This window comes from Emys orbicularis, chromosome 22 (genome assembly GCF_028017835.1).
Source record: "Emys orbicularis isolate rEmyOrb1 chromosome 22, rEmyOrb1.hap1, whole genome shotgun sequence".
In the NCBI taxonomy this organism is placed as follows: domain Eukaryota; kingdom Metazoa; phylum Chordata; order Testudines; family Emydidae; genus Emys; species Emys orbicularis.
The window spans coordinates 18952618-19201262 of NC_088704.1; the positions used below are offsets into that span (position 1 = coordinate 18952618).

The 248645-nt window shown below is 46.2% G+C and overlaps 9 protein-coding genes across 11 annotated transcripts; 5 read left to right on the forward strand and 4 right to left on the reverse strand.

Annotated features, from left to right (window-relative positions):
* The first annotated feature begins 4985 nt into the window (after nt 1-4985).
* Nucleotides 4986-19069, forward strand: LOC135893573 (probable glutamate receptor). Its single transcript, XM_065421421.1, has 10 exons — nt 4986-5058; nt 8231-8262; nt 11561-11623; nt 12392-12568; nt 14426-14652; nt 15270-15367; nt 16113-16330; nt 16734-16959; nt 17782-18029; nt 18977-19069. The coding sequence occupies exons 1-10, from the start codon at nt 4986-4988 to the stop codon at nt 19067-19069; spliced, it is 1455 nt and encodes a 484-aa protein (XP_065277493.1).
* Nucleotides 19070-22747: 3678 nt separating this feature from the next.
* On the reverse strand, nt 22748-54196 carry PANK4 (pantothenate kinase 4 (inactive)). Its single transcript, XM_065421318.1, has 19 exons — nt 54070-54196; nt 46987-47069; nt 45073-45281; nt 43998-44181; nt 42087-42179; nt 39944-40097; nt 39234-39415; nt 37563-37644; nt 36147-36247; nt 34457-34612; nt 33441-33553; nt 31646-31733; nt 30748-30899; nt 29002-29057; nt 28299-28348; nt 27300-27407; nt 26196-26296; nt 25166-25234; nt 22748-23329 (listed from the first exon to the last, which is right to left on the reverse strand). Exons 1-19 carry the CDS (start codon nt 54194-54196, stop codon nt 23116-23118), a joined length of 2322 nt encoding a protein of 773 aa, XP_065277390.1. The 3' UTR covers nt 22748-23115.
* Nucleotides 54197-58951: 4755 nt separating this feature from the next.
* Nucleotides 58952-59684, reverse strand: HES5 (hes family bHLH transcription factor 5). The gene is made up of 3 exons (XM_065421342.1): nt 59631-59684; nt 59323-59488; nt 58952-59205 (listed from the first exon to the last, which is right to left on the reverse strand). Exons 1-3 carry the CDS (start codon nt 59682-59684, stop codon nt 58952-58954), a joined length of 474 nt encoding a protein of 157 aa, XP_065277414.1.
* On the forward strand, nt 59475-90924 carry LOC135893507 (transcription factor HES-5-like). The gene is made up of 4 exons (XM_065421341.1): nt 59475-59512; nt 89641-90144; nt 90368-90548; nt 90683-90924. Exons 2-4 carry the CDS (start codon nt 90082-90084, stop codon nt 90922-90924), a joined length of 486 nt encoding a protein of 161 aa, XP_065277413.1. The 5' UTR covers nt 59475-59512; nt 89641-90081.
* On the reverse strand, nt 72765-73936 carry LOC135893572 (transcription factor HES-5-like). Its single transcript, XM_065421420.1, has 3 exons — nt 73871-73936; nt 73282-73462; nt 72765-73030 (listed from the first exon to the last, which is right to left on the reverse strand). Exons 1-3 carry the CDS (start codon nt 73934-73936, stop codon nt 72765-72767), a joined length of 513 nt encoding a protein of 170 aa, XP_065277492.1.
* Nucleotides 90925-114132: 23208 nt separating the features above from the next.
* On the forward strand, nt 114133-138914 carry LOC135893440 (tumor necrosis factor receptor superfamily member 14-like). Its single transcript, XM_065421259.1, has 8 exons — nt 114133-114449; nt 121983-122088; nt 123683-123808; nt 124936-125091; nt 133223-133313; nt 134985-135172; nt 136297-136313; nt 137644-138914. The coding sequence occupies exons 1-8, from the start codon at nt 114441-114443 to the stop codon at nt 137842-137844; spliced, it is 894 nt and encodes a 297-aa protein (XP_065277331.1). The 5' UTR covers nt 114133-114440; the 3' UTR covers nt 137845-138914.
* Nucleotides 138915-142218: 3304 nt separating this feature from the next.
* LOC135893392 (tumor necrosis factor receptor superfamily member 14-like) lies at nt 142219-159366 on the forward strand. Of its 2 annotated transcripts, none has more exons than XM_065421193.1 (8): nt 142219-142530; nt 144213-144318; nt 145215-145340; nt 146676-146831; nt 149590-149680; nt 150590-150777; nt 151993-152009; nt 157885-159366. In XM_065421193.1, exons 1-8 carry the CDS (start codon nt 142471-142473, stop codon nt 158116-158118), a joined length of 978 nt encoding a protein of 325 aa, XP_065277265.1. In that variant the 5' UTR covers nt 142219-142470; the 3' UTR covers nt 158119-159366. The 2 variants fall into 2 exon arrangements, with proteins under 2 accessions (XP_065277265.1, XP_065277264.1); XM_065421192.1 differs by lacking the exon at nt 157885-159366 and adding an exon at nt 153791-155932.
* Nucleotides 159367-163189: 3823 nt separating this feature from the next.
* Nucleotides 163190-173844, forward strand: PRXL2B (peroxiredoxin like 2B). Its single transcript, XM_065421379.1, has 7 exons — nt 163190-163341; nt 164943-165147; nt 166496-166547; nt 167332-167395; nt 167994-168069; nt 169818-169936; nt 173654-173844. The coding sequence occupies exons 1-7, from the start codon at nt 163279-163281 to the stop codon at nt 173678-173680; spliced, it is 606 nt and encodes a 201-aa protein (XP_065277451.1). The 5' UTR covers nt 163190-163278; the 3' UTR covers nt 173681-173844.
* A 5151-nt stretch (nt 173845-178995) lies between these two features.
* On the reverse strand, nt 178996-226398 carry MMEL1 (membrane metalloendopeptidase like 1). Of its 2 annotated transcripts, XM_065421362.1 has the most exons (23): nt 226349-226398; nt 226051-226214; nt 213727-213786; nt 212030-212191; nt 210624-210704; nt 208659-208754; nt 207108-207226; nt 206284-206349; nt 202746-202880; nt 200444-200533; nt 196251-196387; nt 195567-195660; nt 194759-194887; nt 193666-193764; nt 192364-192447; nt 191930-192033; nt 188915-188973; nt 186520-186639; nt 185238-185371; nt 183712-183777; nt 180952-181047; nt 180179-180255; nt 178996-179095 (listed from the first exon to the last, which is right to left on the reverse strand). In XM_065421362.1, the coding sequence occupies exons 1-23, from the start codon at nt 226396-226398 to the stop codon at nt 178996-178998; spliced, it is 2322 nt and encodes a 773-aa protein (XP_065277434.1). The 2 variants fall into 2 exon arrangements, with proteins under 2 accessions (XP_065277434.1, XP_065277435.1); XM_065421363.1 differs by lacking the exon at nt 226349-226398 and having other exon boundaries at nt 213727-213762; nt 226051-226204.
* Between the last annotated feature and the right edge of the window lie 22247 nt (nt 226399-248645).

Sequence of the window (248645 nt, forward strand, 5' to 3'; positions counted from 1 at the left end):
CTCATACCGGGCCTCTGATACAAGGGTTTGTGTTTCCGGGCCTCATCTTACCACAAGGGGTTGCCCTGTCCGCTCTCTGACCATCTCATTTCAGGGCTGCTGTATGTGTGTAACTAAAGCCAGGTAAATGTAACGTACACTCAGCCTCCACAGCACTGATTTATCGTCCTCTGGGAAGCCACCCTGCAAGGCCATGGACATCCGGTACTACCCAAGAGAGGGGCGACAGTGGCGTCCGAACAGGTGTCAGAAGAAGGGGCAGCAGCTCCCTGGAGCAGGAATTGTGCCTTCTAATCCAGGTCTGGAGCCTTCAAACGTCAACTGCCTTGCAAGGTGAGTTGCACCAGATTACATTGCGTTCCCTATGAAAGGGAGGCTCTGTTCCTGCAAGTGGGTAGCAATTTAAACTTCCAGGGGTCATGTATCTACATTACCGGGCCAGCAGAGTTTCTGCATGGCTAGCAGTGTGCTCCAGGCGGGCTCTTTCTGAAGTGGAAATTGGTAAAGGAGACATGGCAGGGGCAGGATTTCACACACATCTGTGTGTGATCAGATATTTTATAGCGTGTTTCAAAACGCTTTGGTGAGTACGCCTACAGACTCTCAATCATTTTGCCAGTTTTTATATATCATTATAATAAAATCTTTAAGAAAAACAATTTCATTCCTCACTAAAACAGTTGGTTAATGAGGGGTACCAAGGCTTCAGATAGTATTGAGGGCCTCCCGGTAGCCTGAGGCGTAGCAAGGAGCGCCCAGCAAACCATACCTTGCTTTATCAGCTCGTTATTTTATAGTTTTCCTATGGTGGCTGTCACCTTGGTGTCTGGGCGCTTTACGTGGCTGAACTTTGGGCTGTTAACATGTGAAGCTAGAGGCAAGACCCGCCAGCTGCAAGTCAGTTTTTTCCCTTGCAAAGACACTGAACTCTCTAGTGGTCACTGCTCAGAGCAGGCCCTGGCTTGTCTGTAAACGCTGTGAGCCCTTTGGCCTGGGACTGCTTGCCTGTTTCCTGGCGCATGATTGCAGCGAGGGGGGTTGATCCCGGGAAGTATGTTCTACGCATCTGATTGTCTCCCCCAGTCTTTGTAGGCCACATGTTGTAGCCTTACGCTGGAAGCCCTTCAGCACAGGGACTGTGTCTGTGTTTGCACCTAGCATAACAGGGTCCTGATGCTGTGGGGAGGCCTGGGCACTATGGCAAATAACAGACTTGTCAGACGGCCCAGCCCATAGCCTTAGTGGCTTCGATGTGCCCCGATGAACGTGTGTAAGGAGACAAGCCAGCCAAAGAGCGGGAGGGAAAACTGAGGCACAGAGTGGGGGAAGCGCCTTGCCCAGACTCGCTCAGCAGGCCAGTGGCAGAGCCCAGCATCCTGCCTGCTGGAGCATGCTGCTTCTCAGCCTCCGCTTTGTTGGTATGACACTGCGTGGGGGACGGGGGCGAGCCCCCTCTCTCCCTCCCAGCAGCAAGGGGCTCTTGCTGCCAATAGCCAGCACTCTCCCTGCTGGAGTCCCCTTCGCCTGGCTCCTCCTACCTGAGTCCGACCCTTTATCTAGGGGAAGGGGCGAGCCAGCCTGCGCGTTCGATTTATCCCAGCTCAGAGTCCTTTCTGCTGAGGTCCCCCGGCAGACAAACCAGCCTAGGAGAGGCAAAGGCAATCGCTGTAAGTGAGACGCTACCTTGAATTGCTCCTCTTCTTGTTTAGCTGAAAGGGCACGTGTGCAGCTGGCTGTTTGCTAACCACTGTCTGTTCAGCTCCATCCGCCGGGCTCCTCTGTCCTGCTAGCTGGACTTGGCAGTGAACGTGGCAATTTGCAAGAACTCTGCAAACGGTGGAGCTGGTAATACTGGCAGCGTTGGTGTTTGTTAACTTTTTGTAGGCGAGAGCGTTCCAGCTCTGCTTGTCTCCCCTCCTGCTTCTGGTGAAGTGCCTAGCCCTCTCCCTGTGAAGAACAGTAATGCTGACTGCAAGCCACAGTTCCCCTAGAGCTGCGTTGCTCTAGCCCCCTCTCTAGCTTTCTGTAGACTGGGATGCCCTGAAACCCTTTGGGGCTTTCTTCCCCTTGTGCCTGAGCTTACTGGGACCAAGTCACGCACTGTTTCCTAGTGGAGCATGACATGTTTGCCTGGCCTTCCCGGGTTTTATTCCGGAGTGTAAGCATCTGAATCTGTTCCTGCTAACCAGCGTTTCACCAGGCTGTTTGCCTTATGGCTGGCACAGGCAATTCACTGTCAGCGCAAATCCAGTTTATTCCTTGAGGTGAGGTGTGGGTGGAAATATAGAAATAAATCCAGGACTTTGCTGTATGTGCTGTGTTGTAAAGGGCTGAGAGCTCAGTTTGCAGTGTAACCCGGGGGGGCTGTTTCCCTTTCTGTGCAGTGGTGGCTGGTTTACCTGGTGTTCGGGCAACAGCGAACTTTAGCTGCTAATCCGTCTCCACCCTGCAGTGGTTTTCCAGAAACTCAGGTGTGAACCCCCGACTGAATTCTGGCCCCTTCCTTTGGGATTTTAACAATAAAACCCCACTTTTGCAGTCTCTTTATGAAGAAGGGAGGGCAGCTGTAATGTTTATCCCGAAAGGCTGCTTTTGCATCAGCTTTGGTTTCTTTCAGCTCCTCTTTGGAGGGGAGGAGGAAAACCTAGAGAGAATCCGCTAGGGAAACAACCGTGTCTTTGTGTTGTCGAGAGAGTGTGCAGATCCCGGGCTGGGGGTGAGCTCCACTAGAGCTGTGAGGAAGAAGTAAAAAATAAATGGAAGCATTTAAGAGGCAGTTGGGAAGCACAGGTGCTGAATGAGCCATTGTGGGAGCTCTCCAGCTGCTAGCACTTGAGGACTGGATTTGTTGTTTTAGCCCTGGGTCCCTTCCCCTGCTCAGTTCCCACACTAGAGGAATAGCTGCGGGAGCTTTGTGAGTCTGCCCAGCACCAAGACTTGCTGCGACCCTCTTGGCTGTCAAGCTGACAGTCTCTCTGGACCGGATCCTGAGTGGTGCTAAGTGCCTCTGTTAATGGGAACTGAAGCCACTCAGCACCTCCCTGGATCCAGCCCTCTCTCAAGATCTGACCTGTGTGAACTGGACCATGAATCCTGAGCCCAGCATTCAAAGATGAGAAGCTGCTGCCTGTTTGTCCAGTTGAAAAAGGAGGTGAGCTGTTTGGAGCAAGGTTTCAGAGTAGCAGCCGTGTTAGTCTGTATCCACCAAAAGAATAGGAGTACTTGTGGCACCTTAAATTTGTTAGTCTCTAAGGTGCCACAAATACTCCTATTCTTTTTGTTTGGAGCAAGGCAAATTTGAGACACGGGTCCCTTCCCTGGGCTAAGGGTTGAACTAGGGATAGGGGGCAGGAGCTGCTCTGGGAGGCTGTGCAGACCCAGTTCATTCAGCCAGTGAGGTGGGGGTTTGAGAGCGAATCAGCTTTGGGGAAAAACCTATTTTTCTCCGCAGAGAGGAGGCCAGAGAATTCCATCTACCCTCTCCAGCAAGATCTGAGGCGATGGCGGTGGGAACCCCAGAGGCTGCTGATGCTACCAAACTGTGCCCTGGTAACTCAGCAGTGTGGGCAGGGCCTTGGAAAAGTGTGTTCGGATTTTTAAGTGGCTAGTCATTTTGGGTGCTTGGCTACTGAGCGCCCTGCGTGAGGCACCGCCAGGGGTCCTGAGCTCCAGAGGGCAGGTGCTTCATTATCTGCAGATCACATCCTTTTAAATGAACCAAATTGAGCACCCAAAATAACAAGTTGCTTCTGAAAATCTTGGCCTTAGCCAGCTGCTCTGCCCTATTTTCTATGGCCGGGGACCAGAGATCCCTCTCCTTGTCGTGTCTCTTAACCAGCTATTTCTGCTCAAACCACTAAGGGAGCGAGTCATTTCCAAGATTACAGCACCTCGCCCTCTCTCCTGTATAGTCTGGAGTGTGAGCTCTCTGGGGCAGGCACTGGCTTCGTGGTTTCGTGCTGAGGGAATAAAGCCTGTTGCAATGGTCTGTGTGACTTGGCATAATACAGCACCATTGCATCTGTCATTGCAGTTACAGCTGGTTGCAAATTTTTCATCAAAGTTTTTCAATGACAAACGGCTTTTCAGGAAAACTTCTGTAAAAAAAAAAAAAAAAATCATTTCATCACGTTCTAACGTTTCCCGTTTTGTGAGGCAACCATTCCAAATGAAATTTGTTCATTGTTGTTTGGTGCAGAATGAAAATGTTTCACTGCAAAGCATCCTGGTGAAAAAATCCCTGAAAAGTTTTGCATGAAGCTGACACTTGTAATTCTGACTCTTTTCCCAGAAAACAAATCCCCCGTTTTTGTTGTTTATCCTGCCCTAATTGCAACTCGGGCTGCAGCACAAACCAGCAAGATTTCAGTGCTTGGCCTGTGTCCAGTTGCTCTGCGCCCACTCTTTCTTCTCCCTGCCAGCCCAAGCAGGCTAATGAGGAGCACTGCTTCCCCATTAGCACCTCATTACCACACACATCTGCAGCCACTTCCCTTCTGCCCCTGGCACACTGATTTCCAGAGGAGGAAATGTAGGCCCTCCGTTTCCCCTCTCCCACTGATGCAAGAACTAGGGTGACCAGACAGCAAGTGTGGAAAAATCGGGACGGGGGTGGGGAGTAATAGGAGCCTATATAAGAAAAAGACCCCAAAATCGGGACTGTCCCTATAAAATCGGGACATCTGGTCACCCTAGCAAGAACTGATTGGAGAAAGCCCTGCTGTGGCATGGCATGGCCCTTTTGCTGCAGTGAAATGCACTGGTGACCCATCACTGAGGTGCCTAGACAAGTGTATTGGTTATGTCTAGGTCCCGTAAACTGTCGTACTTTCACCTGGAGACCTGGAGATTTTTAAAAATATGATGCAGAAAATCTGAGATGCCATGACATTTACCCAACCCTAGTGAACTGTGAAACTGACTTTACCCCACCTGCCTTTTGTCTCTAGCAGGGCTCCCTCTGAGTACCAGCTGTTTCCGCCCTAATGGAGGAAGCTTTTCGCTTGGCTTTGTGTGTGATGATGGGTCTGCTGCTCCTGCGGGGATCGCGCCTGGCAGGTGAGAGCAAAGTCTGCCCCAGAAGTGGTAGGGACCATGCAGACATATTCTCGCTCTACATTGGGATGCGGTCACCTGTGCAGCTCCCTCATTGAGGGGAGCATAAGGGACTGTCCCTTGTGTAGTCTGCTCTGTCCAAGGCTTTAGCTTGGCTACAGAGACACAGCCAGGTCTCTTCTACGCTGCAGCTTGTAACCATGCTGTCTCCACGTCAGACGTGGCTGAGTCTCCTGTCTCCGTTTTGGTTGTAGAGGGGATAAGTGGGGCCAGGAGGCAAACTATGGCTGGAGAGAACTGGGAAGGGAGGCTGGGTTTTGCCAAACTCCATCAGTGAGGTGTCTGTAGCTAAAATCTCCCCAGCATCCCCCACTCTAACCTGCCCCTTGCCAGTGGTATTTTCATGTAACTTCTTAGCATCTTGGAAGGGAAGTGTGAAACCAGTCGCTCTGACAGGCCTCCCTGGCATGGTGTGTCCCTGAGGGAACAAGGGGGCTCCAGGGAGGTGTTTGAGGGAGAGAGAACCTGCTTGGTTTGTGGATAATTGATGCTGCGTCCCCCAGTGCTACCCACAGACAGCAACGGGAGCTTGGCAGGGGCTTGGCCCAGTGAGGAACGGGGAGGTTCACCCCTCCCTCAGCCCTCCGCACAAGGAGCCAGTTTGCTCTCCTCTGCTCAGGGGGCTCGTGTAGCCGAGGGAGCTGATGGCTCAGCCCCGCTGTTCAGCTGCTCAGGTTCCTTCCGCTTCCTAGGTTCTCCCAAGTCTTCTGCTTCAGGAACCAGCTCTAGGGCAAGCAGGGAGGGGGCAGGAAATTGGGTCAAGCCCCCTTCTCTGAACAGTGGTGCAGGGTCTCTCGCTGCCCGTGCAGAACGGAGAAGCCCTGGGCTAAGGTCTCCTCTGGCAGGCCCCTTGTGCCATGTGGCATGTCGACTGGACGGGGGAAGGGCTGAGAATATGAGACCTGCAGTTCTCAGGTCTGTGGCTGAGGAAGCTGAGGTGGCCTCTTGCCGCTGGGAAAGGCTCGAGTTCAGGGGCACGGAGGGGGGGCGGACGAAGGCGCTGCTGGCTGTGCTGTTCCCTAAATGCACAGTCAGTGCCCATCACAGCCCCCCTCCAGTGGTGCACAAGGCCCAGACCGCTCCGGGGGGCTGAACGTGTCCCCTCTGCAGCGCAGTCCCTTCATCCTGCTCCTTCCCCCACTCCCTGCCTCTCCTAGGTACCCTGGAGATGGGCTTGGCCCCAAGAGCCTCCCACCCTTTGCAGCCTGCAAAATCTGAGCCCACATCTCGTTCCGTGGCTTGCGCCCTCGTCGCAGGTGCGGGAAATGGCTGTGGTGGTTTGGCCCTGGAGCAGAGCCTGTTGCTGTCGAAGGGGCAGGGAGCAAGCGCCTACGTGGTCTAGACGTAGCACTTCAGCCCTCCCCAGCACAGGTTGCTCTGTGTCTGGGTGGCTCACAGCTCCCGTCTGTCTCCCCCCTTCATTTTGTGCTGTGTCCTTGGAGTCTCACCAAGGGCCAGCTGTGGATTTGGGTGCAAATGGCGCTGTCGGGGCTTGGAGCGAGTGCTATCCCGCTCGGTTATTTACGGTCCTTGCATACCGTGAGAGCTGGATGCGGCTCCGACAGTGAGGCTTTGGTCGGCCCCAGGCAGCGCCGCTGCAGGGGGCTGAATACTTCAATACAGACGCTTGTTTTCTTCCAAGAGTTCCAAGAAACTCTTCAAAAAGGAGCCCAAGGGAACTCGCGCTGGCTCTAACTTCTGAAACAACAAGCGAGCTCCTTTGAGGAGGTTCAGCTCCCCGGAGAAAGCCGCGTTTGTTCTACAATAAGCCAGAGTTCAGCCTGAGAACAGAAGAGGCAAAACTGATGAACCTTTGTTAAATGAAAGAGCCCAGCAGCTTCCATTTGACAGTGCTCTGAATTCTGCTCGGGGTTTGGCTTTGCAGGCTAGTAGGTCAGTATCTCTCTCATCCCAAAACACGGGCCTGCGTTTTCCTGTGGAAAACTGAGTCTGTGCAGCTAGTAAACGATGCTCTGGACTGTTCGCTCTTTTAGTCCAGCACCTCCAAGCACTTCCAGTTACCCCTGCAATCCACGGCGGGAGATGAGTATTAGCTGGACTTTTGCAGATGCAGAAGCTGAGGCTCAAAGGGACTTATTCAAGGTCATGTGGTAGAGCTGGGAATAGAACCCAGGAGTCCTGATCTCACCACTAATAATAGCGTCCAGCTTTAATACAGCACTTTTCAGCCGCAGCTCTCAAAGCACTTTACCAAGGAGGGCAGGGTCCTTGTCTCCATTTCACAGATGGGAAAACTGAGGCACAGGGCAGGGAAATGACTTGCCCAATATCACCCAGCAGGCTAGTTGCAGAGCCAAGAATAGAGCCCAGGTGTCCTGAGTCCCTGCCCACTAGGCCGTGCTGTCACGCACCAGACACAACTCCTGCAGCAGTAATTGGCATTTTGTTCTGTGTGCTCCCGAGGGTGGCACAGCGAGGCGGCAGCTCAGGCTGGAGTCTGTTCTCTCTCCTCAGTGGGGTGCCTGTCTTCATTTCACTCTCTTTCCAAAAACACTTCATCTTCCCAGCGCCCCGCATGCTACGCCAGGGCCAGTGGGCTCTCCACAATGGGGTGTGGCAGGGAATGATTCCTGTCTGCCACCCCGGTGGCTGCACGGCTGGGTGCCTTCTGCTGCCATGGCCCTATACAACTGGAGAGCATGGGAGCCTGGCTCTGATGTCTGGGTGGGGGGTTTTAATAACTCCCTCCCTCCCCCTACAGAATTTCATAGGGAAGATGGTCCAAAAACACTAGGGAACGTGTCTCCATCACTATCAGCTGCGACAGGGCTTTCCCGTAGGGATGCAGGTGAGGTCCCTGGGCACCCTTTCCTGGAGCGAACATTTTGGGCTTTCTGTACCGGTGGCAGCTGGGATTGTGGCATTTGGCCACATGTATCTGTAGGTATTTGCTGCCCACTAACCGTGTGATGGGAACAAGGGAGCACCCAGAATAAACCCATCAAGTGTCATGAAGCCAAACTCAGCCTGATACAGAGCCCTCTGAAGTCAAGGAGAGTCATTCTCTGGATCGAATGCCCCCCCTAGGAAACGTGATCATTTCCCTTTAAAAGCAGAGTAACCCTCACCAAAAACATCTTGTTTGTATTTACAGGAGCTATCGAGACTGGAAACGCTGTCAGTAAGGTACGTCAAAGTTTGTTAGTACTCCGCTGCAAATGTTCATGTGAAAAGGCCTGTTCACTCCAGAGTGGGTTGTTGGTATTAGTGTTTTCAGTGCATAAAGTTCGCTCAGGAAGGATTAATTTTTGTAATGAATGTTCATGGTTAATGACATCTGTTTGTGTGTGGTTTTTAAATGGATTTAAATTTTTTGCTCTATCAAAATAAGCCAAATAAGCCTCAAGGAAAAACCCATCATCAGCTATTATTATTTCAGGACGATAGAAATAAACTCCTCACTGAGGGTCATAACAAACGCTGGATAGTCTGTTTTTTCAGCATGATGGAATGCTGCTTTTTTAGCCAGACACGCACAAAATCCTTGTTCTTAGCCCTCAAGTTGTGTTTTAACTGCCAATAATTTCAATTAACAATAACTCAGGGGAAAGGGGAGACAGTGTCTCAGGTTTTTGCATGAAGGAAGAAATAGGCAATTAAAGGACGTTTACTAATTAAATCTAATCCTACCAAGCCTGCTTGGAAGTAAACTGCAGGTCTGATAGCAGCTCCGATAGGCATCCCCACGCTAGCTGTGATCTGGCTCACGCAGCTCAGGTTGGCAATGAAGACGTGACGGCATGTGCTGCATGAACCTGCCTAGAACCCGGGTACACGCTTGCATTCCTGGTCTGAGCCAGGTCCACACTGTCATGCCTTCAGTGCTGTGTGAGTCGCGCCAGCTAGATTCAAGCTAGCACCGGTGTATCTACCTGACTCCAGCTGCTGGGTACACAAACCCTATATTATATTGATATTAAGTAGTGGCTAGAGGCCCAAGCCAAGCTAGGGATTCCGTTGTGCATGGTGCTGTACGCACAAAGGGAGGGAGGGGAAACAGTGGCACAGAGAGGGGAAGTGATTTATCCAAGGTTACACAGCAGGGCAGAGTGGGGAACAGAACCCAGCTCTCCTGGATTACGGCTACACTCCAAAAAACCACCCCCTTGTGTCAGTCAGTCTGCGCCTGGGGCAGCTGGCTCCGGCTGGCGCTCTGCAGCTAAACGTAGCAGCGTGGTTGCTCCCATTCTGGCTGGAGGCGGCTCTGGAATCCGGCGAAGGGGGTGGGTTTTGGAGCTCAGGCACCAGCTCCAGCAGGAATATCTACACTGCTATTTTTAGCCTTGTAGCATAAGCCTTGCAAGCCTGTGGCGGTTGCAGTGGGGTTTGGGGGGACTTCTTTGCAGTAAAGACGTACCCCAAATTCCCATGCTGGTGCTCTATCCACCAGATTGTGCTGCTTCTGAGAGGGAGGCAGGTAGATAAACAGATTGATTCATTCACTGGATTGCTGATAAAAAAAAAAAAATACTTCAGCTTCTTGTAAGGTCACTTATTTCCTCCCCTATCAACGCGACTCTTCCCGTCGGGGAAGTTTTTGTCTCTTCCTCTCATTCAGTTCTTGAAATGGAACTGAAATGAATGCAGCTCGTTGGACGTTTACCGCGCTTCGTGCTCGAGTGGCAGTGGCAGCATTGCTTCTAGAACAGCATCTTAGTTAACTGCTGACAGATGGCCCCCATCTCAGGACCTGATTCTGGGAGGTGCCCAGCTCCTTCCATTCCAGGGGCACTCAATACCCTGGGAGATCAGACCCCCTTTTGCTGTTGTACCTCCTGCAAAAATAATAGCGCTTGGTTTTTCTTGAGGCAGCAAAACAGATGTAATAGGTCAGGTTCTGGCCCTAACACCTTGACACGGTGGCTGTGCGAGGGCTGTGAAGGTAGGAAAACACTGTTCAGTGCTCCATGCAGAACTGAATCTGTGCTTTCCTTGCCTCCCCCTTATCGAATGCTCCCTGCCGTTCTGTGCCTCCTGGAAGTGAGCTCTAATGAGGCCTTAATTGGCTTCCAGCTGTTTTGTCTGCAGCGTAAATTGATCGTTTTTGAAAGAATGTGTATGTGCTGTGTATCCCAAGAAGCGAGACAACATTGAAAGTGATTTTTGTTGGGGTAAAATACGTTGGCAACACGAGATAAAGTAAATGGTTGTGATTTATTAATTACCGTTGGGGAGCGAGTGACAGGTGACGGAGTCAAGGGGGAGGGGGAGACATATCAGTGGGCCCGCGCCGCAGTGGGTGAAAAGCGGTGTGGCTTCGTTGACTGCAGTGGGGTTGTGCCAACTTACACCAGCTGAGAATCTGGCCCTTTAAGTCTAGATATTCAGTGCTGGCTGCCCTGAACGTGGCCCCCTGGTGCTCGGACTTCCGGGGGACTGCACTGGAGGAACGGGGCCTGTGCTCCTGCAGAACCATGTGGCAAGTGGATTGCTGCAAAACCTAATACTTTGGAGGTGTGGCACTCTGATGCTGCGAGTGCCCGCCTGCCCTGGCAGGGAGGGTCAGAGGACCTTGGGGGCATTGCCAGGTGTTTAGCGTGTGAATCGGGTAAACCCCAGCGGTGGGTCTGCCATTATTAGAGCCATTTAACACATGCCTGTGAGCTGCGTTTGCCCCAGAGTCCCGGTGCAGAAAGCATCAGTGAGCCTGCTTTGCTAGATCGAGCCCTTTCTCCCATCTCCATGCCGAGCGCCTTGAAAGGAGACACTTAGCTTTTCTGCTGGCCTTGGCATCGCCATGTGCCTCGGTTTCCCCATCTGTCACTTGGGGATAATGATATTAAACGGTCACCTTTTGTGGGGGTAGAGGGTATTTATCCAGCACTTTGCAGGGCCATGTTGTTAAGTGTCTGGCTTTGATGCAGCACTTTTTATCGGTGGATCTCAAAGCGCTTTATGAAGGAGGTCAGTATCACTATCCCCGTTTTACAGGTGGGGAAACTGAGGCACAGAGAGGTCACCGAGCAGGCCAGTGGCAGAGCTGAAAATAGAATGCAGGTCTTCTAAGTCCAGTCTAGGTCTCTATCCACTACACTGTGCTGCCCCCGTTACAACTTGTGAAGGGGCAGAGAGAGGGCGTCAAGCTCTGTGGGATTAACTCGTTGCTGTCAGGAACGTGCCAGCGTCCAACCCCCAATGCATGGGTGGAAGGTGGAATTTGCAGCTGTCCCTTCACTCCTGATGGCACGTGCCATTTGCTTTCCCACAGCTTGAAAGCAGACTTGCTAATTCTGTGGCACCATTTAGATGGTAAGGCCTTTGGGACAGGGACCATCTGTGTACTGTGTTTGTACAGCGCCTTGCACTATGGGGTCTTATCCATGACCGGGCCCCAAGGTACAATACAAATAACAATGGGTCGGGCTGAGCGGACGCCCTTCATGGCTGAGCTCCAGCTGCTCACCTTGAATGCTTTGCACTGCAGGGCGGCGATGAGGAAGGACAAGGGGCAACAGATCCTCAGACGCTGACTGTCACAACAATCCTGGTAAGGCCGAGGAGGGCGTTGCTGTTAGCGGCTGGGGTAACGGAGTGTCTTCATCCCATCCCGAGGCTTGCACGTGGCTTTGTCTGTTTCTGAGTCCAAACTCCCTTCCTCTGTCTGTCTTCAGTGAGCCTTCCTAGGGCGCTCAGGTACAGCTAGCCAGGCTAGAGGTCAGGATGACCGGCGGCTTCCAGGACAGAACAGGCCCAATCCAGCAGGAGGGTTGGGTGGATGCTTCTTTCAAACATGTATTATCTTGAGAGCCAGGCCTGTTCTCAGCTAGACACGGCCAACGCCTGTTGAGCACAGCAGGAGTTGCTCGTGTCCCGCAGCGGAAGTCGGTAGTGCCCAGACTTGTTGCTCAGCACTGCTGGGAAACTCAAAAGCAAGAAACAGATCATGTGAAAAGCAAATAAAAGCCTAAGTGGTCAAAAATGAGGCCGCCCTGCTTTACGAGTGGGGGAGTCCCATACAGGGGCTGGTGACGAATTCAACGTTTCACGTGAATGAGTGACTGTTAGCATCTCTTACCAGGGAGGAGGTGTGTGGGGAGGCTCCCAGGGGAGCAAATTTCCAGATCCTGGAAGCACTACAGCTAATTCCTGGGCTCTACCGCCAGGTCTTGCATCTGCAGGGTGCCATCTTTGGGGGTTTGGCAGGCCGAGGGGGTGGAGGCTGCTGAAACCGGGAGGGATCTCAGAACCGGGCTCCGGTTCGTGCTGGTGGAACTGTCTGGTTTCAAACATCCTCCCCCTCCCCCGTTGGGTGCAGCAAGACCCCTATGCGATGGCAAGAAGCACAGAGCTGGAGGGCTACTGCCTGGATCTGCTGGACAAGCTTGCCAAGATGCTGCACTTCAACTACAAGGTGACGATAGTGAAAGATGGCCGCTACGGGGCGGTCTCCGGCGGGAACTGGACCGGGATGGTCGGCGAGATCATCAGACAGGTGACTTTTCTCGGGAGGGCTGAACTTCCCCAGGTGTGGGGGTGGAAACAACCAGGTTAGCAGTTCATTTATTTGCTGGCTGTGACAGCTCCCCCTGCCCCCCCCCCCCGGCTGGGGATTGTCGTTTCCCTGACAACCCCAGGGAGCTGTCACCCTGCCCACTTCACCTCGGCACTAACAATCCAAGTGCCTAGCACATCTCTTCACGCAGCACTTGGCAAGCGTTTGGTATGGAGGCCTCCCTGTGAGGAAGGCCAGTAGCATTCTCCCCATTCATCAGATAGGGAAACTGAGGCACAGAGCTGGGAAGTGACTGTGCACAAGACCACAGAGGAAAGTGGGAGTTCCTGGCTTGCTGTGTTTGTGCTCAGACCACTAGGCTGTGCTGCCTCTCGGACTGCTGAGGGGTACTGGATTGCAACTGAGTGGCCATAATGTTCCATTCACTCTAATGTGCCAAAGATAAAGGCTTTAAAGGAAACTGTCTTAAAACCAAACAGTTGGCTGAAATACATCTGAGGTGCAGCCCTTGCTAGTTGGTATCGGGAGGTCAGAATGAAACTGATGCAAACACCTTGGAGGCTGGGACAAATTCACTTGCCAACTTTCAAAGAGACAAGGTGGGTGAGGTCATAGTTTTCATTGGACCAGCTTCTGTTGGGGAAGGAGACATGCTTTCTCGACCTGAAGAAGAGCTCCGTGTAGCTCGAAGGCTTGTCTCTTTCACCACCCAAAGTTGGGCCAGTAAAAGATATGACCTCACCTGCCTCGTCTCTCTCATTTCCTGGGACCGACATGGGTAACTTTTAAAACTCTTGGTCATAGCAGGTTTCAGAGTAGCAGCCGTGTTAGTCTGTATCCGCAAAAAGAACAGGAGTACTTGTGGCACCTTAGAGACTAACAAATTTATTAGAGCATAAGCTTTGAAGAAGTGGGCTGTAGCCCACGAAAGCTTATGCTCTAATAAATTTGTTAGTCTCTAAGGTGCCACAAGTACTCCTGTTCTTTTTTTGGTCATAGCAGTGGCTCAACAAGGGTGCATTTACTGTACGCGTCCTGTTCTTCACATTCCATGGATCTATCTGGATACATGGCAGGGCTGGTCCAGAAATAAAGGGCCAGCCCAAGCGTATGTAGCTCCCGGTAGATTTCGGAGGAGGAGGGAGGGAGAAAGCGGCTTCTTTGGGTGAATCCAGCTAAGGGTACGTCTTCACTTACATCCGGGTCCGGATGTAAGCAATCGATTTTCTGAGTTCGATTTATCGCGTCTGGTTAAGACGCGATAAATCGATCCCGGATCGATCCCGGAAGTGCCCCGGATCGATCCCGGAAGTGCTCGCCTTCGACGCTGGTACTCCAGCTCGGCGAGCGGAGTACGCAGCATCGACGGGGGAGCCTTCCTGCCGCGTCTGGACCGCGGTAACTTCGGACTAAGGTACTTCGAACGTAGCTGAATTTGCGTACCTTAGTCCGAAGTGGGGGGGTTAGTGTAGACCAGCCCTTAGTTAATTACAATAAACTAGCTAAGGACACGTTTTTATGGGCTCCTTGTCCTGTGTTGCCACCTGGTGGCAAGTTGCAAGTTAGCGCCTATGCTGCCCTGAGTCCGGCCCAGCTCTCCAAATCCTGGCTCTGGCTCATGCCTGTAAATGCTGCAGCCTGGAGAAGTGAGGCAGAGCTCGCGTCTCAGCCCTGGCTCTTCCCGAAATGGGGCTGGTTTGCCAGAATGGCAACTAGGAGGCTGCTAAGGAGGACGGAGTGGGGGTTGTCCGGTGGCCACCTATCCACTGGGAACTGAGACGCCCCCAGCTCGTGTCCTAAAGATTGCTGAGACCGACGTCCCGGCTTGCCCTGCAGGAAGCAGACCTCGCTGTGGCTCCCTTGACGATCACGTCCGCGAGGGACGAGGTGATTTCCTTCACCATGCCATTCCTGGCCACGGGGATTGGGATCCTGCTCAGGAAGGACGCTGCCTCCCAGGGTGCCTCTCTCTTCGGCTTCCTCGCTCCCTTCAGTAAGGAGACCTGGACTGGCGTGATGGTTGCTTACCTGCTGACCTGCCTCTGCCTGTTTCTTGCAGCCAGGTAAAAATACATCTGCTGCTCCGTACAGTGTGTTTGGCTTTCTCTGGGACCCATTGCTTTCCCCAGCCACCAAACAGATCCTTACTCCTAGCCAAAGCACTGGGCAGCATTTGCTCCTGCACACCTCAGAACAGCTCACTGGGCTAAAAGTGCAGATAAAGTGTCTCTTTTAAGGCCCACGGTACTTGAGAGATCACAGCAAAATCAGGGTCTCTTCCCCTCTAGATAGTCACAGTTAGGGTGACCAGACAGCAAAAGTGGGGCTGAAAGAAAAAGACCCCAAAATCGGGATTGTCCCTATAAAATCGGGACATCTGGTCACCCTAGTCACAGTGCACCATGTCTCTAACATTGTAAGAAGCTTTGGATGCTCCATTTAAACACATGAATTTCATCCCTGTGCTTTCACCTTCATCACGGTTAATTTCTCTCCCCTTAAACCTGACCATGTTTGTGTCTAAGGCGCAACTCCCCTGCTGCGTTTCACCTCCGGTCCTCCAAACAGGAACACAGTCACTCTGAATCCTAGACTGGAGCTGTGTGGGGCACGGAACAACCCCGGCCCCTCTGCGGTTGATGCTGGCAGGGCTGTTGTGACACCTGGTTTCTTTCCATAGGCTGAGCCCCTGTGAATGGAAGGACCCCAAGAGTGAGGAGAACCACTTCACCTTTCTGAACAGCCTCTGGTTTGGAGCGGGAGCTCTTACCCTGCAAGGTAGGACCCTAGTGTGGCTATGGGTGTGACCAGCTAAATTTAAGGTCAGGCTTGAGAAAGCCCTGGCTGGGATGATTTAGTTGGGGATTGGTCCTGCTTTGAGCAGGGGGTTGGACTAGATACCTCCTGAGGTCCCTTCCAACCCTGATACTCTATGATTCTATGATCTACAGCTGTCAGGAGCCGATGTACCATTTCGGCCCACCTCCATCGCGGTGTAAAGACCTTGCCTGCGGCTGTGGGGGCGGCCTGCTGTGCTCTATGGACTGCCCTGCCCGTTTGATTTTGGTTGAGAATGGCGTCTCAGCAGGACGTCAAGCAGCACTAACTGTGCCCTCTGGCCCTGCCTCTACAGGGTATTGTCCGCAGACAGCACCTTACTCATCGCTCTGCTTGAGTACCGGAGGGGCGGGGGAGGTGGTTTGAAGGGACGTTAACTTCACACCGGTGTTTCTGAGGTCAGAGGGTGCCAACCTCTCCTTTGCTTTTGGCCGTTGGTGGGGTTTCCATGCAGCGGGTGGGTGAATCGGGCTGAGGCAGTGTTGCTTTCCAGGGCTCCTGCACTAGCACAAGACTGCTGTGCGCTGGTCTCTAGCGCTGCAGGGGAAGTTCCTGTCGTTAAATAAAGAGAAACGCACTTTTTAAACACACGTGTGCACGGCTACGCTACCAGCTGCCCTCGCTGTCCCTTTTGTGCGCGTGTCAAGCTGTTAACCCTGCGGCTGCCTCCTTCTCTCCTCTGCAGGTGCCGCGCCTTATCCCAAAGCACTGTCCGGGCGAATCATCGCTGCCATCTGGTGGCTGTTCACCATCTCTCTGCTGGCGGCCTACATTGCCAATTTCACCGCCTTGCTGCGCTCTGGGAACGAGCCGCTCCCGATCCAGACTTTTGAAGATCTCGTGAAGCAGAGAGAGATCGAGTTTGGGACAATAGAAAGTTCCTCCACGTTTCGGTTCTTTAAGGTGCCTGACCCTCTAGTAGATTCCCTACGAGCCCAGGAGCTGCGATTGTGCTTAGAGTCAGACTCCGCACATAGACCGCTTATGCCAGCCAAGCTTTGATGAGCTTCTTTTGCTTAGCTAGTGAGCTTCCTGGATAGGTTGAATGGGTTCCCGCTTCAGTTCTTGCTGACTTCTAAAGCTGTGTATCCCTGGTCTGCCTGGTGACGCTTTACCTTTTATCTGTGTACTTCCCTGAGAGACTGGTTAACTTCCCCGCATTGGCAGCTCTCAGACAGAGGCTCAGAGGGAGAGAGAGTTTAAACTATCTTCTCCAGATGGCTATTTTGCAGTTGGTGCACACTGGTCTAGTACGGCAGCTCCCTTGATCACTGCGAGGTTTGATGCTTTACTTTGTGGGCTGCAGAACTCCAGGAATCCCATCCATCAGATGATCTACGAGTACATGGACAAGAGGAGAGACTATGTGTTAGTCAAAAACTACCACGAGGCGGTTCAGCGTGTGCTGGAATCGAATTACGCCTTCATCGGGGAATCCATATCCCAAGACTTTCTGGCAGCCAGGCACTGCAATTTGATCAGGGCCCCCGAGGTCGTTGGAGCGAGGGGACTCGGCATTGCTACAGCAAAGGGTGAGACACGTCTGCTGCTTTGTTTCCACCCCGCCAGTTCCTTTCAACTCACTTGCAGCAACTGTGCCACAGAGCTAAGAACCCCTGATTTCTAGATCCACTTCAGTGCTCTTCTGCCGGCACATGGGGCATAGGACAACTTCAATGGGCCAGGTCCAAACAGCCTCTCCTGCCATGAGACTGAGGGGAGCTCAGTGACCCGAAGCAACGTCAATATCCAACGTATTAATTCTGCTGATGACTTTGGGCTCCCAAAGTTTTGCTCTCTGACACGGACCCTTCATTCTTTAGAGCTAAAGAATCCCCCGCCAGTCAGTGATTGGTTAATTTTTTTCTGTAGCCCCAACGTCCCAGAATAGCAGCCAGTGCAGTCTGAGGACTAAAAAAAAAAAAATTAAAAGTTTGCTGCCACCTCCTGGGAAGGCTTTGATGGTTGTTCTCTTTCATGGCTGTTCTGCCTGTACTTTTTACATTGCCTTTCCCTGAATCTCTTTAATGATTTGTTTAGGCGGACTGGCATGAGGATAGCGTAGCTGTTCAACAGCTCAGCCGCTCCCACTGCTTGGCTGTTTTGAGAGATGACTGTTAGTTTTTAAAATGCAAAGATCTAACATTGTCTGTCATGGTTATCCCATCTTTCCTCTCAAAGAGCTTCAACAGTTACACACTCACAACATCCCTGGACTGTAGCCATCCCAGAGGTGGTAAGCAGCAGCCAACTGACTGCACGCTGCGTATTTATGGGTTGTGCCTAAGCGGCTATCATTAAATTGTGCAAGTGTCGTATAATGCTCCAGTTCATTTCTCTCTGCTACCCTCCAGGATCACCATGGGCCAATAAACTCTCCCTTGCTGTCCTGAAACTGGGCGAATCAGGCGACCTGGACTACCTGCGTAACAAGTGGTGGGAGACCACCTGTTTCCATAAGGGCTCGGACACATGGAGTCCTCTGAAACCCCAAGCCATGGGTGGACTTTTCCTGGTTCTTGCGATCGGCCTCGCCCTGGGAGTGATTGTGGCTTTGGTGGAGTTGTCAAACAAGAGCCGACATGCTGCTGAACGGGAGAAGGTAAGTGGCTCTGTGACGCCTCCTTACCTTTGCACAGCATTACTCTCATGCGATGGACCTAGATCCCCGCCCCCAGCACACTGTAACTAGCGAGTCAGAGAGGTGTCTGGGACCCCGCCTGGTGGAAAACATTTGACACAGGGTATATCTGCACTGCAACTGGAGATGTCACAAAGCTAGTGTCTGAGTATGTACCTAGGATCTCAGACAGGATTGTACATGAGCTGTTAGCCCATGACACCATTGCTACGCTGCTATCTCTATCAAAGCCAGTGTGGCTACATCTACCCAAGCTGGAAATTACATCTCTAGCTGCAGCATAGATGTATCCTTAGAAACAGTCCTTCTGTATTACTACAGATCTTTGCACAAAAGTAAGATCTCCATTATGGAAAGAACTCTGTTTATTCCTCACTTAAAGTGATGATCTATAACATTTCCACAGCCTGTGATTCGTGATGCTATCATTGAGGGTTATGAATTCATTTAGGGAATAAACTGGAGGAGATAAGAAAAATACTTGATTTTTTTTGTTTTAACTCTAGTTATCAGTTAGTATTCGTGTGCCTTCTAACTTGCTGGGTGTGGACAGACAGAGGACGAGTGTGTGTCAGAATTAACGTCAACTGCATTGCTTAAGTTATGCTGCTGTAAAACTGGTGCAAGTGGAAAGTCTTGGCAGTACACCCACTTGATTTGCTACTTCTCTCCTGTTTCCTTGGCAATGATAAATTTGTTCTAAAGTACCAGTAGTTCCAAGGAATGCTTCGACAAGTAAGGGAACGAATGCAAAGAAAAGACCGCTCTTGCAGTTCCTGTGCTTGGATCTCAGCCTTCTTGTGCTCAGCTGATTCCTTAGTACAACCGAGACACTATGTACATTAAAGGGGACTTTTCTGGGTCACATGGAACACCTTCTCCTCCCCCACCCCCTTCGTATCTTTCAGAAATCTTGCTGCTCTGTTCTCATGGAGGAGATGAGTCATCGGTTCAGAATAAAAGAAGGTGCAAGAGAGAATCCAGAAAAGGTTAAACCATAAGAAGCTCTTTGGGGAGTGGAGTCTCAGTATTAATCAATTTCTTTCCTACTGTGTGTATTCAATAGTAGCTGTTTCTCTGCACTGGCTCTATATCTCTGTAGCTTCCCTAGCACTAGGAAAGGTCAATCTCTATAACGATTGAACCGCATACAGAGAACTAAATAGCTCAGAGGACTGATTCCAGATCCTAGCCGCTCTAGAGCGCTACATTCAGCCTAGCAATGATGACTGAAGATGTCAGCATCTGATGGCTATTGGGTGGCCTACGTAAAACCGTCCCAGCGCAAAGGTTGAGGACTGAGCCAACGTGGCGAATGAGCACCTCATTCATACGAGGTTCTGTCTACACTAGACTTGTCGGTGTGGCTGCAGCACCTAACAGTAGCAGTGAAGCTTTAGCAGCATGGGCTGGATAGTCCGCCCCCCGCTGCTGGGTATGTTTTGAAGCAATGAGCCCATGTTGCCACAGCTTCACTTCTTTTGTTATTTGAAGCTTGGGTACATCTGTGTGCGCCACAATCACACCTGACTGCAGTGTAGACGTACTCTTAGCATATGGTGACACTACAGCTGGGGATGTGACTAGCAGCTTGGGTAGAGTAAGCTCGCTCGAGTACCAGCTAGCGCAGGTCTGTCTACAGGCTGGGCCAGTCCCACCCTCGCCTGCAGTGTAGACGTATCTTTAGAAGTGGACCGTGCAAGCTCAGAGTTGAGGCACATAAGCAACAGCCGCTGATGTGTCTCTGCACTGTCCCCTGGGCTGTACCTGCTCTGTGACAAAGCAGAGGATTGTGGCTGTCAAGCCAGCAACTTCTGTCAGTGGTAATTGTTTTTTTAAATGCTCAAAACTGGAGCTGTGAGTGAAGGGGGATCAGTGGGAATAGTCTAGACCCCAGCGTAGGAGACTAGAATGAGACTTCAGGAGCAGCGTAAAATAGAATGAGCAGTATTTTCCATGGTGCTGCCTAGGTTACTGCCTGCCATTTTTCAGGATGACAAAGATCGTGTCTGTACAGAGCTTTGAATACTGAAAATGCAACAAGTATCAAAGAAAAGCTTTGCTGGACAAAATACACTTATTCAGATCCAGAGCATGGGAACAACTGTATTAAAAGGCAAACTGTGATCTTTAGCTTTTAAGTTAATGCTTCTGCTTGGCACCTGCCAATGTTCATCAGTAGAACTTCCTCCAAGTGAGATTTCAAAACAAGTCTGCTAGCCAGGAGCATGTTGAAGGGCACAGTGGTTGAGATTCACTCCCATGCAAAACTTCCAGGCTCGGGTTCCTAGGTCTCTCACTCACCTACCACACAAAGGTGAGTTTTTCCTAGTGAAAATGTATTGGCATCAGACTATTAAAAAAAAAAAAAAAAAAAAAAAAAGGGCGGGCGATGCAAATCTTGTTGCCTGCAGTTTTTGAATTGAATGACTCACTTAGTATCAGCCACCCGTGGAAAGAGTGACTTCAATGGAATATTAACAGCTTCAGTTATGCTGAGCTTGAACTAGATAAAATGAGGTAAATCAACTAAAATAACCTGGCTCTTAAATCAGCAGGGCCAATTTAAAGGGTCACAGCTTAACTAATGTGTGATCAAACATTGCAATGCATCGTTATTACACTTGGTTTGAGAGTTTTCGTTGCCTTTCAGCATATCAAAAGCTCTGGGCTTGGTGGCAGAGCATGTTACACAGCATATGCATTGCCCTCCTCTATATACTGCCTTATATCTGCTGCTAGTTTTGCTTGGATGTAGTGGGAAAGGGTAAAGAGGCAGAGTCAGTTTCAGTAACATATTGAATATTGGCAACTGCAAAGCTTGAGAAACATGCATTGCCTTGTGCTAGCAGAAACACCTGGAGAGAGTATCTTTGCACCTGGCAACTAACAGTTCTTTCAGAGCATAAGGGATGCTAAAAATGTTAGCGGTACAGTCTGATCACTTGGTTGAAGTTACTTAAGGACATGTTTAATGCTGGCTATTACAGAGTAGGAATTTTCAAATTAAACATTCAATGTTACTGTCCATCTGGTTTGTTTCGGTTGAATGATATAAGGGATCTAACCTAAGGGAGAATAAAGTATGTGGTGATCTCCATCTACCCCCAGAAAGGTAAGAGACCTTCACCTCCTGTTTGGCTGGGTGGTGAGGGAAGAATAAGGATGTTGACTATGGTTCATATTCCCCTTCTGGCTTACTGTGCAAATACATGGTGCTTCAGGGGGAGAGCAGACTTCTGTGCCGAGACTCTCTCTCCTCTTGTAAGAAATAAGCTAGTGCTTTAATACAAGGCTGAGAGCCACATAGCAAATGCTATTTAAAACAAAACTATGAAAGCCTGTCACCACTGCAAAGGTAACCAGTCCGCCCACTTAAAAAAAAAAGTTGTTTGAAAAAGAGCATGCGACTTACTTAAAACTAAATTCAATTAGTTCATGACAAGTTGACTCTGTTCTTTCATCCCTCTTGACAACACTTGTTGGGACCTGTTAAGTAGAAGTATCAGGGTTGTACTTAGTCCCTTCTGAATGCAATATTCATGTAGCCTGTAGCAGAAGGATGGCCTTGGGGTCCAGGCACTGGACTGGCATTTCTGTCTCAGCGGTCTACCAGTAAAATGAAGAGGTACGTCCCCACTCATGCAGTTGGTTGGTTTAAAAAAAACAACAACACTTTTTTGAGCTGCTCAGATGCAACACAGGGGTGGGTGTGTAAGTACCCTAGAGAGACTTACGTGGAGTTGGAGTTGAGATGCAATAGGATACTGCTGCTATATTTAAAGTTTTACAGTGAAAGTCAGTGAAGGATATGGAGTATCTTTCTTTGCAAGCTAATGGAGACTTCACCAGCTAGCAGGTGTATGTTACTACAGATTTTCCACTATTTAGAATATCAGTAGAGGAGAAACAGGTATCTTCTCCCAGGTAGCCTTGGAGAATGGCCTAGTGGGAGTCATTACCACTCACTCTGAAGGGCTATTTGATGCTGAAGATCTGGCCATAACACTCCAATTACTTGTCTTTATTTAAGGGAAACTGGAGCAGAGCTGAAATGAATGTGAGCATGACTTGAAGTCACTTGTTAGTTGTATAGGTACAGTGCTTTGAGCTGATCAATAAAAGCCAAGTAGTTTAGCATGGATGTGTGTACGTTTGGCCAACACCTTATTGCAAGGGAGGGTTTAACAAGCTGATTCTGTCTTTAGGGTACAGGAACATCAAATGGAAGAAGAGAGTACGTGGGAATTCTTGAAGGCCTTATTCCAGATTAATTCCCGGTGTAATTTAAATAGCTGTATAGGTGAGGAATTTAGCTTGCTTTGGTTCAGTCCTAAAAATTTAGACAATTTAGCTGAAGAGACTGGTTTTCCTTAACACATTTAGATGGGATCCAGAAGGCTATAAGAACCAAGAATGGAAGTGGGTAAGCTTCAGGAATTTAACTTCACCCTGTAACAGTTGGATAAATCTTAGCAGCAATAACTCTCCCCTCTGCTATTCTCATTGACGATCAGGTCAGTTACTGTTCTAGGTTCCTATGTGTCTGAAATAACACTGCTCAGAGCTTGCAAGGGAGTAAGTCTCTTCCTAGCTTAACTAGAGAGAATTTAGAAAGGTCTGAAGTATTTCATGAACTAAAATATTAAAATGCAAAGTCAAACGTTTTCAGCACTTTAAAAACTCTATTTGGTATGTGCCAAGTCACTGCTGGCATAGTAAGCAGAGATATATAAAAAGATTTCATAGACATTTAAATATATTTCTATATGAATGTCTCACAGAACAAAAAAATAAAGTCTTTCCATCACAAATACTGCAGCATTAAAATAAACACTTACCAAAATAAACAGTGAGTGATATACATATATATTTTGGGTGTATATTTTTTTATATAATGAATATTGTTGCTTTAAGTCAAAGCACAATATAAATATGGAATTTCATGTGAACTCATTTTCCCTGTCGTAATAAAAATACATTCTTTACAATTAAAGTAAAACTAGTGCAAGTCCATTGCTGCCACGCGTCAGGCCTCCAGCCCCAGTCACTTGTGTGGCACTTCATACTTAAAGATGACACTGAAGATTTTCCCGCCCAGCCGATCAGCCAACCATGAGTTTTTGATGACGGCAAGTTTGAGGCTCTCGCACTGCAGAGCTGCATAGTAATTCGTATGGATCGCGCGGCCCATCCCTTCAATTATAACCAAGTCAGTCTTCCGCTCCCTGACCAGCAGGGCCAGGCCTTTGTCCAGCCGGCTGTAATGAGATGCAGATAGAAAATGTAATTGTCCAGTTATGTAAGTAATGTAGTACAGTCTGACTACACCTAAAACGTAGATTGACCTAACTATGTTGCTCAGAGCTGTGAACAATGTGTCACCCTGTGTGACATAGTAAAGTAGACATAACCCCCACTGACAATGCAGCTAGGTCAACTGAGGAATTTTTCCACTCACCAGCTACCATCAGTCAGAGGTGGATTACCTACGTCGATGGAAAAACTCGTTCCATGGGTGCATGAAGTATCTACGCTACACCAACATAGCTGCTATACCGGTGTTGTATAGATGCACCCAGAGATTACCTGATAATCCATGGCTCTAAAGTCCATTTGGCTTGCAGGGAGCACCTTCAGGTGCTCCAGAGACTTTATCCTGCAGGCAGGCAGATTTAAGGTCTACATTGCAATCACAGGCTGTAGTTGCAGCTTGTGGTAGACATATCCTAGCTAACTGTGTGCTGGTGTCAGGGAAGGATATAGAAGCCGTCCCAGACCGTCAGGTAATTATTCAGGTTGCTAGCCCATGCTACCATGGCTTTACTGCTCCAGTACCTGAGCTAGCGCCATTGAAGCTAGCTCAGGTATGTCTACACAAGCTGCACTCACTCCATGATTTCAGTGTAGATATACGCTTAGCCAGACCATATAGGTGGTAATGCTAAGAGCATCTACAGCTAGTTCTCTCCTTCCATCAGGGAAGGTTAGGAATGGTTGATTATTTGGTTATTCTTTCAAGAGGGCTACCTTGCTTTCCCCATGCATTGTTTCCTCTTTTAAAGCAATTAGTTCAACAACTAGGGAAAGAGAAGGGAGCAGGAGAGTCATTGTAGCCCATTTGGAAATACCAATTGAGAGAAACCAAGAGCCACAAAGTTACATAGAGCAGGGCTTACGAGATGTCCTCAAGCTCCCCTCTCCCCTTGCAATTTTCTCAAGTCAGGCCTACAGCGCTCTAGCTGCCTTCTCCAAAGACAGGTAGAATGCAAGCAAAGGGTTCCAGTTAACTACTTTAGAGAGACTGAAGTGTGCCAAGGCAACAACACGAGGGCTAGGAAATAAAGCATTACAGCGAGCTCTGCAAGTGCCAAAGCTGTAAGATGTTTGATTGGGCCGAGTACAGCTGGGGTCAGGATGTTAGAAAGAAACCAAGCACTAGTGGCATTCAGTTTTAGGATCACTTTCTTTCTGCATCGAGTTAAAGATCTTACTGCAGCTTTGATTTAAGCACTAGACAATAGGAATCTGCAAAGAGACTGAATCTTGGGGTTAAGTCCCCTTTTCTCTGTGCTGGGGCAAGGACTCAAGTTAACCTCATGTATGGCAGAGAGCAGATTGTGCTTGCTACCACATCCTGTACATAAGGCACTTGTGACTGAGAAAACAACTACTTTAAGACAAAGAGCCGATCCAGGCAGAACTGCCTACAATGACGGCAGGATTAGGCCTATTACCCTTAAGAACCAATTTTTCATTTCCTGCAATAACTACCTGATGTAGTTACTTAAAAAATTCAGAATAGCTGAATATTCTGAGCCAAAGCTTTTAAGGTTTAATCCACTTGTGAGGATGAAAGTAGATGTGTTTGCTGCAGCAGGAGAGAATTAAGATCTCAGACAGACAGCAGGGACTGATTATCATCATCATCATACATGCTTGTTTGCCGGTTTCAGCAAGTATAATGGATTTTACAGAAATGCTTTCTATTGAAAGAAAGAGGTTGGGTGGTTACTGTACTAAAGTGCAGAATCTACCTCACTACATGGTAAAGGCAGAGAATTTACAATACACATTTCATCCACTGGTAAACATACCTCAGATCTAAACATGGGGAACTGGAACCTGTTTGTACCAACAGCAGCCTCTCTTCCGTCAGCGCAGATCTTTGGGGGGGGGAAAAATTCAAATCAAATCAAACAAACCACATGATTTCTTACGCTACCATCTAAACAAGGAAGTCCTGAAGGCAAGACCCTAGTGAAAGCCAGGCCCACAATGCAGCCAGACTGGAATTAGTCTGAAACAATGCAAGATTTAACTCCCTCCTGCAGACTAGAGCCAAGCTCTAGCTTACTCCATGGAGACAGATGGGGCAACCTAGGCACTAAGGCTGAATTGTGAGTATCCAGACACATGGCTGCAGGCTGCAACATACCCTGCCACCAAGATGCTCTGTGCCTGTTGCTGATGATTGTTTCTCAATCTTATGTACCTAGTCAGGCTGTGTAGAAAGGGGGGCAACTCAGTCAGCCTTTTCCAGAATTTCACTCTAAACTTATTAAAAGGTTATGAAGCAGTTGCGTAGACAGTGGGGGTGTATCTCACTCATGCAGCCCTAGAAGGGATGCTTTGTACACCACATTAATATGCATTTCTCTCCTTTCATAATTCAAAAAAGTTACCATCTGTAAGGATTTGAGTGGCATCATGTAAGGGATCCCCAAGAACACTTAAAATATTTCTTTGGCGTTTTATCATCTTATATCATGAAAGCTGACAGTGTTTGAATTCTAGCTTATTGTTGCAGAATAGTCAGTTTTGAATTTCCCCTCAGTTTTCATTAAGTCTTACTTTAGTGTTTCCCCATTTATTTCAGGTTCTGGTTCTCATGCGTTAGCCAAATGGGGTTGAGTATGAGCTACAATCATTACAGGGGCTCTCTCTTTTCACTGACATTTAAGATGTAGTGGATCTTGTGTTGATCACGTATTCTACACCTTCAGCACGGACAGTATTTCCTTTTACGGGCAGGTCAAAGTGCAGAATCTAGTGTAAGTATTTATAGATGCGGTCAGGTAGCCTTTTCTCTTCACACAATTCAAAAAAGGGAAAAAAGAGACTTACTGGATAATGGGATCCATTGCTGCTATCCGCTCAGCGACAATCAAGGATTCGCTGTAGGTAACATCGTTTAGTGCAGGGCCAGAGTTACAAGCCAGTATAACCTGCAGCAAAGAGATCAGAAGATTTCCCTGCTTATCTAAGATACTCACACATTGATCAAAACGGGTGGAGGTGGAAGAGTGTCTAGCTGAAATCTCCATTTCAAAAGATGATCAAGGTTGTTTCATGTTCTCTGGCTGCCCTCAATGGCTCCTGCCAAATTGTGGCTTTACAGTGACATTTTTCTATTTTTGTTTTCCCTCCCCAATTACCGCATGGGAGATCAACACAACCAGCAACAGCCTGCACGCATGCATGCACGTATTCTCACCTAATTTTAGAGATTAAATATTTTATACAAATAGATAGAAGCATGATTTTTAATTGGCTAAAGCCAGTGGTTGTATCAGACTTATAAGAATACACAAAGTTTATTCCACTACTGTCTAATACAACAACATTTTGGATTGGAGTTGCTAATTTCACAAAGTTATTACTTTTACCAAGACTTCCTAAACTTTTTCTCAGATACCCCTAGCTTTACTTAAAAGGATTGAGGACCTCAAACTTAACAGCCATTTATTACTCAGTTTACCCGTCACCCTTTCTTAAGGTCCCTGTCACCACACCCACAACTCCCTTATCAGTAGTCAAACACACAGTCAGACTAAACCCAACATCGTCAGATTTTACTGCCATTTAGTAACTCCTTAAACTGCTCTAGCACATTTCAACTAAAGAGATCATAGCACTTTTAATTTACCCCCCCCCTCCTGCAGTAGGATATTATTAGACCCATTTAACAGCTCAGGAGCTAGAGGTGGTGATTTTCTTAAGTCAGAGCAGAGATGGAGCAAGAAGCCAGGAGTCCTGACTCCTAAATTCCCTTACCCATATCACTTGGCCACATTCCTCCCATTTGGGTATATTATTAGTATTTCTGGTGCACAGAAGTGCTTTAGCAGATGTTAGCGGGAAGTAGTGTTAAGTCTTTCACTATTAGTGAACACTTCAGACAGTTATAAGGACCATGAAGCATCCATAATCCACAGTACTCAAACTCACCTCTGTACCTCTAGAGAGTAGCTCTCTGACAAAGGGGAAGACTCCTAAAATGATGTCTATTCCACTGTTATCTGCGAAAATTAAGGCACATTTATGAGGGGGACCTTCCTGAAAGAGAAAACCAGTGCATTCAGGGTTGAGTTGCCAGTTCTCGTAAGTTCAATGACTAATTTGTGTTAACTATTTACAAAGATTCAGATCAAACCCCCAGACTCTTAGTATCCAGAAAGTAATGACCTCATTGGCAAATGTCTGCATGGGTCACCATTACTTGGAAGCAGCTCAGCTCTCCTGCTGGTGAAGAGGGCTATGCTGACAGCCCTGGAAACAGAAGCCCTATCCACAGTACAAGTAGAGCAAGATTTCCACAACATAGTCCTGCCAACAAGGTTTAAAGCAGCCCTGAACTACCCTAGTCCCTTAGGGGTAGCATCTTCAAACTCTGATCAATTAATCCTAGGCCTGTCAACTAAAGTGAAATGGGGCAGTTTGTCACATCAATACCAACTGAGGCTACGGAACAGCCAAAGATGTGACTACTCCATTGCCACCCCTGATCTGGGCTGGCTTAGTACTAGGCAACTAAAATGAAAGGCTTATTGCCTAGTCCCACTTCCCTTCAATTTATTCCAATTCTGATGCTGTGAAACTTTAAAACCAGTCTTCTGGCACTGCAATTCGTGCTGCTTAAAGTATTTTCGTTAAACCCTGATGGAGGTTTTGATGAGGAGTTACAAACCACCTTTGCTTTGGGGTTTTTAAGTTGTACAAGGCAAGTAATATGTTTTCCACTTTAATAACCATGATCACAAAATGCAAATTTGATCAGTAATTACAGAGGTTGAGGATTTTTTTTTTTTTTTTTTTTTAAGGTTGAACTTTACGCCTGAGACATTGGTTGCATTAGGCAACTCAAAAGGTGATTAGAGTAATTTTTATGACTATTGCATAAATCTAAGTAAATTACTCATAGTTAAAGTCACAATGGACCAAGCATACCTTTAGTCGTTGTATCCACTCACTGTAAGAATCTTCTAGCCATGGGCGCTCTGTAGAGTTGACAAAATCAGCAGGTTAGCACTTTTCTCATGGCAATCTTTGTAAGCATTGTTAGAACAAGTACTTATGAAAAGGCAGATCAGGTTTATACATATTTCTATCTACTTTAACATTAAAACATATTAAATTTGTATGTTCAAACAATTCTTGGGCTCGTAACTGTGAAAGCAGATCAGTTAATTTTCCTGAAATAGCACTTTATAAATAATACAGGACAAGTCATAAGAGATTAGAGTCAGTGTCCCCAGCAGCACACTATTACCCCTCGTAGGATAACCATCATGACCACTTTCTATTTGGTGTTGCTAAGCAGGAGGTATATTTAGAATAGCAAGCAGGAAAAGACGGTTGACATTCAGGGGAAGTGTTCATTGGAGCCTTTTTGCTCACTGGGGAAAAAAAAAAAATCTTACGTGCTCTGGACTAAGAGGAAATGGGGCCCTGACATCTTTGGAATTCAGATAGCAGCAATTCAGTGAAGTACTGTAGCATAGTCATCTGGAATAAAGACTAGACACCACTGATTTCATGTGACCTTCCTTGGTAGCAGAACTCTCTCCTACTTGACACTTTCTTGTCTACCTCCATTCTTATTCTTGTATCAACACACAAAGGCAAGATGCCACAGAATGATTCTCTATACCTTGCAATTTTTCCTTGGCTTCTTCAAATCCAAATTGTGGCTCAGATTCCAGAACTCTGCATCAGAAGACAGACAAAGAGGACAGCATTAAACAAGTTTATCCCACATAGATGCCCTGTCCAAACAGCTCTGCAGCTGAACAAACAAATATCAGATGGGGATTTTATAGCATCAGTTTTAGTGGGGGTGTGCAGAGACCCACTGGCTGAACAATAGGTGCTTTATATTATTTTTAAAAACAAAAGATTCAGAGGTTTTAAACAATAAGAGCTCTTATGCTCCAAGGAAAAAGCTGCCAGCACCATACAAAAACGTGCAGTCATTAACAAATTCCAGGAAAAGCATCAAATGGTATCATCTACAGTCTCATGTAAACATAGTTATGATTTATATATAATCATGACAAACTGCAAGACCAACTTTGGAAATCTTTGTACAGTAAGCAGTAATTTGCCATGTTTAGTTTGAAGATAGCAGTAGAATTGGTATTGAGCATTTTGTCAAACTTTTAAACAAAGCCATTTTAAAGTTAGAAAACTGGTTGACAATATATTACAGACTTCCCCATCAGCTAGACATTTTAAGCAAAAAACCCAACCACAGTTAAATGGTGGTGTCAAGATGCAATGGCGATTCAGGAATATGTGATGGCCTGGTTTAATTTCAAGTGATCAGCAGTGAAATGTTTTAGGGCTCTGCTGGGTTTCTCCACCATCCTTGACCCCTTCCCCATTCCCATTAGAGGTGTAGATATTGCCTGTGAATCAATTCCCACCAAGATAAAAGTTCTTGAGCCAATTGTGAATAACATTAACTTGGACAACTTCCCTTAATCCTCTCCTCTGAGGGAAGAGAACATGCACTGATGAATAGGTGGGTGACCAGATCTATATTAGTAATTACAGTTGGTCATTTTAGAAACTGAAATTCTGTGAAATACTAGGCTAAATCAGATTGGCCATGGAAGCATTCACAGAATACAAGTCTGTTTAAAGTGCTTCCCAAAGAGTGTTTTCTGGAAGGGGTCTATACCAACATATCAAGCTTATACAGAAAGCCAAAGAGCCAAATCATTCTGGCAGGTGCCCAAGGTTACCTCCTGTTGGGTTTAAAGGGGAGTTTCGTATGCGCATCTTCCAGAAGTCAGACTCCCTGAGTTTAAGGCAGCCAACTGTGAGATACCTAAATACCTGCATTCTCACAGTATCTAGTGCTGACAGGAATGAGGAATTCATTTGTGTGGGAGAATTTAATAAAAGTTTTCCAGATAAAGATTTAGTCTGAGCAAAGTATTGGTTGATTCCCATTCTATCCAAACCCCTTCAGCCATCCCTAATTACAAACCACTGAGTGAACATGTAATATAAGGTACTAGGACAGCCCAGAATAGCAGTGGGAAGTACACATTCATCTTACAGGAACATAATGTCAAGCTAAGTGGAACACATACCCAAAGCAGTGCTAAAGATGTCCACTACAAGCAAAGTGGGCAAACTTTCAAATGTGAACTTCTGTATTATTATTACTGCATTCAAACATTCATAGTGACACATCTGCCCATTTTAAGGGTTGGTAATGGTGAATTTCCTGCACCACAACAAGTCTTGCAAATAAACAACCAGCATTTGAAGAAGGTGAAATACAAGTTATTTCATTAATATTGGATTGGTGCACTTGAATTTGTTAAAAGAAAGATGGGATATTTAGTGTCTTAAAAATGGTGTTTTTAAAATATTTAGCACCTACTCTGAGACTGCTTTTGCTCCCCAGTCAAAGACATTCCCCGCAAGAAGTCCTTTCACCAGAGCAAACTGCCTCTCCTCCCAGCCTAATGAATCCAAAGATTCGATTACGCTTGGAAAACATTTTAACGCTATGCCATTTTCTTTCTGCTTTACCTGTAAGAAAGATATGAGACATTGGATTTATAGATGAAAAATTCTTACCCATCATTGGTTGCCTCAGTGCCAAGACCACCTCCAAGCATTCTCCTCTAGGTTCATGGCCTCTAATGGACCAACAAGTTACTGTTATCAGCATGCTTAGTATGAACAAGTAAAAATAAAATATACCCTCGGCTGCTAATAACCGCATTAATGCTAGAAAAGGAGCAGAAATTGCTATTGTTTCTTTTCAAGACAGTGACAGGACAATGGATCTTGGCCAGCAGGAAGAAGTAGTGTCAAGAGAGCCATCAAGAACAAAAAACCAACAAAAACAGCCCTAAGCAAAGGCATCCCCATGATAATCAGCCTTGCAAAATGCATGCATCCCCCCGGTTATATTTACTATAAATGTAACAGTGAAAAAACCCCCAATTATAATAATTAGCCTATATAATTTGTGTGTTTTGAGAGGTTAACAGAATATCAGACTTAAAAGGGTAAAGGTGTGCCGGGAATAGGGGAACAAGTTTTTTCTTTGGTTTAGATTGTAACAAAAATATTCAATGCCTTGCAATCACCCTGATTGCCTTTCACGTCCCCCTAGGGATAGCGACCCACCAGCTGAGAAATTCTGCCTTAAGCTATCCAGTCCCCTACTCCTCACCATGAGCAACTACCTACCTACATCAAGTTTGAGAGGATGCAAAAATATCTTGAACTTACATTTTTGTCCACCCTGTAAAGCAAGAAGGACTTACCTTTGAATAGGGGTCTGGAAAGTTGAATTCATTTAGACAATGTTCCCTTGTATCCAATAAACTTCTAACTGTTAAGGTGCCATAGGAACTGAAAGAAAGAGTGAGAAAGGAGGATCAGCTGCTTCAGAGAGTGGAGGAAGAATTGTTTCTCTCCCCCTGCCCACCATCTTCATCTGGCCATTAAACCATTGTAATTACTACTTCTAGGATAGTTGCAGCGTCTAGTCCGGGGTCGGCAACGTTCGGCACGCAGCTCGCCAGGGTAAGCACCCTGGCGGGCCGGGCCAGTTTATTTACCTGCTGACGCGGCAGGTTCGGCCGATCGCGGCCCCCACTGGCCGCGGTTTGCCGTCCCGGGCCAATGGGGGTGGCGAGAAGCCGCGGCCAGCACATCGCTTGCCCGCACTGCTTCTCGCCGCCCCCATTGGCCCGGGACGGCGAACCGCGGCCAGTGGGGCCCGCGATCGGCCGAACCTGCCGCGTCAGCAGGTAAATAAAACTGGCCCGGCCGCGTGCCGAACGTTGCCGACCCCTGGTCTAGTCCATCAAGTTTTACTGTGCTATAAATATTAAATATCTTCGTTAAGTTCTAGTAATTGTGGTCAAATCAATATGGTTAACTAGGAGCACAGGCGCCTCTGATGCTAGGAAGGCACTACAGTATAAAAGGCTACCATATATAAGATTGTCCATTGCGGTTTGTGCACGCACAATTAGCTAGAACGAGACACAGTACTGATTAGCTGGACATCTGAATCTAGAGAGGTCCTTACCCTTATTTTTCATACATTACTCTTAATATGGGCCAAGATGATCAATAATGGGGGCCTACAGCAAGCTTTACTTATAGCCATACAATGTTCATTCCTACCCTAGGAGACAGTTGTCATTTGGATTTCTTGGGATGTAGAAATATTTTGTTTCCTACTAATGAGTCTGAGCACCCTATATATAAAAAAACCCAATTTCTTCCAATATGCATCTGTAACAGGATGGCCTGCCCCTTTAAGGGTAAGGAACCCCCGGGCTAGCCAATCTGTTCAGATAGCCCCACCTCACCACACCTGTGCAGGATGTAGGACTTAAAAAGGGAGGAAGCCCAGCCATCAGGGGGATGGCAGTTGCATTGCAGCTGGAGCGCTAACTCCTGTGCTGGGTCACTGGAAAAAGGGGCCAAGCTCCAGGGACGCAATCCGTGGGCTCTGGAGGAACTGGAGAGGCTCAAGCCTGGAGAGGGGTTAAAGCTGCTTAATTTAGCTTTGTTTGTTGTTTGGAGTTCTACTGAGGGGTCCCCAGAGATTGACAGAAGAGTGTCAATCTGTTTGAGTTGGAAGGACTTTGCTGCTGGCTCACGGAGGTGCCAGGTGAAGGGATGTTGAAGAAGCCAGCCAAGAGAAGCCAAATGGGGGCCTGACTAGTTACAGCTGGATTTGGATTCCCCGGAAAGGGACTGAACTCTTAAGTGTGAGCTGGCCAGAGGGCCGAGTCACTCAGCCAGACCAACACAGGGTCTGAACAGCATCAGGAGGAGGGAACCAAGCAGAAGGCCCAGCAACGCTGCACCCAACCATGAGAGGGCGCCAGCTGGTGAGTCACCTCTATACGCATGGGGCTCACTCTGGGGTAGGAACCTATAAAATCAGTAGTTTTAACTTTTTCTTATGCACATGACATAAATGTAACATGTAGGGAACAAAATTACAAAACAGTGAGCTACTCGCTAACAAATGCATATTAAACATTTACTACATCCCATCTACATTAACTGTGCTCACTGGAAAAAGCCCACACTTACAAAGGCTGCTGTCTGAGTGTCTGAAGCTTATTCCAATACTTCTGTCGGAACTTTTCTGCTCGCTCAGCTGCATCCAGAGAGTCTGGCTGACTGGCCATAGCACGTTTCACTACCTGACAGAAACAAGGAGGCTGGATTGGAGTTGCCAAATGCATTTTCCATCATATGAGGGTAGAAGGCAACAGTCTCAATGACTGAAGTTCAGGCTTGGAAATATTTGTTCTGTCTTCTGTAATGTTCAGTGCCTCCATGCCAACCCCAAAGAAGTTTAGACTTGAGGTTTTTCCCCCAGATTCAAGTCGTAGGTTGAAGGATATGCACTCAGAGAGGAAAGAGTCATCTAAAAATAAGGGCTTACTGTTTTTGAATAATATAGGTAGAAGGGGGCATTCCAGATAATCCCAAAAGCTAGAAGCATCTGATAAAACATTCTACCAGTCTGCTACTATAAGTTCAAATCATCTGCTCTTTAGTTAACATGCAGTTTAGCTAACTCTTTTTATATCTAATAAATTCTGTGGATGGGTTTGCTTACTATGGATACAGGCATTCAGGAGTGATTTATAAACACAATCAGTTAAGAGCACAACAATCATGTGATCATTTAAGTTAGGCCAAACCGTATTCATCTGACTCACACCAGTAGTTCCACTGCAGTCAGCAGGACTGCTTAAAAGAATAAGGACAGCAGGATTTGGCCCTTTAGGCATTATCGTGTGTGTGTGTTTTAAACGGGGAGCATACAGTGGAATTTAAATAATAAAATGCTTTGAAAACTGTTCAAAAAAGGTCACAAGAAAAAAAAAGGTAATTCCAACTATGCTGAGGTAAGAGTGTCCAGAGGACTTCCACCAATTCACCTATTAGATTTGCAAAAGGGGAAGGCTCCATTCATCCCTAAGTTTAACTGTGTGCTCAAGTTAGCAGTCTGAGCTCATCCATGTCAGCCCACAGAAAAATCTATTTGCCAAATCATGAAACTGTTTAGACACACGTTACTGCATTGTGATCCTTACCCCATCCAAAGCCTCCTCAAAGCAAGTGAGCCAATATTTCCTGGCCATGGCATCTTCAGTGAGGTCAACGGTGTCAGGGATGTACGTGGATGGGTCCTCTAGCAAGGGCAGGTTAACAAGCGGTCGCTCCAACCGATCCATTTCGAACATGTCAAACTGGGAAGTGATGGGGAAAAATAAAGGTATTAGACTTCACAATTAAACTAACTCAAACAGGCTGGTCCAGTAAGATTGATTTGTACTGGGACTAGCCAACAGTAGTTACTCCATGTGGACAGCTGCATTAGAGTGTGCATACAGTATAGTAAAGAATGTTTCCACAATTGTCAAAGCTTTGCCTTGACATCTTAGGAGTTTTCATTTTAAAAAAAAGCTTCTAGTAATCCCCCTATTTCTTTCCCCTTCCCACAAGTTTCCTGGTAAAATGAGAGGTGGGATCATTCTGAAGGAGTATTCGAGCACACATTTCCCCTCCATTTCAGTTCACACATTCCTGTTTGCTGCCCTTCCCCCAGAGCCCTTAAACTTATAGAAAACATTTGACCCTAAAGGTTGTTTTAAGAACACACACACACACACAGTTAATACCACATGTACAAATATTTTGTTGCATATTTTAAAATAAAACCTAGTAAAGTGCATAGATTTATTTTTGCAAATGAAACTGCATATTTTGCACACAGTTACCTGTTCTCACCTACATATATGTACAACTTAGACACCTATTTAAAATTTTTGCCCTGTCAGGTAAGAGCTAGGAAGCTTAGAAACTGAGCACTCAAGTATTTCAGTGGTTTTACATACAGCCTCTGAGCACTATTCCTAGTGTATATGCTACTCCTTATCTAGGTACAGCAATAATGAACAAGAAGTTGACATTGATAAACCTTGGACAGCATCTCAATGTCACACAAACATCTTGTGTATGTGAATTCCCAGATTTTTTTATTTAAATATTCTCCTAAAATGTTATCCAAGATTGAGTGTAAATCATACAAGTCAAAAGTGTTTTTTTCTTCAAAATTAACATTGACTGCGACTTCTTTACTAAAGAATCCTATCCCCATTCCCTGGAGTGACAGGAAGAGTACACCACATACAGACAGGTTTTCCACCTGTTGAGACTCAAGATCAAGCGTATGGGTCATACTAAGGACATTACTAGCATCTGAAATAGTTCAGTGTACTCCTTATACTGCTTTAGGCATTAGCTGTGGCAATGGCTATAGAAGAAACAAACGCTGGCTTTTGCATGTCGAATTGAGCATCTGATTTTCACTTAGTTGGTTTTAAAAAGTTGACTTGCAAATGTTGGGCTCAGTTTTCAAGATACAGATTACCAACTGCACATGCAACACTGTGTGCACAACTGTTGGACAAATTTGCAACTCAAACAGCTCTGGGTCTAAGTGGCCATCTTTGTACACAACTGATTTGCATGTGCAGTCTTATTAACTGTGATGACAAGATTGATAGCCATTCAACTGGGTGTCAAACTTTCTGGGGGGAGGAAATCAGGCTACAAATTACTTACTTGGGGTTCTTGAACTATTATTTAAGATGGGGAGGAGTGTGTGCAGGGAAGGTAGTTAGGAGTTTGATAGTTTTATTAAAGTCCTGAAGCGCCATGAGGGTTCTAAATGATCTCTCAGGGACAACAGCTTCTGGTCCTAGAAAGACAGTAACTTACCGTGCTACTCCTTGCACGTTGCATGGGGCAGAGATCGGGTGAAGTGCTCATAAGGCCAGAACTCCCAGCATAATTCTCTCCCCAACTGTACTCGTTGGGATCTGGAGGAACAAAGATGGAGGCCATAAACTGAAAGTAAGACTGTCTATCCCACGAGTGATTTTAATGTCTATATGCCTTTGTGTAGGTTTTAAATAAAGACAAATGCAAGGGAAAATAGCCATGGAAATAATGTTTTATTTAAAAAAAAAAAAGTGCAGAGTTGCTCAACCATCTGGTTAATTAGTAATTTGGGGCTTCTTCTTTACTGAATTTGGGAAGGGGCAAGAAACCCTAAGTTTCAGAAATGATCACTACCTCACTTTTTAATATAGTAAACTTTAAAAAAAAAAAAGGGGGGGGGTGGAGATTGTCAAGAGAATATAATTTTTGGGGGAGGGGGGGGAATTATCTCCAAGCCCCTATTTTTATTTCCAAACCTAGTACATCATCTTTAAAGATATTAAAGCTCTTATTAAGAATGCATTGCAACCAATTAGTTTAATAAACTCTTTAAAGTTATTTCTAGGCAGAATTGGCTCTTTTAATAAATAGAAAAAATGCACTAGTCAGAGTGTGGGATATACAGCTACAGAAGAAGCATGCCTTGTGTAGCAGGGGGTTCCTAGTTACTCTTCCCAGATCCACAGAACCTCTACCAATTTACATAGCTTCTTAGTACCTTAGTTTTCCCTCTCTGTAAAATGGGTATGAAAATTTCCTGCTTTACAGGAGTATTATGAGGCTTAATAATCTTTGTAAATGCAGAGATCGCTGGATAAGTAAGGAGACGTTCTATTAACCCCAATCTGTCTGGTTCTGTTCCCACCCTAACATACAAACTGAGTGGCTTGTCCATACAGCAACCACAAATAGTGATAACTAATCAGAGAGAGTGCAGCGCCACAGCTCTATACTCAGCAAAAGCAACCTGTAACAGAAGAATGCTAGGAGCAGACATGTGCTCTTCAACTATTGAGGTGTTTTTATGGGCAGAAGAATGCAATTTCATAATTACATTATTTCTACACTAGCACATTGGCCATATTCAGAAAGTGTCCTCTCTGGAGAGGAGATAAATCAGAAGCCTGGATTTCCCTCTGCCTTTAGAGAGGAGGTTGCTCTTGGCACAGTCACCGGGGGGAGGGGAGAGAGAATAAGCAAATCCTCCAGGCCCCTCAAAGTGGAGCAAGGAAATGGAGTAAACAGAGATCTCTTTGCCAGAAGAAAATAAGTGTTTACAAAATAAATCTGTGCTGTTAATGGCAAATGTATTTGATTAACCAATGATTTACATGCAGCCTTTTGAAAGAAGCTTGGACTGACACTGACATTTCAGAACACTGCATATACAGAACATAGTGATGCTGTACTTACTGTCTTGTTCAGCTCCTTTTAAAAATGCCCCAATGGCTCCCAGGTAGCCTTCATGTCTCAGGAACAATGCCTGAACCTCTCCCTGCCACAATATGAAACATTGCATTTGGATGGCCCCTGATTGCTAACATGCACTTTGTCACTAATTTACACTTAAGTATAACACAGATAAACCAGCTAGAATATTTTATTGTATCCATGCTACATTCCAACACACTTCAATAATTTCAATGGTGCTGCAGGAGGCATATTTGAAACATCTCTTTTCAGCATGTGCTACTTACACCTACCAGCCCAGGATTATGAGGCAGCCAGGGAAGATGCAAGGAATTTGTTCTAAGACTGAATAGTCATGGAAGTGTAATTAGCCATTGCTGCAGTACAGAAAGCTACTGCAACTTCACATGGAAAAGTGCTGTTAATGTCAGGGCACTTGGCACATTCATTCATGTTTGGCAGTGCATCTTTCCAACATTCTAAACCATGACACTCGTTTCCTTCCTCTACTTCACTCCCTCTCACGTCACTGGCTCAAGACCCAAGAACACACTGGAATGTCCATGCAAATGGAGAGAGCCAATACACCTGCACACGCACCCACTCTTTGTTAAACCAGTCAAGGAGATATTCATTGTCAACACCAGAAAGCAAGACCATCCTCAACACAATGCAGGAATCTTAAAGTGCTAATGAGGTGTACCCATAATCCACCAAATCCCCTCACCTTCATAGGCAATGAGAAATTTTGTGGAAACTGGGAGGGGGAGAGGGGGCAAAATCAGCTCCCCCATAGAGGAGCTCACAAAAGAATGTTAACATTTGCTTGGGGTACAGCAAAAGACCAGCAATGACTTCACAACTCACTTACACTAGTTAAGGAGGAAACTAGCAGTTTCCTAAAGCTTGCAGCTAGTCTATAAAAAGGCATTGTAGGGGTATGACAGAGGGAGATCAGAGAGAAATTGAAAAAAGATCCAGAGACCCAACCCTGGAGGGTTGAGTTGAGAGTGAAAAATCTAAGCATTGATGCCTAGGGGGTCCAAATACCATTAAGTTTATAAAGCCACCACACATATGTAGACTAGTCCCCACTCTGGCAAACCAACAGAACTAAAACCAGCTCCTGGCTTTGGATTTCACCCACACTCTCAGGTCACAAAACTTTGGACTAGGGAAAGCTTCTGTAAAGGGGAAAATTACACTTTGAAATTATTTCAGATAGCTATTTGAGAAGGAATGGCAGTTGGTATTTTTTAAAGCGGATATCAGTTGCAGGTTTTATCCTAGAAGAACAATCCCACACTGAATTTGACAAGGGAATGTGAAATTAACAAGAGGAATTGAATAATCATGGTAGCATGCGAGGAAGATGGAAAGGATCAATGCTGAGCAGCTACAGGACAACAACTGAGACGGTTAGAAAACCCACAGACAACTACTCTGCATAACTGTTTGCAATTGATCTTTATAGCAGTACTTGACCTTTAGTAAAGGATGGCCCCAGTCAGTGGCCATTCATTATTAATAACCATGTGTTACAGATTCACTGCATTACTTTGATCATGCTGCCAACTTCATACATTTGAAAACAACTATGTTAAGGTCTTGCAGCAAATTGGGAAAGATACCAAAGACTTGTTCTTGGGTTCCTGAGAGTTTAGTTTTTATTACCTTGGAGAAGAAGTTAATACTGTACGTGATTGTGCGCATAGTGACTGGGTGACCCCGAATAAAGAATCCTCCGAAGTAAATTTTGTGTAGGTTATGGAGTTTAGCATAGAGACAGGCAAGCTGTCCAATGTCATTACTGATCATGTGCAGTAAACTCTTTGCCATATCATCTTTAGAAAATTCTAAAGGAAAGAAATAAAAAAACACATTAAAATGGTTGAATCATGCCCAAGTGGACATTATTTTTAGGCAGACTATGAGCAAAGTTCACCCCCAGGGTAGCTCCACTGGCTTCTTTAGACTAGAAGAAGGATGAATCTGGCTTCAAGGAAGGAAGTTCAGCCCTATCATACACTGCTCGTTTCCTGCTTGCATGGGGATTAACACGGCTAGTGGAACTGGTCAGGAATTCTTCAGCAAAACATTTTTTCATTAGAAAATACTGACCAGTTGAAACAAATTTGAACTCTGAAGAAGCAGGCCAGTACAGACACTGATACTTATAAAGTCCCCACAAAAGCCCATGACATGGGGAAATGGGTACTGAAGAAGTTGGTAACTACATTCTCATACTTTCAAATACTGAAAGGGTCACAAATATTCACACAATCAGCATATTAAAGTAAAAAGGGCACTAGGCAAAATATAGTATTATCTGTACAGTAAATCTTGGGTAGACTCCCTCCACCCCCCTCGCCCTGTGTTGGTACCTTTATCTGCTGTGGCAGATTTACCAAAGCTGCTAGCTATTAGATTTCCACTTAGCCCCAGTGTCTGGTAGGCCCCACCATACACATCTTTCACCAGCATGTCAACATTTGTATGCTGTCCCTTTGAAGCAAGATGCAGCAATTCATCAAATTTCTGCAGAAGAAAAGCAAAGTGTTACTGCAGGTTTTCTGGATGGCCAGATAATCTTGTCTGAATCTCAAACTTCTGCAGAACGCTTAGTAAGAGAAGTCATTCAAAAAAACCAGCCCCCACCAAACAGGCATTCCTTGTATTTCAGATCACAGGGACTGACTCCCCAGCCTAATCTTAGAGCAGAGCTTCACAATCTCTTATTGTAACCACTCCTCTCCGAATCAGACCTCAGATGACCATATGCAAGTAACCTGTTGAAAGATGTTCCTTCCCCCCCCCCCCCCCCCAAGACTGGAAATGAGGAATGTGTGAGTGTCCTCCAAGTTTATTGCTTGCAACCCTTTAGGGTATTGCTACTCTCTGGCCGAGAACTCTGTCCTAGACTAGCATGGTGCGAAACAAGACAAATATGCCACCTTTCACCCAAACAACTCCCATGAATGGCTCAGAATTCAAATAGGGTTGCATAGACATATATAAATAGAATGTGACCCAGTATCCCTAGATACTTTGGATTCTATAATGTTTCAAGAAGCAGATTAGCAAAAAGCCTTAGCTCAGTATCCGTCACCTCACCCTGATTACAGGGATAACATGTTCCTAAGTAAATTGTAGTGAAGCTCATAAGAGCTACTCTGGATCAACTTCTTAATACTCAGACATCTTTTCCATTCCTTCCCTTGTTACTAGGGCTGTTGGTGTAGCCTAGCAACCTTTCAGGTATCAACATGAATGGAATTCCAGCCAGAGCCTGCCACATAGGCAGCGCACCTATCCCCTACTCCGGAGGGGAGGCCAAGTGGGCTTAGTTATAGGATGAAGTGGGATTATGTCTCAGGTATTTTAGTTCAAAAAGTAAAACTAAAAGAGAGGCTGTCTGTCCAGCTAGCGAGTTCTTAAAGGAAGCACCAAAATAAAATAAACCTAGCAGCAGACTAGTCCTGCCTTTTTGGGCTCCCCCACTGCTTATAGTTCAGCTATAAACTCTCTGTTAGAAGTCTAGACATGTTGCTCCTCCAAGTCCAGTAAAGGAGGACTTGTTGAAAAGGCTCCGAGACTAATAAATGTATCCGACAAAACACTGCTAATATGGACTCTTCCCTTTGACCTTCTCCTGACAAGTTCATGATGTGTAACTATCCCCTATATAAGCTAACATTTACAGTCACATGGATCTTTGGACACAGAAAAACCACCTGCTTTAAGTGGTGTTGAGTTAAAACACAGCAGCACCAGATTAGGCTGTGGATTGGCAATTAGCCTTCAGTTCTCTGAACATACAAATCCCCTGAAATGCAACAGGAACTGAGCTACCCCTCTTGCCTCTGATATACTGCAATACTCAGGCTCTCTCTACTTCGCTGCTCTTCAGGATTTTAGACTGAAACTGAACCTGGAGATCAGATCTCAAGGCATGAGCCGCTCATTCATGTTGGAACATAGGGCACAGAAAATCAACAGGTACCATGGAGCAGACTGTACTCAAACTGTACACAGTGAGGGAAAAGACTATTAAAGAATAAAAGGGAATTGTACACCCTCCCCCCCGCGCAATCCTAGAAGCTGGAAAAAAAATCCTCTATCCCAGGCAGTGTCAGCTTTTTGCCCACTTGACAGGTATTTCTTTATTGCTTTGTCCCCTGTTTCTAATGGGGCTCTTTTGGTTTGTTGCCTGGATTTATGCACTAGTATCACAGAGGATGTTATCACAGCTCAAGGGCCCAGGTTGGTTGTTTAATAACAGCAGCAGACACAACAGGGAACAAAAGAGCATTTAATAGAGAATATAAAAAAACTGCATAGTGCATTAATGGCAATTTTAAAAAACTTTCTGTGGCGGAATAGTGGTTCATAATGTGCAAGGTTAGAAATCATAATTCTCCACCAGATTGGTTTTTCCTCTCTTCTAAAGAGGAACACCACAACTGAAGGCCTCTTACTAGCACCCCTGTATTTCCCCATTCTACTTTAAGTGCAACTGTCAAATACCTTTGTTTTTGTGAGTAAAGCTCCGAGACCCCAGAAGGTTCCCCCTCCGATTGAACTCCCTCCAATCCATTCAAATTTGTCCTCTGTTTCCACCTATGAGTCAAACACAAGTTTATCAAACAAACAATCCTGGATATAAGTATGAATTTATACACAACACACTTATAAACAGATTAACATATGGACTCCAAGCAATGGAACGGATGCACACAGTATGAATAAATGCTGTCAACAGAGCAGCTTAATGACCTAAATATCAGGTGTGAAACATATGGACTCCATGGAATTACATGATCCAATCTCAGTAGGATCCATTTAGCCCTTTATCTTTAGATACAGACTTGCTGCATGAAATTCAGTTTATGGTCTTCAGGATGACTCCTTGGAAGTCAGAAGTCCTTTCTGCTCTATGAACAAACCAACATCTCTCAGTATCTGACATAAGAGTAGGGGTTTGCTTAAGAGCCCTGGCCAAAATTCCCTCCCCTTTTCTCCCCACATGTTCAGTGTGCCAGCTGTCCACTTGGCTGCCACACTCCAACAGAGGTGGGGGCATTTCAATGGCAAAATTCTCCTATGTAAAGAATTTGTAGCATCCTTGTCTTTCGATTGTAAGAACTGGGTATGTCTGCACTGCAATACGGTACCTGCAGCTGGCCCAAGTCAGCTGACTCAGGCTCCTGGGACTCAGGCTGCGAGGCTATAGAATTGCAGTGTAGATGTCTGGGCTCCAGCCCGATGACATGGGCCAGCCACTAGTATTGTATTGCAATGTAGACCTACCCACTGTGTCTAACATGTTCGTACAGATCACAGCACAATCTTAATTGAGGCCTTTGGGGACTTCTACCACAATAGTTACAAAAATATAATAAGTTATCTGTAAGCAGAGATTCCTTGTCTTTGTTACATATCCAAGTTAGACTTTGAAATCCTACATTGCTCCTATAATCTCTCACTCTGTATCTGGCCCACTGGTTACCATATAGCTTTTTATTTAACCCAGAACGCTTTTCTACAGAACTAGACGTGCTTTTACAGAGAGTCGCTTTAATGGACTGACCATGATTTTAACCACTACAGATGTGCATGGGATGGTTACTAGATTTAATTTAGAGGATATTAACTATGACAACACAACCCTTGTCACATGCCGAGAGTTGGAAACTGTTAGTCACTAACACAATGTACAGTGCTTTTGATCATAACCAATCGTCTAAAACTTCTGAAGCAGGCAAGCATTGCCACCCCGCATACCCACTTTCTATACTGAGAAGTTCAGGCAAAGAAGTTAGAAGCAGGCGTTCTTATTCTGCTCAGAGCATCCATCTCAAGGCTGAAGGCTTGTCTACACTAGAAATGCTACAGCAGTGCAGCTGCGCTGCTGTAGTGCTTCAGTAAACACTACCTACGCTGACAGGAGGGGGTACTCTCATCAGCAAAGGTAATCCACCTCACCCCAGAGACATCATGATGATGGTGTGATTTTCCCAGTGTGGACCAGCCCTAAGCTTTTATTCACACGTGGCTGCCAAAATTGGGTTGTTGTGGGGGGGTTTTGTATTATGTATTTGTCATTTGCAGCTATTACACTAGCCTCTTTAAGCACAGCATTATCCAATTAAAAGGGGACAGATGGTAATCCAGTGGAAAAGCAGGTAAAACGTACATTAAGAAATGGAAGTCAACATGTGTGGCTTTGGTTTTTTTGTTTAAAATTTGATATCAACCCAGAAAGGAAACAAATGTCAATCGGACAGCCTTACATGTAGATCTAGATGACTACTGTTCACCAGTCTGAGGACACATCTCTCTCTCTCTCTCTCTCTCTCTCACACACACACACACACACACACACACACACACACACTTATTTACTTACTTAATGAAATAGTCTAATGGCTTACTCACCTTCACTATAGAAACCCCAGAGCCAATATTGACTAGCAAATAAGGGAAAATATTTGGATGATTTGTCTGAAATCGGAATTCAGTATCTGAATCTTTCTGGTATGCAAACACCTCATGGGGTATATTTTTTAACACAAAGTTACACCCTTTAATTAGGCAAGTCATTACATCTTCTTTATCCACCCTGAAGAGAAAACACACACACACTTATAAACAGAATAATCCTAAAGACAATATGCCCTTTAAAAATTACCTTTTTCCACACAAATCCAATAACAAGTAAAAAGCAACACTTGGCAGGAAAACAGAAATCAACAATCACTTATGATTTTGGACACCGACTAAGTAGATTTGTTATGTACAGAAAAATATTGACATGAGAAAATACAATAGTTACCGGCTAAAGATTCCAGAGCTTTGCAATTCTTGTTATTAAAGAACTGATAGCATTTATATAGTGCTTCAAATTTTTAATCCACTGTGATAGGTATTCCAGAGATAGGAATGATAGCTTCTATAGGAACTCTCCTCAAAATGAATCCAAAGCACTTTAGAAACTGATAGAGAATCACTTGCCCACCACTGAAATGCAGCCACCTCTGAGATCAGAGTCATGCTACATAGTGTTTAAGACACAAAGGTATGATTACCATATGCAGCTGAAACTGCAGGGAGAGTTTTAGGGAAGCAGAATATATTAACTATGCTGGAGTTTAGCCAGGACCCTGAGGTTTAGACCCCAATTGTGTCAAACGGTCAGATCTTTAGTGACCTTAGTTACTTGTCAACTGAAAGATAGCACGTATGGCAGCACAGTACACCCTACCAACATGCTGGGGAAATTCAGTACCAATACAGAGGGAGAAGTATCTCCTACTGAATTACAATCACATCATCTAGCACTTACTTGTTCCTTAATGTCACCCATTCAAGCCCAACCTTGCTAAGCTTATAAGGTCCTAGAAGATTACAGTACAAGCACGTAAGGCTGCAGTCTAACATTTACTAGTGACGGTATTTTATCTTTCAAAAAGAGGAGTTATTCCCTAATGAGTTTCAACCAGTTTCCACTTACTTTAGTCCCAGCTTCTTCTCAATAAGGTCTTTGAATTTGTAGGCACCACCTCCTGTGGCTTTGAGCACTTTAGTTTCTGTGTTGACAAGATGATCTTTAATGAAATCTAAGCAGGTTTCAATGTAAGTGTTCTCAAATTTAATGAAGTGCAGTCGAGCTGTGATCTCCTCTTGAACTGTGATTTCATATGGAGATTCGTGTTCTATATCCTAAAAAATTCAGAGTGAGTATTTCTCTTCCCTCCCTCCCCCCCCCCGAGAAGTAGAGTTAGTTACTCGGTAAGCTAGTGAATATTTCCATTTGTATTTTCTATGCATGCAACATTATGGCTACCAAAGCCTCCCCACGAACACCTTCAATTTTCTTCACATAATATAATTTTAATACACACTAATCCATCGAGAATGCCCATTCCTTTCTCTTTGCACAGGCATACACAGAAAGCACCAGTGTACCAGACGTGTTTAGGACTGACTCCCCTCCCACACGTCAACAGTCTTATATTTTGTATATAAGATGGTGACCTTGATGTTGCATACATCAACTGCATCGAGTCAAGCATTCCTTAATACCCAAGCCCATGAAGAGTGTGTATGAATATTGGTTCGATACATGAGAGCCAACACCAAAAGATCAGTTCAGAAGACTCCTAGCTTTTTATTCTAAGAACCAAGTAACTAGCCTTAGCCATCCAACAGTATTTATTATTCACACAGCATGTCAAGTAAGGTGTCAAACTATACCATGGTCAAAGAGCCAACAGTTGGGGGAAAACTTCCTCCCACCCCACAAATGCTGCAGTAAGAAAAACTCCCCCCTCCCCCAACTTTGAAACAGGGACTTGTAATTTGTGTCAGGAATGTGTCTTTTCCCATCCTTGTGAAAATATGTCCAAATTATCAGCCGGGCGGGGGGGAGACATCAAACGAGGCAGGAGTCATGTGGAAAAAATAGTCTTTGATTATGTGATCACATACTACCATAATGCACATCTACAAGGTGGCCAATTAAAGTTGCCTGTGCAACCTCAAATCTGGCATTTCTTAACTTTTGAGTGCTTGACTTCGCAACCTTAACGTCCTTTTAACAAGTTTGTTGTGTTTGCATAAAGTGTGTTCTTCATGCAAGCTTGGAACTAGAACTGTAATAAGCTTCCACAATGAAATCCAAGCATCAGCTGGCAAACCTGGGCCAAATGGTGGTTTCACCTGAAATACTGAATCAAACTCTATAGGTGTGAACAAAAACAAGGGTCTCTCACACACTTTTAACCTGACATGTACGTATCTACAAGCAGTTAGGAGCACACTCAAAACTTCCTGCATTACAAGCTATAAAACAGGACAACAGTAATTGATGATTTAGGATCTCAGATAGGGCAATTGCCCTGGAATTCCTTTTTTTGACCCCCAGCTGCCTGACTTCCACCTGTCCTCCAAATCTCTTCTCAAAATCCACTTCAAGGTGGCTTATAAACTTAGACGTGTTAGGTTTGTTTTTCATTTCAGATACTGTACGTGCAATACTCACCCAAGTGGGCACACAACCTTATTGTCATTACCTACAATTCTTCTTGTGCTAAGCCTCCCATTTGTTTTTAATGCCTCTTAATTTAGGGTCCAAACTTGTAAGCCCTTACTACGGTGCTTCAGGTCAATAGGACTCCTCACAGTAGCAACCATTAAGGGTTTGCAGGATTGGACTCTAATACTATGAGCAACTCATGGCAAGAGCTGTGCTCTGAAGTACCGTGCACATTTATAGTGCTATATAATTAATAGATATTCCTGGTGCCATCTGAAAATTATTATGGAAAACTGCCCTGTGTTTCAAATTTCCTTTTTTTTTTTTTTTTCCCTTTCTCGTGCCTGCACACATTAGAGGTTCTGGTTTGCTATATAATGCAATTCTTACCTTTCCAGAATGATCAAAAGATCTCACTCTTGCTACTTTATGCTGCACAGTTGAATAATAAGCCAACTTGGTTAACGACCCACCTGTTATCAAAAACAAGACATCATGCATCTCAGATTCAGGGTCAGACAGAATTTAGATACTTCTGCGTCTTAGTTACCTAGCACAGTTTTAAGAATGGCTTGGCTTCAAGCAGAGCTAATTAGGCGAAGCTCTTTATTCAGTGAACCAAAGGACAGTCATTTGGGGACTGTCTTAGCATAGCTAGATCCAGATGCATTGCTTGAAGTGGAGGCTCCACAGGAGGCACTCAAGCCCAACTGATGCTGGGGTGGCTGAAGATGAACAGAGGTCATGAGTTCACTTCCTAGTTACCTCACAGTATGCATGTAAACAGACTACTTGCTTGAGTAAGGGCTATTCAGGTGATTACGGGTTTGCAGGATTGGAATCTTAACCTCCAGCCCCTCCAAGATAGCTAAACTAGGCAGGGAAGGTGCTCAAGGCCATGAGGTGAGAGCATATCAGGGCAGGATTATAACTCGGTCCTGTCTGTGCTCAGACTATGCCTGGGCTTCAAAGCTCTCAGGAGGGGTAGGGTTGGGAGGGAAAAGTCACACATCCACTGCAAAAAGTCTCTGCTTCTATTAAAATAAAGGAATTTAAATGCTGAATAACAACATCGCTGAGGGATTATTCTTGGCTTCAAAACTGAACAACATCCTAAAAGGAACAAGCTGCATGAAGCACCAAAGGCAATGAAAAATAGACCCTTTTCCATGCAGCTGGATAGTCTTAGGGGGCCAAAACTTGAAGTCCTTACACAGGCAAAAAACTCACTAATTTTCAGTGAGTCACTAAGAATTTTGCTCAAGTAGAAGCTGAATAAAAACTTCAGCATTTGGCCCAGAGGCTTCCCTCAAGTCTGCCAGGCACTGGAGGTCACAAACTTCAGGTGACCACAACATCAGTGTACATCCCAGTCTTTCCTCCAAAGCATCAGCTTGCATGCCTAAAGATCCTAAGCGCCTGATTCTCCTCTCAGCTATACCAGTGCACATCATGTCACTCCACTGAAGTCAATAGAGTTAGTGCTAGTGTATGCGGAGAATCAGTCTTCGAAGCTCAGATTTCTAAAGGGATTTAGGCATTGCTCTGCACAGCATTGCAAAGCTTAAGTCACTCGTGAAAATGGGACTTAGGCCTTTCAACACTGAGTGATTCAACCCCTTAAACATCTGGGCCCGAGTGATTCGCTGACAGACTCATTAGGGATATATTAGATGTTGAAACAATTACACGTAATGCACGAGCAGTAAATGTTCAAGAAACTTGTCTTACCCAAGGATTCCCCACCCAGAGCTCATCTCACTCTAGCCCTTATCTATGAAACTGCATATTTTAAATAGTGAGTTCCTTCTATATAGATTATCATGCAGCGCTCATCATTCTACTGACTTAGTTAGGGTTACCATATTTCAGCAAGCAAAAAAGAGGACGGGAGGAGCCCCGCCCTAGCCCCGCCCCTGTCCTGCCCTAGCCCCGCCCCTGCCCCTCCCACTTCCCGCCCCCCTCAGAACTCCCAACCCTCCCCCCGCTCCTTGTCCCCTGACTGACCCCTCCTGGGACCCCTGCCCCTAACTGCCCCCCAGGACTCCACCCCCTACCTAAGCTTCCCTGCCTCTTGTCCCCTCCTCTTGTCCCCTCCCCCCATCCTAACTGGCCCCCTAGGACCTTACCCCCTACCTGTCCCTTGACTCCCCCAACCCTTATCCACCCCCCCAGAAAGCCCCCCCCCCCGCTCCCTGTCTCTTGACTGCTCCCTCCAGAACCTCCCTGCCCCTTCTCCGACCCCCTGGCCCCCTTACTCTGCCGCTCAGACCAGCGTGCTGGGGAGGAGGAGCAGGGGGAGGAGCTCCAGACTGCCGGTGCGAACGGCCGGCTGGTGATCTGCGAATGCGAGGAGGGTGGGAGGGAGGGAGTGCTCTCAGCTGCAGGGGAGAGGAGGGGGAAGCGGAGGAGGGGCTGTCTCTGGCTGTCGGAGCCCCATGTAAGTGGCACCATCCGGCCGGCTGCCCTGTCAGCCGCGCGCGCTCTGCATGGGGGGGAAGTCCGGACATTTACAAATTCCCCCCGGACGCTATTTTTAACTCTAAAAGCCGGACATGTCCGGGGGAATCCAGACGGATGGTAACCCTAACTTAGTGCCTTCCAGTAGTGCAGTAAGCAACATGACTAGCTAATACATTTAAATCTGCTTTCAACAAAAACTGCTACCAAACATACACACAACCTTTAGAAGGCTGACGTTCATTTTTCTAGCCCAGGATGCACAACTCCTTGATGAATAGTGGCCTGACAATCCAGGATGTCTTCTCTACTTAGCCACAGAACAAGTACAGCATGGACAGTGACTGTACCACCTTCCCCTGAGATGCCTTGCCAGGGGAACTATGTATACGTATCCATGCAGCCCTTGGCCTCTGTTCTGAAAGTGCACCACCACAAACTCATTTCACTTAGGCAAAAAACAGTTCTGCTGATGCTAACTGTTGGTTTTCCTCAGTCAAGTTTAGATTTGACCCTAGAAGCAGAAAGCTTCTTTCCCCCATGAAATAAAACCCCTTAGCACAGCCAGGCTCTCTACCTGAGGTAATGAAATCAAGCTTTCAAACTGAATGTGATCATTTTTAAGGTTGTACATCAAGAATTATGACTTCGCTAGACAGAGAGTAGAAAACGACTAAAATAACAAAGCTTTTAAACTAACAAATATCCAAGCCATTTTTGCCATCAGTTTATAGAAGTGCATTAAAGGCCAATATAATTACAAAGAGATGTTCTTAGGAAAGTACTTTTTTCAATCTAACTATTTTATAACTGCCAAAATAATTTAAGACTACTTATTTTACAATAATGACAATTTCTTAAGGCTGTTGATCAGAATGTCATAAGTGCATGTTGCTTTGCATTACACAGGCACATTAAAAATGCTTTCAAATGAAACCTGTTTCTCTTGCTTTAGTTGATTACGTTTCCAGTATTTAGTGCAGTTGTCATCCAGAATATGGGAAACACTTTACTTCATACAAGTAAAAGTGGTGCTTTCAAAAGTGTTTGCTTCAAACCCATTGGTAAACGTGAAATAAACAATGTGTAGACTTCAGTTCACCTTTAAGGCTTCTTGGTTATCTAACACACATTCTTGCACTGAGCAAAGACAACCTTCTTGCTATTCTATTTCTCCAGTCCCATCCCATACAGGGATTACCCACTCTGACAACCCCACCCAAATCACACACACAAAAACCCACATCAGAAAGCTACTAGACCTGCCAAAAGGTTACAAATGTATCTAGAATAAGCTACTACTGAAACAGGTCAAGAGCTCACTCTTCCTACCATCATGTAAAAACAAACCCTTACCAAGTCTTGTTTTAAGCTCTGTAACTGGAATTCATATTTCTGAATTCCTTTTCTCAACAGCCTGATCACTAAGAGGATTTTGGTAAGCTGATTGATTGTCTTCAAAATGGATCAGCATTGCCTATGCCCCAAGAAACCCAGCATCACCAAGAACACACAGAGAACCAAAATCTGAGCAGTGACTGGAAATGAGTTTTTAAAACCTTTTAGCCACCACTGTACTAGCACATCTGTTTCCTTCATAATTTTCTTTTACCTTCTGACTTTTGGACAGATGTTAATTTACAGGAGCCAATGCCCAAAAGCCTCTGGGCAATTTGAGAGGAAAATAAACCCCTATATTAACCACAAGTAGAAAATATGATTTAAAAGGTATTATGGGCTACACATCGCATAACTCCCTCCCACCACCCCCCACACCTACATACAAAGAAACACATCTTGAACCTTGCACTGAAAGATGCCAGGGATATGCTGTAGCCAACACAGGGGAAAGCATCCAGAATCACAGATCCTGAAGGAAGATAGTGCCTCCTTTCCTCTTAGAACAGAGCCTAGGAGGATTCTAGGTCTCGTGCTGCTGTTTTGCAAATAACTATACAATTAATTCTCCACCTATTCTCCAAATAGTTGGATGGGTGTCCCCTTATTAAGATCTGCATTTCTCTTAGAAAACATACAATGCACTCTTATGGTCCACAGCAGCGTTCCGGATGCTGAACTGCCAAATCTCTCAGACACAGCCTGTGATTTTCCAAACTCCAAGTGAAAATCTGTATGCACTAAGCCATATCATACTGCTTCACTAACTGATTCCTGGACTGTACACATTCCATTGGTAAATTCAGTGTCATGCTTCTGCAAACTAAAATTTGCAGCACTAAACATTTGTAATCTAGACAAATGAGGAAAGGTGTTTTTGTTGTTGTTTTGAAAGAAGTGGTACAGAGGAGAGACTGAGTTCCAGATAGATTAAGCAGCATATGATGGTCAATTCCATAAGACCAATGATGACCATCTATGGTAACAAAAGCAGTGAAACTTAATAACCCTCAGACCTTCCAAGATCCCATTCTGATGCATCAGCTGAAACTGTCACTTCCAGTTGATAAGAAAATAATTTTACCCTTCTACTAGTTTTGAACTTCAAAATAGAAATTCAGAGATCAGCACAAACTTGATGGATCTCTGATGAGAAGGTACACTTCCCAACCTCTAAAAATAGGGAAATACAAGAAATAGGGATGCTCTGAAATTAAAGTGGTGTTCGTAAAGCACTTTGTACTTCTGTAGTTCCTTTCATCTAGGGATCTCAGAGTTATTTCTTGATATCTACCTTGCACTGCAATTCCCTATCTAGCTAAATTGCTTTTAGCTTTATTCTCCCAGTTTGTAAAGACTTAAAAACCTGTGTTGGACACCCACTGTGCCTGGGATTTATAGCTAATCCACTGCTTTAATTCTATTCTGACCCACTGAAAGGTAACCCTATTCAGTAAACATAATAAATTAGTGACTAAAATTAAAGAATAAATCACTGTCCCTTTCAGAGGACTTACAAAGGGTGATCAGATGCTAATACACCCCTGTCCCTCTTCCCTTCCATCCCGACACTGACACACACACGTACATCATGTGATTAGTCTGCAGTTCTAGACCATGTCAAATGCAGACCCTGAATTGAAACTAACTGCAAATCTAATGGGGGGGAAAGTGTTGCTTAATAAAGAACTCAAAACAACTTCACTGACTTGTAACAGTTGGAGCAATAAGAGGAAAAATGCAAATAGTCCAATTCCACTCCCCTAGACTTCTATGAAAACAGCAGGAGTGGTCCCTACTACAAGCAGGATTTTGACCCTGAGCTGCTTCACTTGCACCTAGAGGAGTATCTTGCCTCCCTTTGTGCCATTCTTGCAGTGATCAAATGCTGGCAAGGAATATGAAAAGCTGGGGAAAATCTATCCGTTCAGCCTCTCTGTTCCCTGCCATAAAGGTTCAACAGTGTTCCAACATGGAACATAGTTGTTTCATCTTCCCATTTGTTTAAGTTTTCATTTTTTCATTATATCGTGACATGTTATACACTTTGGTCCAAGATGTCAAGACCTTTGTGTATATGCCCATTAGGGTTTCACCAGTGCATATTGGTACTTTCACAGAGAAAAATCCCATCTCCCTGGGTGGCTGTGGGAAATGCACACACATCCAGCAGTCAGTTGTCAATATAGATAGGCTATTGGCACCCTATAAATTCAGAAATTAGCCCTCCCTCCACCATCACCCCCATAGTCCTTACATTCTCCCTAAAGCAAGGGGGCGGGAGGGGGAAAGCAGGAGGAAAATCATGAAAAACACACATAGCTAACAATACTATGGCTTTCTCCTGAATGTGGTTGATGTTTTTTGTTTGTTTGTTTGTTTGTTTTTTGTGGGGGTGGGTGGAAGACAACAGCCTCAGAGTTTGTCTACAATGTAAGCTCAGGGTTAGTACAAAACACATTAGCAGACCCTGGGGTTGTTAGCCTAGGTTTTGAGTAGCTCTACACTCACTTATAACCTGAGGTTAGGAATAGTTGAACCCTGAGCTCAACCTGGGGCTCCAGCATCTACACTGCCTTATGCGGCCCAGAGTTCAACCAGGCGTATCCCAGACTTCCTAGCACCCTCTCAAAATGTGACTGTTCTAGCCCTTTGTTTGTGGTGAGCATGGGAAAACTTGACTGTCCAGAGGACAAAAAGTCAGCCCATGGGATTGTCAAATACTTTTGAAGGACTCCCAGAGCACAAGTCTGGAGGGGCTGCATCTACATTGAAAACCAACAGGGCTTGAACCCTAGGTCCCAGTGTGGGAGCCTGGGGCCGAGCCCTGGGTTAGCGTGATGTGTGTAGATGGGGCGGGGGGAGAGGGGATTAGGCTTGAGCCTAAATTTGAGCCCTGGGTTTACGCTGTAGTATAGACCTAGTCAGAGAGTCTTGCTGCGGCAAGCTACTCCACTGGGCTAAGGTTTGAACAGACCCCACAACTAAGCAGGGGACTGAATGCACCTCCATGTAATGGGGGTCTCATACCCTCCCATCCGCTGCTGGGTGGCATCCCTCCCCCACACCCCAAATTTTGCCTGCCTAATCGTGAATGCTGAGGCAACCCTGCCCCACCTCAGTGGGGCTAACCCCTTTCAGTCCCCTCCCTTGGCGATGCTGAGGCTTCCCGCAAAGGGGTCCATCCCCTAGTCCCCTCCCCAGGGTCACCCCCTCCTAGGCTGCTGTCCTCCTGCCCCCTTTCATCGCCTCCTCAATGGGGCCCACCCCCCTCTCCTAGGCTGGCCCCTCCAGCCTGTTTACACCCCGGCCGGCCCGTTAGCAGCCTCCGGCGGCATGCTGGGACTCGTAGTTCTACTGCCCGCCCTCCGCCTCGCCCCGGGAGAGCCTCTGGACCACAACTCCCGTCATGTCCCGCTCCGCCAGCCCGCCGCGGCGCACGCCGGGAGCCGTAGTCCGTCTCCCGCTCCAGGTAGTGTGCGCCGCGCCCAGCGGGACTGCATTTCCCAGCGTGCCCTGCGCGCCACTAGCTGCCCGTCCCGGCGGTTTCCCTGAGCGGACAGAGCCGCCACCCGTCCTCGACCGCTGCCGCCCCCGAGGCGCCCGTCCGGTTACCGATGTCTATGGCGAAGCACTTGGCGTTCTCCAGGTTGCGGAAGATCTCGTCAGGCGGGAGAGTGATGCTCTTGTCCAGGCTGCTGTCACCGCCGCTGCTGGTACCTCGCCCGCCCCGCTCCGCCATTTTGAACGCCACCCACCCCCTTGCCTGGCCTCATCGGCATGCAAATATATGCGCATATATTTACATATTAATATACTATAGTGTATATATTATGTAAATGAGGTCCGGCTGGGGCTCCCTTAAGCTTTGCCAGCATTCATCCTTTTTGCCCAGGGTGTGTGTGAGAGGGTGGATCGTGGCCCCATTTTATCTGCAACCGACAAAGTTATGGGGGAGAGGGTGTGGAACTGAGCTTTATATTTTTTACCTTACAAAGTTATTGGTAGGTTAGATCTTGATCCCAAATAATCTGCCCCCCCCCCAAATTACAGGGATCTAGATCTATGGTATACAACGTTATAGGTGTGTGAGGGTCTGGATTCATTTTTATTTGCACCTCCTAGTTGCTGAGGGGCTTGCCCCTGGCCCCATTTCATCCTCAGCCACAGGGTTACTGAATAGATGGTGTAGGGTGTTTTGGGGATTTGTGTTCCATTCATCTGAAGTCCCAACGTTATTGAGGGGAAAAGGCACATTGATACAAATAATCTCAGTTTGCCTCGTCTCTAATATAGCATCATCATTTATTTTTATTAGCAATGATACTTTCTATGGGATCTCATCTCAAAGTACCTTATGATCATAAATTGTTGTTAATAATACTAGTACACTATAATATCCTGCATTTACAGTAGATCATCCCAAATAAATACTCGTAGTTTGCAGGTCCTCCCTGCTCTTGAGTGAGTTCGTACCCCTGCTCCTATTGGTGAGAGAAAAGGAGATTTTTTCCAGGTATTGCACAAAAAATTGAGGACAAATGATTGTTAATGGATTCAGTAACACATTATTTTTTTATATCTCATCTAAAGACCCCAAACTCACCCAAATGAGCAAGGTGTTGCAACTTTCAGTAGTATTGCTGTTTCATAGAATCATAGAATCATAGAATATCAGGGTTGGAAGGGACCTCAGGAGGTCATCTAGTCCAACCCCCTGCTCAAAGCAGGACCAATTCCCAACTAAATCATCCCAGCCAGGGCTTTGTCAAGCCGGGCCTTAAAAACCTCCAAGGAAGGAGATTCCACCACCTCCCTAGGTAACGCATTCCAGTGCTTCACCACCCTCCTAGTGAAACAGTGTTTCCTAATACCCAGCCTAGACCTCCCCCACTGCAACTTGAGACCATTGCTCCTTGTTCTGTCATCTGCCACCATTGAGAACAGCCGAGTTCCATCCTCTTTGGAACCCCCCTTCAGGTAGTTGAAGGCTGCTATCAAATCCCCCCTCATTCTTCTCTTCTGGAGACTAAACAATCCCAGTTCCCTCAGCATCTCCTCATAAGTCATGCGCTCCAGACCCCTAATCATTTTTGTTGCCCTCCGCTGGACTCTTTCCAATTTTTCCACATCCTTCTTGTAGTGTGGGGCCCAAAACTGGACACAGTACTCCAGATGAGGCCTCACCAATGTCGAATAAAGGGGAACGATCACGTCCCTCGATCTGCTGGCACAGTGCTTGAACTGGGCCACACGGTGGCATAGCACAGTTGGAGATTACAGTGCTGCCTGTGTGGCAAACATCACATGATCCCTCCCTGAAAACGTATAAGTCAAAACTGGAGTGATGGTTCGATGTGGGTAAAGAAGATGGGAGTTGTTGGAATGTAACGTCAGAGTCAAACAAAAGTCTCTCCCTGTCATAAACTAGCAATAGGGCAAACAGCAAGAGAAGTGGCAATACATAGAGCTTACAGCTGGAAACTCCAACAATTGAGATATTTATACAGGACTAGACAAAATACTAGCAAATGTGCTGTAGGAGACACATTAGATGAGACCTGACAGACCTCTAATTTCAGTGATTCTAGGTGCGATACATTCCCTTATTGCAAACACCATTTTCTAGCTCCTTGCATATATGCTTCTGCATTCTCAGGTAAAACATTTGCACTAACAAATATGAGGTAAACGTAGGTTGGTGCGGAATGGAGATACATTTGGGTTTAACTGAAGTGAGGGAGAGTTAAGGGTTATCATCCGCTTAATAGCTCCCAGTATTCCTTTTTTTCTGAATAAAGGGATACCTTGTTGGCCTAACATATAGTTTGAGTTTTGTAGCCTCTAATTTTCCCACTCTGTGGCCGTAATACTGCTCCCATTCACATCAGTGTTGCGGGTTCAAGCCCCATATATACTGGCTTTTCCCCACAAGGATGAATTAAATAGCTACAAATATTTCTGCTTTATTTGGAAAACCAATTGGATCTAAATTTCGCTGCATCTCTTACTAGTAACTGTTGCTGCCCCACATATATTTAATATATAAAAAGAAGGGAATTAAACATCAAGTACCTAACAAGGTTTATTTTCACTTAGGAAGTTATTTCTTCCTTACTTGAAGTGGATTATCTGCTTCTAAAATGACGGCCCTCATTTTTCTCATTCATAGATACATCCGAGCCACCCCGGACCTATCAGTCTGAATATGGGACCGAGACCCAAGAACTCCTGAGTTAAATCTAGCTGTGACACTCACCTTTTCTGTGATGTTGGGTAAGTCACTTGGGTTTAAGTGTCTACTGATGTTTGGTTGCCTTCATTTTTTGGGAGTGATTTCTGAAGGTGCTGAGCGCTCACAACTCCAGTTGAAGTCAGTGAAGCTGTATATATTTATCACCTTGGAAAATCAGGTCTTAGACGTCTGAAGTTGGGCATCTGAAGATTAGAGGCTTGTTTAGAATATTTTTACTTTAATCTCTGTCTCAGTTCTTCTATATCTAAAGTGGGAATCATAATATGTAAGGGCTTAATATTATTGTTGGATGTCTGCAAGGTATTTGATTTTGTTTGTTAAAGGGGTATATCTTGAGTGTGAATAAGAAGCCACAAAAGGATCAGTTAAAAGTACAGTACTAAAGTTAAGTGTCTCAGTCTTTGAAGTAATTTGTGAGCAGCCTTGTTAAATAAATGAGATCTATGAGAAGTCTGCTATAGAATCATATTTATTGGACTCTTTAGCGAGGGCTTTGCTTTCCCCTCACTGTCTCCTGGCACCGTCTCAACAACACAGGGATACCAGCCATGAGTACAGTGGATTTGCCTTACTAAACCCAAAGGCAGACACCTCTGAATTAAAGAAATCCTCTGACTCTGGATAGTGAGTGCTTGGTCCTGCAAACCCTTAATCACACGAGTAATCCCTATTCATGCTTGCTTCACAGCTGAGGAAGGCTGACCTATGGGTATGTCTACACTACCCGCCGGATCGGCGGGTAGTGATCGATCTATCGGGGATCGATGTATCGCGTCTCATCTAGACGCGATACATCGATCCCCGAACGCGCTTCCCATCGACTCCGGAACTCCACCAGGGCGAGAGGCGGAAGCGGAGTTGACGGGGGAGCGGTGGCCGTCGATCCCGCGCCGCGAGGACGCGAAGTAAGTCAATCTAAGTCGATCTAAGATATGTCGACACTATTGTCGTAGCTGAAGTTGCGTATCTTAGATCGATTCCCCCTCCTAGTGTAGACCAGGCCTATGGCTCCTTCTGGATCTTGTCAGTGCCATTCTGTATGTTAATAGGAGTCATTCAAATTACAGTGCCTCAGACCAAACTTGGCAAACCTGGGTTGCTCCACAGCTGAACTGTGATCTTTGTGTATCTATTGTGAGGTCTCTTATGTCAGTTCTTTAAACAGCACTATCCCTGTGAAGCCTCTGTCAAAGGGGCATCAATTAGGGATTTCTACACAGGAGAGAATGACTTGCTGCATATAGATTCAGTAATCAGATTTTATTTTAACAGTGTGCAAAGTTTCTGCAACTTTTGAAATTCAAAATGGTTTCAAACACAGATCATACAATCAGTGCACCTGACACATACACATCACAGCATCCTCTGAGGATTATAGTGAATAGACTATCTCCCATAACATTATGGTACCAAAAATGTAAATATAACTTGTACGGTTGCCTTTCATGAAAGACTTTTGCTAAATATTTCTCGTAAAACCGACAACACAAGCCGATACTTTCCTTCCTATGAGGATACAAAACAAGTTACTGCCTTTATAAAAGGCACTGCATATCCTGAACATAAGAAACAATACTTTGCTCCTGAAGAATCTCCTCTACATAGCTTGAGTTATGGTGTAACATTTTTCCAAGTACACTCAATAAACTCTATAAACATTATAGAACCCCTTACAACAACAACAATATGAGAGCCAGATTTTCAACGGTGCCCACTAAGATTGGATGCTCACCTTGTGATTCGTAGGACATTGATTTTTCACAAGTGTTGAACTCCCACAATTCCAGTTGAAATCAAGTGGAGTGGGATGCTGCACGCTTCGAAAATCAATGTTCTATGAGTCTCAGGTTGGGCTGCTAAAAACAGAGGCACTCCAGTTGAGTGGACACTTTTGAAAACTGTAGTCTAAACTTCCTAGAAGTTACTTCTTTCTAAACAAACACACTCAAAAACCTCAGCAAGGTATAAAAAAAAATTAAACGTTCCCTTTTGAACAACTGCTCAGTCATCCTACTATGAGGATTACTTTGCACATTCTTTTAGAATAGCTACCTCTCCACGTGGTGGGAACATTTAGATCCTTCTAGGAGAAGGGAAACTGACATCCAAGCATAAGTATGCTCTGTAAAAGGAAAGTATTCTTCCCTACTCATTAGAGGAGTGAGAGGACTTGTACAGCAAGTCACAGTCTCCTCTGGAATATGAGTGAATGTCCAGAAACCATACAAAAGTCCTTCTAATCTACCAGGGCCTCCAAAGGCTGCTGGTGGGTTTCAGTGCTGCTTGTTTTGCAGACATTTGGTGGGCTGCAGAGGATGAAGCTGGAGAATTTGAGTCCTTGGCTGTAACTTGAGGCCTCTGGAAGTGGCACAGCAGTTTCATCTGGGTTTCCGTGTTCGCAGAATGGAGAGACAAGAACTGCAGAGCCTCTTTGAGGCACCAGGAATAGCCTTCACTGTAATCCTGCTGCAGGCTTGTAGAAGAGGATGCAAAAGCTGGGAAGAGAGAAAAGACAGAGATGGGTTTTAGATAGGGACATCTAGGCTGGAGTTTGGACCAGGGATAAATGCAGCACAGGGGAGTTATTCAGAGGCAAAGGGGAAGGCACTTACTTTGACTGTATTTCAGGTAGCTGACAGTCATCTCCAGGATGTCGGCTTTCTCCAGCTTGGAGTTGGGCTGGTGTCTCTGGAACTCCTTCTCCAGCAGGAGTTTCAGCTGCTCGATGCTGCTGTTAATCCGGTCCCGGCGCAGCTTCTCTACAATCGGCTTCCTCAGCTGTAACACAAGAGGGGAGAGAAAGTTAGTGACACATTTCTCTTTTCCATCCATTTCCCATCTTCTCTGTGTAAGCAGCTCAGCCTGTATCAGCCACTTGCCCTTTAGTCAGTGCATGTTGCAATATGCTGTGGATACTTACTCTGTTTTTCTCTTTGGATGTTAGGATTTCCAGTGAGAAAGTATTGGGTGCCATTATCCCAAACGTTCAAGTGCAGGTTTCACTTCCAATCTTGCTGTTTAGCCAGTGCAGAAAGGAGCTGGAAAGCTTTTCTATTTATACCCATAAGCTGCATACAAATGTCTGGGTCCTAAGCTTCTTTGAGTTTCCCACACTCACTAGCCAATCCATGCATTTATCAGGACAATAGAGAAAGCATCTATTACAGCATGGTAAATTGACTGTGAATTGCCTGGGGATAATACTCTGCTCCCAACGGAGCAGGTGGACTGGGGAGCGTGTTACACAATAGGGACTGGCCTTGGAAGGACAGGATAAGAACGTGGGAAAGCGTTCGCCGTCATTATAATCAAACTTGTGCCTGATGTTGAGAACGTCAACATCTCAATATGCTGCCTTTTCCCAGGCTGTGGTGAAATTAAGCACAGAAGACAGCTCCCAGGAAGGGAAAATGTCCCCTACTTTCCTGTGCCCAAAAGAAGCTGTAAAGGGAAAAGTCCAGAATTCGAGAGACTAAACATTTTCATTGACATTAAACCGTGCTTAGATGAATACAGTGCTTGTCAATTTTCAGGCAACTGAGATCAAAATCAAAAGGGAAAACACATGTTTTTGGGGAGGGGATCTTTTTAAGGAAGATACAGTTCAAAATGCTTTTCTCTCCATCTTTTATAGACATTTTGTTTCCTCTGTCATTCTTTAAAAGTCTTAATTTTTTTTTTTTTTTTTTTTTTTTTGCTTTTTTTCTGGGCAATCTCAATTCCTCCTATGATGGTCTGGCAAATCTGTCCAACAACAACAATAATAATAAAGAGTCGTTTTGCCCTTCCCTGGCATCTTCCATTTGATATCTCAGAGCTTTAGAAAAACAATCGTGAACTAAGCCTCACAACACTCTGCTGTGCCTCAGCCCCCATGTGCAATAGGGGAATATCCTCCTTAACACATGGGGAAACTGAGGCACCAAGGAACTCATTCCCTCACCCACACTTGGCCTCAATTATCCTATCTGCAAAATGGCTATAATACTGCAAGATTTCCTGACTCCTAATCCAATCTCTCTCTGTCTCTCTCACATACAAGCACCATTTTTTTCAATATGTTTGACTGTTATATACCCCATATGCATTAGATATATTTGGCACAGTCAAATCTGCCACAGGGAAGCGTGAGAATAGCACTGGGGTGGGCAGTCATCTGACCATGAGAAGATTTTCTAAAGAAATAAGTAATATTTGTTTTTTTTATCATCTGACCTGATGCCAGAAATCTTGGATCCTGTTCCAAAGACGCTGGCTCAGTGATTAAACTGACTTAGAGCAATGCTTTTCTGGTCACTTTTTCCCTTACCACAGGCCCTGCACTCATGAGTATTTTGACTATTAATAAAACATAGACCCAGATTCATGTTTCTTTCTTAATTTATATCATCAATGTAATCATAATCCTCACTGTTTAATGCTTAAAGCATTGCTTAACAGCCTTCAAGTCGTAAAATGACATAAAAGGTTGTTATAAAGAGGTGGGTGATAAATTGTTCTTCTTAACCAACGAGGCCAGGAGAAGAAGCAATGGGTTTAAATTACAGCAAGGGAGGTTTAGGTTGGAAATTAGGGAAAACTTCCTCATTGTCAGGGTAGTTAAGCACTGGAACAAACTGCCTTGGGAGTTTGTGGAATCTGCGTCAGTGGAGGTTTTTAAAAGCAGGCCAGAGGTGGTCCAGATAATACGTAGTCCTGCCTCAGCGTAGGGGACTGTCCAGTCCTACATCAGACACACACACCGCTACACACATAGGTTCAGAGGGTGGACTGCAATTGAATAGTATAATCCTAAAGTACAACCACCCCCAAAGTCACACAACATGCACACAGGAAATATGGGGGATCGTAACAGAAAGAAACCACTTTTCGGGGGGAAAGGTTTAAGATGCCATTTAAAGTGGAGTGGGACGGTCTGAGATGTCAGTAAGCTCCATTCTCTAGTTGTCTACCACGCCAGAGGCACAGTCACCTGCTGACATGAGCCAGGATGTTGGAATCTAGAATCATGTGGTGTCAGAGCAAGTATGTGAGATCTTGTATTAACAGAGGTGCCAATTCTTTCTATCATGCCTGGTCAAACTGCCATGTTTGCTTGGAGCACCTAAAATGGGGTTTGGTGCATTGGAGCATTTCAGTGGGGTTTGGTGTGTGCAAATTTGTCCTCTCAGGCACTACACATTCCAGAATTGGAAGCTGGGGCCTGAGAGAGTACCCAGAGACAGAAATAATAACATCTAGCACTTATATAGTGCTCTTCAGCAGTAGCGCTCACAGTATCACTATCCCCATTTTACAGATGGGGAAACTGAGGTGCAGAGGGGGGAAGTGACTTTGCCTTCGTCTGTGGTGTGGGGCATGGGTCACTTGTGGGTTGTTGGGGTTTTTTTTTTTTCCCCCCTCAACTAGAGTAAATGGGGGATTCTCTGTAACATGAAACCCTTAGATCAAGATTTGAGGACTTCAGTAACTTAGACAGAGGTGATGGGCCTACTACAGGGCAGATGAGATTCTGTGGCCTATGATGTGGTCAGACTAGATGATCAGGATGGTCCCTCCTGGCCTTAAAGTCTGAGTCTAAGATCATCCAGTGTGTCAGTGGCCAAGACAGGAATAGAATACAGATCTCCTGAGTCGCAGTCCAGTACTCTATTCCTTAAGCCAGGCTTCCTCTCACAGAACCCAGCTCTTCAGCTCTGCTGTTCACAGATTAGGGACCTGATTTTCTACATGCCTCAGTTTCCCCATTGTTACAAAGATGTTAATGAAAGCCTCATCTAACACTTTGTCAACTTTTAAAATGCAGAGAAAAATTAAATAAACCTTTTTCTCTAAGCTCACTGTATGACCTCTCCATACCTCAGTTTCCCCATATGAAAAATGGGGCTAACAATGGTATCACGTATGGCTGCATGTAAATAATAACACACACAGAGTTGTTGAAAGGGCGAATCTTGTTAAATTTTGAAATCCTGAAAAGTTTATTTTACTGGTCATAAAATTTTGTCATAATGTTATCTAGCTGTTTTTATGATTCAGTTGCTGTAGTAGTTAACTCTATGACTTCATGTGACAATGAGTTCCATAGTTCAGCTACACCAGGGCATGTTATATGTTAATAGCTTATTCATTATTATTTTTTTATTGTTTTTCAAAGCACGTGGGTGACTCGGCAACACAAGTCCCATTAAAAGTCCGATTAAAAGTCTGCCTCTAGGTCACTTTGAATTCATTTTGAATTATTATTATTATTATTATTTAATTTTATATTAGCAATACAAGACCACAACACTTTGATCATTGTTGTAGCTCACAGTGAAAATATTATGCAAAGCTCTGTGTCCAGATGCATTGGACAGTAAGTCATGCCACACGCTGGATGAGAGGGGATGTGTTTTCAGCAACAGAAGGACACCGTGAGGTGGGAGGTTTCCTTCGGCCAGGGAGGCTTTTGATCCAATTTTCAGTTCTGGAAATATGAAATGAGTGGTTTTAAATAATGCCATCCTCTCCCTAGCACAATGCCCGGGAACGCAAAGGGCTGTACCAGCCCTCATTGATTAAAGCATTATCCCTTTCTCCGAGTGCTGGCCAGATGGTATAGAAGGCATTAGCTTTCCGCTCAGGACCCGCAGAGGCACACTTCTATTGTTGACAGTTTAACACTGTGAATGGAGCGATGTGTGGGAAACTCTCAAAATTCCAGACTCACACCATCTGAGGTGAATGGTGAACCAGGCAGGCTGCCTTGCATTGCACGCACAAAACAGCAAGCCTCTGGGGTTACAAACTCCAGCTTCCCTCTCTCTCTCTGTCATCAGTTGGAAAAGACCAGAGCTCTAGCACCAACCCCCCTGCTTCCCGCCTCCCCCCCACACCTATTCACAAATCAAAGAAATGAGCCATTCCTTTCGTGTTTACTTTGAATGTATTATGCAGGTCTAAATACTTTATGGTAAGTGAATATTTGTGAATTAATATTTCCTCACATGGTAATCTGAGATTAATAAAATCCCTAATTTAAGGCTGCCATATAAGTAGATTCGTATGTAATGTATATTGCATTTATTTCCACAAGGAAGACAAACATTGACTATATAATCATTTTCACCTCCGAATATGGTGGAAATCAGAGCATCAAGTGATTAGAATGGGATGCTACTGTACTTTAGCTGGAGTCAGCCTCTCCTCTCCTCCCAAATATTCACTGTTACATTTGAGCACCTGCAAAGCATCTTTGTGCATCAACATATCTTTATGTAAGTAGTCTATTCACTAGGTCAAATTCTTCCCTGTGGTATTGCCATCAATGAAGTTACCCCAGGGATAAATTTGTCTGCCTCTATCTATCTTATCTATCTAATGTCCTTTACACCACTTTTTTTAGTTTATCCAATGTAACGTCATTGTCTCATTTTCTTTAACTCTGCAACACATTTTAGGAGTCCATTTGAATGAAGAACACCTGGTCTATTGGTTTCAGAGTGGTAGCCCTGTTAGTCTGTATCAGCAAAAACAATGAGGAGTCCTTGTGGCACCTTAGAGACTAACAAATTTATTTGGGCATAAGCTTTCATGGACATCTAAAATATTTGCCCTTCTGGAAGAAAATAATTTCTATTGTCAACAATCTATTTATCTTTAATAAAAGGTTAGTAACTAAAATGTTTGTCTTGTTTCCATCTGACAAACATGGCTATTTTTTGTTTAGTTTTGCTTTTTAAAGGGAAGCTGAAAGTTCAGTTTCTGTAGCAGTTTGTCCTGTTAAAAACAAGCTCGTGCTCCAATCTCCAACCCATTGTGGGAGGGGTTTGTGGCTTTCAACTAGCAGTAACTGCAGGGGAAGCAGAGAATGTTGTTTTGTGTGAGACTCACAAAAATGGTTATAAGTCCCCCCCTCCCCCCCGCTCTCCCTCCCCCATTGTTAATGGAATGATAGATTGAAAGAAACAAATCACAACATGCACAAAAGACACTTGAATCTAGATTGTACTGATCAGGTAATTCCAATTTTTATAGATCTGCTAACTGCAGTGGTCTAATAATTACCCTCTTCTTTGTATGAAGCGGTGGTGTAGCCGTGTTGATCCCAAGATATTAGATAGACAAGGTGGGTGAGGTAATATGTTTTATTGGACCAGCTTTTGAGCTTACACAGAGCTCTTCCTCAGGTCTGGGAAAGGTACTCAGAGTGTCATAGCTAAATACAAGGTAGAACAGATTGTTTAGCATAAGTGGTTAACACACATTTCAAGGGACCAATTCTAGGTGAAGTGGCCATTAATACCTCTCCAGTCACAGGGAGGAGAGAAGGAGGAGGGAAAAAGCTGGGAGGGGTGGTTAGTGAGTTATGGATTGTTGTAATAAACCGTAAATCCAGTATCTCTAAACAGTCCGTGATTTTAATGTCTAGCAAAGTTATTAATTTAAGCTCCCAGGCTCATCTTTTGAAGGTGTTGTGCAAGTTTCCTTTGAGGATGAGGACTGAAGTCAGATACAGAGTGATCACTGAGAAGGGTTCACCCACAGGTGATACGGTGTTTTTGTCTTCTTTTTTTTTTTTTATCATTTTTTCTGAGAGTTCATTCAAGAGCGTAGTGATTGTCTTGTTTCAGCCATATAGTTGCTATTGGGGGCATGTAATGCACTCTCTTCATTATAATGCTGCCTGTAATATTTCATTGCTGTGAAATATGGACCAGATCTTGAGAGATGGACTGCAGCTGAGCCCTTAAGCCATTGCACCTGAGACGTTCATTTTCTCAGTGGCCTTGTTCAATCATGAATCACGTTAACAGTCAATAGCAGCACTGTGAATATAGGACAGCTTCAAAACTGTTATAAGAATCACCTAGGAGAATAGAGGGGCTGATCTATCTAGTTACGTTCATTATTTTGTATTGATTAAAAATTGGCACCAGAAATCAGTGACGTCACAAAGCCTGAGTCTCCTGTACACTATGGCCATGTGACCCCCCACCTGCTGTAAGGCCAGGCCTTAGTGTAGATGAGAATCAGGCCCACAACATTTGATCAATCATAACGATCAAATGCATACAGGGGTGGGGTTTTTGTGTTTGTTTTTTTTTAAACTCCCATCTCATCCTGGGTGACTGTCCCCTTTCTCAGCACTCTCCTGCCCTTGGGGAGCAGGATGTTTATTATGCTGATCCTAAAGCCCAGGGATACTCTTCCGACAAAGACCCTATTAACCTCAGAGTGTGGGCCTGAGTTTCTCAGAGTTTCCCACACTTTCTTCCCTATTTATGACATTCAAGGGGATCACAAAAGAAGCGTGCCTCACAACAGCCCCCATTAGTGACGCTCTTTGACTCCGCATTGTGATTACTAGCAATTCCTGTCCCAATAGACCATCTGGAGAGCTATTTTCCCAAGGAGCACATTGATCGATCAGTATTATCCAGGCCCTTTTAAAACTTGGGAATGTTATGCTCTTTGACACTAAATAGGAGGCTTGAGGATGGATTGTCAGCTCGATTTTAAGATATCTAAGGTACAGAAAAAGATAATTGTTCTTTTAAAACACACGCAATATCGATACCTTTCATGAAACAGGGTGACATGAAGTCAGGAAGTAGCATAAAATGCAAAAGAGGGTTATGTGAGTGTGATGCTGGATGCACAGCCCAGAAGAATGAACTTCTCTCTTTATCCACAGAGCAGGTACAACCCCGGCAGTGGAAATGCAGGCGGCGCTCTTCCTGATTTATACCAGGATGAGTGGAAGGAGATGCCTGTCTTACGGGCTTGATTCTGATCTCACACCAGTTTTTCACAGGTGTAATTTTTCTGACTTGTTCCTGATTTAAACCAGCGCAAGCGAGGTCAGACCCAGCGGTCCCTAAACTCTTGTTGTTTTCAGAGTTTTTCTTTTCTGTTTTTCTGTCTGACTTCATCAGTTTAAACTCAATCAATGTGTGATGTTGCTCGGTGTGATTTTTAGCAAGGTTCTGTGGCGCAGTTTACTCCAAGTAGATGTATGTTAGCTGTATAAGATAGTTATACACATAATAGCAGTTTACTCTAAGGGCTTGTCTACACTACCGCACGGGGTCGATCTAAGATACGCAACTTCAGCTACGTGAATAGCGTAGCTGAAGTTGACGTAATTAGATCTACTTACCACAGTGTCTTCACTGCGGTAAGTTGACCGCTGATGCTCTCCCATCGACTCCGCTTGCGCTTCTCGTTCTGGTGGAGTACCAGAGTTGACAGGAGAGCAATCAATGGTCCATTTATTGGGTCTACCCCTGCTGGATCGATCGCTGCCTGCCGATCCTGCGGGTAGTATAGACAAGCCCTAAGTAAATGTATAATAGCTAAGAGAAATGTAGGTGATTCTAGTCCTTGTCTGTATTGAGTACAGTTTGGATGGAAGTTGGCATGGGTAATTCTGATCTAACTAGAAGGAATATATGTCCCTAGTCTTCATTTGTAATTTTCATTCATTAGAGTTGGTTGACTGATTTAAAAAAAAAAAAAAAAGAGAGAGCACATACATGAATCTGATTGTCTGATATTTGGGAAAGGGGGTCACCCTACTTGTCATATATGTGACTTCCAGCAATTATAAAAATGTTTGCAACATTTTCATATTTTCCCTGAAACGTGGCATTCATTAGTCACCATTCTCATGTTAAAAAAGTTTCATTCAGCCAATCTGGAAGCAGAAAATATGCCTTATGAACAATCAAATACTACAAACAGTGAATAGCCACAGGGAATAGTTTGCAATCAACTAGCTAAATAATGATAATCTCTAGCTCTTATATAGCAGTTTTTTTATCGTAGATTTGGAGTGGGTATGTATAATTATCTCCATTGTCCAAGTCTGGGGCTCCGAGGTGCTACTGCAGTCCAAATAAATAATAATAATAATTTTACAGATGGGGTAACTGAGGCACAGAGAGTGACTTTCTCATTCTCACATAGCAGGCCAGTGGATGAGCCAGGAACAGAACTCAGGTCTTCCAAGTGCTCACTCAGTGATCTCTCTGCGTCATTACAGTTTGAAGAGTCTTCAATTTGAATTGTTTGGTGAATACTTATGAATAATTAATCTAGTCACACAAATCCGGATCAGCCTTCAATGAATCACAAAACCAGGGGGGAAAAGCTGAAATGTATTGAATTACTGCAGCCAGCTCCTGTGTTCATAGTAAAAGAATAACATGAAGGGTTCATGTAAGCACACTGAGGAAATGCAAAAGATTCTTCTATTGGCTGGTTACATTTATGGAAAGGAACAAAAAAAGTAACAACCTTATTGCGGATTCCTTGCCAAAGCTAGGTGGTGACTGGCCAATCAGCGTTGTTTTTGGCAGGATTGATTCTGGCTAGTGCTTGGCTGGGAGACCATCTGAGAAAACCAGGTGTGCTCAGTTAGCCCTGGGTTTTTTAAAGACAAACAATTTCAGTAGAAATTAAGCTTTTCAAGTACATCTCTTTCATGGAATTACAGGGGAGCTCAGCCAGTGGTGGGTCATCTAATCATCCATTCTCAATGCAAGATGATTCCCTACCATAGACCCTCATAAATGTACCACAGGACAGGAGCCAACAGTAACTTTTAGAAATAATATTGTAAACTAGCATTTTTGACAGTTATGTGCAGATTTAATTTCCTTGGGAATTGTAGACAGGGAAAGTAAAACCTCAACATCCCCTGCTGAGCTTGCTAGGGAGTGGAATTTCTCTGGAGGAGTGGCAAGTCTTACATGTGAGGGGTAAGGGATGGGGTTTGAAAGTGACTGTAGAAAATGCTGTTTAGCTGTGTCACTGGGTGGCTGGCTCTAGAGAAACAAAGATAAGAAGGCCTAGAGAAGCAGAGGGACTCTCTCTGCAGGGAAGAAGGAAGAGTGCAGGAAGGAAGTGCTGGGAGTTGCTGCCAGTGCTTAGTAAAAGTGTAGAAGACAGACCAGATCCTCAGGACAGGCGGACTGGTGGGTCCATCTTCAGGCCGGGATGTAGATGCTGTGGGTTTTTGTGTTTGTTGGTTTGGCATTGGCAGGTATATCCTAGATGGGGAGGACTTCTGTTAAATGACTTAGCCAGAGGGCCAAGTCACTGCAGCAGCCAAACCAGGCTGCAGGGTTCTTTGAGATGCCCTGAGAAGGGGGAACTGATACTGTATTGTTCTAGAGACACCCTACGCCATAAGGGGATGCTCAGTGGGTGATGACCTCTAACGCTGGTTCAATCAGCAGGATTTGTCCTGTGAATCCCCTTTACTTAGAGCGGAGGATGGAGGAGAGGAAGCCAAAGAGCAGCAGTGGTTAAAATGGGTGTATGTGGTGTCAGCAGTAACTACTGCGGTTCCTGTTCCCGTTTTTAGAAGTGGACAGATGGCACAAGCCAATCCAGGAAGTTCTCCTGGGGAATTTAGAGGCAGCAGGAGGCACTGTTGTATCTGCAAAGACGTCTGGCAGTCTTGGAGGAGTAGCAACAGCAGCAGCACCTACTGGGGATCCTGCAAAAGAAAACATCCGTAGCCACAGATACGGAGCCTAGAGATGGTATACTATGCCTGTGGGCAGCAGGGACACCTGAAGAGGGTTTGCCCCTATGTCACCATCCTTGAGATTGACTTTGGGAGGTGGAACACAAAGTTGCAGGCTGCAAGAGAGTGGCAGAGAGGCTCCTGCAGGGAAAAGACCCCAGGCTGGAAGGCCTGGGAGTGGGTTAACGACTAGCCCAAGTGGGGTGGAAGAACTCTTGTTTGTTTGGACTTTTGTTACATCAAAACCCAGGTGAGGGGAAAACTGAGGCAGGGTGCTACAGTGCCATCCTGCCCACAAGGTGGCTGGACCCATGAGAAATTCTATAAAACATTTTTGTGAGAGAGTGAGTGTGGAAGGTGCTCAAGGCTGGCTTTGTGTTACCCAATAAAGTCATGCTTAGGGCGGCTTCTCCCTCCCATCCTCAAATCTCCTCCATCTGTCTTCCTTCATTTTCCCTAGCCTTCCCTAATCTCTGTCCCTGATGGCTGAGTGGAGGATGGACATAAAAGTTCTTCTAAGGTACCTATCTTCCCCCCTCCCCGCCCCGCCACTGCTGCACTATTTGAGCACCTCACGATTTATAATGTATCTTATCCTCCGCACACCCAGGGGAGTCAGGTAGGTGCTATTAACTGATTTTATAGATGGAACTGAGACAGAGACTAAGTGACTTGCCCAAGGTCATTCGGGAAGTCTGTGGCAAATCAGAATTCACCCCCCCCCCCCACCCCATGTCTCTCAAAGCCAGGGTAGTGCCTATGACTGTGGTGGACAACGCTGCTTCTGCTCAGGCACAGCAGAACTTTCTAACACAAGGGTTAGAAAGATGGAGCTTTCTCAGGGGCTGCTCTGAGACTCTGGCACAAACTCCTGCAGGCACAAAAGACCATCACAAGCCTCCCCACCTTTCACTTCTCTGACCTGTCATCTCTAAGAAAGACACAGAGCAGCATGGGGATCCTCAAACCTTCAACCCCCCCCCCCCCCGCCCAAACAAAACACCTCACTACAGACCCATTTCCACCCCATCCAGCGCTTTAGAGCGCAGATGAGAGAGAAAACAGGTAGCAGATGTTAGCCATGTCACTTAATACACAGCCACATATGCTACAGTGATGAGGTGGTACAGGAACCTCTAGAGACTAGTACAGAATAGAATGCTGCCTTCGTGCTTCTTTTCCAACTCCCAGGGAGTGAAATTGACAAGCCTTCTCTTCTAAAGCAAAGCACCTGTCAATTTTAATCCTCTGCCTGCTCTCGGGAACAGACATGGCTGGGGCAGCACCTAGGTAATGTGGCTACTGCACCCACATCTGTGGTTCACAAGAATCCTAGAACCCTGGATTTGTTTAGCTTGGGTCACCCAATTGGTGTGGTGGGGTTTTCAGGCTTTTGTAACCCCTCATTTAGGAGGGCACACAGGATTTGTTTTCTATGTTGGGTGGGGGGAGGGATCAAAGGGGACATGTTGTCACTGTCATATTTTTGGATCTCAACTAATAGGGTTTGTGTTAAATATTTTAAAGCTTGCTGGAGTGTGGCACTATTTCCTTGAGGCAAACAAGCCCAAGTTAAAAGTGTATGGTTAATACCTAATAACATCTAGCATTCATATAGCAATTGTCATTCAGAGATCGCAAAGTGCTTTAGAAAGGGTGGGACAACATTATCATCCCAGGTCTACAGATAGGGAAACTGAGGCACAGAGGTGAAGTGACTCGCCTGAGGTCACTCAGCAAATCAGTGGTAAAGCAGGGAGTAGTACCAAAATCTCTTGATTCCCAGCACTGTGCTTGATCTTCCTGGACTAACAACGCTGAATTTCTGAGCCTTACTTGGATTCCTTAAAGAGGAGAGTGAAGTGCTTTTAGAAAACAAGAGAAAATAATCTGGAAAAGGAAATCCTTACCAGATTATATAGACTTGCAATTTTCCTTTTAAAGGAGGAAGGAGAAGCTTTGTGTTACCTGTGAGGACCAGCGTTCCACTAATCAGGTTTCTGTGAACAGGAGTTGCTAACATCAAAACACCAAGTGACCCCGGAATTTTCTCCTATTAAAGGAAATGGGAATTTTGCCAGTGACTTTAATGGGAGCAGGTTTAGACCCTAAAGCAGGGCAAGGAGCTGAATTCTTCATAGTTTATAAGGTGTTTTCCTTGTGCTGCAGGGGTGGGTAGCATGGAAGCATAGCACTCTGAACTCAGGGCTTGACAGATAAATTAACAGGGTTGGTGGGGGAGGGCAGCAAAATTTTTCATGATGTTTTATTTTTGAAGTCTATGCGTGGTTTGTTAAGGAATCTTACACATCTGTCTATAGCATTTCTGTTCACCTTTAATACACATTAGGCCTTTGTGACTTTTATTTTTGGAGGCTTTTTCGTTTATCTTTTTCGGCCAAATCCTGATTCTCTTCCAACTGAAATCTATGTAGCTGCTTGCATGAGTGTTCACACTAGAGTTAGGGTTTGCAGCATTTACAAACAGCAACATCCCCACATAGCTTAATTCTGTATATAGACTTAAAAAGGGGGGTGGTCCGTTGTAATCTGAGAGCAGCCGTGTTCATAAAGAGCACCCCGGCCCTAAGCAATCTGGCTTGATTCTGAAAAAATGTGTTTGCTCGATCTCCCAGGATCCCTTGCGACTCTCCTCCCACCCCACACACTTCAAGTCCTGATGTTCCCCACACATTGTCCAATAAAATTCTATGTTTTAATGACTTCAAACAAAAGATCAATGAATAAAAAAAACATTTTATTGACATTTACAGGGATGGAACCAATGTCACTTTCAACATCACATATGATGAACACGTGGCAACTTTATAAAAGCATGTTAAGCTCATCAGCACATTCAGTCAATGACTGTAGAGTACACATTTCCCACCTCCCATCCCACTATTTAAGATACACAGCAGGTACTTCCTTTACAAAAGGCATCAATTATCCCTCAACTGAGATTAACCCATGCTGCATTTTAAGAGAATTTCTCCTACAGTCATTCGTTATCATAATAACTTTGCACAAGAGGTTATACTAAAATAGTATAGGAACTTCAGAAGCATCAGTATTTCTGAATCAAATCTTTCACTCAAAAAGTAAAGGCTAGACTCTCTTTATGATACAAATTACATCCTCAAATGCCTCTCCTGTCTGAAGGGCAATGCCTAATATAGGGCCAACGCAGCTCCTGAATCAATGCCCATAGAAATCCATGAAGAGTCCCATTGACTTCAGAGGGCATTGGAGAGAGGACCTTATTGAGCTAAACTCTGATGGAAGCCAATGGGAGCTTTGCTCTGTAAAGTGCCAAAGGGCTTGGCCCTCTATTCAGCTAGGAGCCACCCATAAGGGCAGCATGTTTGCTGCAAGATACAGACACCATCCTTCACTACTGCAGAGACCATTTCTCATGACAAATAATAAACCCCCCTCCTGGAAATCAAAGTTTCCTACTTTAAAGAGGGACCTTAAATCAAAGATCCCTTTGGTTTTGCAGCACACACACACACACACACACAAATGTCCAGTCTACCATGGTCTCCAGATGGCAGCAACAGCCACAGGGATGTTCTGGGAAGGATGCTTCCTGGGTACCAGACATGGCAATGAAGGTGGGCTATGCATGGGCGGTGAGCACAGGTTGTCTGGGATTGTCTGAGCTTTGCAGAAATGCTTGATCAGCTGGGTCTGAGCTTCCTTCTTAGGCTCACAGTAGGAGAGGAAATGCAGAGCTTCCTTCAGGCACTGCAGGTAACCAGTGTTAAAATCCTGTTCTGGGCTCTTCTGACTGACCACTGGAAAATAAATGGGAGAAAATCAACCTGTTAATGGTCTGTCCAAACTCTGAGTAGTGTAAATACATCTGAAGGGATCAACACGAGGGGCCACCTCCCACAAATCCTTGCTCATGTGGATAGTCCTTATGCAAATGGTCCCATTGACTCCTGCAGGAGTAAGATCTACTTGTGTGAGCAAAGACTTGTAGGAGTGGGCCTTCAGGGAAGCAGCATCTGTGAGTGAGTGATAAAGCATGCTGCATACTCACTTTGTGCCTGCAGCTGGCTCTGCTGTTTCAGGTAGCCGACGGCCACTTCCAGGATGTCGGCTTTCTCCAGCTTGGAGTTGGGCTGGTGTCTCTGGAACTCCTTCTCCAGCAGGAGTTTCAGCTGCTCGATGCTGCTGTTAATCCGGTCCCGGCGCATTTTCTCCACCACCGGCTTCCTCAGCTGTACAAGAGAAGGGCCAGGTTGTTAGGGATATGGGTGGATCCAATTTATTTACATAATCTCCATTGATTTCCATCCGCGTACATTAGGACAAATTTCTACTCAGTAGGAAGTCTATGGTCCTGCCGTGTTTGTCTGTCCGTCCATCTATCTTCCTCTTTTACCTCTATATGTCCATCTGCTATCTTTACACCAATCTTTGTTCTCGTTCTTTAAATCTTTTTTTTTACTCCATCACTAATCTATCTCTTTATTCTTATTTTCACTGATCTATTATCTCTCTCCGATGTTCCTGTATAAAATCAGTTAGGTAAACACCCAACTGACTCTGAAGTTTCAGATGCATTAGGAGTCCCACTGAATATAACCTAACACACACTTTCGAGCCCTGTCCATTGTTTAACTTACTTTATTCTTCTCTTTTGGCAGCAGTTTCTCCTCCACATGGGCCATGAAGCTGTTGCTGGGAGCCATTCTTATCCTTGCCAGTTAGGGCCACAGATCTGTGGATCAGGGATTCCTGTGCTGAGCACAAGGCTGTGTGACAGCCTCTATTTATACCCAGAATGGCCAAGCTGATATGTGAGTCTCAGGCTTGTTGATGTTTCCCACACTCGTTCAGCCAATCCGGGCACATGGTCAAACAATAGAGGAGGCATCTATTAGTGCATGGTACATTGATTATAAATGCCCCGGAGAGAATAACCTTCTGCCCAAACCAACTGGTGGAGTGTGCAGTGTGGCGCTGCAGGGCTGCACGAGGATCTGGGAAAGCACTGACCCTCCAGCTGGTTGTCTGGGATCAATTGCATTCCAGAGTCACAGCATGTGCCAGTCACATTCATACCGGGGATGGAGGCACACGTTTCAGGGAAGGCGGGAAAAGGAGGGGGCAGTGCCTTAGGGGTTAAGATAAAGAGTTCTGCGTCCATCTCTCTGCTCTTTCTGGAGAGAGCATTGAACACCCAGCCCCGTTATCACAGAGTTTACCTGCTGAGGGTGCTTGTTTGTAGAGTACTTGGGGTTTCTGCAGACGCAGTACTGACCGAATGGCAAAGTAAAATACCGTCTTAGTGTAAAATGACAGGCCCATTAGAAAAGCAGGTCTTAAGTGCTGAGGAGATTCTAAGTGATGACTGCTGGATGGCTAGGTGGGGGTGTGTACGGGGGTGGATAGAGCTCATGGGGGTGGCTGGGTAAGGGGGTGTATGAGGATGGATAGAGCTCATGGGAATGACTAGGCGGGGGGGTGTATGGGGATGGATGGAGCCTGTGGGGATGGCTAGCACTATCGCCCTTTTTCACTGTAGAGGGATAACTCAGGTAGGCCGTCTGGGCCAGAGGATTAGGTTCCAGAGTAGAATCCAGTAGACTCTGCCACTGACTTACTGTGTGACCTTTGGCAAGTCACTTCACCTCTATTTCGTGGTCTGGAATAATAGTGCTTAGCTATCTTTGTAGAAGGGCATGGAGACAAATGGATGAAGAGTGTGTTCTCTTTTCTTTTCTTTTTTCTTTTTTTTTGGCTGAAATCAGCAAGTGCAGAGGCACCTAAGAATTTTTTTAATTAAAATTTTAATTAATGTTTTTGAGCCTCAGAACTCTCTCTTTAGGTTCAGTTCACATTGGGGCAAATGTTCAGGTCAGTTCTGATTTTTATCCAATTGGATAAATTTAATCCCTGGGCATAATCTTAAAGGCAGCAGTGAAAATAGCATAGGGCCAGATCCTCAGCTGGCATAAACTGGGATAGCCCCATTGACATATGGTAGAGGGGTATATATGGAGATGGATTAAAGAGGGTTACACATGGAGCTGATCTCAGTAGAGCTATGCTGATTTACACCAGCGGAGGATCTGCTCCATACTGTCTAAAGGATAGGAGCTCTTCTTTCTCTGCAAACGATGGGCATGGAACATGGAGGCAAGGCCGATGAATAGAGAAACAGACCTGTTTCTAGTTGTGGGAACTCAGCAATGGTTAAAGAAAGCCGGGGACTGTTGCCTATGTGGAAAACCCTGAAGTAAAGCCTGAATTTAATAGGCATTTGTCAGGAAGGGAAGTCAGGGAAATAGCCAGCTTCATGGTTTTCATTGTATAGACCTGAATGGGCTTAGTTCTTTGTTAGGGACAGATGCTGTCCTCAGAGCCTTTTATTCCCTGTGTTCTGGGAAAGCCAGGAGATAGGTCATCTCATGAACATTTTGATCCAGCCAAAGGATTAAAACATTAGATAAGATGCAGCCCAGCACCACTGGCTTTTGCCAGCTCTAATAAGATGCTGCCCTTTTCCTTGCATCATTTCACCGCCCTGTCTCCAAAAGGCCAGGTCTCATGTCATCTTTCCCAAAGCGCTGGAGTGATGGCAAGGGACCTTGAAGCTAGAGTCTGACAGGTAGTCGTTGTACCAAGCTGGTTAAAGAGACTCTTCAGTGTCAAAGAGCATCTTTTTCCCAACTTCTGAGAGGCAGCCCTGACCTTTATTGCTGTATTATAACTGCTAGCCAGATGGTCTTTTGGGAGTTGGATTTTTTCCCTTGAATTCATTCAGGCTCAGGCACCGTCACTAATGTTGCAAGTAGTCGCAAGGCACACGTCTATTGTCCAAACAAGAAATGTTATCAATAGGGGGAAAGTGTGGGAAACTCCGAGAAATTCAAACCCACACAGCTTGGTGCTAATAACTCCTTTGTGGAGCCTGCGCTTCTGTCAATGCACCGTGAATTCACGTGATTTTTCTCTGGGCGTCACTAAAGTGCTTGGATGGCCATGTGGGTCGGAGCGTCTCGGAGATCCTTGTTTACCAAGGAAAGGGACAATATGGGGGGCAAGGTGCAGAGTTATGCCAGTCTCTGGTTTACGCACAGGGCTGGGATTCAGAAAATCTAGGCTTTGCCACTGACTCCTCTATGACCTTGGCCTAGTCCATAGATGCCGTTCTGCCTTGGTTTACCCTCCATGAAATGGGGATATGGTACTGACTTTCCTCGGAGGGGTCCTGTGCTTCTACCCGCAAGCCTCAGTGTTGAGCCCATCTTTGCAGTGCCTCCAGTGTGCCTTTCCTGCCTCTAGGGCAGATGCAGCAGGTGAGGGGGCAGGTGAGACAAGCTGAATATAGGACCCAAAGGAGGATGACCGTGTGAGCAGAGTCTGTAGGGAAAGCACTTCTCTGGAGATAGAAATGCCATGAGTGGCGGCTTCCTCCTACCCATGAGGGTTACAGCTGGCAAATTCTCTTCTCCCCCCATAGGGGAGTCTGGCAGAGACCTCTCCTGCCTAATACCCGTGCCATGCTCACCTTGGCACTGCAGCTGGATGGGTGGTAAAAACCTTGCAGAACCTGCTTAGACTGCACTCCTGAAAGGGCATTTGCTTATACTTTAGGCCAGCCCTGTGTTAGCATCATTGTAGCAAACTCACTTAACTGACTAATGCTCTAAGCTTCCTAGATTTTTAGAACGACAGGGTCAAATCTCAGCAGGTTCAACTCAGCTCTTCATCTTCCTGGGTAGATAAACTGAGTTCCATGCTCTACTCTGCGTGAGGGTCTCTTGGATGAGACCTGCGGGGGGAAAATCATTCCTGTGTACCGTGCATGACCATTAACGATCCTGTGGCACTTTCTATATGAATAGCAGTTTAAACTGGTGTTGTTGGACAAAATCCACTCTGCTTCAGTGTGCTGCTGCCCCCCACTCCAGAGATGGTGTTATTTTAGTGGTCGTGTACTGTGTATGGCAGATAGATTCTGAAGTTCTGTAGGGTGAAAGATGCTATACAAGACCTGCTCCTGTGGTCCTTAGGTAAAACTCCTCATTCTGGGCCAGATTCTGCCACTTTCATTCATGTTGAGTAGTGCTTCACCCCACAAATAGACCAATGGAGCCACGTAGTATAAGTGTGGCCAAATCTGCCCTTTTCCGAGAAAAGGACATGCTAATCGGGCCCATTATGTATAATTAATTATTACTATGCCATTATCTGGATGACTTCTCCTCTCACCTTCCCAGTGCAGGACGCAGGTGCAGGCTTTTTTAATGCTGACCAAAAAAAAAAAATGAGGAAGACCTTTTGTAATGCAGCTATAAACCATTCTCCCTGTAAGTTTAACCTTCAGTTTCTTATTGGATCCAGCATTCTGAAACACTCATTCTTAGGTGCTTAAGGGAAGGCAAGCAGGTTTTGATCACTGGGGAACACAAAACGCATGATCCAACCTGATCTGCATTTCCAAGGTAGTTAGAGGTGAAATCAATTTCCCCAACTGCTTAAGCGAGTGACCCTGAAATATTCATGGGTCAATGACATATTCTCCTTACAGCAAGTATTAAAAATAATTAAAAATTAAGCAGTTATTCTTTTTCTGCCCAGTGGAAATTCCCACAAGTCACCTCTCAGTATATTCAAGGGTGCACAAGAAGGATTTATTATTTCCTGGTATATTGACTCTGAAAGGCCTGGGGATTACAGCTGCTTTGCACATGAATAGATGGAGTGTGTTGTACAAAAGGCAGGGTCTGTAGGATAATGTGTTTGGATGTGGGAAAGCGCTGACCCTCCGGGAGAGCAGGCTGGTGCCTGATGGCAGGAATCAGTTACATCTCAAAGGAACGCATTGCCCTGGGAGCAGGGGTTTATCAAAGCAGCCGTGTTACGTATTTATTCCCCCGCACCCCCATTCCCCTCCAAAATCAGAGAGATCTAGTTTCAAACCTCTTTCCGTGCATTTTTAAAATGGCCTCAGTGAAAGGTGCTAGGTTGAAGTCCTTTAGTGATCCGTAGAAACATGGGCACCAGCAGGGCAAACTTCTCTCCGAGCCCCAAGCTGGCAAAGATGAAAGAGACATGCATGGGTAAGGATTGGTTCTTCAGGGGTTAATACAAGAATTGTGCCCAGCCGAGGCCACTCCTGCATGTTCTGTGCCTGGCACTTACCCTTCCACATGGGCTGCCAGTGGTCCTTAGCCCTGCCCTGCTGCAGGGCTGCCAGGCAGTGTCATGCTAGTGGTAGTTTAAGTGAAGTGGCAACCAAGAAGCTGAACTGACACCCCTTCCACACAGGCCACTGAACAGCCCTGGGATGGTAAACCCTTGTTGACATTACTGACCTGTGTTGGATTCGAACAGGCGACCACGCGTTAAACACTCTACGAACCTATTGCTGCTCCCATTGACTTAAATGGAAGGAGAAATGAGCCCTGTATCCCCAAGTAAGTAATTGGCAGAGGGTTTCCTTGGGCCCTTAACTTGGCCCGGTGAGAAAAAGAGAGGGAGCAGCCCTCAGATCCTGAATAGAAATGATCTCTGGAACATAGGAAGCAAGCGGATCAGGCCAGTGGTCCAGCTAGCTCAGTGTCCTCCTGGCACAGGCAGTATCTGGTACCAGATTCCTCAGAGGGGGATGTCAGAAACCCTCCGGACAATCACGGGATAACCTGCCTAGAGGGGAAGTTTCTTTTTAACCCCATCAGTCAGTGGTTGGCTAACTGCCCTGAATCATGAGGGCTTCTGTAGCTTTTTCAATATTTCATTCTGTTTAATGTAACTGTGGATGTTCGCATTATCCATATCAATTACTTGTCCTTTTTTAACTATGCCAGGGGAGGTGCCCAAAATATTGTAGTCCTTTTTAGGCCTGAGTAATTCGTCAATATTCAGGCCTTGCTGGGTTGGTTCCATTAGGAAAAGAAGTTGATGACGGAGTCAGGTCCAGGCAACCCTATTTGTTTTCAAAGTCCTGTTTCCCCAAATACAGTGGAAGCAAAAAACAGCAGGCAGTTTCCATACTCGAAAATCCAGGTCTGTTACTCCAGCGAGTACTGTGTCTAAAAGCAGCTCTGTCTCACAGCTTCCTCTCAGAGGCACACTCACTACTGCTTTTCTTGCTTTCTGCCGGCTTTCTGCATACACACTTACAACCAATCAGTCCCCTAAACCCTGCATTTGCAATCAGTGCCAGGGAAACCCTTCAGTTTACTGTACACAGCTTACTTGCCTTGCCATGTGAACCATGGCCTTGGGCGGTGGCTTCCAGCTATCAAGAGACATTCAATTGTTCCTTCCATATAGCATGAAAGAAAGGTGCTTAGCACACCCATCAACTTTAATGAGATCTGTGATTGTCTCTAGATCAAAGACCCACTGATGGCAGTCATTAATTAACAATACACACACATACATTCTGGTTACAGACCTGGCTACACAGTTGAAACTTTGGCTATGTCTACATGGCGCACCTTACAGCAGCACAGGTGTGGCACTACAACAGTGCCACTGTAAGCTATGCAGGTTAGCCGCTCTTTGTCGGCAGGAGAGAGTGCTCCTGCAAACAAAATAAAACCACCCCCAGCGAGGGGCGGTAGCTTTGTCGGCGGGAGACAAAGCGCTGTCCACACTGGCTCTTTTCATCGGTAAAACTTTTGTTAGTCGGGGTGGGTTTTTTTGTTGTTTTCTTTTTTTGCACACCCCTGACCAACAAAAGTTTTACCGACGAAAGTTCAGTGTAGACATAGCCTTCGGTTTGTGAAGGCTATGTCTCATTTAATTAGTTCTATATGCTTGCATAATGGGAACATCATGATGATGATGATATGCTTGAAAATATTAGTAGCTTTGAATCCTCACCAGGCCAGCTTCATTGCTACAACAATCCTTAAAATGATCTTTTAAACCCAGCTACTTATAGCAGGGCCTGGGTATCTCAGGGGACAGATGGCTGTGGAGCCTTTCACCTCCTGAACTCTGTCCACACTAGGAGAATAGCCTATGGCTGATGCTGAGGCAAACCCTAAGAGGTACGGAGCACATGCTGGGCATCTCGTGGTGAAGTTGATGGGGCTAGTCAACAGGTGTTCGGCATCTGTTGGGATCTGGCCATATTTCCAGCTCCAGATTTTCAAATATCATGAGTCAGGTGCCCAATAATCATGAGATTGGCTTAAAAATCATGTGAGCTATTTTGGTGTTTAAATAATTATTTTGGTGTTCTTTTTATTTGCTTTTTGGTTTCTGAGTCTTTTTGACTGCATTTGGATCACACTTCCAAGTTTTTCTCTGAAACTGTGCAGGTTAGAAACTCTCTCTCTCTGTCTCTCTTTTTCATTTTTTTTTTTTAAGTGAGAGAGCAAGCTGAAATTCTCATATGTTCCCACATAAGGGGGTATATGATAGAGGTCTATAAAATCATGAGTCGTGTGGAAAACGTGTATAAGGAAATGTTATTTATGCCTTCTCATGACACAAGAACTGGGGGGGGGGGGGGGGGTACCCAATGAAATTAATAGGCAGCAGGTTTAAAACAAACATAAGGAAGTTCTTCTTCTTAGAACGCACAGTCAACCTGTGGAACTCATTGCCAGGGGATGTTGTGAAAGCCAAAAGTGTAACTGGGTTCAAAAAAGAATGAGATAAATTCATGGTGGATAGGTCCATCAATGGCTATTAGCCAAGATGGTCAGGGATGCAACCCTATGCTCTGGATGTCCCTAAGCCCCAGACTGCCAGATGCTGGGAGTGGGCGACAGGGAATGGGGTCACTCATTGATTGCTCTGTTCTGTTCATTCCCTCTGAAGCACCCGGCATTGTGCTTCTGTCGGGAGACGGGATACTGGGCTAGATGGACATTGATCTGACCCAGTATGGCTGTTCTTATGAGAGATTATTACAGAGCAGTGGACTTAATGTCAGGACTCCTGGGTTCTATCCCCAATTACCACATACAAATATTGAAGTCAGTGATGGAAAAGGGTATATTAATGGTAGATAATCAAGTCCATTCCCCTGAAAGAGCAGGATTTATCCCCCAGATATCCAATAGTGAATGAGTCAGATATTAAACTGCTCAGCCTTAGCAGGGTTATGAGGCTGGATCAGTTAATGTTCCTGCAGTACTTTGAGCCTTGGATGGAAGGTGCTAGTTCTGTGGAGAATATTGGTATGAGGCAATGCCTCCGGAACGGGCACCCACCTCTGGGACAGGTTCGTTTGTAATCCAAACCGGTCCCTTTTTTGTGTTACAGCGCAATCCTCCTTGGCCCTAACCCGCCAGTATCCCAGCCTGGATCTCAGCATGTGAGCTCCTCCATGGCTGCACTTTCGCAAGCTCAGCGGCTGTCAGTCACAGTGCTGGAGAGAACAATGGAAGTGTGTCTTGTGAAACTGTCTTTTTCACCCTGCTGGGCAGGTGGGTTTTGTGGGACCCAGGAACATGTGCTCCGCCGGCAATAAAGTGAGGAGATTATGCCTGTTAAGAGCAGACGGCTGCCTTGCAGGAAGAGCTTTCAAAAGCCAGAAAACAGGCCTGTGAGCCTGCCAGAGCCCCAGCACTCTCTCTAATACATGGGAGCGTGCAGTAGTTCCCGCTGAAAGAGTTTGTGCCGTCTAAGAGCTCAGCCCTGAGTGGGAGTGCAAGGGGGTGCTGTGTGCTAAAAGACTGCCTCACCAATCCTCCGTGTACTGCAGGGGAGTCCAGAGCCAGACTCCCGTAAAGAAGTGGGACAGGATGGGGTGAAGGTGGGGGCCAAGATCCTGACTTGCTTCCTTCAGCATCGATGACACGGTTGTGAGCAAGCCCTGCTCCCCGGAATAAGCTGCAGCAGTTGGTGCTGTTTGTACGCACCCCCAAAGGGAGTCAAGCATAATGCCTCCAGGAGCTGCCACCTCTGCAGGACTCCCCAGTATAAAGCCACAATCCACTCCGAGCGCAGTAGCTGCGTCTGGTACTGATCACTTGATGGCTCCAGAGACTGGTAATGGGCTATGGAGCCTTTCAGCTCTAAGGGCTGATCTGCACTAGTAAGTCAGGTCAACCTAGCTACATTGCTCAGGGGTGTAAAAAATGTGCACCCCTCAGAGATGTAGCTAAGCCGACCTAAGACTTAAGTGTAGACAGAACTGGGTCCAGGGAAGAATTCTTCCATTGACTTAGTTACCACCACCTGGATTTACTGCATCGACAGAAGAACCCTTCCTGTCGCTGTAGGAAATCTACAATATAGTGCTACAGCTCTGCCGCTGTAGTGTTCCTAGTGCAGACATACCGTAAGTCACTGGTTCCAATCCCGGCCATATCCCTAGTAGCAGAAATTCATCACCATCTGCGGGCTGTTCAGTACCCTGGGCTAGTGCTCTAAGGCCAGTTCCTAGCCGAAACATATTTCATGAAACTACCCAAAAGTCTGGCATAATTTAATATAAATTGCAGTCTTTACTCACAAGAGCTTCAGGTCTAGGGATTAAAAATGAGGTGTTACTGACAGATCCATGTGAGCGTGTATTAGCAGAGCGAATGAGATCAGTGCCATAGGCGCCAACATCTCCTGGCGCCGGCGGGTGCTCGCACCCGCCCCATCCCCGCCCCCATTCCAACCCCTTCCCCAAAGTCCCTGCCCCAACTCCGCCCCCTCCCTGCCCCATTGGACTCCTTCCCCAAATCTCCGCTCCGGCCCTGCCTCTTCCCCGCCACCTCCCCTGAGCGCGCCACATTCCCACTCCTCCCCCCTCCCTCCCACAGCTTGTTACGCCGTGAAACAGCTGTTTCGCAGCGGCAAGCTGGGAGGAGAAGCGGGGAAGGTGCTCTTAGGGGTGGAAGCGGAGGAGAGCTGGAGCTGGGGGGCAGGATGGGGAGCTGCCGGTGGGTGCAGAGCACCCACCAATTTTTCCCCGTGGGTGCTCCAGCCCCGGAGCACCCACGGAGTCGGCGCCTATGATCAGTGCTTACAGAGCAAAACCCATGTTCTTTTCCTATTTAGTCCCTTGTTACCGAATACATTGTGCACTTCAGCGAGAAGTGTCAGCATAGCCCTAGAGGCCAGGAAGTCCTGCCCTGTCACCCCAGCTCTGACACTAACTCCATCTGTGGTCTTGAACTAGTCACTCTAGCTAAAATTTTCAAAAATGGCCACTGATTTTTGGGTGCCTAACTGATGACACCTTGGGGCCTCATTTTCCGAAGCATCAAGTACCCAGTTAAAATGAAAATGGGTGCTTTGCATTTCTGCAAAACAGGCATGTGAAACTGAGCACCTAAAACCACTGGCTGCTTTTGTATCTTTTGGGCTGATCCTCTCTGTGTCTCTGCAAAACGCAGCTACTAAACAACCCTCACTCACAAGGGAGTTCTGAGACTTCATCAACGATTATTTGTAAAGCACTTTGGAAATGCAAAGCACTAGATATTATTCCCAGTCATGTGATCCCTCACCACGTTGTTAGAATCAGAAATTCAGGCTATTGCATACAGACTCTTGACAACATCCAAAAGTTTAAAAGGAAGTGAGATTGTTAAACCACCAACTGCACCCCCCTGCACAGGCCAGATGTTAAGCCCTAAAGAACTGAAGTGGCACAAGGAATTACTTTCCCAAGTTCCTCCAGCTCAGGCTGACAGACCTTGATCAATGTTTTTCTCCACAGTAAGTGCTATGCAGATGGTCTACCCAGAACGGGGCTTCTATGAAGTACAAAGGGAAGTCAAACACCATTTCTAATTCAGCTTGTAGCACGGCACACTTTCATTATCCTCTGGCTGAATGCAGTGAATAGAGAAGCAGTGTGGGAAACTCAGAGGAACTCCAAACTCACACAGTCTGAGGGCCTGTAACATACTCTTGTCCTCGGTCCCACATCTGCCTGTAGTAGACACAAGGAGAGAGAATGACAGAAAGAAAAATCCCATTATAAAAAACTGCAAGGGTGGTGGTTGAGGGGAAAGCCAGTGAAAAAAAATCCAGAAATTGCTGGAAATTCAAACGGGGAGCTCGGAGTAATATATAAACCTTCCTCACTCACAAGCAGCAGCACAGGGAATGACTAGGGGAAAAGGGCAGACCTAGGGTTCGATCCCACACTCATTCAAACCCATAGAAACAGCCCCATTGAGTTCAGTGGAGCTGTACTGCTGGGCCTGTATTAGGTTCTCTGATCCATGCCTGCATACTGCCTAGTGCTTTGTCTGCTCCAGAGTATGCAGTATGGGCTCCTGGGTTTTGCAAACGACTTCCTCGGTGCAGCTCCGTATGTCCGCTCTTAGCGGCGAGAGCGAGAGCTGAGGCCACAGCAACGACAGCATTCCAGGTGTCTGACCCCTTTCATGCAGAGATCTCAAAGCCCTTTCCTAATATTAATAAACCAGGCCACTTGGCCCTCTTGGAAGTGTTATTCTCCCTGTTTGACCGTTGGAGAAACTGAGGCACAGAGGAGTGAAGTGTTTTGCTTAAGGCCACACAGTCCATGACAGAGCCCAGACGTCCAAACTGCCAGTCCATTGCTCTAACCACTCCCAGCTTTGCCAGGACAGCTGCTGTCATCAGGGAACAGTCTGAACAAACGTCACTACCCTCGGCAGATCCGTGTGTTAGCAGTTGTGAATGTTGAGGCACTTGTCCACTGGCTTTGCACCATAGTTGGGGGCTCACTGCGTCCTTACCCAGTGAACTCAAATCCACAAAGTTCTCAAAACCCAGTCAAAGCCGAGTCATCTTTCATGTGGAGGCCATCCCTGCAAAACCACAAACTGAGCCCAGATGCCCTCATGACTGGGCCAAAGTTTGTGAGTTGTAGCAAAACAATTGCCAGATGCGGGCTGAGTCCTGAGTTGGCAGCGGAGGCCAGAGCCTGATATGGGCAGTTTTGCTGTGGAGGTTTTGCAGCTCTCTGATTCACAGAGCCGGAGAGGAAGGATGGCTGTGTGAGCAATGGGCGTCCTCTGGACTCTTGCCACATCTGACATGCTTCCTGCATGAACTTTAAAAAGTCACTGAGGGCCTGATGGGTTGGGGGTTTTTCTTCTTCAGAGTAGATGCCCACTTGTATGTCTGCTTTACATTTGTGCTTACTGTGTGTGACAGGCCAAATACGGATTTGCACATGCAAGCAACTATTTAGCCACCTACATGTGCAAATCATGTGATTTGGACACACACATACACGGTAAGTACACTCAAAAAAGTAGGCCCAGATCTTTATGAAAATCAGGCTCTTAGCCTATTGGCTCCTCAGTTATCCTGTGAAATGGGATATCCTACCCTATTTGTTCATAAATGCTTGAAAAGGGCTCTGAGCTTCTTGGATAAAAAGGCCTGATTCTGATTGCAGCTATGCTGGTGAAAATCAGGGATAATTCCCCGGAAGATGATGAAGTCACTCTGGATTTACATTGGTGTAGCTGAGATCAAAATATGGCTCTGGAAGTGCCAAAGGATATGGCTCAAGTCCATAAGTCTTGCTCAGGATTTACTCAGGCTGAAATTCCCATTGGCTTCAGTGAGGGTTTCTTCCCGGAAAGGGTTTCAGGATTTGGCCCAATAGGAGTTTTCCCTGAGTAAGGTCTCCAGGGTTCAGTGCTAACTTTGTATTTCCAAGTCCGCCAAGATCTTGCCGCCTTTCCCATCTCTCACACAGAGTTCCTTTTCTCCTAAGTACCCTAGCATGGTAAGCGGCTTATTAACATAAGGCTGTGGAAGTTTGTGTACCTCCAAGTTTCCCACACCATTTCTTAACTATATTCATTCCCCACACAAAGGAAGTGTGCCTGGCTACAAACCACATTAGCAATGGTGCTTGACTTTGCATTGTGTTCAGTGGGAAACCCTACTCCCAAAAGGCCATCTGGGTAGCAATCAGAGCAGTGATGATCTCTGAAGACTTGGGAAAGCTGAAGCTCCTTTAAAACGCCTTAAAAGCTAACATCTGGCAGAGATTCAGGAGGTGGGATAGTGTTTACTCCACATTTCAAGTATGGTACCTGTATGTAGGATCTTACGGTCATCATCTGTTTTCTTTCCAATGCCGTGTGCTCCGGTCCCACAGTAGAAAGCAATCATTCTGATGTTGGGACATAAATTAATTCCAAATTCATGATCCCTGGTGTAACTCCATTGACACCTGTAGCTTTACAGTGGAGATGAATCTGGCTCATTGCCCTTCTTTGGGATTTCCAAATCAAACTGGAGTTACAGCAGTTCATTCTCGTGTCATGCCAAAGTGACGGTCTCCTCCAAAGCTAGTTCTTCACTGGTTAGTTAATTTCCCTTGTTGATTGCGAAGCCACAGAGAAAACCATGGAGTCATTTTTTTTAGTTTATTTTTCCTGAGACTAGAACATTTGTTCCAGGAACTACGGTATCCTTGTTGTGTGATTCGGAGGGATGCAGGGAAAAACTGCTGTCAAGTCAGGGAGACTTTGCACTTATGTTACTTTACAGACAATAGATGAACCCCACAAACCAGTGAAACAGACTTACAATCATCCCTATTTTACAACTGAGGCCTATCGCAGTTAAGTGACTCACTCAAGACCACAGAGCTTATATCAGAGTCAAGGATAGAACTTGGGATTCAAGGGCTCCCAGCCCCAACCCTGCCATAATAAAACAGCTCTTGCAAAAAGGTCCATCAAATTTCAAACATACCAAAAAAACAAACAGAACTAGAAAGTATTTCCCCTGCAGGGCTTATTGGCAGAGTCCTTGGGGGAAATCAAGCAGGGATTGTATTCCACCCCGTTAATTTCCTGCAAGTGTTGATCAATTTCCAAAAGCCTTGGGGAGCTGGTGGGGGGCAGATATTTTGTTCTTTTTTCCAATGCGGCAAATTCTGCAGTCCTTAACTGAGTGAAATTACCATTGACTTCCATGGAACTATAGCAATTCAAGGTGGCAAGATTTGGCCCCATGTAATTTTTTGGTTACTCAGGCTACCTTCAGCTGAGAAGTAAAACGTCTGTTTTCAAATTCTATTATTTTGAGAACACTTGTTCTATAAGCAAGGCCAGATCCTCAGCTGGTGCAAATGAGAGTAGCTCCATTGACTTCCGTGGAATTATTTGGATTTATACCAACCGAGGGGGCAAAAGTGACTCTAATTACCCCAGCACAGTCAACTGACAGCTGTGAGGATCTGGCCAGTTCTAACTGAGTCTGACCCCCTAGGTTCTCTGTTTGACAGAGCGTTCGGAGTCATAGCACCAGATCTCAGAAGTGGCCAGAAGCCCAAACTGAGATAAAAAACAGGCACATGCAGCACCGGTCACCTGTGCACCCCCACGTCTGTGCTAACAGGCTTTACCACTGAAAGCTCATTTGTCTTCCACAAAAATAAAAGTCCTGAGATGGGCCAGAAAACTCACAGGGCACAGAAACCTCCCCCTCCCCAGCCCCCCCAAGGAGGGTAAGTGTGAAAATGCTTTGATTGTTCTGTACAACTGGTTATTACAGGGAGGGGCATCTGACACTTAAAATTGCTTTGTTAGATTCAAACGTGGGGCGTGCATGTGTGTGGTTGATGTTGCAGGGAGAATTTATAGCTCTTCCTGTATCTGGTTAGTAGTAAGTTCATCTGCAAAGCAGGAACAATCTCAGGCAAAGCCGTTAGTTGAGTATGCGGGCTGGGAAACTGGCAGGTTTCTCCCTATGTGTCATTGGCTAATCAGCCCTAGAAATGAGTTTGCTGCTTGAGAGTTTCTGTTTCAGAGGCTGTCCCCAAGAGGGGCGCGGGAGAGCAAACGATGGGGTTTCTAGGTGGCCTTACATGGGCTCAGAATTAATCCACGCGCTTTGGAGGAAACATGTGAGATGGTGTCACAAAACTTTCCCACAACTTGACATAAAAGACTCAGAGCTCAACAGCTGCTGTTCTGTACAAAAGAAGTGAGCCTATTCAAGGGCAGTACAATGGGGGAAGGAAAAGCAGATCCTGGAAGAGGTCACTTAAGCCTTACCTGGTTTTAAGAATAACTGAATTAGAAGAGAGGGCTAAGTGTGTGCATGTGTATTCACTTTCATAGACATTACACACAGTTTTATACCACATTCCAGGGCAGGATCCCCAAACTCTTAACAAATATAAACTGAGCTGCATAAGAGTAGTGAGAGAAGGGAATATTATAATCCCCTTGTCACAGATGGGAACACTGAGGCACAGAGAAGTGAAGTGACCTCATTAAGTTCACACAGTGAATCTGGAACATATTTGGGAACAGAACCCCGTGCTTCAGCAGCCTGGCTCCATGCTTTAACCCTACCCTTGTAATGTAACTAATTGGAATGGAAGACGTACTAAACATACAGATGGTGCAGAAATCAATCTGCTTCCATTTGGTACTCAGCTTATCGTTGTGTGAGTTAATTTAATGCTCAGAAAAGTGAGTGAGGACTCTTTGTTATTCAAGTAGACAGAGTGTAGTCAGGTGTAGTGCAATTTATTATTAATTATTATTATTATTTATTATTATATATTTATTTTATTTATTGGAAACACGCAGCTCTAAGAATACATCTTAATATCCTAAACAGCAGCATCTCTTGCTAGTGCAGTCCTGGGTCTCTCTAGAGCAGAGACTGCCAATAACATCAAATCCTAGTATGGATTGTAGCCTAGAGAAGGAGAATGGGAATCAGGACTCCTGGGTTCTATTTCCAGTTGTGTTTCTGACTTGCTGTGTGCCTCAGTTTCCCCATTGGTAAAATGGGGATAATCACACTAAAACCTGCCTCATGGTGGGGATGGAGGGGAGTGGGTTGTGAGGCGAAATTAATGTTCATTATATGTTTCGAGATCCTTGGATGAAGGTAATGCATAAATGCAAAAATATTACAGATATTCAGCACCCACTAAGATTTCCCTCTTTCACCTCTGGATTCTCGCTCATGTTTAAGAACAGATCAATAAAGTATTATTGTGACTGTTTTTCCCATATGGGGAAGTTGAGATGATGGGAAGGGAAGTGCCTAAGGTCACCCAGGACATCTGAGAACAGAACTCAAATCTACTTCCTCCCAGTCCAATGCTTAACCACCAGACTGTCCTCTGTATAAATAAGTAAATAACAACACTCTGTGTAGCTGTGTGTACCACAATGAAGTGCATTGTTTATCCTGAGCCAGACCATGGAGTCCACACTCTGTTTTGAGTCAGGCGACACTCGCATTGTCAGCTGAGGAGGAACTTCAGAATCTGGCTTATTGTTATTAAAACAAACCCACCAAAAACAACAACCCGGGTTTTAAATTAGCCAAATAAAGTCTATAGTTTATTTTCAGCAACTAGTGAACCCAGCGGTCTCCGAGCAAGTGTGCTGCTTGCCTTCATCGGTGTGTCCATGGGTGTGTGCGCACCCGAAGTGTGTGCCTGGGTGTGTATGTTTTCAAAAAATACAATCCCATCTTTTCCTCTGCACAGATTAGCTTCTTTCCCGCCATCAGCAACTGGCCCCCGCATTCACCATTGTATGTGAACTGGATATTGTGTGTGACCGGAAAGCTATTGATCTGCAGCATCAGTCAGCAGCCTTTTCTCACTGAGGGCCATCTCTTTCCCAGCTTCTAACATGTAATTTGGATCCCAATCTTTCACGTACCACACACTCCCCACCTGCTCATCTGGGAGAAGGTCATTATCCCCCAGCTATTCACTGGCAATGGAGCATGCAAGAATAGATGCTTCGTCTATTGTCCTGCTTATCTCTGATTGGCTCTGGAGTGTGGGAAACTCAACCAAGTCAGAGACCCACAGATTCTCAACGAGGTTGTGCAGTATAAATATAGGGCAGAGTCAGCTTCCTGCAGCACACTTCCACAGGACTTCAGCACGACTGAGAGCTGCCTCCTCAGCTCAGGACAGATGGCCCCCAGCACTGTTTTCATGGAGCACAACAACCTGCTGACACCAAAAGAGAAAAACAAAGTAAGTACCAGCACAGTCTGCTTTGCTGACTGCTTTAGTGAACGAGATGGGGCTAGATCCTCAGCTGGTACAAATAAGTGTAGCTCTATTTCTATGCTAATTTACACCAGCTGGGGATCTGGCCCGTACTACTTACATGCACTGAAGCTATGGACCAAACAGTCCAGAGATGTGGCAGAGTGAGGATGTTTTCTAAGCAAATCTTTTGTCCTGCTTTTTGCAGCTGAGGAAGCCAGTGGTGGAGAAAATGCGCCGGGACCGGATTAACAGCAGCATCGAGCAGCTGAAACTCCTGCTGGAGAAGGAGTTCCAGAGACACCAGCCCAACTCCAAGCTGGAGAAAGCCGACATCCTGGAGATGACTGTCAGCTACCTGAAACAGCAGAGCCAGCTGCAGATAAAGAGTGAGTAGCAGACTTGGCTTCAGTCCTGGCTGGGTGCAAAGCAGCGATGTGCTGCATGAAGCTCCAGAGAGTGACATGAAGAATGAGTCTAAATCATGGTCTCTTTTCTCTCCCCTCTCTCTTTCCTTCTCTAGCTGCAGGAACCATCCGTAAAAACTCTCAGTTCGACTTCAAGGAAGGCTACTCCAGGTGCCTGCAGGAGGCTTTCCATTTCCTGTCTCTCCATAAAGTCCAAACAGAAACGCAGAGCAAGCTCTTGAGTCGCTTCCAGAAGAGCCAGTCGGCTGCGCCAGAGGTCATCTGCTCCCCTTCCAGCCAGAACACCCCAAAGCAAGCATCCCTGAAGAACGTTAATGCTCTCTGGAGACCCTGGTAGACTGCGGGGGGGAGGGGGGGGCAGGAAACGCTTGCTCTATGGACCTTTGTCTTTTATATTCCAGAGGATGGGAGTGACTGCATCTGATAGTCACACCCTGATCCTCTCTATGTAGGGAATATTATTTCCCGTTTTATTTATGTGTGGAAAGAATGGGATACTTTTGATTCTTCAGTTTCATGTGGGATCCTCTGGAAAAGGTTCAGGTATTCTGTTGAGTGGTATTTAAGCTGTGCAGACACTGGTGATAGCAATGTACACCAGGGCACCCAGTCTAGGGGCGCGTGTCTTCATAATGAAGGAGGTTTTTGTAGGTGGCTAAATGTTATCAGTGTTACAGTTGTGTTAAGATTGTAACAGATAGCGGTCTCTGTAGGAGAGAATTCTCTAATTTTGCTTGTAAAAGCTGTCAGCTTTGCTCCCACTTTCCTAGCAACCTTTGCTCACTCTTAATTTAGGACGAATGTAGTACCTCACTGTTGGTGGACGGTTTTACAAGTTCTCTTGCCCTCTGTTTGCTTGCAGCGCGTGCATAGCAGCAAAGATAGATTCCTAGCTTCTGTTCACCCATCACACTTTAGGGCTAGCAAGAGGTCACTAGATAAAACTATGTGGAATATTTCTACCATTTTGCTGCTTTTTCTGTTTAGGAAAATAATATTTTAATGCTTTATATTAAAGAAAAAAGAAAGTAGATGCAAGGTTTGGTGGTTCAACGTTATACGTTTTGGCTGTCAGACTAGCTCTTTCCAGCATGTTCATTATGATAATGATTGTTCTCTGTACTGAGCGGTTTCATTCATTGTGGATGGTGAGTTTCTCCCCTGCCTGGGAATGGCCCTGTGGGCTCTGTGCATACTATGTATGCATCTGTATCACGTTTGTAGAGAGAAATAAAAATGCATTTGTGTGCAACGGCTGGCTAGGTTTCCTTCTTGTCAACTATGTGCAGCTGCATGGACCATTGAAACACGCTTTGCTAATTTAACAACACCACAGTAATTGCAAGAGGAGACTTTTCAAACCAAAGGAGCTTGTGTTCCTGCCTATGCTAGGCACTGACGCGGCCCCCATCACTGCGATAGCTGAGCACCTCACTGCCTGTAACACACTTATCTGCATGACACCCCGGGAGGTAGGGCAGTGCTATGATCCCCATTTGTCTCCAAGTCCTTTATTTTACTAACTGTCTTGCCCAAGGTCACGCAGGAAATCTGTGGCAGAGTAGAGAATTCAACTCCCCATTCTCAAGCCCCAGGTTCGAACCTTAACCACTGTCCCATCCTTCCTAGACCATGCATAGTTTCTATAGAGATGAAAGCAAAGGTTAGACACGTCTGGCCCACTCAACCTCCCTTAAGCTCTTTTGCCCCCACACCACTGCCCCAGGAAGCATAGGCATCTGCATTGGCAAGCGGCGCCTGCCATTCTGGTCTCTCTCAAAATCCAGAGACCTGATTCTGATCAATGAGGGCAGTGGATTTACACCAGCATAAAACTGATGTAACAGAGTACGGTAGAGGGAAACTCCTGGGCTCTCCTCCCTCCTGCTTTACACTGTTGAATGACTAAAGGATGCACATTGGGCAGGAACGGATGGTTCCAGGGACACACCAGTTCATTTTCTCCATTGCCCACTATGCTACTTCGACCTGATGTTCGGCAGTAAATCCAGAGTGACACCTCCCAGCCAGGGTAACATCAATGCCATGCAGTACCAAGCCCGCTCCTGGCAAGAAGCTGTGCCAGGTCACCTTGGATTACCCAGTGCTGCTGAGGCCCTTGCTTTAAATGAATGGTTCCAGTACAGTCAAGTGCCAGCAGCCAGAGGCCTGTGAAAAGGGCCCCACGCCTGTGTCACAAAGATCCCATGTACTGGCTAAAATTTAAAAAAAACCAAACCACCTACATTTAAAAAAATACTAGAAAGGCCCAGAAGAGGGGCAGTGCTCATTCACCTCACGTCGCTGCCTGAGGGTCTGGCTGGGCCTCAGCAGAGCTGGGCTCAGTTTCCAGATCTGCAGCAGCTTCCGCGTGAGCTGCTTTAATTCCTTTACAGCCGTCCCAGTTAACAAATCAGGAGACTGTCCGGGGTTTGTACAAACCCCAAGGGCAGCACCTTCTGACCCAGGCAGTGTAAGTGGGTGTGAAGTTGCTGCGAAGCGCAGGGTGTCCTGAGCAGGACTGTATTCCTCGCTAACAAAGCATGGACTCTGCCATACCATTTGCTCCCGCAGGATTGTAATTGGTTTTTGTAATTATAGGGACTGGAGGGTTCCATTCGATTCTGTAGTTGATTTGTAACACACTGTTTGGACTAGTGTTGGTGACTCTGATTCCTTGGCCATGGGGCCCTTGTAAATAAACCAGATAAATAAATACTGCACAGTCTATTACAGTGTGTACAGCACCTGGCCCAAAGGGGCCTTCATCTCAGCTGAGGCTTCTACCGTAACACTCGTAATAACATGTCTTCCAAGCAGTGACTGGGCCTCCCCTGCAGAGATGTTGCTGTACCAACATAGGCGTAGTTTGACTTCTATATTTCAGAGGGGAAGGGGAGGCAGCTCCAGCCAGGCTAGTGTGACCAGATGTCCCAATTTTATAGGGACAGTCCCCATATTAGGGGCTTTTTCTTAGATAGGCCCTTATTACCTCCCACTCTCTCTCCCAATTTTTCACATTTGTTATCTGGTCACCCTAAGCCAGGCCAACTGGGTTACACATGGGGGAAAATCCCATGCCTGCCTGAGGCTTGCGGTTTGGGGGAGCAATGCCCCCTTATACCCCTCCAAACTACGCCCATGTGTACAAACTACACCATCACGCAGCATTGTGGTAGTATTTATAACCCATAAATGCCCTTAAAGGAAAACATTTGACAATGTCTGTACTGCTACTTTTACAGACTGAGTATTTTAACATTGGCTCTAAAATACTACAAGGATTTTAAACCAGATTTCAAGAGAGCACTTCTCCTTTTCCACCACCAGGTGTCTCTCAAACTGTTCTCTTCCTCCAGGCTGCCAACTGTGCAGGAGGAGGTGCCCTGCACTCTCCTAGACTGGGGCCTAGAGCAGGCCTGGTGGGATTTGAGGTTGTTTACCAGCTGTGGTTGGTTTAGTCTCTTGAGAGGCCTTAGAGACACGTAGGAGGTAAACAGCTGCCTTGCAGAGCATGGACAGTACACAGCACACTGGTGATTAGTCTCTGTCATCACCTGTGAGACACTGTTTAATTTTAATGAGCAAATGTCACGGGGAGGAAGGGGGAGGTGGAAACTGGAGATTTTACATAAGCTCCCTGCACCATTTATGGCATTACAGTCATTTCCACAGCAACCAGCTGCAATGCCACACACAGGATAGTTTGGTATTCAGTAAAATACACAGGGGAAAATCTTCCTGAATCAGTACAATGGGGATCCTGTACAAATGCATATGCACCCATTAAACTTTGAGAACTCTAGGTTTGCTCTCCTCTGGGTTTTTATGTGGCACCTATCATGGCAGGCAGGCGGTTGTGGGCACAAGCCATCTCACTGGGCAGCGCATGCCAACACATGCACTCGCTCAGTCACTAAAATGTGGGGCTCTGCAGGTGCATGCCTCACACCTACATTTGCAAATGCTGCCCACAAGGTGCCCCAAATGGTCTGGCACTAGAATGTTTTTCCGTTTCCATGCTTAGTGTCTCCTTAAAGGGAATGCCGTCAACTTAATAACACTTCTCACTTCTGTCTGCACAGCTTTACTTACCCTTAGTCAGAGGCAAGACTTCTGGCTCCCAGAAATGATCATGGTTCAAAGGAGCCTGGTTTCCCAGTACTTGGTGCATTCAACAGCACTTGGGAGCGAATGGGAGAGGTTGGGTGCTCAGCACTTTTGAAAATCTGGCCCCATTATTTAAGCACTTACAAGCGATGCTGAGTGCTGCTGAGAAACGCTGGCCACATTCGTGTAGAGTCAGCGTCACGCTTTTCCCCAGTTACTTGTGCGGGTCTGTCACACAGTGCCAGGAGAGAGGACTGCATTGAAAAGAACAGGGAGGTGTGTAGGCAGGTGTAGTACCTGGACATACTGCTAGCTTGCGTTTTGAAAAGGGATACAACTTCACGTTGGCCCTTTCATCAAACCGAACCCCAGCAGCTTGTGCAACAACATCCTGTTTTGAAAGGAAAAAGTTCATAGCTGTGGCTTTGTTTGAAGAGAAGCTTTAGGCGATGTCTGCACTGCCATTTTCAGCGCAAAAACTTTAGTCATTCAGGGGTGTGAAAAAACACCCCCATGAACGACAAAGTTTTAGCACTGAAAACCAGTATAAATAGCACCTCATTCGGGGTGGTTATTTTTGATCACTGGGAGAGCTCTCCCCCGGAGATAAAGCGTGACTACACTGCCCACGTCACAGTGCTGCCGTGGCCACACTGTAACGTGAGCAGTGTAGACATACTCTTAGTTGTAACCTTACCTGCCTGGGACATATGTATGCATGTCTTAGGGTGTGTCTACACTGGCAAGTTTCTGCACAACAAGTTATACCACATTTATTAGAGCGCTGGAATTAAACCGCTGTTGCATGTCCACACTGTGCTCCTTGTGACGGTGGAGCGCATCCACATTAGCAGCTCTTGCAACGGCAAAGAGAGCAGTGCATTGTGGTAGCTATCCCACTGTGCAACTGGCCTCAGGGCGCTTTGGGAAGGTTTGCAATGCCTCATGGGGCAGGCACAGTGTCACATGATGCAGGTTTCCCAATCCCATTGTTCCAGGGGCATCCTACTACATTGCCAGCTGCTTTTCAACTGAAGTGGGGGTGGGGGGGCAGAGTGTGTGACAGGGTGTGTGTGTGTGTGTGTGGAGGAGAGTGTGTGTTTTGAGGACAGCATGCTGTCTTGTATGTTCATACAGGAGCAGGAAGCAACCAGTCCTGCGGCAGGGAGAGGGGGAAACCACATCAGCCCCCGCCTCCCTCCCCAGCTCTCTACACACACACACACACACACACACACACACACACACACACACACACCTCTGTGTTTAACAGCCTGAACATTCCACATTAATGGTTTGCTTTGTGTCCCAGAGCAGATCAGCACAGCACACAAGGGCTGTCAGAAATGGGATGGGTGCATCTCTCCAGCGCAGTGGAGTTCAAAACAATGAGCAGAGGGACCACTTGCGGGATTATGGGACACTTCCGGAGGCCAGTTGATTGCTTTCTGCACTGTAATGTGTCACTGTCAATACAGTGCTGGAGCCTCTGCACTTTAAGGGTATGTCCTCACTAGCTACATTAAGGTGGCAGCACTTTTACCGTGGCTGTGTAGCCTGGGCCGGCGCAACCCATAAGGTTACCGCTGCGATTTGGGGGGCGGCGACCGTGGCGGTATTTCCGCGGCGGGACCTTCCGCCGCCTCTGTGGGGGGGCGGCATTTCGGGGCGGGACCTTCCACCGCCCAAAGCTGGCGGTGCTCCTGTGTGTAGCCCAGCACCAGCGCTGGGAGAGTAAAAAAACCACCCCCACGAGGGGAGTAGCTCCCAGCGCTGGTGCACTGTCTACACTGTCACTTTACAGCACTGAAACTTGCAGCGCTGGGGGGGTGTTTTTTCACCCCCCTGAGCGAGAAAGTTGCAGCGCTGTAAAATGGCAGTGTAGACAAGGCCTAAGGCTTAGGACTCTTGTCAAGGTGGTTTTTTTGCAACGCTGCAACTGAGGAGTTTCTGCGCACTAAGTGGCTTGGCAGTGCTTACACTGCAGAAAGCTGCTTTACTGCGCAGTAACTTGCCAGTGGAGACAAGGCCTTAGATCATTAGTATCTGTAAAGCACGCTGAGAACCTCCGCTGGGGGCGGGAACGACAGATGACAGGAAATAATTAAAGGACAGAAGGGTCTGTGTTTTAGAAGATCCCAGCAGACTTCTGCCTGCTGCTGTGTTTCTTTCCCATTATTTAACCCTTGCAAATCCCTGTTATTCCAAATAGTCTCTTTGTTATTTAAAAGGGCAGAAATTAGTTTCACAAACCTCCCATGCAGAAAACTTTCACTTATACGTCACTCAGTCCTGTCAGCCTCCTGGAAACCATGGCTGGAAGGGTGGAGAGCAGGACGGGCGTTGGGCCGGAGAGCAGGTAAGCGGCACAGCAGCTGTCAGGGCTCCAGGGCCCCAGCTTTTCAGTTCAGGTTTTGTTTTATCTCCTTCCTCCCAGCCCCTCAATTATGTTAATCCCTGTTTATTAACGGCACGTAGCCCTTTTGGAGTGTTTTTCATCTGCAAAGATAATCAGTGGCAGCCTCTTAGAGCTGGATATTTCCTGCCTTATTTTGAATCAGAGACTTCATACCTGCTGCTGTAAATTGGCTGTGAGTATCAAGTGTCAATTCGAGCATCAGTTTCTCCTGCCCACTTTCAAAGGCCACCAGCTTCTGCTGTGATTGATCCAGACCCTTAGTCCCCCTGATAATTATTATCTGCAGATGGGGAAACTGAGGCAGAAAAGTTAAGTGATTTGCACAAGTCCACGGAGAATGGCAGTCTGAGACACGATTAACGCAATTAGAATAAACGAGTCCCTTCACTAATACTATTTGTGATATGTTTTAACTGAATGTACAACAGTTTCTGACTACTCCCTCCTCACAACAGTGAAACTCATGTGACAATATTGATTTGTGGTTAGAGACAAGAGCTGTGAATCAGGACTCCTGGGTTCTGCTCTTGGTTCTGTCACTGACTTGCTGCATGGCTTTGGCCAAGTCACTTCACCTCATTGTGGCCCAGCATGTACCTAGCAGCGAAAAGGCAGTAACAGCACTTCACTGTCTCACAAGGATGTTGTGAGTATGTGTGTGCTTTGAGAGCCTCAGGCAAGAGATGCCATATGAAGACTAAGAATAACATTTTTATTGGAGCTGGTCAGAAAATGGTTCTTTTCCCCTTAGGAAAAATGTCAAATTTGCAGCAAAAAATCAGTATTTGAAATATTTTAGCCAAAACCTGGTAATTTTCAATTGTTTGCCTCATGGAACACAGCCTGGAAAGAGCTTAAAGGAGAAGTCTGGAAAAATCAACTCCTCTGCTTGCCCACCAAACAGTGGCCTTAGGCAAACAGGGGATTGTGAGTCTGAACTCCTGGTCTCTTCTCTCAGCTTGGGGCAGAGTGGTTAGAGCAGTGAGACTGGGATTCGGGGCTGTTGTATTATACACAATCTCTACTCCTGACTGGCTGTGTAACCCTGGGCAGCTTGTATGATACGCTACTTTGAAAGGACAATGTTCTAGTGAATTCCTATCGATGTTTGAAGAGACGTTTTTCCTCCACAGCCTGTGGGTGTATGTGTGAGAGAGAAGAATGTATGTACATCAGTGTTTGTGAAGCACTTGGCGACCCTTGGCTAGGACAGGGCAGTACTAGGCCAATAAATAATAACAATAAAAGACTGAAGCTTAAGAGATGTCTCCGTTTGAGCAGCGCACAGTGGATTCCAGCAGACCCGTAGCTAGTGATGTGCCACTTGGTATTTAATGTTCAGAGCCTACTTCACCCTGGTATTTCAAAATGCAGCAGTTCTCGGTTTATAAGGTTAGTTCCTTTCCTTCCCCCAGCTCCCCCACGGAACAGGAAACTGACTCATACTTATCCAGATAATCCTTTCCTGCCAGTTTCCAGCAGCCAGACGCTGCTATTAGAGACACAGGATGTAGTGGTTTGTGAGACAGCCTGGCACTCTGGCCATGGAGAGTGGAGAGGCTGCAGGATGGGGGATATTTGGTACTTGTGCCGTTATTTTTTATTCATGAACTCAGCCAGGAGCCACTCCTGGAAGCAAAGCCCTGTAGAAGAAATGCCCTTGGTGGCAGAGCAGGGCAGACCCTGCAGGAAATGCTGTTTGAACAGTCCTGATGTTCCAGGAAGCACATCCACATTTCTTTCCTGAGGAGTGACTTGTTGGAAGGATGGCGATGCTCATCTACTCATCAGAGAATCTGTACAGCCTTGTGTGGCAGCTAGAGCCACGTGCAGGTGAGGGCCTTTTCAGTAGGAATGCTAGGGAGCTGTGCTTTGGCTAAGGTGAATTGCACAGGGTAGGAGGGGTACGTTCAATGCATGCTGTGACGCAATCTTGCTCTGCTTATATCTATGCTGCTGTAAAGATAATTTCCCTAGCTTGTCGCTTTTACCATGTCACTGGCTCCCCTTCTCCATTGCATCAAACACAACTTCTCCCTGCTCAGCCTAGCTCCACGCTGCCCATCATCTCTCATGTACTACCCAGCTGTTGATTCCCACCCATGCACCACGTGTATGTGTGTAGGGGGGAGGGCTAAACCCCTTCCCAGGGCCTGAGGCCCGCTGACTCATCTACTGTCTGCCACCCAGAGTCTCTGGGTCTGCAACTTATCCCAGAGTCAGGGAAAAGGCATGAAACCTTCCCTTCACAAGAGATTAATATTGGTCTGTCAATCACCTGACTTCCCTTCCTGATGGGCTAAATCTATCCTGTTTTTACTGGGCCTTAGCCACTTAGGGAAGAGTTGCTAGGCAGGATAGCAATGTGGGTGGGCCCAGCCTGATTTTTCCCATTGGTGTATTTTTGTGATTGGGTGACCGTCTTGCCAGGTCGACAAACCACTCTTCCTCTGTCGCTGTAATTGGCAGAGGAGGTTGAACAGAATGTGATTTTTCGATTGGCTAGGGGAGACTTGTTGCTAGGCAGAGTAGCCAACCCATTGTTGGGGCACCTTTAAAAGCGGCCCAGATAGGGGTGCTTGGGAGGGTAGTTTTGCCCCCTTTGGGGGGGCCAGGGCTAGGTGTGTGACATCTGGGGGTGCAGTTGCACCCAGCAGCCCGGCTAGAGCCGCCTCTGATTGTCTCATGGCTTCCTTGGCCTGCACCATCTTTCTGTCCATCTCCATGGGTTGGGGCTCAACTGACGTGTCCAGTGGCAGCTCCGTGGGGCAGGGACCATCTGTGTGTTCTGTGTCTGTACAGCACCTAGCACGGGGTTGGGGGCTGGGCCACGACTAGGCTCCAAGGCGCTACGTTAACACACAGCATAATAAACCCCAGAAGAAGGTGTGGGGGGGGGGAGCAAAATGGTGGAGATGTTGCCTTTTTTTGTGCCTCCTCTGGGTGCTATTCCCTGGGCACAACTGGCCTTAGGAATCAGGGGTTATAGTGGGCAGAGCAGAGATGCTGAAATCTACACAGGCTGCCCATTTCCAGATGTCCCCAGCCTTTGCTACAACCAATGCAAATGTCTCTCCTGTGATAATCACCATCCCCGATGGGGAGACTGAGGAGGACTGGCTAAGGGAGTTGCCCAAGGCTGCAGAGGGTGGCAATGTCAGGGCCATTATTAGCACAGTCAGAATGACAGGAGCATGTGGGTGGCTTCATTAATACTAAGAAATTCTAAAAAAAGTTCTGCGTTCTCGCAGTGGGCCAGACGGCAACTTCCTTTGTCAGCCACTCTTCCTCCCCTCCCCAATCATGATCTGGCTGAGGTGGGGAGAGCAGGGGCTACTCACCTGATAAAATGCTGCAAGCTGGTGGATGGGGAGAGGGGAGGGAGTAGGAGTTCGGGCTGCACCCTCCCCATTTGCTAGCTAGAATAGTTGGCTGGATGGGGAATAGGTCCAAGAAAAGGAGTGAAGTGATTTTCTCCTTCCTCCCAGCACAAGGGAGGAAGTGGGTCTTTGAGACACAGTTTGTTCTCTGCTCTGCTCCTGGGGTGGGGTAGCTACATGCTGCCCTTCACGGCAGATTGCAAAGGCACAATCTGCTCCTGAGCAAGAATCAACACGGCACTGCTGTAGGCATTTGACAGGGGCATTGTTACCCGGTCCTTGCTTGTTACATTGCTTTGGGCTGTGTCTGACACTGACACATGGATGCCTACCCAGTTATCTGAGTCTGTGTGGGTGATGGGTGCGTGCACAGGGTTTCAGCTAGCATGCCTCAAGCTGTACACTAGATAAAACGTTCACCTTTCGTTATCTGGTTTTGAGACAGGGTCTCAGGCGCAAATCTGGATTGCAACTTTGAAGAGCAGCTTTGTCTTTGGTTTGACTGCACATCTGTCCGTTGCACTGAAGCGCCTTCTTGCAGTGCTCCTGAAGAACACGTTCTGAAAGCCACCGACCAAGGAAGCCACAAGTACAACATTGGTCTTTGTTGTAGTGTGTGCAGCGTGCTTTGCACTCCCTGTGAAGTATGCAAGTTTCCTGTGCATATGAGGGGTCGGCACGGACTTTTTGAAGTAATTCAAACCCACGGTGCACACATGAGCACCTTTTGCAGCCCTTATGCAGTTTCAGAGCGTGATATCGTGTCTAAGGGGAAATCAGGCTTAGGAGACCAACTTAAATCACTCAAATGAATGTTTAGAAAACCATCTCCAAACCCCAATTCTCTTCTGGGGTAAGGGTTAGCAGTGAGAGTCCGACCTCTGGAAATGTAGGTCTTTATTCAGACCTTTTGAGGTTACTTCCCTTGTATTGTTTATATTGCAGTAGCCCCGAAAGCCCCACTGAGATCAGGAGCCCGCTGTGCTAGGCACTGTACAAACACATACTAAGAGGCTAGTCTAAGGGCATGTCTTCACTAGCAATGTTAAAGCGCTGTGTAGTCGTGGCACCAGTGCTGGGCTAGAGCTCTCCCAGCGCTGTAAAAAAAACAGCCCCAGGAGGGGAGTAGCTACCAGAGTTGGGAGCCGGGCTCCCAGCGCTGGTGCACTGTCTACACTGCCACTTTACGGCACTGAAACTTGCAGCACTCGGGTGTGTTTTTTCACACCGCTGAGCGAGAAAGTGGCAGCGCTGTAAAGTGGCAGTGTAGACAAGGCCTAAATAGAAAAGACAGACAAAATGTAAGAAAACATGATCCAATTGCCAGAGTGAGTGAGAGAGAGAGTATTATCATCCCCGCTTTACAGAAGGCACAGAGAGATTAGGTGACTTGGGCAAGGTCACACACTATCTGTGGCACAGCTGGGGATAGAAGAACCTAGATTCATGGATGCCATGGCCAGAAGGGACCATTCTGAGCATCTAGTCTGACCTCTTGTATAACAAGCCAGAGAACTTCCCAAACTAATTCCGTGCGCCGATCTTTTAGAACAACATCCAATTTTGAGTTAAAAATTGCCAGTGATGGAGAATCCACCATGACCCTCGATAAATTGTTCCAATGGCTAATTACTCTCATTGTTAACAATTTACACCGTTTTTTTCCAGTCTGACTTTGTCTAGCTTCAGCAGGGCAGTCCTTAGACATACGCAGCATATGTGGCTGCATAGGGCACCCGAAAATTTGGGGCACCATTCCCCTCGCTGGCCGCGGCTGGAATCCTCTCTTCTCCGACCCCGGCCCCGCGCTGGGCCGGCGGGTTTCTCCCTGCCCCCAATCCTGCCCCCTCCCTCCCTCACTCCTCAGCCGGCCAGCTGAGAGCTCCAGCGTCCGGCTCTGCTGCCCTGGGGAGCCCAGAGCGGCGCGACCGGTCACTGGCAGCGCAGCGACCCGACCCACCGCCGCCCGGAGCGGAGTCCCTCCCTGGACCCCGCCTTCCTGCGCCGCTCTGTCTCCGGGTCAGGACAGGAGGAGCGAAACTTCCACATGAGTCAGTGGGGCGGGGCGGGGGGGGAATAGAGGGAGGGGGGACTTAAAGTGACAGTGCGCTCACTGTCTCTCACATTTCCCTAACGCACACCCACACACTGTCTCTCACACCCACATACACTCTGCCTTTCACGAGTCTCAGTCCCCCAATACAGATTGTCACACACACACAGAGTCTCACACTCCCCAACACACACTGTCACACAGTCACACACACACACAGTCTCACACACACACACTGGCGCTCTCTCTGTCTCTCTCACATGCACTGGCTCGCTCTCTCACACACATACACACACACACTCTGTCACACAGTCACACACACACACAGTCTCACACACACACACTGGCGCTCTCTCTGTCTCTCTCACATGCACTGGCTCGCTCTCTCACACACATACACACACACACTCTGTCACGCACACACACACACTTGTATTATTGTTGTTGTTAGTACTGCTTGGTACTTCCTGTCAATATGCTCCTGGTGAGCCAGGAATGGTTAGGGGTTGCAGGAGGCCTGTGGGCTCTGGCAAGATGCAGCCCCCATGTGACAGCGCGAAGCCAGCCTTGAGCCACTGCCGCAGTATCTGCTGCGTACAAAGCTCGGGGTGTGTCAGCAATGGCTGGGGTCAGTGGCGCCGGCTGGGGACCATTCAGTGGAGCATAGGGTCACCAGTTTAATAATACTGCGTAGGGCCCCATAAATCCTAAGGACAGCCCTGAGTTTCAGCTTCCAGCCAGTGGCTCATGTTATACCTTTCTCTGCTAGGTTGACGAGCCCATTATTAAATATTTTGTTCCCCAGGCAGGTACGTATAGACTGTAGGCAAGTTACCACTGAATCTCCTTTCTGTTAAGCTGAATAGATAGACTAAAGGAGCTCAATCACTATTAGGCTTGTTTTCTAATCCTTTCATCATTCTCGTGGCCCTTCTCTTAACCTTCTCCAGGTTATCAACATCCCTGAATTGTGGGCACCACAACTGGACACACTATTCCAGCAGCAGTCACACCAGTGCCAGATACAGAGGTAAAATAACCTCTCTACTCCTATTCCAGATTCCCGTTTATACATCCAAGGATCGCATTATCTCTTCTGACCAGAGTATTGTACTAGGAGCTCATGTTCAGCTGATTATCCACCACGACCCCCAAATCTCTCTCCAAGTCACAGCTTTCCAGGAGAGAGGCCCCCACTGTGTAAGTACTGCCTACATCCTTTGTTCCTAGATGTATCCATTCCCATTTAGCCACCCGCCATTCCCTCGGATTCCAATAGGCTCGCACCTCACCAATTAGACACACTGCAGAATAATCCCAGTGACAAATTTCCCCCCAGCCAAGGTTCACTGGCTGTGTGGGTGCCTGTGGTCAGGAGGTGTCAGGAGGATATTTGTAAGTTCCTACACCCTCGTGCTCTCCGCCGTCTCGGTTTTGTCTCAGAACTGGCTGCTGTCCTCTGGGGATTGCAAATTCAAGGCTGATTTATTCACAGCTGTTAAAACCTCTAGTGAAAGTTGGGTTTTTGTCACAATGAATCTATCCATTCTGAGTGCACTTTTCAGGCCATCGCACAAGGCAGGCTGGTCCCTTTCCAGGAACATAGAAAGAGCTGGAGTGTGCTGTCATTCAGGCTCCGTTCTCCAGTAGCAGGCAGTACGCTCCAGTTCTTCACATGTTCCTGGCTGTTGGCTGGCTAACTTAGCTGCTGACTAAGCACTAAACTGGCCAATCTGTTGAATCTTATCAGCTCATCTGCAGTTCCCAGAATGTAGCAATGTAAGGGACTCCTTCCTCTGTGGCCTGTCAGCCCTGCCCTGTCTAATCAACTCTGAGGGCATGTCTACAGCGCCATTCAAACCCTGCAGCTGGAAGCCCTGTGGAAGCCAGAGTAACTTACAGCAACCCTGAGACTGCTCTACTGTAAGGCAGAGCTCAGGTTAGCGATCAGATGGAGTGCCATGGAGATGAACAGTGGCATGAAAGCTGGCATCATTTGCAGCTTGGTTGCCATGGAGAACAAAGAGGAACCCACCCCATTATCCAGACACTGCTGCTCAGTCTGCACATCCCAACTAGCCTCAGCATGGGCTGCACTTTAACCAGACAGTCCTCTTGCCTTCCCAGGGGCCACTGATAGCCCCCCATGGTAGAAAACAGTGGTGGGTTTCCTGTCTGAAAACGACCTAAATTAGTGATCAAGGCTGGCCACAAGCAAAGAGGATTCTAGCTGTGAATCCCCTTGGCAACAGGATAACATCAGCATGCAATGTGATCGCATCTCTGGCTGCCTAGCCCTGGCAGATCAATGCAAGCTGAAATCCGTCCAGGGACAGGGCTACACAAGCGTAGGGCTGCTCTGTCTGTACAAGCATACCTTAGCTGGCAGCTTTTATTTCTAGCAGTGTGGCGCTTATTCCCCAGGCTCACACCTCACAGGTTCACTGCACAAAAGGGAGGCAGTGATGGGTGGAAAGCTGAGGCAGCTACAGTACCAAGAAACAACCTATATCAATGCTCTGCCCGGAATTGTTTCACATTTAATGACCCATAATCCCCACCCACAGTTACTTGAAACACCCCAGTTCTCTCATCCTGAAAAGAAAACTGAAAATGATGGAGACGTTCATGACCCTCAACTTCCCCTTTAAACATAAAGGGTGTTTTCACTGATAGCCCACTGGGATTCTGACAGCCTTAGTGATCAGAATCCACTTCAGTCTATGTCTACACTTGCAGAGTTTTTGCGCTGTCAGTTTCACGGATGATAGGGAACTGGTGGAAGAAAAGCGCTGGTTTGTGTAGTCACTCACTTCCACAGGCGTCAGAGAGTGTTTACATTTGCAGCACTTCCATTCCCATGAGAGCAGCGCACTGAGGGCAGCTGTCCCACAGTGCTGCTCTCTCCAATTTGACGATAGGCCTTGTGGGGGAGGGGGGGTGATCGCGGGGCATCCTGGGTCCCTGCACAGCCTCCTCTCCCCAAACATTGATCAGCTCCAGTAGCTCAGCATTGCTCCAAGCAGGGGATCCTTTGATCCATGGAGCGGGCATTGTCACCTGGCCAGATGATAAGTGAGCACTTGCCAAGAAAACAGGAAGGGGAGTTTCAAAGTTCCTGGGGCTTTACAGGGGGAGGGGTGGATGTCTGTTTACCTGGCATCAGAGCAGCAGAGCTGCTGGCCAGAGTGGTCACCTAGGCACTGGGGGATATCCTGGGGAGGCTAAAAGCTCTGTAAATAGGAAGAACATGTCTTCACTTGCACATCACCGCAAAAGTATCACCGGTAAGAGCTGTACTATGCCTCTCGTGGAGATGGTTTCATTGGCAAGTGTAGACGCTCCCACGGTTTTTGCGCAAAAAAGGGACTTTTTCCGCTTTAAATGGCAAGTGTGGACATGCGCTGAGTAAGGAAGGACGCAAAATTCACTCCTTGAACCATCCCTTTCCTCAGGGCTGTCAGTTACTTACCTTGTAACTCACCCAGAAACAAACAGCAATGGCTGGACTTTGGAGTCTGAGCACTGAAAAGAATCCACAAATTACCTGACACTCCCAGCTTGATGGGTTGTTTATCTGCGTTTAAAGAACATAAAGAGAAGTATAAATCTCTCTGTGGCACTCTGAGATTCCAGCATTCTGGGCAAGAAGGGTTTTACCAAAGAATTCCTAGGTTCTTTCTTGCCAACCTCCTACCCAGACCACCAGCTCTGCTAAACTGTAGCTTGATTGGCAGGTTCTGTTGGTTGACACAGATTCCCTTGCACCCTTGGAGTCCATCACCTCAATAAGGTGCTTGTATGGCAGGAGCTAGTAGAATCGGGGAGCATAGGGTAAAGCTGTGTTTGTACCTAGCTAGAAGAGCAGATCTTCAGCCAGTCGAGGAGCTGCCTTATCTGCAATTTTCATTTAACCCAGCAGTAAAGAAATGAAGGGGAGGTTTGTATTTTTGTAGCAATCATACAGGGTCAGTAAAGAACAGTGCCTCTGGGCAGCCGATCTCAGACAGGAAAAAGTGGGCAGTCGGGCAGAGCAAGATTTAGCAGCAGGAAACTTCCTCTGTGCACGCCTGGCAGTTGATTTGGAGTGGGGGGGAAGGAAAGCTACGTAGAGTACGAATGTCACGGCGAAGGTGTGAGTCAAGGCAGAGGCAGGATAGTTAATAAAGCCCCAGTGTAACCACGCTTGTGATCAGGGACCTCTGTGCGCTGAGCGTATGGTGTAAGGAGTCAGCCAAGGCAGTGAGAACCTGGAACTCCAGAGCTCTGTTTCCAGCTCACACACTGACCTTGGGCAAATCACTTTGTCTCTCCGTGCCTCAGTTTCCCTCTCTGTAAAATGAGGATCATGATGTTGAGTCACTTCCTGGGGACGCTGTAAGAATTAGTGAGTGAGTGAGTGAAAATCTGTAGGATGACAGACACACCAGTTGTGGCTTGGGGGTCCTAGGTTCTCCATCCTGCTTTAGTAGTAGTTTGTTGCAGGTTTTACCCTGCTCTGTTGTTTTTCCAATGGTGCTCTCCATTTTCTTCACTTCTAGTCCTTTGGGGGCAGGGCTGGATTAAGGCATAAGTAACTAAGCTACAGTTTAGAGCCTCGCAATATGAGGGGCCTCTAAAAAAGAAAAAACTGACTCCATTTCAAATGCTATCAAAATCGGTTGATAAAGTAGATGTGGGAAAAAAGATTTTTGTTCAAATAGTGAGGGAGGGAGTGAAAATCTGTAGTCATTTATAAAGCGCCCAGCTACAATGACACACACATCTGTTGTGGCTTGGGGGCAGTAGGCTGATGCAGGTTTTATCCTGCTCTCCATTTTCTTCACCTCTGGTTCTTTGGGGGACACGCTGGTGAAGAGAGGTAATGGAGGACAGGACGACACCCGCTTGTTAGGTGATGTGCAGCCCACATGCCTGGGAGGAGCTCCGCATAAACATCCATAAAGCTACCTCACTATCCATCTTCAAATCCCGCCTCAAAACTCCCCTTCGCCATGGCGCCTACAAAAATCTTGACAGTGGTTAGGCGGCTGGTGTGGTGAGACCACAGCCCATCATGCTGACCAATATTGTCTCAGTGTTTCCTTTTGCGCCTCCATTTGTCTGTCTGTCTCGATCTGTTGTCTCTTGTCTTCTGCCTAGATTAGGGGTGGGCAATCTACCGCCCGCCGGCCGTTTTAATCCGGCCCACGAGCTCCCACTGGGGAGTGGGGTCTGGGGCTTGCCCCGCTCCGGCGCTCCAGCCGGAGAGCAGGGTCGGGGGCCACTCCACATGGCTCCCGGAAACAGCGGCATGCCCCCCCTCTGGCGCTCCAGCTGGAGAGCAGGGTCGGGGGCTGCTCCATGCGGCTCCCAGAAGCAGCGAAATGGCCCTCCTCCGGCTCCTACACGTAGGGGCAGCCAGGGGACTCCACTCTGCATGCTGCCCCCGCCCCAAGCACCGCGCCTGAAGCTCTCATTGGCCGGGAACTGCGGCCAATGGGAGCTGCAGGGGCGGTGCCTGCGGATGGGGCAGCGTGCAGAGCCACCTGGCCGCACCTCTGCATAGGAGCCGGAGAAGGGATATGCTGTTGCTTCCAGGAGCCGCTTGAGGTAAGCGCCGCCTGGAGCCTGTACCCCTGAGCCTCCCCCCGTGCCCCAACCTCCTGCTCTAGCCCTGATTCCCCCTTCCACCCTCCAAACCCTTTGATGCCAGACCGGAGCACCCTCTTGCACCCCAAACCTCTTATCCCCAGCCCCACCCCAGAGCCCGCACCCCCAGCCGGAGCCCTCACCCAACCCCTGCCCCAGCCCTGATCCCCCTTCTGTCTTCTGAACCCCTCGGTCCCAGCCTGGAGCACCCTCCTACACCCCAAACTCCTCATCCCTAGCTGGAGCCCTCACCCCCCCTTGCACCCCAGCCTGGAGCCCCCTCCTGCACCCTGAACTCCTCATTTCTGGCCCCACCCCGGAGCCCGCACCCCCAACCAGAGCCCTCACCCCCTCCTGCACCCCAGTCCCAATTTTGTGAGCATTCATGGCCCACCATATAATTTCTATGCCCAGATGTGGCCCTCGGGCCAAAAAGTTTGCCCACCCGTGGCCTAGATTGTAGATTCTTTGGGACGGGAACCATCTTTTGGTTCTGTTCGTGTGCAGTGCCTAGCACAAATGTGCCCTGGTCCATGACTGACACTCCTAGGTGATCCCACAACACAGATAATAAATAATAATCAGTGATGTGGTCTATGGGCTAGTGACTTGTTGCCCTGGGCCTTGTGTAGCATCCACACCAGTGACTGCAAAAGTCACAAGGCCAAGGAGAATCAGCCCCTCTGTGTTTCAGGAAAGATGAATGTCATCCACTGCATAATTCCCCCTATTCGAATGTGTCTGCTCCTACCAGAGATAATCTTCACGGGGGGATATATAGGGATAGCATAGAGTCTGCAGCCAGCTAGCTGGAACAGGGGCACAAAATAAGGAGGTGAAGCAGCATTAAAGATTTGTCCAGTTGTGGGTGGAGTCCTGGGGAAAAAACCCCCTCAGAGTATTTGACCCTAACAAGGGTGCCTTGTGTGAATGACTCCATCTGCCCCAGTTGTGGAAAACTAGGAAAGTACCCTAACAAATGCTCACATGGCCCTGCTCACATGTCCAGTGTGACGAGGGCAGCAAAAAGGGAAATGAATCTCTCTGCAGCTATCAAAAATGACAAGGAAGCTCTTGTTGCTTGTAACCGTGGGTGGGAGATCAGCGGCTCATGAGGGAACAAGTCACATACACAGGGCCCGCTCCAGGCACCAGCGAAGGAAGCAGGTGCTTGGCGCAGCCAATGGAAAGGGGCGGCGCGTCCGTGTTTTCGGCGGCAGGTCCCTCAGTCCCTCTCTTCCTCTTTGAGCTGCCGCCGAAGTGCCGCCGAAGAGGAAGAGAGGGAGCGAAGGAGCCGCTGCCAAATTGCCGCAGAAGAATGAAGCGGCGCGATTGAACTGCTGCCAAAGTGCCACCGATCGGCTTTATCTTTTTTTTTTTTTTTTTTTTTCCGCTTCGCCGCTTGGGGCAGCAAAAAAGCTGGAGCCGGCCCTGCACATACACCAGTTCCGACTTCATGGGGCAGATGTTCTGCTAGTGCAAACTGATGAGCACCATTCACTTCTGTGGAACTAAGCTGATTTATACCAGCAGAGAATCTGACCTTATATCTGCCCATGTAATACAACAATTATATCAGAGCAGGGGCATTTTGTATTTTACTTCTCAGTGTAACTGAAACCACAGGCTAAATTTGCCTTTTTCACCTTTTAACACTTTCAGATGCACCCTACACTATTCCTGTTTTCTTTTCCTCGCATATAACGTAACATGAAAAAGATACCAGCAGTTACTTACAGTAGAACGATTTGCTTCATAGCAGGTTGGTGGGGTATATTTTACCTTCACACACGGTTTCTTACTGCTTGTTCCAATTTTGCATTAGGCCTGTCTACATCTGAAAATTAGATGGATCTAACGTCAGAGGTGAAAGTACGGTCAGGTACGGCGCACCGGCAAGAGCCAGTACGCCGTGCCGGACTGCACCGGCTTCCGCGGCGGGGATTTAAAGGGCTCTGGGCTCCCTGCTGTGGCGGGGAGCCCAGAACCCTTTAAATGCTGCCCGCAGCTCTGGCGGCCGGCTGGGGCCGGGATTTAAAGGGCTCGGAGCTCCCGCCGCAGCGGGGAGCCCAGAGCCCTTTGAATCCCGCCCGCAGCTCCGGCAGCCGGAGCTGTGGTGGGGATTTAAAGGGCCCAGAGCTCCACAGCGGCCGGAGCCCCGGGCCCTTTAATTTGCCCCTGAGCCCCGGGGGCTCCCAGCCACCTCTGCAGCTAGGAGCCCTGGGTTGATTTAAAGGCCCGGGGGCTCCCAGCCACAGCCGGTGCCCCAGAACCTTTAAATCTTGAGAGGCCCCGCCTCTTCCGGTTGAGGCACTGCCTCTTCCGCACGAGGCCACGCCCCCCCGGACTCCGGCAGTACCGGTAAGTCCTGGAAGTTACTTTCGCCCCTGTCTAACGTCATCGCTCACATCTGTAAAAATGTTGTGCCGTGTGACATAGTTAAGTTGATCTAACCCCCCACTGTAGATGCAGCAAGGTCAATGGAATAATTCTGCCATTGACCTAGATGCCACCTCTCAGAGAGATGGTTAATGACACTGATGGAAACCCCCCTTCTGTCGATGTAGGACGCAGCTACACACTGGCACGGTAGCTGAGCTGCTGTAACCACAGTAGTGTAGCCAGACCTTCAGTTCACATGTCACTAGTAGCACTGACAGCATGTGACAAGGTTACATTGTGGGTAGAGGAGAGAACTATGAATCAGGACTATTGGGTTCTCTTCTTGGTGCTGCCCCTTCCTGAGTGACTTTTGGACAAGTTATTTCACCGTCTTGTGTCTCCAGTTTCCGTCTCCCTGTACAAGGAGGAGAACCGCCTTCAGTACCTTACAGGGGTCTGCTTGTGAAAACTAAATTTTGAAAAAGTGCTTTGAGATCCTTAGAGAAAAGTACCATGTTATAAAACCAAGTCAGGAGGGCAATACCCAAGAGAAAGTGGACGCCACCTGGGAATAATCTCTGCTGTCCACACAGACTTGCACTTCAATTAATGGTGTCTATTCAAATTCAGCCCCAGTGCTAAGCGCAAGAAAAATATTTCCTTGATTTTCTGTTGTTTTTAAAGTGCAGGAGAAAGTTGTTAGTACACAACGAGATCTTTCGTTCCCCTGAGTGTTCAAGGAGCAGGAACAACCTGAGAGTGAAACTGACTAAAATCACAAAAAACAAGAGTGTTGCTGGCTGCTCCTTGGGCATGCTGACAGAGACGCAAACAACCCACAAAGAGCTTAATACAGTTCTGACTGGACTTCATCTGTTCCCTCTAAGGCCATGTCTACACGTACAGCGCTGCAGCGGCGCAGCTGTACCAATGCGCTGCAGTGCGTCTGGTGAAGATGTTCTATGCTGATGTGATGCTGTGTATAAGAACGGTGACCATTTATATCACTGATGTTACCACTGTCACAATTTCCATGGATCTTATACAGTTTGTATCATGTAAGGTGTCAGTGGAAAAGTTGCTTCAAAAACTTCAAAAACAAACTTCAAAGAGAAACTGCAGAGCTACAATTCATTTGCAAACTTAACACCATCAATTTGGGCTTGAATAGAGACTGGGAGTGGCTGGCTCACGACAAAAGCAATTTTCCCTCTCTTGGCATTGACACCTCCTCATCAGTTATTGGGAGTGGACCACGTCCACCCTGACTGAATTGGCCTTGTCATCACTGGTTCTCCACTTGTAAGGTAACTCTCCTCTCTTCATGTGTCAGTATAATGCCTGTTCTGTAAATTTCACTCCATGCATCTGAAGAAGTGGGTTTTTCATCTACAAAAGCTTATGCCCAAATAAATCTGTTAGTCTTTAAGGTGATACTGGACTCCTCGTTGTTTTTGTGGATACAGACTAACATGGGTACCCCTCTGATAAGTGGAAAAGTTCTGATTTGCTAAGTATGGTTATCTGTTTATAGGCATGTATCACTTTGTATCTGAAGTTATGAATATTGGCTGTGTACTTGGATCTTACACAAGTGTTGTGTTGCTGGGTGACACCCCCCCCCCCCCCCCACGATAGAACTTACATCAAGGCTACACAGCTACGTGTGGATGGCCCATCAAGGACACTCAGCCCTCACAAGGGGCCATTGAAGAAACTCATCCCCTCCAGATAGTTCTTCCTGAGGATGCTTCAGACAGGGAAGGGCCAGTGGTCACCCCCGGGAGTCAGCAAACTGTGTAAGGACATGTGATATGCGACTCTGGACTCCAGCTTGGGTCAGTAACTTTCCACAAACGGGCTCTGGGCTTTGTTTGGGACAGTAAAATTCCAAGCACGTGGCAGAGGATATAAAAGACCCCTGAGTCATCTCCATTTTGTCTTCATTTCCTGCTTCATTTCTCTGGACTGGATTTCTAACAAGGAAGCTCTGAAGAAGGACTGATGACCCCCAATCTCTTTGGGTGATTCCAGAGATTCTTTTGCAAACCAGCAGTTTATTCCATCTCTGCTGCAAAGTCCTGATAGAAGGACTTTGCAATCACTTGTAGGTATATGGTTCCTTACCCATTTGTAACTCTTATTAATAGAAGAAAAGAATTATCTTTCAATAGTGTACTATGGATTGGCTGACAGATGATATTTGGGTAAGATCTGAGATTCGTATTGACCTGAGGGGTATATGTCTGATCCTCTGGGATTAGTAAAAACCTCACATATAATGAATTAGGTTTTCACCATATTAGACCTGTTTATCTGGCTGGGAGCCAAGGGCTGGAAGGCCTAAGGGGGACTGTATTGGGCTTCTGGTTAACCAGAGTGGTACTGCAGAAGCTATTTGTGTCACTGGCTTGGTGAATCTAATTATAGAAATAACCGCCAGCTTGGGGATTGTCTGCCCTATTTCTTGCAGTCTGCCCTGAGTGTGGCATTTTCAGGGTAGCTCGTCCCAGTTCTCCCAACGTTCTCCCGTTGGCATAATAAAACCACCTCCGCGAGCGGCAGAAGCTACATGTCCCGCCGACATAGTGCTGTGCACACGAGTGCTTATGTCAGTGTAACTTATGTCGCTCAGGGGGGTGGTTTATTCACATCCCTGAGCAACACAAATTCTGTCTACATTACAACCTAAGTCTCCCCTGCTCCACACCTGCTCCTCTTCTCTTCTCCTACCTGCCCTGTCTCCCTCACCCCCTTCCCTTTTCTTTCCATTTAACCAACCCTCCTTCCCCCCGCCCCCGCAAGAAATTTAGAAGAACATGCTGATTGCTGCTGAGATGCTCTGGGGTTCACCCAGGCCAGCAAGGGGCTCAGTCAACATCTGCCTTGTAATGCTGGGTGTCTTGTGGCTGTTCAGTTTTGGGTCAGCAGCACTCTGACCCCAATACCCTGCCAACACCCCCTGCCACAGCGTTGGTTTTTGCAGTGTAGATGTAGCCTGTGGCTAGGAGTGCTTTAGCGGTGTAGATATACTGGCACAGCACTCCTGATGGGGAGACAACTTCTACTGGCAACACTGTGATCTTACCTGTACAGCTTATTCCCAATCCCACCCCTGGAAAACAAGCTGTACTGGCAAATGCTGTTCTGCCTCTATAACTGCATCTGTACTGGGGGCTTCGCTGGTCAGAGATCACACCACCCCTGACGGACATAGCAAGCCCGGCAGGAATCTCTCAGCTAGACCTGGCTCTAGCGTTTGCCACGCTGACCTGGGGCAGAGACACCCAGAATAAGAGAGGGGTTATAACATGACATAGCTGTGTCTTCACTAGGGAAAAACAGGTATGTTTTTATATGGAGAGAATTATCTGGATTTAAAATCCCAATGTAGCCATGGCACAGGTAGTTTTTACCTCTATGTGACCCCTCCAGGGTCAACACTATGTGCCCACTATACCCTGGGTTTACCTTAAGTGTCTCTCTCCGAATAACAATATAACCCTAAAGGCCAGCCTACTAGGAAAGTCCCGTCTGCTTGCATATTTTCACTTTCACTTCAGTGAGTTTTTCGAGCTGGTGTAGGTTCCGAGCTGGTCTCTTGGCTGCTAATGCGGGGCCGTCGGGCCTGGATTAGAACCTGAACCGGAGCAGGACTTTGGGCTTTTGTCCTGCTAGCGGGCCGGGAGCTCCCGGAGAAGGGCCCGGGGGATCCATGGGACGGACACCCCAGGACAGGGCGGTGGCACCAGGCTCACTAAGGGCAGCAGCTTGTAGCCACTGATCGGGACCTAGAGGCCGCGCTGAGCTGTAGCGGGCAGAGACTCAATGCCCAGCGGGGGGCAGAAGCAGACACACTGCGGTCTGTTCTCAGGACCATGCTCTGGGTAAGTGGATCACAAAAGTTCATGAAATAAAATGGAGCCAACGAGATTGGATCTGCCCAGCAAACCCAGCAGAGAGACTGGGAGGTTTGGGAGTGAATATGTGGCGGTGGAGGTGGGGAACGGTAGGGGAGGGATTGTGGGAATCTACTGTGACTAATAAGAAGATCCCAGGAAGCCGAATATTTTACATGTATCCGTTTTACTAACGCAAACTACACGGTGCGGAGTTTGAGGTGGTTTATTCCTTGTTCAAGAAAATCTCTCTGCATTTTAGAAGCTGTTGGGCTCCATCTGGTGGAAACAGCAAAGAACAACAAAAATGAATATTTAAAATATAACTTTTCCTCCTTCATTTAGTAGGAAAAAAATTCCGCTGGGAAATTTTTGGTTTGTTCTCATCAGCTGATACTCAGCCTGGAGCCTGGTGGGTCTAAGTGGATTGACTTTTTATTAACGGACACTGATTTTAAAAAAACAAACAATCCTACCCCCAAAGTTGCCCTTTGAATGGGGAAATGTTTGAGGATTCTAAATGGACAGTAGCTCGTTGTGGTGCGTTGTACTGAATCTGCTGCTACTCTAGCCCCATAGTTTGTTGTTTTGTATCTGCCGTTTCCTCCCAGGGTGTCCACTGTTGTATGGACCAGAGGGACAAGCCAGCACAGGGAATAACGCTTGGCCCACTCGGAAGCTGTGTTGCTGGGTCTCAGTTTGGGGCTTTCCATGGCCAATCATATTTCAGTCCTTCCATTTTGGGTGTCACAGTGTAAACTGAAACTGGCGCTAATTTCAACTGTATTCCAAGTACTCAGCAAAACGCACCATGGGTAAAAGGGAAAGAGAATATACTGGAAGAAAAAAGAAAATGATTTCCAGGTGGCTAACAGGGTATCCCCCATGCTTCTGGATTTAGAAAAATCATAACAGAAAGCGGCTTTAGCTGAAATGTCAAAGGCCACAGTCTATTAATCCAACCCCATCACTGTGATGCACGTGATTAGACCCAAACTGAGCTGAGCACTCCCATGAGTCAGGTATCAAGGATCATGTCCCAGGGCTGTAAAGGCTGGATTCTAGCCAGACTAATGTCAGTAGAACTATTCCAGGTTTAAACGAGAGCAGAGTTTGACCCAGAATGTGGAGGGGGTAGTGCGGAAATGGCGATGTAGGGGGCTGATAGGCTAACAGCAGACACCACCAATTTGGTCATCTTAATGCAGTCTCTCTATACAAATACACTTCATACATCACGTGAAAGCTTTGTATGTCTACTTTAAGATGAGGTATGATGTGGAGCTGTCAAGTGGTGCTGTTACCACAGATATGGGGATAAACAGTGACACCATCAACACGTTAAAATGATCACTTTGAAATTTGCATTTGTTTCTGTTAGTTGAATGACTCTGTGTATTATTTCAAGAGATAAAATTGGATTTCTTTGTGACCTCAAAGCATCCCAGCAATACCCTAAAGGGTAAAACAAAATATGATAATAAACTTGTATAAGTATCATGGAAAAGTAATAGCGCTGGTAACATTTCTAGTCAACATCATTATCATCTTGTTCATCATTATGATCTCCACTGAATGTGCTTGCACTACCAAAGTCTTCCTTGCTTTGGCTTGTACACAATTCTGTCCAGGGAAGATTGTTATGACTACAGACACAGTTAACTGTTCAACAACCCCTACTGGTACTGGTACAGGCACAGATAAAGTCATGTCGAAGATCAGATGCCATTTGGCCCTTGAAGAATACAGCAAGTAGTTCATCATCCACATTTTTTCATCCACGTTGCAATGGTGAGCTGATATCTGGTTGGGAGAAGAAATCCAAATCTTTGTTTGTCAAGATGCTCTTTTGACACACTCTTCAAAACTCTCTTCTTATGGTGGGAGTTTGGCCAGTGACTTGTCCTTTTTGATGGGTAGATTGAGATACAAGCAATTCAGTTCTTCGTGGGTCTCCTTTTTCTTTCTCATGCTGGTCAAACAGCACTGCTACCAATTTCCTTGCTGCAGAATTTGCAGCTTGTCCATCACTCTCTCCCAGTTTGGCAAGACCTTTGAAGTGGTAAGCGCCCTTTGTTTTGATAACATTAACCACAGATTTCCCCCCCCTCCCCATACTAAATAGGGATGACACAGTGACACATCTTGTTACTGTGTGGACAGCAGGAGGTATATCTCAGAAGTCAGGAATATGTGTGTCACAAATCGCATGCACAGGTCTGAAGCGACTCTAGGCAGTTTTGCTGGTAATGGTACCTGTTTCAATGCACGTGTTCTCTGTGTGTTCCATTTTTGGAAAATAGTGAGCAGCAAGGAGCAAAACCATGGGTGGTGGGTGAACCGCGGCTCGGGAGGCTAGTCCCTGGCCCCCCTGCCCCTTCTGCCTGGGGCCCTGCCCGTCCTGCCCCCCTTCCCCGGCCGGAGCCCAGAGGCCCCCCACCAGTCCCCCAGGCCGCCGGAGCGCCCCCCCCCCATCCCCAGAGCGGTAGGCAGGCAGCGAGGCCCCAAGCCCCTGAGCTGTGGGCAGGCAGCAGGGTCCCCAGTCCTGGAGCGCTGGGTGAGCAGGAGATGTAAACACCGGCTCCAGCTGCCCAGAGTTCCTGGTTATGGGCCAGCCCCTAGTAGCCCCAGCCAAGGGCAAGGGCGCCGGAGCCCTCCCAAAAGTCTGGGAGGAGGCAGGGGACCTTGCCCGAGGTGGAGGTGAAAGCAGCCCCTTGCCCATGTCCTGGGCCCCTAGCCCAGGGCAGGTGGAAGGACCCAGGCTCCACACAGCTGCCCGTGCAGCTCTCCCCAACCCAGCTCTGGGTGTGGGGAGGCCTCGGATTCACAGCCCGGCCATGATAAGAGCAGGGCGGGCAGCTGTGGGGATCCGCGGTGGACCCCTCTATCTGCCCGCGGTGCGGGGGGCCTGAGGAGCACCCGGCCTGTGTCCCCACTCCCCGGTACAGGTGGAGGGTCTGCGGCTCCTCACCGTGGCCGGGCTGCAGCTCTCGAGGCCCCAGCCTCTGGCCCCTCTGGTCGGGTCAGGGATCTCCGCGTGGGCAGCTGTGGGGAACCAGCGTGGAGTCGCGGACCCTCCTGCCCCGGGCGGCCGGGGGACCTGGGTGGTGGCTGCTCTCAGCCCTCTGCACCCCAGGCTGGTGGAGGGTCCACTGCAGCTCACCACCGCTGCCCAGGCTCCCCCACTTTCCAAAAGTGGGAGGACTATGGCCTCCTGGTCCCCCGGTTCTGGTACCACTGGCCCGGGGCCCCAGCCACATGGGAAGGAAGAGCCGCAGCACAGCGCGGCGGGAAGCAGGAGGGGACCTGGGGGTGGAGTGTGGGCGGGGCCACGCAGGCAGTTGGGATGGGCTTAGCCTTCCCCTGCCTTTGATATTCAACTCCCATGAGCAAAACATCTGTATAAGGTGATCTAATTACTATGGTTCCTTGGACACCAAGAGACACAAAAGCCATATTAGCACATAGAGCAGGTAGATCATCCTTGTGTCTGCTTCCTCTTGAGCACTGTATGAGTCTTGGGCTCCTTCAACGCCTCCACTGGTCATGGACTTTGCTATTTCATCATTGGAAATGCCTCCAGCAAGAAGGAGTGTTTGTGTTGGGTGGGTTCCTACACTCGCAGGTGCATCTTGAGCCATATATTCACAGAGAATTTTACAAGTCACAACTTGTTGGATGCCACAGTTAGAAACTTTTCCTGTGGAGGCCCAGGGCACCCACCAATCAGCTGGTATTTCTTGCATCCAGCCTTAGATCCTGTCCAATGTCGTCTTTCTGCAGTTTCATAGAGTTACTGCCGTCATATCTGTCAAAGGCCTGGTCCCCACTAAGCCCCCACTTCGGACTAAGGTACGCAAATTCAGCTACGTTAATAACGTAGCTGAATTCAAAGTACCTTAGTCCGAACTTACCGCGGGTCCAGACACGGCAGGCAGGCTCCCCCGTCGATGCCGCGTACTCCTCTCGCCGAGCTGGAGTACCGGCGTTGACGGCGAGCACTTCCAGGATCGATCCGGGATCGATTTATCGCGTCTAAACCAGACGCAATAAATCGATCCCAGAACATCGATTGCCTGCCGCCGGACCCTCCGGTAAGTGTAGACGACTTCAGTTACAGAATCAGCTTTGTCAGATCCTTTTAGGACCTGCCTCAAGTACTCAGCAGCCAATTCATTGAGTGGGCGGAGTTTGTCTCCAGCCATCATTTGCATGACAGCCATGGCATCTCTGATGTACACTGTGGTTCCTTTGTTGCATGCTCTTAGCTCATGGATTTAGTGTTGTGATTATTTGGGAACAGATGAATACTGCGCAGTCTGCAATTGAGAGGCAACTTCTTTGAATATCTTCTGAAGGATGTTACTTATTGTTGGCTGAATTACATACCTCTTTATCAGCAGCCAAAGGACAAACTCCAGCACCAAGTGGGCCCCAAAGTAGCTGACCTCTGTAAGCTACAATGACTTGGCTTAGGGTAATATTGTGCGGCTTTTATTTTGGCTGTTTCAGACCGAAGGATTGGAGCAGTATTATACAAAACCATTTGTTCATTTGAAAGCTGTTCATCAAGCTCATTTGCCAGAAGAACATCTACAAAACTCTTGGATGACTTAAGTTCCTGCTTCACATGACTAAAAGCTTGGATAGCATCAGTTAATGGTATTATGTTGCATAGAACAAGGGAAGACTTGCCTTGCCCATGCTGTGCATGGAATGAAATTGCAGAACCATAGTCGTTTTTCTAATCTTACCTGTATACTGCTAGTAGTGGTCAGCCTGTGACCAATGTGAGACTGATCTGGTCAGTAAATTTCAATTCAAAATACAGACAGCTATTATAATCACTTGTGAAATACATTGACAATTAAGAATGTGCAATGTGAAAAGATTTCATGTCAGTACATTGGAAAATGGTGATATTTGCCATTTTTGCCATATGCTAAACAGCTTAATCATTTCTGGAAAAAAACAAAACTTGCCCATGCAAAGCCAATAAAAATCTTGTAATACGTTCTCCTTTGGTAGCTTTGACCAATAGCCATCAAATTAAGGAGTTGAAATTAGCTTAAACAGTAAACACGGGTCATACTGAAAGGTGAACTGTCAGGCTGGAGGGAGGTTACTAGTGGAGTTCCTCAGGGATCGGTTTTGAGACCAATCTTGTTTAATCTTTTTATTACTGACCTTGGCACAAAAAGTGGGAATGTGCTAATAAAGTTTGCGGATGACACAAAGCTGGGAGGTATTGCCAATACAGAGAAGGACCAGGATATCATACAGGAAGATCTGGATGACCTTGTAAACTGGAGTAATAGTAATAAAATGAAATTTAATAGTGAAAAGTGCAAGGTCATGCATTTAGGGATTAATAACAAGAATTTTGGTTATAAATTGGGGACGCATCAGTTGGAAGTAACAGAGAAGGAGAAGGACCTTGGAGTATTAGTTGATCACAGGATGACTATGAGCTGCCAATGTGATATGGCCGTTAAAAAAGCTAATGCAGTCTTGGGATGCATCAGGTGAGGTATTTCCAGTAAAGATAAGGAGATGTTAATACCGTTATACAAGGCACTGGTGAGACCTCATCTGGAATATTGTGTGCAGTTCTGGTCTCCCATGTTTAAGAAGGATGAATTCAAACTGGAACAGGTACAGAGAAGGGCTACTAGAATGATCCGAGGAATTGAAAACCTGTCTTATGAAAGGAGACTCAAAGATCTTGGCTTGTTTAGCCTAACCAAAAGAAGGCTGAGGGGAGATATGATTGCTCTTTATAAATATATCAGAGGGATAAATATCAGGGAGGGAGAGGAATTATTTAAGCTCAGTACCAATGTGGACACAAGAACAAATGGATATAAACTGGATATTAGGAAGTTTAGACTTGAAATTAGATGAAGGTTTCTAACCATCAGAGGAGTGAAGTTCTGGAACAGCCTTCCAAGGGGAGTAGTGGGGTCAAAAGACTTGTCTGGCTTCAAGACTAAGCTTGATAAGTTTATGGAGGGGATGGTATGATGGGATAGCCTAATTTTGGCAATTAATTGATCTTTGATTATTAGCGGTAAATATGCCCAGTGGCCTGTGATGGGATGGTAGATGGGGTGGGATCTGAGTTACGACAGAGAATTCTTTCCTGGGTGTCTGGCTGGTGAGTCTTGCCCACATGCTCAGGGTTTAGCTGATCGCCATATTTGGGGTCGGGAAGGAATTTTTCTCCAGGGCAGATTGGCATTGGCTTTGGAGGTTTTTCGCCTTCCTCTGCAGCGTGGGCACGGGTCACTTGCTGGAGGATTCTCTGCACCTTGAGGTCTTTAAACCACGATTTGAGGACTTCAGTAACTCAGACATAAGTTAGGGGTTTGTTACAGGAGTGGGTGGGTGAGATTCTGTGGCCTGCGTTGTGCAGGAGGTCAGACTAGATGATCATTAAGGTCAGAAGGGACCATTAAGTCTATGATTCTATGATTAAACACTGTAGTCACAGTCATGTTGCAGTGTGTCTGGAACTGTGGAAAAAGTGACACTTTCTCATTTTGGTACCATTATTTCACCTCGCCTACCGGCTTACGACACCATTTACCAGCTCCACATCATACCCCAGCTAAACATACATGAAATAAACTTTCAGATGATCTCTGATATTGGTGTATGTAGCGTGGGCACAGTAAACTCCCACAATATGGCCCTTCTTGGAGAATTGCGTCACAACTACTGGTCAGAAGCTGATCCTCTCAAGTCCTATTGAAATAAATGGCAAAACTCCTGACAACACTTAGGCATCACATTTGGGTCTTGCGAGGCTGCAGAAAAGACCTTTAGGTTCCAGGCTAGCCTCCTCACAGTCTGATTTTTAATATGCTTTCTCCGCTGCACCCTTAGTTCAGTCGCTTTGTCTTGGTCTGCTACAGAGCGTGGTGAGGTTGTGCAGGGTTTCTTTAAAACTGTAGCAGGAGGAATCAGGAAGCAGATGGGGCTGGGGAAGGCTCTAACTAGCCGCAGGGATGTTGTTGTTTTCCTTGTTCGAATAGCTCCTTGTTCAGTGTCAGGAGAGAGCAACTCAGCACATGACGCTTATACCCAGACACGACTGAGGCACATGCTCGTGGGGTCACTGAAGTTATTGCAGTAACATGCAGCATGTGAACGCTGCTTCCTACTGCAAAGGAGACATCAAAAGACACTTAAGGGGCCTGATCCTGCAGTGTGCTGAGCACTTCCTGAACAGTGCCCCCAACTCCTGTTGATTTCAGTGGTGTCTCTGTAGCGGTGTGAGAGAGGAGATGGAAGCTGCTCCGTATACACTAGCGCTCACTGCATCCGGGTCAGGGTTGAGAAGAGCTTGCTAGGAGTGTTGTCGCTGTTGAATCCCCACCTTGAACCTGAGGGACTCAAAGAGCTCAGGCAAAAGCATCACAGCACTAATCAGTGCCACGGTGCTACCAGCCCCTCCCCGTCTGCTGTTGAGCCTGCATGATGCAAATCAGAAACTCTTTCTTCTCTTCTTCCCTAAAGATTTTTGTCATTTTCTTGGTAATACAACTGCTGCATTCGGAAGCTCTACAATGCTACCCAGGCGAATATGAAATAAATGGCGAATGCTGTCCCATGTGCAGTGCTGGTAGGTATATATCATTGCTCCTTTAAAAATCAAGACCCTTCCCTAGAGAGTCCAATAGTCCGGTCTCCTCCGGAGAGCTTGCTCGCCTCTGTTACTGTGAATCTGACTGGTGGTGAGGACACAGATCTGTCCATGTAAACATCTCATTGCTTGTTACTCACCTGTCAGTGGAGGACATAGAGAGGATGGTTCTTGTGGCCTGGGACACAGGAGATCCAGAAGGAGACGTACTGTGATACTTTGAGCATGTCACTTTCTCCGTAACACCTCTCCTCCTCAGAGGCCAGGTCAGGTAGGACCCGCTGCTAGCCTGCTCCCTTGACTGACTTGGCTGCTGGGGAACCAGGAAGCCGAGTTGCATCGCTTTGGGGTAGCCACAGCTCCGGAGTGGCTGCTGGATCAGCAGTTCTGACTCTTGCTTGGCAGCCTGGCACCCACAGCAGAACAGCGGCTGCTCGATGCGCACCCTGCCTGCAGCTGGACTCGCCCTGCTCCTGTGTCTAGTCCTTACCCCTCCTCTGTCCTAGCCCTGCTCCAGCCGGCTTCCAGTCCTTACCCCAGCCCTGTCCTGGCTTCGGACCCCCACCCCCGGCACTTGGCTGCGCCTCCTGACTGTGACTCTGGTTAACCCTTTGGCTTCTGACTCTTGGCTGTGCCTTCTGACTACAACCCCACTTTACCCTCCGGCTCTTGCACTCGGTTTCTGTCACTCCAGTACTGACCGTTGGCTTGTTCCTGGACTCTGCCCCGCTGGACCCAGCTCTAACCGGTCGGCTGAACTCTCGTTTCAATCTCTAAGCCTGACTGCCCAGGACCCAGATCTCTGCCCGGATTGACTGTAACAGTCAATACACTGTCCCCATTAGGACTCACTGTATTCACCCTTTGCCCTGCATCCGGGATCCCCCAGCCCTTCCTGGCCCTTCCCCAGACCCTCACAGTCCCCTTGTATCGGGATCCTACTGATCTTTCCTCTGCACAGGGACCTCTGCCCGTCCCACCCCAGCCACTGCCCTGCCCCAGGCAGCTGTCCAGCAGGCTGCTGTGGACACCAGCCCCTCACCTCTCAATCTACTTCTTATAGTCCGATAGGACTGGCCACAGGCAGTCACCTGACTTCCTTAGTCCCCTGGCGCTTTCTGGTCATGTGATCCCTCCAGTCACTGGCTTCACCTGAGGATTCTCCATCCCCCTAAGAGGAACTACAAAACTCAGAACTGCATCTTTTAAAGGGCCACGATCCTGACTGGGCACAGTGGGGACACATGGATCCGTCAAAGGTCCCGTGTCTGTTACACAGAGTCTAAGCACGACTGTACTAGGGATCCGACTGATAAAGGAGGGGTGTGAGTTATGTGATTGTTTCTGTTTATGCTGTACCTGTGTTGTGCAGAAATAGAGGATTTCAGGTCTGGCAATCTAGTTCTGAGACCTTTACCTTTTATTTCTAGCGGTGGTGTGTGCAACATGTAAAATCCACACACATAGTGTGTGCATTTGTCATGCACAATTACCCGCTTTTACAATCTCTGTATTAACGCATTAAATATATTAGCCTGGTTTACACAGGTGCTAATTGTTTTGTCTGCTTTAGGGAGCAGGGTGGTCAAACATTGTAAACCAAGTAGCAGCACAACTTGCATGCCCTGTGTGGACGACACATATACAGAGCATCCCAATGGCCTAAGAGAGTGCATGAGATGTAAAGTCTGCGATGCAGGTAAGGAAGCTGGTCTGTGTGTGGGGGGGGGCGGGGGGATGGATTTTAATTATTTTTTTCTGAGTTGTCTCCCCCAGCCCACACATACAAAAGCAGCCTAGTTGTTTGGGCACAGGACTGGAACTCAAGAGACTTGGGTTTTGCTCACAGTTCTCTTACTGAGTTCCTTGCAATCTTGGGCAAATCACTGAAGTGGAGATTTCTGGCACAGTGCATGGGCTTCAGTCGCACATCTTCCACTGATTAAGGCCTGTGGAATCATCCCGGGAGATTCTTCTCAGGGGGAAACTGGATCTCTAGATTTAGCAGAAGTAGAACAAACACAATAAACAATAATTATTATCAAACATTTCACATGGTGTCCTTTGTCCTAGAGCAGCAGCTCTGCGCCCTCAGGATCTGGATTGTACACGGGAGAGGTTATAACCTTCCCTTTCAGATCCCAGATCCTGAGCAGTGGCTGAGGAAGACGCACGTACCTCAGGAGGCGGGAGTGACATGAGTGACAGTAAGCAACCATTGTGCTCCTCTGCTCCTGGGGCCATCAGGGCCTGGTCACCAGCATGAATTAGAGCAGCCTGCAGGCTGCTCTAGTTTACATCAGCTGCCTATGGCCCCAAAGGCCGTCCCAGCACATGGGGATCAGCTGGGCAGCCAGGAGGACAGGTTGTGTAGCAGGTGTTATGACCACTCCAAAATCCCACTACAGTGGACTGCCCCTCCAGTGGCCAGCTGGATTGGAGGTTGTGGTCCTTTATATGTGGCTACTGGGAGCCTGATTCTCCACCGCCTTTGTCATTATACACACCCGTGCAGATGGATGCAGAGTGGGTGCAAAGCACGATCTCAACTGCAGCTGAGTAGAGAATGCTGATTTGGTGGCATTTTGCAGTCACCCTTTGCACAGATGTAAATACAACACAAGGTGCAGGGCAGCAGAGAATCGGGCTCCAGGTGATTCTGTTTACATGGCAACACTTGTAAAACGGAGTCATCATAACAAACCCCTCTAGCTTCTGTGCCCTGTACCATGGATCAGCAAGGACTGGGGGTGCACATTAGTTTTTGTATCTGTTCTGTTTAGTTCCTGTGTAAATGTATTTGTGATGCATGTAACTTTACTTTAGGAGCCAGACTGATGGCAAAAGAAAAATGCACGTATACGAAGAACACCGTGTGCGGCTGCGCCCCGGGGGATTTCTGCCCACATGCTGCAGGCCTGGACTGTGAAATATGTAGTCGCTCCACCGTCTGCCTTCCTGGATCTATGGTGAAAATACCTGGTAAGGCAACATAACTTCTGTAATACCAAGGCAAACCCCTGCAGTCACAGAACGAATCTAGAGCAGGGCAAACTGGCTGAGACTTAATCCAGGTGAGACTGAGGTGATGCTGGGGAAGCAGCCGGAAGAGTGGCTGGGCTGTACATGGGGCCCCCCTCACTGAGGGCGTGTGACTGCCATTTGTAACTCAGTTGCACAGCTCCAGGGTGACGTCAGAGCTTGTGCTGAGCTGGATGCCCAGGTAACAGCTGCGGCCAACTTCTGTCCATCTGTGCCTGGCCAGACGCCTCTGACCTCTTCTCCCTAAGGCAGGATTCTCTGCTGACCTGTGCTCTGCCTGGGGCCACCCCTTAGGTCTGTGTAGAATGCTGCAGCCTGCTGACGGAGCGGAGTTGCCTGTTGGTAACATGTAGGAATTGGTTTTGACCTATAGAGACAGAAATGGTTTGGGTCCTGACGGCCTCTGTCCCCGGCACACACTGCCCCAGCTGCGCTCAGCAGAGGTGCTCACGATGGAGCTCCCTCACTATACATGGGGGGCAGGGGCGTGGGAGCGAGAGAGCTGCTGTGGGTCCTCCACTCTGGAATTGCTATTACCTGCCCTGGGCCCTGCCCTGGAGCTGGGCTATGTTCATCTTCCAGGCCAGACACAAAGCTGCCATCTCCCTCTGAAACAAGCATGAAATATACAGGGGCAAGGTTAAGTGTGTCACAGGATGTGATGAGCTCAGACTCCTCTGGGTGTCGTTGGACACTCACATGATGCTTTTGCAGGCAGAGCTTTGCAGGAGGCCATGGGTTTGTACTCACACGTGTTGGCAGCCCACCTACGCAGCAGCAGAGTGCAGTGTGAGTTCAGCTTCAGTTTGCACACCAGAAACAGCTCCCTCAAGCACGCTTTTGGGCACAGAATTCTGTTAGTAAGACAAGTGTGCTAAACACACCCCTTTCTTAAACAGTGCCCCCTTTGGAGCTCCCAAGTTGCAACAGACTTGTTCAGCAACTGTGACAAAGTTCCTCCTCTACCTTGGTGGGTCCTGCGCTTATTGGCGGATTTGCTCGCTTCACAGATTCACCCTGTGGGTCAGGAAACAGTCCAGAGACCTTCCCCTCTGGTAGAAGCTATAGTCCAGGTCAATTCCTCCTGTGTTTGATCAGGAGTTGGGAGGTATGGGGGGAACCCGGGCCCGCCCTCTACTCCGGGTTCCAGCCCAGGGCCCTGTGGACTGCAGCTGTTTAGAGTGCCTCCTGGTACAGTTGCACAACACCTACAACTCCCTGGGCTACTTCCCCATGGCCTGCTCCCAACACCTTCTTTGTCCTCACCACCGGACCTTCCTCCTGATGTCTGAAAACGCTTGTACTTCTCAGTCCTCCAGCAGTACGCCTACTCACTCTCAGCTTCTTGCAAACCTCTTGCTCCCAGTTCGTTCGTTCGTTCGTTCGTTCGTTCGTTCCTCTCTCTCTCTCTCTCTCTCTCTCTCTCTCATTTCCTCTCTCTGGCTGCCTGGCTCCCCCTGGCTTGACTGGAGTGAGCCCTTTTATAGCATCAGAGGGGCCTTAATTAGAGTCAGGTGCTTAATTGCCTCACCTGACTCTTAGCAGGTTAATTGGAGTCAGGTGGTCTATTAGCCTGGAGCAGCCCCTGCTCTGGTCACTCAGGGAACAGAAAACTACTTATCCAGTGGCCAGTATATCTCCCTTCTGCTACTCTGCTGGTCTGGGTCTATCACACAACACATTTTCCACTGGTGTAGAATCCCCGTTAATTACACTGGAGTACATCACTGCTGTAGACACATAAGTCCATTTAGAGAGAGAGTGGGTGTGGACTAACCAAAGGTACCTCACGGGTACCTGCTCTAATAACTAATGAGCTTGACTTTCCAGCCAAGCGTGTGTTTCCAAAGGTGGATACTGAGTGGGATGATGTGAGCTTAACACCCTGAGAACACGGCACTTTGAGATCCTGGTGTGACGGAGCAAGGAGCGGGGCAGATTTGACCTGGGAATGTTGCAGGGGGGTTGCATTGGGGATGGGGGACTTCCCTTGAAGGAAGCTACCTGAGCTGTAACCTGAGCCAGGAGGGGGGTTGGGAGAAATAACACCTTCTGCCCGGGAGACTGAACAAAGGAGAGGAGGAGCTGGGGGGAGGGGGAAGAGAGAAGCTGCTGGAGGAGTTTTGGTTTGGTTTCAGTTTGGGCTGGGTGGTGCAACGCAGGGAACCCCAAGCTGGGGGCTAAGCTCCCTAAACCCCCCAGAAGGACTTGATTGAGGGGTTCTGGTTGTACCTACATTCTCTGCTTGGGACTGTGTTCCTGTCATCTAATAAACCTTCTGTTTTACTGGCTGGCTGAGAGTCACGGTGAATCTCAGGAAGAGAGGGGTGCAGGGCCCTGACTCCCCCACACTCCGTGACAACTGGTGGCAGAGGTGGGATCTACTGCACCCTGTGGACGGCGCTTCCTGCAGTAAGTGACTGGGGAGCAGTAAAACGAAGGGTGATTGACGGGGACCAGGTGTGCTGAAGAGTCAGAGAGAGATGGTTATCACCCCTGGGAGTGTGACACCAGCGAGAAGGACTTTTGCAGTAACAGGGTTCCCCGGGGGGATCGCAGCGAGCGGTCCCAGGGGCGGAGGAGTCTGCAGCTCAACCCTGGCAGAGAGGTGGTGACCTCGAGAAGGGCTGGCACACTAGGGGTCTCCCTGGAGACTGTGGGGAGCGGTGAGCACCCAGGCCTGTGAGTGGCCAGCAGGAAGATGTATGCCAAGCGGCTTAAGAGCGAGCTGGTGGAGCTGTGCAAGCAGAGGGGGCTGCGCAGTGGGAGGCTCACCAAAGAACAGCTCATTGCCCAGCTGGAGGAGGGAGATCGCTCGAATGAACTGATTCCTGTCTCTGAGGGAAGCAGCCTGGCAGATGCAGTGCAGGCACCAGTGTCTGTCCCAGCTGGGAGTGGTCAGCCGGCTGCTGAGGGCTTCCCGAGACCCCTCCTTCCTATGCCTAGGGGAAGGGTGGGGAGGAGCCCAGCAAATACCGAGGGCACCGTGACCCCCCCGGCCAGCAGGGGATCCTCCCGGCGAAGCTCGCCGGCCAGCAGGGGATCCTCCCGGCGACACTCAGCATCCGTGAAGCGGAAGTGGCTGGAATGGGAGAAAGAGCTAAAACTGAGAGAGCTGTAGGATCGTGAGAAACAGAGGCAGCATGAAGAGAGACAGAGGCATCATGAACTGGAGTTGGCGAGGCTGAGGGGCCACGAGCCCCCGGCTGCGGTGAGTGAGGGGGGACCCAGGACTGCATGGAGCTTTGATAAGTGCATCCTGGCCCCACGTAAGGAGGGGGAGGACATGGATGACTTCCTGGATGCCTTTGAGACGGCCTGCGAGCTGCACCAGGTTGATCCTGCGGACAGACTCCGGGTTCTCACCCCCTTACTGGACCCCAAAGCCGTGGCATTGTACCGCCAACTGGAAGAGGCGGAGAAAGGGGACTACGAACTATTCAAAAAGGCCCTGCTATGTGAGTTTGGGCTGACTCCTGAGATGTACCGGGAAAGGTTCCGGAGTCAGGATAAAACCCCTGAGATCTCATATCTGCAACTAGCCATCCGCATGGAGGGATACGCCAGCAAGTGGGCAGATGGGGCCCAGACGAAGGAGGACCTGGTTAAACTGCTGGTACTGGAGCAACTGTATGAGCGGTGCCCATCCGACCTGAGGCTGTGGTTGAGGGACAAAAAGCCAGAGAACCCGCGACACGCAGGGCGGCTGGCCAATGAGTTTGTGAAGAGTCGGTCAGGGGGTGGCAGGGAGGAGTCCCAAAGGAACAGGCCCGCCGCGACGCAGAGAGAGAGTCACCCGGGGACCTCCCAAAGGGGGAATATGGGGAATCCCCTCCCAAGGGGAATGCCCAGCGTCAGGGATAACCGACCGGCTCGAGGGGACCCACGGGACATGAGCTGCTATTACTGCGGCCGAAGAGGCCACATTCGGGCCCAGTGCCCCAAGCTCAAGGACAGACTGAGCAGACCGAACCCACACCGGGTTAACTTGGTAGAGGCCCAGATGGACGAGGGGCAGGCTTCCCAGGCAAAGGGGGCTGGCAGCTTATCAACTGCTCAAGAGAGAGAAGGGCCCCAGGCCAGCTTCTCTGGGGGGCCGGATGCTCCGGACTCAAAGTTCTCCATTTACAGGGTGGACGCGGGGCTGTCCCTGCGGAGCGAGTGCCTTGTTCCCCTGGAGGTGGATGGGAGGAAGGTCAATGGATACTGGGACACGGGCACAGAGGTGACACTGGCCCGGCCTGAGGTGGTGGCCCCAGATCGGGTGGTGCCCAACACCTTCCTGACCCTGACGGGTGGGCGGGACCCCATTCAAGGTGCCCGTGGCGAGGGTACACCTGAAATGGGGGGCCAAGGAGGGCCCCAAAGATGTGGGAGTGCACCACCATTTGCCCACTGAGGTGTTGATGGGGGGGGGACCTAGAGGACTGGCCAAGCAACCCCCAGAACGCCTTAGTCGTGACCCGTAGCCAGAGCTGGCGAGGGGCACTACGCCCTGACCTCTGGAAGGATGTCACACCGGAGGCACAGAACCCTACCCTGGCGGGGAGGGAACACCCAAGGACAAGGCTCGGGGTGGCTGTGGCTTCCGACCCAGCCAACGAGAGGGAGCAGGTCCCCGTCCCTTCCCCAGCCGCCAAGTTCCAGGCCGAGTTGCAGAAAGACCCCTCCCTGCGGAAGCTAAGGGGCTTGGCTGACCTCAGTGTGGTACAGACCATGAGGAGAGGTTGCCAAGAGAGGTTCCTGTGGGAGATGGGATTCCTATACTGAGAGTGGGCTCCCCCAGGGGAAGTGGAGTCCTGGGGGATCAGGAGGCAGCTGGTGATACCCCAGAAGTATCGCCGCAAGCTACTGTACCTGGCCCATGACATCCCTCTCGCAGGGCACCAGGGAATCCGGCGCACCAGGCAGAGGCTGCTACAGAACTTTTACTGGCCTGGGGTCTTTACCAATGTCCGACAGTACTGCCGATCCTGTGACCCCTGCCAGAGGGTGGGGAAGGCCCGGGACAAGGGGAAAGCAGCTTTGAGACCTTTGCCCATCATAGAGGAGCCTTTCCAGAAGGTGGCCATGAACATAGTGGGACCTCTCAGCAAGACGACCCGGTCAGGGAAGAAATACATTCTGGTGGTGGTAGATTTCGCCACCCGCTACCCCGAGTCAGTGCCCTTCTCGTCCATCGAAGCAGACACTGTGGCAGATGTGCTGCTGACCATTTTCAGCCGAGTGGGGTTTCCCAAGGAAGTCTTAACAGACCAGGGGTCCAACTTCATGTCAGCCCTACTCTGGTGCTTGTGGGAGAGATGTGGGGTCCGGCACAACTGGGCCTCAGCATATCATCCCCAATCCAACGAGCTGGTGGAGAGGTTCAACGGAACGCTAGAGATGATGCTAAAAACATTTATGAACCAGCACCCACAGGACTGGGAAAAATACTTACCTCACCTGCTGTTCGCGTACAGGGAGGTACCCCAGGAGTCTACCAGGTTTTGCCTTTCGAACTGTTATATGGAAGGCGGGTAAGGGGGCCCCTAGACCTGATGAGAGACGAATGGGAGGGGAAGGCCACTCCCGATGGAGAGTCGGTGGTGGAGTATGTCCTGACCTTCCGGGAAAGACTTGCCGAGCTAATGGGTCTGGCCAGGGAGAATCTGGCCAGAGCCCAGAGGAAGCAGAAGGTCTGGTATGACCGCAGAGCGCGGGCCCGCGCCTTCGCCACCAGGGATCAGGTGATGGTCCTCATCCCCGTGAGGAAAAACAAACTCCAGGCCACCTGGGAAGGGCCCTTCAAGGTTGTCAAGCAACTAAACGAGGTAAACTATGTGGTGGAGCTGTCGAACCGGGCACACCACCGCCGGGTGTACCATGTGAATATGATGAAGCCATATTATGACGGGGAATGTGGTATTGGCCGTGTGTGGACATTGGGAGGAGCAGGGAGATGACCCTTTAGTAGATCTATTCCCTGGGACAAGAGCTGGTTTCCCCCTGGAAGCAATTCCCCTCTCTGATCAGCTGACCCCAGCCCAGCAAGCTGAGATCAGAGGGGTTTTGCATCTGTACCAACAGCAGTTTTCCAACCAGCCTGGACGCACTAATCTGACTGTCCACCGGGTGCAGACAGGATCGCACCCGCCTATAAAATGCTCCCCCTTCCGAGTCACAGGGAAAACTGCTCAGGACCTGGAAAGAGAGGTCGGGGACATGCTGGCTTTGGGGGTGGTCCAGCGGTCTTCCAGCCCTTGGGCCTCACCGGTGGTGCTGGTCCCTAAAAAGGACGGGTCGATCCGGTTCTATGTGGACTATCGGAAGCTCAATGCCATCACTGTAGCCGATGCCTACCCCATGCCCAGGCCTGACGAGCTCCTAGACAAGCTGGGACGCGCTCGGTACCTTACCACCATGGATCTTACAAAAGGCTACTGGCAAGTGCCGCTGGATGCAGATGCGGCTGAAATCGGCCTTCATCACCCCTCTGGGGCTCTATGAGTTCCTGACCCTGCCTTTCGGCCTCAAGGGAGCGCCGGCCACCTTCCAGCGCCTGGTGGATCAGCTACTGAGGGGGATGAAGAGTTTTGCCGTGGCGTATATTGACGACATCTGTGTCTTTAGCCAGACCTGGGAGGACCACATGTCCCAGGTTAGACAAGTGCTGGACCGACTCCAGGAGGCTGGGCTGACCGTAAAACCTGAGAAGTGCAAGGTGGGGATGGCTGAGGTATCCTACCTAGGCCACCGGGTGGGGAGCGGCTGCCTAAAGCCGGAACCAGCCGAAGTGGAGGTGATCAGAGACTGGCCCGCTCCGCAAACCAAAAAGCAGCCTTTATTGGGATGGCGGGGTACTATCGAAGGTTCGTGCCCCACTTTAGCTCCATAGCCGCCCCCATCACTGAGCTGTGCAAGAAGGGGAAGCCAGACAAGGTGGTCTGGACCGAGGAGTGCCAGGGGGCTCTCCAGGCACTGAAGGAGGCTCTGGTCAGTGGCCCAGTTCTGGCAAACCCAGACTTTGACAAGCCCTTTATGGTGTTCACCGACGCCTCCGACACGGGACTGGGGGCGGTGTTAATGCAGGAGGATGAAAAGGGGGAGAGACACCCGATTGTGTACCTGAGCAAGAAGTTGCTACCCCGGGAGCAGAACTACGCGGCCATCGAGAAGGAATGCCTGGCCATGGTGTGGGCCCTCAAGAAACTAAAGCCATATCTCTTTGGGCGACACTTCACCGTGTACACCGACCACTCTCCCCTGACCTGGCTGCACCAGATGAAAGGAGCCAACGTCAAGCTCCTGAGGTGGAGCCTGCTTCTGCAGGATTATGACATGGACGTGGTCCATGTGAAGGGAAGTGCCAACCTGATAGCGGACGTGTTGTCCCGGAGAGGGGGCCCTGAACTTCCCCAGGTCACTGGTCAGAGTGACCCTGCTCAGTTCAGTCTCGAAGGGGGGAGAGATGTGACGGAGCAGGGAGCGGGGCAGATTTGACCTGGGAATGTTGCAGGGGGGTTGCATTGGGGATGGGGGACTTCCCTTGAAGGAAGCTACCTGAGCTGTAACCTGAGCCAGGAGGGGGGTTGGGAGAAATAACACCTTCTGCCCGGGAGACTGAACAAAGGAGAGGAGGAGTTGGTAGCTCGGCAGAATAAGTCCTAAATATTTTCAAATTCCAGCTGTCTTATCTTCATTCAGTGTCCTTTGGGCATTTAACCCCCTCACTGCTGTGTTCTGTTGCAGCTTTTGTGCTATTACACAACTTGTCACCATTATTTTGAGTCTTACTATTCCTTTGGGATGTTGGCCCTTGTAATGGCCCAGGTATGTGGGGCAGCAGGAGGTGCATTTTCCCCCATGTACCTGTGCTCTATGACTACTGACGTATTTAATTACAGGGCAGGAATAAAACGCCAGCGCAGATCTATTCTTAAAGTGCTAACTCCTGATCGAACCGAGATGGGTCTGCAACATGGTGGTGGTGGTGAGAGTGGGGAGATTCGGATGAAGACCTTTCTGAAATCAAAGCTCCTTTAGGCCCCACATTCAGGAAAGAATCCCATTATGTCGTCCTCTTTTATAGGCACAGAATTCAGTGACAATGTATGTGAGGTTTGTCCTGATGGAACCTTCTCAGCAACCAACATGTCACGCACCTGTCAGCCATGGACCAGGTAGGTGACTCTGACTACACATGGCCTTTTCCCTTGCTTTACACAATGCATTCTCTCCTTTCATTCATTGTTATTTCTTTGTACCTGAATTTTGTGGCTCTATCAGACCTGGTTAGAGATGCCCTGAAGTTCAGCAGCTGGGAAACATAACCCTAAATCAGTAGGGCTGTGAGCTGTGTGTTGGGGAAATCCTTTCCCCAGGAATCTCTTTCTGTATCCTGGGCACTCTTCGTGAGGGCTGGATTCACCTTGGGGCTGTTTATAAACGTGACATGGGATGGCCGGTGGATTCCAACTGCAGCCCCCTCTGCCAGATCCTCCCTGCACAGAGCCCAGTGACATGGCGGAGACACTGTGTGGAACCAGGCCCTGGGCCATACTGGGACTGGCCACCCATGCAGTGTAACAGCCCCAGTTCCATGGCCAGAGCCCCATGCCACAAAGGAGCGGGCAGGGTTTGCAAATATAAAGACTTGAAAACCAGCTCCTTCGATTATTTATCCACCAAGTCCTAAAGGCTTTTCTGCCTCCTTGGCATGGGCAGCTAGGGGCCAGTTCAGCCCTGACGCAGGCTAGGTTAGTTTTGAGGCCTACCAGTGGCCATGACCCCCTAGGGGCCACTAATGGGGGGCAGAACTTCACTGGACATGCCCCCTCCCTGGGCCAATCCATCTCTAGCCTGCCCCCCACGCCACCATGGCCCACCTGCGCCAGCTGAGGTCCTATCCCAGCCGCACAGCCCGTCTGTCCCACAAACAGTGCAAAGGGGCTGTAGAGCAATGGTGAATCTGGCCCTTCAGCTCAGTTAGGGTTTGCTCTGCAATGGATGATTATCTGAGTCTTAGCATTGTCACCTAACCACCTTCCTCTTCCAGGGGGGTGATTCCTCAAGATGCTGCTAAGTGTAGTGCAAAGCGCAGTTACTGCATCGTGGGGCCACGTTCTTGCCTGTATGCTCGGGGTTCTACTGATCGCCATATTTGGGGTCGGGAAGGAATTTTCCTCCAGGGTAGATTGGCAGAGGCCCTGGAGGTTTTTTGCCTTCCTCCGCAGCATAGGGCAGGGGTCGCAAGCTGGAGGATTCTCTGCGACTTGAAGTCTTTAAATCACGATCTGGAGACTTCAACAGCTGAGTTAAGGGAAAGTGGGTGGGTCAGCTTTTGTGGCCTGCATCATGCGGGAGGTCAGACTAGATGACCATATTGGTCCCTTCTGACCTTAAAGTCTATGAGTCTATGAGGAGTGCCTGAGTCAGCGTGGGAGCACCACTTCCTGTTCTGCTTGGGTACGTCAGTGACACTGGCATTGAAAACACAGAACTCTACGCTGAGGTGTGGACAGGTAAAAACTTCTGAAGTCAGTACAGTGAATTTATTGTATTTCTATTTTTCAGTCTCATCCTATGTTCTGTTAACAGTTTGGGCCCTTATAACTTAATTTTCCAATGTGCAAGTGTCTGCCGCTCAAAGGGCCCAATCCTGCATCCTTGAAATGAGTGGGAGTTTGGCCTGGCCAGAGACTGCAGGATCAGGCCCAGAATCTGGATGAGGTCTTGTCATATTTGATCCACTATATTAAGGAATCCACCTGATGGAATGATGGGTGCCCCGAGACCGTAAGAAGGCTGTGGATACTCTGACATGTTTAATAACATGTCTTCCTTCATCTTAGGTGTGAAGAGGAAGGGATGAGCGAACAAAAGGCCGGGACAGCCACTTCTGATGCAGTTTGTGTAAAAAGAGGCCTTTCTACCACAGCGATAGCAGTGGTAATAGTCCTTGCTCTCTCACTTTTATCTGCATTTGCTGGAACAGCGTTCTTTTTTTGGTGGAAGAAGAAGAGGAAATATGGATTAACACGTAAGTCAGAAAAGCGTGGGACCTGTGAAACCCGTCAAAGGGTCTCTAAAGGGGTCAGACTGGCAGAGTTCGTATTTGGCACATTGGTCTATGTTTCACCCTGGAATATGCCAACCTGTAACTGGAATTGCCTCTTCAAACTGAGAATCCCTGTGAGAGTCTAAATCTATCTTCTTTATGGGGTTGCCTTTAAGATCCACTGGCCCTAAATTTGACTTACTATACAAGGTGAACTGGCTGGTCCCCAGGCCAGGGTACTGTGCTATCGCACCAGCTGCAGTGGACATGCCCCCTGCCCAGCTTGGGAAGATCCTCTCCCGCCCCAATTCATGGCCAAAACCGGCCTTTTTCCCAGGCCAGATTCCCCAGTGGCTAGAAATACCAGCTGTTCACATTCTCCAAGCAACCTGGACCAGTTCTCCTCTCCTGATGATCTTTCCCGCTTGTATCTGATACGTGCTTACAAAGTTCCCTTTTCATTCGCTGGGGGAGCAGTGATGTTAATGGAACGGGAGTTTGGGCTCTACTCATAACCTGCTACTGCTGCAGAAATAAGCATCTCAGTTTTGCCCCATCATTTATCCACCAAGAGAAGAACATGTTCTCAGGTCCAAGAGAGAACGTTGTTTACTGGTTCTAGCTGGGGACTGGGAATCAGGACGCCTGGATAATATTCTCAGCTCTGCCGATGACCAGAGGTGTGAATTTTGGCAAATCGCTCAATTTCCCTGTGCCATAGTGTAGCTGTTTGACATAATGCCCACATTATAGGGTTGTGTGGTTTGCTGTTTGCAAAACTCTTTGAGATCCTTAGAGGTTAGGTGCTGTATCAATGCCGAGCATTGTTAGAGCCCAAAATCACATTGGATTAGCATTGTCACCTAACCACCTTCCTCTCCCAGCGGGGTGATTCCTCAAGATGCTGCTAAGTGTAGTGCAAAGCGCAGTTACTGCATCGTGGGGCCACGTTCTGTGGATGTGCACCCACATGGCCCCCACTGAATCGCAGAGAGCTGTGCATGCGTCTAAGGGCAGGACTTGGCTCTGGGACATTAATACAGAAACGTGTCAATACAAAATGCACCAGACTGTTTTCTGATGAGGTTGTTTCTTTTTCTTTGCAGCTGCACAGGAGACAGGGGTGAGTTGTCTGGTCTTTTATTTACTATGCACAAGCACCTAGAGCAGGGGTTTGCTTGAGTGTCTCTGCCATGGCTATGTCAGCTTGCCGCAAGAGAGAGAGTGTGTGTGTCTGTGTGTGCCTCACTATGTGACTTTGGAGCTAGTCATTTAAACATTATGGTCCAGATCCTCAAAAGTATTTAGGCTCTTAATGTCCATTGATTTTAAAGGTATTCAGGCTCCTGATTTCAATGGAAGTTTGGAGCCTAAATATCTTGGAGGATCTGGGTAAATATGCCTTACTTTCTGCATCTGTAAAATGGGAAAAATACCTACCTTAGGGGATACCAAAGACTTGACTCTTCCCCCCACACTTACACATGCATACTCTGTGGCTGTGCAAGGCCCTGAAAGCAACAGAGCCAATTCCCTGGGCTGTGCATAGAAGCTCTCCCGTTGGCGTAGTAGTGTCTTCACTAAAGCGCTGCAGCAGCTCAGGTGCAGCTGTTTAAGTGTAGACTTTCCCTTAAATTCATAACTCTGCTAGATACTAAGGGCTTGTCTACACTGGCTGGTAGCTACACCCCTTGTGGAGGTGGGTTTTTTAGAGTAATGGAAGAGCTCTCTCCCAGCGCTCTGCCGCGACCACACATGTCACATTAAAGCGCTGCCGCAGCAGCGCTTCACCATTGCCTGTGTAGACTAGCCCTAAATCATGGACTCCGCAGTGACACCGGTTGTACCAGTCATTACAACCATTTGTAACCTACTAACCCTGCTTTGTCCTCTGACTTGCAGAGGTGTTAATTGCCCACTTTGTTTCAATGGTTTATTGCAACATGTGTTAACCTCTTATGCTTAACAATGTGTCCCACCTTTAGCTGTTACACCCTGGAAGGAGAGCTCTGGGAAGCTCAAAAGCTTCTCTTCCATCAACACAAATTGGTTCAAGAAAATATATTACCTTACGTACCTTGTCTCCCTTTCAGCATATTTGGTTTGGAAATGGATATTTCTAGAACAGTTGCTGTTTTATGCCGGGTTTATCTATATTTTTATGGCATTACACAGTTTAAGATGATGTGAAATTAGCTAGTTACGAAGTCTAAGATCCGTCCAGCAAACTGGACACTTTTTATAGGAAAAAATTATGCCAGACAGTATAACTTACACTTTTGTTCTAAGTGGCGAACAACGTTAATAATTATTATAATACTTCATCGTAATGAATTAGAAAACAAACTCTAAGAAAGAGAACTCTTAGCAGTGATAGGTAAATGTACCAGCCATTTGATGGTTAGTAACTGAATGTTCATAATGTCTTTGTTTGACTTTGTCATATTTTAAAGGGTGAGTCAAAAGTACAGGATGAGAGAACTTCGATGCAGCCTACAGAGAATGGGACTGATAACAGTCCTACTCAGGAACAAACAAAGGCAAGAACAGTGGGGAAAGAAAGAAAGTCATTGTCCTGTCTACACGTGGAACAGGAGAAACACAGGCAGAGCGAAGGGAAATGGCCACCAGCTGAAGGATCTGGGCTACTTTAGAAAAAGCTGAATGATCAAGGACAGATAATTGATCAGAGTTTTGGAAGATTCATCAGGCTTCTGAAAATCCCTCTTCATTGAATTTCAGCGATCATCATCAACTTTAGTTTGTCTGACTAAGGCCTGTTATGCTGAAGCCTTCCTCACAGACACATTGTTAGGTGGAACGTCTGCAGACTCTGGGCTCTTGGGCCATGTCTACACTTGCCATTTAAAGCATAAAAAGTCCCTGTTTTGCACAAAAACCTTGGGAGCGTCTACACTTGCCAATAACAGAAGTTTCACAGCAAACAGAAAACCACCTCCACGTGAGATGTACAGTTCTTAACACTCATTGTTTTGCTGTGATGTGCAAGTGGAGACATGTTCTTCCTGTGTAAACAGCTTTTAGCCTCCAGGGTATCCCACAGTGCCTAGGGCGATCACTCTGGCCAGCAGCTCTGCTGCTCTGAGCCCAGATAAACAGACGTCCACCCCTCTCCCTGTAAAGCCCTGGGAACTTTGAAACTCCCCATCCTGTTTTGTTTGCAAGTGCTCATCTGGCCAAGTGACCATGGGTGCTTTATAGAGCAAACAATCCGCCGCTGGGACACCTGCGCTCACGCAGCCCTTCCCAGAAGAGCTATAGTGAGATAGCTGCCCTCAGTGTGCTGCTGTCATGGGCGATGGAAGTGCTGCAAATGTAAACACTCTCTGACACTTGCGGAAGTAACTGAGTACAGGAATCAGCTCTTTTCTTTCACTGGTTCCCTATCACCGGTGAAACTGACAGCACAAAAACTCTGCAAGTGTAACATAGCCTTGGTTTCATTCAGTGACTACACTTAAAATTCCATTTATTCATTACAGTGTTTGAAAGTTCCCACTCACATATCACACGGGGCTTTCCAGCCACAAACACTTGCCTGGTATCCAGGAATCTCTACGGGACCAGTTGCTCTTCTGACTATATTGGACCAGGTGACCACATAATCAAAATGTTTTTTATACATAGCTTTAGTTTTATAACAGGGCAAGAGTGGGTGGGGACAGAAATGTTGCATTGATGTAAATATTAGCTCTTAATAAAAAGTCAAGGAAAGTGTGGGCCCCTTACTGAATGAGGGAGGCAACATAGTGGCAGAGAATGTGGAAAAAGCTAATGTACTCAATGCTTTTTTAGCCTCTGTCTTTACGAACAAGGTCAGCTCCCAGACTGCTGCACTGGGCAACACAGCATGGGGAGGAGGTGAGCAGCCCTCTGCAGAGAAAGAAGTGGTTCGGGACTATTTAGAAAAGCTGGATGAGCACAAATCCATGGGGCCGGATGCGCTGCATCCGAGGGTGCTAAAGGAGTTGGCGGATGTGATTGCAGAGCCATTGGCCATTATCTTTGAAAACTCATGGCGATCGGGGGAGGTCCCGAATGACTGGAAAAAGGCCAATGTAGTGCCCATTTTTTAAAAAGGGAAGAAGGAGGATCCGGGGAACTACAGACCAGTCAGCCTCACCTCAGTCCCTGGAAAAATCATGGAGCAGGTCCTCAAGGAATCAATTCTGAAGCACTTAGAGGAGAGGAAAGTGATCAGGAACAGTCAGCATGGATTCACCAAGGGCAAGTCATACCTGACTAACCTAATTGCCTTCTATGATGAGATAACTGGGTCTGTGGATGAGGGGAAAGCAGTGGACGTGTTATTCCTTGAATTTAGCAAAGCTTTTGATACGGTCTCCCACAGTATTCTTGCCGGCAAGTTAAAGAAGTATGGGCTGGATGAATCGACTATAAGGTGGATAGAAAGCTGGCTAGATCATCGAGCTCAACAGGTGGTGATCAATGGCTCTATGTCTAGTTGGCAGCCGGTTTCAAGCGGAGTGCCCCAAGGGTCAGTCCTGGGGCCGGTTTTGTTCAATATCTTCATTAATGATCTGGAGGATGTCATGGACTGCACTCTCAGCAAGTTTGCAGATTACACTAAACTGGGAGGAGTGGTAGATACGCTGGAGGGTAGGGATAGGATACAGAGGGACCTAGACAAATTAGAGGATTGAGACAAAAGAAACCTGATGAGGTTCAACAAGGACAAGTGCAGAGTCCTGCACTTAGGACGGAAGAATCCCATGCACTGCTACAGACTGGGGACCGAATGGCTAGGCAGCAGTTCTGCAGAAAAGGACCTAGGGGTTACAGTGGACAAGAAGCTGGATATGAGTCAACAGTGTGCCCTTGTTGCCAAGAAGGCTAATGGCATTTTGGGCTGTATAAGTAGGGGCATTGCCAGCAGATCGAGGGATGTGATCATTCCCCTCTATTCGACATTGGTGAGGCCTCATCTGGAGTACTGTGTCCAGTTTTGGGCCCTACACTACAAGAAGGATGTGGAAAAATTGGAAAGAGTCCAGCAGAGGGCAACAAAAATGATTAGGGGGCTGGAACACATGACTTATGAGGAGAGGCTGAGGGAACTGGGATTGTTTAGTCTGCAGAAGAGAAGAATGAGGGGGGATTTGATCGCTGCTTTCAATTACCTGAAAGGGGGTTCCAAAGAGGATGGATCTAAACTGTTCTCAGTGGTAGCAGATGACCGAACAAGGAGTAATGGTTTCAAGTTGCAGTGGGGGAGGTTTAGGTTGGATATTAGGAAAAACTTTTTTACTAGGAGGGTGGTGAAGCACTGGAATGGGTTACCTAGGGAGGTGGTGGAATCTCCTTCCTTAGAGGTTTTTAAGGTCAGGCTTGACAAAGCCCTGGCTGGGATGATTTAGTTGGGGATTGGTCCTGCTTTGAGCAGGGGGTTGGACTAGGTGACCTCCTGAGGTCCCTTCCAACCCTGATATTCTATGATTCTATAATATTTCATCCTACATTAAATCTGCACGTTTACTATCTCTTGTTAATCAGATTTGCTTTGAACCTTCTCTATGGGTAAGATAAAATCCTAGGTAAGAAGTATGGTTGCCAATGGTTATTTCCATTGGTTGGAAATAAAGCTAAACCGTTTTTATAGTGAAGATTGGAGGGTGGACTGCACCATCTTGCTACCCTTGATAAATCAGCAGTCAGAGGGCTGGACAATCTAGGTATCGATTTGTGATGCGTATGAAAGAAGAAGATAGTGAAATCACATTCACCCCAGACGAACTTTCCTGTCAATGGGAAGAACAAGGGTTGTGAAACTTCATTCATTAATATATTTAAGCACTGTTATTATTCTGTGGCATTATGGTAGAAGTGGGTCTCGCGGAGGGATTAGAAGGAGAGTGCTGTGGCCTTTTCGATTAGTCTGGAGCGATGAACCAGGCATAAGTGAGCCGGGGAAGAAAGAGCCAAGGTGCTTGTGGGAGAGGCCGATGAATGGGTGATGGAGGCTGCCATTGTAGGAGGCCTGGGGATGCTGGGGGCGATGCAGTGAGATACAGGAGCAGACAAGTAGGGAAAAGCTGCATTATGAGGAGTCTTAAAGGTAGGGAAGAGACGCTTGTGTTCCATAGAGTGGGGGGGAGGGCTAAACCCCTTCCCAGGGCCTGAGGCCCTCTGACTCATCCACTACAACTCAGTGAGTCTCTGGGTCTGCAACTCATCCCAGAGTCAGGGAAAAGGCTTGAAACCTGCCCTCCACAAGGGGTTAATATTGGTCTGTCAATCACCTGACTTCCCTTCCTGATGGGCTAAATCCTTTTTTTTTTAACTGGGCCTTAGCCACTTAGTGAGGCGTTGCTAGGCAGGATAGCAGTGGGCGGGCCCAGCCTGATTTTTCCCATTGGTGTATTTTTGTGATTGAGCAAGAATAACGAGGAGTCCTTGTGGCACTTTAGAGACTAACAAATGTATTTGGGCATAAACTTTCGTGGGTTAGAACCCACTTCATCAGATGCATGGAGTGAAAATACAGGAGACAGGTAAAAATATACAGCACATGAAAAGATGGGAATTGCCTTACCAAGTGTGAGGTCAGTGGTAATGAGGCAAATTCAATCAGGGTAGATGTGGGAACCTCTCTACACGCTGTTAGCCCTTCCCTGGGTTTGACCCCTTCTTTTCACCTATGCCCCCAAATCTCCCCCTTTTCTGAATGCAACCTAGGCTCAGTGCTTTGCTGTATTTTTTTGTGAATCCCCTGCTTGTGTTCCCCCTAAAACAACCCCTCCTCCCTCTCCCCACCTCCATGGAGGGATTCCTCTTTTAGAGGCTAAACTTCCATATCCTTCATTTAATCACCAGCCCTTCTGATCTTAATCACCCGGCCTCTGCTTGTAAACAAAATACTGATTCCCTGCCTGGGCACCTCTCCTCTGCACAAGGGCACACTCTGTCCCTCTAACAATATAGCCCTAAAGCGCAGCCTATTGGGAAAGTCCCCGCCTGCTTGCATAATTCACTTTCACTTTGTCTCGAGCTGGGCTGGGTCGGAGCTGGTCTCTTGGCTGCTGCTGCGGGGCCGTCGGGCCTGGATTAGAGCCGGAACCGGAGCAGGACTTTGGGCTTGTGTCCTGCTAGCGGGCCGGGAGCTCCCGGAGAAGGGCGCGGGGGATCCATGGGACGGACACCCCAGGACACGGCGGGGCACCAGGCTCGCTAAGGGCAGCAGCTTGTAGCCACTGATCGGGACCTGGCGGCCGCGCTGAGCTGTAGCGGGCAGAGACTCAATGCCCAGCGGGGACAGACACAGACAGGCTCTGCGGTCTGTTCTCAGGTCCATGCTCCGGGTAAGTGGATCCCAAAAGCTCCTGAAATAAAATGGAGCCAACAGATCGGATCTGCCCAGCAAACCCGGCAGAGAGACTGCGGGAGGGATTGTGGGAATCTTCTGTGACTAAGATGATCCCAGGAAGCTGAATTTTTTACGTTTATCCTTTTTACTAACGCGAACTACCCGCCCTTCCCCCGCCGGGGTTTGGGGTTGTTTACTTCTTGTTCGAGAAAATCTCTCTGTATTTAGAAGCTGTTGGGCTCCATCTGGTGGAGACAGCAAAGAACAACACAAATGAATATTGAAAACATAACTTTTCCTTCTTAATTTAGTAAGAAAAAAATACCGCTGGGAGATTTTGGTTTGTTCTCATCAGTGATACTCAGCCTGGCGCTTGGGGGGGTCTAAGTGGATTGACTTTTCATTATGTAGATTGGCAGAAGTTTTTATTAACGGACACTGATTTAAAAAAAACAAACAATCCTATCCCCAAAGTTGCCCTTTGAATGGGGAAATGTTTGAGGATTCGAAATGGACAGTAGCTCGTTGTGGTGCGTTGTACTGAATCTGCTGCTACTCTAGCCCCATAGTTTGTTGTTTTCTATCTGCCGTTTCCTCCCAGGGTGTCCACTGTTGTATGGACCAGAGGGACAGGCCAGCACAGGGAATAACGCTTGGCCCACTCAGAAGCTGTCCTGCTGGGTCTCAGTTTGGGGCTTTCCATGGCCAATCATATTTCAGTCCTTCCATTTTGGGTGTCGCAGTGTAAACTGAAACTGGTGCTAATTTCAACTGTATTCCAAGTAGTGAGCGAAACGCACCATGGGTAAAAGGGAAAGAGAATATACTGGAAGAAAAAGGAAAATGATTTCCAAGTGGCTAACAGGGTATCCCCCATGCTTCTGGAGTTAGAAAAATCATAACAGAAAGCGGCTTTAGCTGAAATGTCAAAGGCCACAGTCTATGAATCCAGCCCCATCACTGTGATGCACGTGATTAGACCCACACTGAGATGAGCACTGCCATGAGTCAGGGATGGAGGATCATGTCCCAAGGCTGTAAAGGCTGGATTCTAGCCAGACTAATGTCAGTAGAACTATTCCAGGTTTAAACGAGAGCAGAGTTTGACCCAGAATGTGGAGAGTGGTAGTGAGGAAATGGCGAAGTAGGGGGCTGATAACCAAATTGGTGGTGTCTGCCGTTCGCCTATCTTAATGTAGTCTCTCTATATAAATACACATCACACATCATTTGAAAGTTTTGTATGTCTACTTTAAGATGAGGTATGTTGTGGAGCTGTCAAGTGGTGACGTTACCACAGAAACAGAGATAAACAGTGACACCATCAACACGTTAAAATGATCTCTTTGAAATTTGCATTTGTTTCTGTTAGTTGAATGACTCTATGTATTATTTCAAGAGATAAAATCGGATTTCTTTGTGACCTCAAAGCATCACAGCAATACCCTAAAGGGTAAAACAAAATATGATAATAAACTTGTATAAGTATCATGGAAAAGTAATAGCGCTGGTAACATTTCTAGTCAACATCATTATCATCTTGTTCATTATTATGATCTCCATTGAATGTGCTTGCGGGCTTGGGGAGGCTAGTCAGTGTCACAGTGCTACCAGCTGCTCTCCGTCTGCTTTTGAGCCTGCATGATGTGACTCAGAAACTTCTCTTCTTCCCTAAAGATTTTTGTCATTTTCTTGATAACACAACTACCTCATTCGGAAGCTCTACAGTGCTACGCAGGCGAATATGAAATAAATGGCGAATGCTGTCCCATGTGCAGTGCGGGTAGGTATATATGATTGCTTCTTTAAAAATCATGACCCTTCCCTAGAGAGTCCAATTGTCCGGCCTCCTCTCGGAGAGCTTGACTACAACCCTACTTTACCCTCCGGCTCTTGCACTCGGCTTCTGTCACTCCAGTACTGACCGTTTGCTTGTTCCCATTAGGATTCATTGTATTCACCTTTGCCCTGCATCCGGGATCCCCCAGCCCTTCCTGCCCTTCCCCAGACCCTCACAGTCCCCTTGTATCGGGATCCTACTGATCTTTCCTCTGCACAGGGACCTCTGCCCGTCCCACCCCAGCCACTGCCCTGCCCCAGGCAGCTGTCCAGCAGGCTGCTGTGGACACAGCACTGCCCCAGCCCCTCACCGCTCAATCTACTTCTTATAGTCCTATAGGATTGGCCACAGGCAGTCACCTGACTTCCTTAGTCCCCTGGCGCTTTCTGGTCATGTGATCCCTCCAGTCACTGGCTTCACCTGGGGATTCTCCATCCCCCTAGGAGGAACTACAAAACTCAGAACTGCATCTTTTAAAGGGACAAGATCCTGACTAGGCACAGTGGGGACACGGATCTGTCAAAGGTCCCGTGTCCGTTACACAGAGTCTAAGCACGACTGTACTAGGGATCCTACTGATAAGGGAGGGGTGTGAGTTATGATGTTATTTCTGTCTGTGCTGTACCTGTGTTGTGCACAAATAGAGGATTTCAGGTCTGGCAATCTAGTTCTGAGACCTTTACCTTTTATTTCTCATGGTAGTGTGTGCAACATGTAAAATCCACACACATAGCGTGTGCATTTGTTATGCATAATTACCCGCCTTTGCAATCTCTGTATTAATGCATTAAATATATTAGCCTGGTTTACACAGGAGCTAATTGTTTTGTTTGCTTTAGGGAGCAGGGTGTTCAAACATTGTACACGAAATGTCAGCACAACATGCATGCCCTGTGTGGATGACACATATACAGAGCATCCCAATGGCCTAACAGAGTGCATGAGATGTAAAGTCTGCGATGCAGGTAAGGAAGCTGTCCGGTGTGTGTGTGTGTGTGTGTGTGTGTGTGCGCGTGTGCGGGGGTGTGTGTGCGGGGGGGATGGATTTTAATTATTTTTTTCTGAGTTGTCTCCCCCAGCCCACATATACAAAAGCAGCCTAGTTGTTTGGGCCCAGGACTGGAAGTCAAGAGTCCTGGGTTTTGCTCACAGTTCTCTTACTGAGTTCCTTGCAGTCTTGGGCAAATCACTGAAGTGGAGATTTCTAGCACAGTGCATGGGCTTCAGTCGCACATCTTCCACTGATTAAGGGCTGTGGAATCATCCCGGGAGATTCTTCTCAGGGGGAAAGTGGATCTCTAGATTTAGCAGAAGTAGAACAAACACAATAAAAATAATTATAATCAAACATTTCACATGGTGTCCTTTGTCCTAGAGCAGCAGCTCTGCGCCCTCAGGATCTGGATTGTACGCGGGGAGATACCATCATAGATTCTTAAGGTTGAAAGGGACCTCAGGAGGTCATCTAGTCCAACCCCCTGCTCAAAGCAGGACCAATCCCCAACTAAATCCCCAAATGGCCCCCTCAAGGATTGAACTCTCAACCCTGGGTTTAGCAGGCCAATGCTCAAACCACTGAGCTATCCCTCCCCCCAGGAACCTTCCCTTTCAGATCCCAGATCCTGAGCAGTGGCTGAGGAACACGCACGTACCTCAGGAGGCAGGAGTGACATGAGTGACAGTAAGAAACCATTGTGCTCCTCTGCTCCTGGGGCCATCAGGGTCTGGTCCCCAGCATGAATTAGAACAGCCTGCAGGCTGCTCTAGTTTACATCAGCTGCCTATGGCCCCAAAGGCCGTCCGAGCACATGTGGATCCGTTGGGCAGCCAGGAGGACGGGTTGTGTAGCAGGTGTTATGACCACTCCAAAATCCCACTACAGTGGACTGCTCCTCCAGTGGCCAACTGGACTGGAGGTTGTGGTCCTTTATATGTGGCTACTGGGAGCCTGATTCTCCACCGCCTTTGTCATTATTCATACCTGTGCAGATGGATGCAGAGTGGGTGCAAAGCACGATCTCAACTGCAGCTGAGTAGAGAATGCTGATTTGGTAGCATTTTGCAGGCACCCTTTGCACAGATGTAAATACAACACAAGGTGCAGGGCAGCAGAGAATCGGGCTCCAGGTGGTTCTGTTTACATGGCAACACTTGTAAAACGGAGTCATCATAACAAACCCCTCTAGCTCCTGTGCCCTGTATCATGGATCAGCAAGGACTGGGGGTGCACATTAATTTTTGTATCTGCTCTGTTTAGTTCCTGTGTAAATGTATTTGTGATGCATGTAACTTTCCTTTAGGCGCCCGACTGATGGTAAAAGAAAAATGCACGTATACGAAGAACACCGTGTGCGGCTGCGCCCCGGGGGATTTCTGCCCACATGCTGCAGGCCTGGACTGTGAAATGTGTAGTCCCTACACCATCTGCCTGCCTGGCTCTATGGTGAAAATACCTGGTAAGGCAACATAACTTCTGTAATACCAAGGCAAACCCCTGCAGTCACAGAACGAATCTGGAGCAGGGCAAACTGGCTGAGACTTAATCCAGGTGAGACTGAGGTGATGCTGGGGAAGCAGCCGGAAGAGTGGCTGGGCTGTACATGGGCCCCCCTCACTGAGGGAGTGTGACTGCCATTTGTAACTCAGTTGCACAGCTCCAGGGTGACGTCAGAGCTTGTGTTGAGCTGGATGCCCAGGTAACAGCTGCGGCCAACTTCTGTCCATCTGTGCCTGGCCAGACGCCTCTGACCTCTTCTCCCTAAGGCAGGATTCTCTGCTGACCTGTGCTCTGCCCGGGGCCACCCCTTAGGTCTGTGTAGAATGCTGCAGCCTGTTGACGGAGCGGAGTTGTCTGTTGGTTGCATGTAGGAATTGGCTTTGACCTATAGAGACAGAAATGGTTTGGGTCCTGACGGCCTCTGTCCCCGGCACACACTGCCCCAGCTGCGCTCAGCAGAGGTGCTCACGATGGAGCTCCCTCACTATACATGGGGGGCAGGGGCGTGGGAGCGAGAAAACTGCTGGGGGTCCTCCACTCTGGAATTGCTATTCCCTGCCCTGGGCCCTGCCCTGGAGCTGGGCTATGTTCACCTTCCAGGCCAGACACAAAGCTGCCATCTCCCTCCTAAACGAGCATGAAATAGACAGGGGCAAGGTTAAGTGTGTCACAGGGTGTGACAAGCTCAGACTCCTCTGGGTGTCGTTGGGCACTCACATGATGCTCTTGCAGGCAGCAATTTGCATGAGGCTGTGGGTTTGTACTCAAACATGTTGGCAGCCCACCTATGCAGCAGCAGAGTGCAGAGTGACTTCAGCTTCCGCTTGTACAAACAGAGCTCCCTCAAGCACGCTTTTGGGCACAGAATTCTGTTAGGAATACCAGTGTGCTAAACACACCCCTTTCTTCAAACAGTGCCCCCTTTGGAGCTCTCAAGGTGCAACAGACTTGTTCAGCAACACCTTTTCCCCCATTAATTACATTGAAGTACATCACTGCTGTAGACACATAAGTCCCTTTACAGAGAGAGCGGGTGTGGATCCAGGCCATGGTCCATTGTTAAGGCTTTTGATCAAGGGCACATGTGAGTTCCAGACTAACCAAAAGTACCTCACGGTTCCTTGCTCTAATAACTAATGAGCTTGACTGTCCAGCCAGGCGTGTTTCCGAAGGTGGATACTGAGGGGGGTGATGTGAGCTTAACGCACTTTGAGATCCTGGGATGGGAGCTGCTGGCGAGAAGCCGAGTGTGTGTTGTTGTTCCATTCACACGTCACCCAGGCTGTTCAGTAGCATTTCTACACTGCGACAGAAAAGGAGGTTGCAGAGAAGTGCAGGAAAAGGCAAACGGGCGCCTTACAATGACACCCTAGGAAGGGACCTCATTATGTCAGTGTCAACAGAGGATGGGGGGAGGCAGCCCGCCAGGAGCCCAGGAACCTGTGGGGCAGCCAGGCTCCTCACAGGGAGTTGCCAGCAGAGCTGAGAGACCGGGCTGTCAGAGTCCCACACTGCCCCTCTGAGGTTGGTGGAAGCCCTCCTGGTTAGGACATGCACCACTGGCCCAAGGAGGGGAGTGTGGACATGCACCACCGGGGTAATTACTGCAGTGGCTGTAAATCAACCTAATATACACATAGGTCTGCAAGTCCAAGACCCAGAATCCGAGTGCCCCCCCGTTCCCCCTACCAGGGCCATATGGAATTGGAGGCTTCAGAATAAAACTTCATATCCATGACAGTGTCCTATGATAGTTGTTATATTTCCAGTTCCAAGGTCTTTCCAAAGGTAATAAAATGATCTCCAGGCTATATTCAGGGATCGTTTCATCCAGCCCTGAAATGTGGCCATCGCGGGGTGGAAGCAGGCAGCTATTTGAGAATTCACAGCCTTGCACCAGGTTAGGTCAAAAGGTGAAGGATATTATATTCAGTTAAATACAAGTGGAATGTAGGTAAGTGGAACATAATTCCTCAAACCGGAATTTGGTTCGGAGATGTGTACATGGGAAATGTGTATCCAGCCAGCAGCACCTCAGCTTCTCCTTGCACCAGTGTATCTATCTACTTACATGACCCATCACCATAGTGTTTGGGCACCTAGAGTAGAAGTAATAGGTGGCAGCATCACTTCCAGACACATTTTGGGGTGTAATCCTGGCCCCTCTGAAGATGATGGATTGGGACAATGCCCCAGGATTTCACCCATGTCTCCCAGCCAGCACCTGCTTAACTTGTGAGCACTGACCACATCCCAGCATGAATTGATATCACGGCAGGATAAGTCTTAAATATTTTCATATTCCAGCTGCCTTATCTTCATGCCTTATCAGTGTCCTTTGGGCATTTAACCCCCTCACTGCTGTGTTCTGTTGCAGCTTTTGTGCTACTACACAACTTGGCACCATTATTTTGAGTCTTACTATTCCTTTGGGATGTTGGCCCCTGTAATAGCCCAGGTATGTGGGGCAGCAGGAGGTGCATTTTCCCCCATGTACCTGTGCTCTATGAGTACTGACGGATTTAAGTACAGGGCAGGAATAAAACGCCAGCACAGATCTATTCTTAATATGCTAACTCCTGAACGAACCAAGATGGCTCTGCAACGTGGTGGTGGTGGTGAGAGTGGGGAGATGCGGATGGAGACCTTTCTGAAATCAAAGCTCCTTTAGGCCCCACGTTCAGGAAATAATCCTGTTATGTCATCCTCTTTTATAGGCACAGAATTCCTTGACAACGTATGTGAGGTTTGCCCTGATGGAACCTTCTCAGCAACCAACATGTCACACACCTGTCAGCCATGGACCAGGTAGATGACTCTGACTACACATGGCCTTTTCCCTTGCACCGACTTTACACGCTGCATTCTCTCCTTTCATTCATTGTTATTTCTTTGTACCTTAATTTTGTGGCTCTATCAGACCTGGTTAGAGATGCCCTGAAGTTCAGCAGCTGGGAAACGTAACCCTAAATCAGTAGGGCTGTGAGCTGTGTGTTGGGGAAATCCTTTCCCCAGAAATTCCTTTCCGTACCCTGGACACTCTTCGTGAGGGCTGGATTCACCTTGGGGCTGTTTATAAACGTGACATGGGATGGCCGGTGGATTCCAACTGCAGCCCCCTCTGCCAAATCCTCCCTGCACAGAGCCCAGTGACATGGCGGAGACACTGTGTGGAACCAGGCCCTGGACCATACTGGGACTGGCCACCCATGCAGTGTAACAGCCCCAATTCCATGGCCAGAGAGCCCCGTGGTCACACAGGAGCGGTCAGGGTTTGCAAATATAAAGACTTGAAAACCAGCTCCTCCTCCTATTATCCACCAAGTCCTAAAGACCTTTCTGCCTCCTTGGCATGGGCAGCTGGGGGCCAGTTCAGCCCCTGACGCAGGCTAGGTGAGTTCTGAGGCCTACCAGGGGCCACGACCCCCTAGAGACCACTAATGGGGGGCAGAACTGCCCTGGCCCTGCCCCCTCCCTGGGCCAATCCATCTCTGGCCTGCCCCCCGCGCCACCGTGGCCCACCTGCGCCAGGTGAGGTCCCATCCCAACCACACAGCCCATCTGTCCCACAAACAGTGCAAAGGGGCTGTAGACCAATGGTGAATCTCGCCCTTCGGCTCAGTTAGGGTTTGCTCTGCAATGGATGATTGTCACCAAGACAGTGAGAAGGCTGTGGATACGCTGACACGTTTAATAACATGTCTTCCTTCGTCTTAGGTGTGAAGAGGAAGGGATGAGAGAACAAAAGGCCGGGACAGCCACTTCTGATGCAGTTTGTCTACAAAGAGGCCTTTCTACCACAGCGATAGCAGTGCTAATAGTCCTTGCTCTCTCACTTTTATCTGCATTTGCTGGAACAGCGTTCTTTTTTTGGTGGAAGAAGAAGAGGAAATATGGATTAACACGTAAGTCAGAAAAGCGTGGGACCTGTGAAACCTGTCAAAGGGTCTCTAAAGGGGTCAGACTGGCAGAGTTCGTATTTGGCACATTGGTCTTTGTTTCACCCTGGAACATGCCAACCTGTAACAGGAATTGCCTCTTCAAACCGAGAATCCCTGTGAGAGTCTAAATCGGGGTGGCCAACCTGAGCCTGAGAAGGAGCCAGAATTTACTAATGTACATTGCCAAAGAGCCACAGTAATACGTCAGCAGCCCCCCCATCAGCTCCCAGCCGATCAGCGCCTCCCCCTCCCTCCCCGCACCTCCCGATCAGCTGTTTCATGGCGTGCAGGAGGCTCTGTGGGGAGGAGCAAGGGAACGGCAGGCTCAGGGGAGGGGGTAGGAAGGGGTGGAGTGGGGGCAGGGCCTGTGGCAGAGCCAGGGGTTGAGCAGTGAGCACCCCCCGGCACATTGGAAAGTTGGCGCCTGTAGCTCCATCCCCGGAGTCGGTGCCTATACAAGGAGCCGCATATTAATTTCTGAAGAGCCGCATGTGGCTCCGGAGCCACAGGTTGGCCACCCCTGGTCGAAATCTGCCTTCTTTAAATCTATGCCTTCAGGATCCGCTGGCCCTAAATTTGACCTACTTTACGGGGTGAACTGGCTGGTCCCAGGCCAGGGTGCTGTGCTATCGCACCAGCTGCAGTGGACATGCCTCCTCCCCAGCTCCGGAGGATCCTCTCCCTCCCCAACTCATGTCCTAAACTGGCCTTTTTCCCAGGCCTGGATAATATTCTCAGCTCTGCCAATGACCAGAGGTGTGAATTTTGGCAAATTGCTCAATTTCCCTGTGCCATAGTGTAGCTGTTTGGCATAATGCCCACCTTATCAGGTTGTGTGGCTTGCTTTTTGCAAAACTCTTTGAGATCCTTAGCGGTTAGGTGCTGTATAAATGCCGAGCATTGTTAGAGCCCAAAATCACATTGGATTAGCATTGTCACCTAGCCACCTTCCTCTCCCAGCGGCGTGATTCCTCAAGATGCTGCTAAGTGTAGTGCAAAGCGCAGTTACAGCACAGTGGGGCCACGTTCTGTTGATGTGCACCCTCATGGCCCCACTGAATCGAAGAGAGCTGTGCATGCGTCTAAGGGCAGGACTTGGCCCGGGGACATTAATACAGAAACACAAATACAAAATGCACCAGACTGTTTTCTGATGAGATTGCTTCTTTTTCTTTGCAGCTGCACAGGAGACAGGGGTGAGTTGTCTGGTCTTTTATTTACTATGCACAAGCACCTGGAGCAGGGGTTGCTGGACGGTATGAGTGTCTCTGCCATGCCTATGGCTGCTTGCCACAGGAGTCCCTGAGAACAAGTGTGTGTTTGCGTAAACTCTGCAGTCCCCGCTGGTCAAGTGAGATTAGCACCGGGGCTCTGAAATCAGGAGATCTGGATTCTATTCCCAACTCTGTCACTGAGTCACTATGGGATTAGGGTGCAAGTCTCTTAAACATTATGGTCCAGGTCCTCAACGGTATTTAATGTCCATTGATTTTAAAGGTATTCAGGCTCCTGATTTCAGTGGAAGTTTGGAGCCTAAATATCTTGGAGGGTCTGGGTCAATGCGCCTTACTGTCTGCATCTGTAAAATGGGAAAAATACCTACCTTAGGGGGTACCATGGGACTTGACTCAGAGTGAACCCTCTAACCCCCACACTTACACATGCATGCTCTGTGGCTGTGCAAGGCCCTGAAGCAACAGAACCAATTACCTGGGCTGTGCATAGACCATGATTTGCTCCATGATGTTTGTAAAGTGCTTTGAGATCCCTGAATGGAAGATACCATAGGAGTGTAAAATATTATTCAGCATTATATGTGCTCAGGGTCAAGATCTGCAGTAAACTGACATCTATAATCCAAAATATGTAATGAACCTTAGTAACAAATGGCTTGATTGACTCTTGAATTCCACCCTGAGTGATAGCACACTTTAAAGCAAAAGAATCATTAAAATATGAAGTTAAAATGGACTTTTGTCTTTTGGCCCTTTAAGCTCCCAGGCATGCAACCTGGAGCCAAGCTGCTTAAACATATATGAGACAGACAAGGTGGGTGAGGTCAGATCTTTCTTTTATTGGTGGAAGAGATTTTGGTGTACCTCCTCCAGTGCATCAGATGCCCCATCAACTATGTGGGTGATACCAGACAATCACTACACTCTTGAAGGAACTCACACTGGAAAAATGATAAAAGACAAAAACACCCTGTCACCCATGAGTGAACACTTTTCACAAAGCAATCACTCCTTATCTGACTTATCATTCCTTGTCCTCAAAGGAAACCTGCACCACACCTTTCAAAGACGAGCTTAAATTCATAACTCTGCATGACACTAAAAATCACGGTCTCAACAGTGACACTGGTTTTACGGGTCATTACAACAATTTGTCCTATAACTTGCAAAGGTGATAAATGCCCACTTCATTATAAGTGGTTTCTTGCAACATGTGTTAACCTCTTATGCTTAACAATCCATCCCGCCTTGTATTTAGCTGTTCCACTCTGGTTACCTTTCCCAGACCTGAAGGAGAGCTCTGGGAAGCTTGAAAGCTTGTCTCTTCCCTCAACAGAAGTTGGTTCAAGAAATGATATTACTTCACCCACCTTGTGTCTCTTTCAACGTATTTGGTTTGGAAATGGGCATCTCTAGAACAGTTGTTATTTTATGCCGGGTTTATCTATATCTTTACCTTGTAGCATTACACACTTTAAGATCTTGCGAAATTAGCTAATTACAGAGTCTAAGATCCGTCTAGCAAATATTGGACACTATTTATAGGAAAAAATCATGCCGGACAGTACAACTTACACTTTTGTTCTAAGTGGGGAATGACAGTATTATAATACTTCATCATAATGAATAAGAAAACAAATTCTAAGAGAACTCTAGCAGGTGCTAGGAAAATGTACTGGCCATTTGAGTGATAGTACCTGAATGTTCATCATCTCTTTGTTTTACTTTGTCATATTTTAAAGGATGAGCTAAATGAAGAGGCTGTGGAAAATTTGATACGGACTGGAAAGAAAGGGACTGATACAACCCTTCCTGTTCAGGAAAGTACTATTAAACTCTAGCACATCCACCCTTCACAGCCCCTGAACAAACACAGGGAAGAGCAGATGCACAAAGTGGGGGAAGAGAGAGAGCCATTCGTCAGCCCTGCAAGTGAGAGAGGAGGAACACGGAGAGGAGTCCCTACTACAGATCTAGGGAAATGGCCACCAGCCCTGGATTCTCCTGAAGGCTCCGGACTACTCTAGAAAAAGCTGAATGATCAAGGACAGAAAATCGATCAGAGTTCAGTGATTTGGAAGCTTCTGAAAATCCCTCTTGACTGGATTCTAGTGATCATCATCAATGTAACTTTAGTCTCTCTGGCTGTCTCCTGTTATGCTGAAGCCTTCCTCATGGACACATTGTTAGGTGTAATGTCTACAGACTCTGGGCTCTTGGTTTCATTCAGTAACTACACTTAAGCTTCCATTTATTCATTTAAAATATTTGAGAGTTCCCACTCACACACCACAAATACTTAACCTGGTATCCAGGAATGTCTACTGAACCAGTTGCTCTTCCATATTGGACCAGGTGACCACAAAGCATATAGTCAAAATGGATTTTATACATAGCTTTAGTTTTATAACAAGGCAACAGAGTGGGAACAGAAATGTTTTATTGCTGTAAATATTAGCTCTTAATATCTCATCCTACATTAAATCTGCACATTTATTGTCTCTTGTTAATCAGATTTGCTTTGAACCTTCTCTATGGGTAAGATAAAATCCCAGGTAAGAAGTATGACTGGAAATATGATATTTTCTGTCTTATTATCTATCCCTTTCTTAATGATTCCCAACATTCTGTTCACTTTTTTGACTGCTGCTGCTGCACATTGAGTGGATGACTGCTGCTGCTTGCCACAGGAGTCTCTGAGAACAAGTGTGTGTTTGCGTAAACTCTGAAGTCCCCACTGGTCAAGTGAGATTAGCACCAGGGGCTCTGAAATCAGGAGACCTGGGTTCTATTCCCAACTCTGTCACTGAGTCCCTATGGGACTAGGGAACAAGTCTCTTAAACAATATGGTCTAGATCAGGGGCGGCAACCTTTCAGAAGTGGTGTGCCGAATCTTCATTTATTCACTCTAATTTAAGGTTTTGCGTGCTAGTAATACATGTTAACATTTTTAGAAGGTCTCTTTCTATAAGTCTGTAATATATAACTAAACTATTGTTGTATGTAAAGTAAATAAGGTTTTTAAAATGTTTAAGAAGCTTCATTTAAAATTAAATTAAAATGCAGAGCCCCCCGGACTGGTGGCCAGGACCCAGGTAGTGTGAGTGCCACTGAAAATCAGCTCGCGTGCCATAGGTTGCCTACCCCTGGTCCAGATCCTCAAAGGTATTTAATGTCCATTGATTTTTAAAGGTATTCAGGCCCCTGATTTCAATGAAAGTTAGGAGCCTAAATATCTTGGAGGGTCTGGGTCAATGTGCCTTACTGTCTGCATCTGTAAAATGGGAAAAATACCTTAGGGGGTACTGTGATGGGTTGGATCACAGAAACCCCCTTGGGAGCTGCCACCCGATGTACCAAGACTACCCCTGCTCCTGTTTTCCCTGCCAGCTCAGGACTCCAGCACCCTGTCTTGCTGAGCCAGACACTCCCGTCTGCTCCAACACAGACCCAGGGTCTGAATCACTTGCCCCAAAGCTGCAAGTTACCTAAAAACAGCTCACAGAAGTGTGCTTGTCTTTAGCCCTCAGATGCCCAACTCCCAATGGGGTCTAAACCCAAATAAATCCATTTTACCCTGCATAAAGCTTAGTTAATACTTAGTATACTATTAACTAAGCTTTATGCTTAGTATACTTAGTTAGTATACCCTGCATACTCTGAGTTAATTAATAAGTAAAACGTGATTTTATTAAATACAGAAAGTAGGATTTAAGTGGTTCCAAGTAGTAACAGACAGAACAAAGTAAGTCACCAAGCAAAATAAAATAAAATGCCCAAATCTATGTCTAATCAAACTAAATACAGATAAGATCCTCACCAGTTCCAGAATGCTCCCTTTTACAGGCTAATCTCCTTTTAGCCTGGATCCAGCAATCACTCACACCCCCTGTAGTTACTGTCCTTTGTTCCAGTTTCCTTCAAGTATTCTGGGGGGGTGGAGAGGCTCCTTCTTTAGCCAGCTGAAGACAAAATGGAGGGGTCTCCCACGAGTTTAAATAGACTTTCTCTTGTGGGTGGAGATCCCCGCCCCCCCCCCCCCTCACTCCTATGCAAAGTCCAGCTCCAAGATGGAGTTCTGGAGTCACCTGGGCAAGTCACATGTCCCTGCATGACTCAGTCTTTACAGGCCGAAGCCATTGTCCACATGGTATCTTGTATGTCTCCAGGAAGACTTCTTATGTGGATTGGAGCATTCCAAGATGCATTGTTCCCCAAGTGCTTCCTGGGTCCTGGCTGCCGCCCCCGCTCAGCCCGCTGCCAGCCTGGGTGAACGGAACCCGAGGCCAGCAGTGGGCTGAGCGGGGCCGCTGGCCGGGACCCTGGCTGGCAGGAGCCGGCGGACGGAACCCCAGACCAGCGGCAGGCTGAGATCAGCCCACCACCGGTTTGGGTTCTGGCCGCTGGTGTAGTGCATTAAATTTTTTCCCGTAGGAATGTGCTATTTGCGGAGCACCAGGACTGGCAGTCATAAGTAGTACACCGTAAGTAGCACATTCCTATGGGGAGAAATTTAATACACTACACCCGGGTAGGAAAGGCTGTGCCTCCCCAAACAGCCTGCCCCCTATCCGCCCCCTCCCACTTCCCGCCCCCTGACTGCCCCCCTCATAACCCCTGACCCATCCAACCCCGCACCCCCACTCCTTGTCCCCTGACTGCCCCCTCCCGGGACCCTCCGCCCCCTGACTGCCCCCCTCAGAACCTCCCACCCATCCAACCTCCCCTGCTCCTTGTCTCCTGACTGCCCCCTCCCAGGACTCCCTGCCCCCTGACCAGGGCCGGCTCGGAGCGAAGGACCTCCTGCCGAATTGCCGCCGCAGATCGCGATCGCAGCTTTTTTGGGGGGGGGGGGGGGCTGCTTGGGGCTGCAAAAACCCTGGAGCCGGCCCTGTCCCTGACTGCCCCCCTCAAAAACCCCCCACCCATCCAACCCCCCCTGCTCCCTGTCCCCTGACTGCCCCGACCCCTATCCACCCCCCCACCCCCTGACAGGCCCCCCGGGACTCCCACGCCTAGCCAACTGCCCCTGTTCCCCGTCCCCTTACCATGCTGCTCAGAGCATCAGGGCTGGCAGCCATAAGTAGTACACAGTAAGTAGCACATTCCTATGGGGAGAAATTTAATACACTACACCTGGCCCTGCTCAGCCCGCTGATTGTCTGGAGTTCTCAAAATATGTTCTCGCCCCCCTAATCAAAAATTATACTACAATTAGCTTAAAAACTTGAAAACTTAAAAACTTTGTTTGTATATTACAGTAATCGTTAAATGTATAATGTTGTTAAATGCATAGGTTTGATGAAACAAAGTAGTTGTACTTATGTGCCTGTGCTTAATTTGTGTTTTCGATGATTTACCTTCTAAAAAAATCTCGCATGTCTCGCACCTCCAGAAAGGGCATCTCGCACCCCCAGGTTAAGAACCACTGCACTAAACTGATAAGATCTGCATTTTAATTTAATTTTAAATGAAGCTTCTTAAACATTTTAAAAACCTTGTTTACTTTACATACAACACTAGTTTAGTGTTATATTTTAGACTTAGAGAAAGAGACCTTCTAAAAACGTTAAAATGTATTACTGGCACACGAAACCTTAAATCAGAGTGAATACATGAAGACTCGGCACAGCACTTCTGAAAGGTTGCCGACCCCTGACTTACACTTTTGTTCTAAGTGGGGAACGACTTTAATAAGTATTCTAATACTTCATAATGAATAAGAAAACAAATTCTAAGAGAACTCTAGCAGGTGCTAGGAAAATGTACTGGCCATTTGAGTGATAGTACCTGAATGTTCATCATCTCTTTGTTTTACTTTGTCATATTTTAAAGGTTGAGCTAAACAAAGAGGTTGCGGAAAATTTGATACAGACTAATGATAAAAGGACTGATACAGCCCTCCCTGTCCAGGAAACTACTAAAAACTCTGGCACATCCACCCTTCACAGCACCCGAACAAACACAGGGAAGAGCAGATGCACTTTTTCAAAGTGGGGGAAGAGAGAGAGCCATTCGTCAGCCCTGCAAGTGAGAGAGGAGGAACACGGAGAGGAGTCTCTACTATAGAGCTATGGATTCCCTTCATGGGAAATGAAGTCACACACCACAAATACTTAACCTGGTATCCAGGAATCCTTACTGGACTAGTTGCTCTCCCATATTGGACCGGTGAAGACAAAGCATATAGTCAAAATGGATTTTGTACATCGCTTTAGTTTTATAACAGGGCAACAGAGGGTGGGAACAGAAATGTCGTATTGCTGTAAATATTAGCTCTTATACCTGCTTCTGGAAATTTATACTTTTATACCTGCCTCTGGAAATTTCCATTACTTGCATCTGAAGAAGTGAGGTTCTTACCCACGAAGGCTTATGCTCCCAATACTTCTGTTAGTCTTAAAGGTGCCACAGGACCCTCTGTTGCTTTTTACAGATTCAGACTAACACGGCTACCCCTCTGATATTAGCTCTTAATATCTCATCCTGCGTTCAATCTGTACCTTTATTGTCTCTTGTTAATCAGATTTGCTTTGAACCGTCTCTATGGGTAAGATAAAATCCCAGGTAAGAAGTATGATTGGAAATAAAGCTAAAGCCTTTCAGTAGTGAAGATTGGAGGGTGGACTGCACCATTTTGGTACCCTTGATAAAGCAGCAGTCAGAGGGCTGGACAATCTAGGTATTGATTTGTGATGTGTATGAAAGAAGAAGACAGTGAAGTCACATTCACCCCAGAGCAACTTTCCTGTCAGTGGGGATAATGGGTTGCGAAGGTTCATTCATTAATATGTTTAAGCACTGCAGTGCTTGGATGAGGGGCATTACAAGAGACAAAAGCAGCATGATTATTATTCTGTGGCATGGTAGAAGTGGGTCTTGTGGAGGGATTTGAAGGAGAGTGCTGTGGCCGTTTCGATTAGTCTGGTTCATCGCTCCAGACTAAAGTGAGCCGGGGAAGAAAGAGCCAAGGTGCTTGTGGGAGAGGCAGATGAATGGGTGATGGAGGCTGCCATTGTGGGAGGCCTGGGGATGCTGGGGGCGATGCAGTAAGATAGAGTAGCAGACAAGTAGGGAAAGGCTGCATTAAGAGGAGTCTTAAAGGTAGGGAAGAGACGCTTGTGTTCTATAGAGTGCAGAAGGGTGAGGCTACATTAACAACAATATGTTAACCCTTGAGGGCTCAGCCGAGTTCTAGTTCATCATTTAGCAGTAAGGCATTCCCTGGGAAATATCCCTCCCTCTTCCACTCTCTGACTTCACCCCCTGAACCAAGCTTCACAATCATCATTGCCGTGAACAGTATTAAATTGTTTAAAACTTGTACTGTGTATGTGTCTTTTTTGTCTGGCGAAAAAAATTTCCCTGGAACCTAACCCCCCCATTTACATTAATTCTTATGGGGAAATTGGATTCACTTAACACAGGGGTGGGCAAACTTTTTGGCCCGAGGGCCACATCTGGGTATGGAAATTGTATGGCGGGCCATGAATGTTTATGAAATTGGGGGTTGGGGTGTGGGAAGGCATGAGGGCTCTGGCTGGGGTGGGGCTGGGGATGAGGGGTTGGGGGTGCAGGAAGGTGCTCCGGGCTGGGACCGAGGGGTTCGGACGGCGGGAGGGGGATCAGGGCTGGGGGGGCATGGGAGGGAGTCAGGGGGTCAGCCAATGGGAGCTGCAGGGGCAGCACTTACGGTGGGGCCAGCGTGCAGAGCCCCCTCGCTGCCCCTACGTATAGGAGCCAGAGGGGGGAGGTGCTGTTGCTTCCGGGAGTCATGCGGAGTGGGGCAAGAGCCCGACCCCGCTCCCCGGCTGGAGCGATGGAGCGGGACAAGCCTCAGACCCCACTTCCCAGTGGGAGCTTGAGGGCCAGATTAAAACGTCCGGAGGGCCGGATGTGGCCCCCGTGCCATAGTTTGCCCACCTCTGGCTTAACGTCATTTTGCTTAAGGTAGCATTTTTCAGGAACATAACTACAACGTTAGGTGAGGAGTTACTATATAGCGATAGGGGGCGGTGAGGAAGGTCTGATCTGGAACGGAGTTTCCTCAGCGTTTGCAGGTGGTTAGAGCTGAGGTTTTGGTTCCGGTTCATCTCTACTTAATTAATGTTCGTTAATCTTCACCGTGGTTAACGATTGCTCACAAAGCACTGTGAGATCCTCGGATGAAAGGCGCTAGAGGAATGTAAACGATTGTTAATGGCTGTTTATTGTGTTACTCACTGCGGCCTAGTGGTGAGAGCCCAAGCTTGGCAGCAGGACGCCAGGGTTCCAGCCTGGCCTGTGATCCACGTGGACCCTTGCTGTGTGACCTGGGTAAACCACAGAGATCTGCCCTGAGTATAGGAGGAGGGGATAATATTGTAATAGGCTTCTCCCCTGTCCATTAGTTGGGTGTGGGTGGTTTTGGTTTGAGGGAGAGGCTGGAGGAATGGGGTTCAAACAAGTGCTTGTGGGGGGTGGGGCTGCCTGACCAGTTCTAGGGGTACCATAGTAGGGGCTATGACTGCATGAAAGTTGGTTGGATGTTTAGACAATGTGGTCTCACCTCATTCCTTTGGCTACCCCGATGTTACCAGTATTAACCATCCCTGCCTCACAGCCAGAGGGGAAGTGTGGCTAATGTCCATGACACAGTGTAAGATCCTCAGATGAGACAAAGGAGATAAGAATTACTGTACTGCTATTCAGCACTGCCCTTCTGAGCAGCAATTTGTCTCAGTACTGCTCTAGTGATCTCCGCAGAGGGAGAAATATCCCTTTGACTCAGAAGTTATTTGGTGGTTGATGCCAGGAAGCTCAGTTTACAGGAATCAGAGGGGTAGCCATGTTAGTCTGGATCTGTAACAGCAGCAAAGAGTCCTGTGGCACCTTATAGACTAACAGACGTATTGGAGCATGAGCTTTCGTGGGTGAATACCCACTTCTTCGGATGCATGTAGTGGAAATTTCCAGAGGCAGGTATAAATATGCAAGCAAGAGGAGTAAGGCTAGAGATAACGAGGTTAGTTCAATCAGGGAGGATGAGGCCCTCTTCTAGCAGTTGAGGTGTGAACAACAAGGGAGGAGAAACTGCTTTTGTAGTTGGCTAGCCATTCACAGTCTTTGTTTAATCCTGAGCTGATGGTGTCAGATTTGCAGATGAACTGAAGCTCAGCAGTTTCTCTTTGAAGTCTGGTCCTGAAGTTTTTTTGCTGCAGGATGGCTACCTTTAAATCTGCTATTGTGTGTCCAGGGAGATTGAAGTGTTCTCCTACAGGTTTTTGTATATTGCCATTCCTAATATCTGATTTGTGTCCATTTATCCTTTTACGTAGGGACTGTCCAGTTTGGCCGATGTACATAGCAGAGGGGCATTGCTGGCACATGATGGCATATATAACATTGGTGGATGTGCAGGTGAATGAACCGGTGATGCTGTGGCTGATCTGGTTAGGTCCTGTGATGGTGTCGCTGGTGTAGATATGTGGGCAGAGTTGGCATTGAGGTTTGTTGCATGGTTTGGTTCCTGAGTTAGAGTTACTATGGTGCGGTGTGTAGTTACTAGTAAGAATATGCTTCAGATTGGCGGGTTGTCTGTGGGCGAGGACTGGCCTGCCACCCAAGGCCTGTGAAAGTGAGGGATCGTTGTCCAGGATGGGTTGTAGATCACTGATGATGCATTGGAGAGGTTTTAGCTGGGGACTGTATGTGATGGCCAGTGGAGTTCTGTTGGTTTCTTTCTTGGGCTTGTCTTGCAGTAGGAGGCTTCTGGGTACACGTCTGGCTCTGTTGATCTGTTTCCTTATTTCCTTATAAACTACGATACCCACATGAGGAAATAAGGAAACAGATCAACAGAGCCAGACGTGTACACAGAAGCCTCCACTGGGTTAAACTTCTAACCAAGCCCTGAATGATCTGCAGGGTAAAGTGCAAGCGCCCCCCGAGTATTAATAACCGTGCTCATGATTTAACCACTGTGTGTGTTGATATTTCTGTACCCTGGGCCTTGCACAGACTCCTTCATGCAACCTTACAGTGCCTTTGCATCATCTGTCCCTTGCTCTGGACAGGTTCACTTCTGGCCCCTCTCGTTACACACACTCTTCTGTGCAACTGCTTTGCAAAACTGTCCACCTCTGAACTCTTGCACCCCCTCATTTCAGTCCCCCGTGGATTTTGCACAAATCCTTCTACAACTATCTTCTGCATGGTTTAGCCATGACGTCCTTATTTCCTTTCGCCAGGGGTGCTGTGCAGAGCCCTGTAGCCAGCGCACTCTGTATCCTCACCAAGCTCCTGCATCCCACTGAGGACAGGACAAGAAGCAATGGGCTTGCATTGCAGCAAGGGCGGTTTCAGTTGGACATTAGGAAAAACTTCCTGTCAGGTTTCAGAGTAGCAGCTGTTTTAGTCTGTATCCACAAAAAGAAGAGGAGTACTTGTGGCACCTTACAGACTAACAAATTAATTTGAGCATAAGCTTTCGTGGGCTACAGCCCACTTCATCGGATGCATAGAATGGAACATATAGTAAGGAGATATATATGCACATACAGAGAACATGAAAAGGTGGGAGTTGTCCTATCAACTCTAAGAGGCTAATTAATTAAAAGAAAAAACTTCTGTAGTGATAATCAAGATAGCCCAATACAGACAGTTTGACAAGAGGTGTGAGAATACTTAACATGGGGAAATAGATTCAATGTGTGTAATGGCTAATCACTGGAATAAATTGCCTAGGGAGGTGGTGGAATGTCCATCATTGGGGATTTTTAAGAGCAGGTTGGACAAACCCCTGTCAGGGATGGTAGATAATACTTAATCCTGCTGTGAGTGCAGGGGACTGGCCTAGATGACCTCTCGAGGTCCCTTCCGGGTCTATGACCCCCCCTGCCTCCCCCATGGGACATGGCACAGCTCAGCCTCTGCAATCTCTCCTCCATTCGCCCCTTAGTCCAGTCACCCCAGCCATGCATTGCACAACCCCCCTCCCCCCTGCACTGCTCACCTTTGCACCGCCCCTCGACGCACCTGTCTCTAGCCCCGCCCGTACCGCCCCCGGGAGGAGCCGCGCTCTGCCCGCAGGCGCTGATTGGCGGGTAGCTCACGCATAGAGATGAGAAGGGCGTGGCCCCCGTCCGGCAGGGTCACGCGTGTGCCCGGCCCAGCAGTTGATCGCTGCCGGGCGCTATAAGAGACCGGCTGGGAGCGGGTGTAGCGGGGGCGTTACGGGCACAATTGATCATGGCCGCGGTGGATCTCGCTAAAGTGGGAGCCCACACGCTGAAGCACGCAGTGAGCGGGCAGGTGAGCAGGGCGGGGTTGGGGGGCAGCCGCCAGGGATGGGGGGGTCCCCACGGGTGGCCCCGAGAGCAGGGCGTCCGCACCTCTCCCGGCCCTGGGGAGCACGGCTGGGGGAGTGGAGTCTCCGGGAAGCGAGCCCGCTCCCCGGGGCTGGGCCCTGCTGGAGCCTGAGCTTGCACTGCCGCGGCGCGAGGGATCCCTGGGTTTTCCCCCGGTTAGGGTCAGTCCAGCCGGTCTCCTTCCCGCTGCCCCCCGTCTCTTGTCCTCCCGGCCCGGCAAGGCAGCTCTCTGCGTCCGAAACGTGATAAAACCCCTTTGAACTAGGGGGCGGGGCGCGAGAGACAGACACACGCAGTGAAAATGTTTCATAATCAGTTATGAAAATGCTGCTTGTTTCTGAAGACTCTTGATCACCTTAGACACGCCTTAAATCTCTTTGCTACCATCATGTTGTGGTCGGTGGGTTTTTTTGCTTGTTTGCACAGGCCAACCATCTTAATTCTCAGCCAGCTGTACCTTGTGTTGGCCTACTTTAAAACTAATACAGCAGGGCGTTATCTCACTCTAGCAGAGTAATGATCTTGATCATGTGTCCCTAATAAATCTCAGCAGGTTCTGTTAAATGCCCTGTTTGATGGGGGGTGGGGGTGGTTCTTGTTTTGTTTTTCAGACTAATAATAATAATAATTAATAATCTCCTTCCACACCAAGTGGAAAGGACACGAGTCAGTGTTATAATAACACTTCCTGTTTAAAAAAAAGACACTTGCCTTATCCTAGTAGTGAGCATCCTCCAAACTCAGTTTTTAATCTTTCAGAGAGAAACCTCATCAGTTTATCTGCTACTGGCCAGATTTTCAAAAGTGCTCCGCTCTCATTTAGCCCCACAAATAGAGGATTATCTGCAATGCCCAGTTCCCACTGAGAACTCCCTGTCCGTTCGGCCCCAATGCTGGGGGCTGAGTATACTTGACCATTGGGCCTCTTCTGTATAGGCCTTGTCATGGTTTCCTGGGCATAGTCAGGCTAGGTCTACATTACAGCGGGGGGTCGACCTAAGATACGCAACTTCAGCTACGTGAATAGCGTAGCTGAAGTGGCGTATTTTAGGTCGACTTACCTGGCTGTGAGGACGGCGGCAAGTCGACCGCTGCCGCGCCGCCGTCGACTCCGCTACCGCCTCTTGCCGCGGTGGATTTCCGGAGTCGACGGTAGAGCCATCAGGGATCGATTTTATCGCGTCTTCACTAGACGCGGTAAGTCGATCCCCGATAGACCAATTGCTACCCGCCGATCCGGCGGGTAGTGAAGACGTGCCCTCAGTTTCTTCAGTGGGGGCCTTTCACGCCATGTTTCTCTGCTCCACTTCTCTCTCAAACCAGACAACATGGCTATAAACCACAAAGTGGGGACAGAGATAACGATCCCTCTAATACTGTACCTGGAAACTCCTCCTAACTCTTCAAACAAACTGCCTGATGAGCTTGCCAATGGACGATAGCCCTTGAATTTGATGAGGTTGCTATAACCTGTAAATTCTGCAACAAGTGTTAGGATGCTTTCCTGGTGCTGGCCCTATAGCTACCGGTAATGCCTCTCCGTAGGTGGTGGAGCTCCGGGCCCTGTGGCGGGACCAGCCATGTGTGGTGCTCTTCCTGCGGCGGTTTGGTTGCCAGGTTTGCCGCTGGATTGCCAAGGAGACCAGCAAACTGAAAGAGCTGCTGGACAGTCACAATGTCCGCCTGATCGGTGTCGGGCCGGAGAGCGTAGGCCTGCAGGAGTTCATCGATGGGAACTACTTCAAAGGAGGTAGGACTAGGGGATGGGAACTTCCCCCTCCAAGAGTTTCTGAGCTCTCCTGTCTCATCTGGGGAGGTGCTGCACCCAGTTCAGAAAGCAAGGTACAGGAGCCTTTATTCATCCTTGTGCTCATGCAAAACCTGGGGTGCAGAGACTCCGAGTTCAAGGCCAGAGGGGACGACCAAGTCACCCAGCCTGCCCTCCTGACATGGTAACACCCCCTTTTCCATGCTAGAATTGTTCTTGTATTTCATTCCTGTGTATGCTGGGCAGTCATGAGTTGAAGGACGTGAACAAGGTGTAATTAGTACTTCATGGCTCCAAAAAGTTCCCTTCAGCGGGCTTGGCATTAGCAGCTGCTTGGAAGGTTAAATTATACTTGCATAACCAGGTGGAGGAAACCTGTGCATTGCTGGCAGTCTCAGCAGAGAGGCTGAGGACATGGTGGCCATGGAGTCTGCCCTGCCCCTGGGGCATGTCCTGTAGAACCAGCCCCAGCCCGACTGGAAGAGCTGCATGGGGAAGCCTGCTGTACATGCTCTGTGGATAACTTCAGCTTCCAGCACTGTCCAGCAAATGCCTTTCTCCAGCCTCTAAAATTGGGACTGCCAGCCCAGACTTCAGAGCTGAGCATCTTTGCTAGCTTGCTAACTTGTACTAGGGCCAGCCGGGTGCAGTGCTGGGGCCAGGATCTGGGGGTTGTGAAGGTGGCTTAAAGTCACCGGCTTGTCTCTGGCTGCATGTTACCCATTGCCTCTCACCCACTGATTGCCTGCATCTGCAGATCTGGCCCACTCTTGACTAGCTCTGCAGAACCTGATTTCCTGCCTGAGCTCCACCACACTTCTGAGTGCCCCTCTTTTCTCCCCTCTGTCCATACCCCAAAATGTGCTGCCTCCATGCCCAGCCATTGGACCCGTCTCCTGAGTGACATTCATGCCACACCCTTCTTCAGTATAAAACTCTGTGCCATGGATCCTCATGCAACGCCACTGATGGCCTCTAGATACTACAGGGGTGTGTGCCTGGCAGCACATGTATTGGTGAAGTGTCTGGAGTGCTTGCAGGGAAGCTCTCTTCTGTTATAGTCATGGGGGGCGGGGGGGAAGCTCTCTTCTGTTATAATCATGGGGGGGAGGGAAGGGAGACAATTAGGTTTGAGGCAATATCTTGCTGGATGATGCTATTTTGTGCGCTTGTTCTAGAGACTAGTCGTGTTTTGACTATGAGCTGCTTTGCTGGCTGGCTGCTACTGAGACTCTTTTTTTTTTTTTTTTGCAGACTGTCATAAAACAAATACTGCTGAGACAGCACATCTACCCTAGTTGTGTTAACCTCACCTTTTTTCCCTCCCCAGAACTCTATCTTGATGAGACTAAGCAGTGCTACAATGACCTGGGTTTCAAAAGGTGAGTGGCTCCTATTGACTTATTGTCCCCAGTCTAAGAGAACCTCAGCCCTTAATCAAAGCAATTTGAAGGGACGTAGCTAAGATGGCTGGGGCCCATTCTAGCAGAAGGCAGCACCCCCTTCTCCGACTGAAGACCGCTTTGCCCCAGTGTAGTTCTAATGGTCTCTGACTCCTGTGGGAAAGGGCTGCCACATGGCAAACTGCAAGGCTCCCTCAGTACAAACCCACTTGGGGCTCCAGCTCTTGCCTGTCGCTTCGTTACCCTGGGGACCATTAATGGTTAAGTGACTGTACTTGGTTTGAGACCTAGGCAAATATACAAGGCTTGGATCAAATTAAAAGCCTGGGCATACGAGTGAGATCCTGAGCTCAGTGGCTTCTGGCTAGCTCGTGCCGGCGTGCTGGAACGCACTAACCACAGGGATCCGTGGTGGTGCTTAGGGTCTTCGTTACAATGAGTCAAATTCAACTTTCTCCTTTTCCTCCCCTGTGTGCAGCCCCCTCACGCAGGGTCGCAGGGCTTGGGCTGCAGCCTCCTCTGCCCCACCATGGGGTCATGTAGTAACTTTGTTGTCTGAAGGGGGTTGCAGGACAATGAAGTTGGAGAACCCCCTGGCTAATGTGACAACATTCAATAGCAAGCTGCATATAATGAGTGCGGATCTCTCTGAGAGCTTAATTATTGGGGTCAAATCCTCAGCTGGTGTAAATGGTGTAGCTCCATTGACTCAGCTGAATTAGAGCAGCAGAGGATAACCAACATGTCCTTTCTTCCCCCTCAGGTACAATGCCTTGAGTATAGTTCCTGCTGCTCTGGGGAAACCAGTTCGAGAAGTTGTCACGAAGGTGAGATCCTAGATGGTAGGAAATGCACCATCTAAAGCAGTGGTTCTCAGCCAGGGTACGTGTACCCCTGGGGTACTCGGAGGTCTTCCGGGGGTACATCAACTCGTCTAGATATTGGCCTAGTTTTACAACAGGCTACATACAAAGCACTGGCGAAGTCTGTACAAACTAAAATTTCATACAATGACTTGTTTGGTCTATAGAGCAGTATAAACACTAAATGTAAGTACATATTTATATTCTAATTGATATATTTTATGACTATACGGTGAGAGTACTCGATTTGTCAGCAATAATGTGGCTGACACTTTTGTATTTGTCTGATTTTTGTGAGCAAGTAGTTTGAAGTGAGGTGAAATTTGGGGGTACACCAGACGAATCAGACCCCTGAAAGGGGTACGGTAGTCTGGAAAGGTTGAGAACCGCTGCTCTAAAGGCCTGACCAGACTTGTGCTGAGCACTTGCAGGACTTCAATGGGTACATCTGGGACCCTTCTGTCCCACTGGCTTGAGTGGGTTTTGAGAGGGCCCTGAGCATTCTCAAGATGGGGCCTTTGTATCACACTTGCAATGGACTTGGGCTTTATTTTTCCCTCAGGCAAATGCGGACGGCATCCAAGGCAACTTCAGCGGTGACCTCTTGCAGAGTGGAGGAACAATAATAGTCAGTCAAGGTAAATAAATGTGAATCCATCTGTCAAAACTACCAGGTAACTGGCCATAGCTGGTGAAGGACGCACATTTCTAGATGACCTGCTTGGAGCAATTTGGCTGGTCGAAGAGCCTATGCCTGGAGAAGGCTTTAGAAGCCATCACATTGAAATCCTGCCTCAAGAAGGCAAGACAACTGGGTTTAGGGTGGGGAGGCTTTGCAGATAATGGAGTGGGGTGGTGGGGAAACCTGACAAAGGAAAAACTGCTAGGCAAGCATCTGAGTTGTTAGATGTATCAGTTGGTCACGAATGGATGCCATCCTTGCTAACGCTCTGCTATTTAATGGGGCCAGTTAAGTCACTTTTATACTTTCTCAGACCCTGGAAAAAGTGTTTTTTAGTTGTTCCTACTGCCTACAAACTAAGACTAACCCTTGACCCAGCACTGCTTGGCAGGTCCATGGCCTGCATAACGGTTCAGGCATTTGACTTTAGTTGTACTTGAAAGTATGCAGTTAACAAGAGTATACAAGGGCTCTGCCTGGGAGGGAAATCTCTTCTGGCTGAAACTTGGTACCTCCCAAATAGTGGCGTTAATGCAGAGCCCTGGCACATCTCTGCAATGGGAGCTGTCCATGCTGTGGTGTCTGTAGCTGAACGTACTTAAGCCTTTTTTGAGATCTGACCCACAACATGTCATAGTTTTCTCTAATGCTGCATTCTCCAGTTCTTAGAGTTGGGTCCAGCTCTTACCACCTGGTGGCAGTATGGTAGAAAGCATTCTCAAAACACTCTTCTTAACACAATTTAAATTTTTTATTTTAAAAAACCCCTAGCTAAAATGCTGCCCCTTCTACAGAAAACAGAAACGTTGTTGCTAACATAATGTTTAGATGCTGGAGTGTAAAGCAATAGGAAATCCAGAGTGCCCCTGTCCCAGTTGGATGTATAGAATGTCTGAGTACAGGACATGCTGCTTCCTCTTTAATAAAATAGCCCTCTACGAAGTCAAAGTTCTTGCTTGAGTCTCAAGTCACACTAGTATGTCAGACTGCTCTCCATTCTGCGGCAGAACATATTCTGAGTGACTTCTCAAAGGGGAGCTGGCAAACACTTGTGATGAACACAACTGTATTTATTGTTTGCCGACCCAGGAGTGACGCTAGGTTTTTGTAATTGTTGGAAACGTCAGTGTTCCTACAGGCTTTAGGAAAGCCCCATGCTACCCTAGAACTGCTGCATCCAGAATTCACATGAGAGCGTGGGTCAGTACAGGTCACTGCAGACACAGGACTTGTACACACTAGCGCTCTACTTCGGTATAACTTAAGTCGCTCAGGGGTGCTCCCCTGAGTGATGTAAGTTACACCGACCTAAGCACTGGTGTAGACAGCGCTATGTTCGTGGAAGAGCGTCTCCCACTGACATAACTACCGCTGCTCGGGGAGGTGGGGTGAGTAATTTGATGGGAGAGCTCTCTCCCATCGGCATAGAGCGTCTGCTGCTGTCGCAATTCTAGTGTAGACTCAGCCCTGAGATTGCGAAGGTTTGAATGGGGCATGGAGGGCAATCTGATCTCTCACCCCTAAAGTGTTTTGCAGTCTGTGGTTCACTCTCTCATTGGGGTGCACATGAGCTGTTCTAGTTTTGATGTGGACGGGACTGGCTGTCAATCAGTGATCCCTTATTAAAGGCTACATACATTCTCTGCCTTGCTGCCCAATGCTTGTCATTTGTAATGACCTTAAATACATTCTGTCCTTTTTCAGGTGGAGAGAAGTTGCTCCTGCACTTTATACAGGATTCACCTGGTGACTATGTTCCCTTGGAAACAATCATCAAAAGCCTTGGGATCTCAGCAAGTGTTAAAGAGGGCGTGAAACCTCAGGTAAGAGCTATTGTTCCTCTAATGCTGGAAACTGAGCTACCATTTTAAAAAGGAAGGAACCTGCTGGAGCCACCTCACTCCAGACTTTACCTAGCTCTAGTTAAAATAGAGCACTGTACCAACAACGAACCAAGCTCATCTCCAGGGGAGAGGAATGCACACTCCAGATGTGTGTTTGCTAAAGTGCACTGACTGATCAGTATCAGAGGGGTAGTGTGTTAGTCTGGATCTGTAAAAAGCAACAGAGTCCTGTGGCACCTTAAAGACTTACAGATGTATTGGAGCATAAGCTTTCGTGGGTGAATGCCCACTTCGTCAGACGCATGTGACAAGCCCACGAAAGCTTATGCTCCAATACATCTGTTAGTCTTTAAGGTGCCACAGGACTCTCTGTTGCTTTTGACTGATCAGTGTAGACCCTGCTGGAGCGTGCTCGGAGTTCCCTGGTGTGCTTTAACATGGTGCTCTTTCATACCAGATAACAGGAAGTAGGTGTTGCTCCTGTTTACCAAGAGAGACTACACTTTGAACAGGACTACATTAAAACACACTAGGGGACTTTAGTGCCCTCCAGCAGGGTCTGTACAGTCCTGTTAGTGGGCTTCAGAAATCATTGGGTGTAGTGCGCATTGCTGCTCGTGTAGATAAGCCCTCACTCTCTGTTCGCTACCAGACTCAAGACTCTCCCATAGAGATGCTTGAAAAGTAGGGGATCTACTGCAGTCAAGGAAAAAATCAGGGGGTGGGGGGAAATGTAGCCTGAATGAATCCTTGGCAATGTGTCTGTGTTTAATGAAAACAGACCAGGTGGCCTAGCACTTCCACCCCACGCCCTCTGGAACCTAGAGCCCTGCTGTGCCCTCCAGAGAGGGTTAATATGGAGACCAGGACCATGTTCTGCTGCTAGTCACTACCGTGACTCCTCTGAAGTCTGGACCCGAGCAGAAATGGAGCGTCTACAGGGATCTTTGGCAAAGCTAGAGCAAGAGGGGGGCTAAATCTGTGCCTTCCCCATAGCAAAGCTACTGTTGCCTTATAATCCAGCTCAAAGGAGCATTTCTACCCAAGAGTCTCCATGTGCTTTTCAGACCCTTTGGGGGAGGGGAGAGCTGGGTGAGCAGCGTGAGGCACAGAGGAAGTGTCAATCTGGGCAGAATGTCTTGAGCTTTCAAAAAGGGGACTCAATCCTTATGAACTTTCCCTCTTATTCAACCAGCTCTGGAGCAGGGTGGGGCTAGAGCCTGGGACTCCTGGCTCCCAGGGCGCTTCTTCCTCCTAAAACACCCCTGCTGCAGTCCTGAGCTGACTGTCTCCTCCCCCTCCCTTAGATCCGCGAGAGGCTCCAGCCGTCCTCATGTTGTTACCTGGGGGTTTCAGAACCCAAAGCAGTGGTACCTTCACCGTTTCGCTCCAGGCAGTATCAGGAATAAATCCATGGGAACCCAGCAATTTGTCTGACAAAATGATTAATACAAGTAAACGTGCTTGTATTTAAAACTACAATTAGATATTAAGCATACACAGACATAAGCAATACGTTTAGGACGTTCCAGATAGAGTTACCCACAGTCTGAGATGGTTTTGAGTAATCACTAGCCAGACTTCCAGGGGCCCTCTTTCTGTCCAGTTTATGGGGAGTTTAGATGTCAGCTCCTTTTCCAAAGAAAAGCTCCCTTGCACTGTTCCAAGGTATGTACTTTTTCCTAATTTTTTTTATAGCTAACTTTAATAAAACACAAAACCTTAGTGACTTTTAGTGGGTCAGCATTCTAACCGTTACTGGATTACCAATTTTCACACAAACAGCAAAGGGAAAACCGGTAACTATGCCAGCTTTCCCTTTGCTGTTTGTGTGTGAAAGCCCTCTAGCAGAGGTGTGGCAAGGACAGCCAGATTCCCATCAGCTTGCTGCTAAAGAGGATTTGGAAATCACTAGGCAGCTCTTAAGGCTAATGCTCTTTGGGAACAGAGCACAGTGTAATGCAGTTTGCCTGTTCCTAAACTGTCCCCAGGATCTCTGTAGCAGTATCTCAAATAGCCCCTTGCAGCTGAGATTTGTAGGTGCCACTAACTCTTGCTGAGCATCCAAGACTTCCAAAGAGAAGTCTTGGTGCCTGACTTCCAAAGAAATCAGGCTCTCCAAGGAGTGGGTAGAACAGTTACTTGACTACCCACACACAGTCACTATTGGGGGGGGGGGGGGGGTGTAACTGTGTTAGTCTGTATCCAAAAACAAGGAGTCTGGTGGCACCTTAAAGACTAACAGATTTATTTGGGCATAAGCTTTCGGGGGTAAAAAAACATCACTTCATCAGATGTGTGTGGGTAGGAGAGGAAAGGACCAATCAACTTTAGTGCCTTCCCCCTGAGACAGTATACGTGACTGGGAGGCTAAGCTGTCAATGCCCTCCAACAAATTTGTCCCATAAGGTTAATGGCAGCAGCCTCACTGATACCTACAGTGCTTCAAATTACCAGAGGAAGGTGCTTTTAGACTGGCCGAGCCAGCAGTAGGCCTAAAAGGAGGTGGTGTGACTAGGGATTTCAAAGGAAGGGCAGATGACTTGCTGGGCTTAAATACTTGGCTATGCTGGCACAGACTCAAACTTGCAGATGGAAAGATTCCTCTGTAAGTGGGAGGCTTAATAAACGTGTATGGAAAATCAAGTATAACGTCCATGTCCTGTGGTGACTTGGAACAAACCCCTCCCTGGTGTGTGTTAATTATCACTTGTAACAGCAGTTCTGGCACTTGCCCCTAATGGCACCTTTCTGCAAAATCATTAAGTTCCACAGTAACTACACTGTCAACCATGCAACTGCTCCCTGACCTGAACTGTTCCTCAGGCCTGGCGACAGCAATTCCGGGCCCCAGGGCAGAACAGTTCCTCCCCTCCCCCCCCCCCCCCCCCCCCCAATGCTTCCCCTTGTTTTCTCGGGATACGTGCACTCTAGTCTCTTGTCTGAGACACTAGGCTGCTATTGCAACTCAACAAGGGTCTACTAGAGAGACAGCCTGTAAAACACGGGTTCATAACTTCCTTGGTCAAAACTCTAATTTCCTTCCATCCACTAGTTATTGTGAACTTGTAGCCACTCTGGGGTTTTCTTGCAAATGAGGTAAAATGTGTAAACTACTTCTTTGTGTTCTTGGAGAAATAGGCCAAGACTCTTTACTCCAGGATGAGTTCTATTGAGTAGAATAACAAATCCTAGATTGATATATTGCTGCAGTTGTCACAGACACCTACCTCTTGCTCTGTTTGTACAGCACACGAGATGTACCCATGGTTTGCACCCATAAGCTGAGAGAGAATTCCTGCAGGAAGTGGACAAACAGGAAGCCAAAGGCAGCCATCGTTGCTGCATATGAAAGTGCACAGCTTGAGGGTCTTTGTGCTTCGAGGGAGAAGGAAAGCAACCCACGTAGGGAGTCCCAGAAAGGGTGGATTAGGGTTTGTTTGACCTGGTGGAAGAAGCCTGGTTTTTCAGGTTCAGAAGTGGATTCCAGGTTCAGGTGCCTTTATGGAGGCCATGAGATGAAGCTGGGGTCTAACCTAGTGGTTTAGAGAGGCTAGAAGAAAAGGAGGACAAGTGTAGAGAAGTAAAAGGAGCAAAATAGTCTTTTGTGTAGGACTTCCTGGGTGTCTCCCCTGCCCCACCTCCCCTTGGGCTTGAGGGAGCCACTTTGCTAACCCAATGACTGTCTCTCTACAGTGCGATGAAGAGGCCTGTACCAGATGACGGAGAGGAGCAGGGAGCAATTTTTCTTTAAGCAAGAAAGAAGCCAATGTGGTGACCTTCTCTGTTCTACCACTTCATAGCTGCTGTAACCTCACCCTACTGTATATTCATACTTTTGTATAATGGCCAAATCACTGAAGTGTGAGTAAATGCCCTAAAGCAAAGTGCTGTGTCAGACTGTCTTGGACAAGCATAACCAAGCTTTCCCTGTTGCTCAACATTGTAACCAATAGCAGCTAGTATGGTGGCTTTCCCATTGGATCATTTTGATCAGGTGACCAGTAGGTGTGAACAAGAGTATCGTCTGAGGATTTTGAGACAAGGAGAGCCTCTCTTCACGGCCAGTGCTAATAGTTTGTAGACTTCCCCTATTAGCTTTCTTCCCTGGTTAGAAGTCCTTTCCACCCACGTTACACTTGTCCTGCTCTGCAGAAACACTTCGTTAGCAGGTGGTGGTGGCTTAACTTTATCCATCTGTGTTAACACTTCACCCTTCTTAAAGGCATTAAAACAGAAGAGCCTTACAGATGATTGTGGGCAGAGTGCCTGAACACACTTCTAAAGCTGTGCCAGTGTCAGCTTGGTCAGATGATAGCTTAAATCAGCATCTTAGCTGAAGTAGGCTGTTGGAATACATACCCTGGGGTGCACCAGCAGGTGGAGATCAGGCTGCTGCCTACACCCAGAACACAGCATGCTCTTTCATCTAATAAAAGAGCTAAGACTCTGTACTCTTCCCAGCTGAGGCTGGTGTCTGAATAGACTTTACTGTAGCTTCAACCTAAGCTACAGTAAAGTGGACTCAAGATTTTTTCCTTGGTGCAGAGAAATAGATTTTGTAGGTAAATAATATTTAACAGGCACCACATGCCATTCAAAAGACTCTGAGGAAAGCCCAGCAGCCCTATCTACCTTCCATCTCCCTACCTATCCCTCATGATCTTCCTAATGATGAAACTAACACTAGCCCTGAATAATCCTTATGTCCCAGGAAAACTCCAGGACGTGAGCCTCTCTGGTCATCAAATCCAGGCTGTGAGGAGCAAAGAATGCCAGATCCCAGAGAAGCATTGATGCCTTCCTCCTCCTAAAGCCAGCGTGCATTCGCTGAAGTGCTTGGAGCAAGGTCAGCCATTGGGTCAACTAGGTGCATTTAAAGAGCCATATTCTAACTGCAGACACACCCAAGAGTAGGAGTCTCATGCTGACACTGGAGTTTAACCTTCAACTGTCCTCATTATTTTCTGTTGTGTGAACTAATTGCAATAGGTTTCCTGGTCTGGAAAAGGTGAGTAAGTGGAGATGGACAATAAACATGACAAATAAAGTGACTATTCTACCTGCAACCGTACACAAATGATTTAATAAGCTGATTTTTCAGAGTACTTAACACTCCTTTGTAATTAGTCATTTAATTAAAAACAGTGTAGAAATAGGAAACACTCAGAGAAAGACTAGCTTGACTCTTGTACACATCAATGATGCACATTTAAATATGATGTAGGTTAATTTCCTGTGATAACAGCAAAACATATACAGCATCTCCCCTGTCAAAACTTGAGGGTGATACTTTTTCTACTTTGCCATAGCAATGCATAGCACTCTGCAAAGGGAAGGTCCCTACCCTGAAGAGGTTACAACTTTTGAACTAGGACCAATTACAAACCTTGTCTAGTCATAGATTCCAAAGGCCAGAAGGGACCATTGTAATCCTGTAGTCTTGACCTCCTCGATAACACAAGCTATGGGCTTCCCCCAAATAATTCCTAGAGCAGATCTTTTTAGAAACATCCACTCTTGTCAGAATATGAATATCTCAAATCTTACACTGCATCATCCATGCAATTCTGGTTAATTTAGCACCAGAGCAGAAAAGCACTCAGGCTTCTACCACCTTCAAAGCAAAGTCTTAAAGAAGCAGTGAAGTTGTTTTTTGTTGTTTTTTTTAAAACAGTGAATGAAAATATTTTGCAAGCTGTTGTAATGCAGAGCTGAGACTTCTTCTGTGCTATACCAGTGTCTTGATCTTTATATAGGTATAGCTTTCTAATTGTGGGGAGGAGAAAAGGTCTGAATACTTGGCCTGGAACTTCATAAAATGGGAGAATAAGAGATTTGGTTAATTTTTAAACTGTAGCTGCTGTAGCATGCTGTATGGTTCCAATTGTAGATTGAGTCACAAAGTGCTGATTAGAAATGGAATCTAATTTAATATACACCAGGCATAAGAACTGCATGTTAACTGAGGAGTTAACAAATGTGTTATATCTTGGTGCTTAATTTTAACAAGTGAAGGGGCTATCCTTCCTGTTTTCTTCCAACTAAACCACCTTTATGGTGTTTAATCATCTGCTTTATCTTAATTGAACATCTAACTGCCAAGAAAAAATGAGATCCAGGTTCCTTACATTAAGGGTAATTGAAACTTGCCAAAAACACACTGATTTTTATGCTAGTAGGTGAATGCTTCACCACGCCCAGTATTTTACCATCTAAGCTAATTGAACAAGCCCTACCTCACTGGAAGTGACCAAGTGCCTTCAGCTACTCGCTGATGGGAAGTAGATGTGTTTTGTTAAACTTCAGTAAATCCCAGAGGTGCCCAAATGATTTCTCCCTGAAAACTACCCCGGAGGAGACCTCAGCAGAGAGTGCCTGGTGGCCAGGTTCTGCATCTGCAGCTGTCATTTCAGTAAGTAGACTTTTTAGGTCACTGACTCAATGAGGAAGGTTTTGTTTTATACATCCTACAGCAGGATAGGGGGGAGGCAAATTTTCTTTCAAAAAAAGCTAGCGAAGCTCATTTCTAGACTCATTTGTTTGGTTTTATGCCTCTAGACTCGGGGGCCAGATTTTTCAAAGGTCTCTAGGCTTTAAAGGCCAGATCCTCAAATATATTTAGGCTCATAACTTGCATTGATTTCCCCCCCCCACTGGGAGTTAGGCACTTCAAGCCAGATTTTCAAAGGCTTTTTATTCTACCAGCCTCATTAATGGCTTAAATCTGGCTGTAGATTTTCATTTCTTAGTTGCAGAGCCCATTTAGGTCTAAACACTCCAGCTACCACTGTACAGGGTTGGGTCCTAAACCCCCATTTTCTCCAGCTGATGTGTATATAAATACCAAAACCAGGAGCTTTAGATAGCAGTCTCATGTATGCACTCTATCTCTGCCTGAGCAAGCATCTCTAATGTATATGGTCATGCTTGTTTGAGATCTGGTATGTAATACAGCTAAGTATGAAAATAGCCCATGCTCAGTGAATAGCAGCATGTTCCTAAGGGTTTAATCCTGTCCTTGTTTATACCCCCTGCAATACCAGCGTGCATAGACAGTCCTAGGGGGTGTTGAGCACCATCACCTTATCTTGAGGATCAGGCCCTAACTAATGGCACCAGCTGCTTACAGACATAAGGGAAGGCAACTGCTCATGTTACTACAAAGGCTTTCTCTCTTCTATACACCACTCCCATGGACTTTGTGGTACATAGGAGAGAGATTAGACCCTGAGAAAGCACAAGGTCTCTGAGTTGGGGAGGGAGGGGATAAGGACAGATAGGTTAGTCATTAAATAAACTCTTCTAATCTAGAAATTCAAAATAAATGAATTTAGGATTCTCTGCTGTAGTAGAGGCTCTTAATTTTTAGATGAACTTCATTTTGCCAGGAGAAGGTAATGTATTACATGTACATGCAAATATTATCCAGACTTCATTTGGTAAGACCACACTATTCCTGTCAAATAGTAAAATAGCTCAGTGACAACTAGACACTTCTCTCTAGTATAAAGCTGCTACTGGTAATTAGTGCTGATTTAATGAAGTGAATTCCAGCATGCATCAGTTTCTTTTGTTTTTAACTCAATAACTTTAAATTTGAAGATTGTTCTAAGATTTTTTTTTTTTAAAGGGGTGAGGGGATTAATTAATTTTGTTAATGAAACTTGCTTGCTAGATGGACACTCAACCACAAAATAGAACTCTTACCAAAACGCTTCTGACCCTGGATGTAAGTCACATTCCATAAAAATAAAATTAATCTTAATTATGCATTACATAGATACTAAGTGAATTAATAACTTGGTTTGACATGTTAAGATAAGGAATACCAAATGTTGTTAAATTATGAAGAATAAGTGGTATCCTGCTTTCCAGTGGTACATATACCAAAAATAAACATTTTCAATGAATGTTTAAGTCCAATATAAAGGATTGACCATTTCAGTACTAGTTACTCTGAAATTTTAGCATTCATGGAAGAAAGCAATCCAGACCTGTTTCTACAGATAAATGCCTGAACAGTTTGGTGCAGTACAAGTTTTATTTATATAAAAATTAACAAGACATGTGCATTTTTAAAGCAGACTATAGCAAAATAAAAAAAGCCCAGGATTAAAAATAGATAATTGTTTCCCTGTGTAAATGTTTTGCTGTTTACACTAAGCAACAAGCTTTTGCCACTAAAATATTCTAAATATTTACCCTTAATGGAAGAATAAGCATCCTCTTAAATATATTTCTGAAGGGAGGAAGAGACCCATGTAATTCTGAACTTGGCAATGCTAGAGAATCTCCTCTTTTAAAAGTTCTTTACATCTCATTGCGTTGAGATCATGTTAAACTTGCCCAGCAGAGCAAAACAAGAAGTGCAAAAACAGTGGTTCAGCTTTGCTTGAACTCAGCAGCCAGTAGGTATTTTAACAGACAGCTCACCTTGTAAAATATCAAGACAAATTACAATCTCTTACAACAAAGCAGTCATGGAGGTGCGAGCAGACAGTGTTACGTGGACAGCACACAAGTTCAACTAGCTCTACTGTTGGGTTTGGGAGAAGTGCACTAGAAACTGAATCAGAATATTGAAAAATAATTAACTCAGTGAAAAGTCAGACAGGCTTACTGAATCTCGAAAGGATTCGTTAGTTGTAAGACATACTAAAATGAATATTCCTTGCTGAAAAATAAAGCTGCTTTTATTTTTTAAAGAGCTAGTCTTTGTAACCCTGATGTGGTATCTTAACAGTCAGGATGTCATTTGAAACAGTCATTTTTCTCCTGAAGCACACGGTTGCTTTCAATCCAGCCCGGTCCGACAACAGTGCGAGATGCCTGCGTACATTCCAGCCGAACCACAAAAGCCCGACGGCTGTAGCTTCTTTAATTCTGACTACAGTAGCTGCACCATTAACCTTGGCTGTCACTGCACAGGAAAACATCAGGCACGTCACTGGCTAGAACTGTTCAGCAGGTAGCCACACGAGTTCAGTTTTTAGACTGTGCAGTCAAAGCATTATCAGCATCATTGTTTGGTTTGGCTACCACACTCTGCATTTCTCTACAGGGTGCATGGCTGTGCCCTTCTTACAGTGGAATGCTTCGGAGAAAGCTTCGAAGTTTTGCAAGGATCCCATCACCCTAGACAACACAAGGGAGTAAAAGAAAGGGGTTTATTTGTACTTTGGGGGACACAGTGCAGAAAAGAACGTAAGCATGTCCTTGAGAGAATCAGAGCTGGAGGTCTAATCAGGTCCTCATCGTGCTGGGCACGTACACTAAGAGATGGTCTCCACCCCAGATGGCTTATACAGTCTAAGGCTATGATTCTGCAGTCAGGTTCGTGCTGGCAGGCTTTTGATCCCGCACGGAGCCAGTGGGTCTGCGGGTGGGTGGATTGTTGCAGGATCTAGGTATAAGGCAAGATGCAGCATCCTCAGTGGCACAACTAGTGCTGAGGCCAAAGGGAACCCAGCCACTGAAACAAACTCCATGAAGGAGAAGGATGGTCCTCAGATGCCTGCAAAGAGCAGCCAGCCACTGTCAAGCACGGCCACTGGGTACAGTCTAGACACAGGTCCTGCTCCAGCAATGAGGATGACATGGGTAGACACTTGTGCCTGCATGGATCCACAGTGAAGTCAAAGTGGCTCACAGCAGTACTGGGGCTCTAGTCTATAAGTTACTCTTCCTTACAGGATTCTTCTTCAAATATATACACGTGTGTACACATACACCCCTGCCCCCTTCCCTTGATGTTCAGTTATACAGACAAGAGTGAGTTAGTTTTAAACCCAGCTTGAAGACAATCCAGTGAAATGATGCAAGAAAATTATTCTTTCAGGTGGAGAGTCAGACTTTTAAAAACAATGTCTGGGGACTCATTGAAGAAGCAATAGCAGGAGTTTTGCAGGCTGGTTTATTGCTGCATTGCCTAATCCATGGCAGGTTCTGGGTGGGATGCAGATAAGGAGCGTACTGCTTCTCAGTGCGGCTGAGTTCCCTGGGCTCGATACGGGAGTGTTTCTTTTCAGGTGTGTCTAAGGTGGTGGAATTCTGGCAGAAATGTGCCTGGAGGGGGTTAATCCAGTTTGATTGTGTTAAAGCATTAGCAAGCAGTTGCTAGCTGCGTAAAACAGCTTAAGCATGCGCTCTCCTTCTGATACATTGCAGTGAGGGGGTGAAATAGGTTATACAGTATTAGCCCAAGTCCTTACGACTCACCTGTATTTCAAAGGGCTGTGAACATCTGTCTTTATAGACTGGCTGGCGTACTCAGGTCTGTAGGAACCACACCACACCTATACAAGGAAGAGGATTAAAAACTCGTGGATCAATAGCAGGGTAATTTAGCAGGCCAAGCTACTGGTGACCCCTTTCACATAGCAAGCCTCTGAGTGTGACCCCCCCTTATACATTAAATACACTTTTTTATATATTTAACACCATTATAAATGCTGGAGGCAAAGCAGGGTTTGGGGTGAAGGCTGACAGCTCGCGACCCCCCCCCCATGTAATAACCTCACAACCCCCTGCGGGGTCCAGACCCCCCAGTTTGAGAACCCCTGATTTAGATGGAGTTGCAACTGCTGAAATCGTGCCCTCATTGAAGTTAATAGGAGTTTTGCCATTGACTTTCACCCAAGATGTCAAGCCCTTGAGAGGCCCCAGAGATGTTAACACCATGGATTGTCCTCTAGAAACCTCCTGTCCTGGGGAATCAGTTTTCTCCAAAGCCCCATCTTCCCTACACCATGTTCCCCCAGGTGTCCATCATGCTCTTTCTGTGAAGGTGTTGAAAAGATGCTAATAGTTAAGCCATCTTCAGCGTTGGGTCAGAGGACCCTTTGCTGAGAAGCCCTGTCCGTAGGAGGGCGTTTCCTCAGGTGGGCGAGGCTCAAGAGCATTCGGACACATTCTTTGTCCCTAAGCTTCAGCACGTTATAATCCAGTTTATATTTTCATGCAACTCTCGGCAAAAGCCAATGGGTTCCTACCTGGGCAAAGTTCAGAAAGAAAAGTTGCTTGTGAGTCAGGTCGAGTCCTGGTAACTTTGGCTCCTTCCCTTCGTGTTCCAGCCATTTTAAATAGGCCTATAAATGATCACAAGTTCATTTAGCAAGAGGCCTCCCCATTCAGACACGATGGCTACTCTGAATGTCACTGTTCAGATAGGGTAAATCCAGCCTGAAAAGGCCTGGTCCTGCTCCCTTTTACCTTGGACACTTTAGTAATTGTTTTTATTAGAAAGCAGCAATTTGTATTTATTCTCATAAAGAGCCTTCCATCCTAACAGGCTTTGTAAACTAGATTTATATAGAAACACAGCGAGATCACTTTGCACATCGGCAGCCACCTCTGGGCCAAAACAGTTTCTGGAGTGTTGCTGCACATTAACTGTTGAGGAAACAAGAAAAACCTGATGATTTCCAGTTCTGTTCATTCTGTCTGGGGCACCTGGCATTGGCCACTGTCAGAAGACAGGATACTAGACTAGATGGACCATTGGTCTGACCCAGTATGGCTGCTCTTATGTTCTTAAAAAATAACTCCAAATGGAACTGCAGGTGGGATTTTAGATCAGCCATATGTAATTACTTGGCTTTGAATTTGGGCAGCCCACTTGGGTTAACATCTCTAACCTTAAAAAGACTTATCTTCAATGATCATGAATTATCAGGAGCTCTGTTGCAAGTCTCCAGAAAGGTGGCACAGTACGGTGCAGCACTCTGCTGGACCAGAGATTCACCACACGTTCCACAGCAAACAAGAATGGCAACGTAGGACACATGCTACTGTTCTGAAAAGCCCTGACAAAAATTCATCTGACAACGTAGATGTAGCTCAAAGCAATCAACTTAGACTGCATGCACGTGATTGTGGTTTGAAATACAAGCATAGCGGCAGATTGCCCGGGACTTTTCCGTATGACCATGGAAGGAAAAGGAAAGCAGATAGTTAAATTTCCTCCTCACTTCTGTCTCTCTCTCTTCAGGTAACTGCTCATAAAATAGCAGATAATAACCCTGAACAAAGTTAAATCCATTACCTGTTACTGTTGCATGCTAATTGGCCAATTTTCTTTTTTTAGGTCCATTGACATAATGAAGACAATTTAATGTGTCTCATGCCAGTTAAATCTGAACATTTTATTACCATATCCTCTCACTCACATAGATATTCCCAAACAAAAGGCTTTAAAGGTAGTGTGAACGGTGAAAATACAAGTTTCATAGCAAAGAATCTCAGAAGATTGAACTGTAGGGGCCATTAACTACCACCATGCCACTCCGTTTCCCATATTTCCAATGTGTTCTACAGCAAAGTTAATGTTCAATTTTAAAGGCTTCCCGGATATTCAGAATATTTTTCTTTTTGAAAAATCAAGGAATTCAGAGGCAAGGTTACACAAACATCCTTAACTCTGACCCCATATCTCCACCCACTATACCTTTAATAGGGATACAGGTAGATCATAGTTACCACAACTTTAGAACTGTTTCATGTCAGTAACTACATTCCACAATCCCACACTTTCTCCACGTGGAAGGAGCATTCAGACTGATGACTACAGTACTCATATCTGCAGCCATTGTGTGTAGAAGCAGGGGAGGGCACAGATACAGCAGGTCTCTTTTGTGTCTGGAGTGGCACATATCCTGGCTTTTGCAGGACAGCGAGTGAGACGTACAGCGGGATATCTAGTGTGTATAAAGAAGGTGGACAGGCTAGGCTGAATTGCCCCACTCTCAGTGGGATAGGAATCCCCTGGAATGTCAAATGTACCTTCTCTTGCTCTGAAAATATCTTCCAGGATTGAGAACACTTCTCTTGGGAAGGGGCAGGCTGCTGTTGATATATAGAATATATTGAGTGCCATTTTCAATCTGCTCCAGAGGAGCATGCAAAATAAATAGCAACAAGATGGAGGAAACTTCTGTGTGTCACTGTCTTAAAGGGTATAAATCTTGCGAGGGAAGTAACAGAGGCAACTCAGGGGCTGGATTCTACTGTGAATTTGGGGGGCAGAGACTGTTTACAGATATGATCTGTATTTCTTTGATAGCAATGCAATATTTCTATCAATGCTTTGATGTCTCCCCTATCACACCTGACATGTGGCTTTAGTTTCAGGAGGAAAAGTGCAAGAAAAGTAAACTGGGGGGGGGGGGGGGGAGAAAGAAGGGGAAAAAAAAAAAAAGGTTGCTGTGCTTTAAAAATCATCATCATCATCAAATCACGTTGCTAAGTAATGAAAGCTCTGTTGCCATGTGACAGACACCATTTGACAAGCTGATTGAAGTTGAAGCGAGATCTCAGTCCGATGGGCTGTGGGGAGAGGCAGGTTCTTTCACCCTCTTCGCTGTCTATTTATTCCCACACTGCTTGTTCCCCTGACCTGTTTGCACAGCACCTCGCCCAGTGGGGCCCCGGTCTGTGATTTGGGCCTAGGCACTACAGATAATGATAATGAGGATAGCTGTGGTCACTTTTGATCTTGTGATTGGATCCACATGGGCGTGCTTGCATAGATCCTATTCGGGGCATTGGTCATTTGACCAGTGTTATGCAATGGCATTCACTGAATTCCCTATGGCACAGGGCACTTTGCCTGGGTAGGGTATTAAACTTCACCTCTCAGTCCCAGGAGTGATGCCCGTAACTCCCAACACATCCTCATGAAAATAAGCACATTTGGCTCGGACCAATTTCTGGCTTTCCTGCAAAAACCGACTCGCAGTATTTTAAGAAGCTACCTTGTAAGCCTGTCGGACTCCTCCATTGTCTGCAATATTCTCTCCCAGCGTGCTTATTCCACTGACCTGTAACACAGCAATTGTTTGTTTACCGTGTGTAATGTCCGTCACTCCAAAAGCATTTCACAAGTTGAAATAGAAACACTATGCTCCCCGCTGATGTGCAGCCACCTCTGGGGTGGAAGCAACACTACATCATGATGGAGGAGAAAGACTGAAAGGGAATAATACCGAATGTTACGGAAGCAGCAGGGTAGAGTGTACAGGGTCTACCAGAATTGGAAGTGGTTTAGGAAAATAACAGCAAACGGGCTGTTGGGGGGGTATATTCTCCATCAGCCAGGGCAGTTCATGGTGGGACAAACCCTTTTGTCTATAGGGGAAGGTGGGGTATGTCAAGTTGTGCCCCAAGAGCTTGACAGGGTCTTGCAGCAGAAGCAGCTATGAACCCAATTCATTAGGGTCCTGTTGCCTCCTTTACAACCCATGGCCCTGCTAGACTAGCCTAATAGCCCAGGTTAGGAAACACCATCTCCACAATATTTCCAGGGCAGTCCTCACCCTTACAGAGCACAGCAATCCTCCACTTACAATCTCCAGCCCTGAGATTTTTTTTTCCATTTTGGTATAAATAGGGCTTAGGCATCTGCTTTTAAAGCCATGCACCTGGCATGGGCTCAAAGGGGCGGGGCAGGGTCAGGTGGAGGGGGGGGGAAGGGGAAATGTGCTGATTCAGCAGAACAGCAACTTTTTTTCTTCTGCTCTGTTTTTAGTTTTCTGCCTTTTCTTGCATTTGGGGGGTTAACAGTTGCTGTATTTAAAAGGGAAACCCTCCTTTTAAAGCAAAACTGTGTATTTGACTTTGGTTTGTTTGCCTGCTCTGCAAAGCATTGTAGGGGATGGAGGGTTATAAAAAGGTCAGCCCAAAGGCAGCTGAGGCAGTGTAAAATGGGGGTGTGGTTAGGGAAGGGCTAGAGCTAGGATTTGACTTTGTTTGGAGGGACCTGGAACTTTTCTCTCTTAGTGGGTTCTGCTCATTCACTGTTTCTACGTTCTATCACCAAAACTATCCTAGACCTGGATGCATTTAGAGATATCTTCTGAACAGATTTTGGGAAGATGAAAAAATATTTTACCTATTCCTCTGTTCTACCACTCTCTTTAAGTTGCCTGATCCTTTTTAAATCCCCCCTGATCAAATTATAAATGAAGAAACAAAACTAACAAACTCCTACAACTGGGGAAGTAGGAATCAAGCTTTTCTTGTTATCAAGAAGGAATTTGTGTCTTCTCTCTGTTTCCCTAATTCTCTGGGCTGGTTTAGATCTGGTAGCTTTGGAAGAAAATAAGAAATAAAGTTAAGACTGGGGTGGTTTTACCTCTAGAGACCTAGCTTCAAACCCTGGATTGTAGAGTTTGGATCAAGTGCTTGAGACTCTATTGCTATCAAACTAGTTGCTTTCCCATCTGCTAAATTAATTCATAAAGGCATCCTACCCAATCCCTATCCTGTGGAGTGTACTCACATTCTGCCCTCCAGCCAGCTCCCATGTGTAGTTTCCATACTGATAAACCATGCAGCGTGACTGGTCTTTGAAATGCATGGCTGAGAAATTGCTCCACCAATCAAACATATTTCCATCTTTGTCAAAATTTCTTCCTGTTCATGAAAGCAAAGAATGGAGGAGAGACTGTTTCAGGGTGCAATGATCTGTGTGTCCAGAGACCCTGACTGATTGCCAGCTTTAAATATTGGCACACAGTTCCTATAGATACATTTAGCAGTCTAACTAGAGCAACTTCTAAACACATTTCCCTTCCCTAGTACCCTTGTCTCCTGCCTGCCTCCCTTCTGTGTGTTTGTTACACCCACTTGTATCTTCTCTATTTTGAGCATCAGGTCTTAGGGCTAGAGACTGTCTCTTACTATGAGAATGCACAATACCCAGCACAATATGGCCGTGATCCTGATTACAGCTCTTATGCATGTCTGTGATACAAATAATAATATTCCTAATTAGCCACTAAATCCTTGCAACCCCGGTGCAAATACAGAAAGTGCTCTGCAATTGACAAATGAGGAACCTGAGGGTCAAAGTGACTTTGCCAAAGCCACAGAGGGAGCAAACCAAGACCAAGATTCTGGTGTCTCTGTTCCTAATCCTGTTGCTCAGAGCACACCTCTTGCTCAATATGGACCTGTATCCAGACAGCTACAGCAAGTGTTTTATGTTTAAATTATATAGGGCCCATAGAGGTAAAAGCCACATTCAATAAAGCCTATGTGTAAAGAATTATTGATTTTTTTTTTTAAAGAAGTATCAGAATTGAGTCTTAAGGTCCAAAACCATTTTAGGCCCCTGTCAATGATAATGACAAAATCAATTATTTTTTAACAAATGGGTTTAAAAATAAAGAGACCCCAGGGGTCAGGACTCTGTGTGTCACGGTGCTGCCACCAGAATGCGTTTCACAGATTTCATTTTACTTTGAAAGGCAGCACACAGGCTAGTACTGACAGCGTTTCTGATACTTTACTGCTGTAAAAGTAACAGGTTTTCTGGCGTATTGCCATTAATTTAATTCATTTCTTTAAATTCATTACCCTCATTTTGCCTGATCGGTTCCAGGATCATTCACCCCAAATCACGCATCTGTAATATTGTTATTACTGCGTGTGAGTGTGTGTTTCAATCACAGCAGTCAGAGCGGATAGACTATTACCACCCACATCTAGTTTTCTACTGTGTGATCGATGCAATTATAAAAGAAATATTTTGCTTGGATAATTTTTTAGTCTCTTCTCACCATTGTCATCAAAACCATGAGTAATTTCATGTCCAATTACCATCCCGATCCCTCCAAAGTTTAGTGCCTGTGGCTGTTGTTTGCTAAAGAAGGGAGGCTGTAGGATTCCAGCAGGAAACACTGCAAAATGAGAGAGAGAGAGAGAGAGAGAGAGGTTCAGAGAATTTCATGTGTGTGTGCTCTGTAGATGGGTCAGCCTTTGGCAGCAGATCAAGCAGAAAATGTTTCCTCTGTTTATGACACTTGCTTTATGCATCTTATAACACATTGAGGATGATCATGTGAACTGAGCTCTGCCTCTCTGACTGTGCAAGGAGTCGTTCTTAAATGATAAACGTAGTAAATCTGTAACTATAAAATCTCCCATTTGAGAACCCACCATAATTTCCCTTCCAGCTCCGCTTGTTTAGTCTTATATATCTTGTACATTAAAGTGCAGTTATAATTAGAAAAGAGACTTAGAATTACACAGTAGAATCTCCTTATCTATTCCCTTTTAGGGAATCAAGCAAAGAACTGTTTAGGTTACAAGCTGAACGATAATTCCCCCCACCCCCTAAAGCTGACAAGCTCAGTCCGAGCCTCAGATCTGAAGATCAACCTGGCTTTGTCTGCTCCTAATGTCATCACGAGAGAGTCAACAGTCCAAACTAGAACAGGTCACAAAATGAAACCTATTTTCACACAAACACTTCAAAACTGATTTCATTTTGAAATGTTCAGAACGGCTCCATTTGCAGTGGTCGTCGGTTTTTGCAGTTGTTTTTTGGAAAATTTAACAAAAGCAGGTTTTGGGTGAACAAAACAAAAAATTGCAATAACATCTTTGATAAAATGTAGAGAAAATATTGAAAAAGTCAGATTTTTTTCATGAAATACAAAAAATGTCTACAATTCCAACAAGTGTTTGCAAAAAAAAAAAAAAAAAGTTATTTGAAAAAAGGCTATTTAATATAGATGGCAATACTTCATTAGAAAAAAAAATGGTTTTAATCAGAACAGAACTGAAAATCCTTCAAATGATGCAGGTGGCAGAATGGATCCTCACCCTGACTCCTTCACCCACAGTTGTATTAAATTTTATGGGGCTGGCACAGAGGTAGTTAAAATTTTGTATTTGTCATTAAAGGCAGCAGATCTGACTCAAAGACACACCAAGCACCCTGGGTTACGATTACATGTGAATACTGGCTCACCTGTACATTTTTTCCTCTTTGCTGTCCCAATGAACTATGTTCAGTTTGTATCACGGAGCCATTTTATGGAGAAGCTAATGGATATTTTATTGCTTTATTTTTGTTAAGAGAAAGGTTAACCACCATATGCGGCCTACAAATAACACTGAGGCTTAATGTTTAAAGCATACTCCATAGGAATTACTACTGTGTATCAACTGTACTTTGGATGACAGCCTTGGAAAAAATAGCTCTAGCCTCCTCCACACTACACACAAAAGCCTAATATATCGGCAGTGGGGTTTATTCTTCCTTCCAAGCGTTGAAGAGGAGACACGTGACCTTCAAGAAGGAATGAATGCTGCAAATGGGTCATTCTAGAATGGGTCATTCTAATAAGATGCCTTCTAATAAGTGAAAAATGTGAAAAAACCACATCGCAAAAATTTGTGTAGGGAGATGCAAAACCCTTTGTAAAGAAGGATCATTGTGTACCCAGACCAGTCACTAGGAGAAGAAAGGCAACCAGTTTCCACTAAGACAGGAGCAGAAATGTTAACACTGTGAAAAATCAAACCAGAACTCAGTAGGTACATTTGCTCTGGAACCTAGATACAATGAGCCTTGGTTTTATTGGCCAGGGAGAGTGTGGAGCGGGGGAAGCAAGAATATTTGTAGGAGGAGTTGGTACTTCTTAGCATCCCATATGGGCCCAATCCAATAAAGGATGTTTTAGTCACAGCTTTTACAGATCTGGAAGCTCTCACGAGTTTGACGTCCATTAGCTGAGGCAAGTTTCTTCAGTCTTGTGTGTCTCTCATAAAAATAATTTCAGTGCCATCTGCACAAACAGCAAAGCCGGGAGCATTGCTTAAGTTTCCCAGGCATGTGGAGACCTTAAACAGCCTGAAATACATGGTGAGTGCTCACTACTCCCTGAAGTTGGCACTCACTTGGTGGCTGTTCCTTGCTAGGTTGTCAAACACAAGGCTATTTCAACGAAGGAATGTAAACAACTTTGCCAAGTTTAAGTGAGTTGAATATTCATCACAAAAACAAAGGCTGGAGCAGAACAGCTCATCCACCTCGCACCAGGAGTGCTACAAATGTTCAATCTGGGCTGCATATGGGCAACCACATGGCACCGCTAACATGCATTGCTTCACATACACAAATTATTCTTAAATTCCACTGCTCAGTCAAAATGGTTTGAAACCTACCTATCTGATTTCGGTTGGGGGAATAGAATGCGTTGACCACTGCAGCACCAATGATCCATCTAGAAAGAATAGTACGTAAAGATATAGTCATTTTTATAAGCATTCTCTTTATTGAGTTAATCTCCTCCTAGTTGCATATGAAATGGGAGGGGTGGAGGAGAAGAAAGCAACTGGGAATGGTTCAGCAAGGACACTCAGACAGGAAAATGGTAGCGCTCTTTTGTTTATATGACACTGTTCAGCCTAAAGGATCCCAGATCAAAGCCAGGTGTCATTTTGCTCGCTATTGATAAGCAGCCACCTCTGGGGTGGAATGTGGTAGCTGTTTAACAGTTCATAATACTGCAATTTAACAGTTTGAGACAGGAAATGAAGACTACAACATCTAAATAAAAATGCAGAGGGGAAGTTTAGGGCAGCAGAATGGATTTACCCACACTGAGAACTGGGACAAAGTTTGTCTATTGAAAATGTTTAATTAGAACAGTCAGAGAGTAAATCATTACAAATGTAGAACCAGACGTACTACCATCTATATTGTGAAACCGATTTTTCATAAATAGTGAGTACTCATTTTGATAAGTAATTCCTGTTTGAAGTATATGATTTTGGAATAGCAACCAGTCCCTCCTCAGTCTATAATGAATGGCTACATCACTATATGGTTTCATAGCATCTCCCAGAGAGACCTCACTGCGTCATGAAATGAACAGGTGAATAGCCAAGAGACTGTAATAAACCTTCGCTTTTACTCTACAGAGGGACACTTCCTGGATGTGAACATAGGCATTCCGTCTGACTGTGATAAGTAGTTGATACGATGCTGAATAAGATATTAGTTATAAAATCTTCTTCAATTTGGGTCTTTAAACAATGGACTGTTAACGATCTAAAGTGATAAGTGGTTTTATGGCTTATTGGGAAAATCTTCCAAGCCTGCAAGGGGACTTGGCTGGAAGCCTACAAATCATACACGAAAAATGAAAGCCGTAACTCCACACACTACCAAATTACCACACAAAGAAGGCCTGAACCAAAGCTCATTAAGTCAGTGGGAAAAAAGCTCCCGATCAAATGAATGACTTTTCCATTACTTAATACATCCCAATTCCCAGAATACCAACCTGTGAGTGATCGATACTGTAACCTACACAGGCTTTAGTAGGTATATTCCGCATATTAGATGAAAATAAAATGGCTGCAGTGCAAGGCACTGACATCAGGGCACTTATTCCACATCTTAACCTGAACCGAATGGCTTTTGGCTGCAAAGTCCTTAATATCATTGTTTATGAAAAAATCATAATTTTAGGCTTGAGCCTGCTTCCTTGGAAGTTCACGGCCAAATTCCCGCTGGCTTCAATAGAAGCAAGATCCCAGACCAACCCTTTAACAGCATATTTTGTGTTATAGAAACAGAGGTGTTAATCAAATGCATTTTGGAGTTTGCTTCTGCCTTTCTTTTGTCTTGGGAACATCCTCCTGCTGCATGGAGGCCTACTAGCACGTAAACAACCAATCAGTTGTTGGCTTTCTTGCTGTTGCCCGTAACCAGCAAAACCACTCATGCTGAAGGCTAATGTTACAGGACGATGCTCCTTACTCAACAGCAGCTTGCCTTGCCACGTGTAATGGATTTGGAGCTGCCTGTAATAGTTTATGGATGCTGTATGTTCTCTGTGTGTCTAATTGTTGTGAGGGGGGTTTACTCTATGCCCGTATTAATTCAATAGCAGGATGGTCAGGAAATGCACACCCAAAGCAGGGACGAGGAGGAACCAGATAGACCTTTCCCTATGAGAAACAATGTTGGGGCCATTCACTTGGACGCTCTGGCTCTGTCCCACGTGGCCCTCACCGGACTGGTTTTGGGCAAGCATGGGAGCTGACAGAACAAAGACTGTGGGCTGGATTCCTAGACAGGCCCTCAAGGACAGGGAGGGAGAGCTAAGGTGAACCGAGACAGACTCCAGAGGCTGGGGGACCAAGGGGGAAGTTAGACTTACCGGGGTCCCCAAGAAGAGGATGGTTAAATTCTAGCTATACGTGTGTGGGCCTTTTATTGTTTTAAAATCCTTTTCTCTTACGTTATGCTTTGTTCTTGTTGTCAAATGAACAATGCGCCTGTTTTAAGAAGGTTGTTTTGGGTCCCTGTATGCATTGCTGGTTCTAAGCTCCCAAAGCGAAGAATTGCAGGTACATGAAACCAGTGTTCTTGCAGGGCCTTGCAGCACAGTCAATACACTGGAAGGCTTGAGCTCGGGACCCAGCCCAAGAAGGGGAGAATCGTCAGACTCCACCTCAGAGCGGTAAAGGCCTGAGGCCTGACACTTGAGGGGGTGGACTCAGAGAGGCCAGAGAAGGGGTTAGAGGTGCAGCTAGCCCTGTCGCCATGACACTGATATCGTAAAACTTACATTTTCAGACTATTAAATTCACATTTCTAATAGTCGGGGTGAAAATACTGATATTTAATTGCTTCATCCCCCATAGCAATAAATTATCTTAATTAAAGCTGGGCCTGAGCTTAAAAGTTCAGTTCTGGATCCAGATCCAAACAGCTACAAAGCCCAGACGTGTTGGGAACTGGAGTTTGAAAGGCTATTTTAGGCCATGGTTTTTACCTCCTTTCAGTTATTCGCTTTCCAAGGTACACGCTGGCCCATCCTCATTGCTCCCCTGCCAGGAAGATCAGTCCCAGTGTTTGTGATAAGTCGCTCCATGGTAATATAATAGTGTGTAAAGTGGTTCTGTGAAGGATTTTAAACTGAGATTCCAAAAGGTCTGAATGATCCCATGTAGCCACTGTTGCGTACATTACCACTAGAGGCAGACAAAGAGGTATTTGCTCAATTCCCTCAGATGCCCCATTCTTAGACAGCCACAAACAAAAGTATTCTTAATGATCTGATATGAGTGGAGAAGGGCAATGCCACCACTGTAGCGCCAGGGTGGTCCCTAACCATTATTCCAGGATTTAGGGTGCTTATATAGCCATGCAGTCTGGACACTCACATATCTTGGTCAACTCTCTCTCGAAGTTTTTTCAAGCTCTTCTGGGCTCCAGCCCTCAGGTTTTCCAGGCTGTTTTCAAAATACTTGTGCTCACTGAAGTTTAACTGAAGAAATACAAATCCCAGCATATTAGCAAATTTCTTTTAATGGAGAATTTCCTTTAACCACCACCTACGGGATGTTGCTATGAAATATTTGTCCTGTAGTTATGCATCGTGTAGAAACAGATGGGCAGCTCTTTCTTAAATAGTGAGTTGTTTGGGGGCAAGGACTATGTCTTTGAATGTATTATACAGAATCTAGCACAATGGGGCCTTGGTCCTGATTGGGGCATCTGGGGGTGACAGTAACACAGGTATTTAATATTGTAAATAGCAATGCAATATGTTGACACTTTTGTATTAACCCTGTTCAGGTACATGCCGCATACTTACATTTGCATATTCCTGATCCAGTTTTTCATTCAGATCTTCCAAAATATAGTCTGGGTAGCCAATTTGTTCTTTAATTGCCATTGCCTACAAGAAAAGAGAGCCCACAATGGTCTCACAATAGTCAAAAAAAAAAATCTGGATCGCTGCATACAATGGATCAAATTCATTGCTGGTGTTGGTCCACTAGTTTCAGTGGAGTTACACCCGGGGTGAATTCAGCCTAGTCAATATTCATATGATAAGCCAACAAAGAGAGTATTTGATGTAAGTATTGAGAATCTGTGCAAGGGTTGTTCAGGGGTGACGGGCTTGGGTAAAAGCATTTGGTTCACTTATATAGGGCTTCCTGAATTCAGAGGAAAGTGACTTCAGTGGGAACTGGAGTGGGATTCAATGATCATTTTAATGTTGAATCTCCATGGGACACATTCTGTCCTCATTTGTGGCCTGGATCCAAGTTCCCCTGAAGGGCCCTAAAAGCTTGATTCAACGTCTAGGGATGATTCCCATTGACTTCAACAGCAATTGGCTCCAGATCCAATTCATGCAACGCCACTGAAGTCAATAGTCCGACAAGATATGAAATGAACACAGGGTTCCTTCTGCTTCCTCATGCCATATGAACATATGGCTGCATTATTTAAATATGTCAGCTTCTGCTACCTTTGACTCCCTCAGAGAGAGCATCGGACATGGGGCTCTCTGCAATGAAAACTCTCAAAAGCCCCATTGCTGAAGAAGCACAGCCTTTTGCAATGCGGTATAGAGTGACCCAAATACTTTTTGAAAAGAGGCAACATTACTGAGAAGTAAGAATTTTTTAATAGGCAAAAGTTTCCATTTGGGAACCATCTGAATACCTTCATATTGTGGAATAATGCATGATGGATTGGCTAGCATCAAAAAGGATGCTCTTCATTTGATTCATACACAAGAAGAATTTAAGGAAACTTGGCCTAATCTTTTGGAAGTTTATTACTAATATATTTCTTTTTAATTAGTTTGACCAATTTGGCTCTTTTAGGTAACTTGTAGTTTGTTTGGGTTTCTTTGGCTTACCACTTTTATGTGATACATTACATTAGATTCTATTATAGTTTATTTGGAAATAAAAGATGTTTGAAAGCTAAATAAATAAAGGATCAAAGGCAATATCCTGGAGAAAATTATGGATAACTGTGAAAGTGGATTTTTATTTCTCTCTCTCTCCTTTTTTAAGGGAGGGAAAATAAGTCTTGCAAAATTTGACACGATCTTCTGATATTCCCGCACAGCATAGTGTGGTCTCTTGTTATTTCTGACCTTCTCACGAGCTTTCTCTTTTGATGTTTCATCCATCCACTGTAATTCATCGAGCGTCTCAATGAACACTTCCCGGATTTTGTCTATTAAGTCTCGGACCTAAAATAGAGACAAGTAAGAAATTCACCATTGACATACTATTTTTTTTTCTCAACCACTTCTAGAGAGATAGCAGGCTCCTAATGAAGAATAATCTCCTCAAATGCTTTGTGATAGCACTTGGCACTCCACATTTAAATATACATCATAAATGAGTTCCCTGTGTCTGCTACCTGCTGGCTGATTGGCACAGTTCCCAAGACTCGGTTATGTGTGTCTCCTGACTTGACTGAACTGTGGGAGACATGAACTGGAGGAGCTGAAAGGCAGGCAAGAGATAGGTATCGTGCTCAGCAGCTAACCACGCTGGGATACCATTGGGAGGCAAAGCATGTGGAAGATCACAAATCACATAGCTTGACCCATCTGAGCTGTCTGGCCTAGTGGATAATGCACTCGACCGGAACACTGGCACTCTGGGGTCTGTTCTCAGCTTTACCACTGGCCTGCTGGGTGACAGTCTTCAGTATTTCCCAACAAAACAAAGAGAGGATCTGGGGCCTGCTGGTATTCTGTCAGAAAGTGGCTGACTATCTGCAGAAGGTGAAATCCCTCTCAGAAGAGAGAGCCCATAATCCTCTGCCTTAGGAACAGGGCCGGCTCCAGGCACCAGCTTACCAAGCAGGTGCTTGGGGCGGCCACTTCGGAGAGGGGCGGCACGTCCAGCTGTTCGGCGGCAATTCGGCGGACGGTCCCTCACTCCTGCTCGGAGCGAAGGACCTTCCGCCGAATTGCCGCCGCAGATCGCGATCGCGGCTTTTTTGTTTTTGTTTTTGTTTGGCTGCTTGGGGCGGCCAAAACCCTGGAGCCGGCCCTGCTTAGGAACAATGAAACTCCCACCCTGTCTGTCTCCCCCTGAGTTACATTAAAGCTCTGCACTATGTACATATTTAACAGATATTAAGCCACAGGTTTGGGGTGGGAGTTGAAGCGGGGGATGAGGGGATCCACGGGAATTGTGGGCTTATGAGAGCATGAAAGGTAAACTACATACCATCCTCTTGCTCTCACCAGCAAATGTCTCCCTGACATACAGAGCTCCCACCGCCTTCTCCATGTTGTTGTTGACGTAACTCACGCATTCCCGCCAACGGGCCTCTTCCAGTGTTGTCCCATAAAGTGCCTGGAAGAGAAATGCAGGGGGATCAACTCTGCCTATGTACCTTCCCCTCAGCCCCACCCCAAGTTGTTAAAGGGCAAGAGGGCTAATCAAAGAGAGAGGCCCTCATCCGTTCAGCTTCTGTCCCTTCAGAATTTCCCATGGTAAAAAGGCTCATTTCAGTTCCCATCTTGAGTCTAATACTAAAGTTGGTGTTTAGTTTATTTGATCTGGTTCTCTTATTCCTAGTGACTTGATGGGATTTGTATGTTGGCCCATCCCCACATATAGGTCCAAGGAGATGCAGAACCCATTTCCCTGTGGGGCTGAAAGAAACGGAAACATCTTAATTGTTCATTCAGCTTTGCTTTGCACGTTTCATGTCTGGGCATCCAGCAGCAACCTTAACTCAAAAAAGAACTGACTTAGATGACAACACTAGGGATGGGCCTGCCCCTGAACTCCAGATGTTAACATCTCCAGACTCTGGCGGTGTTTGGATCTGAGTTTAAACTTCACACATTGAGCCAACCTTTCACTCAAAGCAGAGGTTAGAATGTTGATTTGGTTAAAGTCCATTGTGCAGATATGGACTGGCTGCCCTTTGTCTAGGATCATGATGTCCTGATGCTGATGGGTTCAAGGCCACTAATGCAGAATGCTGTCACAGCTGAATGGACTCTTTGGCAGGGGAGGGGGTTACCTTTCGGTAGTTGGCCCGGGCGTCCTTGAAACGCCGACTCAAGCTGCTGACCCTGTCAATCACCAGTCGCCAGACTAGGTAGTTCTGGATGGTGCTGTGGGTAGAAAGAAAAGTGGAGTTTAATGTCATGCAATGGGCCACTCTATTGCAGATAGTCAAAGGGCAAGTTTTAGTCTGAATGCAGAGGACAGGGCTAGCAATGGCTGCCAAGTTTCTTGCAACACCTATGGGGACCATGGTGGCTGCTTTTATTTAGCACAGCTCATTAACTGCAGAAGCATCCAGAGTGCACAACATGCATAGAGGAGCCAGACCATCAGTATCACTTCACACACCCCCATTCCCCGGTGCTCTTTGGGGACTAAGTTTCTAATTTCCACCTATTTCTCCTTTTAGAATGTAACGTGAGCTAAAGCACACCCTCTTGTTTCTTTTCTAGGACACTAGTCAATAAGAGGCTGAGAGACCCTCCCACACTTCAATGACTGTTGCCTTCCACCACCCCTGTAAGGTTGTTATCCCTAATTTATAGCACAGAGTCCCCAGAAATGTGACATAATTTCACCAGGGAGTCTGTGGCGTAGCCAGGAAGAAAACCCTCCTTGTTCCCACTTTGGCCCATTTGAGTGCCAGATGGCGCCCCATCTCTTCTACCTTAACCCAGTTCTTTCCCAGGACCTTTACCTTGCTGAGTAGTTGGAGATAATCGCTTTGAGCTCCTGCAGGTAGGGCGCGCCGTACACAACTACCTCCTCATCCAGGTGGATCTGAACGTTTACTGAAGACATGATGCCTTGGATGAAGAGAGTCCAGTTAAACTCCTGTGAGGGCAGAAAGAGGCAGACACACCGATTCCAAGCTTTTCTCTATACCTATTCCAATGGAATCCTGCCTCCTCTCACTGGGCTACCTGGGACTGGACACTCTGGCTAGCAGCAGGGCATATTCAACAGAGAGGATTCCTGCCTATAGAACTGTCTCCTTCCTTGTCCATCAACACTAAGGGTCCTGCTGTAACTTGTGTTGCAATATTTGTAAATAGCGCCTAGTTGCATTGGCTGTAGAAGACAGAAAGTCTCTTAGTTATCGGTGGAACCAAAAGCAAGAGCCTGTCATATTTTATTGCCGTATCCATAGGCACAGATATTTAAATATGCCATAAGCATGCATCTGATCCCTTTGCTTCTTTAACTGTGGAGCCAACAAGCCCTGCTAGAGCTGGGATCTTTCCTCCCACTCCGGGTGCAAAATATGCTCCTCCATTCAGTCTCCTGGGCTGCAGAATAGGAAAATTCAGACTGTGATGTTGCCCTATCTCCAGGATAATTCAATCACAGATGAAGCATTGTTGGAGCCATTGAACATTGTAACTGGCTAGGAAAGAGATAAACAGCACGAAGTACAAGACAGGCATGAGGAAAAGCTGCGGAACTTAATGTCATGCAAGAGGCCTCTGTTGTTGGTGAGACAGAGACTGATGAGGAAGTAGCACCAGTTTAAAAAAAAAATCTGTTTGTGGCACCAACCAGCTGGGATGAGGCTGGAGAATTGAAGACAAGTCTAAAATGGAGATTGGTGCTCTCAAAGAGGTACTGAGTGGCACCCCATCATGATGGATGCAGGCCACTCCAATCCACCCAATAGAGAGCTCTGTGGAGGCGAGATCATCCCAACTTCCAGAAAGAGGACAAAGGCAATACCTGCAACTGTTGTTTTCAGGGTGGGGGTGAAGAACACTACAAGGCTGGATGGATGTCATCTCAGCAGGAAGCCCCAAAATAGTGGACCAGAGGGGAAACTACATCCCTGTCACTCCAAAGGGCCTTGAGTGACCGACCACCACCAAAGGTCCCACAGAGAGAGTCATCAAAAATAAACAGGGAAATGAGAAAGCCAGGGGACTAGTAGACGTAGACATGTTAAAGACTGGTATAGATATACTTGAACAGAGGAATGGTAACTGTGAGTATAATTGTAATATTGAAACGAGAGTAGGTAGTTGTTCTCTGATGCCAAAGCAGCACGCTAAGCTAACTAACAGTGGGGGAAAAAGTAGGTTTGGTGTATTTTGAATGAGGTTAAAGTAGCAGCTTTGTGAGACACGGGAATGCATAGTGTCACACCAGTGGGTGAAGGCAAATCTTCTCAATGACCCAGGAAGTGAACTCCTGGAGTTGCTGGAAAACGATCAAAGCCTGAGGCTCACAGCTTCTTATGGAACCCCGGTTTCCTATGGGGTGAGTGGGTTGAAATACACTTTCAGCTGCTAGACGGCGGGAAAGTACTGACAGTGTCCATGCTGGTCACAGCTCATAAGATGGCGAGTTCTATCATTGGACAAAAGGGCCAGATGACACAGGTCGCCAGCCTTCCAGAGTCATTTGTCAATGGCTTTTCCTCATGGTTAGTAGAAAAAACATGAATGTGTTGGCACAGTTTCTAAAGGCCACAAAGTCCCAGTAAGAGCCCTGCTATTCATGTTATGTACAGCTGCACCTTCTGAGAGATTGGGAGCTGTGTTGTGTCAGCAACGGGAGGGCAAGTTACGGTGGTAGCTATGGCTCTAGGACCCTTTCTCCTGTAGAAAAAAAGATATAATTTACATTCTGGGAAAATGGAGTTCCTGGCTCCAAAATGGGCAATTTATATTAGGCACCATCCTTCACTGTTTACACAGATAATAATAACCCATTGACATATGTACTGACATCAGCCAGATTGAAGGCCACTGGCCAGTGATGGGTAGCTGACTTGACTGACTTTAATTTCAATATCAGATACCGGTCTGAATATCTAATATTGTATGCGCTTGATTTGGGCATAGGAATTTCTCAGTAGTTACAAGATAAGTTTGTGATGCAAATCAAACGGATAACACCAAAAATCTTGGTCCCTAAGTAGCAAAGGATGTGTTCATGTTGGACCCAAATAAAAGCTTTGCAATCAAGCAAGACTTACCTGTGGTGCTCAAAATGCCAGGACGACATTTAATGTTGCCAGGGGTGTGTAAGGCATACAGCTAACAAACTGCACCGTGCACAAAAGGGGGTGAACTTTTTGGATAACTCTCCCCTGCATTCCCCAGAGGCAGTAATTTTCAGCCACTCCCTGCCCTTGCCGGCTGAGGTTGCTGTTGTATGAAGGCGGACAGGTTGTTTTTGGAGCCCCCCCCCCTTTTTTTTTTTTTGCACAGACCCCCTGAGTCTCTGCTCTGTGCTACAAGTGTGAGCTGTATGTTTGTAATGACGGAGCTAATAACAAACCCTGTGTTTTTGAAGGACAGAGTCCGCATTTTGAAGCATGTTACACACAAACCTTTCCTACCTTTGGCTAGACAAAGTCTTTGGTTGGAATTTTTGTTGAGAGATATTGAATTTGCCACCAGAGGGAGCCCATAAAGTCTGTGATTATGATATTATATTGAATGCCATGAAGAAAACAAACAAACTGTAAATACATATTACACCAAATATACATTGATATCCTACTTTATTTACCCTTTCAGACCTCTTTGGCCTGCACAACAGCTGGGAACCAGCTAGGCTTCATTTACTTTCTGTTTTGCTACTGCAGCAAAACAGCATGACAAGTCTTCATCTCGGTTATATTTTCCCACTCGGTTCCCAATTAAAATGGGGGTTGAAGGTTTTTTTACACCGTGGTAAAGTCTGTCACTTGAGTTCCACCCTGCCCTCTGTCTGTAAAAAATATATAGCACAGCTCGGGGGAGACCCTGCCCTTTGGGAAAATTCCAACCTGAAATTTGATACTGTTTTGGATTCCCATCAAATTCATCTAGTAATGATGGTGAAAGTAGAGACATTATTTTTCCCACTAACTTGGCTAGAATTGCTACTGTGTTATTCATCAATAGATACATATATCACTTGCATATCTGTGCTAAAACCTACTTAAAATAATATTAAACCCATGGCAGGATGGATATTTAGTTAAGGGTTTCCCACTACTTTTGTTGTGTCAAGGCATTGCAAGTCAAAATGCAGATAGGATTAGCTATTGTTCGGTTGGGGGCTTGTGAGCTACACAAAGTGAAGAAGTCACTCATTCATTTGACCTCTTTGTGCCACTGAAAGTTTAAACATGGCTGGGAGAAAGGAAACTTGAACTCATTCTTGGGACAACTTGTGGCCACAATTGCTTGTGGCATTTGCAGACTTCTGCAATGATTTTGACGGAGATACTTCCATGCTAAAAGAGATGAATGAATCATTACAAGTTTTACTAAATAATTATGCTAGCTCTGAACAAACCATGTTTTACACCTGTTTCTTCTGTGCCTAGAACTAAAGGACTTTAAACCACCCTTTTTGGACTGGAGTTCACGTATTTATGATCCTGCATGATTCAGAGATTTAAGGTCTGGCAAATGCTTCAATTAAAAGGAAAATGCCTTAAAAATCTCTTAGCTTTACATTAAGAAGAGGCATCACTTTGAATCCCTTTTGTTTTGCAGGTATAAAGAGTCTGCAAAGCTGTTTTCCATTGACTAGACCAGGGGTAGGCAACCTATGGCACATGTGCCAAAGGTGGCACGCGAGCTGATTTTCAGTGGCACTCACACTCCTGGGTCCTGGCCACCGGTCCGGGGGGGCTCTGCATTTTAATTTAATTTTAAATGAAGCTTCTTAAACATTTTAAAACCCTTATTTACTTTACATTCAACAATAGTTTAGTTATATATTATAGACTTATAGAAAGAGACCTTCTAAAAACGTTAAAATGTATTACTGGCACACGAAACCTTAAATTAGAGTGAATAAATGAAGACTCGGTACACCACTTCTGAAAGGTTGCTGACCCCTGGACTAGACATTAGGAGGAGCTGGAAGCCATAGAATTCTTATCAAAACACTTACATTCAATGCAAACTTTTCCTGGAGCTCTCTTAGGGTCATTTTGTTGTACAATAAGGTCACGTCATGCCTTTCTTCTGCAGGAGCAGTAGCCTGTGGACATTCACATATTATCTTCAGAATTGACTGACAAGAATTTCAACAGCTGGAATCACACAAATGCAGGGGTATGCTCTCTTGCACGCGCGCACACACTCTCTCTCTCTCTCTCTCTCTCTTTTAATTGCTCCTTAAAATATATTCAGTGTTTTTAGAAAACTGGGGTTTCTGCATTTCAGGATATCAGTTAACATCCCAGGGAGTGAGTTCAAGACCACTATGCTAGTTCAGTAATATGATGGCCAAGAAATTCCCTCCATTCTCTTCAGAACCTGAATGGAAAACTGCAGCAGCAAGATGAAACTTGCAATGCAAAAATCCCAGCATTGGAAAACTGAAGTCTGTAGGTTCTCTTCTGCTCTCAGTTTAAAAAAAAGCAAATATACAGGTAAAGTCAGGATATTTATAAATATGGGAAAATTTACACTCCATGCAGTGCTGTTTTTTGGGCAGATTACTGTGTTTGATCTAACTGTGGTTGGGATTTCTGGGAAATACAACCAGTCTACGCCACGGCTGAACTTTATGTCCACCCAAGGCCGGCTCCAGCATTTCTGCTGCCCCAAGCAACAAAACAAACAAACAAACAAACCAAACCAAAACAAAAAAAGCCGTGATCGGCGGTGGCAACTGGAAAAAAAAAAAAAAAAGCCGCGATCGGCGGCGGCCGTTCAGCGGCAGGTCCTTCGCTCCTAGAGGGAGTGAGGGACCTGCCGCCCCCGAATTGCCGCAGGTGCCGCCCCTCTCCCTTGGCCGCCCCAAGCACCTGCTTGTTAAGCTGGTGCCTGGAGCTGGCCCTGTGTCCACCTCTATCTGCCTTATACCTAAAATGCATTTATTAGTCTCTACTTGTCTAGTCATTTGTTTGCTGACATAGCAGATTAGAATAACTAACTGATCTTAGATAAATGTAAGAAATAAACTTCAGCTACACAAAAAGTTGCAAGCATCTTAGCCAACATGTTTATAACCCAGATATTAACTGTATAGAGAATCTGTGCTATATCCCCTATTTTTGGTGTCCTATTCAACATGGCAAAACAGAGATCCTACATAAGAAAGAACATGAAAAATAAAGATGTATTTTTTTCATAATCGTAAATCATTTTTTTAATACTCAACAAATCCAGATTTTTCACATTTTTGAACTCTTTCATTGCTTGTGTACTTTTGGAGAGTTTTGTCATGTATAAATACTAATAATTATAAAAACAACAAGAAGTCTGGTGGCACCTTAAAGGCTAACAGATTTATTTGGGCATAAGCTTTCGTGGGTAAAAACCTCACTTCTTCAGTTGCATCTGAAGAAGTGAGGTTTTTACCCACGAAAGCTTATGCCCAAATAAATCTGTTAGTCTTTAAGGTGCCACCAGACTTCTTGTTGTTTTTGCAGATACAGACTAACACGGCTACCCCCTGATACTTGACACCATGCAAGGCAATAATTATAAAGCTTATTTGAACTGTAGCATATCGGTATATATATCATTTCTTTGATTATTTTGGCAATATGGCTTTGAACTGCTAAAATGTTTAGTAATGGTTTGACATGTTATTCCACATCCCATGATATTGAAAAGAAGTCATTCAACCTAGGTAAAAATGTGTTCTTGCAGTAAATTATTCAGCCATTAGAAGTCTCTAGGTTCAATACAGAGATCCAGACAGGCTGTGGTCCCTGTTAAACAACAGAGACAGAGTTGGAACTTAAACTATGTGGAAGTTTGTCAGTAGTGGTAGGTATTTAAAAAAAAAAAAACGCCTTTCAAGATGCTGCAGCACTTTAAAAGCACTGAAAGAGCCCTAGATCTGTCCAGGGGAGAATTCCCCCTTGTGTAGATTTTATAAAAGACAGTTTATGTTGCCTTGAAAGGCCCTTGCTGCAAGTCCCAGCATAGGGGGTATGGCCAGGGGCAGAAGGAAACATGGCCATCGTCAACACCACTATGACCATTCTGGATTGTGCGATTGAACAATTCACGGACGCTGCTTCAATTTAGCCCATAATCCTGGGTTGACAAAAGAGCTATAAAACCACCTTTGCCTTGCCTCCGTGTGGGCTGTGAGTTTTATGTTATGCCTCATGGAGGTGCAGTACAAAAATCTCACCACTCCTGTTCAAGAGAAGCTGTGGTTCCATATATCATGAAAACCTATCACTCTTTCTCAGTTCACCTGTCAGTCTCCCATAATCTCCCGTACTCACGTTTGCAATCTCAGTTTCAAGCTTCATAACCTTTGCCATTTCCTCTTGGACAAAATTGTCGTCTTTCGCCAAATTCTTGTCTTCTCTGATCATTTTGGCAATGGTGATCATAAATTGCAGGTAGGCTTCCCGCACCTAAACACATACGAAAGGAAACCTTGTGTGTCTGTGTCATTTTTATAAGGTTAACTATCTACATTTTTCTCCACTTATCAAGGCAATCTTGTCCAGAAATTCAGGTTTATAATAGCATCAGTATGAGAGATTTTCTGTGGTGTATCTTGTTGAGGGAGTTCTAGGGAAATCCGCAAATGCGCCAAGAATGAACCATAGGGCTAAATAAAAATGCAAAAAGAAGCCATTGATCTTCTCCTAGAGAAGGGCTTGAACCAAGCCCCTGGATCTTAACAACCCTGAACATTGGCAAAATTTGGTTCCCAAGCCAAGCTTTGCAGCGCAGACTCTGCCCTTGTCTTTTCAATGCAAACTTCTCTCACCCATTTAGCTTGTCTCTTTTCTATTGCTATTATCGTACAGTAGCACGGAGATGCCTCTCCCAAGAACAGGAGCCCATTGTAGTCGACACATTTCAAATACATAGTGAGAGACAGCTCCTGCGTCCCAAAGCTGTAAATTAGACAAGACAGATAAAGGTGGCTGGAAAAACAGAGGCAGAAAGAAGGGAGGTGATTTTACCTATTTCCTTATTGGCAGAAGTGCCTTTTGGGAAGACTGAACAACAGCTATCCCTGTGAAGTCTCTTCATAGGGGATTGGCTGGCTTTTGGGAACTGGAGAGAACCCATCTTTCCCTCTGCCCCCACAGGCCTTCTAGGCGCCAGCATTGACTGTAACTTTTTTTTATTCTGATGTAGCAGAGTTTATGGTCCACCCCTTTAGTTCACACAGGGACCGAACTAGTGCAGCTGCAACTTGGTGTTCTTATTTTCCACATCAGGGATTACGGGCCATAACCTCAATTGATGGTAACTGGCATCACTCCATTGAGCTGGTGTAAATCGATGCAGCTCAACTCAAGTCAATGGTGTTCTGCAGATTGATAGCAACTGAGGAGCTGACCATTTATTTCCTCCTTTAGGATGTGCTGCTCACACTCTGTCTGTTGGTATCATGTGTCTAGCTATCCCACAGGCCATAGATCTTCTAGTCCACACAAGGCTTTGAAAGGTCACAGATGTGTCTATTTGTTCAGCACTTGTGTAATAGTCTGTCTAGAAGCAAAATTCAGTAATGGTCACCAAACAGAAATTTCCAAGAGCCAGATTCTGAGCCCTGTAGTCTCCGGGCAAGCCCCACTGAAATACACGAGACTGCTGGTGGAGGAAGGTATTATTCAGCATGAGTAAAGGTGCCTGAATCTACCTAAGGTACTTTATATGCCCCCCATTACATGTGAGCACTTCACAGTCTTTCCTGTATTTAGCCTCACAACATCCCTTAAGGTAGGGCAGTGCTATTATCCCCTTTGTACAGATGGGGGAACTGAGGCCCAGAGAGGCTAAGTGACTTGCCCAAGCTCACACGGGAAATCTGTGGCAGAGTAGAGAATTTGAACCTAGATCTCCCAAGTTCAGGCTAGTGTATCACTGGACCCTGCCCCTCACCCCTAAATGAATAAATGCAGAAGCCACAAAGGCTCCTTGCTTTGGACTGTGCTGAGGGAATAGTGCCTCCTAAGAGTCAAAATAACAAGGGTAAATATTTAAGGTTTAAAGTTTCCTCAATAGCAATATAAGAAAACCCCCAAATGTAGCCCAATTGGCTGAGAGAAAAGCTCTTCTTTCCCCTTCCCTTCATCCCCAGCTTCAGTGAAGTTATGGCACAAAATATAGAAGAGAATCCAGCAGTGTGGGAAATTATGGTGAGGCTACCTACAGCTGTCTTTTTATGTTGTTAATTTTGAGATCACTGCTGTATTGCACTTGATCTCCTGCCTCCTTGGAGTCTAAGTTTGACCATGGGCATGATGCATCATTTTCACTCTCCCCTCCCCTTCAAAAAAATTTGCTAACATGCAAATGAAACCTGCAGTAGGGGAGCTCACTTCCAACAGACAAGGCCCTGCCCGCTTCAAAACACCCTGGTGCCACTTCCAGTACAATTTTGTTTCCCTTTCAGATCAAATGCAGCCCTATGAAGTACTTGACTTGTTTTGCAGGTTTCACTGTGTCTCTAAGAAATTCTGTAGGCGATTGCCTTCAACACATGCTCGATGGAGTCTGTGAATGTCAGAAGACTTTGGCCATATTCTATAAATAGTACCGGGAGTGCATTGAGATAGCTCACATGCTGAATTCCATGTACAGAACAATATGGGACACAGGACATAGGAATCACAATTTGTTAAGGTGGCTGAGGTGAGGATGCCGGCAGATCCGCTACCATCAGAATCTCACAGCTCTGTAGTTTGGATGACGAAAGCCTTGGAATTATATCTCACTACAGGCGTGATCCAAACCCCACTGAAGTCAACGGAAAGACACACAGAGATATCAACAGGCTTTGGATCAGGCCCCTACTCCTGTAATATGCAACTGAGTCTGAAATGTTTGAACATTGTCTACATGGTTCCCCCTTCATTCACATTAGGAAATTCAATTTAATGCTCGGCTGCAAATCTACTCAGTTAGCATGAAATAATTACGAAATTAAAAAGAGCTTCAAAAGTATTTTCAGGCCTGAAATTGACAAATTATTTCTATCCATCTACATTTGCAGCGGCTTAGCCAGGCATTTACAAAGAAAAGCAAGAAGGAGAAAGTGAACAAATTTGGTCTGTGCAGTGGAGGAAAGTGAAACAGTTTCAAAATAGTGTCTCCAAATGTTCATGTAGGTTTTGGAACTCACAGCAAAAAAAATAAGGATCACCCAACACATACAGGATCAAATTCTCATCAACTGAGGATCCGGTCCATTCATCTTTCTTCTGTTTGTCCCGGTCAATCCTGATTTCATGAATGGAATTGTCTGTCATGGGGGATGTCTGAAACCTTCTACAGTTGGGGTTCATCAGAATGAATTCGGGGATTTGTATGAAATTGTAGAAATATGGGAATAAAAGAATTATCACATTGGATCAGACCTGCTGTCCCTCTAGTCCAGTGTCCTGTCTCTGACAGTGGCTGGTACCAGATGTTTTTAGAGGAAAGTGCAAGAAACCCTGCAGTAGGCAGATGTGGGATAATCTGCCCTATATGAAGGTCTCATCCCTATCCCTAAAAATTAGAGATTGATTTAAACCCTGAAACATGAGGTTTTATCTCCTTTCCAGTACTCTTTTTGTTAGCATGAACTATCACAACTCTGGATAGTCTTGTTATTTATATAAATGTCCAATCCATCTTCGAGTCTTGCTAAATTTTTGGCCTCAGTGACATGCTGTGGCAATGAGTTCCACAGTCTAACTGCGATTGTTGGAGAACATGAAGATTCAGCTCCTTGTGGCTTGTAAAAGCAGTGTTCACCTGCACATGATTAGTGAAAGGCAATTTTTAGTAGCAAAGTTCAGGAATACTTACTCTTTGGTAATTGCCACCATTAAAGTAGTAGTCTCTGGACGGCATTCCCAAACTAGGCTGGTCGATCTGAAGGAAATCAAGTACATATCTCTAGTGAGTGATGAGCAGTGAGACTGGTTGGCAAGAAAGGGTCATTCAAGATCAACGTGAAAAGCTGCGTGGACCACTGGAAGGACCATAGCACTCTGTTACATGATAAACCCACTCAAGTAGCAAGCTTAGCCTATTATTCCTTGGAGCTGGAAGTGAGATGGAAGCCAGAACGTCTACTTCCAATCCTCAGAGGTCCAAGCATGGGACTAAGATCTGACTCTTACTCTCTAGGGTAGTATCGGATGGATACTTATCCTGGGCTATAAAGCAAGATTTTTTCAGTGACCACTGAGACTTCTGAAAGACCAAAATAAAGTAACCTGCCAGAGAAGATGTTGCCCACTCCAGGGCTAGATTTCACATGTAACAATAAAGGATATGAGACTGACGATATTCATAGCTCTATATGGACTAGCTACGTTTATTGGATATCCGCAGTAGTTTCATGCCATCTATTGAACCCTGCCGGGTAAGTCACAATACTCTACAATGGCCCAGTGGGTGTAAATCAGTATAGGATCTGCCTCAAGATGTATTTGATACTGTTTGGGGTACCATGAATAGATTTGTAGGTTTTTTTTAACATGCACATTTCCCCCCATGTTCTGAATGCTCACCAATACAAATCAGTGCTTATGGAAAGCATGTCTAAATGCGATACAAGTTGCGACCCATTGTGAATCTGGAGTATTGGGACTTATGGAGCTGTAGTTCCCGATTATTTTTCTTACATAAATGATATGTCTGCTGGAATCCCGGTCATCGTTCCATACAAACATATCAATGAAGACTCGTTTGTTAAATCTGGAGTTCAGTGTAGAGAGTTTTTCTTCCATGCTCCAATTTGGCTCTGGGGGAATAAAAGCATTATTTATTGATATGCATCAAGAGTAATTAAGTTTCATATACTGTAAGCCTATTGCTTAAGTAATTTAAAATCAGACTGGACAGAGCACTTGAGAATATTTTGTAGGGAACAATCCTGCACTGGCTGGGAGTGGATGAACAAAGTGATCCCAGAGGGACGTCTCTATTTGTAACTGATTATTCATCATTCTTTTTATTAGTGCAAGTGCTGGACAATTCTACCTTGTACAAAGCACACAGCCACAGGAAAACCCAATTCTTGCTCCAAGCAGAATGTTTAGATGTGCAGACAAAACAGTTCAGACGCACAAGGCACTTAAGTGACCCAGCTGATGTCCCTCTTTTAGTGTCTGGCCTGGGTTTTGCTGGACAGAACTGAGGCGGTCGCTCTAAGCTGGGGGTCAATGCTGGTGGGCTTTGTGGAAGAGATGAGTTTTAAGGAAGCACAAGAAAGAAGAGGAGGGTTTTTACCTTGCACCTCCTGGATGGGAGGGTCTTGCAGGAGCAGGGGCAAGACGAAATAAAAGGAATAGACATTTCTTTATGGCCAGTTTGGAGATTAGGAGTGGGATTTTCAAAAGCTACCTGCGTTGGTCTAATTCTGCTTCCAGGGAAGCCAATCATTGATGTAATCCATTGACTCCAATGGGAGCAGAGTTTGGCTAATGCGGAGTGCTTTTTAAACTCCCACACTGGGGCATATAATCCATAGATCACACCAGGAGCTAGTTATCTACCTGCCCAGGCATTTTTAACATGCCCATCACCGTGGTAGCTAAATAGATCTGTTCTTTTTTCATGTTTCTGATGACAGATCTGCTTTGTTTAATAAAAGGGAGGTTCACATCTATAGCATTTGTAAAGCAACTACCACTTTGGTAACTAAATGTCAAAAATATGTGCATGCAAAAATGTATATGCAATTACACACCTCTGCTACAAATCACCATCTTGTTGCTTAGTTAGCCTGTGGTGCTTCAAGAGCTAATTATGCTAGTTGCATACGAAAATATAGGAGCACAATTTTTGCATGGGTGTGCACCTTGGAAACTTGCATCTAAAAGTTATAAAAACAATGGGGTTTTTACTTTCAAATTTTGTGCCTGTGTCTTGAGGTTTTATAATTGTGCACATTTTATCAATTAAAAAAGTTATATCATCTGCCCTTTACCTGTATTATTTATTGCAAAAAAATTATCTGTGTCTATAAAACAGGGTTCTGAAATCTTTGATTGCAGGCATTAAATCCAGGCCTTGTTTATGCAGATTGATGTATTCTAAATGATGAGAGAATGTCTCTCGGAACTTCGTTAAGGAAAGCCTCAGTGGAGATGTGATGCAATGACATCAGCCTCTTTAGGAAGATAAATTACCCTAACCTGACAACGTAGAGCTCTCTGAGCACACACTATTACCTTTGGTGATATTCCAATCTGCCGAAGCCACTGGCCAATCTCCAACCATAGCTAAAACCTCTAACAGGGGCAATGAATCTCGCTGCTCTATGAAGCCTGAGGAGGAAGAAGAGGAAATAAATGTAAAGTCCTGTTTCTGATTCACTAGAAACGAAGAAAAATGGATGAAAATTTAGACTAAACTAAGCAACTGAAACTCTTGCAATAGGGGAGGCAGATTCTAAAAGTCCCCTGTGAACCTGGATGGTGTTACCCGTCATGGTGTCATCTTTCAACTCCACTGGGCAGTAACCCTATCCTAACAAGAACTCTTTGAACATGAAAGGTTCCGTTCACAGGGTGAAAGAGTTAGCGATTTGGGGGGTGTTTTGTGACTCATTTTGAGGTTCAAACAAACCCCAATCCTCTGATATTTTGTTTGGTGGGTTTTGACTTGTGAAACTGATGAATTCTGTGCAAAGCTATTAGTGTAACTGTGACACCTATGAGAAGGGAGGGTAGGTGTCTGAAACCTCAGCCTGGTCTCTTGGGCCCCTGATTTGTTTGATAAGCTTTTGCACTGCTTCAGTCCTCACCTTTGTAGAACATTATAATGCCTGGGCAGTGAACACACAAAGCTGGAGACTGAGGCTAGTGTTTCTCTGTACAAATCAGAAGTTCTTAACCAAGGATAAGAGTTCTTCAGAATTACACAGAATTATGACCAAGTAATTCACTGTGGGTGGATTTTCCACTCTGTGTCCCTTATAACATTCCAGTATTGAGCCTGGTCCCTGACTGAGGCCTGTCAGCAATCCCACAATATAAAAATTAACTAATAATATCATAGTATCACTATCAGAAACTAGTGCTTTTGGCTGTTACTGCATAATTTTTCTAAGTGGTGTAGCACACACACACACACACACACACACACACACACACACACACACACACACACACACACACACACACACACATTGTTTCTAACACATTGTGTATGTCCTGTAAATCCATACACATAATCTTCAAATTCTCTCCAACAAGCAGTTATCTGCCAATGAAGATAGACTAGACTTCTCCGGTAAAATGTAGGCATGGAGGAGCTTATATTTCATTGACCTTCAAAGACTCTTAGGGTCCTAAATGCCTACTTTCTTTATGTACATGTGCCTGAGGTGCTTTAGAAATCATCACTCTGTGCCTTAATCACATTTTGTTATGCTTGTAAATGACTTCAAAAGCAAAGCAAGTTTCATTTAAAAAACCACATGGAGTTGCTAAGTGACAAGAGTTTAGTCACCCATCGCGTCATTTACAAAACTCAAATAATTTAAAGCAAGGAAATAACATTTAGAAGCATCCTAAATCTTGCACTGTCTACATGTAACTCAAAAAAGGGGTTTGCTGGATTTTCTTCAGATGTTTTAGAAACATTCTCCTTTGCCTTCAGAACTACTAGAAGTTATTCGTTACTCTGATTACGAGAACAAAAATCCTCATCATGTAATGCTACTTCCTGGCATTTAAGTGCCATCATTTTTGAGCGTGGGAGTTCTGTAGAGTTTGCCCAACAGTTGGTTTTGTAGATGACTCTTAGGGGACATGCTCCTTGGAGCTGCCATTCCTGAATATACCAGGGAACTGACCAAACTCTTATTGAAGCCAACAGGAAGACTTCCATTGACTTCAGTGTGGGACTTGTATTGGGTCCCAGGAGAACATGGGATCAGACTAATGGCTGGATGTTTGTGTTCAGAAAGGCAGGCTCTTCATATAGAGATAGGTAACCTATTACCTAACGTGCCATATCCCAGAATGCACACCCTAAAGCTTTGTGCGCTCAAGTCATCTACCTGCAGAGAGGCAGGTTTTTCAGGGGAGATCCTGAGAGAGGGAGAGAGACACGTTGGTGGGAAGGTTTTGCCAGAGGGGGATGGGTTAGTTACTTTCACAAGTATAGCAGCAGCAGAAGAGGAGACTTACTCTCATTCATGCAGGAAGTGTAAAGCATTTTAGCTTTCCGAAAGGCTTCTCGATCACCCTGCTCCGGAGACTCCAGCACACCTGGAGGGATGGAACCACTGCAGTGAGACGGTGCCCCGGGGAGCCTCTTTCTCATCATCTGAATCAGTGGTAGTGCAGGAATGCCAGCAACGATCAGCATCCACTGGCTCCATTGACCGTGAAATGAGAGTGCTCTGTCCTGGAACTATTGTACAGGAAGGGGGAGGTTGTGAAGGGGATCCCCCCCCCCCCCCCACGGCTTCTCCTACTCCCGCTGAAGTCAATGTCACAACTCCAATCGATTTCAGTGGGATCAGGGCCACCCTTTCAGTGTTTGTGTGTTGAGGGGTGGGAGGGGAAAGGCCTGGACAAGAGATCGGGTACTGCAGGTACCAGAGCGTTCGTTACTTAGCATGTCACTGCAGCTCATGCTGATTTTTTTTTTAACATACAGTTGCCAGCGGTTAACACAAATAGAACCAATGACAAAAACACAACTGTGGTATGTCAGTAAACGTGGTGTGGTAGCCGTTGGCAAAGGCTGGCTTTATCACGCCCACCATTGTGGAAAAAACATGACATAGGTCAACTTTTCTTTATTTTTAAAAAAATCAGTGGTGGTGAGAAATCTCCATGTCATCACCTCTGCACCCATCCCCCACTCAGATCTAGCACTAGAGAAGTTTTGCTGGTAGAGCTATTCAGACAAACCATCCTAGACACAGGTTAGACTGTGAGCTATTTGGAGCAGGGACCATCTTTGTGTTCTGTGTTTGTACAGCACCATGCACGATGGATCCTGCTCCAAGACTAGGGCTCTTAGGTGCTACGTAATACAGCTACTAATATCCTGGCAAAGGAGTGCTTTGGCCGGCATAGCTTATACCAGTTCCCCAAATGAAATAAGCTATCCTGCCAAAAGAATTTTTTTGCCTGTATAAGTGCATCTACACGAGGGCTTTGGCTGGTATAAAAATATTGTTAGAAATCACACCCCTAACTGACATTACTGTACTGGCAAAAATTGTAAAGTCTAGACTTGGCCTGAGACGCCTGGCTTTTTTCAAGAGTCTGGATCAGATCCTGTGGTGGGATGAATCAATGTCGTGCCATTGACTTGAATGGAACGATGTTGATTTATGAATGAGGCGCTAGCTTTTGTTGAGGAAGCCATGACTGGGAATTACTTACAGACCCTCTTTCGTGGTTTTACAGACCATGCAGGCAACGATATTTTTTGGGGTAGGGGAGTGAATGCATTGGTTTAATGTGGATTTAATTGTGTTGGCTACCACTTCCAGGGGGCCGGATATGTCTTTAGTTCAAAATTCTGATGCTCAGTCTCGCTATTTTGCATACGTGCTGTAACCCTGTCCCAGTCGTACCTTTCAGGATGATCTCCAGTTCATCTCTCAGGATGTCAAAGATGCTGTATCTGGAACTGGTTTCTGGGATGACGTGCCGGTTCAGCCAGCCCCCACAGGCGTACTGATAGAAGTCCGTGCAAGGCTCAGTCGTTGGATCCATGTTCTGAAGTATTCTAGCAGCTGCGTATCACAAAAACCAGATCTCTGAGTTGCATAGGATGTCCAAGCTGCACATAACGCTCTGAGGTTATTCAGGGAGGGGTCACTGCTCGGTTCCCTCCCTGAGCAAGGACACAGGTATGTTTCCCAAGAAGGTGCTCTGCAGAACAGATCTTGCATCTTCATACTACTCATCTGGGATAAGAGTCACTCCGGTGCAGTGAGACTGCAAAAAGCCCGAAGCACCATGTCCCGTCCATTTAAACCCTCAGTGCAAGGACCCAGTGGTGTGCAGGACTTTAAACCAGCCATCTGCACAGGGCAAACTTCCACCCTGGCAAACCCCTTCAGCAGGGCTTTGACTGGCTGCCAGTGGTAGTCCCCCATGGTGACAGTGCCACATTCTGATGGAGAGTGAGAAGGGAAATCAGACCTATGAGCAGAATATTTGGTAGGGCGGGGCGGGGCGGGGCGGGGCGTGATAGCTCAGTGGTGTGAGCATTGGCCTGCTAAACCCAGGGTTGTGAGTTCAATCCTTGAGGGGGCCACTTAGGGATCGGGGGCAAAATCAGTACTTGGTCCTGCTAGTGAAGGCAGGGGGCTGGACTTGATGACCTTTCAGGGTTCCTTCCAGTTCTAGGAGATAGGTATATCTCCATTTATTATTTTATTATTATAGGGGCTGCTGTGCTTTTTATTAGGTGGTTAAAGTCACTCAGCCTGCAACCTCCTGCCTAAGGCCGTTGACTCCCAACGGTAATTTTCCCCTGCACTAAGGAGTGCCAGACTTCTCCCTATTAGTGTCACCTGCAGATACTAATACTAATACAATAACAATACCATGTAGCTATTACATAGTGCGTTTCATCCATAGATCTCAAAGCACAGCATAAAAGAAGTATCATTATTTTACAGATGGGAAAACTGAGGCATGAAACCCTTGAATGCTGATATGTGCAGCCAGCTTTGGGAAAAATTATTCTTCAGTCCACGCAGCAGATCTGGTCTCTTATCAACAAGGCAAATTTCTATTGCATAGTCTGCCCTGATTCCACATACAAAAACACCATTGAGAGTGGGGATCCCAGGAGAATTTTTTTCCCTTTTATGTTGTTTTCTTAGATAGTTTGAATGAGTCTGATGAGAATGAACAAGTAGTTGCTTACCTGGCTGGTCAATGCTAGGTAAGGTGCAGCAGGATTGCTCCGTTTCAGACAAAGCGTGGGATTTTCAAAAGCCCCTTAGTTAACAGCTCAAGTCTCATTGTGCCTAAGTGACTTAGGTGCAAAGGTCCCATTGAAGTCAATGGGACTTGTGTTCCAAAATCACTTGGGTGCTTTTGAAAATCTCACCCAAGATTCAAATCGGCAATGCTAGTATTATTAATGCAGCCAAATGGGAACTTTCATTCCTTTCAGCTCCTGAGCATCATTTCAATCATCTTTTCCTTTCCTTTTAAAGGACAGTCTATTACTGGGCTTGGGGTGAGAGGTGGGGGCAGTTCCTACATCTGACATGACTCCTCTGCAGACAGGATACAGATGAAGAATTATTACCTGCTGTAACACATCCAGGAGTAGTGCATATGCTGCCTGAATTGGTGCCATACTGCATATCTGTGGGGGAGAATAAAACCACATGATGCCATTATTCATTTATGTAAGGAAGAGCAGAGCACCGCTGACACTCAATAGCTGCTCGACTTCATTCCAAGCTCATCTGTAATGACCTGGGCTCTTTTTTTTTTTTAATTTTAAAGTAAGTGAATTCTAGTGCCAGGGAAAGATGCCAGGATGACAGACCTTTGTTTATCTGAAGAATAGGTGCAGTGAGGGCAGCTACAATGAAAGCTTCACTCAGGCTGTCCTGCCAGAACACCTCAGCTCATTTGAAGGGGGTGAGAGACTAGATCAATTCCCAGGCTAATCCACTCCGTAGTCTCTACAATACAATCGTTTATGATAAAACAGACAATAGCTACTGAAAGTTGGACGTCACTTTCTGTGCTTCCTATTAAGCTACTCATGGCACAAAGCACCTTGTTGTACTTTTTCCTATAATTCAGGGTTGCGGCTCAAAACCATTGTGAAACCTAGAATCTAGCGATGGTATTTTGCCCCGATGAAAACCTCTCTCAGAACAACTGTGGCTTTGAAAGCCAAGTGGAACAAGGTGCTTCTAGCGGGCTATAAGCAGGACTTCTCCTAGGCTCTTTTTTTCTATTCTGCTGTTCGCTGTCTTTTGATGAAACTTACCCTAGTGCAGACCTGGCCCAGTAGCACCAGGCCTAGGCACCATTCAGGTCCTGAGTAAGCCCTCAAAGTTAGGCAGAAATGTGGCTTTAGTGGAGCATAGTCCTTGCGCTTGGCCAGTCAGTTGATCTCTTTGTATCTCAGTTTCCCTATTTGTAAAATGGGCATTACCGCACTTATTTTATAGGGATGCTGTGAAACTTTTTTCATTAGTGTTTGTAAATTGCTCTGAGAGCGTCTGCTATAGGAAGGTGCTATGTTAGTGACGGACATTTTTGTCATTAGTTGTAAATTTTATAAACAGGAATAGGCCCAGGCCACAAAGCTGGGATCTAGTTCCAAACTTCCCCCCGAGTTTGGGATTGTTTGGGATTTTACAGAGTTTGGCCTGCTCCCCAAGTCCCCCAGGCTTGTTCAGGAATGTTTGGATGTAGTCTGCTTTATGCCTATGCTTTTCCCTGGCATAATTTCAGTCTGATTTGTGCTTGGCTGCTTTCTGTTAGGCAAAGGATCACTGAGCCCTCACTGGGAAAAAAAAAACATCACTTTCCAAGTGGCTTAAACGTGGTTCTCCTGTGCAGCAATGTTTCTAGCGGAGAGATATTAGGCAAACCGATCCAAGCTGAATACAAGTGTTTGACAAGAGCAGACCCTGGTAAAGTAATTCAGGTAGACGTAGAACTGTGGGGAGGAAAATAGTGGTTTGAAGTTCATCAGTGGAAGCAACATCAACAGCACCCCTGTGATTGGGAATGTAACATTCAGGGCTAAACCAAGTGGGAGTGTGCGTGTAGAAATCTGTGTTAGAAAAACTGCACAAATTAGGGTGTAGTAATTAGACAGGGGACTGGGAATCTGGACCGGAGGCGATTAAAGTATTTCTGACAACATACAAAACTACCCAAAATTCAAGGTTTTTGCACATTGTACAAACTTGAAAATAGGCCCATTTTTGTGAAAAATGTTCCTAAACTGCATAACTTTTTGAGCTAAAAAACAAACCCTTTTTAACGCAGACAAGCAGCTTATGTATCAAAGGCATGAACATTCATGGGGATGCAAATATTGGCATACCGAAATCGCAGATAAAGGGGGAATAGGAGACGGGCAGAGGAGAGGAAGAGGAAAAAGCACAATAGTCACACCCCAGAAATGTGTGTATTTTGCACTGTTCTAATCAGTATCCCAGGGACCCCACTTTTGTTGGGCCTGTTTCTTCACTGCCTGAGATAATTTTACACCACTGCAAAGGGAGAGCACAGTGGGTGTACCACTGTACAACATGGCCAGGTCTGAGAAGTGGCATTTTACACATGATTTGCACTGATATAAATGGTGACACAATGCAGAGGGGAATTAGCCTCTTGCTGTGGGATGTGTAGGACTTCCACTGAATTCCGTGGGAGTAACGTGTATCACCGGGAGAATCAGGTCCCTAGATTCTATTCCTGGTTTCACTATTGACTCTAGGAGAAATTCACCCCTGTGCAGAAGGAGAGCAGAATGCCTATACGCTATCTGAGCTCCACCTTGGAGGGTTTAAGTGGTGCCCAAGCCTAGAATCAGCCATCTGCTTGGGGTGAAAGAACTTCACATTGTACAATTTACAGGGCAAATTACCCAACCTTTCAGTTTCTCCTTCTGCAGAATATAGGTAACTTCAGACCTACTTCACAGGGGCTTGTGAGACTTAATTGATGTTCATAGCTTGTTCTATGACCCCCAGAAAAAGGTGCTTTGAGAGAGCAAAGTGTTACCATTAGACACAATATGTGGCTATGTTTTTTCAGTTGAGCTCTTCAAAAGCACTCACTGCAAGTGACCTATAAAATGTCTGATAAACACTTTGCATTAGCAGGTGTTTTCTCTCTTCTGTTTGGGCTTGTTTAAAATGATACCATTTGAAGACCGTATTTTGACCAGGCAACCCCTCTGGGAGGGATAGAACACCAAGTAATTATAATCACATTTGAGACAATCAAAGAACTATGTATAACATAAATAACAGAGGGTGGGGGAAAAATTTGATGGAAATCTGGCACAAATCAGATATTCCTCAGCTTTCAGCTCATGAGTGGACGTTTTGATTTCTGTAATAAGAACACAAGAGCGGCCACACTGGGTCAGATCAAAGGTCCATCTAGCCCAGTGTCCTGTCTTCCGACAGCAGCCAGTGCCAGATATGCCACTTTCCAAATTGCTCCTCAGCTGTTTCGATTTGTGTGCACACACTGATCTTTCTTGTTCAGGAAAGAGGCCCCAGCCTTTGATCTCTTCATGAACACACGGTTACCTGCAGTGGGCTAACGAAAGCTAACACCAAACAGCGGAGGAAGCCCAAATTGGGAATTATAATTGGGAAAGAATGCAAATGGAATTAAAGCAGAGAGGAGTTTTTTTTCTGGCTGCTATAAATAAACTGCGGTAGGGAAAACACGGACAAAAAAATTCTCAGGTACTCAGGAGAATCAGGCATTTGATTTTTACATCCACAGCATAGGGGTGTGGATGGATTAATTAGAATGAGAGCCACTTCAGCCTGAGATTCATTTAGTACGTTGGCAGGTAAAATATGTCTGGCAAGGACAGAGCAGTCTCATTACTCCGTGTTTTCTCCTCCAGTAACAGTCAATATAAAATCTGGACTGCTGGAAATAGGATGGTATCTCCTAAAAATCTTTTTCATTTTCTTAACTGGGACCCAAGATGAAAGACAAGAGTTTTGTGATTTTGTTTCTCCACTTCATTTCTAACAGGTCCACCCAGTGAACCTGCTACCTCTTATTAGAAAATTTCCAGTGGAACATTTTTCTGTCTGAAAATGCTGATTTGTTGGAAGCAAAACCTTTGGTGGAAAAGTGTCCATTTCAATGACATTTTGTTTGGCAAGAAACATTGGAAAAGAAGCATTTTGGTGTGGTGGAAATATTCCATTTTGAACTTTTTGGAATGGAATGTTTCAATTTTCTGGTGTGAAATGACTTTTTGTTTTAATTATTTAAATGTGATTGTCTAATGTATGAAATTAGAAAAAAGTCAACATCGGAAGGAAACATTTTGATTTTATCAAAACAAAATGTTTCGATTGACCCAAAATGAAACTTTTTGGGGGGAATTTTATCTTGTGGGGAAATTTGAAATGTTTTGTTTTCATTCAGCTTCAGCTTCCATTGTGCTAGGTCCGAGCCCTTAACCACAAGCTTGTCCTTCCTCCCGCAGTTGTAGTTGGGTGCATCCTCGAAGTGACCTGAGCGTCACTGAGGTTCAGAGAGAGAGAGACACACACAAACATTCTTTATCCAGCCCATTCCAGCCATGCACAATTGCTGGTGCGACACACGCTGCAAAATGACTATGATCGAAGAAAAGAAACGGTTGAGAGTCTTCGTTTTAGTGAGGCCCCCTTATGACCTTGGCTTTGGTTGGAAACCCCCGCTGTGTTCAAGGAACGCTTTGAGGTTCAAGAGCAGTTTATGGCTCTAACGCTACTCCAAAGCTGCTGTGATTCATACTTTCCTAGCTGTCCAAATGGGTGGGACCGTCTTGCTGGCACCAGGATTTGAGTCGTAAAATGCTACAGTTATCTAATGAAGACTTTTAAACGGAGGGCACTAACCCTTTCGTCTCACTCCATTCCAAGAGTGCCCAAACGTGCTAACCTGTGTGTCCCAGCCCCACGTACCCATGCCCCTCTCTGTCTGCTGCATCTGTCAGTCTCTTCTCACCTACCTGTGGACAGAGCAGCATGTATGATAAAATACCTCCACTGGGCTAATAGTTATAACTCGCCATCCTGAAAGGAAAAAAACCTATTCAGAAATGTCTCTGGCATGTTAAAGTATTTGAACACTTACAGGCCCCAAAGAGCTTAGAACCTAAATAAACAAGACAGATCGGAGAATGGAATAATTACTAGGCCTTCTTGTTGTTTTTTTTACAGCTAGTGACCTGATGCACCCAGAGATTTAGTGACTGGCCCAGGGCCATATAGGAGGTCTGGGCAGAGCTGAACACAGATCTCTCCAGTCTTACTCCAGTGTTTACACAGGTCCCTGCCTCTCACTGGGGAACAGACAGGCTCATGGTTAGGAAAGATGACAAGAACTAAATACACCTCATCATCAGCTGGTGTAAATTGATTTCACGGGTGCTTCAATTAAATGTGAACAAATAATACTGAAGTGGGATAGATAATAATAGTTTCCAAGCATCTGAAGGGTGTAGACCTGAATCGAGACAATGATTTGTTTCGTGTGTCTCCTAAGGGGAACACAGGTTGAATATCCAGACACATTCCCTTAACGGTAAGTGCATTAGGTTGCAGAATATTCTCTCATGAGAAAGAATAGAAGCATTTAAGTGGACTAGAAAAGAGAGCAAGTTAGAAAGAGAGACGTGTCCTGGCCCAAATATCAGCTGCCCATTTAAATACAGTGTTGCCTTCACAAGCGCTCCTCCCCTCGCTTGGCCCCTGAGCTCCACGCTCTCCTGCTTCTGAGCCTGATGCCAACTACACTGCTAATCACATTGAACAGCCCAATAACATTTCAGCGACCTGTTACACACTCAAAGGGAGCATTGCCCCTGGCTATCTCTCTAGGATGAAAGGCAAGAGTTATATACATGATTCAATGGTATTTGAAGATTTGTTGGGGCTGTCTTCTTTATTGCTACCATCTTTCATCTTCGCCGTCTCAAAGAAAAACCATCACTACTTCTTGTTATGAGACAAGCAAAGCAATGCTCGTTTACATGAGTTGGGCTTCTAGTCATCCTACATTGTTTACGTGACATGTGTCTTCGACAGTTGATGTGTGTCTGAATCCACACATGGCAGAACTAAGGCAGTGATGCCAAGTGGACTCATGGGACAGGGCCTAAAGAGATCTGGGTTCTATTCCTGGCTGTGCCACTGGCCTGAGTGATTCTTGGGCAAGTCATGGCATGTCTCTATGCCCTCAGTTTCCCCATCTGTACATTGGGGATAATTATCCTGATCTTCTTTGTAAAGTATTTTGAGATCTATGGATGAAAAACACCATGTAAGAGCTAGGTATTATAATTGCAGTCACATTGGCTTATTGCTCCTCTTCTTTTTATCCAATCACATTTTATTTAGCAGTTGCACATCCACCACGAGAGGGTTTGGCAAAAACTTGTCCTTTCTTGATTATACCAATGTTATCTGGATTCTCCACCTACTGTCTGATCACTTTTATGCTTGAATCATAGTTTCTTCGAATCAAGTTGACGGATCCTGCAGTCAACAGCGGTTAGAGGGGGCTTAGCCCTTGGCAGGATTGGGCCCTATGCCAGGACTAAGATGTATGTATTTTTTCAGATCAATTATTTCTTTTCAGTTGGCACCTGGCACCTGTTTATCAACCTCTAACTGACTAGTCCTGGTGTTGCTCAGCAACCCTACTAAAATCTAACCCCAGGGCTTGGATAAACAACTAGCTTCAGATGGGAGATGTGTGTAGGTGCCTCTGGGAATTGGGACGGGATCGGAACCCAGATCCCCATTTTGAAAAAGCTCCTACTGAATCTTCATAACATGATAAATCTCAACTATGGAGCTAAATGACCAGGATTGAAAATTTGTAGCTTGAGCCTGCCTCTTATTTAGATCAGTTCATAGTTTTCAAAGCCACTAATGGCTCAAGCCCCAGCTACATCAAAGAGTGAATTTCAATCTATAAACCACTGGGATAGCTGTGCTTTTCTGGGACAAGGCCGATCACAAAGCACAAGGCAAAGCATCTGAAAACTAGGGACAAAGTGTTCTTGTTTGAGGGGATTTAGCTATGGAACACACTTCCAGAGGAGATCAGATGAATCCAGAGTCTGACCATCCTTAGAAAATGCGCCAAAGCCGCCTTCCTCTTCGAAATGCCTTTCCAGCATAAGAATGACAGTCACTACATTGACAGCCTCTTTGACCACTCAATCCCAACCAACCAACCAACCAACCAAAAAATAGTAATAAATGTTTTTTAAAACAATCAAAACACTACCACTATCCTGGACAGAATTTAGACCCCAAAAAGGAGAAGTGCCAAAGACCCCATACCATCAGCTAGGACTTCGCTATTGCATCTGATTTCACATAGAAGGCGCTCACATGCGAGGGTGACAGGCAGTAGGATAGAACCCTAAGACAGACCGATAGATAATTCCCCAAAAGACTGGCCATCATATTTTCTTCCATCATTTCTCATGGACCAGATTGCACCAAATGGCAGTTATCAGCAAAGCATTTTTCCCGACTGTGCCCTGAAAATGACTTCGCTCAAAGGCTGGAACTAAACCTCTATCAGCAAGTATCTAACTCCAAAGCACCAGAAAATGGACCCTATGATTAAAGCGTAATTGAGCTGGGTGAAGGAGAGACGTCAGGTCTATTTTGAAACCTCTGTAGCATATGTGGAGTTCTAAAACTTTGCCACCGAAGTGGATCATTAAAAATGGTGAAGGGTTCTCAGCTTACTTCCAAAAGTGGTGCTTTTGTTTCCCCTTCAATTATCTCAATTATGCCTCTGTATAATTCCTGGCAAAAACAAGCAGAGTTGATGCTTTATGTGATATGACCAATGCCGCCTGCACTTATTCCACAATATGCTCAATGGGGCTTTGCAGACTAAGCCGAATAATGCTTTGCACAATGCTTTGTCATTGCTCTTTTCCTGAACCTCACATGAGTTTGCTTGAAAACAACACCACCAGTGGGAAATGTACACTCTCAGTCTACACTGCAAAGCTGTGTGTACTACATTTTCCAGCCTTGCTTTGCCAAAAAGGAAAAATCCTATTTTATCATAGTAGATAGATCTCCCCCTTGGTGTAATTTGAGGGAAAGGATGGTGACACTTGTGTGAACTGTAACCAAATACTTAGATGAAGATTCTTAATTTGATATCCTCTAATGAAAACTGCTAAATACAAATGCCTGATATATACAGGTAGGCTGCTAATGCACAACCTGATGTGACTTACTGGTATGATAGGGCAGGGATAACTCATGGGTTAATACATTTTCCGTAAAGCTCCAAAGCCAAAACAAAACAAATGTCTAGCTAGATTTAGATGGCTGCACTTTGAAATGACCAAGTATAAAAATCACAATGGGGTGAATAATGCATGAGCCAATGTTTATGACACCAATGTTAAGGCTAGTGCATTGCAATGGGGAAAAACCAGATTATTGGTGATGCTGTGAATAGAGCCAAGTGCATGAGTAAATGTTTGGTTTGGTGGCTGCAGTGGAATTTTTTTGCTTTTTCTCATAGAGACAAAACCCAAAAACATTTCATTTGGGTTGAATGAAATGTCGTTTTGAAAAGACGCTTCAAAGCGAAATGTCGTTTCCAATCAACGTTTCTGAAACAGTTCAACACTTCCAAATTTTTTTTTCAGCTGAAACTATTTGACCCGAATTTGCGAATAGTTTCAGTGCCTTGAAAAATGCATTTTTTAGTCAAATTTACTATTCACTGAACAAAGGCCACCCAGCTCTAGCTGTGACTCCCTTAGCCCCACTGGTGAGCAGTAAGTCCGTGCCTGAGTAGCTATGGGGTAGTTCCATCAAAAAGCCAACTCAAGTGACAAAATTTCAACAGAGCAACACTGGTTTATACCAGCTGAGGATCTGGCCTAGAGGGAGAGAGGGAAGTTCAGTGTCATTGGGGTAAAAGCTGTTATAGATTCAAAGGTCTGCTGTTTACCGGAGACATGTCAAAGTTCAATAGGAACCTGATCCAAAGCCCAGTGGAGTCAATGAAAAGAATCCCATTGTCTTAGGTGAGCTTTCGAGCAGGCCCTGGACTGGGATTCACGTTTAACATAGTCAGTAACGAACCATAGGAACTTATAAATGGGTCTTTAGACTTGTTTAGCACAAGAGTGTCAGTGCAGCACAATGATTGCGCTGAGCAGTGGGTCGTTGGACATTTTCGGAATGCAAGCACGCTTTGCGCTTCCTTCCCTCTTTGAACTTTCTTTTCAGAAGATGAGAACCCAGCAAATGACACAGTCATATGTTCAAAACCTACTCGGGCCTTGTGCTGAGACTTTTTTGTTTTTGATTTTTTCTTTTGCCTGAGTGTTCTCCCTCCCCCCTCGCCCCTTTCTTCAAGGACTACAGATGGCTGAGGATGGCACCTCTTAAAGCAATTAGATCCACAGTTGTTGTTTGGCAGGCATCAGTGACACTCACCTATCAGCATCTGAACTGAATTTGTTTCCCACACAGTTCTCATTGGCAGAAGTGTTGTCAACACTGCAGATTGGCTGTGTAGCTCTTAAAGCTGAGCAATTTATTTGCAACACATAATTTATCCACTGAAGTTAGCTTCTTTTCTGCTGAGAATATCTGTACTGGATGTCCATTTCCTCTCTTTGTACACGCCACTCAATGTATTATTATTATTATTTGCAATTTTTGCTTCGCTATTTGCAAATATTTAAAAATTGATAGCTTGATTGTAGGCTGCTCTAATCAACGGTTGGCTATTCTATATACATGGTGCATTGGTCAGTTGTGATTGGTCAAACAAGTCCCATTGGGATTATTTCTGGAACCTTATTGGATGACTTTGCAAGCAGTTATGGCACAAATACCTGTGCGTACAAATCTAAAATTTGTTTTCCACAGATACTTGTGCCTATGTTTTTGAAATTATTTCTCCATGGCAAATTCAGGTGGATAAAACTTGGGCCCTTTGCAATTCACCTGTCTGCAGACAGTGCTGGATCACTCTGTTTTAAATGGGAGTTAAGTGATGCAACTTACCAGGCTTTGACAGGTGAATATCACTTAAGAAGCAAACACAAGCTATCTTTGGGCCTGGCTGATGGAAACGAATTTATAAATTTCAAGCAAGAATTAGCAGATGCTGAATATTCATCCACCTTCTGTCATTCTAGACCTGACTCTCTTCTCATTTGGATTGGTTTTACATCCATGTAACTCTGCTTCCTCCACATTCACTCCAGTATGAAAGGTGAAGAGCATGGCTCGCTCTCATGATTTCATTGTGGAGCTTGTGATATTGTTTTTGTTAAAGCCCCAGCAACTGGAGGCACGTGATTGCCTGAGAATCTCAGCTTTCATTAAAAACAAAAAACAAAATTAAGTTTCTAAGCTTTATGGGGAAGGGACTGTCCTTTAGTTCTGTTTGTACAGCACCTAGCACAATAGGGTGCTCGTCTGTGGCTAGGGCTCCTAGATGCTACTACACTACAATGAATAAATAAAACAATAATAATAATAATAATGTTAACCCTTAGGGTTGTGGAGAAAATCTTGCAAATATTACCTGCGAGAACCCTAAAGGCTCTGAAACCAGAAAGCAAATTTTTCCAAACAGTTGGCAATAGTGGGAGAATTTCATTTAAATAGCATTCATCAGTGTTTTTATAAAGGTTGACTATGGCTTGACATACTCTATTATGGTAGGATCAGTGCTAAGGTGCTTTTGGGACCAAAGCCTGAGTGATGCAGGGCTGGAATTTTTTGCGGTTGTGCTAATAACTCTCATGCTATTTGGGAAATGTCCCTGAGGCTGATCCTTTGGGAAGGTAATGAATGGGGGAAATCATGTAAAGGACTCTGGCATATTCAGATCAAAAGTACAGCCCTTCACCTTTGTCTTCCTCCCTGTCTACCCTCCTCCCAAGATCATTCAGCAGTTGTCTCTTTCCTTTGCTTTTGGACTTATTTAGACCCGGCATTGGGGATATAAAAGGTTTCTTTAGAGGTCAAAAATCCCTCAGATCTCTTAGGAAAAGATTCGTCAGCACTGGTCCAAAACAGTGTTGTCACACGGCTGCGTAAGCTGCAATGTTTTGCAACATAACTATGGAACAATGAGAGGAAAAAGGACGTACGAGCCTATTAATGTTCAGCTGGCTAAATAGCATTTTCTGTAAGAAGCATTTCCAGGGAAGTGTCATTTTGATGAAGACTGTATTTGGCTGTAGCTGAGAATCTGTGTACCCACCCAGCTTTTAATTAGAAATCCGGGACCCCGTTCCCATTTCCAACCTTAACACTCGGGTGTAATTAAAATAAAATAAATAAACACAAAGCAAAAGTTCTTGCTCCCATCCTGAACATTCCGTCCAAATGGCATTTCCCCGTTGCTGTGTTACTGGGAGTTACAACGCTGGAGCCCACATCTGAGCAACGCCTGCTGCCCTCTTGTTAACGTATATTCTAGGAGAGATTTACCAACCCCAGACTGCTCTGCATTTGGTGAAAGCCTTTCCAGTGACCCTTGTGAGGGGGCCAAAGACTTCTCCAGCTGCAAGCTGTCCAGGTTGTCCCTCTCCGCTGAGTTTTTACTTCATTTGAACCTGGAACAGAGGAGCCCCACACGCAAAGCAAACTGCCAAACAGATTTGGCAAACCCTTTATGGAGCCAAGCATCCGAATCCTGCTCCAGCTCAGTATTTAAAGACACTAGAGCCTCCCCTTGAAATGGAATTTCAGTTCTCAGTAGCACACGAAGCCTGTGTTATTTTTTCTCACATCTCCAGGGGTAACAGATTAAATATGAGAAACTTTCTGCTGAGCATGACGAGTGTCAAACGCTCAGGGGTTTTGTCCGGAATTGTAACAAATGCTGATAACATTCATTTGCTAGTGGCAGAAGAGTACAAGCAACCACAAAAGGAGCCTTTTACATGAATTGCTATTTGGAAACTGGCAGTGTTGGAGTACTTACGAGTGCCTTAGAAAGCAATTCGCTGCAGGTAAGGACTGCAGATACAATATAGAGAGAAGAAACCCTGCCTTGCTTTAGTGTTGACGGTAGAATTCATTTATTTCATTCTCAAGTATCTCAACAAAGCTTTGAAATCAAGAGGTATTCAGGGAAGTGACAAACAGGATGCAGGTGCTGCTACAAATCCTGCCTGCATTGCTTAAAGGAACACTTAAGAAAAATTGTTTTACAATTGAGGTGCCAGTGAAAAACATGTTGTTATGGGGACCCTTTCCATTTAATCCATGTAGGCAACATGCACCCTGGCAAAATGCTCACATGGAAGTCACTGAACTGCATCTCACCTACATTTCAAACGCCCCTGTGTGCCCTTATTTATGTTACTTCTCTTTGCTAGCGTTTTTTCAAAGCAGCTTTTACACTGAAATAAACAACGCCCCAGGTGGCTCTGGTAGGCAGCTGTTGCTTTCAAACTTCTGCCTAAACGGAATTTAGACTCTCAGGCTTCTACAAATACACAAAAATACCAAGTGTTAGAATTTACGCACACGCTTCCTCCAGAAACACACACACAGAGCGTGTCGCATACATGTTTTGCCCAGGGAAGACTGTGACACATTTTGTTTTGATCTTTGTCAAATCAAATTTGCTAGATTTTGGATTCAATCCGAATGATCAAAGCCACTTGCATTGCATAGTCGTACAGAAAAGCAGGTGTCTGAAGATAAACATCTCTGTTAATGAGCCCACAGCAAGGCAGAGAGAATGAAAACAAAGTCTCCCAGACAGAGGTGCTTGCACCTTCTCTCCCATTTTTTGATTTAGTGCTGCAGAAAAGACTCTTATGGGTGTGTTAATGAAGAAGGGGCTGGGAGAAGGGAGAGAGCGGCAGGTTTCTTACCTCTACTGTTGGCATACAGGATCACCAGGGCGACCACCGCACAGGTCATGAGCAGCAGCAGGACAGACAGACCGATGGTCACAAAGCTCCAGGATTTCTTCCCAGATTTTGTCGATTTTTCTACAATATCCATTTGACTTTCTGATTTCCCCATTATTGTAACTCTGAAACAGGAGGGGTGAAGGAGGATCAGAAATTAATAGCACCAGGCAACTTACCAGGTTGGCAAAATCCATGACTGCTCAGCCAAGAGGGGACAGGGAAGGGCAGGGAGGGAAATCAAACACTTAATGATTACATGTACTTATCCATTTGGTTGTCCACAGATTTCCCAACTTCATTCTCCATCTCCAGCGCCCACAGAACTGACTGCGCTCAGTGTGTGCTGATGGGGGCTTCCCTCCACAGCCCCAGTTCTCCTGGTGGGGCAGTGTCCTAAGAAGCCCTCCCTGGGAGGTGTAAGAAGAGTCTCATGATCAATTTGGTCAACTCCCTTGCCCCCAAAGGGGAAGGCGAGTGAGTGACTCGCCCCTCCACCCCTTCGACCAGTGTCTTGCTGCTCTCAGGACCTTCTCAAAGAACTTTTCCCCGGGAGAGTCAGGTAGCGCTGCTAGGCTCTGCTAAAAGAAGCTGAATCCAAAAGAGATGCCTCCAGCTGTCAGTGCCTTTGCTGGGCTGGCTTTTTCCCTCGCAGAGCAGAGAGTTTTGGAATTCAAAACCACCCCAGAATATGTGCCAGCCTGCTGGTTTGTGAGGGCTTCCCACCTCCAGCTCCTCAGTCTTCCCAGATCCATTCCCAAACTTCTGAGCTCAGCCGTGTGCTGCTCCGAGCTTCCAGCAAATGATCCTGAGCAGCAGGGGGAGGAGGGTTTGCGTTGCAGAGAAAGGTTGAAGGCTGTGCACTGAACAGTGCGTGCAAGCAGCCAGAGATACAGTGTCTGCTGCAGACTCTGCTAAGTTTCTTCTTGCTTTCTAGGGATCGGCTTGCCTTTTCCTCCGCAGCTGGGCGTATTTATATACTGAAGCATAGGTGCTGGAACTAGGGGTGCTGTGGGGGCTGCCGCACCCCCTGGCTTGAAGGGGTTTCCATTATACACAGGGTTTACAGTTTGGTTCAACGGCTCTCAGCACCCCCACTATACACATTGTTCCAGCGTCCCTGTACTGAAGTGCAGAGAATTCCTCACTCATGCTGCCTTTGGAAGGATGGAGGGGTGGCAGAGGGAAGAAGGAGGACTAAGAAGAGAGCAGGTTGGGCATGTGGTTTCCCCTCAGTTTTTTAAATTGGCAACTATAATGTCTAGAGCTGATATTGGGACGGCGTAAATAGGGGGTGGGGGGCGTTGGTGTTTTCTGTAGGCTGATTTGCTTGTGCAGGCAAGGATGCGCTGCGGATCGTTGCCACGGTTAATACTATGCTAATCTTGGGATTGTTGTCCCTTTTGACCCTAGGGGTTAGCCAATATTTGGGCTCTTGCCAATTGTTTCCGTTAGAAGAAGAAATTGAGGATGGAGTCAGATATTGCTTTGCTGCAATCCTCTTCATTTACAAAGGATGCACAAAGTCCCATTTCCCTCAACACAGCAGGAATCAAACCGGAGGCAGTGTCCTTGTTCAATATTTCAAGCCCCTTTTTCCAGCACTCTGCTCCCAAAAGCATTCTCTTTGCCTTCTCTCAGGCCAGGGTGATGCTACAAGTGCTTCTGTGGCTGTCCTTGGCTTCCTGCTGTCTTCTCTGATTGCTTCTGTGGTGTTTCTTAGCTGCTTCCCCGTCTCTCTTTTTCAGACAGACATGCACACACACGGGGCTGTTTGGAAACCCAGCCCACTTCCGGATCCTGGATGTCTATGTGTGTGAGAACAACTTACGGAAGGAAACCAAGCTGAAGCAATGAGTTTTGGAGGTACTTCTCAAGAAGTGGTCTTGTATTTCTTGTGGCAGGCAGTTCCATAGCCTAGCTCTAGCGAAACGCTTGTCTCCCTCACACGCAAGCTTTCCCTGCATGGTCAACGGTTTCATTGTTCCAGCAGAACATAACTGGCAGGGCAGGTCTATCTACTAAGGCACCATTACCATAGACTTAAAGAAATCATTACATGAATGGAAGTTAGGTGCCTAAATATCTTTAAAAATCTGTCTTTAAGTGACTTGTCCAAAGTCATACAGGAAGTCTCTGGCAGAGCAGGGAATTGAACTTAGCTCTCTCGTCTCTCACTCACGGCGTCTTTCTTCAGGGTTCCAGATGGCAACAGGCTTTGAATATTGGGGCAAAGACCCAGACTGGACCCTGCATCGAGGGCGAGCCAGTGCAGAGACTGGAGTCCAGGTGACCCGAGTTGGGACATTTTCAGGGGTGTCTGCTGTCACCCCTGGAGGTGATGAGTTGCAATCCCATCAACATCATCCCCTTTTGAATTGTGTTTTTAATTGGAAACAAACCCACAGTCATCAGTTTAAAACCCTCCCCGCTTCAATAGCTTTTGTTCATTCGAACTCCACGTTCAAGTGTGTTGCTGCTGCTGCCAGTGAGTGCGTCTTGAACCTGGGCAAAAGATTCAGGGTCAAGGAGCTGATTTACAATACAATTTCATAGCTTTATTGTGATTTTTCCTTACCATTTTACATTGCAGACAGCATGCTAACGAGGCTGCAGGCACCCGTAGTAAGATCACATGCTCAGCAGAGTGTAAGCCCATGAATAGTCCCATTGAAGTCACTGGGCTGATCTAGTTTATTGGCAGATTGCGATCTCTTTGCTCGTTCTGAACGGGCCCTTATCAATGGCATCATCTAGGTAGTACAGTACTAGTCAACTTAAGGGGCAGAATCTGACCCTTCCCATCCTCTAGTGCCACTCCCTATTGTAGTTTCTGGGTGTCTTCCACGCTAAATAGATTGGCAATGCCAAAACCACCCACTTGTTTCAAATTAATCACGTGCTTAAGTGCTTTGCTGGATCAGGGCACAGGGAGTAGCTCTGCAGAAGGCAAGTAGTCAGGCTGGTCCTGCCACAATGGCCACACTTACAAAGTTTTTGCCATGGTGACAGTTGTTCACAGTCCCGTCCCCCTCCCCTCCCCCCGTTACAGCTTTCAAATGGCTAAATGTGCTCAGTGTATCCACAATTCTCTGACTGAGTGACAAGTGTCAAGTTACCACCAAAGCAGCTAGTGAAACATGGGGGCCCAGAAGAAGAGCTATTGAAGATGAAAGAAAATTATCCTGGAGGCCTTCGGGATATTTTTTAATTGATCCTTAAGAGAAGGGGTCAATGGACATTTTGCTGGAGAGAGTCTTGGATCAGAATGATAGGATGTGACCCACAGGCCCCAATCCTATAAGGTGCTGAGTGTCTTTAACTCTTATTGGCTTCATTGGGAGTCAAGGCCCTGATCAAGTATGGTGCCGTGTAGTCATGCATGGAGCAGCTCTCACTTGAATGCGGGACATTCTCCCACAATTCTACAGATGGAAGTTTTTTGGTCCAAGCTGTACACGGAAACATAGGGATCACTTACATTGTCTTACATTCTAAAACCACAGGGTTTTATATCCCTATCAAATTTTTTGTTAGCAATCATGATTCCAATTCTGGGTATTTCTGATATCCATATAAATGTGCAATCCCATTTTGAGTTTTGTTAAGTTTTTGGCCTTGGTGGCATCCAGTGGCAATGAGTTCCACAGTATGATTATGCATTGTGTGGGAAAGTGGGTTTTTTTTAAATCCGTTTTGAATTTGCCACTTTTCAGTTTCATTGAATGTCCCATATTGTTGTGTTAGGAGACAGGGAGAATACAGACTTTTACACTATAGCTGTTTCAGAGGTTAGTACTGACTAAGACTCATCTGACATAGCTACTGAGATCTTCTTAGAAAGGTTTCCGGTGTCATTCTCAGAAAACTTTAGTCATAAAGAGCATTCTGCCTGCCTTTTCCTCCTACTGGTATGAAGCTGGGGTGCTTTCAGGGATTTTTTCCTGAATCTCTATGGTGGATGCACATGCCAGAAGGGCTGAGAAAAAGCTCATGCCATTTCCCTACAGGCAAAATACTTTGTCTGTATCCACAATGTTGGTGAATATGAGCCAAAGGTTGTCTCAGGCCAGCAGGAACTTTAGATCTAGTAGTCAGTAGTAATGGATGGTTTGTGCTTCTATTTTCTCTGTTAATGAAATATGTAGTTATTATGGCTCCCACTCTCATTGAATGAAGTCCATAGGAATTTTGCCATTGACTTCCATGGGAGCAGGCTGGCGTGGGGCCATGAGGTTGCAAGTCTATCCCAGAAATGACCTATAAAGAGATTTCGTCACCAGCTTTGTTTCAGATGACATTTTTGCAACATTCAAGGAAAAATTCTGCAGTTTCCTGTCAACCTGCAACACTTTCCCCAGATTAAAATTCTCACAATTAGTGATTGGGGTTACTTTGTGGGTCTATAAATATGACCCTTTTTTTAGAATTATCTTGTAGAAACTTGTAGCCTTAGCCCCTTAGTGTGATTATCTAGTCAGATCTTAGTAGCTAAAGAGGCCATTCTTGGTCAGTCCCTGGATGGAGAACATCTACAGTACAAGCTTGCAAGTGTCTTAGTGAACTATATAACGTTACCTGCCTGTTTGCAGTATTTCCTATACAGAAATGTAGGAAATATCAAACTACCCTTACTTCTTTTCTCAAACCAATCTGGCTGTTGACTTAATGGCAACCACTGTGTGTGCTGATTGTGTCCTAAGGGTACTTTTCAAGAAAAACTTAGTTTTCATACTTATTTTTCATTTCTGCATGTGCATTTATATTAGTTAACCTTGTTTAAGGTTCATTGTATGACAAAACAAATGTTGAGGGTTATTTAAATTAGGGCTGTAATAAAAAAAACCCAATATATGCATGAAGAGTATGCGTATAAAATTTGTGGATGACACCGAGTTGGGAGGGGTTGCAAACACTTTGGAGGACAGGATTAGAATTAAAAAGGACTTTGACAAATTAGAGAATTGGTCTGAGATCAACAAAATCAAATTTAATAAGACAAGTGCAAAGTACTTCACTTAGGAAGGAAAAATCAAATGCACAACTACAAAATGGACGGTACCTGGCTAGGTGGTCCTACTGCTGAAAAGGATCCAGGGGTCAGCGTGGATCACAAATTGAATATGAGTGAACAATGTGATAAGATTGCAAAAAAAATTAATATTCTGGGGTGAATTAACAGGCGTCTTGTATGTAGGTCACGGGAAGTAGTTGTCCTGCTCTAGTGGCTTTGCTGAAGCCTCAGCTGCAACCCCGCGTCCAATTCTGGGCACCGGGTTAGGAAAGATGTGGATAAATTGGAGAGCGTCCAGAGGAGAGCACCACGAATGATGAAGGGGTTAGAAAGCCTGACCTATGAGGACAGGTTAAAGAAACTGGGCATGTTTAGTCTTGAGAGAAGACGACTGGAGGATGAGAGGCCGGATAACAGTCTTCAAATCTGTTCAGCGCTGTTATAAAGAGGATGGGGATCAATTGTTCTCCATGGCCCATGACAGTAGGATAAGAAATAATGGGTTTAATTTGCAGCAAGGGAGATTTAGGAAAAACTTTCTAACTCTAAGGATAGTTATGCTCTGGAACAGGTTTCCCAGCGAGGTCATGGAATGCCTATCATTAGAGAACAGGCTGGACAAACCCCTGTCAGGGATGGTCTGGGTTTACTTAGTCCCGTCTCAGTACAGGGGGCTGGACCTGATGACCTCTCGAGGTCCCTTCCAGCCTGACATTTCTCAGAGTCTGAAAGATCTATGGCAAATGAGTGAACAACCAACCCACCAAAGACCCTTTCTGCGGACACAGACATTTGAACAGAACAGTGTATGCAGAAATTCAGTATGAAATATGATTTCCCCCCACTGCTTTACACATCCATGGACAAATTCTCCCCTACACACGGGCACACAGAACTATGGTTAATCAATGGCAGTTGGAGCATATATCCGAGAGCAGAATTAGGCTCTTAATAGATATATATTATGTGTGAGAGAGAACTTAAATATATGTATCTTCAATAGCTCTACACACACACACACACACACACACACACACACACACACACACACACACATATATATATATTTATTTAAGACTTGCACTAGTAAGAATGGACCTTATTATGGTTATTTGCACCTTTTGATTAGGACAGAATACAGCTCAGTTTGCCTTAGGAGTTTGACTTGATGTTAGCGATGAGATTAATCAAGGAAGACTTAGTTAACAGGTACAGAGGTGTCAATATGGTGTGCCTATGGTGCGCCCTGATTTTGATTTAAGACAGCCTGTCTCTTGATTTTTATTAGTTGTTTCTATTCATGATGGGGAATCTGATAACCAAGATATTCAATTGTTTTCTTTAAAAAAAAAAAAGAGAGAGAGAGAGAGCAAGCATCCTTTTTCTTCTGTATCAGGAGAGGGCTCAGAAACTGTAAAGGACACTTTTGCAGAATCATTAATTCTGTTGATCTTGAGCAACATCTGTGTGGTCATTAGCACAGGGTAATCAGTCATTCTGGCAGTTCTCCAACAGGGCCATGATGTCCCTGTTCTGTTCATTGTTTCTGAAGGAAAGGACTTATTTTGGTCTCTGACAACGCGTCAATATCACCAGGTGGCCTTTATGGCAAAGAGGATATGATGATGCCACCTGTGAGCATTTTAAAAGTCACCAGGAATAGCAAGCCAAGAGTAGCACTTAGCTCTTATACAGCACCCATAGATCTCAAAGCACTTGATGAAAGAAGGCAAGTATCATTCTCCCATTTTTACAGATGGGGAAACTGAGGCACAGAGACCTGATGCAACTTGCCCAAGGTTACAGAGAAGGTCATTGGTGGAGCCTATACTAGAACTCTGGTCATCTGACTCCTAGTCTAGTTCACTATCTGCAATTGAACCTGTAAAATCAAATAACTGTTTAAAAGATGTTAAGGAAACATTCTGTCAGATTTTTCTTTTCTAGAAATTGTCATGCCGGTTAAAGTTTTCACCGACTGGAAATTGTATTTTTTGTCCTATTCTATAAATTATTTCCAGGGCTATTTCAGTGGAAAGGCATGTAAAATGACCAGGGGTTTGTAGCCTGCATGGTGCTGCTTTGAAATAATGTTTTTCTCTTTGCTTTCTTCATGACTACAAGGGGCTTTGTAATCATGTGTTAGATGAAGAAATCTGGAGCTCTACAGAGCACACAATGAAAAGATTACAGTTCACAATACAGCCACCTACTATGGTAGGTTTTAAATGACTGTACCCTGGGAAGGTGGGGTAGGCATATCCAGTCTCATCTCTGGACTACTGCCTCCTCTGGAGTCATTTTCACCAAGACACCAGACAACTGGTCTCCTTGGTCCCAGAAGACCCCGAATGCAGCAGACCCATGGAAATCTAAATGCAGAGGACGGGTCACACTGTGGCATGCGGGGCATTCTTGTGGAGCACCATGGAACACTGTTCCACCAAGGCGCCTGTAGCAGGCTCACAGCGGGTTACTGAGTGTGGGGAAGGGGCATTGCCTTTTGTCTGTTCAGCAAGCAACAGGCATTTCTAGAGGGCTGTATAAAGTAAATAGTGGTGATGAGCACCACAGAAATGCTATGTGTGCATAATAGCTAGCTTTACACCCCACTGCCAAGCACTAGCAGATGTCTGGAGTGCTAGTGTAACACCGACAGACCCCAGTGGGCAGGATCAAACCTGGAATCTCTGGAGCTAAATGCATGAGCCTCTACTGCATGAGCTAAAAGCCACCTGCCCCTTAGCGAAGGCTGTAGCAGACTCATTAATCTCTGTGTGCCACTACATGGGACAGCGCACCACACCCAGGAGGGTTACACTAGCACAAGGCAAGGGTTAGGTCTCATCTGGACTGCACACAAATCCTAGGTTTTACCAGAGATGCCGACTTTGATTTCCCGCGGGGTGTTCGATCCCTGCTCTGCCCCAGACCCCACCCCCACTACACCCCTTCCCCCAAGGCCCCACACCTGCCCCACCTCTTCCTGCCCCCGCTCCATTCTGCCCCCTCCCCCAGCGTGGCCCACCCTCACTCCACTTCTTGCTGCTCCACTCTTCCCCCTTCCCCCAGCACCTCCTGCCCACCGCTGAACAGCTGATCCTCGGTGGGTGGGAGGTGCTGGGGGGAGGGGGAGGAGCCGATTGGCGGGGCCCATAGGCAGGTGGGAGGTGCTGGGGGGAGAAACTGATTGGCGGGGCCGGCCGGTGGGTGCTGAGCACCCACTATTTTTTTCTGTGGGTGCTCCAGCTCCGGAGCACCCATGGAGTCGGCGCCTATGGGTTTTCCACTGGCTCTTGGCACAGGGTTAGCATGGATAGCAACCGTGTAAGCGTGTCCCTCACTGTGCTGTACCAAATGCACCTCAGCCCTGCTGCTCCCTATGGAATGCTAAGGGGCAAACAGCTACTACTTGTAAAGTTTAAAACCCAGCTTCCTAAAGCTAGCAGATGGGGCATAGCATTGACACATTTCAAAGACAGCATCTGTCTGGTGTGGAGCAGGTGTTGTCTCTTGTGTCTTCAGAAACAGCGGCTCCGTCCCTCTAAGCCAGACCGAGTCTGCAAAGTAACCGATCCACATTCAGAGAAACCGTGAGACAGAGAAAACTGAATACCTCCGATTTCCAGTGTCTTGTGCCCCGGCTGTCCTCCGTGAGCTCGAGGCGCTGGTGAAAGGATGACGTTAGAACTCTGAACTCTTCATCGACAGCCTTTAGAGTGATGTGTGAATGGATCAGCGCTTGGATGGGCTGCTGGTTTGGTCAGCACTGGAGCAGGATGGAAGTGGTGAGACCCTTTGCAGAGCTCTAGGGCTATTTTTCTAATGTTAGCAACCCCTGGCATATCGTGGCACACATCTCATCGCTGGAGACTATGAAGATGTGGAGATGCCCCGATGGGCGCTGGGTTTGACAAGTCTCCCTGTGGTACTGCACAGTCAGCAAAAAGCCTTGGGCATTGTGATGCAATCTGTGAGGGTTCTGTGCAGTCACTCATCTATCCCACCAGACTCGGAGATCTGCCTTTGTTATCTCGTCCCTGTTTCCTGCTGTTCTGGGCAATAGCAGCAGGGAAAGAGGCTGTCTCTGGCTTGTTGGTACTGGTGAGCAAATGTCCATGCACCTCAATGGAACACATCAAGTAAGATGAATGAGGCACAACAGTCCTCTCCTCACTCATGGTAACTTGGCTTGGCCATCTCGGTAATGGGTGAAGATCCTGGCAAGCTCACTACTGATTGGAGAGCAACCTGCACCCAAAGTAGCCCTAAACTCTGGGTAAGTTTGGATCCGGACCTGCAAGCAAACTACCCGGCTGCCTCTTATCCCGATGACGGGCTGAACAAACACCTGGATGGGAGTGTCCGACTCCTGGTTTCTGAATACTTGCGATGGCACTAGCGGAGATGTTATGTGACCTTGCAGTCTCCTTACTGCTGGTAAGTCCCCAGAACAACGATGCACGCAGCCAGGAACCACATCTATTTATTACTGGAAGTGTGTACAGTGGCAGCTGTCTCCCTGGGGATAGTGTTGCAATTATCAAACAGTTTCTCTCTCTCTCTCCCTTCCCCAGACACATCCCTCAGCATCCCACTAACGCTGGCATCCATGGCTCATAACAATCCTGTGCAGACCAAAGGCCTTTCTTGTTAGAATGCAGCAAATGAGGGGGATTATCAAAAAAGCTCTCATGATCGGTACACAGGCCTTCACTCCCCCTTGCCGCCTACCTACCTTTCCTTGCTTCCCTCTAATTTACTCAGTTTAGACAGGTACTGTTTAGTGAGGGCCAGATTCTGTTGCTCTTAGTCACTTTAAACCACTTTCTCAACAAAGAAGTCCAATACGCTGGGAAGCTGCAAGACTTTAATGGGACTTCTTGTGGAGTACAATGCTACTTACCATGTGTCAGGGTATTGGAATCTGCAAAGTCCTCAAATTAAACATACAGAAATGAAATAAAGTGTTTTATCTTTCTTCTTTTTAAGCCCTTCCTTCAATAAAGGCCAACACCGTGGTACATGATCCTGTGTCCATTTTGACCCGTGAGATTTTAATGATCGACCTGTACCTTGAGCCCAGGGTGGGGGTCCAAGTAAGAATTTAAATTAATAAATTGACATGCAAAGCATATTCTTATGTTATCTTGCATCACAGTTTTGCTTTTCATTATGTATTTCTGCTTCCACTGCTTTTGATTTTATTATTGAGTGACACAAAGTATTATGCTTTAGGACTAGGCAGGTCAGTGGAGTGGCACTTATCATGTGTCAAGTCTTCGTTCTTTCCTTTAAAGCCACTGCTGTTCAGCACATACAGTCTGGCAACTGCATCAACCCCAATCCAGGTAGAAATATTTAACGAGAAACATATCTGAAACCGTCTGGAGAGGAAATATTTGCATTTTCTGCTTTTATTGCTGATTAGAAAGGACATGTCAGAAGGGGTGAAAACCTATCCCAAACAGATGTTTTAAAAATGATTCTGTTAAATACACAGTTGCATTTGGTGCAATAAAAGCTACAAATCTGCAAGGATAAATATTTCTGTTATGACTTGGGTCCCTTTGCATCAATGGCACAAATGTTGATGTATTCTGCCTATTTGCTCTGAAATATTGTAAAAAGGGAAGTTCAGTAACATCAGCTAAGTGAAGATCTATCTAATGAACATCTAAATGTGATATATTTACTACACACAGACATCGGTTTTGCTTAGGAATAGAAATGGCAGATAATATTCCAAAATTGTCTGTTAGTACATTTCATGTTTAGAATCCCAGTGCTGTTTAGTACCCTCAGCTCTACCTACCTGTTTTCTGAAACAGAGAACAAATGTTTGTATTTAAGCAACTATACTCTGAATGAATCTTCTGTACACTAACCTCCATCCATATCGATGGTAAGGACTAGCTGGAATGCAGAAGAAAGCATGAAGCTGTACTGTAATGTTAAAAGAAGTACCATGATAATGAGGAACCCAGTAACACTAAAACTGGGAAACTCCAACGCAATATTTTGATTTCTACTTTTTGACTCATTGTCTAGAAAATGCAGTGCTATAAAGGATGACTCACAGTGCGCATAATAACAGGTTTGCCTTTGAGCAGCAGTGTAACTTAACAAGACTTAACTGGCACTTTTAAAAATCTTGCTCAAAGATTCCCGCAGGTAGCCAGCTGGCTACCAGATTAGTGTAAGCGAACCCCAGCAGACACATTTTCCAAACCAGAACAGAATCAGGAAAATCTCCAAGCTCAGATGCTGCCTTGCAACTCTTCTCCATATTGAGATAATTGATCTCTTGTAAATCATTAGAACAAAAACTCCAGGCATTTGCAATGTTAGATGTATAATGCATGCTATTAATTTTTGCCACTGATTTCCAAATGCATGCAGTCTGAATAAGTAGAACTAAGAAACAGGTGAAATGAGAAGTTTTCTTACCTCTGTCTTGTGAAGATTGTTTTTCTCAGCTGCAGAAAGCAGGTAGTGCCTGTGGTTTCTGAGATCTAATTGGGATGTTTACATTTTCTGGCAGTGGGAAAGGAAAGCTTATTATCAGCACTGATCTCTTCAACAAGCTTGTCTCAAGAAATGGTTTTACAAAGTACTGAGGCTACTTCTCCCTCCCTCTTTCCCTCATGTACATTCACTCTCACACACAGGTGGCTTAGAATGCCCAATGAATTAAACTCTCTGCTAGGTGATTACAGAACATTAGAATGAAAATTTAACTCTTTCTGTGGTGTTGGAAACCACTCTATTTTGTATGCAGGAGGGGAAAAGCCTTGAAGTAGTGTAATTTATGGGACATGTCTGCCAGTCAATGTCAAAGCTGATTTTCCAGCATTTACAGATGTCTGTCCTATAATGATAATTAGTTTTTAAGAAAGCTATAATTCATAATGATATATTTAATTTCTTCCCAAGATCTTTTCATATATCTAGTCCAGATAGACTTCTGCTCCATAAAGGGAATGTCTTGTTTTCCATCCATTTAATTACAATACACAATGATGCATATAAAATATATTTGTGATGGTGCAAAGTTCTTAAATTAAATATATAGAAATGAAATAAAGTATAAACATATTTTACAAAGTATGATCACGTGTGGAGACTGAGTAAAATGCATCTTGTTTTAATTTGGTTTTGTTACGTTTATACGCATATGAACCAGTATGTATTCCCACACAGTTCATATCAGTATAAAGATACATGTTGAGTTGTACTGTGTAGATAGCTTTACATTTTGGCAAATGACTTTTATAGTCGTCACTTTGTAGTGATTGCAAATGCCCAAGTTATAAAATAGTTTCCAATATTGTTCTAGCCCCTGCAATAGAGTGCTGGTCCTGGGGACCATGTAGGTGTCTCTGCCCCTTGTTCAATGCTCAAGTCCTTTAAGATTGAGGGGACTGAGTTATGGGAGTAGGCTGAATAGCATTCCCCACTAAATGGGTAGGAAATAGCTCTCAAACCAGTAAAGAGGTTCAAACTGGTAGAAAGACTGTGAGCCTAACCTTAGTAATGTTATATAGAATCATGTAGATTTTCTCTAAAGCACATGTGCATTTTGTTTAATTAATCACAGAAGCCACATGCAGACACCCATACTTAGTGTACTTTACTCAACAAGTAGTCCTATTAGTTTTAATGAGGCTGTTCAAGGAGTGAGGTCCTGATGCATCAAAGCAGGTAAGCACAGGCTTATGTTTGTGTGTCCTTAAGTCTATCCCTGTTCAGCAAAGCACTTAGGGCCCAATTCCAGGAAGTATTCACAGCTAGGACTGCACTTAAGCACAGATGTAAAGTGCTTAAGTGCTTTGCTCTATCAATGCCTAAAGTATTACTGAATGTGAGAAAAGAGATGAAAATCTGGCCCAGAGCAAGTATCTTAAAAATGTCTAGTTCTCCTGTATTTTATACACTGTTATATTTTACAGTGCAGCAAATCTGATGGCTGAATGGCCAGACTGATGTTCTTCATAGCTGCTCCTGCACTTCATGTTACCATGCCTTTGAAGTGATAGCATCCACACCTCCTTATATCTACTGGGTCCACAATGGTCCAGAAAGAATTTTAAATACTTTTTCATGCTGCATGTGGTGGTCAGCTGCAAAAGGCTAGGAAATATTGGTAGAGCAGGAATGACACAAGGGCAGCAACTAATCACATCTTTTGTATTTGTCACCAGTCAGTGTCTAGATTGTCCAGCCATCTCACGGCTGCATCATTGAGGGTAGCAATGTGTTGCAGTTCACCCTCCAATCGTCTAATGATGCGTCCTTCCACCACATGCTTGACCATCTGCATTGCTGCCCACAGTTACACTGTGAAGACTGGGCTAAGCCACATTTCAGCATTGTGGCAGCCACTCGGGCCGGTCCAGTGAGCAGCCGGCTAAGCCTAGTCCAGGATCTGCATCCCAAGTTGCAAACAGGTGGGTGCCTTCTCGTGGCATCCTCTGTGAGTAGAGTAAAGTGACACGAAAGCAGACAAAATGTGGAAAAATGCAGAAGGTTACATCAACTTAGCCAATGTCAACAAACAAAACACACAAACTCTGCAACCGTTGGAAAAATGGTCGACAGTGAATTTTACCTGACCACTTTGGTGTAACCAGTATTAATCAGTACTGCATAACTTGTTCTTGTGGCAAGGAATTCACTGGTCTGACGTTCTTCAACTTTCTCTGATACTTCCCTTATTTCCTACATTAAAAGACTAATTTCCAAGAAGTGCTGAGTGCAGTTGGGAGGGAAATGGTTTTCCTGTCCTACAGGAGTTTGCAAAATTTTTCTGGTACTGAAATGGGAAGAAAAGTCAAAATCTCAGAAAATATTTGCAAATTTATAATCCAAATATTTTTGGATTCAGATTAAAATTGAAATATTTCGTTTTGTTTATATTGAAATGTTTTGCCTTAATTTTGCCCTTTTAATTTTTTAAACCTTTTTTTTAGTGTAAATCCACTGAAATTTCTACAAGAAAAGTCATTTTCAATTGAAAAACAAAATTTTGTTTTTAAAATATCAAAATGGGGCATTTTGACCATTTCAGAAGTTTTTTAGTAAATGTTATTTTTTGAACCAGGAGATTTGAGCAGGGGGCTGGACTAGATGATCTCCTGAGGTCCCTTCCAACCCTGATATTCTATGATAACCCCCAGATGCTTTCCCGCAGCACTACCGCTTAGCCAGTTTTTCCCCATTTTGTAGTTGTGCATTTGATTTTTCCTTTCTAAGGGCGTTACAGATGAGGATACTGAGGCAAGATCCTGCAGGGAATCAGAGTTCGAATCAGATTTTAAGGCCGGGAGGAGCCATTAAGTTCATCTAGTCTGACTTTCTGCACAACACAGATCATAAAATCTCACACAGTGATTTTTGCATCAAGCCCAGCACCTCTGCTTGAGCTAGCGCGGAAGTTTTAGCCAGACTTGCAGTCTGGATTTAAAGACTTCAAGTGATGGAGAATCTCCCACATGCTGAGGCAAGTTGTTCCATTGAACAACCTTCACTGTTAAACATTTTGGACCTTATTTCTAATCTTAATTTATGTAGCTGCTTCATCCAGCCACTCAATATATTTTGCATTTTTCTGCTTGATTAAAGATCCTTGTACTATCAGACATCTTCTTGACATGGTTGTATTTGCGTTCAAGGAACGTCACAATCAATCCTATTGATCATCTATCATTCGCTCTCGAGCTATTGCTACTGACCTCTGATCAGCCCAGGAGTCCACTATCCATCGCCCTCTTGTTACATTTGCAACCAAACACCAGCGTGTTTTCTCTCCTGCTGCCCCTCACACTTGGGAGGAGCTCCCGAGAAACCTCCCCAAATCAATGCATTGGCCTCCTTCAAATCCTTCCTCAATACTCCCCTCTGTCATGATGCTTACAGAAAACTTAAGAGTGGTTAGGCTGCTGATGTGCTGAGACTACTGCCCATCATGCTGACCAATATTGTCTCATTGTTTTCTCATACTCCATCTGTCTGTCTATGTGTAGCCACCTGTTGTCTCTTGTTTTATACTTAGATTGTAATCCCCTTGGGGCAGGGATCATTTTTTTGTTCTGTGTTTGTACAGCACCTAGCATAATGGGGTCCCATGATGAGGCACTATGGTAATATAAATAATAATTGTGTGTAACTTTCTTCAGGTGAATAGTCCCATTGACTCCTGTACATAAGTGTTTGGAGGTTTGAGGTCTGAGTTTGGAAAGTGCCTGGCGCACTTTTGTGTCCTGAGTTATAACAACAATAGTGCTATCCGCTCAGGAATTCCTAGCTTCCAGTCTTGTGCTCAGACCACTAGATTCTACCTCTCTTGATCTTGGGCGATTAGTGGGCAGTTTTCTGGTATAATTAACACTAATGCTTAGGGTTTGTCTACATTAGCACTTTTGTCAGCACAACTTTTGTCGGTCGGGGTGTGAAAAAACCCACCTCTGACCGACATAACTTTCATCGACATAAGTGCTGGTGTGCACAGCGCTATGTTGGTGGGAGAGCTTGTCTCTTTCACCACCAGAAATTGGTCCAATAAAAGATATTACCTCTCACCCAGTCTCTCACAAATCTTTTGGTCTATTGTGAACTGTAGAGGGTCAGTTCCCTGGCATTTCCCTCTGCATCTCTACTTGATGTGTGTTTATACTGCAGTTCATCAGTGAGGTTTATTAGAAGGCTTAATTGGATTCCATTAGCAGACATTTAAGCCAGTCCAAAGCAGCTGAGAATGCAATCAATTAAAGCATCCAAACTCATTAATGATGTGGACACAGGATAATTTTTGTAGGTGGCTAATTACCCCCTTCGTTATGTAGAATTCATTGCTCAAGAATGGCAAGAAGATGCATGAAAAGAAAAGAAATATCAGTGCAAAAATACACGTTGTAACCCCCTCAACAAGGCAGTGAAGAAGCAAATGGTGATGTAGGAAAGCTTAATTTGCTGTTAAAACTCGGTAACATAAGAACCAACCCTGCACTTTTGCCCAAAACGCAGATGGAACCCAAACATAGTCTTAACTTCATAAGATTTTAACATCATTTTTAGAAAAGATATGGAGTATAGTAATAGAAGTCCAGAGTGTTTGAATGATACATAATATCAGATGTCAGAGGCTTCTGTACATTCAAAGATATTTCAGGAGGAATGGATCTTCTGAAAAATGTCACCAGACCTTTTTCATGCAAACAATGGCTTGATTCATTCTGTTGAAATGTTGCCCCCTGGCTCCCTGCAGACCACATGCAGAGAACTTCCCAGTGAAGCAATTCATCCATATAAGTAAGAGTGCACTGGGGGCAGTGTCGATGTGATAAGAGTATGTCCCAAGGGGCACAACAAGATACACAACGGTAATGGAAAAGGGTCATTAACAGTCTTCTGCATGTGCCCTGCTTCACACAACGCTGACTCTCACTCTCCATTGCTGGATTTTCCACTTAGTTACTTTGGGGCAGGTCAGGATTGGGGCCAGTAATCCTATTCTCACATTCCGCACTTCCTATTCCCTTTACATGCTTTGGGGGAAATCCTATGCTAGTTTATACCCCCTGCACCTCTACTGACTTCCTTGGCGTCACATGTGGCGTGTATGACCACAGAATCTGTAGGCTCGATAGGTCCATTGCAACATGCTTTCAGGAGCCATGACCAAAACCTTTTACATGTGGCTGCTCAGACATAAACCAGACCATTTTGAGGCCCCAATCCTGCACTGACCTTTGGAGCAGATCCCTCAGGCTTAGCTTCCCCTGGCCCAAAGATGAAGGGGTGGGGGCGATGCATGACCACCAAGACTCATAGGGAGAGGAACTCCAAAATGATGCATTCAGGAGACTTACAGTATGGTGGGATCCCTTCCTTTTGTGTAAATAGCTCTTTAATTTTCGATTAATAAAAATGAGGGCGCACTAAATTCATGCGGCGCCTCACTCATTTTGGGACTAAAGGCAGGTATGTCTATCCAATGAGGTACGTGAGGGGAATGGGACCCTGAACATTGACGGTGCCCCACTGGGGCTTGCAGGATCAGGCCTTATTTAGGAACCTACCTTTAGGCACCCACGTTTGAAAATGTTGGTCTATGTAAATAAATAAATAGAAAGTCAATGGTAGAGTCATGCGTTGAACCCAAATCTTCTGACTCCCAGCAACGTGCTCCAACCGCTAGCCAATGTTGCTGTCAGGACTTTCCAAGTTGCCAGGCTGTTTCAGTCAGCTGCGTAGTCATGCATTTATCTTGTGCCCTCACAGCAGACCGGCTGTCAAGTAAACAACTGGTCATGTGCATGGGGTCCTAGCGATGCCCAGCAAGGGGGATCACTGGGTTATGCAATGTGTCTGTGATGCAAATGCAGCACTGCAGTGTTGGGGAGGTTTTGTGTGGCCTCCCACAATAATAAAAAAAAAAGCTCATTTATGGAAATTACAGCAGGAGTAGGATTCGGGGGTGGGGATCCTTTTTCCGTTCCAGTAGGCTGCTTCTGGGAGGTTGGAGCGCTGTGCATTTTAAATAACAAGCCATTTTATTTAAGGTGTTGCTGAGTAAAGGCTTAGTGAACCAGCAGATTCCAGCATGGACTGGTTTAGGGGAAATGTGATTAAAAAGCCGAGACTCCAAAGGCAGCCTGTAATGGCAATGATAATTTCATGTAACACATTACAGTAATAAGGACAGTGGCTCCTCAGAACCGTGGCAAATTGGAAATTGCTTGATGCAGAAGCAATGCAGTTATAATTCAGAGACGGTAGTAAAACAAATGGGTTTTAGATTAGCTGTCATTAAGCAAAACAGCTGTCTCCAAGTGTCAAATACTGTCCTGACTTTCCCCCATGCAAACCCCCGATGTCAGGGAATGACTGCAAAGGCTTTGCAGGTGTGTAAGCCAGGGCAAAATTTTGCCCGGTGATCTGTATCTGAAAAGCACAGTGGATCAGAGTGAAAGTCCGGGCAGCTGCTTCACTTGGAATGCATCCGTTTCCAGCATGTGTCGGATGAAAAGCTTATGCTGGCTGATATCTATTTCTGGTTCTGTCGGTACCTGGCAGTGCAGAAGCGAGAGCAAGTGAAAAATAATGGAGAGGAGAGGACTTGACAGGAAACCCCCCCACCACCATTTTTTTTAAACTCAAAGAAGTTTGGCGTTTGGCTCTGGTTAAGTTCTGGGCAAAGGCTCTGACTGAATATTGAATCCAAACCAGCTCACCATCTTTGCAAACCTCTTTCTTTGCCTCCTGGGCTGCAATACTTAAGGTCAGGAACCTGTATCTATTCCACTGTATTTGGGCTATCACTGTTTGTGGCTGCTTTCTCCTTTATATTCTTATGAAAAGCACGGAATAAATACTTCATAAAGCTAGGGCTGCCAAGTGATCCTGTTTCATAGAGACATTTCAAGTCATTATTTTGAAGCTTTCCTTCATTATTCATTACCTGGTGACAATGCAGGGCCAGGTGTTCTCCGCTCTTCAGCTTGGTTCCTTCCCCATGCAGAGAGCTGATGAATTGCAATTGCTACATCTTCATCGGCTTACCACTGAGGCTGCATAACCGCATTAAGGGAGCCGAGGCAATAAAAAAGGGAGGAATAGAAGGTAGACTCTTGTCTGCAGCTACAGTTAAATATAGACACTGATTCTATAGACACAGCCTTTTGGGTAAATGCAGCTTTAAGGTGGATTGAGAGTTAACTGGTGTTCATCAACTCTACGTGGACCAGATTCTCTTCTTGGTTACATCAGTGTAAATCCAGATAATTGCAGATATATCAAATGCAGCAGCCCTGGATTGACCCCAGTGTGAGAAGGAATATGGCCTAAAGTATTTAGAATGGGAGACCTATCAGAGAGTTCAGAGGGCGGGCATTACAGCCACCTAATGACATCCTGCTCCCAGCCACACACAGGGGATGAATTGGCCCAGATGTCTCTTTTTATCAATACCTCTGAGAATCACAGCTCATCCTTAAGGGAACACACAGAACCAACCTGCCACGCATTTTCCATCCAGGTGTTTGAGGAGAAGCAGAAATGATTTCCTATTAGAAAATACTATAGGTGGAAAATGACTCAGTAGGGTAGTTGCAGGCCTGATGTGGGATATCTGGGTGAGCCTTGAAGCGAGAAGAGGATATTTCATGCTCAGTGCTACTGCAGGGCCATTCCTGGTGCATAAGGACTGCTGGCTGGGTGACGGGATTGGAAGGAAATAAGGACAAATTCTTGTTCCCCAGAGAGAGCAGGAGGGAATCCTAAGACTCTGTTTTGGACTGCGCATGGAGACCCAGAGAAAACCTCAAAACAGAGGGCTGGATGTATAAACTACACGGCCCTCCTCTGTCTCCCTCCAAATATAAATGCAGAATGGCGTGACTTGAGCACACATTCCTGCATGTGTCTGCTCTGTTGAAGTTCCATTCTCCAAGCGCTCTGGGGCTAGATTGTGCAGCCCTTACACCTGGTGGGGGGAGTGCTCCCTCTGAAGCCAATAGCAAGCAGGGCTGCTCCAATGAAGGCCAATGGAGACTGGATTCTCAACACAGACTTTCTCCCAACAGGTTGAACTGAAAAAGAGATTTTTTGAACAAATATATATTAGTAAATCCAAGTCTAGTGGCAAATACCTAATAGCGGAATGGTGTGTGGGGGGGGGGAAAGCACCAGAATCACGGACTGTGGAGTCGCTGGAATGAAGAGAGTCACAGCTGACTTGCTTGCTCGCCAGAGTTCCAGGAATTGGGGAATTAAAGTGGGTCATGATGAGTGTGAAATTCCAGTAAGCATGTAAAATGTGATGACGTTGCTAATCAAGCCCTCTCACTGTGACTAATATAAAAGTTCTATTTGATATTCTAATAAATTATTTGGGAAAAAGAGGCCGTAACAGAGGAATAAAGAGCAAATCAAAAGCTGGGGCGCAGGCAGAGATAAGAGCTTTGATCACAATAGTTTAATGGGTTTGGAAAGAGGGGAGAGGAGATAAAAGAAACAAATAAAAATGCTGATGAGATTGGTTAAGACCTGCTGAGAGAAGCAGTCATTAATCTGGACCATGACTAATAGAATAAGAAGTTCTTACGTGACTTTATGGTGCTTGAAGAAATGGGAGTTGTAGGGACCTGAAGACAAATTCTCCTGGAAGTAGTTCCATAGCAGGCAGTGGAGTTACAGCAGGGTTGAATTTGGCCCCTTTGTTTAAAGGAACACGCCAGGGAAATAGGAAAGTTCTTCTAATCATGGCACCTAATTACAAAGAAGAGTAAATTGTTAACAACAAACAAAACTAGTCTCCTAGAAAGAGGCAACATGGAGTGGTGTGTGGTGCCTTGAACCCAAGAGACCTGCATTCTATTCCTGGTTGTGCGTGACACTGAGCAAGTCACTTCGCCTCTGACTGTTTTCTCTTCCACCCTTTGTCTCTCTCGTCTAGATAGGGCTTGATCCTGCACCCTTAATGTCAATGTCAAAACTTCCGTGGTGCAGGACCAGACCTTCAGACAGTACGCTTTTGGGGTTAAAGGCTGTCTCTTAACACACATTTGTACAGCATTGAGCACAATGGGGGCCTCATCTCAACTGGGGCCTCTCTACATGCTACCAAGATACTGATAATTAAAGGAAGGTAGCTACAATCTTGGTTAATTACTGCAATCCCCCGCCATAAATATTAAATGAATATGCTTTGACTGTGTGTGCACCCCTTTTATGCTGTATATATTACCCCTTTTGAGCCAAGACCATAGCCAAAGCTTGGGGCCCTGTAGGTTGCTTCCATTAGAAGGAGAAATCGATGATGGAGCCAGCCATTTCCTTTGTTGCAATCTTGTTTCTTTATAAAGATTCTCCGTGAAGTCCTGTTTCCCTGAACACAGTAGGAATGAAGCAGCAGGAGACAGTTCCTTTCTTTGTAGTTCCAAGTTTGCCTTGCCAGTGGCTTGTGTGTAATGAGTTGGTGAGTCTTAGCCTTGTTTCTAGTGGGCCACGTGCCCGCATCCCGTTACAACTGCTACTCATTATCCCCTTTCTGGGCACTCTCACAGTATTGCCATCCCCAAATGTTCCCAAATCATGAGTTGGGCTTCAAAAACATTCATGAGAATGGCTTAAAATCATGAGTTTGTTTTAAATAATGCATTTTTAACAACAGTTTTGAAACTTTTTAATAAGGCGAAGTTACAATAAAACATTGACATCCTACATCATCCGTTACTTAGTTGGAATCAGGTTAATATTCAAAGAACCTGGCTAAAGCTTCTGGTTTGCTATTTGCCTTCTGGCTTTTGAGCCTTTAGGCTCTGCTGAGGCCCCATTTTCATGCTTCTCAGCAGCCTTGAGGATGAGATATTTACATAAAAAATGCACGCTGAGATTCACATGGCACTGGGAGCTGGAGCTTTAAGGGAAAACATCAATTATTGTGAGGCTTGTAACAAATTGTGAGGGTTGGCAACACACTGCCCTCAGCAGAGGGACCAAGGGCTGAACGAGCTATCCAGTTCTTTCCCCCAACCACTCCCAAGAGGTGTGGAGCCTGAGTCTCATACAGGTTTTACACTGGAATTAATCCTGATTTACACCAGTGATAATTGAGAGAAAAAATCTGACCTGTGGGCTCTCAGAATGAAGTTAATACAGGCTAGGGAAACTTGGGTACCTGTGTATTGCTTCTGGAGAGGCCTCCAGGCCTTCATTCTTTAGGGATGCCTATGTGGCACCTTCACCAACATTAAATTGTCTTTACAAGCAGCGAATTGCAAGCAACAGGGAACACATACAGCGTCATTGGACAGCAGCCCCGCAAATGCCATGAAAGGCGCAAACTTGCTAAAGAGAGAAGCGAGCGGCTGACTAACACCACTTGTTCAGCACAGAAACAGCAATTAAGAAAGGACACGCTAACAGGAAAACTGATGTCAGGAGGCTGTGATGTGACTCATTAGTTCAGTGAATCCAAACAACAACAACAAACCAATTCCCCCCAAATAATCCCCAAAATGACGTGCTGTAAACCTCTTAATGGTGGTTTTGCTGCAGAAGAAAAATCAGTATTCTCTGCAAGCCAGGCTATTCCTTTCAGCTTGCAAGTGTAGCCACCATTAGTCTAAAAAATATAATTTCATGCTTGGGAAGAAGCTGTTCTATGGCTTTTTGATGCCAATCAGGAGGTATAATTGCTTATCTGTATCTCCAGCAGTAAATTCATAGGAAACTTTCTTGACCTTGAAAGTGAAAAGAAACCCAGACTGACCCTCCCTGTGCTCTGAAGGTAGAAAAAATAGTTATATCAAAAGGTTACAGTCACGTTCACTGGCTGTTGGGTTGGTTCCATGGGAGTCGGATGCAGTTTTATTCTGGAATATTGTCGTTCAGTAAACAATGTAAATTCATCACAAAAGGGTGAATTTGTTCTGATCCCCTTCTAATCTAAATCAAAATAGGAAAGCAATTGTCTTGTTTTCCAGGATGGCTTTGAAGTTTGTTTACAACAGCAGACTTTTATTCTCTCCCCCCCCCC

Coding starts and splice junctions, on each gene's coding strand:
- LOC135893507 (XM_065421341.1), top strand. CDS start 90,082: ATGGCCCCCAGCACTGTTTTCATGGAGCACAACAACCTGCTGACACCA. Junction 90,145..90,367: donor CACCAAAAGAGAAAAACAAA/GTAAGTACCAGC, acceptor TGCTTTTTGCAG/CTGAGGAAGCCAGTGGTGGA. Junction 90,549..90,682: donor GAGCCAGCTGCAGATAAAGA/GTGAGTAGCAGA, acceptor TTCCTTCTCTAG/CTGCAGGAACCATCCGTAAA.
- PRXL2B (XM_065421379.1), top strand. CDS start 163,279: ATGGCCGCGGTGGATCTCGCTAAAGTGGGAGCCCACACGCTGAAGCAC. Junction 163,342..164,942: donor AGCACGCAGTGAGCGGGCAG/GTGAGCAGGGCG, acceptor GCCTCTCCGTAG/GTGGTGGAGCTCCGGGCCCT. Junction 165,148..166,495: donor TGGGAACTACTTCAAAGGAG/GTAGGACTAGGG, acceptor TTCCCTCCCCAG/AACTCTATCTTGATGAGACT.
- LOC135893572 (XM_065421420.1), bottom strand. CDS start 73,936: ATGGCTCCCAGCAACAGCTTCATGGCCCATGTGGAGGAGAAACTGCTG. Junction 73,463..73,870: donor TGCCAAAAGAGAAGAATAAA/GTAAGTTAAACA, acceptor TCTCTTGTACAG/CTGAGGAAGCCGGTGGTGGA. Junction 73,031..73,281: donor GAGCCAGCTGCAGGCACAAA/GTGAGTATGCAG, acceptor TTTATTTTCCAG/TGGTCAGTCAGAAGAGCCCA.
- LOC135893392 (XM_065421193.1), top strand. CDS start 142,471: ATGCCCAGCGGGGACAGACACAGACAGGCTCTGCGGTCTGTTCTCAGG. Junction 144,319..145,214: donor CTGTCCCATGTGCAGTGCGG/GTAGGTATATAT, acceptor TGTTTGCTTTAG/GGAGCAGGGTGTTCAAACAT. Junction 149,681..150,589: donor ACCTGTCAGCCATGGACCAG/GTAGATGACTCT, acceptor CCTTCGTCTTAG/GTGTGAAGAGGAAGGGATGA.
- PANK4 (XM_065421318.1), bottom strand. CDS start 54,196: ATGGCGGAGCGGGGCGGGCGAGGTACCAGCAGCGGCGGTGACAGCAGC. Junction 39,416..39,943: donor ATCTGCCACAGCAGATAAAG/GTACCAACACAG, acceptor TCTTTCCTTTAG/AATTTTCTAAAGATGATATG. Junction 28,349..29,001: donor AGCCAAGGAAAAATTGCAAG/GTATAGAGAATC, acceptor TCAACTCTACAG/AGCGCCCATGGCTAGAAGAT.
- LOC135893440 (XM_065421259.1), top strand. Junction 125,092..133,222: donor ATCTATGGTGAAAATACCTG/GTAAGGCAACAT, acceptor CCTCTTTTATAG/GCACAGAATTCAGTGACAAT. Junction 133,314..134,984: donor ACCTGTCAGCCATGGACCAG/GTAGGTGACTCT, acceptor CCTTCATCTTAG/GTGTGAAGAGGAAGGGATGA.
- HES5 (XM_065421342.1), bottom strand. CDS start 59,684: ATGGCACCCAATACTTTCTCACTGGAAATCCTAACATCCAAAGAGAAA. Junction 59,489..59,630: donor CATCCAAAGAGAAAAACAGA/GTAAGTATCCAC, acceptor CTTGTGTTACAG/CTGAGGAAGCCGATTGTAGA. Junction 59,206..59,322: donor CTACCTGAAATACAGTCAAA/GTAAGTGCCTTC, acceptor CTCTCTTCCCAG/CTTTTGCATCCTCTTCTACA.
- LOC135893573 (XM_065421421.1), top strand. CDS start 4,986: ATGGAGGAAGCTTTTCGCTTGGCTTTGTGTGTGATGATGGGTCTGCTG. Junction 11,624..12,391: donor TGACTGTCACAACAATCCTG/GTAAGGCCGAGG, acceptor CGTTGGGTGCAG/CAAGACCCCTATGCGATGGC. Junction 18,030..18,976: donor ATGCTGCTGAACGGGAGAAG/GTAAGTGGCTCT, acceptor CGTATCTTTCAG/AAATCTTGCTGCTCTGTTCT.
- MMEL1 (XM_065421362.1), bottom strand. CDS start 226,398: ATGGAGAATGAAGTTGGGAAATCTGTGGACAACCAAATGGATAAGTAC. Junction 206,350..207,107: donor CCAGCAGACATATCATTTAT/GTAAGAAAAATA, acceptor GATTTCCTTCAG/ATCGACCAGCCTAGTTTGGG. Junction 179,096..180,178: donor CACAGCCCTTTGAAATACAG/GTGAGTCGTAAG, acceptor TGTGTTGTCTAG/GGTGATGGGATCCTTGCAAA.